The 286679-nt window shown below is 45.8% G+C and overlaps 3 protein-coding genes and 1 long non-coding RNA gene across 7 annotated transcripts; 2 read left to right on the top strand and 2 right to left on the bottom strand.

Moving 5' to 3' along the window:
* Positions 1 to 1934: 1934 nt before the first annotated feature.
* On the top strand, positions 1935 to 5589 carry ATF4 (activating transcription factor 4). The gene is made up of 3 exons (XM_009665240.2): positions 1935 to 2478; positions 3798 to 4112; positions 4650 to 5589. Exons 2-3 carry the CDS (start codon positions 3896 to 3898, stop codon positions 5498 to 5500), a joined length of 1068 nt encoding a protein of 355 aa, XP_009663535.1. The 5' UTR covers positions 1935 to 2478; positions 3798 to 3895; the 3' UTR covers positions 5501 to 5589.
* Positions 5590 to 15225: 9636 nt separating this feature from the next.
* On the bottom strand, positions 15226 to 17733 carry RPS19BP1 (ribosomal protein S19 binding protein 1). Its single transcript, XM_068941614.1, has 4 exons — positions 17646 to 17733; positions 17403 to 17543; positions 16943 to 17040; positions 15226 to 15934 (listed from the first exon to the last, which is right to left on the bottom strand). Exons 1-4 carry the CDS (start codon positions 17692 to 17694, stop codon positions 15800 to 15802), a joined length of 423 nt encoding a protein of 140 aa, XP_068797715.1. The 5' UTR covers positions 17695 to 17733; the 3' UTR covers positions 15226 to 15799.
* Positions 17734 to 53949: 36216 nt separating this feature from the next.
* CACNA1I (calcium voltage-gated channel subunit alpha1 I) lies at positions 53950 to 230715 on the top strand. Of its 4 annotated transcripts, none has more exons than XM_009665343.2 (37): positions 53950 to 54031; positions 68028 to 68329; positions 137623 to 137734; positions 139067 to 139200; positions 157287 to 157384; positions 174694 to 174853; positions 177059 to 177374; positions 178057 to 178149; positions 185827 to 186133; positions 187531 to 187934; positions 196083 to 196234; positions 196913 to 197098; positions 197774 to 197891; positions 198394 to 198549; positions 198983 to 199073; positions 201090 to 201292; positions 202461 to 202877; positions 203836 to 203936; positions 205013 to 205136; positions 205977 to 206045; positions 207073 to 207257; positions 207641 to 207767; positions 208899 to 209024; positions 209504 to 209593; positions 210512 to 210704; positions 211805 to 211956; positions 213614 to 213723; positions 214334 to 214467; positions 215215 to 215285; positions 218961 to 219039; positions 219621 to 219742; positions 220502 to 220831; positions 221465 to 221611; positions 225858 to 225974; positions 226371 to 226536; positions 227454 to 227650; positions 229492 to 230715. In XM_009665343.2, exons 2-37 carry the CDS (start codon positions 68049 to 68051, stop codon positions 230197 to 230199), a joined length of 6576 nt encoding a protein of 2191 aa, XP_009663638.2. In that variant the 5' UTR covers positions 53950 to 54031; positions 68028 to 68048; the 3' UTR covers positions 230200 to 230715. The 4 variants fall into 4 exon arrangements, with proteins under 4 accessions (XP_009663638.2, XP_068797670.1, XP_068797683.1 ...); XM_068941569.1 differs by having other exon boundaries at positions 210512 to 210731; XM_068941582.1 differs by lacking the exon at positions 221465 to 221611 and having other exon boundaries at positions 210512 to 210731.
* A 20992-nt stretch (positions 230716 to 251707) lies between these two features.
* Positions 251708 to 273512, bottom strand: LOC138067137 (uncharacterized). The gene is made up of 2 exons (XR_011140832.1): positions 273129 to 273512; positions 251708 to 252555 (listed from the first exon to the last, which is right to left on the bottom strand). It is a non-coding gene; the product is annotated as an uncharacterized lncRNA (long non-coding RNA).
* Positions 273513 to 286679: the final 13167 nt, after the last annotated feature.

Genomic DNA, 286679 nt, shown 5'->3' with positions numbered 1-286679 from the left:
GATTTCAGTTTTACAAGCATCCTTTTCTTTTCACTTAAAGGAGGGGCAGGCAGGCAAGGTGGGGGATGTGAGAGCTTCCCCTTAGCCAGTCAGGGCATCAGGATGCTGTCTGCGCAGCCGCCCAGCCGATCACCCACTTGACTTCTTTGAAAGCTGCTGCATCCCCCAAATTTTGCATTGAAGCAAGATCTGCCTACTACTTGGTGCGTTTATCAGAACAGTCGTTTTAGATCACTGAATTGCTGTTGTGATGTTTTCTGGTGTTGGAGGGCATTTTTCTCCACCGCCTCCATTTTAATGAGTCATTCCAAAATCTGTGCTTGCTTCCAGAAAAAAAAAAAAAAAAACAACAACATGTAGGGAAAATTACCTTTTTTATTCAGTGATTGCATTCAGATTACAGATGCAGAGTGACATATTCTGATTTGTGGTGATGATGGTACATCGGACTGCTAAAAGCAGAAACTGGGTCACGCCCGTCCTTGCAAATTATCAGTCAAATAATAAGTTCCAAGCAGTTACGCCTATGCAAACTAAGTGAAGGCCATGGCTTTACACAACTACTACCGAGGCCCTAACTGGGAAACAAAGGAGCTTTTGGCAGAAGTAGCTGAGGGCAATTTGACCTACACGATGATGGCATTTGAACAAGCCAGAACCCACCTCAGCTCCCAGAGCCGATACTGTACTGCAAGGTTGGCAATGGGGGAAAAACATCCATTTGAAGCTGGATAGCTCTGACACAGTGAGAAAAGGTGCAGGTAGAAATCGGTGCTGTTGCTAGGGTCTGAGTGATCCAATGGCACGCTGCCACTCTAAGGCGACCTTCTCACTCCAGCTCACTTGAGCTGACTGATGTTTGCCTGACCCAAGTGAAAATTAGGGGACCTAAACCAGCAGAAAATGACTGACCCCCATCAGTTTTCCTGCTGGGTTAGCTAGCTGGCTCACCCAAGGGGCCAGATGAGCTTGTGGGATTGTACTGCCAGGAACCGGGTGCAGGGAAGGGAGCAGGACTGCCTTCTTTCCGAGCCTCAAGTTGATTTAGATCAGATAAAGCATAATGTGAAACTGCACTTTAGAAACTTTCCAAGGTGACGCTGCCCTGTTCAGCTGTTAGGCTATGTAGGTGATCCACTAACGCTCATGTTAGCCCGAGCAATGTCTGTACAGAGAACAGAGAAGCAACTGTGTCAATGTGAAACCGTATGGGAGGAGAGGAAGTTCTCTTTCCTCAGCTAGGAAATAACCTAATTCATTTTTAGCTTGTGGATCTCCAGCACAACTCCGCATGAACCACTCCAGGTCAATACTGCGCCAGAGCTGCAGCAAGACCAGCAGGCCCAGTTCGAACATGCACACGTTAATTAGGCTGCATGTGGTACAGAGGGATAGACACACTGTCTGTGCCCCAAAACAGCCATAATCTAAGGGCTGCATTTGTCTGACAAGCAGGGAGGGAAGGCCAAGCTGCCCTGGGCGGACACGTTATCTGCAGGAGCAGGAGCTCATGGTGGCCCACTGCCTGGTCACTTCAAGGCAGTGAGCCTATGCCTGCGCCTCAGCCTGCGAGCCCTGAACTCAGCAGGGCTTCGGGCAGGGGACCACAGGAGCCATTGGAGACCAAGGGGGAAAGCGCTGCTTCAGGAGGGGTAGGGAAGGGAAAGGCCGGAGCCGCGGTGAGGGTCGCAGGCTGCAGACTGCGCAAGGAGCAGCACCACCCCCACACTCCCCACAAGGCGCCGTTTCCCCAGCGCCCTTCTCCTTTCCCCCTCGGCATCTGGCCTCTTTCAAGTCCTGGCCAATGGCAGCTCACCGTACACGTGAATAACTCGCTTCAGCCAATCAGCGCCCCGCTTCCCACGTGGCCACGTGCGTGATGCCTCCAGCCCGAGAGCCCTGCCTTTGCTGGCGGTTAGGAGCCCCCTCCCCCATCCCAAGCAGGGGAGGAGGAGCGTCCTCAACTGCTCCGCCACGTGACGCGACCGCGCTGAGCGCGGCGACGGCCGGCGCGACGAGCATCATATAGTCCCCCCCCCCCCCCCGCCGGCTGTTCCGTGGCTGAGGGGGTTGGGGTGGTAGCTCCTGCTGGTGGCTCTGGCGGTTAAAGCGTAGCTGGTTGGAAGTAGAGAACCAAGAAAGAGAGGTTGCACGCCGCCGAGCGCTGGGGAGGGGCAGGTGACGGTTGGCGGAAGGACACACCATCACCGGATCTCGTTTCTTCGGCGGTAGCACTATATAAAGATGGGGCGCGGACATTGCCACCTCATTGTCTGTCTGTAGCTGAACTTAGGAATAGTAGTGGCAGTGGCTGTGCCCGTAGCACCTCCCCGCGCAGCGCGGACCGGAGCAGCCTCCCCTCCCCTGGCCGCCATGGCTCTTTAAGGGCGGCAGGGCCAGCGGCGGCATCGGCCAGTGCAGCAGGCGCAGCAGCAGCGGCGGCGGCCTCGGCACATCCCCGGCATCTGCAACCATGGCGTGAGTACCGTGTGGGAGGGACGGCGATCTCTCTGCCTTCTGTTTTGCCCTTCTGTGTTTTTTCCCTTGGAGTGGGTTTTCTTGAGGAGGGGGAGGGATCGGTTTGTCACCCCTACGGTAATGAGTGGCATTTCCCGGGAAAAAGGTGCCTGGGTGATGAGGGATTTGGCAGGAAGGTCCGTCTTACCATGGTACGGTCTAGACTATGTTGATGAATGCCATTTCCCGGCTGTAAGCTCAGCCTGTCATGGGGTGGAATTGAAGGAAATAATATTTTGAAAGAAACTATGAGGAGTTTCTGTGTTATCTCTAGTTCGGGAAACTCGGTTCTCAAGAGTAGGGAAGTAGGGTTGGGATTCTTATTTCAGTGGGACTTTTTCATCCCTGAGGAAGTGTGTTTTCTTTTTTTTTCTTCCCCCAATCTAATATAGGGGAATGGGGGAAAAATAGGGCATTGGAGGCATCGGACTTGTAAGGGTATAAATACCATTTTGTGTTTTATCCTGAGTAGATTATTAGGGACGGTTAGTAGTAAAGTGGCAGCAGTATTGTAATGCTTTAATAACGTAGTGTTAAGCGTGCCCTGAATGTCCGGAGGGGGGTTTCATACCTTCTGGATACTCCACTGAAGGTGGTGCGTGACAATCGATTCACCTTGTCGTCCAGCTTCCCCATTTTGTAAGTCGGCTTATTTCAGAGACTTTCCCAGTCCTGAGAGGTTATTCCAGTTCCATCTGATTTAGTATTGTCCCCCCCCCGCCCCCAGTACCGAGGTCTACTCTGCCCTTACAAAGTCTTAGCGGTCATCTGCGAGACACCAGGTGCTCCTCGATAAGCCCCAGTGGAAACGTGGCAGGATACAAAATGGCGGCCCGTGTCTGCGGTAGGCAGATGCAGGCAGCAAGATCATGAAATGGCTGCGGCTGCTGGCGTAGGCTTTGCGTCAGGGCAGCGGGGTGGGCGGGGCTCTGCCACAGGCGCCGTGCCCATATATGGTCATGAGGAAGTCGAGTGGGTCTCCCGCGGGGGTTTTCACACCGGAGGGAAGGCCTCGTGGTTATTACAGCTGGCTCTGCTGTGTAGCAGGAGCTCTGGCGAAGCGAGAAGCCTTTAGGAAGGAGCTCGGATGCAAAAATGGTATGTTGCCAGCAAAGGGCAGTTGTAAAAATGGGGAAGTCACATGAGCCTATTGTGTTCTGTGATATTTTGTTAAATGCCACTTATTTTGAAAAGTTATATCCCAGTAGAGTAAGGGCTGGATTGAATTAATTTGAAAAGTCACACTTGTCACTGATGGACTTCAAATGTCATCCTTGCAGGCTTTTCAAGGCACCGCACAGCAGCATTGCTGTAATCGACGTAAACACCCTCTACTTGTCTGCATCCTTCGACATCAAAGTACTAAAAATCGACCAAGATGAGCCTCTTGAACAACGAGATGCTGTTGGGGGATTCGTTGTCCCCCTTCAGCCAGCCGTGTTCGGTGGCTGAGGAAAGTCTGGGACTCCTAGATGACTACCTGGAGGTGGCCGAGCCCCTCAGTTCGCATGGGTTCTCCAGCGAAAAGGCTAAGGCAGTCTCCTCCAATTGGCTCACTGTGGACAGTTTAGGCAACACCATAGATAGCAGCCAGGGTAAGGTATTTTGCTTGTAAGGTACATCTGTTTTGATAATTGCACATAAATGTTTAGTAATGTTACCTTGAGAATTAAACTGCTAAGTTTTCATGAATGTGTAGAAGACGGCCTCACATGCATGCCTGTAGTATTATGCTGCATTATACAGATCCTTTCCAGATGAGACAAAACCGTGTGTATGGTGAAGTGACACTTCTCTAGCCATTTTTGTAACTTACCAATTGCTACAGTAGTATTCCCTGGAAGGGGCTGTGAGAAACTGAACAGTTGTGTGTTTCCAAGGGCCCTGAATATTTTTACCCCTACAGACCTTAGAGGAATAAGAGGGATGAAATGCCTGAACAGCTGGATGGCTTACGTTGTCCCTGGCAGTCTCTTGCAGCTAATGGCAGCAGAATTTTTCTGCTAGTTGAATTTTTCATACCAATATAAGAACTGGGGAAGGTGTTAAGATTTCCATTCTGTATAACTTTCAGAAGCTTGAACTGCGTTTGTGGCTAACTTAATGAATTGGTAACTTGCTCTCTTGTGCAGAGGATGCCTTCTCTGGCATGGAGTGGATGGTGGAGAAGATGGATCTGAAGGAATTTGACTTTGATGCCCTGTTAGGTATGGAAGATCTGGAAGCCACCGTCTCACCAGACGAGCTAATGGCCACGTTGGAAGACACGTGTGATCTCCTGTTTAACCCTACCACCCAGGAATTTCACAACAAAGAACCTCCACTGATAACTGACCTAATCACTACTCTCCCTGAATCTCCAATTGGAGCAGATCACATGGCCCCATTGACTTCCCTTTGGTCTTTTCCCCTCTCCCCAGGGTCTCTGACTTCCACTCCAGACCATTCATTTAGTTTAGAACTAGGTAGTGAAGTGGATGTTCTGGAAGGAGAAAGAAAACAAGAAGGCCCCACCTTTGTGGTAGTGATCACCAAGTCTGAGAAAGAGGAGGAGAACCATTCTGATGATAGTGGAATATGTATGAGCCCAGACTCCTATCTGGGAACACCCCAAAATAGTCCTAACACTTCAGTTGGATCCCCCAATGACAGCCAGTTTCCTACAGATGCCAGTTCTGGCTCTGTGCGGTCCAAACCGTATGATCATCCTGCAGAGAAGGTAGTGTCAGCAAAGGTGAAAGGAGAAAAGAAAATAGATAAGAAATTGAAAAAGATGGAGCAAAATAAGACAGCTGCCACCCGTTACCGGCAGAAGAAGAGGGCAGAACAGGAAGCACTATCTGGGGAGTGCAGAGAGTTGGAGCAGAAGAATCAGGCCCTGAAGGAGAAAGCAGATTCCCTAAGTAAGGAAATTCAGTACTTAAAAGATCTGATTGAAGAGGTCCGCAAGGCCAAGGGCAAAAGAGCTAGAGGCCCTGAGTAGAGTAGTCAGTAGTTTTTATGTGCATGTATATAAGCTTGGTGCTAAAGCTGTGTATTACTGCCTAATAAATTATTTTATAGTAAATGTGAGATTCTGTGTGTGAGATAACTTGGTACTTTTAAAACAGCTAAAACTTGTAGCACGTTACCTACATCCGAATAAAAAATGTCATAGTTCCTGGGGTTTGCTACTACTGGCATTAGAGTACACTGCTACATAGCATACAACTAAGTGTAAAATTTACCACTGGTGAATGGATGCAGTGCAAGTGCTGTGGTGTGGAGACAACACAGTCTTGGGGTGGTGGTAAGCAGCGTTGCTTCTGTGCCTGATCAGAATTAAAAACACGCTATAGGTCATTTGCCTTCAATCTGTTAATTTCATCTAGTGACTCATGTGGCTTGTCACCTACTGTGGCTTTACATATGGTTGAGTAGTGCTTCCCATACATTCTGAACAAGTGAGTGGGAAATCACACTGAGGTGCCCTTAGCTGTTGAGTAGTAGAGGTGTAATCAAAAAGGTATCTGAAGAACTCAACAGGAGAGACTAGGGAAATGATAGGAACTTAGCTTTGATTAAACACACTGACTTGTAGAAAGGCCAGTTCTTGGAAAAGTTGCAAGGGATTTGGTTGAATTTTAACTGGATTTGAGTACGAACTTGAACCACCTTTTTAGGTGTAAGCCACAAAGCAAGTTTGCAGTAGTGGGTCTTGGAAGAAAGTAAAGAGCTGACTAAGGGCATTGTTAAGTCTTGTGTTTTTTCTTCCTGCCTGTTTCTAGAACAAGTTGAAAATCTGATTTCTCTCTGCCAGAGCTGTTCCTGGGCTCAAGCTGGCACAATTTCAATTAAACTAGGTGCTGTGTTAGGTTCTGTGCTTAGGCAACGGTATGTTAGGTAAAATAAATGTTACTCTAGTGCACTTAGAACAGTGGGAGATGTTTTTCACCAAATGAAAAAATCTCCTTGGCTGCTTTAAATGTAGGTGAAGAGTATCAGAATTTGAGATGCAGACCTAATTTTGACTTTTTACTCCCCAGGAAAGACATTTATAAAATTATTTTAACTAGTCTTGAGGAAGCAGCGTGGCTTGTGAAGAAAATGTAAAGAAGCGTATGTGTGCTGGGTATATGAGTGGGGTTTGTTGATAGCAAGCTGCAGCCTGGCTTGTCGAGCTAAGTGTTTCTTATCTGGGGCTGCACAAACAAGTTATTTCTCTATTTCTGGAGAATGTGGGAGAAAGCATAAGACTCAACAGGGGAAAACCTGCTGTGATGGTTTTTATTATACCCCAAAGAAAAATTGAATACAAAGGTGACAGGTAGGAGCATGTGTACTTGGATGGTTTCTACCTGTAGACATTACATTTAATGAGGTACTCAGTGGGCAAGTTTATATATAGTCTAGCTGCTCAGTGTTACGAAATCCTTTGTGACTGGTTCTAGTTTTGTCAAGGTCTTAATTCAGTAAAGTCCACTTAGTCAGCTCTAAGACTCCTGAAGGTTGACTTCTGCTAATAGGAGCTTCAGAATTTGCCATTTTGTAATTGTGTGTGTGTGTGTGTGTGTGTGTGTGTGTGTGTGTGTGTTTTTGGCTATTGACATGCAGATTTAGTAACATGAGCAAACTCCTTAATCCTTGCTTGGCCTGCCAGATACAGTTTTGGCATGTGGATGTGCACATACTTTCCCAAGCAGTTAATACTACTCCTCACGTGTACTGACAACACCCAGTAATCTCCCCAGGCTTAGGCACCTACATGTCTCGGCCTGGCTGGTGTTCATACACGCAGTACAGTGGCTACAGGACTGGCCTTGGCCAGTGCTGGGCTCCAGCCAGGCCTTGAAAGCGGTGGGGAGAGGGCGTGTAATGTTAGTTAAAACAGAAAATCGTTGGCCCTATTGCAGCCTCTCGTTTCTGACGCTTAAGCTCCTTATGTCCTCAAGCTAAGACTGCAATCCTCCAGCCCTTTTCATTTCCCAAGCCATTAGCTAATGTGTGACACAGGGATAATAGCATTACAGCATTACTCTCTGGGACCTGCTGTGTGTAGGCTTTTTTAGGAAGCAGATGAAGTAGGTAAGTGCAGGCAGCAGGTAACTGCTTGCTGGTTGGGGGGGGGGGGCGGGTTTGGAGGAGGGGGGGCCTGAAAGGACCAGGCCTTCAGCAGTGACTTGTCTATGCTTAGGAGCTGATGCTTGGGTAACCTGGATGCTATTTAAATTACAGCAAAGAGTCCCTGACTTGATCTCGCACCACCCCTTTTTCTTTCCAGTGCCTGTGCAAGGGATTTCCCTTTCATTTCACCCCCCCCCCCCCCAACTTCCTGAGGGACGAGATGCTCATTTTTTCTTTCTTTGTTAAATTTCTTGCTGAATGTTACCAAAGATTTTCAGGATGCACGAAAAATTGGGGTGCATAACTAAGATCCTCAGCTTGGCTTTCACAAAGCAGGTCCCTGTTTGAGGAGTCTCAGCCTGACCTCCTCATCCTCATGGGAGCATCCTCCCCAGTCTCTTAGCTCCAGGGGCAAGTGCTCTAACCACTCTGCACTGTATACATGGGAAACACTGGAAACTGGCAGGGAAATCATGGTCTGGCTTTAACAGCTGCTTTGTTCTCTAGCGCTTGCTGGTGACTACATGCAGCGATGAGGTACTGGTCTGGTTCGGGAGGTAAAGCAACCTAATAGGGTTTCCTTTAGGTCAGCTGGACTTGCAAGGCTGGGGATGGGAATAATTAGATGCAATGAGCCAGATAACCCTCCTCTTGGTGGGTTAAAGCTGTCCCTGGAGCGACCCTTAATGTGCTTGGTCTCAGCTGAGCCATAGAAAACATGGGCACTTGTATAAGCAAGTGGCTTCTCCTCCCGAACTGCTGGTCTCCCATTTCAACCGCAGAGCAGCCACCTCTGCTTCCCCTAGAGCCATTGCAGCTACTGCTTAAACCTAGTAGCAGCATGGGGTGAGGGGGCTGCAGGCATTTCCCGTAACCCTTACTCAGCTCACTCCAAGCCTGCAATGGTTGTCAGGAAATCCATCTGTCCCCTCACCCCAGCCAGGGCAGGACCGGCTCTGACACAACCCTGATTAATTCAGCTTTTCTCTTGAGTTAATGCTCTGCAGGCTGAGGAGGCAGTTTCTGTGCTGGCAAGGAAATAGCTGCTTCTCGTTTCTACAGCTCTCTGGAGAGTATGTAGCCCCAATTTACCAAATTAAAATCACTCCAGGGAAGGAAGACTGAGCTAGAAAAGGAGACAAGGAATGCATGATGCATCCATGCTCCTTTACAAAGAAAAGCTCTCCCGCTCTGCCATGTATATGGGTGTGTTTTACAGAACTCCTCTCGGGAGAGAAACCTGCCCTTAAAGAGCGCTGGAAACTCCAGTTGGTTTCTTTATTTTTTGCAGCTTTTCAGAGGCAGCCAATGCAGCAACCTTATACACTGCTAGTGCCTGTTGAAATGCTGCTTTGTTTCCATTCCTGGTAACATAGTTAAGATTTTATACTGGCTGGAAACGACGGCTGAATCCTCCTCTGCATTTATTAGCCTTTCCTTCAGCCTTGTGTTAGGCACGGCCAGCATCTTGCCATTTTGCTCCGCAGCCGAGCAGCTTGCCTTGTGTGCCACAGGAGGCAAGGAGCACGGAGAAGACATTAAAAGCCCAGTCTGGGAGAGAACAGCTCCGCAGCTGATGGCGTCCTACCTGGTGACTGATTTTACATTTCGCAAGCCGCATGAGCTGTCTTTTTTTTTTTTTTTTTTTTCTCTCACAGCCTCTTAGAGCAAGTGTGTTTCAACTGAACCCTTGCAGTTTACCTACAGGGTGATACAATGTCCAGAAATAGATTTCAGGGTGTGAAACGCAGGCTTTACCTACACCAGTCCTTCCACAGGTTTGGCAACAGCAGAACTCCCTCAAGCCACAGTACATAAAAGCTCTTTGAATTTGAAGGTGGCAGGGCTGATTGATTGATAGGATTTCTGCCTCAGTGAATTTTCCTCTGAATTAAGGGCAGTGAAGTGGACTCAAAGGGGGCTCAGTTGTTTGGCCCGCAGGCTGCCATTGCTTATTTGCTCTTATGCTACTTGATGAAGAGGCATCGACTATTCCCATATATAGCCAAACACCACCGTGTGGTTTGCCGCTCGCAGAGCTGCTCTTACGACACACGGCCTCGTTCTCACAAGATTTGTTTCTGCTGCTATCACAATATGCTGCTGTTACCGCTACCTTCCTCATTGCCCCCCCCCCCCACCCCATTTAGAGGGCCCCAGGTGCTTGCACTTCTTTTGGCCAACAGAAAGAGGAAACCACCACCACCACCACCACCACCGCCGCCGCCGACAACCTCTTCTCTTGCCTCTGTGGAGAACCAGATGCACCTTTGCAGCGCATTTACTTGCTTACAAAAATAAATCCCCAGCTGCAGCTTTGGAGAGTGAAGATAGGATGATGATAAAAATCTTCCAAATAGCTTTTGCCCTGGCAGAAAGCCCAGAAATAGCAGCAAGGACAGGCTGTCCTTTGGGAGATGAATGCTCCCTCAGCACTGCTGAACTGGACTAGTTTTAAAAAAAAAAAAAAAAAAAAAAAGTAAGTTACTCTGGTTGAAACAATTTCCTACAGCCCATTCACAACCCCTGTACCCCACCCCAAAACCATGTCATCTCTAGAAAGAAGTCAAATGCCTCTTGGAAAAAATATATTCATTATCTTGCCCATGCATCCCACAGCCTTTCTGAGTATTGCCTCACCTTTTCAAAGTGTGGTTCAGCTTCCTTTCTTGGCATATCCATAGACTTCTCTGTGTTTTGAGAAGGCCCTTGCTTTCTTGGTCCTCATTGACGTGTAGTGACTATTTTCTCCACTTACCAAACCTTTCTCTAATTCAGAAAGCCTTTTTTTTTGTGGGAAATACATAAGTTTTGGCTAACAGCAATACCAGTTTTCTTCACCTTTTCAGAGGCATAGGCCTTCAAATACAATAGTATCCATATCATCCTTCCTACTCACTGTCCAACACAATTGCCATCTCATGCATACTCATTTTTTCTTCAACTGAAAAATTTCTTCTTGAATTTTTTTTCAATTCAGGTAGCTTCTGGAGACAACCTTTCTTCCTCCGGCCTTCTGATATATTCACAGCCTTCTAGCACAGACCAGTACAAATGCTCCTGTTATATTTCATTTCCAGTGCAAAGTGCAAGGACAGGCTTGGAGTCTCACCGTGAGCATCCCTTGTTAGGCCAAGAAAGCTCCTATTTGCTGATTTTCCACTGAAATGCTCCAGGCTGTTTAGTTGGGCCCTAGGAGTTAATAGGGCAGTAAGGTTCTCCTGAAATAATAAGAAAATTATTTCAGCTACTCAGGTGTCCCAACTATGCTGCATTTGCATTATTTTTCTGTGCACTCATGCAGTGTCATAAGCCACCAAATGAAGCTAGCTCAACCAACAAGCTCTAATTTCCATCTTATATAAGCACATGTAATGGGTAGTTGCTTTTCATTTCTCCTTCAGCTGCCCCTTTCCTCTCTTTTACACATTCACACCCTTTAAAAAAATTGCAGGGAGTGAATTCCAAGCGCAGGAGAAGCGCCGGCTTAATTTATATAGGGACGAGAATCTGCTAGTTCTGCCCACAGATGGAGCGACAGAGCCCTCAGAAATACAAGCCCTCCTTTGTGCTGCCGGCTGTCAGCATAACTCCGTTGTATCTCCACTGCAGCGAATGTACGGTCGGCGAAAGACATCCAGTCTTCGCCTCCCATTAAAGATGGGCTAGCCGAGATGATAAATTAACTTGCTGACGTGCAGATAGTGCAGCTGAGGACAGATCAGCTTGGCCAGATTACTGGGTTAGCCCTGCCAACAGCTAATTCGCTCAGAAGAAGGTGCACCTAACCCTGCAGACGGATGCAGAACAACTTTCATACTTCTTATTTCCCCTGCCCCCGACAGGTAGTGGTTGGCACTGTTAATCCTATTTGATGTAACTATGGATAGACACGCAAACCTTTAATCCTGCTCAAACCAACTAACCTTTCAGCTGCGCTCAGCTGGAGCTCGAGCTGTAAGCAGGCATTAGCAACTCGCCTTGTTTTACATTCCTCATTTTTCAGTAGAACTGACTGCTCTCCTTGCCTCAAAACGAGAAAGTTTCACTTGCTTTAACTATTATGGCATGTGTTATTCAGGGCACTGCTGCTGGGCTCCCTTTCTATAACAAGCAGCCCCTCATCTAAAGCGTTCAAGAGCCCCCCAGCGTTGTAGGCTTTGACACTGTGTTGATCATCAGCAAGACCCTGGCTCTGAAATGGGAGTCAGTCCTGAAAATGAATGAAACCACAGGCTGACATTCCCAAAGGTTTTAAGAATCCCTCAGTCATGGTTTTCAAACAAAAAAAAAAAAAAAGTCAGTGCCTTTTCTGCATCTTAAGTCTTGTTTGCTTGAGCAAGCTTTACAGCATGTCTTGGTTCATTCATAGCCATGTTTGTTTCTGCTATGTTATTTAGAGGAAAGAAGTTAATCTTTTCATCCTGGGCAACCATGCTTGATTGGTTTGCATTTACAGTCTCCCCTCCCCCCCCCCATATATATATATATGATATTAGCTGTTATTCTTTTTACAGTAAGAAACTGTCATAATCTGCTGGTATAGCAGAGACGATGAGCCGCTCAGTTACACTAGTTTGTACCTGCCTGAACAAATTTTCTGTTTGCTTTCCATTCACATAGCAGAGGGAGCGATAGGCCATTAACTAGCTTCATGAATCTTATTCACAATAAGCTAGGCCAATTCTAAGCATCAGGGAACTACTCTTCCTCCTCTAAACCGCTTCCCTGGAAAGACTCTACCACATTGATAATACTCCAGAGCTTTTATTTGCGTTTATATTAAAGCTGCTTGCTGCCTCCCACTCCCATTTCCTGCTGCGTGTGGGTGAGAAGTACTGTACGATGGCACCCTCCCTCTTCTCCAGCTCAGCTACCTCCGTTTTCTGCGGAAGGATACTCAGCCAGTGTCGCAGAGCTGGGAAGAGAGCCAAGAGCACGGCGCCCGATGAGCTCAGCCAGCATGCGGCCCTCGCCCCGCAGCAGTGGAAGCCTCCCTGCGCCGCAGCTCACAGCTGCAAGGGAGAGCAATGTGGTCTGACAGGTCTGGTGGTTGCAGGCTGCAGCCTGTGAGCTTCCATCCTGGGAAATGGTGCCTCTGTGCTGGACAGGGGCCAGGTAGAAAGAGCAACTATCGCAGCAATCGAAGCTGCGCCCTCCTTCCTTCCCTCTTCCCCCTCCAGGCAGGGGGGCACCAAAGTCTGGTTGCGAGCAACAGAGAGAAGCCACAAGCTGCTCTAAGTCAGCCGCCTCCTGGTATCCCAGCAGGGCTCGAAGTACCAGCACGCTACCTGGCGTGCCCAGCTTACTCGGTACGTGGCAGGAGGCCGTGGGGCCCACCTTCACACAGGCTCCTGCAGATATTAAGGAGCACCTGGGTTTGGGAGAGAGTAACTTGCTGGTGTTCCCTGGCCCAACGTAGCTATGAACTAGGTCATAATACAGACAGTAGGGAGTGTAAGAAGATGCTTAAATAGTTTTAGCTCTTGACCAGGCAAACGCAACAGGCTGGCACCTATTCACCTCTCTGGCTTGAGGACATCCCCCTCAGGTGCCAACTCCTGCCCTTACCTACCCAATGTGTGGGTGACACTGCTGTTCTCCCTTCAGAGGAGCTCCAGTTTTATTACAGAGGGGGAAAAATGCCAGATCTTGGTCCCTGCAAAACACTGGTTTATCTAGAGCCATTCTTTCACATCTGCTTGCTTTTCCTTCCTCCTGCAATATAAACTTTAATTTATTTGAGGATGCTGTTGGCTGTACAACTAAGTTTGATTTCAGCTGGCAAAATCCAGTTTGGCAGGTAACTTTACTCTCTCAAACAATACAAGGCTTCATGGCATATAGTCACAAGTACATTGATCACTTGTGTTGGCAGTAATAATCTTTCCAACTAGTAATGAGCGCTCCCATCCAACCTGAAATCTGCACAAATCTGGGTGCTATTACCCTTGGGGAAAGCTGCTGGGGGGGGGGGGGAAAGCATCTTTAAAGTTCCTCCTTAACTTTGAAAGAATAGCTTTCCTATTTCTTATATTTGCAAGCAAATAGAGAGTACAAAGAGAGTGAACCACCCCTAGTGCTCCTTTCTGGAACAAAGGATGGTTTTGCTTTCCTCAATCTGCAAGAAGAAGGGCCCAGAAACTGAACAATCACAGAAGCCGGGGTGTGTAGGAGGGACTGGTAGAGGACATGCAGGGAGTGACACAGAGGACCTACAGGGTCAAAGCAACTGCAAAGCACTGAAGGTGGGGGCATCATAAAAAAAGCACCACCTCAGCAATTTGTTTCAAGAGTCGATTGATCGGTGGCATGGCAAGCCTTTGCACACTGCTAACATACTTCATGACAACTTCACACACAGCTGCATGTGTTAGACTAGGCTATACAGATTGCAGCAGAGCACAGAGGCTTTAAAGACATGTGGTACATATACATTTTGCTCAACTACTTCTTCAAACGATTTGTTCTTTTTAAAAAGCAGGCAGTCATTCTCTTCCATTTTGCACATCTCTCTCCATTTTGGAAGCAGGAACAAACTCAAAAATAAAGGAATCAGCCCTTGCACTATTCTGCTCTTTACCACTTTTGGCTGCAGATAGTTGAACTGATCCTATTAAACAAAATCCCCTACCACATCCTATTAAATGATTTCCAGTGCACGCACTTCAGTCTGTCCACTATTTCTCCTGTCTGGACCTCGTACATCTGGGTTAACTTCCACCATGCAGACAAGACAGAAACAATACAGCAGAGGAGACACAGAATTAAGAGGACACCAGGGATTATAATCAGAGAGCAGGGAAGAGATATTGAATTCCTTCCTGTGCTTGTATTTTAGCAGCTGCAGCACAGCCAAACTACTTGCAAGTAACTCATGAGCCACACTAACCGAGGCTTGGTATAGTCCTTCTCCATACCCCTTTATTTCAAGGGAACACAGTTCCCCTTTTGTTAGGCAAGGGGCAGAAAGGGCAGTGGTTGGAACTCCCTAGAAGCGCATTTGCAGCAGTTCAGCAAGGGGAACAGGGTCTGGAACAACACTCCCACCTTCTGGGCCATCTCTTTGTTGCAACAGAAAATTTAGCAGCTATCTTGTAGAAAAATTTTCCCATCAAGCCAACATCACATCCTGTTTTCACTTGCTGCTGTGCACCAGGAAGGAATGCTTGCAGGATAGGACAGAGGCACACTTTACAACTTCATGCCAAGAAAGTCTGACATCGGGGTCACAACCCCTCCTGGCTGTGGGAGCCAGCAATGCTTAGCACCGATGCCCTCCTTGTGCAGCTGGAACCTCGGCTGGATGGGCTCAGGTGTAAGCATCTGAAGAACAACTTTCTCTACATCAGAACTTTCCCTTGGAGAAGGCAGACCATGAGCAGGCCAAACACAGGAGTCATTTCTGTTCCAACCTGTGCTCTTTGGAGGGCTGAGTATGTCAGAGAGAGGATTAAATAGATGTGTCAACATGAATCAGAGAGAGGCTATTCGCATGACTGAGTCATCCTAAAGACAGTGATTCTTGGATCAGATGGATGACTTGCTTTGCCTTCGTCAATCACAGCCAGTCATCATAATCACTATCACAAAAGCAAGGGTACGTAGTATCTACAAAAGGCCTTATTTAATCGCATAACATATATAAACTTTTTGCAATGACAGAAAAGCCTGGCAGAGGCTGTAATAAGAACAGAAACTGCAAGACTGCTCAAGTTTAACTTCTGCTTTTACATACAGTCTTTCAAAGCATCCTTCCCTTTCTTCTGATGATTTATTTCTGCTGGTCCCAAATATTTCCTCCATTGAGATATAGAACTTTAAAAGCTCCTTGCCGAGTAATACAGGTAGCAGAGGCCTTGCATCCTGAGGAAGAGGAACAAGATTCATACTTGGCTTGCTCCACTCTTCTACATCAAGAATGTAAGAGACATGTTAGCTGGAGGTGGGTAATTATAAAGACAAAACATCGCAGAGCCAAGACAACCTCCTCGGCTTTGGCTAGCAAGTAACAAGTTCTGCACAGATGCAGAGTTTCTCTGCAAGTGTGGTGTTGCTTGTTGATGAAGAGGCACGTCTCCTACATCCCATCTCAAACAAGTTGAGGACAGGGCCAGTTCTATGTTCTGAACACTGAGCTGCAGAAAGACTGGAGCCGCAAGAATTGCTGGCACATTGTTTAAGCTGTCCCGAAGTATTCTCTCTCAAATTTACGGAAATCTTCCTCAGTGAAGACAGTGCCTTCAGATTTCTTCTTTGTCTTCTTCTCTGGAGGCCGGTCTTTGGATTTCCTGCCTCTGTTCTGGGTAAGAATCTTCAGACGAGAAAAAGACAGCCACTGTTGTTAATCTAGACCACACATGGGAATTCTCAAAGCCGTCTGCAGGACCCCCCCCCCCCCCCACTATGCAAATTCTGGAATGCCTCCAAAGACGACAGAGAGGAATTTACCCGTGTTAACCAAAGCAGGTCACTGGAACAGCAGCAAACGCCACTTTAGTATGTGGAGCCAAATATGACAACTACTCTCCGGTAACTGTCACTGACATAGAAACCCCGATTTCAACCTAAACTTTTCTGAAACTGTGACCTCCTTTTGTCCTGTTTCTCTTCATGAGACAACCTGACAACCAAAGAACTTGGTGGAATTCCTTCAGCATTTTCTAATACACCATGACCACCTTTTACAACCCCTAGCCTGAGAAAAATTGGCCTAAATCAAACTACTTGTACAGATTAAAAGGTCATTTCTCACACAAGATGAATGAAGATTCTAGCATCATCACCGCTATTCTCTTCAAAGTCAAGGCCTAGGACCATCTCTTGGGGAAGACCACAGATAAATTCTTAGGCTGATGAGACACATCATTCAAGATGCTATGATGATCTTGTGACAAGAGCCTGCACCACATCTACTTTCTTACCAAAGAGTCTCTAGCTGGAGGGAAGGAATGCTCAGTCAACAATAAGGAGAAGGGCTGAACTGAAGCTTCTTTAAACTCTCCACTGTGGATAACTCTGTATGCTTATACCACCTCACAATACTGCCTTAGACTGCTCCTAACAGGGTCTGTGAGAGGTAAGAAAAGCCAACCATTGTCAGTAGATTTGAACTACTATCAGAGAACATAGCGGGGGCCCACATATCAAAGGTTAAAGCTCAGTAATTTGTTTTGCCATTGCACACACACATTCCCCAAGGCCACCACCAGAGAGAACCTGACTGTTTATGACTAGGTCTAAGCCAGAAGATCTAGGAATACTTCCCATTCACCCATATTCCTCAGGGAAAAACAGACCTCCAAAGAACTGACATCCTTACTTGTTGCGTAACAGCTTTGTCTGCAACAAATCGTCCGTTTGTCATGTACTGCAGATTTGTTCTCAAGTGATCCACGGCTTTCTTCTTGCAATACTCCTCTAGGCCAGAGCAGAGTAGGACAAAACACATCAGCTGTGCACCCAGACAGCAGCACCGGGAGAGGCGCAGGAGGATGAACAGGCCCTCGAGAACGTGAGGGACTGCTCCAGTTGGAAGACTGGGGCACTTGTACAGACCAAACTGCCTTTAAGAAGTGTGTGTGGGGGGGGGGGGCGGGATCTGGGAGAACGGGGTGGGAGGGAGTGATGGGGACAGCAGGACCGTGACGGGGAGGGGAAGGGCAGCACGAGGAGACCCGGCGCGAGGGGGTGGGGGGGCACACAGCTGCTTCCGCGCCGGAGCCGCAGTCGCCTGTGTTGCTCCCTCCCCGCAGGCGTAGCAGAGCGGGACCCGAGCTCACCTATCGCCGACTTCACGGCCTTGCCTTTGACCGTGGCCCTGCTCCTCCCGGGGCCCGGCGCCGCCTTCCTCCGCCTGGCAGCGCCCGCCGCCCGGGGGCCGCCGGGCCCCCGCTGCTGCACTCCCGGCGCCTTTCCACGGCCTGCAAGGGAAACGGGGACGGCGTTACCCGAGCTGCACTCACGCACGTGCAGGCCAACCCCCGGCCCGGCCGGCCCCACCGCCCCGCTGCCGCTACCGCTACCCGGCGTCTCCAGCAGCTCCAGGCCCCGCCGCAACAACGAGGCGGACATGACCGCGCGCACCGCACCCGGCGCCGACTTCCGGTTCACCGCCACACTTCCGGCAGAGAGCCACGCCCCTTCCGCGCCCGCCCGGCCACACTTCCGGCGCCGCGCCGCGCCAGCCCCACCCCGCCCGGCCTGCCGCGCATGCGCAGAGGGGCTGGTGGCGGTTAGGAGGGGGTTGTGGCGCCATGTTGTGGGTGGTTCACCTCAGGGGTAGGCGAAGCCGCGGCCTTCGCGGCGGGGTGCCGCTGTTTCTTCATCCTTAGCGGCGGCTCTGCCCATCGCGTCACGCCGCTGTTTGCGTGGAATGCGTGGCCTCGCAGGCCCTCCGTGTTACACTCACTGTTTGCAGACCCCCCCCCCCCCACAGTGGAGCCAGGGCTTCTAGGGACCCTCGCAATCAAAATAATCCTCACAAGGGGGAGAGTCTTAATTACGTGCTGGGGAAAGGGGGAACGGCCAGCAGTGGTGCTCAGGGTCTGTCTCAGTGAGGCCCGAAAACAGCCAGCTAAACTCCATGCCTCGCTCCTCGGGCACAGAGCTTCACTTTGCCATAAATTGCATCTAATATTCAATAATACTTTACTTATTGATATAAAGCTTTCCTCCCCTGTCTTCACCTCTCCAGAGACTTGATACTAATATCCTAAATTTAGCTCTCATCAGAATAAAGCTTATTCGATTACAGACAGTGTTGGCAGTAATAAGCTGACACTGGAGAAGAGGGAGAGAGGTTTATTCTCCCTCAAATGTGTCCTGCAGGGAAAAAGAGATAGAGCGACTCTCATTGTTTCTCATAGTAATGATATCTACTGGTGACTGATAACAGTAAAACCTCAGTTCATTAAAAGACATTCATTTTCTGCAAATTGTTCTGTAGCCTCTGCAGATGTCTCAATCCCTGTCTCTTTGGAGTCTCTCTCTGGATGGTTCCCAGGATCCTTTGTGAATATTTGGCAATGCAATAGCGACTAATACATTTTTTCTGGGCAGAGCCTACTCAGCGCTCATACTCGTTTACCAGTTGTTTTATATGTGACTTCTTAAACTAACTTTGATTGCATAGGAATCCAAGCAATTTTGGAATGATTTGGAGGGATAGTCACTTGGTGCGTAATGCAAAGCACTTCTCCGTTTCCTTTTAGTAGCTAGAGGGAGATAGAGCCGAGTAAGCTCTTAGTTCCCTGGCAGGTTTGTCCTTCCAGTCACGTGAAAGTTAGGAGAGGGCTGTTGTACTTTTGCAAAGCAGAAACTCAGCAAGAAGTGTCTAGTAGTCTACTGCTGAAACGAAGAGAGCACTAGAGAGCATTCTAGTCAGCAAAAGATTTGTTATCGCTTGAATACTCAGAGCATCTTTGTCATGGCTGGCATGAGATAAATCATGGTTGTCAGTCGTCTTACCTCAGGGAAAGCATTTTGAAAAATGCCTCATCCGTCAAACATGCTGTTTTAGCCCCTAAAATACAAGTTACAGGTTCTTTTAAACTGTTTATGGTTATATATCCCACAGTATATTCAAGATAGCTTGTTCTATTGGTTAAATATTACGTTTGCATCACTTAACATTATTAGGATCACCAAATGCATCGTTACATACGCTTAATATCAAACAATGTGACCTCGTTCATGTCTTACGAGGGCACCTGATGCTAAAACATCTTCATTACCAATATTACGACACATTTAAATTTAACAGATTAGTGTGGTACAAGCTGCATGGATTTAGTACCTAGTTGATGGAAAATATATGCCATTTCCTATTTCAAAAGTAAACTCTTACAAATGCTATCCTATTTCTGTTTCTTTTATACCAATTAATAAAGCTCTCAATTACATAGGTCTCTCATGACTCCCTTCTTATTAAATACCTTCATTAGCAAAAAACCTTAATATAGGTAACACCTCCTTTGATCAGCAAGGCTGAGTAAAGACTTGCTATGATTTTAGTCAGCAGTTACCTGCAGAATAAAATCTAACGAGCTCACAGGGATCATTCTGATGAAGAGGGAAGGCAAGACAGTTTCTTCTTCTACATTCGTATCCTTCTGCATCAGAGTCTGGTCAGGCTCTTGGAGCTAGTTAGTGCATAACGGGTACACTAAGAAACTAAATGCATGTCTCAGCATACTTTGCAATGTGATGCATTCCCTAGGTTTAGCTCTGTTCCTGCCCTAGAACAACACTAAGATCACCATTCAAGGTGGGCCATGGTTTTAACACTTTGTGAAATCATGCACCTATTATTAATACATTATGTTTTTTCCATTCCTGTTGACAGGATCTGGCAGCCTTTCTCACGGCATGATCATTAATGTGCCTCCTAACTGTATTCTGGCTGCAGCTGTGCTTGGACTTGGCAGACATGGTGCTAATAGCATCTGTCATATCTTTGTCCAAGTGACTTTGGTACAGCTGACACCCATCATATTCCTGCAGGCACAGATGCAGATTTTTTCCTTACTCTTCAAGTTTTATAGAGGATTATGCTTACTTTTTTTTCCTGCACTGCTGAACAAGATCTGTTTGTTGACTTATATTAGGAATGTGTAATCATCTCTTAATATGAACTGGATTTTGCCTGTGTATTATATGTCCTTCTAAACCTCTGCAGATTCACTGTATATATGTAGAGTTTAGGCCTTCGGATCACATAACCTCATCTCCTATATGTTGTAAACCATAAGATGTCCACTGTTGACCTTAATCTAAGTCTACTAACCTGTGTTTGATAAATCTGCTTTGAGCTGAGCACAGCATGGAAAAATGCCCTATTTGTCTTTGCAGCAGCTTCCATGGCCTAATAACTTTCACAGTGAAGATGTGTTCCTTATTTCACCATGGTATACGTATTTAACTATAATTTTCTTATACCCAAATCATCACTGAAAGCACTTTGGCAGCCCCTACAAATAGCTTTCTCCTGACCAGTGATATCCTTTAAAAGCGTAGTGTTAGGAGACTGTCTCTATGTCAGTAAAACAAAAATCAGTATTTCATTGTACTTGTTAAGGCCTCTGATCAAATTAAAATTTCATCCAAGAAAACTTCATCACTTTGTAATCCTTCAAAAATCTGTGCAGGTAGGTCTTTGGAACAGTTTGGGGGTAGAGTGAATATCAAATGGTGTTCATTTAAATGTGTAATATCCAAACAATTTGCTATCTTAGAGCTTGAATAATACAACTTTTGCTGGCAAAAAAACACAGGCAATGCATTTCAGATTGAGATGGCTTTTGTTTCTGAGATTTAAGCTATCCTTTAGAAGCTTTCTGCTGCTAATGCCCATGTTTTATAGCTTTCTTTAAATCTCATGCCTCAATGGATATCCATGAGTTATCTGGCTTTCCAATTACAAGTAACTCAGGATACAGATCAGTTTAAGTTTTAAGTAACTTCCATATGTGACTATTACCAATTCACTGTCTGCTTTATTTCTTACGGCACTGAAAAATGGTCATCTTCCTTGTTTGTTTATGTTGATAACGTTTCTAGTTTGCCTTAGAGTGATTGTTCTTCTCCCTGTTATTATAGGCCTTGGAAGATGTCTGAGATTATCCTATGTTTTGACTGTGCCACCTGTGTCATTCTGTTCCACGTGGTAAGCCAGATATTAATGATATTCATGGTTAATCACACCAACATCTGCGGCAGTTCACAATAGCTGTTTGGTCTCTTTTAAGCTCCATCTCCTGGATTCAGGGGATTATATAAGAATCCCAGTTTGAAGAAACACTGTGAAGAATGTTACAAAGCAGACACTGAGTGCAGCATTAGGCCTAAAATACAACAATCATGATGAACATTTCTTTAGTTTAGACTTTTTAAAACACTCTCACTGTTTTGAGATTTGGGAAATGTGAGTCCTGATGTTGAATACTTAATATTGTCCTTACTGACACGTGTTGGCATTTTATCTTTCAAAATGAATCAGACCAATTTTTAAGTTTATTTATAATAGATTTTCACCTTTGCATGATTCTTCACATGTGGATTATGGAACATATTTTGCTTTAGACAGCTTGTCCAATATCCTGTATTTTAACTTGAACGGCAATATGTTGTGTATTGTAATATTTAGCTGTGTTTGCCAACTTGGAGCAGCTAGTGTTGTGGTCACTGTTCTTACCATGGATCACTGCCTGCCCTGTACTTCAAGTACATAGGAACCTTTTTCTGTGTTACATGCCTTTGAAAAATGATTCTTTCCTTGTTGACTTTCTGGCCTACTGAGTTTGGACAAATGCTGGGCAATGCTTTGATTCATATGCTTGCATGGGTAAGTGTGTAATTATTTTAGGCTGATAGAAGTCCTTTTCTTCTGATTTTTTATTGCTTTGTTTTAAATCAGTGCAGATATCTACCTCTTCTATGCACTTTTCATCCTATTCCAGACCACTAAGAAACTGACTCTGCATTGCGGAGCTTCTACTAATACTGTTGGCTCATGTTAAGACTAAATCAGTTTCCCATCATGCTAGATGCTGTAGTGAGAAATGCACTCTGCCACTGAACAAGACAGTTATTATCCTCCTATACAGATAAGATAAGGAGGCACAAAGATTAAGCAGCTCACCCAAAGTATCTGTGGCAGGATGAGTACTTGAACTAGATCTTCTGAATGACAGTGTGGGGACTCAACCCCTAAACATAACCATGTTCTCCACGTGCTATTTTTTGGCTGCAAATGAGAAGGCAGCAAGCATCAGTAGTTTAGTTACTGTAGCTGTAATTTTCATAGAAAGAGGCAGTTTCTCTAAAGAACATAATTGTTTTATTTGAAAAGAAAAATCAAGCTTCTCCAGGGCTTGGAGTACCAGAAGAAAGTACTTAGTAATAAACTTCATATAATACGGAGTTGGTGTCACAAGGTTTTTGTGGTCAGAAACAATGGGATTTTGCATCCAGACTCACAAAAACGCCCAAACTTCCAGTACCCTCATACATTTTATTTTTGACTGATGGGAAGAGTCTCTCCTCAGGTCTGCTTCTCTTGCATGCCTCCTAGAGTGGAGCAGGCAAATTGACCTGCAGCTGGGAGGGACTCTTTCCCTCTCACTTTCCTACCGCTATCCTTAAATGTGGAGGAGGAGAAGGAGGAGGTAATAAAAGGATCCCAGGGGCTCGGAGTGACAGACTTTTCCTTGCTTCTTCTGTGGACAATGAAGGTGGCTCCTGGGTTTTCCTCCTGCGCTCCCTACCTCCTTCATTCCTGCAGCACTGGGTCTCGGCTAGAGGGGCTGAGTTTACTGTGTCTGTTTCCTCCAGGCTAGAAGGCCAAAAGGTATCCTGCTATAGTTGCTCTCACTTCTCCCTCAAAACCTGGGAAAAGGGGATAAAGATCCTCTGGTGGAGCAAGGGTGGGCCTGAATGAGCAAAATGGAGGGGAGCTGAGGACATAAGAACTGAGAAATGCTGGAGAACAGGCATAACAGATGTGGGACACAGAAAGGGGACAAAGGCAGAACTGATAGAGGGGTTGGGGTAGGTACAAGTTTGCGTTATAGGTTGTCAGGCAGAATGAAATGCATCGTAGGAAGGTATGGAAAGAGTGAACGACACTGTCATATGTACATACTGGGGGATAGGCAGAAGAAAGAGATCATGATAAAAAAACTATACAATTATCTCTAGAACACTTAAGATTTTGGGCCCATATCCGACTTGTAATTTTGGGGTTTTTTTAATCTCATTGGCATTACTGGATCAGCATAGGAGTTCCAGGAGTTATGAGATGTTTAGTGGAAGCTCTTGAAGGATCTTCCAGGCCATCTTCCCTTGTAACTTTGGAAACTGGTGGTTAGCGAAGAGCTCAGTGAAGCCTCCTCTGTTACCGACACCTGACCTCCAAGCCTGGCAATAGCTTTTGTTCTCCTTTCAAGTCAGCTCTTCTATTACCACGAACGCACCAAACTGATTTCTCTCACTGATTTCTCTTTCCTATTCCTCACTGAAGTGGACAAGAGTTTGCTGCGGGCCAGACTGTTGTCTGTTGACTTTAGGTTTTGTCCTTTTCTTCCCTCTGGATTTCAGGCTATCTTTCCTTTTTCTTTTTCTGTTCCTAGGCTTGGTCTTTCCCTTTTCAACTGCAGACTGGCCTCCCTGGCTTGACCCTTGACCCTTTCCTTTCACCTTTGGTTTTCAACTTAACTCTTTATTCCTCCTTTACACTGTGCGATTTGCTCTTCCGAGCTTTCTGTTGCCTTGTATTCAGAACTCTAGACAATCTGTGTCAGAATCTGAGAAATCCACTACGAAAAATATTCCCCTGTTTAATATGTAGCAAATGGATAGAAATCAAAACAGGGATTCTTAAACAAGGTTCTGAGAATAATGCCAGATTCTTTAGCTAAAGAGATTTGTAAAAAGGCTGTTGTGGTTCTCAATTCTGGGAATAGCGTGGCCTCTGATAACACAAGAAGAGTCTAGTTTGTTCCAGGATGTATTTTATCCAAGATTACAATCGAAATAATGATTTCTCATGTAGAGAGCTTGGAAATTCACTGTGTTAGAGCTGAGAGGTCTTAGTGCTGTGCAGATGTGAAATTGGGGGATGTCGCTCCTTGTTAAAAGTGGCTGCTTCCAAAGCAGCGACCAAGAGGTGAAAGGCTCTGTATTTCGTTCCCAGCCTCTCTGCTCCAGGGCCTTAAAATGTTTACAAGCCCTGGAGCTGACTCTGGATGCAGCAAAATTTAGCTAGTTATGCTTGTCACATACCATTAAGGGTTTGGAGGTGGACAGGAGAAGGGCTGAGGCTGTCACAGGCTTTGGCTGTCTTAGGCAGGCCTTCTTTGCTGAGATCTGTGCTTTTTGATGCAGAGCAGAGCCAGTGGAGCTAGGGGCAGCATTGCCACTGCTGCCCCTCCTGCCTGCTCCACCCTGTGCTTGTGCATATGGGTACAGTGGCTAAAGGTGTGTCATACGTACCCTCCTGTTCCCCAGTCCCTTCAGGCTTGGGAGAGAGCCGTTTGGAGATAGTAGGAAAAACAGGGCAACAGAGGAGGGAAGGGATCATGATGTCATTGCAGGGCAGAAGACAGCCCTGCCATCAGCATGCACTGGGGAGGAGAGGGCAGATCAGCTGGCCCCCTCCCTCGTTGTCACTGACACTGGAGCTGAGAGCAAGGCAGTGTCATGGATTTAGCAGCAGGGCAGCTAGATGCTTATTGCCACCTTGCACACTTTGTGGCTTGCTAAATCAAGGATTTTTGCAGAATTGCTTGGGCCTACACAGAATTGCATGTGAAGCCTCCCCAGATCAAGATGTTCTGTCCTGTGGCTGGCACACCGCATTTATCAACATGGTGCCAGACCTCTCTCCTTGCATCCTGCTTTTGTCATTTCTCTTTCCTCCTTCGTTTTTTCTTTCTTTCCTTCCTTCACTCATATACTTTTTCTCTCTCTCTCTCTCTCTCTCTCTTTTGATAGCTGTCTTTTGACTTTCCTTGTCTAATTCCCTCTCTTGTTGTCCGCTCTCTCTCTAGCCCTTGCTTCTCCAACCGGGTCAGTGATTTCTGTGGCCGTGAGAGGGGGACAGCCCAACCTGACCTTTTACCACTTGTTCTTGACTCCCAGTACCTGAGTCCCTTTATATAATAAGGCCAGCTCTTTCTTTTTTTCTTATCTTTCTTTCCCTCGCTGTCCTGCTCTCCTCAGCAGAGTCTTACTGCTCTGTCTCAAATTCAGTGAGGGTAGGGGAAGATGTCCTCAGGGAACTCTTGGCGCCCACATGCTCTTTAGAAAACGCTGAAAATCCCCCAGCATGTGCTCTGGGGACCTTCCCCTCCTTTGGGGTAGCCTGACAGCGCTGGGTATGGGGCATCCTGCCTCTCAGCGTGTTAGCCTCCAGCCAGCCTGCAAGGGCCACCTTGCTTGCGCTATCTCCATCTTCTGAAGTTTGAGGATCAAATGGCAGCTGGGAGAGGAGAGAAAACAGGCCAGGGTGCCATTTCTGTCTCCTGTCTGTGGTGCTGTGAGGCCTTTCCTCACTAGATGTCGCTGTGAGGCTAGATTTTGCCCGCCTCAGGGCACAGCAGCCAGGCTGAGAGGGGTGCTGAGATGGGTGCTGAGCTCTAGGAAGGCCTTGCCAGGAGCAGGGGGAGGGTGTGGAAGAGATTTCCAGGACTAGCACTGAGTTGCTGAAGGTTTAACCCATCCCTAGAAGGTCTGGAGCACAGAATCAGCAAGATGCAGGAGGGTTTTGGGGAGCAATCCCAGGGAGCAAGCCCTCTGAACACACCAGGCTGTATCTGGTAGTCATTGGGGCCTGAGTATGAATCAGTCCCCACGACTTTCCTGTCAGTGGTGCCCATGTGATACCGGTTTGGCAACAAGTCCCTTGCTAATGCTCAGCCCTGAATCATTATTCTCTGCCCCCGTCTGCCATCACTGGCTGCATATGCCTTGTGCCTCTTCTCTGCCCTGGTTGCAGCTCACCTCATTACCGTACCTGGCCCTGTGGCTGCCTCCCTGGAGGGTCTGCAGCTGCAGCACCAATGGGGAGGCACAGCCGTAGGCTCCGAAGCTGAGGGGGGAGCTGGGGAGACAGGGAATGACCGGCGCAGGGAGGCTTGGCAGGGCCTGACCTTTTCTCTGACACCCTCTTGATCTGCTGGAAGCAAAGCCAAGTGATAAGCTGCTGCATGGTCCCTGTTACCAAAGTCACAGGCTATGACTGCAGGGTGGGAGCTGGCAGGCCCAATTGCCTGTGGAGAATCTGGCTTGCATGAGGCCTGCCTATGCAATGAGCAAGGAGACCTTCTGTCCCACAGTCAGTGTGCCACGTTCATCAACACGGCGGCAGACCTCTCTCCCTGCACCCTGCTTTTGTCATTTCTTTTCCTTCCTTCATTTTTTTCCTTCTTACCTTCCCTCATTCCTTCACTCTGCCTCTCCCTCTCTCTCTTTTGATAGCTATCTTTTGTCTTTCCTTATCTGATTCTCTCTCTGCTTATCTGCACTCTCTTTTTCTGACTCTTGCTTCTGCAACAAGGGTCAGTGATTTCTGCAGCTGTGGGAGGGTAACAGTTCAACCTGCCCTTTTACCACTTGTTCTTGACTCCTGGCACTTGAGTCCCTGTAAATTATAAGGTCGACTCTCTCCTCCTTTCATATTGTCCTCCCTACTTTTTCCTCATTCCTTTCTTTCCCCCACCCTCCTGCTCTCCTCAGCAGAGTTTTATCACCCTATCTCATATTCTGCCCTTTTCCTTTCCATGTTACAGAAAGGCAGGTGGACTCTGCCAAAGGTTAGTGGAAGAGGGGAAATGCCAACTCTGCCCTTTCCTGACTGTTTCTAGACTGTTGCTTTCCTAAAACATTGTTTTGGGAACTGGGCCGCATGATTGTGTCTCAATCTCCTGAGGGGTCCCTAGTATAGAGATCCTGTAAGCTACATCCTAGGGGAAAGGAACTGGCTAATAAATGCCCCGTGAACCAGGATATCTGTGGCATAAATGGTGTCTGGGTGAATTTAACTTGTTAACTTACTTACCTGAAAGCCAGCAACAAGGAAACGAAGGTTATGTGGAAAAGCATCAACTCTGAGAGGGTTTCAATTTGGTTGTGCACAGGTGTACACCCTTCTGTCTTATTGGGTATACTATGATTTACACTAGTATGCGAGCAGGCCCATATTCGCTTATCCACGATTTTCTAGCTGAGCGTACTTACGTATGTGGAAACGGTGCCCTGAGATGTATGGTGTGTGAGAGCCTCAGCATGCATCTGTGTTGATTTTGTACAGCAAATTCAGTGTATGGGGTTTGGGTGGCTATCAGCAAATGTGTATGTTTGTGTGTTACCTGGGTGTACGCATTTAAAAAGGCACATTGAAGAGATGGGATGCAAATCCCCAGGATGTGCAGCCTTTGGGGCTGGAGACAAGTTACTGGCTAAAGTGATGGAGAGCCACAGGGACTGCTCTCCATCACTCGCCCTGCCTTGCTTGTGCTTTACCAGCCATGTGCCACGCTGCAGGCTGAATCCAGCTCCACTTGATCGTGTGCCAAGGTGCATTAACATTCACTCCGTTGCAGCGCAGCCCAATTAGTATTTGATTCTGGCAAATTAAGGAGGGCAGAGAGATTAAATAGGGTCACCAACTGGGATGGTGGGAGTGGGGAGGGGGAGGCATGCTCTTTTTTTGCAGCCCAGAGGAACAGGAGTAAAGGACTTTTCCGGAGGAACCTGAAGCCACTCAGACTCTTCCCTCCACAAGCAGTTGTAGGAATGACACTGAACGTTCTGTGCTGGCGCCTGCTTGACACAAAGCAGTGCTGAGACTGGACTGCTCTAGGGGTAGGATTTGGAGCTTTTCACCACTGGGTTTGTGCTCCAAACAGCTGTAAGTGGAAGGGAGAGGGGAAGTGAAAGAGAGGGGAAGAGAGAGAGAGGGCAAGTTTTGCTTTCGGGATGAGTGAATTGGGAGGTTGAGTGCTGAGCACAAACGTGAAAGCCGAGTAGGAGGTGGCCTGAACCCTCTGGGGCCTAATGGTGCAGATCTGATGGAGTGGACATGGCCAGATAGCCTGTAGTCAGGTGCTGGGGGATCCAGGCAGATAGGAAGCAGCAGCTGGTGATGCAGTGCTTGAAGTGGTGTGCAAACCCCCTTGGAGAGCTTTCTACAGGAATAAAGAAGGCACAGATCCAGACCACAAATTTTCTGGGAAGCAACTTATGTGTCATCTGCTCAATGTCTGTGCACATAGCAGACAAACGTCAGCGGTTCCTCCCAGCAGTGCCCTGTCAGTGCTTGCTCAGTGGACCTGTGGCGTCGGTGGGCACAGCTGAGGTGTCACCCGTGCCAGGGGCTCCTCAGTGCCAGGCCTGGGTCCCAACAGGGTCAGTGCCTTCAAGGCCTGCTGCCTTGTGGTGGGAAGTTTAGCTTGGATGAGGCTGGCTGGGGAGACAGTGGAGTCTCCATCCACTCTGGGAGGTTTTTAGGAGCCGTTAGACAAGCGTCTGTCTATGATAGTTTAGGACCAGTAGATCTTGCCTGGAGTTGTGTTGTGCATGGGGGGGATGTAAATGGCCTCTCAAAGGCTCTGTTCAGTAGGGGTTATGTGCAATTACTTTTAACATCCCAGTGCTGCCTGCTTCCTGTTCCCGGCCCTATGGATGCCCCGAGCTTTTTAGGGCTTTGCTTTTCAGATGAATCCAAGTCCCCTGCACTTCCTTTTTCCGGATCCTTTAACCACTCCACCCTCTGCTAGCAGTTTTGCCTCTTCCCTGGGCCAGTTCAGCAAGCAGCCCCTTTCTAGCCCTTGTGTGGTACTCCAACTAACAGATTAATTAGCAGTTTTCCTACTTGTGTCATGGGCTTTGCTGCCACATCCCAGCCAGCTGGGATGAAGCAGCTGGCATGAGGTAATCTCGTCCCCTGCCCTTCTTTCCAGAGCTACCTGTTCTCCCCAGAGGGCTGGGGAAGCCTGCTGGGGTTCATCAGGGCCTGGGGAAGCTGTTCTGGGCTACAGTTCCTCTCAGCTGCTCTCAGATACGATTTCCCCCTCCCGAGTAGACATCATGTCACTTTGCAATTGAAAAGCCAAATGAAATTTCCAGGCAGTTTGCAGTTTTTATGATTCACTTGTTTGATTTTCTCCCTTTCTCTCCTTTTTTATTTTTTAATTTATTTTTTTTTCTTTCTCTCTTCTCTGCCTATTCAGCCCTGCCAGCTGCCTGCTTTGAATTTAGTTTGTATCAAGGGCAGGAGAAATTCATTTTCTGCTTTTCTATTTGGTGCAGAATGGATTCTTCCCCCTCCATTCCCCCTCCTTGCCTGTTGCTGAAGTAAAGAGAGATGTCTTAGAAATATTTCCCCCTTTAAATCTCTTTCTGCCCTCTGCTAACTATTTGGCCTTTCTGCTGACCGTGTAGGACAGGTGCTAACACAATATCCCTTTCCTGATCCAAGCTCTGGAGAAAAGACTCTTGGGCATGCTGCAGATAACTAAGCAAGTGCACCTAAAGCCACAGACCAGTAGTATTAGGGCATTCGGAGAGGGACAACGTCTTCATCAGCTGGGGGAAATCATCCCTGCTGCTGAGCCCCTGAGGACTACCAGGATACAGAGCATTTCTGAGTTCAGCGTTGGGAAAGCAGATATGGCCTGACCCTGCTTGGATCTACGAGGGGAAGTATGGCCCAACAAAATAGAGGTTGGGAGTAGTATGTTAAGTTTGTGGTGGTCATATAGTCAATCTGTCATTTCCTTCTGGAAATCTTAGTTTTGTGTTGCAGATATAAAGCTTCCCAGTTAGACAGAAAGGGACTGAAAGCAACTTTCCAGCTGTTATGGCCCACAGATGTATAGGCTCTGTGTGTGTGCATGTGTGTGTGTGCACAATACTTGCTGGTATGGCATATTTATGAGATGTGGCGTTTATGTTACCTTTTAGCACGGAAGAATCGTTTATCTCAGCGTTCTAATTATGTCCCATTAAAATGCAAATTTGCATTTATGCATTGAAATTGTCAGTAACATTGCCATGGCAACTGGAGCTTGAGGGTGGGGAATAGGTGGGACCATGCATCTCTCTCAAAATCGCTCTCAAATGCTTCAAGGTAGTTGAAATCAGATCACCCTTCCCCAAGAATCCTGGCAGCAAACCTTTCTCACTAGTGAATGTGGGGCATCACTAAAGTTCTCCCTAGAGGAGTTGTAAAAGGGCAAGCCATCTTTTGCCTAGGTCAGTGGGTAACTTCCAACAAAGTGGAAGACCTAGTGCCCAGGTTTTTCAGAAGAAGGTGAATCCCTCCCATTTTACCCCATTTCATGCTTCCTGTGAGGTGGCTGGCTGGGAAGGAGGAAGGGGAGCTCTCTACTGACTCCCACAGGCTTACGGCTGGAAGCACTAGATACCCTCACGCTTATGGGAAGACCTAAGTGCTATCTATGCTTTTAAAAGCGCTCACCTCCTCTTAAACACCCAGTCAAGTTATCTACCTTGGTAGATAACTTGCAGCAGGGAGTTCCCCCAGACAGTGATCCCTGGCACAGAGTGCTTAGAGTTTTCCCCATACTGTCTTCTCAGGGCCCTGCTCCCTCCCTCTTCATTTTGCAAGATTAGAAGGTGTTACTCGGTGTCTTCCTCTTCCCGTCATGAATTACAGTTGGGACTCATGGGACTTGTCTCCCTCCTGTTTCGGAATAAAGTGGAAAGGTTTTAGGAGGCGAGATGAAAGGGAATGCTGAGAGATGGGATATGACTGAGGCAATTTTACAGGGGAAAAATGTACACTTCTATTGACTGAAAATCGAACAATTTTGATGATAAATTAAGCATGATGAGTTAATTCAGAAATCACACTGACAGCTGGGCAGAGAAGACAGGACTAGCGTCTGTTTCCTGGCTTCCCGCTCCAGTTAAGAGGTTCAGAAAATCCTCTGATTCCTCACCCTGGTGTTGGCAGAGGGTTGTTTTTCTCTCTGGCCCAGGAACATGTAATAAAATCTAAGTACAGTCTTTTGAAGCTGGTGGTCCCAACTAAGGTTTCCATCGAATGTCATACTCAGATAGGCTTGAGGCTGCGTTTACCGTCCATTTAACAGTGAAATAAAGAAAACAAGGAAACATTCAGAGCAGGCTTTCATTTCAGCCTAGGGATGTCCCAGGCAAGGGAAGGGGGGATTCAGACATTGCCCCCTCAGGTGCAAGACAGATATTAGCAAACCAGAGCAAGTCCATTGGAGGGCCATGAAGATGTAGGGGGCTGAAGCAGACAACATGCAAGGAGAGGCTTAGGACACTGAGTTTGTTCATCCTGGAGGAGAGAAATTTCAGGGGAATCTATTTATTATTTTCAACTAAGTAATGGAGGGATATAGGGAAGATTGAGCCAGGCTCTTCTCAGAGGTGCCCAGCAAGGACAATCGGCAGCAGATACAAGTTGCAGTGAGGGAAATTCCAACTGTATATAAAGAAGAAAAAGTCACAACCGGGAGGTGTGGGGGATTAAGATGTGGGACAGGAGCCCAGAGAGGCTGTAGAGTCCGCGTCCTTGGAGATATTCAGACCTCAAACGGATAAGGCCCTGAGCAACTTTTTTTTGTCTTTGAAGTTAGCCCTGCTCTGAACAGGGGTTTGGACTGGGGGTCTCCAGAGACACCTTCCAGCACAGTTTCTGTGATTCTGAGGGCTCCCACTGGGGGCCGGTTCTGTGATGCATGATGAGATGGGGAGCCCACACTGTTCTCTCCACTAGGATGAATCACAGCACAAGTGGTCTGTGGGTTTGCTTTGCTGGAAAATGCAAGACCTTACCATGGACCCTCAGCCTGTGCTTTGAGAGAGTTACATCTGTGCAATGAGCACAGAAGTGATTGGGTGGGGGAATGGACAAAGGTCTAGATCCCACAAAGACAAAGAATGTATCGCTAGCTATTGCCGCACAAGGCAAGCCACTAACTAGAGGAGATTGGTTACCCAGTAGTGGCAGCTGACTAGGAAGAAGGGCTAGGACTGAAAAAAGCCATTTGATATCTTGGGCTTTCTCAAGGAGAAGATTAAAAGCATATTATAGAGAATCTCCTTCCCTTCCAAGTAAAATATATGGTGAGGGAAGGAGAAAAATGGGATACATAAGTTTCGAGGACCTATGTGACAAGGAAAGTCATGGGAGTGACTAGTATCTGAAAGCAGAGCAATGAAGAGCTGTCTTTGGTGGGAAAGAAGCCATTTCACATTCAGTGTTATCATCATTAGGCTGATCAGCTTCACCAGCAAGGAAGATGCTGAGAAAGAGAGAACAAATATTATAAAGGAAGGAGAGGAACAGACATTCAAAATAGCGGTGTTGTAGAGAATGCTTGCCAATAGATGCTTAGAGAGGGAGACAGAAGGTGAGATAGAGACCAGGAGAGAAGGTAGAGAAGAGAAAATGACAGAGTGGGGGAGAGTGGGAGAAAAGAACAATTTTATCATTTCCATAAATTTCTCAGTCCTCTCTCTCTCTGTTTTCTCACATACATACCCTCTCTTCCTTAAGCTGTGGCCAGAGACTTGCAGTTCCCTGTGCGTTATCCTAGTGGCACACTGGTTACTCTAGTGATGAGCCAGGTGGGTTCAGTCAGAACCTCTGCCCAACATCACTGTTTGCAGTTCCCAGCTCCCTCCATCCCTCTTTCCCACCTGGTCCCCATCTTCAGGACAGAGAGCTTGCGCTATATCTCCTTCTGTATGATGCACTGTGGTGCAACAGAAATTTCCTTTCTTACTTGGCTGAGGTTTTACTGACTGTGAAGATTTAACTCTGTGTCTGCTCGTATGAAGGGGCTTTCCAAGGCAAGGGATAAAGCTCTAATCTCTACTCCTCCTTCATTTTTCCATATTCCTCTTTAAAGTACTCAGATAGGAACAGAGAAGAATTGGACTCCAGGAGCTAAAAACAGGAGCAGCTTTTATTTCAAGGCTGTTGGTTCAGTGTGATCTAGAGACCATGGGCTGCAAGAGGTGCCTGAAAGGGCTGGAGTTGCTTACTGTAGACAAGACTGAGAGAAGGGAAGACAGTGGACTTCGGACAGGCAGAAGAAGGTTGCAGAGAGGGAGAACTTGATGTCTTCCTTGTGTCCACAGTGGAGAAAAAGCCATAGGTTAAGACTGTAATGAGGGAGCTCTAGAGGAGGCATCAGGAAAAGCTAAAGGTTGTGCAGCACTGGTCTGGATTGCCTGGATGTGAATGTCCATGGAAGAGAGTTGCTAACATCAGTAAAGGGTAGCTTCTGTTTCACTTATCTGGGGAAAGAGCGGACAGACTAGTGGCCTCCCTTGCCACCACATGCTTCTGTGATGTGTGTGATATTGTGTGAAAGCAGTCTGTGAGCCTAGTCTTCTCCTGATGATGATTCGCATCACAAAATCTCATATCATAGCTTGCCTTTCATAAATAGGGTCCTCTAGCGGTAACCATAGCAGAGATGCCAAGACCTCTGGCAGAGATGCCAGAGCCCTACAGTGCTTTTCTCCAGCATGGCATTCACTCCATCCCTTCACCTGCAAACTGGGCCCAGGCTGCCCATGCTGTTACTACTGCCTCTGTACCCATTCAGATTGGTAACGAAGGCAACACGTGCATCCTCTTACAGCCATTCCCTCATCCTCCCTTCTCCGATGCCAGTCGTAAACAGATCCGCCATGGGCTGCTTTTCTCTCACACCCTTGGCTTTTCTAGCACATCCTCGGGGAAGGTGTAAGACTGGCTCTGGTGATGAGATTATGATCTCTCTCTCTCTCTCCCTCTCTCTCCCTCTTTTTTTTTTTTCAACAGTGGAGTTTTGCTTGTCATTTTCAGTAGATCTAAAAAATAACCCTTCACAGAATATTCAGCACCTTCCCGAACTCTGCAGTAGCCCGGTGAGGCTGTGGGTGTGCGCTTGCCTGAAAGGCTTTTTACAGGGTGGGCAAAGGTTTGGTATAACTCCTGGGATGGGTTGGGGGAGAAAACTAGCTGAAGGTCTGTTGACTTGAGAGCTCCTGATTTGAAGTCTCCTGCACTATCTTCCTCAGCTACCCACCATGTATGCACACCGTGGTCTCCTCACACTGCTTGGTTTGAACTCTCTCATGCTGGAACCTGAGCCAAAATTGGCTCATTTTCACAGTCTTCTATGTCATTCAGTCATTAATATAAATTAAATTTCATTTTATTCTTAAACTAGTGAAAGCAGTGCTGTTTAATTGTCAGCAGTTACTTGGCCTGTTGCAGTAGGGAAGGGAGTGTGAGGGCTGTGTGGTGAGGAGGCTGTGAGGAGCCATGAGAAGGCGGAGAGTCAAGGGTGGCACCTTTGCCCCTGCATGGGAATTTGGACAGGACAAGTGGGAGGGCATAGGAGCAGTTTCCTGGCAGGGTACCTTACCAAGAGATGTGGGGTGGCCTGCTCTGCTCCTTCCAAAGAAGGGAGGGTAAAAATACCAATTTGTACCCTCACCTTAGGGGTTGCCCACCAGCTGTCAAACATGGGGGACAGGGCCTCACTGAAAGAATGGGTCAAAGTAGTTTCATTCAAGTGATCCGGTGTGGGTCCTTTGTGGTTGGGCATGATCAGATGGTTTTGACATACTTGGTAGGATGTGCTACTGAGTTTGCAGCTTGCTTATTAGGACACCTAGCACAACCTGATCTTACTTCTCCCCAGGAATATACACAGGGTTTCTTCACAGCCCCTCAGCATGCAAGCAAGCTTAGGAAAGCTGAATGTGAATGCGCATTTGTCAGGCCTTTGTGGGGAACAAGGGTGTCTGCCTGAAGGCACAGACTATTTTGGCTGCTCCCCTACCCCTCAGGCAAGCAGGACTGGAGCTGTGCAGGCAGCAAAGCTGTCCTGTGTCCTCAGGGAACAACAGGGATTCTGGCAAGAGCGTAGTCTCAGGTCTCTCTAGTTTTCATTGTTGCTTGCTTTTTGTTTTTTTCCCCTCTACTCCTCACTGCCTGTCTCGCAGAACTGCCACCTGTGACCTCAGCCATCATACCTATGTCAGCCATGCAGGCCAGGAACACCTGGGGCCCCCTTTCTGCTGGTGACATCTCTTGGGCATACACTGACAGGTAGTCAGGACTCATTGTCTCTCTAAGAAACCAGGAAAATAAGCTTGTGTTTGAATCCCAGGTGCAGAGAGGGTCTGCCTGTCACAGCCAATTCAGATGCTGCGCTGCTTGGAAACGTTATTTTCTATTCTATGGGCTCCTATTCACCTTTTCCGTTTGCTCTCCTTTCCTTTTGCTTCTCTCTTTCTCACTCCCTCTCCTCCCTAAGCTGCTTCCCAGCAGAGATTGGCCATCAAGCCAACTGTGCTGAGGTTGTGAGATGTGCACAGGCATTAGCATCAAATAACATTGTTTGGGCACTTGCCTGTGTTGCTGCAACAGGACAGCATGAATATCCAGGCACCAAGGCACAATAGGAGCATTATGCCAGAAAGCATATGTACAAGCATTTGGGAAAGTATGGGAGTATGCAAGAGGTGTGATTACCCTTAACCCTTCCATGAACTATCCCCAAGGTTTGCATCCTGCAAGCCAAGGTGTGAGTCTGTTAACATACAGACAGATAAGTTTCTTGTATGGTCCAAGCATGGGACTCATGGGACAAAGCCACTCTGTGCCAGTATAAGTTGCATATGGAGTGATGGGAATGGAGGAGAATCCCGGCTCTGACAGGTGGTTGTATGAGAGCTGGGTGAAGTCTGTCCCCAGTATAAATACCATGTGAATAGCTCTGGATCTCTCCCATCTGTGGCCAAAATGTAAAAGTGGATGTACTTTTGGTATCTTCTGGCATGATGGGAGCAACAGTTAGAAGCACTGGCAGCAGTGGTGTCAAGGAAGTGCTATGAGTCTGATTATGTCTGTCACAGTGACTAGCATATGGAGAAGGGGAGGTTTAGAAACACTGGAATTTAGCCTACTTAGACCCTTCTGTCCAGTCTGTCTGTCCAGCCAGACACAGGCCCTTATTAGCCTTCATTACAAGGTTTTGCTCCTGGTGAAATGGGGTTCTGACTGTGCAGCTGATGGACTCCTTTCCCGGACGCCTTCTAACAGAACGTGACCGCCTAGAACTAAACACAAACTAGGACTTGGGATTTTTCTGGTTTCTTACTCCATTTGGGCTGGTGATCGGTATAACTCAGGTGACTAGGCCAGAAACCATCCTTACTTCTGGGAGCATCACCAAGACGCTCACAGATCTCAGTCCAGGCTTTGGCCACTATCTGCAGCTGCCGAGCAGTTCTTGAGTTTCAACACTAGCTGCAGACAGCTGATCCTCAGTGCAAGCTGAGATCACCAGGCATCAGGACAACTCCACAGCGAGCATCAGCCTTCTGTTTTAAGGCGAAGAAGGATAACAGCAAGGTCTTGGGATATTATTTTCCCCATAAAGAGTATTTTACTTTCATGATGGCATTTTCTCAAGCGGTCCAGGTTATGAGGCGGTGTGCTGTGGAGCCCTTCTGTGCAGTGGTTATTGTGGAGGCACTATGTGAGAATGGTGAAAAGTCTGAGTACTAGGCAAACATTGGCATCCTTCAAGCTACCGGAGGACGGAATTGAGAGAAACAGGTTATCAGAGGTGCAGACTCAAATGGATTTTATGAATTCATTTTTATCCAAAGTGAATTAAATGTCTTGCCCAGATAGGCACCAATGACTTGGCCATGGCTGTGTTTCGAAACAGCTGAGATGGCTGTGGCTGGGTTGGTTTCTCTGCATAGTGGAGCAGGATATTTGGTATTGGGAAAGCCAGAGAGAGTGATGTGGCTAGAGCTCAGCTCCCTGCACTGGTAGCAGGCAGAGTGTCCCCCAGGGTCTTTACCAGAGAGGCAGGAGGGGGTCATTCCTTACACCCTTGAAGGGACAGTGCCTGCTTGGATCCTATCTCACTTTGTTTCTCTTACAGCCTGGTCCTCCCTCACCTTGTCTTGTGTGACTTTGAGAGGTTTGCCTAGGAGTGGGTTAACCTTCCTGATCAGTAATCAGACAGATAAAAAGGGCTGGAAAAGATAAGTGAAGTGTTGCTCTGACATGTCTGATGCAGTGGGGGAGGCAGATCCTCCCCGTTGGAAAACTGTTGCCTCCCGGAGGATTTCAGATATCACATCCTCGATGGAAGTGGAAATTCATGAAGGAATCTGGTAGCATGGAGAGAAGGCACAGGGACAGACTGGGGGTAAGGCAGCCTTTTGATTTTATTTTGGAAAAGAGCATTGTGAAAGGGGGGACTTGTTTTAGTCTTGTACTGAGCATTGCCGGGCCCAAGAATAAAATGCAAGTGGCAGATGCAGGATCCACCTGGATGAAAGTCTTCTAGGAGGGTGACTCAGTGAGCAAGGAACATGGAGCAATGAAAGGGAACAGAGAATCGGCCCTGCATGAAGGGAAAATGGCATCCAAACCTTGGAGAGATGTCGTGAACGAAGGCAATGTGGCCTAGTGCCAGGAGACTCCAACTCTTCCTTCATGTAGGCAGCACCTCCAGAGATATATTTTCCTGTGACATGATCATTTCCTATCTCCTGACCGCTGCTATCTGCCTGCCATTGGCAAGGATGGGATTGCACCCAGGACATAGCCTACAGGAAAAAAAAAATTAAGGAAGTATTTCAAATATCTCCATCTGCTGTAAAGGCAGTTTCGTTGCAGGTAATAGTAAGGAGAGCCAGCAGTGGATGGTCTGGCTGCACCCTGGCAGAGCAGCGCAGCAGGAGTTCAGAGAGCCGCACTGAGAGAAGCAGTGGGCCAGAGCTTGCAGTAGGCACTGATACGAGGCACTCTTCACCCAAATGTTTAACTTTGCCAGTGACAGCCAGATAATCTGGGGCAGATCCCTCCCTTTTTCTTGTGCCTCTACTCCCTGCCTGTTTGGAAGAAAAAAAAGGAGGTGTTGAGGGGAGGATATGGGAAAACTGCCTTGGAAAAGTAACTCTGCTTCAATAAAGGAAAAAAAAAGTATTTTATTTTGTTGGAGCAGATGCAGTGTAGAGGAAGGTCATTAAGGAACACTCTTGGGAAATCTTCAATCCAGTAGCAGCATCCAAGAGAAATAGTGTAAGAGAAAAAGACCTGAGGGATATAGAGATGCATTAGCAGATAAATAGTGTGTAGCAGACTCTGGGCATTTCCCCATAACTGTGCCCTGTCAGGGCCAGCTGGGCCTTCCTTTCAGCAAGTTCAGCTATCCAGCAGAGAAGGAGAGAGATGTGTTCAACAGAGGCTTTCTGTGGACCTGGCATATAATTCTAATATCCAGAGCTTGTTCCTTTAAGCATTTACACCTCCAGTCAGGCCTCCAGTCCCACTGCCATGTGGAGCCATAAACAGGGATAAACAGTAATTAGTATGGTAAATAGCTTGGCCTTGTGTTTTCTGGTTACAGTATCATGGTAATTATTTCCGGCTCCCTGCCTGCATACTCCCGCTGCCTGATTTTGTGCTCTGCACATCCTTGCCAGCCTGATTATCACTGGATGCATTAAAATTGGCAATTGCTCTCTCCTGTCTCCCATCCACTCCTCAGGGGGCACTGGCCTAGGCCCATTATGTCGAGGTGTTCGGGGATGATTGAGGGACGATAGCTTGCATCAGACAGCTAGCTGTCTTCTGGGAGCTGTACCTTAGTGGGCAGGACATGGTCCATGCTGAGATAACATAGGACAACCTTTTCAGGGAACCCGCTGCTTGTTACAGGCCCCTTGTAAAATATGACAAGAGAAATGGCCAGTTGAGATAGGTGGACAGCTTCTGCCAGTGCATCCCACTAATGTGGCTTTTTTGCTCTCTCCATTGTGGCTCACTTACTGCAGCAAACAGTTTCAGCGCTAACAGAGGGTATGATTTCAATCTCAGCTTCGGCGCAGCAGGGACGGAGCGCGTGTGCACACACTTGCACGCAGCATGTACATGTCAAAGACAATCAGAGTGAAAGTATCTGATACTACCAGCAGGAGCTGACACACACAGCCACAGTGCCCTCACTGAAAGCTCGGTAAGATGCATCTACATTATCAGTTAAGCACAGGCGTGAGCCTGCCTAAACGTATCCATTGACCATACTGCAAAAACAAATCTTTGTGGTAACCACCTGAGCCAAAGTGCTGTCTGGGAGCGCATGCTTCATTCCTGAGAGTGGGCTCAAGGTCCCACTCACTGGGCATGGACAGATCAAACATGCCTCATCCTGGTCCCAAAATGCAGGGTGGATGCTTTGGCATCCATATATACATGCTAAAGCCAATCAAGTGTGTATGGTTTAGAGGGCCTGAGACCTTCTTACCAGCTGTGGTTCACTCTTCACTTTGTGAGCCAGGGCTTGCCACCTTTCTAAACTCACCCTAGTAAGAAGTGTCTGTATCTTGCAACATGCTCTGCTCTGTTCTTGTCTCGGCTCTTCCCCAGAGCTGACTTGCTTCTTTCTCAATGTCCCTGCTCAGCCACTCCCTTGCAAGCTACAGCAGGTTGCTGTAGACCTAGCATTGAGGCTGAAGCACACCCAGCTGACTGCACTGACTGGGTTGGCTCTGAGCAAAGCATAAGGCTGTGAGTGTGGAGAAGAGGACCTCGAATCCTGCATTGCTTGTCTCAAGAATGCCTGCTTGTGTTTGCAAAGGAGCTGAGACTCATGGGGAAGGACTGTTACGAGCTGGTTAACACGTCCAGTAGCCACACTGTATATATACAGCCCCAGATAAGTATTTGTCTGGTGCTGTATTTGCATCTAACCCCCTCTGCTGTGTATGTACGCAGGTCGGAGGCACTGGAGCCAGCTTCTGGATCTGGAGTACACCCATTCACTCCCTCTCTCCCACTGGCCAGGGTATTAGCGTGAACAATTTGTTAGAGACCTCTCTCAAGTCCTGTTTTATTCATAGTTTCACCTATGAAATGACACTGAAACAGTCATGTTTTTCTAGTTTTATCTGAACTCATTCCCCTCACCCCCTGTGGAGATACACTGCATTATAACCCCTCTGTGCTTGGTGGGCTAGGCTTTGCAGCACCATAGGGTTCACTGGCAAATGCATTGGCTGCTCCTGATGTACAACAGGCACATGCCTTAACTGACCCAGTTTTTATTTTACTGGAGATATATGCATGTTATTATTCACAAAGCATTGCAAACACATGCTGGGCTCCATGAGTCTCTCAGGAAGAGAAAATAAATGGGCATTGCTGGGGAAGGAAAGGCCAGGGGAGAGACAGCTGCTGTTTCTCCGTAAGCAGCGTCTCCATAGCAGCACTTTGTTGTGCTAGTGGCCACATCCATTTGGGATTAGAGACCCACAGAAGATAGGCCTGGCGGGGTCCTGAAGGCATCACTGAGTCCATTCCTATCCCTGGAGGATCAATCCATGCATTGTTCCCGGGAGGTTTTGGCTGCCCTGTTTTTTAAGGCTTCAAGTGCAAGAGATTCCCCTGCATCCTCAGGCAGTCTGTGCGTTGTACACCTTTCTGTCCCCATCACTTGAAATATGCTGTACTGCGTGTAAGCCCATTGCTTCCAGTTGTATCTGTGGACACTAAGAATCGAGCATTCCCCTTTTGTAGCAACCTTTTATGTATTTGAAGACTGTTATCATGTCCTTCCTCAATCTTCTGTCATCTAAACAGCTCCATTTAGCTCAGTCTTTCCTGGTAGGTCATGTTTTCTGCACCTCTGATCATGCAGGCTTGATTCTCCTAACTATTTGCAGGAGTGTTATGTTCTCCTCCCCCATCACTCTCCCACTGATGGAAGAAAACCTCTCCCTCACCCCTGGAACTGTAAGTTCTTACAGAGACACACACTATCCTTCACTCCTCAAATATAGCTTTGACTACGCGTCATTTTTTTTAGACAACTGAAGCCATTCATCAGATTTTCCTCGCAAGACTTGGAGTGCATTGCAGTTCTCTAAGGCAATTAATTCTAGCTGAATCTTGGCTTAGATGTGAGCCAAAAAGGTGTCCACAGAAAAGCCGTGTGTGTGCGTGTGTATGTGTTTTTTTATGTGTCTCCTTTAGAAAGTCTCTGTAGCGTTCATCAAAGGGGTGGAGAACCTTTCAAATCATTCAGGATAGTACCCAAGTTATTTGGAAAACCAGCTCTGCAGTGGAAACCAGCTCTCCATTGTGGAAAGCCAGCTCTACAGCATGGGGAGTTTTTCAGTCAGCAACCAGATAGGCTTGCCCTAGGAAGCTGTCTCTGAGAGCAACCTTCAGGTCCCCTCAGCCAACACGCCTGGGGGTTTGTGATTTTGTTTCCTCTATCCCAGGTTACAAAATAGCACATAAAAAAAGGATTTGCCAAGATTCTACAAATCTACTTTTTCCCCAGGTTGCATCTCCTGCAACTAGAAGATTTTTAAGTCAGATGTGTGTTAGTTTGGCTAGGGGAAGGTCTTTCTCCTAAAACTTCTCATTTGCTTCCAGCACCTGTAACCTGGTCTTCATCTTTAACCTCTTCCTCTTTCTTCTCACTCATGGCTGCAGGCTCTGCATCTCTGTCTTCTGCAATAGTTGAAAAGTTACCTTAGTGTATCCCTGCCTCAGCTCCACCCTGGCTAAGATTGTCTTCTCACCTTCAGTCTCCTCTCATCTTGGCTGTTTTCACTTCCTATCCAAAGGCTTTTTAGGCACTGTTGGGCTTTTGATAGATGATAAGACACAAGTGAACGAGGCTCCACTATATGGGCAATGATAGTGCCAATCTTTTGGAGTGTCCAGAGAGTTGTGGTCACATCCCCCGTCCTGCTTCTCCCCTGCTTCTCCTCTGCCTGGCTTGCAGGTCAGCCTTCGGTTCGAGGGTCAGTCCTGAATCACCTCCTGTGCTTTAAAAATGTTTTCTTTCCTGTTTACTTTTCCTTCTTCTTCTTTGCTTCCTTCTGATCTCACTGCAGTGGCTGCAAAAGGCTTCGCAGGCACCCCTGCTGTTTGGACCAGCCTGCCTGCTTTCCTCGCCTTTCCCGCTCTCACTGAGCACAGCAGAAATTGCATCCGTGTTTTCTTCCGTTTCTCCCATGCTCACCCTCCCTTGCTCTTTGCTGAATGTTCAACTGTTACACCCTGACACATGTAAAAATACCAAGCACGTGCTTAAGGCATATAATAGCACTCAGCTTTCACGGGCTGCTCTTCAGCCTCGGGCTCCGACACACTGTAGCAAAAGGCAGGAATATTATCCATTCTGTGCAGAGAGGGAAGGTGACTCACACCGGGCTGCCCAGCCTGCTTGTATCAGAACTGGGAATAAAACGCAGGCGGCCTAAATCTCTGTCTGATGCTTCTTGTCTGGTAGCCAATCCTGCCTGTCTGGATATGTTTGAGTACTGTTTGTCTGAGATATATCCCACCACTGGTGATTTATGTGCCTGGTGTGTTCCCGTGAAAATGCATTTATGTGGGCATAGGCAGTCCTTGTTTTGGGTGTTAACATGTACTCATGTGTTTGTGTAGGCAGATGTGTGAGTGGTGGAGGACCAAGCACATTCATACACACAAAGGCCATCTGGCCCTGGTGGCTTTCGCAGCAGCTGTGCTTTCTGCCCAGCTTCTTTTCACACTCCTGTGGCAGCTAGTGGGTACGATGCTAGCTGGCGATTGCAAGAATGATGTGAGGTAGCAGGAGATGGAGGCTGTGTCTGATGTGACCGCAGCAGCTCGCTCACTAGCAGTAGCTTTATCTTAGCTCCATGCACAGCCCCTGACAGCTCTGCACTGGGCTTGGAGCACCCCAGTTTGCCTTGTAGCCAGCCCATTTTGTATCCACGTCTTAGACATGCAACCTTGTCCCAGGGGTGTCGTGCGGCTGCCTTTTTGCCAGGAAGGATAGCAGCATGATGGCTTGATTTACATGTGCAAATGAGTGCTCCGGAAATGCTCCTGGCCATCCTGGGAGTGCAGTCTAAGCCATGCTCCCCCACTAGGCAGAGAGACAGTGGAAATAATGGTGTCTGGAGTAGTGACGGTGACAAGAAGCAGTGTGACCCTCCCTTCTCAGTATCTCTTTGTCTGTCACATGTCCGGAGTATTTTGTGGGCCTCTTAAGCTAAAACCGTACAGTTAGTGTGTTATTATGGGGAGCTATTTCTCATAGGTCTCTTCCTTCTCTTTGTCTTCCAGTCATAACTGATGGAGTTCTTTCTTCCCTGATCAACCCACTAGCACTTGCCTGCTCTGCATATTGCTGTGCTTGGACCCCCACACCCTGGAGTGATCCATGCAGAGTAGGAAAAGGGGAAGGCTTTTCCCCTCAAATCTATGCAACATAGGGGATAGGATGGAGTAGCACAGAGCCTGCTGCTGCCCCAAGCTGAGGATAACCACTGCTGTCCTCGCCTAGACCTGCTCAGCAGTCCTAGGGGTGTCCAAGGCACACTGCAGCACCGGGCAGATGCTATCGGGGTACCACAAATAGCATAGCTGTTTCAGCAGGACAAACTGGTTTGGCCAAGCATGGTGGTTCCATGTGTCCTTTTCAGCTCTAGCTGTACTGTGCTGCCTTGGCTGCTCAGAGACCCTTTTCTTGCTCTGTCAGCAGCGAGCAGAGAACATTGCCCATGCAGGTTTGGTGTGCTTTCACTACCTGCTTCCCAGTGCATCCCCCCACCCTCCGGTGTGGGGTTTGCACAGGAATGGGTGCACCTGGGGAGCATGTGCATTCTCATTGGTGGCCGGGTCATTGGTGTGAAGCGGTGTGAAGAGGCAGGCGCCTTGCATCAAATTCACAGGCTGACATGAAGTGATGGAGCAGAAAGAGTGAGGGACAGAGAGAGAGAGAGGCACAGTCGGAGCGATGGAGGACCTGGGGGAGGGGAGAGGGAGACTGGTCTGTAGCCTGGGAGCACAACAGCAAACTGGCTTATTATTAAATATAACCTCCTGTCCCTTTCTAACCTTGCATCTGATAAATGTTCTCTGATTCTTTTTTGTTTTTTTTTAATTCTCCCTCAGGCTGCTATAGCTTGAATTTAGTCTCCAATATTTATATCTTTCTGTCTCTTCTATTTTCTTTCTTAGTTGGAAAATGTACCCAAGGGGATTTTGGGACACAGGAAGAGTTAGGAACACAGGGGCTGCCACACTGGATCAGTTTATCTAATCCCTGGTCTCCCTTTCTGCCAATACTCTGCCTCAGCAGAAAATGAAACCAACCATTCCAGTAAGAAATGCATCTGTGCAGCTGTGCAGTAAGAGGTATGGTGGGAAACACTTTCTTTATCCTTCCTGTGGCAGTGCACACCCTGAAGTATGAGATTTGCTTTCCATATTGATCAGATTTGATATCCAGGGGATCCCCAGCTGGAGATGGTACAACATGACCCACGGTGCATGTATTGACTGGGTGCTTGGCAGTCCTGGGTTCTAAGCTGGCTTCTCCTATGGGGTGATCTTGGATGAACCACCTTCTTTTCTGTGCCTCAGTTTCCTCATCTCTAATTAGGTCTGCTTCCTTCCTTAAATGCTTATATAAAGTCTGTACATCTGAAAAGTGCTGGAGAAGATGCCTTGTTTTGTACCCAAACAGCATGAGGAAGAGCCTGTGTAGCAGAGCAGAAAAGTACAGTAGCTACTTCTGGACCCAGAAAATTCCTCATTGCTAGCATCAAGTACATGGAGGGGCATATTTCCTTTGGTCACGGGGAAATCATAGCGCATAATTAGTTGTACTTCAGGTGGAGCAGAAAAAAGATGTCGGGAAGATAATCACCCTAATAGTAAGGTTCCTTTTCAGTTATATCCTGAGGATTTCATTTTATTTCTCTGGGCCCCAGAACAAGGATCACTGGACATAATCCATTTTCAGCTACCTTAGAAGCCAGGTAAATCTCAAACCTTTTATGTAGTGCTGGTTTATGTTTTTAATATGGGAGAAGGCATTATCTTAGCCACCCTCTCCTGCAGCAGTGAGTTCCATAGGCAATTTCAGTAAGAACATTTTGCTTTTCATTCCTATATTGTTTTGTGTCTTTACTCCACAAGCTTCTCTGTCATAGAAGCAAGATGGGAATGTATGATAGGAAACAGTCTGATCCTTCAGAATTTCAAGCACCCCAATAAAAACTCTTTTGGTTATGTTTTGTGCTGGGAGTTACCTGCTGCCTTCTGTGGGCTTGTGCTGCTGTCAGCAAAAGCAGTGTCAGAGCATTTCTTTTTTGAGCCTTGGCAAATGTGAATAAGTCTCACTTTTTGTAGCTCTTACTGCATGTGGACTCCCATCTTTGTCCTTTTCTGCTTCTGCCCTCCCTCTCTGGGAGGCAGCTGTGGTTGGACCCAGGACTTCTTGGCCCAGACTAAATTGTGCAAACCTATCACGAGGTGGCACCACAAGATTGCCTTTGTTGTCATTTTTTTATTCTCTCTCCATTTTTCCTACCAGCCCCAGCCACTGTTTTGCTTTTCAAACTACTGCTGCTCTCTGTCACTCAACTAACTGCAGACACTTGGCGGCTGTTTTTCCTCTGAGGATCCCCTGGGTTCAAAGCCAGGTGAGGCCATGGGCCAGGGCCAACTGGGATAACGTTGCCATGTAGAACGTGGCACAGAGCCTCAAAGAGTTGAGACCGAAGTGATGAGTGGGTGATGAGAAGGACTGCCTTCTATTTGAGATGCAGATTTGCTCTCTTCTCTTTTTAAGGAGCAGTGAACATGCCTGAGAGGAAACCCCAATCCAGTTTCCTCTCGGGGTGCTCTATAGCCCTTGCCTTCTCTCTGCACCTCTGCTCTGCTCACCAGAGTAGCTTCTAGTTGGAGAATGAGTCTTGCCCGCTCTGCCTCTGCTCTGACCTCCCTCTAGCTATGTGAGGGCAGGCAGAGTCTGCCTGGTGGAACCAGGGGGCAGAGCTGGGCTGAATAGGTAATGAATCTCTTGCGGCCTGTTGACCTGAGCCTAGACAGAGCGTGTGCTTCTATAATTGGCATTTTGCAAACACTTAAATAGCCAGGGATATCTACTTCATCTCTCTCCAAATGAAGCACTGGTATTTCTTGCATACAAGATGGTCAGGATGCTGTATCCAGGCTTTCCACACTTCTGAATGAAGTGTGTTAGGATGGCTTAACTTCAGTGCTTGCCAACCCCCTGGGAAAACAGCTTTCAGGTACTTTGGGGCAGTGAGGGTGGGAGCAGAGATGAGAAGGTTTTGAGCAAGATGACAAATAGGTACCCAGGCTACTGGGTGAATCTGCTTGCTCTCTAGAGATAGAGTTGGGGAGTATAAAAAAAAAATGATTTAGTGATAGTAGCAGGTCCTGGCCAGATTTCAAACAGTTGGAAGAAACAGGAGATGAAACTGGAGTAAAGAGAGTCACTCAATCCTAAAAGGCATCCCTGGCTTAAAAAGGGACTTGCATCTCTTCTTTGTTGTCAATGATCGGTTGGCTCACCTGGAAATACACATAACCTGCACTCAGGACCCCACAATGGGGAACTCTGGAGATGTGAAAAGCAGATGTCATTGAACACCTAACCTCATATGGCCTCCTCCACTCAGGATTTTGGAAAGCATTCAGAAAAGCATAGAGGAGTTAGCTTGAGTGTGTCCACATGGTGCAATGAGCAACAGCACAGAGATAAGTCCCCGCATAGTCTGGAAAGGTCTGGCTCCAGAAGCAGGACCGTGTGGCCTGTACTTCATGGTTCTGTGTGAGACAGTCCCTTAGAGACACGCATGCCTTGGCCTGGGTCCAAAACCAAGGGATGCTTTGGAGAAGCTCAGAGCCAGATTCAACAGTTGGATCCCACATACCCTCATCAAGAGAAAGCTCTTCCAGGGGCTTTGAAGATAATGCTTCTCTTCCCAGCTGCTGCTCAGCAAACTGAAATGTTGATCTTCCTTTCCTGGACTGAGCTGTTGGGTTAAATTGAATTCCATTCCTTGGAGACCTCTCCCTCAAATGCACACCCCCTCATTATGCTTTTCTTCTTCCCTGTTGTTTTTTGTAACGCACCACCTTTTCGTAAATGGTCTTTGTCTCCTGTCTACAAAAGTGTCTGCCACCGTAGCTCAGAGCTGCCCTTTGGGGGCAGAGATTCCTTTTTCTCTTGCACTCTCTTTGTTCCTCTTCTCTGCTAGAGGGATTAATTTATATTTTTCCTCTTGCCTCTTTTTGAGCTGTTCTCTTTTACTAGCCCCTTCTCCACTTGTCTTGACCCATTCCGGATGAGATGAGGTGAGGTGATGCGGTCTCACAGCTTGAATATGTTATTGATTCACAGTAATGTTTGGTGCAGCTAAAAGTGGTCCTTATATACTCAACCATCTGTTTCATCTCTGCTACCCCATTCTGGCCCTGCTCCCTTATAAAAGAGAAACCCAGGCAGGTTTGTGCATGTACCTCAGTGCTTCCCTGCAGTACTGAGAAGGAGGGGATGTGCAGGGCCTGAGGGGATGTGCAGGATGTATGGCACTCCCCCAGACCCCGTGCAGCTGGTGGGAAGGTTGCAGGTACGTGAAAGTTGTGGAAGGGGAGAATGACTGTGGCACCGTCCTGCAATAAATGTGTGAAGTATGGGCTCAGGTATGAGGGAGGGTGAAGTGGGGTGCAAGATGTGTGAGTCCCATGTTCTGACCTGGGAGATCTGGGAAGCCAGGGGTATGTTGACCCTTTCTCACTGCACCCGCTGCAGCCCAAGCAAATGCCAGAACAGCCCTGACCTGCTGTTCCTTGGGCTTACTCCAGGCCCTGCCTCCCTGGGGACAGTGCTGCAGAGAGGCAGCAGGGCAGGTGCCCTCAGGGGATGCCATGAGAGATGGTTGCTATGGAAAATCCAAATTGAATTGGATAGTATTATACTTGTGGACAGAGGCTTAGCTGCCAGAACAGAGAAGCTAATACTAGGCCTCTTGCTTCTGGATACTTTGTGTGATATAATGGCATCTATGGTAGATCACAGGTGAAAAGAATTGCAGAGGTCTCATCTTGATCCCTTTTGCTGATTACAAAGCCCTTTTTGCTGTTCACAGAGCTGGAGAATAACTGGTTGTGGCTGGCAGGCCTTCCTCAGGGAGCTCCTGATGCCCAAGTGGTCAGTAGGCCTTCAGCTCAGACCAGAAATGCATTGACAGAGTGACATGCCTCCCTGGCTGGGCTGGAAGAAGCAAGGATGCACCATGCCAGCCTTGCAGCAGGTGGGTGGGTGCCGCTGAGGAGCTCTGGACCAGAATAGTGGGGCAAGGGGCCTCTAGGAGGGAGTGGATGTCTGTCATGAGAGCAGTGTGACTGTCAGGATCAGGAGGTGGTGCAGATCTGGTTGCTGGCACCATGGCTGGAAGAGCAGGGGGAGCTCCAGGCCATCTCTGAAATACATTGACAGATCCATGTGAGGAGCTCTGCTTTAGAGCCACAACACTGAATCATTTCCCAGAAATCCCCTGTCAGTCTAACCATAAACACTGGGGCGAGTGGAAGGTGGGGAGACATGTGTTTCTTCAATTTCCTACAACAAAGCAAGCGTAAAGGGGATTAGCAAGGCAATGCTGCAGGAAAAGAGAGAGAAATTTAAAAGGAAAGGAGAACATTAAGACTGAGAGGGATAAAATGCAGATTGAAGTTGTTGGACTAGAACAGAAGAACTTCTCAATCTATATATTTAGCTCAGTGAAGTATATAAACAGAAACCTACAGCCAGCTCAGCCATTTCTCCCCCAGTGGAGTGAGTCATCAGCCCTTGAATCTAAAGTTAGGTTCACGTCAGAGCTTACACTCTCTCTCTCTCCCTCTCTCTCTCCCTCTCATTTTTTCTCTTTCTATTTTGAAGGGTGTGAGAAAAACTGAGCACATTCTCCTGGAAGCAGCAAACATAAACCCACAGTGGCAACAGATGCTGGACCTGATGCCCTACCTGGGAGCACTGTGAAAAAGCTGACTTGTATCTGGCTGTTCCTCATCCTTGCCTTCTGTCTGGGGATGGGCTTGCCTGGCATGTGGCTGACATGCGGCTGCGGCTAATCTGTGCATGCAGTTGACCCAGCTCCGAGGGGTATCTGCACGACAGTGGGACAAGCAAGAGGGCAGGCTGGGCTACAAAGCCATACCTGGGGTGAAGAGCAACAGCATTTGCAGTGACTGTCAATGTTTGGCTGCTGTGCTCTCAGCAGTACAGCAGAATCTGCCATGAAGGCTGGCAAAAGAGGAGGCAAAAGGAACAGGGGCTGGGTCATCTGGGCAAGAGGCAGGGCACCTGTGAGACTTGGCTGGAGGATGCCTTTAAATCCAGTGTTGGGCTGCTACCTAGTGGACTCTGTTTCCCCTCAGCCCACAGGCACCTACAAACCTGCAGAGGAGAGGGATGCATCTCCCAGTACTATCCCTGAAGTCTCTCTGCTTTGATAAGACTCCTCCTTTCCTGTTAGTTCCCTCTTGCCTGGTCCTCTCTCTGAAGCTGTTTGCAATGTATTGCATACTAACCCCACTAACCTGTCAGCCAGTGCTGTTGGCTCAGGTGGTGAAAGGGAAGAGGCAGACGTTATTGTTCCTCTCAAAAGTCCCAGTGAAGTGGAGAGAGAGAGGGACTCCTGCAACGCTTTGGATGCATATGTGGGACCAGCTTGTGCTGTGCTCGCCTCTGACGTGACCCACCACCAGAACCGCTGGGATTAAACTCCCGCAGGTTGCTCACAACAGAGCCCACACGTATTACTCAGGGAGAGTGACAAAACTTTTTGAAAGAGCCTTGGCAGCTGCAGATGGAGCCCTGTGACTGCTGTGAGCTGCAAGAAGAAGAGCCATTTGTCTTCAGGCCTTTCCCTTGGTCCTGGTGGGGAGGAAGGTGTACTCAGGGAGGGCAGTAGTTTCCTAGCCCAAGGCTTGCTGACGAAGCTGAAATAGCCACTGTGGGTGATGCCCACCATGTACATACTAGCAAGCCCACTGAAATCATCCCTGATGTGTGCAGACTGGGGAAAGAGAATGGGGATGAAGGGGCTCCCTTCTGGACTTGTGTCTGAGCAGGAACATGAGCTGCCCTGGGCTTGCTCTTTTTACCAGCTCCAAGTCTGTGAATGCACCAGTCCCTTTCCTCACACGGCCACTTTTTCTTCTCCTCTCCTTCCAAGCCTGTTGCTTGTTTTTATCTTTTGGGAGAGTTTGCCTTGGTGAGAGTTCAAGATATCACCTGATCCTCATGGTGTGGGTACACTGGAAGCCAAATAGACTTGACCCACAGATATGGACATCAGTGAAAACCCCAGGATTACCCTGTGTGCGTATAGGTGTGCATCTATTGTCCTGTGTCCCTCTACATGTTCCCTTCATCTTCCTTTACAATTTCATTTCTTTTGCCTCTCCATGCTGCCCTGTTTCTTCTCCCTCTCCCTCTTTCTCCTGCCCTCGTCCTCATTCTCTTTTTCTCATTTGATATTCATGCATGAATAAATTCAATTGCATTTTTTCCCTGTTCCCCCGAAGGGTCTTGTTGGTGAGTTGCAGGCATCTGAAATCATATAATGCTCAGATTCATCATTTCTGGGATAGAATTGAAGCCCTTCTTCCCAGGAAGAAATAGCAGACGCTTTTCTGAAGGGAGAGAATGGTAAATGTTTTGTGACAGCTGAGGAGGAACCCAGAATACCAAGGGGTTTAACCTGGCAACCCAGAGCAGACTTTCTAGCACTGGGGGACTAGAAAGTCAACCAGCCCCTCAGATACATGTAGGAACAGGGAATGCGTATGTAGGTGCTTGTGATGTGTTTAGGAAAGGAGGAATGATCCAGGCAGAGAACCAGGAAAGGTCTGACTGAAATAGATCGCAAGATCACCATTCTCAAGGTCTCATGTTCACTGGTGGGTGCTCAGCACCTGGCAGAATAGGTCTCAAATTTCCTTTCTGTGTCCTTCAATTCCCTCTCCCACTCATGGGAGAGAAGGAAGTATTAGCTCATTAGTGGTTGTGAAGCCTATTTACTACTCCCGCATGTATGGCAATTCAGAAGAGTAACATATATTATGTGACTTCCAAGAACTGGTTTAAGCAGGAGCTGTCTAAGTGGATTGCCCACAGCCCAGCACCAAAGGATTCGGAGTACTCTTCTAAAGATCTCCTTAGGCATCTGGCTCAGCCAACTTCCAGGACAATTATGTGGCTCTCATATCACACCAAAGCTCTGCTGTGGGTCTTGGGACATGCTCAGGGCCACATCCCTATCACATTAAAAAGTCAAGGTTGGTGTGTCACTGAATCACATCTGTGCTTTGAGGTGCTTCCTAATGTTTATAGACTGTAACGTTCTCCCTGCTCTTAGAGTCTTCCAACTAGTGTGTAAAGGAAGATTCAAAATAACCACAACCTTCTTTGGTGCTGAAGGAAGCCAGTAGTAGCGTCCTACATGATTTCAATATAAACAGGCCCTAACCTCTACCAAGGAGAGGTCCAGCCAGCTACAAGTATTTAGCCTGGAATAGAATCTCCTTCCAGCTTGTGGGACTATGTGGGTTTACAATATGACCGCAGCCCCGGTTGGAAGCTGTGAAAGGAAAGGTTGGACTTGTCTGAGGAAGGGCTGTTTTTCCAAGAGGGTCATTAAGCAGCTCACTGTTGATGTTTACACGATCCCAGTTTTTTATGACTTTATTCTCTTTTTTATTTACCATTTCTGGTGCCCCTTAAGGATCTTCTGGGGCCTGAGTTTGTCTTTCAGGAGAGGAAACAAAAGCAGACACTTTAAAAAATACAACGTTATGCTAAAAGCAGTCAGTGGCTGCTGTCTTTGCACTAAAGACAGTTATGGACCTCTCGAGAGACAGTGGTGGTGCCAATCACTTTGGTCAAACTCAAGGAAGTTTAGTTTATATGTTAAAATCAGCTGAAGGTTTCATGGCTTCTACCCAAAGCAGTGGGCCATGTGGCAATTAAGAGCTAAGCCACGCAGAGGTGGAGCGCAGCAAGAGAGGATTTGTCCTGAGTATTTTTTAGTCCACATCATGAATGCACATGAACTATCTTGAGGAAAAGAGAGGGATTCTCTGGTTTTATCAGAAGGTGAACTTGCTCCGTTTCCTTCCCACAGAGTTAACATCAGAGTGCCTGTTTCACAGAAAAATTAAAATGCTTGATTTCCCCGGCATTATTAGGTCAGATATGTTAATTATCCTGACCCAGCTATTCTAGCTGTGAACACAAACTCTCAGACAGCAGGCGTGGACTTCGTCTTGATGGTGGAAGAGCTGGAGAAGGAATTGCGTGACCCTGCGAGGAAACGGAGAGGCTTCTGGCGTGTACGGTTTGCAGAGCAAGTCGTCGAGGATTTCTGAGCAGCTTATTTATAAATATATGCACCTAGAAGAAGCAGCGTATGGTGAGAATATGCCCATCTCTCGTAACATCTGGGATTTTATTGGTTTGATCAAAGAAAACCCATGAAGAACCTTGAAGACTGCGATAGCTTGAGACGAAACCTCACTGATGCCGTTTCATTTAGTATTCATATAGCATTTCATTTAGTGTCTCTTTACCAGACCTAGCTCAGAGCTCCTCAGCAGTGTTAGTAAAACTGAACGTTGATGCTCCAAGGATGAGGGGCCTGCGCTGGAGTGGGGTCAGGCTATTTTGCTCTGGGATGGGAAGGGTGTGGGAAGATTGATGCTAGGTTGGACCTCCTTTGGGAGGTGGACTCAGGGCTCATGCTGCAGAGCGGGGCTGCAGCAGTCTGTTCTAGCCCTTCTGATGATGGGATTCCTGTGTATTTTCCATCTCTCTCATTTCCCCCAAGCTTCACAAAATGCAGTGGGAAATTAATTTGCAGTGAGTTGTTCCCACCCCCTAAGTTCCTGTAACAGTTTTGGGAGTAGGATGGGGGAGAGGAGGGGACTCATTTTGAGGGTGGGACTTTGGGGGGGTTGTTAGTTTTTTTTTTTTTAATCTTCCTAAGGGAGCAGTAGTTCCCTAGCCTGCTTGGTTTGTGACCTGTGGAGGGACACACACCCACAAGTTCAAGGAAGAGCAAGCATGTCAAAGCTGGTGTCTATCAGAAAAGAGAGGGAGAGGGCTGAAGGCAGGGGAAAATCAGCTGTCCTGAGACCCCATAGTGGATGTGTGAGTGTGGTTGTCAGGAAGGAGATTTTTTCTTTCCTCTGATGTTTCTAAAATTCCTACCTTATTTGTCTCTAATTGTAGGTTTCCCCTAAAGACATTTGGTGTCACTGTAAGGACAGCATTTCTCTCTCCCTCTATGTCTGTACAGTTATTCTCTCTCTCTCACTCTGTGCAGTTCACTCCATAAGCCTTCGGTGAACATACCGTAAGACACAGATAGAGAGAGACAGACAGATAGAAACCACACACCAACCGTCCTCCTCGCTTTCCCACCATGGAATAGCTAAACTTCCCCCCACCCACACCTCCATCACCTTCCAGCGCTCCATGATTATTTTGACCCTCTGGTCTTTTTTGAAGGAAGCTTCTGTCACTTCTTAACATCACCCGCCTGGAAAAACACACACACACATACACACACACAGACCCCCAAATCCTTCCTCAAAGGAAGAGGTCTTTTTTTGCTCTGATTCCAAAGCTTCAGACTTCAGCCTGAACAGACAATTTCTTAACATGTATTTTCCTTTTAAACCATCTCCTTCCTGCACACGCTCAGTACTTGCAGCTACGGATTTAACACAACTCCCTGATTCTTGCCTGCAGGTTCTTTGCTCCCAGTCACTCAGCTGATCCTGATCTTTTTCTTCCTTTTTTTTTCCCCTGGGTGCTGAGGTGTGTGTCTGTGTGTGAGTGTGTCTGTGTCTTTGCAGAAAGGTGTGTGTGGGGGGGTCTTTTTATTTTTTTTTTTCTGGTTGGGAATTTTTCAAACCTCTTCATTATTATTTTATTTTGCTTCTCTGACTTGGACACTTCTCCCTTGGAGATTTCTTTTCCATGCAAAGGTAGGTGAGAAGCATGCACACCTGGCTAACCTTATGCTTGTCTTGTTTCACTTGTTTTTGCTTTCCTTTAAATAGAAAACTTGTGCCCACCCATGTACCTGCATCATTCCTGTTTTCTTTCGTACCTGTTTCCTCTCTGGCAGAAGTAGAAGCTTAGGGTAGACATGTCTGTAATGCTAACAATTCTGTCCTTCCAGATGGGAAAGTTATTTTTTTTGTGCGTGTACATTTGTATGTGTATATCCATGTTTGCTGCCCGCATATGCAAGACTACCTCTATTTACCCAACAAGTAGCAATGATTGATTTTGGTGTTTGTTTTGGGAAGGGGTAGTGGTAGAAAGGGAGCAAATGTGTGTCCAGCAATTCGTGTACATGGGGAATTGCAGTAGGGAGTGTGTTTGTCACACACATTCACTATCTCTTTATACATGACTATAAATGATATAAGTAATGTGAATATTTCAAGGGAATTTAAAATTTATCCCTGGTTAGTTTGTATTGTTATGATGGGGAAGGAGGGTGGGAAACAGGAAGGGTTACAAAATCTCCTCCCTGGAGAGGTAACTGTCTGAGACTTGTATATATTTAACTTTTCTTAAAACCATCTCACTGTTTAGGGGCTTCTTGGGTTTGGGGTATTTTTTTTCTTTGCAAAGCAAGAGTTGGGTCTTGGATTTGGGTTTTCTAAATTGCCTGTTCTCAGATTGTTCATGATTATTATTGCATTTGAATTGCATGTGCAACATCCAAAGAGTCTAAAAAGGGACAGGGAATAGAATGTACTTTAGTATACCAAATGCATCATCTTCTGTGCATTAGTGGAAGCTGTTGGCTGGAGTGTGGGGTGAAAAGGAACAGAAAATTAAAAAAGAAGAGAGAGCCAGAAATAATGTTAGACATTGCTGACTGACAGTTATCTGGCATATTTTCTGCCAGTACTGTGGGTTTTGAACACTCTTGATGGATAGATACCTTTTGCTTCTTGGTAACAGCAGCTGTGTGAAAAGTACCGGGGCTTTAAAAAAAAAGAAAGAAAAAAAACCCAACATGCATAATTTCCCTGCAAATTATTACAAAGAAAAATGGAAAACATCAAAAAGCAGAACTTGCTCTGCTTTTTCTCTCTGCTAATAGGGAGCGTTTTTCTCATTGATCTGGGAGTTGCTAGTGGTTCTGTATCTCTGTTGCTTGGTAGACTGCTATGTTAATTGTCAGTTGTTTCTGTGTGCTATTGCAGAGCTATTGGTCTTAAATTTGGGCTGGTAATTAAGGATTTATTATCTCAAAAGAAGGAAAGGGTCTGCTGACCTCCCCCTGGTGTTTTCACTCCAACATGTAAACTTCTCAGTCAGTGGAAAGGAATAGGCAAGCTCATAATCTTCTCATTGCCCCACCTGTAAAGAAACTTTTAATTCAAAGCATTGATTGGGCAATACAAGAACCCCTTCCCCCTTATATTTTAACAATACCTTCTGAGTCCACTCATCATCTCTTCCCCACCTAGCGCTGCCCCATCTCTCGGTCTCGGCTGAAGCATAGCCTCCGGCAAGAGACAATGTCATATAGGCTGGAAGGGCTTGTGCTGCTGGACTGAGAGGAATTTTTTTTCTCTCTCCATTAAATAACATAATAGTTTCATGACATTGGCATCAAATGTGCACTGTTAGCTTCATTAGAACAACAGCAATGCTCACCCATTTGTGAAGGTCTAGCACCACAATCCCGTTCCCACAAGGGAGCTGGTAGGCAGATATATACATTACAGCTTCCCACTCACACACACGACTGAACTGGGAAGGACATTTGTGCCAGGCTGGCAGGAGAGGGCACAGTAATTCTCCAGGAAAGGCTTGGCCATGGCTCTAGCAGGAAGGTTGGGAAAAGCAGTTTTCCTGCAGATCTCACTGGGATGTATGCGACAAAGTACTGGCCAGCTCAGTGCGCAAGTAGATGCACACATGTCTTGCCAGGAGGTCTCATGGTGAATATCCCAATGGAGAGTGAGGGGAACAAGGGGTGAGCTTTAATCTGCGGACATCTAAAAGGTTTCCCTTGTGAAGCCTAGATTGCTCCAACGATGCTGGTCGTGAAGGGGAGGTTATGCCAACCCACGTCACATTTCCTCTCACAAAATCGCACCTTGTTGCTGCCTCAGGAGCATTATAGGCAGCGAACCTGGCTGGAGCAGGGCCAGAGCGGCCGTGGCTGATGAGGGAGCAAGGGGGAGCGGGACCAGAGAGGGATGCTGATTCACAAGGAGCTCACTGCTTGCCTCTCTTTGCACATATGTGTTTCTAGATAGGCAAAGTGGGCTTGACTGTGCCATGAGAAGACCAGCTGGGCTGCCTGGGGTCTGGTGGAGTACACGTGAGATGCTGGGCGAGCTTCCTCGGGACAGTTGTGCCCCTGGGCTTGTCCCTTCCAAGAGCAGCACCTCCCTGGACAGTGCAGGCCCAGGCCTCGAAGCTCTGTCAGTGCAGCCATATCCCAGGCTGCAGCTCTTGCTTCTTTTCTAGTCCCAGGCTACTTACTTCCCTCCTTTAACCAACCTACTTCACACCTGGCTGCATTATTGCTACCTAATCTAGTTTCAGAGAATCTATGTTTCCTTGCCCAATGCAGTTCAGCTCTAACCTACAGCCCTACATACTGTTACAGCCCTGCCCTGTTCCATCCATACCAAATCAGGCCATGCAGACGTTGTGGACAGGATGGCATAGGCTGAGCCCTTTCCACCTCTGATTTTAGGAAAAGCTTGGAATTCCAGTCTCTGCTGCACAGAAGCCGTATGCTTGGTCAGCTTTCTTCTGGGAAAAAAATGTTGCAATCAATTTTTATTCATTTTTGTCAAAGAGAACAAATATCTACAGCTGGAAACTCATGAAATGCACACACAGTGATAGTATTCTTTAAAAGAACTGGTCACTGATTTAAAGTAAATTGGTCTTTTATCAAATCAAAGTCCTAATCCTGCAAATTCAACCAAACAGGTAAACGACTGCACTTGCACAGAGCCTTGCTAAAATGGCTGGGTCTGTGGATGGGCTCAGAAATCAAGTGGTGTGGGTGAATTTGCAAGATGAGGTACTACCATTTCTTAGCTGTTTTTTTAAATCTTTAGATGGGATAATGTAGGGGTCACTTTAAGAGTGTTTAAGATCTACAACCCCCTAGCCTGTTATTGGAAAGTAAAGGCTTCTTAACAACCAGCAGAGATGAGTTGTTGTTTATAATGACTTAATATAGTCAGTTTATTCAGCTGTGTCTGAAATGTGTACCTTGAAACTCTTAGAAACTGCATAGTGGTTTGAAAAATGTCTTATGCTGATGCAAAATATATTTAAGTCCTCTAATCATAACTCAGACTACATAAATCAACCCACTAACTTGGTAATAAACTCCTTGCTTTCCCTGTACTCTTCAGCCCACTGTGGCTGAAGCACTGCGGTGTGCCCTGCAGAGCAATCAGCCCAGCGTATTAGGGACTAATTACAATAAGGAGATCTCAGGAAATGCCTCATTGCTTGCCTTAGACCAGAAGTGTGTGCTGCTGTGGTATCAGGGGACAGAGGTGATGTCTTAGCTAAGGCGGGCTCAGTCATCATGGACTTTGCAGGTCAAAGCCAGTCCTTCCAGCCTGTGGGTGAGCGGACATGCTGCAGGCTCTTGCAGGGAAACAGCGCTCGCTGGTGTTTTCTGCGGCAGCTTGTGTTTCCCAGGACCTTTAGGTATGACTCCATGCAGAGTGCAGCGCAGCAGCCTGATCCCTGTGTGGCACAGGCAGGATTAGAGGGATGCCTCCAAAAGGAAAGACCGTTCCCTTCTTGTCAAAGGGAAGTGTGTGTGTGTGTGTGTGTTTATAAAATAAGTAAAAAAACATGCCTTGTTTCTGCTTCTGACATAATTGCTGACTGCAGTGCAGACACCAACCAACATCCTGCTCCACCACATCTCAACATGAAGCTTGATGGGGGTGTCCACGGGAGGACCAGAACATGGTATTTCGTTACGAAACCATTGCCATTGGAGCTTGGAGTTACGGCTGCATGGTTGAGTGGGATGGAGAGGAGCTGATGGCCTGTACTTTTAGTAGCTGGTGAAGCTACAGGTGGTAGGGAATTTGCTGCTGGGATGTGGATGCTGAGAGTATTAGTGTGATGTGATCATTGGAGGGGGAAGGTTTTTATTTCCTGTTTCTGAAGTGTCAGAGTTTGGTTGTGGTTAGAAAAAAAGTGCTATATAGAAAGCACAACTGGGCTTAGTGATATCAAGCATTTCTCAGGTGTTGGCTTAATGTGCCTTGCTCACAGGCTTGATTAAATCGCTTGCCAGGCCTGAGGTCAGGAGTGGTTTTCTTACGGGTTGGGCTTGCAGGGATTGATGGGCTCTGCTTCTCCCACTGCTGTGTGTGCACTGTATGCATCGTCTTGCATTTCCTCCAAGAGCGCAGACTTGGGCATTGGTGATAGCCTCAATGGCTTGTCTTCCTTTGGCAAGTTTTTTGCCTTTAGAGCTACTACTGAAAATGAAAGTTTGCCAGTGGGGGCAGTGGGAGATGGGGGTGGGAAGCAGTGTATGTTTTATGGACTCTTTTGGGCTGAGTTCCTTACAAGGCTATCTGCTGTGGTGAGGGACTGGACTTGGACGACAGGGGTTCATATCAGGCCCGTGCTTGTATGTGGCAGTTGCTTGAACTGATGCCTGTGCTGATTTTCAGTGATTTGTTTTTAAGCTATTACCCAAGTTTTGATTGTTTTTTTGGTGAGGGAAGGGAGAGAAGGGGCCTTTTCAGACTTATATACATGAGTAGCAGCCTCAAGAGTCAAGTTATGCAGGATGCAGGGAGCCATCACAAGGTCCTCGTCTGCCTACTGACCCGAGATTTCACAGCCTGTAAGGCCTTTGCAGAAAAGATACCAGTGTTGTCTTCCCTGTATTTCTAGATGATTCCCTGCCCCCCTTGCCCATCTTCATAGCTACATTTCTCTCCCGTATTCCCTCTCTTTTCCAGAGGCAGAGCCTGGGGCATCATCACGCACCACACAGCTTCAGCTCTGTTCCTGTTTTTGTTTTGCCAGAGTTTGCTTTAAATGTGCGTCTGTTGTTTATGCATATTATCTCCTTTGGAGGCAAGGGATCTGGAGGGTGGGCAGTCGTATGTGGGGAAAGGAGAGACTGGTGCAAGATATAGCTGACTCTTGATGCTCCCCAAACTCTGACTTCTCCTTTAGCATTGCATTTCCTTTAAATGTGTTCCTCCCTCTCTCGTTTCTTCCCACTTCCCTTTCCACTCCAGAGAATTTTGTCTCCAGAAGTGAGCAGTGACGTAGGTTGGAATGAAGTGAGGACATGCGTGCAAGGGTGGGAGGTTGAGTCGCACGCTGCACTGTGATGGGGAGGATAAGGTCTCTTGGGGTCTCATCACTTCTAGCCTGCAGCTTTGCTACCTTTACTCACAGGTCCCAGTCACTGGGACGGGCAGGGCATTAGGAGTGGGACCAATGGGGCAGAGAGGTTGGTTAAATGGAGGAAGGAGGGCTGGGGAGGTCAGAGGGCTGTGCAGGATGTGCAGGCTTAGTGCTGCTATCTCACTTCCCATGGGAGGTCAACAGGGACAGGGCTTGGGAGAGAGAGCTGGTTGCCTGTGTCTGTGGGAGGTGAGGAGAGGACAGGAGGGGGACTGTCTGCAGTGTTGTCTGCATTTACTGCTGGGACCAGCTCTGGCTTGTCCTGGATCCAGTTCCTGCAGGTCATTGCATTGCAGTCACGTCTGCTCACTTCTCCTGTTTCTGGGGCATAGTGGGGTTCCTGCAGGGCTAAATGTGCGGGTGCTAAAAGTAGAGCTCCTGGGGGAGCGGAGGCAATTTAGGTGCTGTAAGGGCAGGCACCCGTGCAGCAATTCCTCCAGGAAAGGCTGGCAAAAAGGCAGAGTTTCCGGCTTCTGGCTTAGCCAGGATGGAAACAACCAGCCTGGCAGCAGCCCTGGGGACTGCCATTTTCGATTTACTCTCAGCACAGGTGCAGCATTCGCAGCTGCAGCACCTGGTGCCTTTTGCCCTCCAAGCAGGCGGGAGCAGCAGCTCCATTCCTCCCCTTCATGAGCTTCTCCACAAGGCAGAAAAATGGAGAGGGGTGGTGGTGGGAAGCAGGCTCTTTGCACACTGCTTTGCCTCTCCTGCAAGTGCTTCATATTCTGGCTTGAGGCCTGTGGGTGTGAGGACAGCTCGAAGGCCTTCATTCCTGGGAGTCTACAAGAGCATGTTCTACCTCTTCATCATCCTCATCAGACCCATCTTAGTTAACACCTTCGTTACCTATTGGAAGAGAGACTAAACAGCGTATTAATGGCTTTCCCAGATGATAATAAAACAGGTTTGCGCCTGTCAGTGAGGACACAGAAAAATAATACAAAGAGAACTAGCGAGGTTGGAAACACGGGCAGAAAATAACATAATGAGATTCATCTTAGAAAAACGCAAGCTAATGCATCTGAGAGCAATGCAATCTGAGCGCTTGGCAAAGGAAGGCAGAGATCTGCTGTGCAGGGAGGGAGGGCCGGGGAAGGAAGGCACAACGAGACCGAGGTGTGACAGTAGATGGCACATCAGACATGGACTTGCAGTGTGATGAGGGCAGCAACAGAGACATCATGATTGCAGCCCGCCTCTGTGGCTGGCTGAGGTGTGAGCCCTCCTGGGATACTGCGCTTGGTTCTTGGCACATCATTATCAGAGCAGTATTGGTAGTCAAGAGCCGTTTTTAGCGAGGATCTACACAAAACGACCAGAGGGCTAGAGAGATTAATTTATGAGCAAGGATTAAGTGCTAAATATGTATAGCTTGGCTAAGTGGTGGTTTAAGTGAAAGGACATGATAAGAATCCATTCATGTGAAAAATGTCAATGTTTTTCAGAGGGGGAGGAATTACTTAGAGTGGTACAGACCAAAGGGGGTTACAGAGAGCAAGGGGAGCAGGTTGGAAAGAAAAAATATTGACTGTGAGACAGAACTTCCCTATAGATAGGGCCTTCAGAGTGGGAAGTAATCTCCAAAAGGAGATTTTGGGGTGCCTGATATTTGGGACACCAAAAACTAGAACATGTTGTTGAAAACTGCCGTGTGTTCTCTGGGGAGTAATGGGATGAGACTGAGGTTTTCAGTATCGAATCTTGGGGTCTCAAATGCCCATTATGCTTAAGGCAAGGTAAAGACATTCCTTCCCCTACATACCTCCTCAACCCAAAGTGACTGTTAGTCCTGTGCCTTCTGTCATCATTTACCTTTTCTCCATCTCACTAGCAACATTTTTACTGATCTTTGCAGTGTCTCCTTCAGGCTCAGCCAAAGGCTTCTTAGCAATATACGCAGCTTTCCACTTTGCCATGCCAAGGACAAGGGCCTGAGGCATGGCCAGGGCTGGGCTATTCCAGCCATGCGAATGGGAAGTGGAGTGGCTGAAATCTGCTGTGATGATAAGGGTGGGAGAGAGTTCAGGAGATCAGGGTTTGCTCTTCCTACAGCTGCAGGGATACCGTCTGCGTTACTGGGAGAAGGTGACCACCTCTTCTCCCCTCCTACGCACTACACCAGAGATCTCCCCCCTGAGCCCCTGCCCCCTCGGCAGCAGCTACCCTGATTTTCCTGGATTACAGCAAAGTTGATGGCAGCAGGGTGTCAGACGTTTTGCGACCTACTGCAACAGCCTCCTTTGCTCTCTTCTTTCCCCCATCCTTTCTGCTGTGGGACTGACCCAAACTCTTGCAGAGTTTGGGCCGGAGGGCTTGATTATTTTTATTTCCTTTTCCACAAGAATGTCCTGTGCTGAGGGTGTTTTAGATGGTAGTGCTCCTTCCCCTGCTTAGCAGGACTAGGGAATTTCTTCTGCTCCCTGTTCTGAGGAAGAGGAAGACTCCAGAGCTGCGAGTGTAGAAAAGGGTAAGCTGTCAAGCTCCCTGAGTGAATCTGCCACAGGTTAATAATGTGCATAGAGACAAGGCCCATCAGTTACCCAGCCCTGTGGCTGAAAGAAAGTGATTAGTGGGCGTTTGAACAGGTGGAGCACGTGGAAGACCTTGGGTCTGGTCTAGGCCATGGACACTGTTTCAGGGCGCACCGTGAAACACTCCAGCCCCTGTGAGCATTCGGTTCAGGCACAGTTTGAAACAATTTCTGCTGAATTCTGCCACATCCCCTTGCATTAGGAGGTGCTGTGAGAAGTACTGTGAAGATGGAAGAGATGTAAAAGCTCCTCTCTCAAATCATGAAGAGATCAGTAGGATATCATTAGCTACATGTGGGCTAGTTGCTAATAAAAGTGACCTTATTCCTTACACGCATTCATATGCAGGCAGGTGCACACCTCCATACACATGCAGGCAGATGAGAACAGGCACTGACTTACATGAATGCACAGAGGAACATGCAGACACCAGATGAACATAAACACAGAGGGAGCTGTGTACAACTAATTATATTGTACCACTGCAAATGCTCAAAAAGTGAAACCTGTATGACTAACACATCCCCACAGTCAGACACGTATATCAAAGATAACACACAACCAGTGCTTACCATTTATAGCAACAAACAAACACAGGCTCACAATCATGTACAACAGACCACCCCGAGAGGCACACACGCACACACAGCTACCAAATGGATTCACCCACGCACATTCATAAATATACCACATAGTCAGAGACATCCTTAAACAAGCCCGTGTTTGTGTGAAGCCAGCCTCAAGAGTGATGCCCCAAGATACTCATGAACTTTCAGGTGGACATTTGGAGATGAGGCACATGCATCTGTTAATAAATACATACACCACAGATATTGCTCTAATTTACAGGGACGTTTTGGCTCCCAGCAGGAGACTGTCATTTTTGTCCCACTTCTGCAAGAGTGTTGCACAGTGTTAGCATGATAGAGTGACTGCTGAATTTCCTGGTGCTTTTGAGTAACAGGTAAATAATCGTGATACATGGTCTGTAAAGAACTTGTGTCCCCTCAGGATGAAAGGTGCTATAGAAATGTAAAAGCTGTTCTTACAAGAAATATACTCTGCACTTTCATCTCAGCCTCAGGACACAGCGTTCCTTGTGTGAGCAGTGTGCAGGGAGGAAAGGACAACTCTGGAGCAGAGCAGGCTGGCAAGTAATAAGGAGCTAAGGTGAAGGATGGTTGTGAAGCCTAGAAGTGGGGAAGGTGAACTATGCAGACGTTTCTGCACTAGAGGGGCAGGCATCCTGCTGGGCTGTGGGTGAATCTGCTGCAGCACAAGAACAGCATGTGGGGCAGGGGCACTCAAACTGGCTCTGCTCTGGGGACCGTTCTCTAGTATTTCCTTCTCCTTTCTGACAGTAGAAGGTCCCTTCCCCAGTGAGAACACAGTAGCCAACACTATCCTGTCTGCACTCTTGAGGTTTTGCAGAAAGATCTAGATCACAGGGGCATTACAGAGATCTTGCTTCTCCCATCAGCCCCCCTCACCCACAGCCCTCGAAGGCCCATCTCTGCACAAAACCTCTGTGCAGAAGAGGGGCAGCACGGAGCTGGGAGCCTGCTTCGGCAGGTGAGCAATGCGTGTGGTACATCGTGGATTTGTTCTCCCACAGCGTTTTGGTCAGCGGCAACGTCGCTGGCCAGATGTGGCATTACCAACCCTGAGATCTCAGGGCCTGCTACCCCTCTTGCAGGAGCAGAGCGTGTTTCAGCAGAGACCTTCCTGTGTGGTGCGATCCAGGAGGTGACATGGGCCTTTCGTGACGGACACCCCCAATCTGAAGCACTTCCCCTGAATCGTGACATCTCTTCTTTTTCCCAAGCGCCCTCCTTTGCTCATTAAGTCAACAGCTTCCCTTGCTGTTTCAGACCAGCTTTTCTCCTCCTTCCCCAGAGGAACTGAAAAATCTACGCTCCAGCCTTTGAACGGCAGGACTAGGTGCTTTCTCTGAAGTGGGGAAGGACTGAGCCAGGGGCCAGCAGCTTCTCCAGCACGTGGCCAGCTAATGAGCTCTCTCTGCTAGCACATGTGTCTGTGGCAGACAGTGGGGTGCCCAGGTATGCGTCCCGCACCCAGCACCAGCAGGGTTTCAGTGTGGGATGGCTGCAGTTTTAAATGGCCCTTTGGGAAGGATGGTAGGAAGAGGAGCATGGCCTTGAGACCTGCCTATTGGGAAAGCTGTGGTGCTGGCTGTGTGGGGAGAGAAGCAAGAGATCCTGTCAGACCACAAATACTTTCCCTTCCCTGGGGAGGAAGGTGTAGCCTTTGCAGCATCACTCCTCCATTGATATGATTTGCAGATGACCTTTGCAGAGGAACATTTTCATGCATTTGGGGGGCATTTGGCCAGAAAAGGAAAATCAGGCGGGGAGAAGAATGAGGGTGTTTGCCAAGCTGTCCATCAGTGAGAGCAGCATGTCCCAGAACAGGGACTTTGAAAAAGGGGACGTGGCAGCAGAGGCTCTCGCTGCACTGCAGAGCTAGCTGTGCCTCCCAGCAGGGGCTGTGCTGCCTGATGGCCCAGCCTGTCAGGAAACGCCATCCCAGCACGTCCTGTACCACGCCAGCACCCTTCTGAGACAGCGGCTGAATTGTACACCAGTTAGGTTAGATGAATATTTCAGGAAACGTGCAATTTTCTGCCTACAGGAATGTAAGTAGCAAAAGCAGTTAATGAAGCTGGTAAAGGGGCTTCTTGAAAATCGTTGTGCTACTGAGATTTTTTTTGGAAGGCTCCCCTCTTTGAGGGGGTCTTGATTTTTTGACAGGGCTGGCCTTGCCTGAGCAAAAGGTTTACATTTGTTTGGCCTGAGTAGGAAGAATGTGCACCTGGCCATCTCTATGACTATTTAATAGTCCTCTTCTATTGCTCTTGTCACAGCAGAACGGCACTTGCAGAAAAGGGAGATTAGAATGAGCCTGAAGGCAGATTCTGGAGCCTTCTAATCCTGTCTGATCTTTCTAGTACTGTCTTTTAGCCAGGTATGAACTCTCTTCTTTGACGCACGTTTTTCTGTGTATGTATATGTGTGCATATGCCAAAATCATTCCACTTTGTCATTTTGATTTAAATATGGCCTCTCCTGGGTGGAAACAGTGTAGTGGTCTCACTTCAGCCACAACAATGCTACAGTAGGGAAAGGCAAGTAATTGCAATCTCAGAGAAAAGGTTGCTGTTACATGAGCTGCTGCCTGGCCAAAATTGCAGGATTATCTGATTCCAGCCTCCGCATCTGACCTGGAAGTGGTGAAGACCTTGGATCCATCTCTAGCAGGAAAAGCACTCCCCCTTTGAGGCTGAGACAGTAGGACAGGCTCTGCATAAAAAGCTTGGAAGTGCCCCACTGCTTGGGTGTCACCTGTCCATCTTTTGACATAGCGTATCAACCCTTCTTCATGTAGGAAATATGCTGTGATCACAGCCTCGGGGTGGTTTGGGTGGAGGAGTGTGAACAAGGAAAGGGGCATTACTCGCTTCTCCAGTGGGGCAGCTGTCATTCAAAGGCTGCATTTAGCTTGGGGACTCCCAAAGGGATTCATCTGGCTCTGCATCCATATAACCTCTAATGAGTCACTCCAAGCTGCACAAATTGGAGCAGATAAACTGTTCGTGATGTAGCCAGTACCTGATTTGTGCATATGTGTTTGATCTGTGCTGAATTGTCAGACTGTCTTGCCCCCACCAGCCATCCTTCTTTGACACAGGCTCATCCATATAGGTGCCATGGACAGAGCTGTATCCCAGAGTCCCAGCTGCATCTGACAGTGTTAAGATGGAGAAGAGACCATGAATATTTGCTCAGAGAGAAAGCAGGGAAATGCTAACGAGGTTGTTTCTTCTCTTCCTTTGTTCTGTTGTTCTGTTAATTGTGAAGCTTTGTATGTTGCATTTTGGAATTGTCATGCCTTCATCAGTGTGGATGCTCTGGGCGCTGTAATAAGTCATTCCTCCTGGCTGTCCCTGCTAACCTTTCTCCTCTGTGTTGTTAATGGGAAAGAAGCTGGGCTCAGCCATAGCATGTTAATAGGCTATGAGGGAGCCAGCTCAGAGCAGGTGACGGGGAGCCGGGTGGGAGTAGGGAAGGAAAAAGGTGGTGTGAGGAGTTACGTGGGTGCTCAGAGTTAAAAGTCTGGCGAAAGTGAAAATAGAAGCATTGCATGATGGGAAGGATGTGCTCCCACTTCTGAAACTGAGGTTAAAAATAATAAGAACAGCATCTCAAAGCCAGTCGGGAGACAATATATATTTCTCTCCAGTAGCTGCTGACCTTTGGGGTAATAAATTCAAAGTCTCAGTGCTTTCCCCTAAGGGACATTTATGTCTACCTGCGTGTCCTCTGCATTTCCTACTCTTTGTTTTGACAAATACTGAGCCTCGAAGATCAAGGATCTGGATCAAAGTGCCTGTTGGGAACTGGGGGCTAAAAGTAGGGTGAGTGAGCAGAGCTTGCAGGGACTTAGCCAGGAATAATGGGGGACTGCAGCCCAAGGTGGAATTGTTGGCTGGAAGTAGCAGATGAGCATCACAGAGAGCACCAGAGAGCATGGATCTGGCTGTGTGGACATGAACGATGTCTCGGACTGAAACACAAAGGGTGCAGCAGGCCAGGGCAGACCAGGCTCAGCAGAGCTCTGTGTGGGTTGCACGCTCCTAGAGTGAGGAGGGCTGAGCCGAGCGTCTGGGAGGATAACCTAGAGCTGTAGAGCAAGGGCAGAGGTTTGTGAGGAGATAAGCTCCATACTGTGGATGTTGGTAACTGATGCGTCCTTTGCTGCTGCTGATCTCTTTCCAGACTGCTGTGTGTTTGAGGGCTCTTGTGTTACTTTTAAACCTGTACTTGTAGCGTGTGTTTTCTGGAAACTCCAAGCATGATGACAGGATGAAGGCTAGAAAGCACCCATCAGACCATGATCAGGCAGTCCTTTGACAAGCTCTTTTCCTTAATAGTGCCACTGTAACACCCTTTCAAGGCCAGGCTTTGGAGTTTATTTCATTCCTCTCACTTTGAGAAGCCTTTCCCACTTCCAATGTGCTGTTTAATGGAGAATGTTTGGCTTTGTGTTTTCTCAGAGCAAGGCCACCGTTAATTGCACCCAACCAGCAAAGTGATGTTCTTTAACAAAGGCACAATGCTTTTCAATACTCAGGCACCACTGAGTGTGAGATCTGTTGTTCTGCTCTTCCTATGCCCAGCTACACTCTCTGACCTTTCTAGTTAGTGGGACAGCTTTTGCAGCATGCCTTCCCAGTTCTTCTACTCTCCTGGCATTGGAGAGCTCCACATGCTCCCATAATGTTTAATTCCCACTTATAGTTTGCATTATGGCTCTGTGTTTGAATCAGAGCCTGTTCTATATGGATTTAACATAGGTTTGACAGTCTCAAGGAGCCTACTCAGTAAGTGGTGTAGGGTGAGGCCAACACAGTGTTTCCCCAGTGAGGAGAGGGTGTGCTTTAGGCAGCAGAGATGAAGCTGGGTTTGGTAGGACCATGTAAGAGATTGGGAGGGCAGGGTGGCTGTGGACAGGCTGTGGTATCTCAGGACATGCCTGCACCACTGTGTATTGCAGTGCTTGAGGTGGCTCCAAAAGAGTTTATGACCACTGGAGATGGTGCAGCAGTGTGTCAAGAGGCCAGAGTGTCCCAGAGGCTACAAAGCTGGCTTACATTGTTAGTTATGGAGAAGACTAGCCAGAAGAGTCCTATTAGAGAAAGAGATTGGCAGAAAAGAGAAATACTGGCAAAAGCTTGCTGTCGCACTCCCACTGCTTGTTTAGTCCTGGGGAGAAACAGCCATGGTGCCCCTTCAAGACCAAAATGGAGAGTTCTGCTTAAAATTCCTTCAGCACAGAGTCCAACCACAGTTGATCATTTGTCAGAATTGTCAGTCCTGTGGCTCTCCCCTGCTCTGAATTCACTAACAGAACAAAAGTATGTTGTGCCCTTGTTGATTCCTCATGTGAATTTTGTTTCTCTTTCTCCCTTCTCCAGGGGTTCTCACTTGTGGCTGGCATGGCAGAGTACGTCTCCCAGCCTCCCTCCACCTGGCACTCAGGCTCTCAGCCCGCTCATACTTCTGCTGTCTGCCCACTGGAGCCCATGGATCTGGGGATCTCAGAGCAGCAAACACCACTGGAGCAGCCTCCATCCTCGCCAGATCTGGGTGCAGATGAGGGAGTCAGCTCCCCGCCGGATCCTGACGTTCCGTACCCTGACTTGGCCCCCGTTGTGTTCTTCTGCTTGAAGCAGACCACCAGCCCGCGAAACTGGTGCATCAAAATGGTGTGCAACCCATATCCTTTCCAAGCTGCCTTTTTTCCCTGCTCACCTTTTGCTCCCTCCTGCCCCGTCTCTCCCCTCTCCCTGCCCTCATGGTGTGCCTGACAGGTAAGGAATGAAATTTCCTACATATTTAACAACCACTTTGTTCCTTGCTTACCTTTAAGCAGAATCTCAGCTGTTACAATGTGTGATTAAAAGAAGTTGCTTATGAAAGAGGGGACGAGAGAGACAGCTGCTGTCAGCCATAACAGAGATGGGTGAGGGTAGAAAAAAAGGGCTGAGGAAAGGTGTTTTAACAGGCCTATTTTTCCTCTTCTGCTGCCCAGGGACAGGGAATGGAGTCCACTGCTGCAGGAGGCTTGTCAGCAGGTCACTGTGAATAGCAGAGGTGATTCCTCTTGCTGAGAGTAGAGGCCAGCAGGAGGAAACAGAGCTCAACTCTGTTAGTAGGAGCTCAGCTTTCCCTCCATGAGGGAACCACCATTCCTGGGCCTCAACTGCAAAGATGCCACAGTCACTGCCCTGGAGGCACCTTAATTTCTGTCTAGGAATAAATTGGAGAATCTAGTCTAAGTCTGATGTTGAGCCTCATACTTCCAGTGAGAGGTCTCTGGGATATTAGCATGCACTCTCATTATGAAGGAGGTCAGCAAACTGCACGCATATGCCACCACTTATTATTCTCAGTGCCTTGATTGCAAGGAGGCTCCAGCAACACATCAGTGCGAACAACAGCCAGCTGCACCATTAATTAGTACTGAGGCCTCTAGGAAGAAAATTCCTCTGTGGCTGGCTAGCCTGATACAAGATAAAAAGCAGGTGGGGAAAGGTTACTACTCTTCAGATCATGGGAGGCTTCAGATGGGGAGGAAGTAGAGTAGATGAAGAATCATCAAAGAGGTTGGTCTAAAGTTTTACTTAAATCTTTTTTCTGGCCAGAGCTCTGTAGTACTGGTACTTTCCCCCCTGAAAACTGTTTAGTTTTGGGATAGATGAGTATTATCCATAAAGATACCTATTATGTTTTTTGTGCATTGACTTCTAGATTAAGTCTAAGTGCCCAGGCACACAGTAGAGACTTGCAAAATGTTACTAAGAGGTTTTTGGCTTTAAGAACCAACTCCTGAGTGAAGTTTTGTGGTGCTGTCTGCAATAACAGATGATTTTAGATCATCTTAGATGATGTATCTGGAGATTTGTTTCAATTTCAAACCTGGAGAAAGGTTTGGTTTCAGATCTGAGTTCTTATTTTACAGTTTAGAATCACTTAGAAAGGTTCTATAGTCTCAAGCACAGGTTATGACTGAGAATTTGTTGAAAATTTAGGGTTTCTGTGTTTCTTTCTATTAACTGCTCCTTAAAATATTGAAACTTCATATTGAATTATGCATAATTTGTCAGTCACTACATGGCTGTAGCAATTGTTATGATCTGGGAGTCTTGTTGGGACTCAGGGTAAAACATGAAAGATCTGTGCTTTCATAAAAAAATTTGTTTCAAAAGCTGAGAGAGAAGTTATAGACAGAGTTTGTGATGGAGGCTTGCTCTTGAATGTGAAAAGGAGGCTGTGGGGGAAGAGAAGAAATGTGTGTCCCTACTTTGGCTAGAAGTTCAAAGTTGAAAAAAAAGTCACTTTGTGATGTGTTGTATGGAGGTTTTAAATATTAGAGTTCTGTTATTCAAGGAGTTTGGCATCTATATGCTCATTGTGGTGTTTAAATGTTACTATTTTAACCCTGAGATATGCATGCTATTTTACTCTGAAAATGACCTCATAGTGAGGGTTATAGAAGGAAGGAAAAAGCGTCATTCGGTCACCTGTTGATATCTTTATACCTGGTTACATGTGATACATGGCAAAGGATAGCAGTGGGATTGCTGGATGGCTTTCAAAGCTGTAATTTCAGTTCAGCTATGTGAAGTTAGAAGATTATTTGAAAAGCCAAGACTAACTGGAGATTCCTCTTTCTCTCTATTTTCACCCTTTATTTGTGGTACTCGCTTCAAATGAACGATGCAGTAGTTTCTGTGGTTTTTCAAATGAGGGCTCACTTCTGCCCTTCCAGAGTTCTTGTAGGTCATGATGCATCCTTGGCATTGCACTCTTTTCCTGATAGCACTGTAGGAATCACTATTCCATGGCCTGGCTGCAGACTGCGTGCCATGCCTTCGTCCCAGTCTGGAAATGAGCCCCTTTTGTAAGGGGTGCTTGTATGAAACTCAAATTATGTTTCCTAAGAATGCATATGTTTGCTATCTTCTTTCCAATCTGCAATCTTTTTAATTCCTATTATACTAGGCAATTAGCTTTTCATCTCTTCTATGCCAAGTAGAGGCAGGCAGGTCACTATCTCAGGGCAGCACCTGGCTTTTCTTGAAGATTCAGTTTAAAAAAAGAAAGGGGGGGGGGAAGAGCATTAATTAAAAGCCTGTTAATCATCTTGTTGACTTTCTACTAGGCCAGAGCTCCATAATCATTAGGTTATGGAAATACTGTCAATGAGACTTAAAATGGAAGCTCTCTGATCATTAAAGACTGTGTGGCAATTTTTGTAAGCATGAAGTCATTAACCACCAAATTTTAATTTAGGTAATTGCGTTCCACCTATTTAAATTCCCCCTCCCCTGAAGATTTTCCCTTCCATGAACAGTTCTTCAATTGTTATGTGCTATTAAACGACTGCCGTATTGCTTTGCTGCAGTGCAGTAAGAGGAGAAAAGATTAGTGTATTTTAAAATGACTTCTTGATGCATGATAGTGTATAAGTGTGTGATGCTGTTACTGCAGGTATCGTAGACCCTAACTCAATTTTAAGATACAGACAGTGTTGTTCCAAGCAAAACTTGAGGTGTGTCCCTCAAAGGGAATATTTACTGTGCTTTCTGCCACTGTGCTGTATGGTCAAAAGGAGCCTGATGCTTTGAAGTTAAGCGATTACATGTTTCTGGGGTGGTTTTACATACAGTGTGAACGAACGTCTGATTTACCCTAGGTTATAGGTGAGCAAATTTTTATTTTTTTAAATCCTGGTTAACTTTAGTTAACAAAGATAACCGCTGTGTAATTGGCTGGGTATACAATGTAAAGCACACCTGGAGCCTAGCCTGGCTCCTAGTGAATGTGTCCATCTTTGAAAGGAGCCTGGCTTGATTTGGCACACTAACAACCAGACTGGTCACAAATGAGTTTGTTTAGGTTGATTTCTATTCTATATTTCTATGAGTGAACACAAAGCTGGCAGTTCTGGTTTGCAGACTGTGGAGCTGTTGCAGCTGAAATGTTAACACAGTTAATATTTGAGATATGGTTATGTGAGAGGTTGTAAGTTGTGTGGTGTGTGTGTGTGTTTTTTCCCTCCCTTATAGAAAACCTAAAAATGTGTTTCCGAAATAAACATGTAACGTTCATCTTATGAATGTATTAAGTGCTTAGAACTAAAGGCCATGCCAGATGGTGTCTTACAAATGGATACTGATGCACTTTGCATATTATGAGAAGACTGAGAAAGGTGCCTAGGCAGCTGCATCTCTGGCCTCCTTGGGGTTCCATAAAGACTTTACAGTTCGTCTATCCCTAGAGTAAAAAGCAATAGATTCAGTTTGTCCTTTGAGTTTCTCTTTTAAAAGAAACACTTTCCAGGAGGCCTCAACCTCCCTTTGCCATCATGTCAATATTATAGATATGACAGCAAGTGTAAGAATGAAGTGTGCCATTAAAAAAATCAATCCTAAAACTGTAGCAGTAATGAGATAGGCTCTGCAGTTCACCACTCGTCTTTTTTTTTTTTTTTGCTTTTAGTTACATACCAGCCCTCTTCTCTTGTCTAAAAGTAGCTGCTTGGGCTCTTATATTTCACTGTGTAAGAGAAAAATTGCGATTTCAGTGGTGTAGGAGCAGGGGGTCAGGTCCCAGTTGTGCAAAAGTTTATATATACACTTAATTTTTAGCCCTTGGAGCCACATTTTTAGAGGATAAAAAGCAGGATGGCTTCTTGAAGCCAGTATGACTGCTCATGTTTACTGAGGGGCTGCCCCTGTAACTCATAAGCTTTAAAGATTCTCCAAGCAAAGGCTTTGCCACCTTATGCATCTCTGAAGTTCCTAGCATGCTTCGGGGGCTACTTGTCCCATAAACTATACTTGCAGCTATGTCAGCTTGGGCTACTTGTTTTGTGTGCAAGAAAACAGGACTGGCCTGGGGCGTATTGACAGGAGACTTGAGAGAACCTGCAGGTTTATTCCTCACCTCTTCCTGGCCTCGCATCATTGTTGATCCTCAAAAGTGAGTGAACTGAGGGTAAGATGCTTGTAAATAAGAATAGTAGTGTCTTGTGCTGGCACTGCCTTCACATCATTGGAGTGGAGTATCAAGTATTGGAGGAGCAGAAGAAAATGGCTTGCATGTGAGTCAGTAATCGGTACTCCCTCTCAGTGACACTAAGCAAGCAATGCCGCAGGGTATGGGGATGCCGTGCTGCTGAAACTGCTGCTTTTCAGATGACGCGTGTAGCTGTGGTGCTGGCAAATCTGCTCATTAATGAGCTTTGGGTGCTTTTCTTCAGGATAGCTGTGTTGCATTTCACAACCCGGTCAAATTCCAGTTTGGGCAATTTATTCTATGTGAGTGAAATTCTGTCTAGTATCAGTACTGTGTTGTACTTGTTTCTGCCTTAAGCTGTTGCCCGTTGTACTGTTAAAACCTTGCTGCAATCTTTATAACAGCTGGAAGTAATTAATAAGCAAACACCAACTGAAAATGTCTCAAGACTCCTTTAACATTTGATGTCTGTCTTGAGGCCTGAGCTCCTGTAATTCTCTGATTAGGTTCACTTTCTTTACATGTATATGTATGTATAAATTAAAGAATAAGTTCCTGCTTCTCTAGCATGTAAAGAAAAAGCTTGGAGATGTGATGACAGTGTACACTAATACATGAAAAATTGAGTGTCTTATGAATTTTGAGCAGTCGTCTTCATTCTTGAAGACCTAGGGATCATGGCTTTCTACTATTGGGGTTGGTGATATCAGCTTTTGTATGTGTGGTTGGCAAGCACTGGAATGGGTATGTTGTTACCGCTTCTCTGTTTTGAAGACAGATCTCCTGTCTCTTTGCAAATCTAACTTCCAGGACAGGTAAAGAGTTTGGCATTTATTTTAGGCCCTGTGATAGCTTTGTATCATTACAGGTAATCAGGAAGATGTTACTACTGTGCCTTTAGGAATGGTTTTATTTCTGTTGATTACATAGCTCTGTAAACCTCCTTTCAGTTAACAGATATCCATATACCTGACACCCAACATGTCCAAGACAGATTTTTTTTCTGAAAGAAGTTATGTATCCTCTCTGCATTCCGTAATGTGCTGAATCAACTTTCCAACGCAACAGGAACAAGTGTAAAGTGAGCTGATCCAAAACTCTCCAATGGAAATGTAGTTTCAGTGGCACCAGTGTTCCTCTAGGATTGTACTAAATGCCTTTTAAACTTTAAAAGGGGGCAAGCGGCCTTTAGTGCCTGCTGAGTTTTCTGCCAGTCTACCAAGCTCCCTACTGGAGAAAGTTTGCTGCTCATCAAATAGGGGTAACTTTTAAGTTAGTAAGGCAGTTGACCATAAACTTGATTAGTATTTAGAGCCAGCACAGGCCCTGGGCCACTACAGCCATCTCCTCAGGATCAACCTATCCTTGACTTTGCTAATCCTTTTCTGTGTTAATGATATATGCTTTAAAGCAGCCATTTCCTGTGTTTGTGAAAAAAACAGTTTCCCTGTTAACAGTTTTCCTGTTAATCTCCTGAAGATGACTGGATTCATCTCACCTAATTTTCAGATAATTGGAATTAGACATCCAGACCCCCTCCCTAGGTAATGGGAGAGAAACTGCCATCCCTACCAGGCAATTCAGCATCCTGAACTTAAATCCCTCCCTTCAGAGTGGGGAAGTGACTCTATGGAGAAGCCTACTTTTCCTTAGTAAAAAGGGAGCCTGTAAAACTAGATCTGTAACCTTTAAGTGGCTCGAGCTAGTTGGGATGTGTCCTTCTATGTCTTTCCTGCTTGTTAAGGCCAATTTGTTTAGGTTCCCCAAATGCTATGGAAGAAGGCAAAGGTTGGTACAGGGAACATATTTGGTTTTGGAAACAGTGTAGTCGGCATATTTTAGTGTTTCCATAAGGAAACATTGAGCAATCTCAGTTCTGTGTGTGTGTTTGGGGGGGAAGAATGTCTGCCTGGACTCTGAATGGAGGGGAAAAACAAGTTCTGAAAATCCTAGGTCCTTTTCTAGGAGGAAAACCTGTTTCCCAATCGCAGTTTATAGGCAAAGACAAGTGTGATGAGGAGTGTTACAGTACTTAGGAACTATGCAACTAGTTGGAAAGGAAGAAGAAGAAAAATTTAGTGACAAGGGAACATCATTGGTGTGGGTCATTTGATGTGCAAGTTGGCAATGGGAAGTGTGGAGGGATTGTTTGCACAGTTAGACTTGGTATAAATTGAATTTAAACTCATGTATTGCCATTAGTGGCACATAAGGGATAGATATGTTTGAAGGGAATTTGCATGCTTGTGATCTGTGAGAAATTGGCTGGGTTGCCTGAGAGGTACACAGTCTCAGGCAAGTGGGCAGATGTAAAGGGATGAGGTCTAAATTTGGCTGACTTGCCAGTTGGCCTTGTATGTCCAAGCATGAATGCTTGGACAGGATATCTGTTTCCCATCCCTGTAGCTTTTCCTGTAGAAGTTTTTATAGCAAGAAGATGAAGGCCATGGTTCTGAAATGAAATGGGACACAAAACCAAGGCTCTGACTCTATCTGAAGCTTTAATGCCCATAGGAGCTAACAAAATCAGAAGGAAGTCTGAAAAAATCCTTAATGTGTCTGCTGTCTTCATACAAAGCTCTGAGCATTTTCCCTGTTAGTGAAGGATAGATTCCTGGTGTTGGAGGAAGATTTAACTGCAAATCATCAGTTGGTTTAGGAGAGGGATAATTCTTGCTGTGTGCGTGTTCAGCCGTCCTGTTTTCCTAATATGTGCACAAAGTAATAAAAGACCTGGTAATGATCCATACCCTGCTGCTTCAGAAAAGTGGGCCTAGACAAAGAGACCTTGTAAAGAAGCTATTGTACGGTCCTGGGATTTCTAGCCAGTGTGTGCAGAAGGTTTGGGAAGGCAGGAGACAGATGAAGATAAAGGTTGTGTTCTTGGCTGGTGTAAGTCAGTGTTTTGCTTGTGAGAACAGACCTATTTACACTAGCCTCTGCTTGTGAAGATTGGCTCTGTCCTGTCACACATTGTGTAGTGTTATCCAGTGGAGACAGCGTTGTTAGTCCCAGACCTGAGGGAAATGCTGTGTTTGGTACTGTCAGACTAGAGGAAAGGGGCGATGTGCCCTGTGGAGTGCAGGGAACAGAGCAGTACCTGCTTCTAAATACCTCCCCATCTTGCTGCAAAGCGTGATATTGAAATGAAGTGAACACTGAAAACCCTTCTGGAGCGTATTGTGTTTATTCACTGAAATATGTTTTGCCTCAGATCAGAACCACTTGCTCTGTGAGAAATGGTCAGTTTGTCTTTTTCAGCCTGAATGCAGGAGCAGGGTGTGTATGGGAGCTGGAAGGGGCTCTAGGAGAAACGCAAGGGGCAATAAAAATATCATTTTGAGTGCAAGGCCTATAACATACTCTGAGCAGAGCTCTAGCAGCATGTTTAGTGGTAACAATGTGAATTAAATAAGGCAATTAACCACTAACAAATTGACTAGCTGCCTATGTGAGGACTTGACTTTCTTCTTACCTCAGACTACAGGGAAAGGCCTACGGTCAGCTGAACTTGCTGTATATCCTGGTTGTAATACCTGACTGGTGAGGAATGGTTAATAGAGTTGCAGCTTTTCTACAGTGAGTGGCCTGCAGCTGGTCCCAGGATGGTTAGAAGGAAGGTCTGCATGAATAACTTGGCCTGTTTCAGACCCAGGGAGAGAACAGGAGCCAAGAGTCTGCCAAACTGTCAACCTTTAAGCTAGGAAGACCTTTACAGTGCTGGAGCTATGAAATATATGAAGGCTGCAGCCTGGTGTAACACAGACCAGGCACAAACTTTGCAGGTGTCCCCTAGCAGTAGCCCCCTTCCTTGCTGCCTACACTAGCCCCACAGCCTGGATGAGGAAGGGATGTCCCCATCATAGACCTCAAATAGATGTGAACACACACCTGCCAGGATGAAGATGATGCCCTGGCTTATATTGGTGTGTGACTGGGTACAAGAGCCTTCTGGCAGCCTGTTTAATGTGTCTACCAGGGAGAAGTATTGGGGCAATGGGCAAGACAATGTGAAGAGGTCAGCTCTGCACCTTCTGAGTGTTGTGGCATCCTGACCAAGGACAGAGGAGTAAAATTCAGGTTAGGAAAGGGGTGAAGATCCTTTTACTTGGGGAATGTGGCTTTTTCTGAAGGGCTGTGTGCCTCACCCCTCAAATGACTGCTGTGACATGGTAGAAGTGTCTGCGTCTGGATGACAGGCCTGAAAGTGTGCTATAGGGAGGGAGTGGGCAGTGGCACCAATCTGCACAATTCATTCATTACCCCTTTATAGGTACTGTTAATTTAAGCCCCTGAACAATTAGATTTTTGAAAAATGAGGATTCAGGGTCTTAAGTTGGGAAAAGCTGTAGTGAGTAAATTCCATAAAAAAGTCTCCATGACCAGCAGTGAGGACTGAAGCTTTGTGCAGTGTTTGTCAAGCAGCAGGCTGGAGTGCTCTTGAAGATGGGTGAGGAAGGCCTTAGTACCCATTCTGGGCTGGCTGTATGTGGGTGCCCTGGAGAGCCTTGGGGGCTGGGATGCCAGTGGAAGGCATTGGAGTGGGTTGTGTTATGCATGGCCTTGCAGCTTTCTGCAGACCCTACAGGGTTTTCTCCTGGGGTTGCCCTTAGTTAAGCTGGTTGCACCCACTCCTCCTTGCTTGTTCCTGGCGCAGAACCAGGAGTCTAAATTTTCTGCTCTTGGGAAGAAGTGTCACTGAGTTTACCCCCTGGAATTCAGAGCTTCTCTGAGGGTGAGAATGGCAATCAGCTCCCATCTCTGTTTCTCTTCTGTTGCTTGGCCAAGACCTTTCTCCCTGCTCTTGCCCCTAGTGTGTATGTACCCTTTTGCTTCCAGCCTCATCCTTCTGTTGCGGCTCCTCCTCCCTCCCTCTCCTCCTGGCTTCTCAAGCCCTTTGAGTCTTATTCCACATCTTCTTAGGCACTTGTCTACCCACGTCACACCCTAGTGCCAATCGTCTCCTGTCCTACACGCTTTCCCCTGGTTCTGGATTGTCCAGCAGTTCTCCCCCTGTTCTCCCTCTCCAGCAGTTATCCTGCCCCTTCCTTGAGTCCCCTGCACAGCTCCTCTGCCCAACAGCCTCTCCTGTGCTTTGCTCTGCCTGCCGGTTGTGGGCATCTTTCTGCCTATGGAGCAGCAGGAGCGAAGAAGGTCCTTTCCCCCCTGTGGCTGGTTTGTAGCAGGTTTCTCAGGGGGGAACTGCTGTGGTCCTTGTGCCCAGGTATGCTGGGAAAATGGGGTTTCCAGCCTTCTTGCTGGAGGGGATGATGACAGGAGGGCTGAATGGCAGAGGGAAGTGCCTCTAGGCTGGCCTGACTGCTGAAAGGGACTGTATCTGGTCAGCGGGTCTGGCTTTCTCTGCTCTTGCCATTGGATGCTGCCACTCCTTGGATTGTGGGTTTGCACTGTGCTGCCTTAAATTAACTGTACTCCTCTGTCAGGGAGGCAGTGCTACCGTTTTCCCTGGTCTGCCCTGCCTCCCCTACCTGGAGGGGTGTTGCAGGCTCTATTTGAAACAAGCAGCAATTGCTTTGGAAAAAACTTCAAAGGAGGGAACAGACTAGCGGAGGGGGATGTTTTTTCCAGTGGACAGTACAGTTGTGACCTCCCCAAGCTAAGGAAGGAGGTTGAGACAACTGGGTTGAGATGAGCAAAGAAGCAGATAAGAGTGCAGCAATCCTTGTAAAATAAGAGATGGAGTGCGATTATGAAGATGTAAGACTCACTCTGATGGGGAGCAATAAGTGGAGGTTATCTAGATTGGGAACAGTCACTCTGGCACCACACTGGGAATCCCTGCTGAGCTTGGCAGGCATCTCAACAAATCCTTGTAATCAATGGTACCAAAGACAGCCAATAGATCTGAAAGAATCAGCATGAGCCCTTATCTTTATTGATTGCCATCATGGACCAGTGAAGCTGAGTAACAAGGGGGTGTAAATGCAGTGTAACTCTCTCTAGCCCCAGCCAGCCCATGGATCTTGCTGCTGTAGAAGCACAGTCAGCAGTGGAATAATTCAGACCTCTGGTGGCACTTGCAGCTGCAGGTGTTTGATGGCACCCAGGGCCCAAGTCTGCTTTCATCTGAAGCAGGTGAAGCTGTGTGGCCATGACTCATCTGCAGCAGGTGGTTTATAGTGGGCAGCCTGCAATTGCCTTGCTTACCCCAGTGTCCTATCAGTTCACCATGTCTGGCTCTGGTTATTACCTCCTTCCAGAAGACTTCTATAGGAATTTGGACTGATGACTAGTTTGGGGTCAGAGTTTGAGTGCAGTGTGGTGGTTAACAACTTTAACCTGTGTAGCCCTGACTGCCCATCCAGTCTGATGGGAACAGAATGGGAAGCTTAGCTCTGTGCAGTAATCTAGCTCAGCCTCTTCCTGAAGGATCCCATTCCCTTCTTCCCTTCTCTCCAACTTTCTACCTCCCCGTTGTATCAGCCAGTGCAGGTTAGGGGAGGGAAGCAGCTCCCTTGGGAGAGGACTGGGGATGTTCAGAGCTACAGTGTGGGTTGCCATCTGTCCCCTGAGGCAATGGTGCCATTTACATTTATGCACTGCAGGAGGAAAGAAATCTGTTATGTTTATGATACAAAACCACACTCTCCTTATCACTTCTTCCTTTAGTTCTTTCTCTCCCTTGGTCTCCCAGTTCCTTCATCATGGCCTACAGTGCTTGAGTCTACAAAAGCTAGCTGCTCATGTTGCTTCCCCCTCCTCAGGTGTGACTCTTGAAGCTGCAGAGTCCCAGCTCCTCTGGCAGCCCTTCCTGTGACTAGCCACCCTGTCTCTCCCCTCTGTTCTCTATCTGTGGCAGTCTGTCATTTTTCCTTCTACTTTTTTCTTCCTTCCTTCTTTGTCATTCTCAGCTTTTATTGGTGGTAGCCTGTTTCTGTTGATTGCCGACACCTTGAATAGGCTCTTTCAATAGAGTGCCCTTATCCAATATTGCAGAAAACAGACTTCTAGGGGTCATGAGCATTTAAAGGTAGGATTTTAACAGGGGAACTTGTTGGCTTCAAAGGAGGGAAAAGACCAGGGCTGAGAAGAGATGTGAGAGCTTACCTGTTTTGTTTTAAAAATGGTGGGTTTCCCCTAAATGTGGAGTAACGCAGCAGGGAACAGGAAAGGGCTATGGCAGAGGCTGGATGGGAGGGTGGCGAAGGGGGCAGGACTTGGAGACAAAGGAGAAGAGGTGAGGGATAAGATGTCAGATCCACTTGATGGATTGGGGAAAGGCTGGATGGATGTAAAGGTGGTGATATCCTAAGCAGAGCAACCCAGGCTCGGCAACTGTCCTGAGGTATGTTGGGATTTTCACTATACCTCATCCTCCTCATCCTTGCAAGCTGCTTTTTAGCCCCTTCTATGATATTTTATCCCTAGCAGTGGGAATAAAAATGTCTATCGGCATCTGTCCTCTTGCATCCTCCCATGTGCCAGCAGCAGTCCCAAGCTTTCCCTTGCATCCTGTCCACGTGTGGGAGCAGGGCTTCCACTGATAGGGAGCTGCACTGCAGTGGTAGTGGGACTGCGGTGGATGGTGGGGCTTCAGGCTGCATTTGCTTCTCCTGCCTTGTACTGTGGGGCAGGGCACCAGCTGGCCTGGGGGATGTTTGCCTGCCCCAGTGGGACTTGCTGTTAGAGCAGCTGGCCCCAGTCCTGTCTGGGACATGGCGGGGCCCCTGCTGATCCCTGCTCTTGGGGGGACAGTGAATGCAGACAGATGTGGACTCAGCACGCTGGCAGGGAGCTGTGGTCTCTTGGCTCTGCTCCCTGGTTTGAAGCCCGGCCAAGCATTCAAGGATTCAAATAAAAGCTGAACCAGCCCTGCTGTCTCAACCTGGTTCCCAACCTGCAAACCTTTGTGGGTGCTAAATTTCATCTTTACTTTAATAACCCAGTTTTGTTTATCACTGCCTCTCTGGAGTAGCATAAATGCTGAAATACCACAAGGGCTTCCAGATTCCCTGTAACTTAAAGTAACTGGATGTCTTGAGAGATAGAGTGAACCAAATGTATCTCTTGTGGGATTTCAGTTCCTAAAGAGTCAGGGATGAAAAGAGCTGAAAATCAGTACAAATTCATCCAAGAGAAAGCTGCTGAATCCGGTGCTTGTAATGCTAGCTATGAAATTTGCCTCAATGGGCAAAGAGAAGGGAAGAAATGAAAAGGAAAAACATTATAAAATATTAACCTTCCTGTTGAAACAGACAGTTCATAGCAAACAGCAGCTGTTCTGTTTCATGGTATGGAAGAGGCAGGAGTTCAATATTGGAGGAGGTAGAAATATCTTCCTTCACCCAGAGATGATACTCCTTGAAGTCAGAGATCCAAAATCTCTGCTTACCTTCCACATACTAAAACACCCTGAAGACATACTTGACAAATCTGCATGCCCTATCATACTCTCCAAAAGATGGTTCCTATATTTACATGTATCCTGCATCTTGCTTCTCAGCCAAGAATTTAGTACCCAAGTGCTGCAATAAGCTCCCATACAAATACTTCATTATTTTCTACAAGATGTATTACAGATTATTTACCAGCTCGTTAGCAAGCTTTGTTATCAATAATTAAGCTAAACCACACTTGAACAAAGTATGTTTGGGAGTATTGTAATTTTTATATCATTGTTTTTGTTCAAATCCACCACCTTGTGATGTAATTTTTGCTTTTGGTAGGTCTCCTGCTTTTATGGGTGAATCTGGCAGGATCTGCTGTGCTCATATGTGAGAGATTCAGGCTAGGCCTTGAAAGTCTTTCGTAAGTGTATTTTATTTAAGACAGATATGTTCATAGAAGTGCAATATGTTGCCTTTGTGGTACTGCCTGATGTTCAGTGCCACTGGCCAAATGTGATATTTCTTAATGAAGGATGTTGTTTTTTTTCCTCATGGCAATTTGTTCCTCCCCTGTGGTTCCTTTGTGATTTATTTGCCTGATGTAGCAGGATCTTTCCCTGCTTTGGAGTTTGCTTCGCTTTCCCTTGCAATCGGTAACCATTGTTTAGCAACCTTTCTGTTGGCAACTGCTCTTATCTTCTCATCTGGAGCCCTCTTTAGAAATGAGATTTTGGTGACTGGAGGGGCCCGGGTTGTAGTCTACTCTTCCATGGGGAAGCAGCATCTGGAGGCAGAAGTCTGCTCGCTATGTTCCCCTGTAGCAGTCTGTTCCTCCCACTCCCATGGTACTGCCTCCTAGTTTCTACTTCATACAGGTTGACCCTGTTGTCTCTTTCCCTGAGCTAGTGACCCATTGATAATACATCTTTTTGCTCCTTATTGAGTGCAGGGAAAGGCATGTTTTTTCTAGTGTTCCACCCAGCAGAGTCTCTGAAGTTGCACAATTCCTGAAAAGGATAGTCAGGCCTGCACAGACGGAACCAAAGAAATGAAGCCTTTGAGTTTTCATTAGGTGCTATGTGAGGTGGTTACCCTGATTTCTAAAGCTGCTCAGCTTTTTCCCTTTATAACACTGTGTTTCTCTCTTAACTAAACATTAATTTGGGATCTGGGAAACAAGGACCAAGCAAAAGGCCTGGGCAAGATGCTGTAACAGGGGACTGAGATGCTCAGTAGGAAAATGAGTCTAGAGGAGCAGGCAGCCAGCAAGGGGGCCAAGGTAGAGATGAGGAGCATGGTGGGGTATGCACAAGGATTGGGGCAATGGTGTGAGCAAGGCTCCTGGAGAAGGGAATTGGGCTGGTTGGCCAAGGCTGCTGGAGGAGCATGTAATGGGGGGAAGGTGGCAACTGGGACAGGAGATGGGAAGAAGCGGGGTTAGAAGAGAAAGGGGCGTGAGCGGAGATGGAAGCTGGAGGGCTCAGCCTGGAATGCGAAGGGGTGGGATGGGGGCATAGCTCATGGGGCTGGTGGGGCAGATCTGTGCTCCAGGGCCTGCATGCTTGGCATTCCTGCTTCTTTCCATTTTGCTGCTGTCAGCAAACTTTTGTAAAACTCATCTGCTAAATGTGTTGCATCCCTATCATAACTGAACACTGCTCCTCCCTGTAGATGTGGGCTGCTGTGGAAAAAGCATGTGGGCATGCAATGGAAGATTGTGTTGTAAGGCCAATGTGGAAAGGGGAAGAACTACGATTCTATGTTCTCCCTTAGCATGACTCAATTTAAGGAATGACAGAATTAAAGCTCAGTTTCTCCTGAGCATGTTCAAAGCATGATTTCCACCCCTCCCTCATTGTGTGCCCTGGCCCAGGGGAAGATGCTTGCTTGTTCCCATTTGGGTGATTGCTACAGGGTGAGCAAAAGATATCTCAGAGGCTACCCTGCAGCCCAATGTGAAAGCGGTGTTTCAGAGCAGCCAGCAAGAAGTGCTAGTCACTTAAAAAACAAACAAAAATCCCCTCAGGAATGCTTCTACACAGACAAAACTTATTTTTTGGCAACTGTTGAATTTTAACTTAAAATCTTCCACCTGAAAAATTTAGCTGCACGTGCATACTTATGGTGGAAGTTCCAGTTCAAACTGCTAAAATCGGATGACCCTCTAAGCAAATGAGGCTAGGTGTTGAGGGGGAAAGAGTTTGGGGCAGGATTAATTAAAAGTAGTGTTATTTGTGTAGCTGCATAGAGCTTTCTACTGTGTAGTAACTGAAGCCTTGAGTTTCCCCTGCAATACAATAATTAACTGTTAAAGTAGGTACTCGAAGAAACCTTCCTCCTCCAGGGAACCATAACCCAGGATTTTTTTTTTTTCAAAGCACAGAATTAATTGCATCCCTCCACAGTACCTTTGAGGTGCTGGTATTTCTTTAACATGCGTTTCCAGCATATTGTGATATGTCACACGTCCTTTAAATATCCAATAGCTTTTTAACTTTTAGAAATCTATTTCACACTTTGTGGCATGCCTGTAATGCATTTTTCTGGAATGTGTGGCAGATGTCTGGACAACCTGTATATTTTCTCCCATATGGGGGTTATTTTACTGAAAAATAAAATAGGATTGGCACTTCATTTGATTTCCCTGAGCTATCACACCAGGGATTCTCTGTCTGGGTGTGAGACATGAATCCAGAGCATAGGTAGACTACTGAAGGCAAAAATGCTTCCCTTTTTTCAGTGAAGGGGAACTTCCTACAGAGGAATGTGCTCTGAGAACTGAAGAGAAGAGTGGGGGATCTGTGCCAGGTGGTCCAGTTCCATGGGACTCTTCTGCATGCCCTGGAGAAACAGAAGTAGCATTCACTATGTGCTTGGACCCTCTTCTGTGAGGAGAAAGCAGCATGTGGCAGCTTTGAGGCTGCTCAAGCCTTCAAGAAACTCCTTCTATTATTACTCAGCTTCATGAGGTGGGAACCAAGCCAGGACTTTGGGGCTTGGAGTCATAATACTGGGGCTACAGTCATTTTTGGATGTGTCGGGCCATAATTGCAAGGCTGTGGCTTAGGGACAAATAGGGCATCAGTTATTTCCATCAGCCAACATTACCTCTGTTTGCATGGGCCTGGCACATGCATGTTTCCATTTTCACTCCTTTTTCAGTTTCTTTCTCTGCTCCCTTTGCATCTGGCTTTGTGCTCTTTTGTCTTTACATTATGGTGAATCACATCCCTGTATTTCTGGGCATTTTTTCAATCCTCTTTCCCATAGACAAGGCAACACTGAGTGCTGTACTCGAGCAAGTCCCCTCCACCCTTCTTCCCTGCAAAATCAGGGAGAGGCAGGGGAAGGAGGCTGCAGAGGAAGTGTCCGTGAAGCCAGTGCCTGTGCCAACATCTCCTCTTTGAGACAAATGTAGTGGAGATAAATACCAGGTGTCTCTGGAAGAGTAGTTAAATGTGCTGACAGTCAGTGTTTTCTCATGTTGGGTTAGCTGAGTATTTTTCCAGCTTTACGTTTCACAAGATAGTCTGTGATATGTGGCTCACCCCTCTTCTCACAGTCAAGATGCGAGCTCCTAAGTCTCTGGTTGATAAAAGTGCCTTTGGCTTACTGAGCTAGCATAGCATCCAGGGCATGCTTCTTGCTGCTGGTATGTGTGAGCACAGCTGGAGTGCTGTTGAGGCCTTTCTGGGCAGCCTTTCTAAGGGACAGTGGGGGTGGAGGCCTGGGGAAGCTGTCAGCTGGGACATTTTAGTGGAGGAAGCAGGAAGGTGCTGGGTATTGCCTGCAATTGAGACATTGAGCTGACTGTTGGGGGTGAGCAGAGGTGTTGCTGTGTGGAGGCTGTGGGATGGGTGGCTGACTGACCTGGGATGTTCTCCACAGAGCAGGCAGTGTCAATGCAGGGTGTCTGTGGTCCCGTCATAGAAGGAAGGCTAAGGTGTAGGGTTAGACATCAACTGTAGTGGGAGAGCACATAAGTGATTTTCTTCCCCCAGCTGCTCTTTTGGGTGTTTCTTGAGTGCAAGTAAGCAGACTCAGATTTTGCCCACCTGAATTTGTCTTCAATTCCTTGTGTGAAGGATTCCTCATCTGTTGCTGTGACACCCCTTCCCATTGGGCATCAGGTTATTCTTTTACTGATGATTAACATTTCCATGGGTCTTGGGCAGCTTTTCAGGAACATCAAGAAAAATATTCAATCAAAAGTCTCATGCAAAATCATTTGGGGCTTTGATTCCTGGACCTTAAATAGTTACACCTGGGATTGTTCCATTCCACTGAATGACCTCTTCTGAGACACTGCTACTTCCCCCCAACAACAGTGAAACTTCTTAGAGGCTTATCTCTGCACTGTGCACCAACTGTCCTGCTTGTGCTTGATGCCCTCAGGCTTGTGTTTGGAAATTGCATGGAGGCCTCAAATGCGCTGTTACGGGACTGTTACGTCTCAATCTTCCTCCTCATCCTCAGTATGCACACACTGAGATGCAGGCTGGGATTAAGAGAGATAACTGTCATGGAGCCAGCACAGCTCTCAGCAGAAACCTCTGTGTGCAAGCAGCAGTCACAAAACTGTCAGAATGCATTAGGAATCGGGTAGAAAAAGTACAAGAAATGTTACTGTGGTGCTTTTGTGATGTACTGCTTTTATGTTATTAACTACATATGATCATATATACATGATAAGCTTATCTGACTAATATAACTACTGCATAGTAAATCATGTAAATGAGTTCTATATCACTGTAATATATAGGCATCTGTATAAATCAGATGTGTGCTCACCATTCTCCTCTTGCCATCTCTGAAAGACATGGGAAGATTAGAAAACACTTGCATTGATGAGGTTTAGGCAAATATTTGGCCTATTGGCAAGTTCCTTTGTAATTGTCCCCAGGAGGCTTGCTGTGCCATTTGCAGAGCTTCTGGGGCTGGGTGATGCTGGAGAGAGAGATGGGGAAAAGGGGGACTCTTCCACTGGTGTGTTAATTCCTGAGTGGACTAAGAGCTTTTGACTGAAAGGTGGTAATGTAAACCTGATATTAAAGGAGTGGGGTGGATAGTGCACAAAGTGGGTGGTTAAGATCAATGGGCCCCCAAAAGTGTTTCCAGCATGCCTTGGGCTGCAATTTCAGTGTAAATCACCAGTGCAAGGAGCTGTACTTTGATGTCTGGAGTGATGGGTGGCCCTTCCCGGGCACTATGCTGTGGTCTGACATATTCAGACAGCCAGTGAAGTATGTGAGAAGTGGTTTGGTTGAAAAATGAGATGTGCTATGGGCGCTGGAGTTCATACCCAGGAAATGATCTGCTGGTTGCCAGTGATGGGAGGCCCTGTTTTGGCAGAGGCAGGGAAGGTGCTGTCCCTGCACACAAGGTGGGCTGAGCCCTCAAACGCATGGAACTTAGCACAGGTAAGTGCTTGAGTTGTACTTTCTGTGGATAATAAATTGGTACAGCTCACTTCTCTTCCAGAGAGGTCTATGTGTTAACCCCAGCTCAGGGCCTCTTGGATCTGTCAAACTAGGCTCTAAATCTTACAGCAGAGAACAGGATTTTTTTTAATTCCCCCCTCCCTCCCTCCCCCCCCAATGTTTTGGCTACCTTTCTTGTTTTGGTCATGCTGACTATACCATAAAGGACAGCCTTTGTGTCCATGCTGTTTTCATGCTTCTGTTCATGAACTAAGCACTTACTGAAACAAAATTAAATCAGAGCTGGGAAGTTTGGTTTGAGTTTCAGCTTTACTTGGTTTGTGCTCTATTCAGATCAATTATTTCCCCAAAATGCTTGTACCTCCCACCCTGTCCCCCAAACACGGAGGCAGCTGTTGAGTTGTTGCTTCTTTGTTTTCAAAAGGCCAACTGGGAAAAGGAGACAAAGCAGGAATCTTCTGTCTTGGCAAATGGGGAGCTGAATTCCTGGAGGAGCCTGCGCTAACTGCTTTGTATGAATTGGTGGGATGTTGCTCTGGGGATGTTCCCAGAGCAGGTGTTGCTGGAGGGGGAGAGAGAGGGGAAGCTGTGAGAGCAGACATTAGCATGTGCAAACTTTGTTCCTGGTCCAGTTACTTCCCTCGCCCTCTGTGCATCTATCTGCCTGTCTGAGGGAGAATCGTTTGGCAGGACCTCCTGAGACAGCCAGGTGAGGAGGAGCACAGAGAAGGCCCAGGAAAGGAGACCTGGGGAATAGATGAGGCAGTGCATGAGTGCTCCTAGGAGCTAGTTCGTCTTTAAACCTGATGTGTTGCCATGGAGTGTGCCTGGCAGTGAGGCTCCCTTGTTGCTTCTCTAATCCCCTTCAGACAAAGAAGGATGGAGAGGAGATTAAAAACAAAGCAGAGCAAAGCCACTCCACTCTGCTCACTGTGGTGAGCTCCCCTTGGCCCCTGCACCCTCCTACTGCTTGGGAGTTTGTATGATTCCTTCCTTCACATGTGCTGGGTAGAAACAGGCTCTCTGGTACCTGCTGCCGAAGGCAAATGTTTCTTCCCCATGGCGTGGGAGCCCAGGAGAGTGCCTGGCACAGCTTCTGTACAACTAACAACAGGAGACAGGGAGAAGGGACCTTTTAAGGAAGCAAAGGGTGTGGGTGCAAGATTGGAGTCAGCAGAACTAGTGGCAATACTCCCACTAAGGTAAACAAGAACAGAACTAGGTTGGTGGAGGTCTGGAGTTGCTTAACATACTCATTAATGACAGCAAAGGAGAAGCTAAAGGTCTGATAATGGAAACTTTGAAAGGTCCTTGTCTGTAAGATATTGCAGATAACAGGACCTGGAGAGGTTAGAAGCAAGGAAAGGATGCAAGATGAGACTGTTACCTTGTCCGTTAAGCATGCTTAGCTCTATGGCTGTTAGCTTTTCTCACCATCTTCCGTCTCCCTTTGCCTTTTGATCCACCTCTGGACTCATAGTTGCTGACACCTTTGCTGGCAGCTCAGCCTGAGCTAGATAAGTGATACTCTCCTCTGTTGCAGGGCTTGTCCCATCAGATCTCACTGGCCTCCTCACCTCTTCCTCCTCAATATTTCTCACCCCAGTCCTCTGGTCTTGCCCCAACCTCTCTCCCCACTATCTGCCATCATCTTTTTGTCTCATATCATGAGAATGTGTACATTCTCATGGTGCTCTCCCTATGGCCACAGCACTGCTGTTACTGCGGCATGCCTGCTGCCCCTTACCCATCTATTCCTAAAATCAACCTCTGTCTCCATTTGCAAAATGACTTTGTTTTCTTTCTTCCTCTTGTTTGAAGAAGAGATACACAGAGCCACTATTCTCTGGGCATCTAATGGGATGTAATCTGTAAGGAAGGAGCAAAGGGACAATGGAGATAAAGTGAGATGGAGAGGGTGCTTCTGTTCCCTGATATGGGGGTAACCATCCTGTAGTTTGAGTTGCATGTGGCTCTTGAGCAGTTCAGGTGTGGAGCTGGCCCGGGGGCTTTTTGGGTGAGCCAAGCCCCTGCTCTGGGAGGGAGCAGCTTGGAAGTGGTACAGAAATGACTGTTTCTTAGGCTACAGCCAGCTGAGTCTCTCTTGCTTTAATAAGCTGTTGTTTCCCTAGGGAGAGGTTCCCTTTCTTTCATAGGCAAAATTACTGCCCTCTGCTTTAGCCAGAGGCACAGTGAATGCAAAGAAACCTTTTCCTTTCCTAATGCAGAGGGCTTGCAGGGCTCAGCATGAACACCCTTCACTTGGGAAAACCAGAGCTTGTGTCCTGCTACAAGTGACTTGCTCCCACTGAGAGCTCTGCCACCCTCTTGTCCTGGGGTGCTCTCCCTGCTCTGTCCGTTCTCGCCCAGCTCCAGAGGGTCCGTGTCCCAGCTCCTCTCAGCCCCCTGCTATTTTGATCCTGGCATGCTTACAGCATTGTTGACGGGTTTCCCTTCTGCACAGCAGTCTCCCAGGCTCCTCATGCCTATACTTAATTACTGATGTATTAACGGGTGTCTGAAGTGTGGAATATTAATCCTGACTTCAGGTAATGTAAGAAAGAAAATAAAACAGAAAATGAATAGAAAAGGGAATGAAGATACTGAAGGTTGAAGAAAAGGGAATTGGGAGGAAGAAGTGCAGAAATAGAAGAAATTCAGACTGGGATTAGATTTTTCCACAAACTGGACCCAGAGGAGAGATGGGAAGATGGAAGTTTAAGGGGGCATGAGAGGAGAACGAAGAGAGGAGGGGTGAAGGCGCACAAGCCCAAAGGGAGCCCTAGCCCAGGCAGGCTGCTGAGGACCATGTGGCTGCTGAAAACTCAGCAGGCCTGGGCTGAAGCAGATGGGGAGAGGAGGACTGTGAGTCTGAAGGCTGCATGAAATATTTAAGATGCTCCATCAGACTAGCTTCTCAGCAGTGGTGAGATGCTTGGGGGTGGGGAAGGGGATAGGCTGCAAAAAAATTTGACTGATAATGGGAAGCTTAAAAAGGAAAAAAGGCTGGCAATGTGCAGCTCTATTCTTTCCACCTCTCTTCTTACAGAGGTGACAGGCTCTCTGATTATGCTGGACACAAGGGATAGGTTTCTTCAGCCTCTGAGGCTTTATTTTGCTCTTGCTTTACTCTTCCTCACCTTTCTCTTTCCCCATCCCCCACATTGACAGCATGCATCAGAATCAGCTGCTTCAGGCTAGGTAGGTCTTGCTTCTCCCTCTCTACTTTTAGGGTAGGATATAGCTCTGCCTGCTTTGGGCACAAATATACTTTCTCCTTCACCCTGCTTTGCTCCAGCTGGGGACGCTAGGTAGTGGATCACCTCCTCAAGCCCTTTCCTTTCTTCTGCCTGCTGCCTGGTCTCTTTGGCTATGAGCTCTTAAGAGTGGGACTGCTTGAACAGTGCCCAGTGCAATGAAGCCTCGAGCTCAGTTGCAGTGATGCAGGAGCAGAATCTGACTGTAAAAGTATCTGCAAGGATTCTTTTACCAACTTTAGCCTGCCTTTGGTGGGGGAGGCAAAGCTCTTGGAAGGAGCAGTAGTCACTGGCTGCAGAGCAATCTGGGCAACAGCAGAGCCCAGGAGAAACTGGGGCACCCTGCCAGAAGATGAATGTGCCAAGAGTCATGCCAGACTGCCAGCAAAAGGCTGTAGACCATACTACAAGCAAAATAGTGCATGTTACTGGCCAGAATGGGGCTGTAACTGGGATAGTGCTTTCCTAGCATGTTATCTGGTAGCCTCTCCTGGCAGTGCAGGGGCCCCAAAGGAGAGTGAGGACCAAGTTCTTCCAGCACAGATGTTGGCAAAGCCACAGTTGACTGCCTGCCTCTTGTATTCTGCCTGGAGCAGGGGTGGGGGCTTACCCCAGAAAGCTCAACTTTCTCTGCTCAAGTGGGTTTGAACCAATGTTTATTGTGCTCTGCTTAGGTACAAATACTCTGCTCATGTTTATGATGCTTCACCTTTTGATTCTCCCCCTTTCCTTCCCTCCATGCAAGCAGCAGAGCGGCATTAACTTTAGACTGGATGTATGTAATGACCATGACCTAGTTCGTGAGGGCTAAATCTAGAAGGGGGGAAGTATGGCCATAGTGTCAACAAATACAACGAATACACACTTGGCTCTCCCCCTGAATATGAAACAAACCCTGCAGTAAGTGTTAAATTTTTTTAGTAATTTAAAGTTGGGCTTCTGTTAGGCAAAAGTCCTGGCACCTTTAGCAGCTGCTGATGTTTTTAAATGTAGAGAATGATCCAAGCTCTTATTTCTGAATCCTTCACCCCTGGAGACTCCATTTTTAGACGTGACACTGCATTTTGCTTTTGTGATCTTTGTGTATTGTGTGTTCTGCCTAGCGTTTGCTGCCTTCCCCTCCCCACAAAACCACGTTTGATCTTTTCTAAGAGGGCGGAATTGTCTGTTCTTCCTGCTGATTCACCCAAGATCTACAGGTGTCAGGTCAGCAAGTGTGTACTCACCCATTTTGGGGGGAATATAAAGTACATTTGAAATAGTTCACAGAACAAGGGAGCCTGGGTCATTGGTCTCCAGCTTTTGATAATCACTCTATCTGACATCAGAAAACATCACAAGATGCTGTTCAGTAGACAGTGTTACTGCATGTAGACAGTGTTACTGCATATATACAGCATGCTTTCAGTAAAAGCGCAGACCTGCTAGTGTGACTTAATAAAAGTAAGGGAATGAACACAAGGTGAATGTTATTCCAGATGACAAAATAACAGGCTTTCATAATGAACTAGCATCCTTCCCTAGGAGAGATGACTTCCAATAAGCCTGAGATGAGTTTTTTTCTACCCCTTGATAATCCTAGCCAGAAAATATTTGGAAAATCCTGAGTGTCATTTCCCCCCTCCAAAATCATACTTGTGACAGAATCCCAGGAATAGAAATATTTGGTTAAGGCTACTGAGAAAACATCCACACTACAAAACAACAGCATATCATCAACTTCTCACAAAGATTTGAGATGTGCATCTGCGTTTGTCAGAGCAGTATGGCAACTTGCATCTTAGGCTTTTCCCACACACAATGTACTATGTATTGATGTTGTTTCTCTATTATTCTTTCTTAAGATTGATATCAAGGTTTTCTTTAGCTTCTATCAAGTGTCGTCATTCTCCTTGGCTGTTCCCATTCCTCCCTCATTAAGAGGAATCTATGAAGGGGGAGTGAATATACAGAAACCTGAGCTGGCTCAGGAAGTTCATGAGCTGAAAGCAGTTGGTGCCTGGGAGAGTGCCTAAGGGAAGTGTCATTCCTGTATGTCCCATTCTTGCATGTTTCCCTGGGTAGCTCTGTTGGAGACCAGGCTAGACAGATGTTTGGTCCAAATCAGATGCCTATTTATGTGTGTTTGTTATATTCCTCTGATTGCTTGCCTGCCTTGTGTGGGCTTCCTGAGTCTGCAAAAATTTTAGATAATTTCCTTTAGTAAATGTCCTCTTTGCTCAACTCTCACATTACTGCTTATCTGCTCCTCTGCTTTCACATTACTTCTGCTTTTTGATGGATATCACTTCTTGGCATGAATAATATATTGCCTATGATCAATAACCATGGAGGGGCCGGTGAATGCCTGAATTCTTAGGATATCCCAAAACTCACCTCAGCACCCTGTGGTGCCCACCCCACCTATTTATATACTGAGCAGAGCCCTGAAAGCTGAGGGAGTCTGAATGTGGAGCCCTGTGTCCCTGGGAAGTGCGCCTACCCAAGTTCTGTGGTGTCCCGTCCTTCAGCCCTCCTGCTGAAAATAAGTTGGGAATAAGAGGGCAACCAGAGGAGAGAAGCAAATACAGGCTCTGACTTTCCTCTGCTGGATAAGTAGATGCAATTGGAGATTAGGTGCTCACTTTAGGAGGATAGAACCCCCCAAGGGAGAGGTTGCCTAGAAGGTTGGCCTGTCTCTGACTAATCTAGGCATGCTGGATTCTACTTCATGTTTTATTTTTTTTTTGTGTTCCCTCTCTCCCTTCCTGTAAGTGTTCAGGGACCTTTGATCTAAGCATCTAATTACAGTGACTTTTTCCTTCTAGGCTATGATACAGTCCCTAATTACAAGGAAAGATCATGACCAGCTCACCAACTAGTTAAAGGCTCAGCCACATCTTGAAGTTCATTTAGGATTGAGCTAGTAGTACAGCTATCAAATGTACAGGCCATTCAGCAGCCCTGAAACTGCTGCAGGGAAGTGCTGGCTGGATGAGTTTCTTCATTTCACTACACAAAGGCCTAGACATAGCTCGTTACCCTCTTGCATGCCCTGCTTGTGGCTTTATACCAGATCTGCAGTGTTTTCTGTACTCTCAATAGCTCCCATAGGCTGAGAAATTCTGATTTAGTTATAACTCCAGTGTTTGTCAGCAAGAGATACGAGTGATTCGAAGGGAACTGTTTTCATTTCCACTCTTTTATTGAGTGTCTATATGAGGAAAAATGTTTCTTAGTTCTTCTGACTTTTCTTGTCAAATCACCCTCAGAAAAGGGGACAGCATCACTGCTGTCATTAGGTATGTGCTATTTTCCTCAGACTGCTCCTCCCACCCTCCCAACCTAGGGTTTCTCTTTTGGGTTAGTTTTTGTGCTATTTTCCTGCCCTTTCCTTTAGATTCAGCACATTTTGTGGTGGTAAGATCTATTAATCAGTTTTCTGGAGTCACGCTTAATCTCCAGGAGTGCACTTGAACAGATACTGCAAGAATAAAGTAGACTGGCAAAGCTGAGAGAAGAGTTGTGACCTGAAGTGGGCGAGTAGGAGTGGATGAACGCAAGCTTCAATGGTTAGCCAAGAAACAACCCTATAAAGAACTGAGGGGCATTCAAGAGTGGTTATTTAATAATTTATTTCATGAAAGAAATAGGAGAATGCTGCTCATGGTTTTTGTTCAAACTGGGTACTGTCTGCTTTCAACCTGTGAGAGCTGGTGCGTGCTTGCTCACAGGTGTTATAATGGCAGTAATGCCGCCTACTGTAAATGGGTACAAAGATGACTGGGGTTAGGAGGAGAGGATCATAGTGAACCCACTTCACCTTCCTAATATAAGCAGCCTGTGCATCCAAAGAGGTAGAAAGAGAAAATAAGAAATGAAAAAATGTACAGATATAGCTTATGTTGAGCCTTTGGAGGGAATTCACAGAAGGGAAATTCAGATGGCAAAGGGACCTGAGACAGTTTCATTCAAATTATAAAAGGTGTCTAATTTGACTTAAAGGTTGTTTTTAAAAAATGGAGACTTGTTAAAAGTATTCTCTAGTGCTGGGGTGAACCCCAGAGGGTGAAAAGTCTGTTCAGTGGGGTGGAAGAAGGTAAGAACCCAGAGAAAGTTTGAGACATGGTTCAGTTGGCAGTGGGTGGCACAGCCTGATGGCTAGTGGCATAGGGACACAGTTGACTTTTGGCATCTATCTGAGCTTCCCCCTGCTTGTTATTCCTGTCTGGGCAGAAGGCAAGATAAGACAGTGTGAGAGTGCCCTGTTTAAAGGAGGAGGAGGGATGAATATCATGCCTGTCAGAGGGAGGCTTGTAGGCAGAGCTCTCTGGTAGACAGGCAATGTTGCCTTGAACTCCTTCTCCTGTAGTAGCATGTAAATGTGTTTGCCCTCTCCCAAAATCAGTGTCTCCATCTGTTTTATGTTGTAGGCACCTTGGTCCTTATCTAATGTTTTATCACCTTGACAGCTCTTGCTTTATTAAGTATATCTACTTCTATCTCTCTAGTCTCTTCACATCATCTTCCCAGGGTGCGCTCTCCTTTCTCTTTCTCTTCCTGTCTTTTACTTATTATTCTCACTGACTCCTTTGCACCCTTTCCCCCAGCTGATGCATTGCAACCTCAGTGGATGTTTCTGCTTTCTCTTGGAGTAGTGGTGAGGAAGTATGCTGCATTCTGGATACGAAAAATAGGTACAATGGATACCTAGAGTAGCTCCTGTGCCCCAGGGAGGTGGCAGTCTAGTGTCTCCTTGGCTGGGAACAAACCCCTTTAAGTTCCTTCTGTAGTTTAGGTCAGCTCTGACCTTTAGTGTGGACAGAACAGCTCCAGAAGTGTCTGCTCTGTGCATTAGTACAAGGAAGGAATGTATGGGGGGGACAGCAGCTGCCCACAGTGTGGCAAATGGTCTCTGGAGGCCTTGCAGTGGTGACCCTCTTTTATCCCCTGAACTGGCCCTTTCCATGCATCTCATCTCATCTCTCATCCAGGTTCTGATGCATGAGGGTAATTTGAGTGGCAGCCAAGGGATGAGGAAGAGAGCAGTGCACCAAAGGAAGAGAGAGAGGGCTTGATGACGAGAGCAGAAGTTGAGGCATGATCTGGAGGAAGCAGGGGTTGAAGTTAGTCAAGGCCTGGAGACAGGTCAGTGTTGCTCTGCCAGCTTTTCCATCTACCCTTAGCAGCTAGAGCCTGCCTAAGCAGCTGGCTCCTCTGCCTCACCTGAGGGGCAGAGAGTAGCTGGAGCACCTCAGACATGCGCAGCCTGTGCAGATCTCTGGGATCCCCTTTGCATGGGTAAAGCCAGGAGAATGGATAGCGAGACCTTTTTGTGTAGGAAAGGTGTTGTGGTCAGCTAAACCTAACATGTGTGGTCAGGAACCTAGGCATCACAGTGTATCTCAACCTCAGGTGAGCACAGTGCTGATGGGCCCAAGTCACCTCAAAGAGAACCTGCTTCCCTGGGAGTGATTTTATTTGGCTGAGGGTGATTAATTCAAAGATGAGCCCACTACTGTGGGCCTGATGTGGATGTGAGTCATCTAGAAGAAAAGCATCTAGTCACTGATGTCCAAGGTAGGTGGGCTGAGTGGCTCATGGAGATGCCCATCCCCTATTATTGACTAGAAAGGGAGCCTTATTTACTAGCTTAAATTAGATCCCTACCTTCCCTTGGACTCCCTGCCCAATGGCTGAAGTGATGCAAGGGGAATCTGAATCAGGGAGCAAGGGGGAGGTATGTGCTATTTGCCTGCACTGAGCACATGTATCATTTGGTTACAGTCCTCCTGTGTCACAGCAGGCAGCTCTGCTCTTATTGACTGCTGATGGTGATGTAGTCTGCTGCCTCTCTGGATGTATCAGTAATGGTATGCTGTCCTCATGTGGTGCTCGCATTAGAGACATACTAGCGTTTTGAGAGCTGGCAGTCGGATGTTTTGGTCCCTAGTGCTGGTTCCCAGTAGATGATGGGGCTGTCAGTGAAGTGACAAGTGCATGTGAATACAAAGCTGCTGCTCAAGTGTAGGGAAGTGAGGAACTCTTTCTATCTCCTGAGGTCTTCCCGCCACTGCCTTTTCTCTGCCTTCGTTCCCCAGATCCTCTCTATTCTTTGCCTTGGCAGGAAAAGGTGTCCCAGTGTGTGCTCCAGGCTTGAAAAACTGCAAGCAAAATTGGAAATGTTTCAGGTTTTTGGTACATGTTTCAATTTTTTCTTGCAGTTTACAGTGCTAGACGCACTGGATCTTATTACATAAAGATGTTGTTTCTTGTCATTAATCCAAGGCACTGTGGCTGTTCTTGGCACTTTCCTTCTAATTTGTTCTCCTTGGTGGATAGTTATCTCATAGCACACACCCCCTTGCTCTGCTTTAGCCCTATTGATACCATTTGCCCTTTGACTATAGGGTCAAGAGAAACATCTCCTGCTGCTTTTTTTCCCCCCTAATTTTATTCATGATACAAAAAAAGTGTTGGAATCATACATTGGCCTATGGACTCTGTTTTGTCTGGAAATGACACAAGTGCTGTGAGGCCGTTTTTTTATTTTGCTGGGAAAAAACATTTTGAGCCTTCAGCTGTTCGTTCTCTTACAAATATTACTAAAATATGTCAATCAAATGATGTTTCAGCATTTTTCCCTTTTCACCTAAATCATGGTGTGGAAAATTTCATCTTTGAAGCTTTCTATCTGTAAGCTTTCTTTCTGTCAGGGCAGTGGATGAGCTACAGTGAAAGTTTAAGGCTGGAGTTACCCAAACTCTCTCCTGACAGCCCACTGAGTTTAGCCATATGACCTTAAGCATGCTGCTTGACTCCTCTGTGCTTCTGATTGCTCACCTGAAAATAGAGATGATCAAGCTCAGCCACTCTTCATGGTGGTTAATTAAAGGCTTCTTTGGGCAATTGAAGAAACTGGGACAAAGGGGATGACTGAAACACAACCTTTTGCTACAGTTCCTTATAAAATCAAGTTCTCCACCATTCAAAAGTGCCGGAATTAAGATTGCTGGTGTCTTTCATTGTGTTCAGACTTTTTTCCTTCCCCATTGGTCTCCTGCCTCCATCAGCTTCTCAAAGGATCATGCTCACTTAATGAGCAACCAGATTATACTTTGTTTTCCCGTGCTTGTTGAATGTGTGGCTGTAGGCCTTATTGACAGCATGCTGTTTCAGTGCTACTCTGAAGACAGGATTATTGATTTTCCACATGGTCTTTTTTTATCACAGTAGTATCTGAGTGCTTGTCATTATAGTACCCAAGTGCTTCACAAACATTAATTTATCTTTACAACGCCCCTAGGAGGAAAGGGCTGTGCTTGGCTCTTTGCTTATATGTGATGGCAGTGTGCACAGATTGAAATCGGAAGTAATTTGCAAATCCTAATTAGAGATACCTGGGACCAGGTTTTTCAGAGCATTTATATAGTGCTGCTTATGTTCAAAACATAGACCTTTCAGTTGCAGATGTGAGATGTCAGCTTTCCCTCCAGCTGGACTTGATTTTTAGTCTGAAATGCATAATGAAAATAACAGAATTAGTGACCACCTGATTAAAGTGATTTATCCCATTTCCTGGAGGAGCTTGGTGGAGGAAGATAAAGATATCTGCACCAACTCAGAACTTAGTTTTCCAAGAAGCTTTCAGCTGCCATATACTTCACCTTCGTGTAAGCTACTGCTTTGTGCATGGTGTCTCTGCCGTATTCTGCAACACAAAAAGCAGGGGTTCTTCTGACATCTGTTAGCTGCGTAGTCCTAGCTTGTTTCTGGTTGCTATCATCCCTCATGTTAAAAGAGGATAAATAGTACAGGAGCAGACCCCAGCGTCACTAGCAATAAATTGGGGTACCTATACAGAGCAAAAATTGGAGCTCCACAGGCAATTATTAATGCTTGCATTTCTTTGCTTGTGTCTTGGATGAATTTGTATGCGATTGTATAATTGTTTTGTGTTTAGGGTGTGTGTGTGTCTGTGTTTTTTAAATGTGAATTGAAAAGTAAACGCAAATCACTCAATAGCATCATTTTAGAAATTACACTTGGTGTTCTTGCCTGGAACTTCAGGGTGCCCTCAGTGGACTTCAGCCCACTGATAAGTGGTGGCTGAGCAGTAGAGCAGAACGGTGTGCTTCTTGTGTGTTAGGGCATTTTCCAAGTGTATTGTGAAGGCAAAAAAAGTAGTTCTTGTCAGCTGTACTGTGTGGTGTTTTACAGGGAGCACAGGTTGACACCTCCTTTAGTCTATCTTTCACCTGCCTTAATTCCTGTTCCAGTCCAGTCTCCTTTGCCTGTCCTCTCCACTCCTCATATTGCATCTCTTACCCATGCTGAGGGGAGGTCTCATCTCTCTTCCTCAACACCCAGCTGCATTTCCTTCCACTCTGTTTGCAGCCTCATCAAACCCTCAGAGTAATCCTTTCCCCTTCCGTATGTTTACATGTTGTCTCCTCTGCACTCAGGACAGAGAACAGAACTTCCTTCTGGCACACTGCTAGCCTGGAGAGCAGAGCCCCAGGACAGACATTTTCAACACCTGGCTCTACTCTGACCCTGCAATGACAGGAATGTACCATAGAAAGTCTGTTGCTGTGACCATCACAGCAACAGGTTACCAGGTGGTACAACTGCACCATGCCTCCAGGAGAGAAATAGGACATGCTGGGTGGACTCCTGTGTGCTGAGGCAGGGGACTGTACATATAAGAAACTGAATTTTTTTCCACTAAAATTATCATGTTAACACCTGCTACAAGCTCTCCCTACCTATATAAGCATGGAAATATGGGCCTTGCTGGTGCTGGGATTCCTATTTTGGTCTCTCTTCCTGTTTTAACCTCTATTTGTTTTGTCCTGAGTATTTCAGGTAAATATTGGTTAGCTATACGTTTGAATTTGTATCTCCTCAGAAAAGCTTTTCATCACAACTATTTTTCAGTAAAGTTATTTTTGATTTCATGGAAGGTTTGCTGTGGAAGTTGTCTGTTTTTCACAGAAAATAATATTTTTTTGGGGCCATGAGCAGAACGCTGCAGGGCTTGTAGTGCTTGCTCTAAACCCTGAGTTTTTAGGTTCTGCAGTGATATTCTGGTTTTTTAAAGTAGCAGGTCAATTGTAGGGCAACAGGTCAGCTGGACCTCTTGATACAGTGTATTATAGCTGTGTGACTGTCAGGATTTGTTATTCCCTGTTGCCAAAACAACTATGCTGTCACAGAAGGTGTGTGAACAGGGAGCCCAATGCAGAGAGAGAAATTTGAATGTTGAGCAAGTGACTAAACTCCATGGAGCAGCGTTTCAGAAGCTAAACAGTTCTGCTTTTTACTGTAATAAATCTTTTTTTTAATGCCGAAAAGTACAGATTTTTCTCTGGGGAGGTGAGGAAATGTTTTCTGACCTGCTACACTCTGCAGTATATAATCGCATCTCTGTTGCAGGGCTAGCAACTTTACTTTTTGACTTCCAGCTGTCATTGTTTGCTCAGCCGTACTGGCTGATTATCTAAATGATGGGTTTATATATCATAGAAAAAACTTCATTTATTTTGCCTTTCTCCCAGCTGTATTTGCAAGTCTGATATTTGCTTGGATTTGGATAACTGATGTCTTGTGGGGAGGAAAAAAGTCCTTGTTTGTCTATTTGGCTGCATCTGTGCTAGAGAAGCTAATCCTACTCTTGGTGTGATTCTGAGATCCAACAGAGGTCTTTATTGTCAATTTTAGCTTTTTTTTCTAGACATATATTTTTGCTGTCTGATAGGATAACTGTTTCACTGTGTGTATCATGATGAGAAAGTAAAAGGAGGAAATTAGTGGGTTTTAGTGAAATTTTAAAATTTCCTAGCTGAGAATTGGACTCCTTTGCTTCCATTCGCAGCAAATGATTACGATTGCTGTTTGAGCTTTTCTCCCTATTGCAAAATTACATCATCTCGGTGTACCTGCATTTCCCAAGACGGGAATGACTGCTGTGCGTTTGAGCAGGCACCTTCTCTTTTTCTAGGTGTTGCTAGAGCAATCTGTCTTGCGCCATTTAGCAGAATGTGGTCCTCACTGATTTCTTCCTGTAATGGCCAATGCCATCCCCGTTTGCTTCTGCTGCAAGCAGTCTTTGTAAAACTGCTAATTGCAGCTTATGCAAAATTAGGCTTCTCTTTGTTCAACTTGAAATTCTGCACATTTGGATGTGGAGAGAGACAGCTGCTTCGCTAAGGGTATGCCTGTGCCATCATTTAGAGGTAGGCACAAATTCCTGCGCTTCAGAATGGCCTGATACAAGCAAAGCCCAACCCACACAGTTACTTGTGATGCTGAATCGAAGCTAGTAAATCCTGTTGAGGGTGAAGTGTGTTACAGTGGGCTCAGTGCTATGCTGAGGTGGTAACAGGGCTTCCAGCTGGCTCAGAGCACAAATGCAGTGCGTGTGTTGCTTGCTAGACACTGTAGACATCATTTTGGGGTGACACTTGTCTCTGAGCAGAGTGAGAACAAGGCCAGGCCAGGCTTTGGTCCTCCCAAAGCTGTGAAAACAAATACTTACACAGGTACTGTCCCCTCCAAGATAGGAGTGATGCATTTGCCTTCCTCCACAAACAGGACACTGACTTACAAACCATGCTACCTTGGGGAAAATGCTGGTGGAATTCTTGGTTGTTTTTTATATTTTTATTTTTTTGGCTAGAAGCATACATGCTTTCAAAGTTTTCAGAGATTATGTGGAGGGAAACTTACTTTTAGATAGCAAAGTTTTGGAAAGAAAGCAGAGATTGCCAGACTTGACGGAGTCAACAGTTAGATCCTTTGGAGAGTGGTTTAGCTGCCTTTTTCAATCTGTGGATTTATGGTTCTACTTGGTGTAGGCTACCATTTAGCAAGGGGTAAGCCTATTGAAAAAAGATTTGCTTTTTAGTGTGTGTGGGGGGGAGGGTTATTTTTTTCTTTTCTTTTTTTTTCTTCCTCCCTCTTTGCAGACCTTTTAGAGTGCAGTCCATGGAGCCACAAGCCATAGTTTGAGCCATTTGTTAAAGCATGGTTTTCAACGTTGCAACACTTGCAGGAAAACTGAGCATGTAAGTATAGCTGCAAAAGTGGGAAGAGACTATCCAGAGTAACCTTTGCATTGCCTTTCTACTTAAGGGAGAATTTGGTCCCTGTATGTCTTGCTTATTCAGGATTGTCACTCTGAAGTAATGTTGGTGTGTTTATTGGTGTGCTTAGTTCTTTTCTGTTTGTATTCCACATGGAAATAAAGGGCAATTTTGCTACCCCCTTGTACCACAGCATAATCCTTTTTAGAAGTGCAAAAAGGATTTATTGAACTGCAGGTGAAACAAGCTCCATTATCTTTGCAGCTTTGGCATCATATATCGTAATCTAGGTGCTGCTCCAAAGCACACTTTTAAGAGGAGCCTGCAGCAATCTGTTTGATATTTATGAGCTTGTAATTTTATATCAGGGAATTTATTATTCTGTATTAAAAGGTAGGCATAAAATAAACCAACCTAAAGGGCATACAATCTTTCAAAAGGCTTGCAGCTAGTTAAATGTCTCCCTCTCCTATATAATACTGTGTTTGAAAGCAAGATAGCAAAACACTGGGATGTGGTTTCTGTTGGCTCTGTGTAGAGATCACAGCCTAAATGCAACTGGCTGCTGTTCTTGAGGGAGCAAAGCACCTTCTGTATCTTTTCTGGGGGAAAAAATTGCTGACAGTGCAACTGACTGAGTTAAATTACACTATAAAATCGACGGCCTGCTGATCAATGTGTTTAACTGTTCCAGTGCCTTTTGGCATCTCAATCCAGTTGCTGAGGCAAGTCATGTTCCAGCACTTTCCTGAAATGGTTTTACTGACTAATGGTAGATTTGCAATGTGTTTTGTTCAAGCTTTATCACACTCACAAATCCTTGTAGATCTACTTTATGTAAGCCACCTTCATTCAATGCAAGTCAAAATCCCCATAAAAGGCAGATGACCCAGAGCACAGCTGCTGCTTGGGTTCTAGGTAGCATGAGGGTGAAAGGAGCCTGCTCTTTGCAGGCACTTGACTCTTTGGATACATGCAAGTTTATCATAAGATACATTTCTCTGCTTAAATTTGTTTTTGCATGGATGAACATGTTGTCGTGTGATCAGCCAATAAATTTTATGCGTGTGTTACTTGAGTTAGAAATGGTGTCGTTTTCTAAGAATTAGAAATTTCTAAGAATTAAAGGTAGGTACAGGAATACTGTAGTACAAAAGGATATGCACGAGTATGTGAGGCTCTGGGCGTTTGAGGAGGTGCATGAATGTTCAGATTTCTAAAAATCCTTCCCCCAAAACCCACTAAAAGCTCCACTCCTCTTGGAACCAGAGAAGGATTATCCTTTTGTTTGTACATATAAATGGATAATAACAGACAAATGTAGCTATATAGATAAATGGGCCTTAGAAATGAGCAGTGAACTTGTGTCTTGGCAAACCTATGTTATGGTAGCATCAGACAGGCTAGTTCTGAGTTTGTGTTGTTGGGTATCTTACTAAGTGTTGCTTTGTCTCAGGAATCTTTTAACTGTGGAGCAGAGATGCTTTTCTCTGTTACAGTCATGATTTCAATACATCTACTTGTTGATATATACCAAGAGTTTGTCTATAGGGTGCTCTTCACCACTTGGTATGTCACTTTATTCGTGGCAGTACCTTACATAAATACCTTGTGTGGAATATATTGCATGGGGAGAATCAGACCTTATCTTCAAGTTGTTCCTTTTACTGTATTAGCCTGATTAAAGTATTGCGAAGAATATCATGAAGAAGCTGCATGTAGTCAGCAGAACATGCAAAGGCTTTCATGGCAGAAAAGCTATTGTGCAAGGTGGCACCTTTAGTAGACCCCAGGGACCCGCATAGCTGCATGTTTGCGCGTGCTAATAGTGTCCTGCCAATGGAGGAAATCCTCACCCTGCTGAAGCCTGCGTGGACAGGAAGATGGATATTTGACTGCACTGCTGTCTCCCGGCCATGGCACACTGGAGATGAGGTCTTCCCCTCAGATTTGATTTTCCCTGGTGCTCTGCCTCCAAAATGCATTTGATAGCTGACCTCCAGCCTGGAGGTTGCTTCTGCTGCCTCTTTGTCCTGCTTGGAGACTGTTTTCCTGTCCCAACAGAATGACTCAGCAGCGGTTACCCTCCATCTGCATGCAGCTCACGAGGGGAGGGTGGCTCAATGGAAGAGCCCTGTGTTTCTCTGCAGGCCCTTGGAGACAGCCACGCTCTGACAGAAGGCACTCACAGTAGATCTCCTTGCGTCTAGCATTTTAGTGAGGCAGGCTTTTAGTGATGATGCATTAAGCTGCGTTCACTCTATGGAAAGTTGTCATGAAGTGCTACTGTTTTTTCAGAGCAAGGTGGTAATAGTTGTTTGCCCTTGTACTTCAAGTCCTGAATAAGCAATGTGCTTTGCCTTAGCTTTCTGTGTGCTTTTGTTAGCCATGCTATTTATTTGGTAGGATTAACACTGTGCTAAGCACTGGTGTCCAGTGTAAAAAGATAGAGCTGTCTTTATTGTTCAGCTGTGGTTGCCAACCTGAAGTGGTGCATGCTGCCGTCACCACAGCTACCAAAAGAAATGGATCAACGCCCTAATGCTCCCTGAGTATGCGGGAGGCTTTGGCTATAGCTGCTATATAACTTTGAAAAGGCATTTCTTGGGTGTAGGTACTGATGCATAATTGACGAAATGTGGAGTATTTTCCTGTGTGTTTAAGGCCTGAAATAGTTGCAACTGAGACACAAAAGGATCTTCCATGGTTGTGACAGGGTGTGGATCAGTCCCTCATATTTCCAGTTTGAAGGTCTGTCCCTTCTGATTATTGCTGTAGTTTTCTTCATTTTTCAGCTCTGCGGGTTTTTTTGTCTTTTGTAGAATGATGTCACCTGAAATAGCTGCTTATGCTGTCTCAGGCCTAAATTTGCATTTCATGTAACTTGCAAATCTCTCTGGCTCAGGTTAAGGTTAAATCAGCTTCCCACATCAATCTGTGACTTGCTTTGTCCTTTTGTAGTCTGTGTATGCGCCTAATCTTTTTATTAAAGAATTATTTCCTCACATTCGCATATTTTGCCTGTCATATACATCTACTGATTCATCTTTCTATTGATTAGAAATGAAGAACAAATGTCCCTCACAAGTAATTCTCCCTGCTGAAGGGGCTTGCTGCCTCCGTTTCCATCTGCACCCTGTGCCTTGTTTTCTGTCCTCCTCCCTTTCATCTAGAAGCACTGCTTGCCTGCTATGCTGGGAGCCCTCTGCTAGGAGAAATTGCATTACCTGCCCTTAGATACTGCAGAGAAGGAGCCCCCTGTAATTTCATATTGCTGCCTTGAATGCCACTTCTGCAGCAGTTCCCCTGATGCTCCACTGCAGATGGAAGAAATCACTGTGCCAGGTCTTTGCTCTGTGTTTGTGCAGCTCCTGACACACGAATCCTGACCAGACCAGGGCACTGAACTGTTTGCATGACTGCAACGTTTAGTAGCACTAATCACAACTTGCAGACAGCGGTGGGGGGGGGGGGATGCTTTGGTGGCAGGCTGTCAAGGAGTGCATCTAGAAATATCTGATCCATTCTGGATACCTTCACTGCAGTTTTTTGGGATAGTAGCTTCCTTCCAGCTTGTGTGTGCTCCTGGCACTACTTGCCCATGACCTAGGAGGAGCCAGGGCAAAAGTCCTTTAGCTTTGGCCTGCACACAGGTCTTCATTGCATGCTGTCTCCTGCAACCAGTGCTCTTTCCTCCTCAGGCCAGAGTGTCCCCACACAGGGAGAACTGCTGCTCTGCCAGCTGCCCTCATTGCAGGTAGATGAGGCAAAGTGAGCCAGGCAGGTGTGTGTGTGGGGGGGAAACAGGAGTGAGGTGTAGGGCATGCAGAGCTCTGAGTACCTGTGAGGCCAGAGGGAGAGAGGAGAGCCATAGGCTTTATTTGCTCTCAGCTCTGTATCTGCATCTTGAGGATTTTGTTTGCTTTTTCTAACCTTAGTGGCCAAGGGTGGCACCAAACTTGGCACACCTGGTATTGCACTGACTAGCTGCCTGGCCTTCTCAAGTAGCCTATAGTGATATTAGAAGAGACCTGTTCAAGTGGGACTCCTGAGGTTTTGTTTAGGGAGGGAACCACCCCTTCTGTCCCCCTTCCTGTGCACTGTGGAAATGGTTCCCTGTATCTGGACGGGGTCACTTGCTTTCTTACTGGAAAAAATAGGTGCGTTCCTCCTCCTTCCCCTCACTGTTTGTCTCTTTCTTGTCTTCATTCTGCTTCTCAATTGTTTGCATTTTTCCTCTTTCAGGCTGTCCCCATCATTTGAAGGGGGGGAAAAATGGTCCCATAAAGCCTTTCCTCATAAGTGACAGCACTGCCTTGGCATTGGGGTACTGAGAACGAGCAAGATTGAAGGGTGGGGGGGAAATGAAGGGTGTTCCTATTCCTCTGCAAAATGAAAGAATGATTTTCCTCTTTTTTTTCTTGCTTTAATAAGTCTATGTATGAAGGGAAAAGGGAAAACAGAGGAGCTTTAAATTCCCCACTAGGGAAGATTCTGGTGTGCTCCAGTCCCTGTGCTTGGTGTATAATTAAACCCAGAATAGAGCAAGGAACTGAGGGAGGGAGGTGGGGTCCAGGACCAAGCAGGAGGGGATAGGGTTACTTGCTTCAGAAATATAATCCAAAAATAAGTCCTTATCTGTCTTGCTTTGTTTGATAAATGGGCTTGGTCTCACTTAATCACTTTTCGGTTTTGTCTTTGTCCCCCTTTCTATCTCTGTCTGACCCCTATTCTCTCTGCTATGTCACTGTGACTATTTATTAGAAATATGCTGGGATATGATGCCCTTAGCTGAGGTTGGCTCTACTGTGGCAGAGCTGCACCCGTGGTGAAGGGGGCAGGCTTGCCTGCCCAGTCCAGCCCAGAAGGTACCAGGGAGCCATGGGCTGCAGGACCTCAGTCTATATATTGTGCTGTTGGTTTATCGCTTCTAATTAGCTCTGTATTTTCACTCAGGGGCTGAAGTCTTGTTCTCTTGATCCTGATTGATTTCAATATTTTTCTTCCTTCTGTTACTCCTGCTCCTTTCACCAGCTAGCATCCTTCTTTTAAAAAAATAAAAAAAATCTATCTTTGTCTGACTCAGGTTTAATTTCTTTCTTTTTCCCCCCTCACTTTTTCTCATTTTTCCCCTCCTTTTTGTATTTCTTGTGTTCTATTTCCCCTCCTTCAATCTCTCTTCCTCCCATTGACATCCTCTGGAACTTTCTTTTGCTCTCGTTGTGGCTGGGACTGTGCTATCGCCTTCAGCATGTGGCTAACCTAAAGCATGCGCCCAAGTGCCTTGCTTCAGCAGGCACCTGCAGAATGGGAGCTGCTTGCTTGATGTGTCAAAAGGTAAAATACTTGTCCCACGACTGAAATGGTAGGAAGATAGAGAACAGGCATGAAACAAATGGTTGTTTTAGTAAATGTATATTGGGTAAGAAAATTATACCCATGATGATTTCCTGTTCCCTTGTCTTTTTTCCTATACTGTCACTTTATACTGCTTTTCTCTTTTAGTCTCCTTGCCTTCCTCTCCCTTCCAGTTTTTCTAGGGCATCATACTTATAATATAGCCAAAAGGAAAACGCCAACAGGCTTGCAAAGGAAATTGCTTTGTGAGAAAGTGAGAAAGCCAGGTTAATTGGATGCAGTCAGGTCAAAATTTTAGTTAATCTTTGAGTGGGTGGGTGAGTGAGCACAAGGTTGTGTATGTGTGCTTGGTCTGGGGGCTGATCTAGCCGTATTCATTTCCAGCCTTGTGTGAACACACGCATTCCCTTGGAGACTGGGAAAGCGATGTGTATCTGGGGAAAGCAACAGGGATACAGAAGTGACATCTCTTTACAGAAACTTTTTCCTTGGATGGTGAGAAAACAAGGCTGCAAAATCCTAGAGCAGTGGTAGCAATAAAGCTGTAACCTAATAAACAAGAGTGAAAGAGCAAATGGAGCATCTGTTCTCAGGAAAGGATGCTGTGTGGAGGTTAGAGGGACATTGTCAGCCTGAAGGAAGAAGGGAGGGAAGATTCCCTCTGATTTCCTTATTTATTTTTTTTCCCTTTTTTTCTGACAACAAAGGAATAGATCTAGTTTTTCAAAGCCATCTAGTTTTAATAAATTACTGAGATGCCCACTGGGGCTGAATGCTTGGGTGGGATTGGAAGATGAGGAAACGGGTGCTGTAGTTTTGGCGGGGGGGGGGGGAAATTAAATTGTTCACGTTGGAAGGGACCTCAGGAGGTCCCTTTGTCCATACTCGTGTTCAAAGCAGAGTCAACAGTGAAGTCGAGCCAGGTTGCTCAGAGCTTTGTCCAGTCTTGTCTTGAAAGCCTCTAAGGACTGAGACTGCAGCACCTCTCTGGGCAAGTTGTTTCACCACTTAATTATCTGCATAGTGAAATTTTTTCCCCCTTGTATCTGGCTGGAACCTCCCGTTTCATTTAATGACTTCTTTTCTCTTGTTCTCCTGCCATGTACCTCAGTAAAGAGCTTGGCTCTGTTGCCTTAACCTCTGTGTAGGTATTGGAAGGCTGCTATTAGGCTTCTCAAATTTTTTTTTCCAGACTGAGCAAACCCTAGTTCTTCAGCCTGTCTTCATAGGCCAGGTGCTCCAGCCTCCTGAGCATTTTGGTGGCCCTCTGCTGAATTTACTCCAATTAATCAACATCTTTCTTGAATTGGTGGATCCAAAACTGGACACAGTATCCAGATATAGTCTTAAAAGTGCCATATAAAGGGAAATGATCGCTTTTCTCAACCTACTGGTTACGCTACTGTTAATACAGCCCTGTATGCTGTTAGCTACCCTCGCTGCTGGGGCACATTGCTAATTCCTGAACCTCTATTTGACTTCAAACATGCTATCTGATTTGTCCAGCTGTGGCATCTGGCTGGGGACCACCCTGGTTCACAGCAGCTGTTTCCCATCCCTGTTTCAAGTGGAGAGGATGTGGCTCAGCACCTCTGTTGCATATTTGGCATGTGAGAGAGACCGTTTCCTAGGGAGGTGGTGAGGACTCTGAAGGTGAGATGTTGCTGGTGACCTTGTCATCAGCAGACTAGGAAGATTTGATAGTAAGAGGAAGCCTCTGAAAAAGGGATCTGCAGCTTGGACAGAGCAAGCGTGCTCCTTTTAGGGAAACGCCAACAAAAGTAACCTCTTTGCGTAACCCTTCAGTTGTAAATTGTGAAGTTCTGGCATCTACTGTTTAGTAACATCAACTCAGATGTGTTGCAAACATAGCACTTTGAGCTTCTACAGCCAGAAGCTTGTATAGCTGGAAACATGCCACCAGACTGCTCCACCCTTAAAGCATCGGGAACTCATTTAGGTCACTGAGGTAACTGTCATGTTGTTACTAGTCTGTTGCATGGGAGGTGGCTGCAGTACCCCAGTAGTCTTAAGCATTTCTGAGTGCGGTCGAGGCCTGAAAACACATTTGAGAAAGTGGTGCTGGAGCAGTATCTTTGTCTGGATTCTTTTATGGGCTTTAAATTCTGAATGTCAGTGTAGCGTGGTAGACCTTTGTCATTCACACAGCAGAAGCTGGTCTCCACAGGAGCAGCTATCTTCATTCATGTGGCCTACCATGACCAGTATGCTGTGGGTTCACGAAAACATAACCTTGAGCAACTATTCAAAAGATGTGTTACTTTCAATGCTGGTTTTATATGGCCAGGTGAACTGAAAATATTATGGGTTAGAATCATTTCCTTCTGCATCTTAACTGTGTGTATGTAGCTAGAGCACGACATCAGTAAATTACAGAGCATTTCCTAAGCAGTTTGAATACTGAAAAATGTAGTAGAAATTCAGCAAGAGGGATAGACAGATGATTTGTAGGGAGTAACCATTCAGAATTGCAAGCTGAGTACCTTTTCTTTTGAATATGGTTATAAATCATTCATGATTGGGGTCTGTAGGAGAATACTAGAAAATGGAGACAGGAAATTCCTGAGAAGCTGGAAAAAGAGGGAGTGCTGTGTTCTGATGTGCTCCAAAATGCATAAAACAGAGGTCTTGATGAAACTGTGCTCTGTCAGTATTCATCACTGGAGGAATCTCCAGAGGATGGTCAAGAACTTCATATTTTATGACATTAAGAGGCAAGGTCTCACTAATGGATTAGGCAGGGTAGCTGGGGGTCCTTAAGCTGTGTGAGTGTGCTTTAGGTGGTTTCTGTTTTGGGGCTACACGCTGGAGAGCAGGGCTTGGTTGACACAGAGCTCTTGGGTGAGCTGTGGTCCAGGCCAAGGTAGGAAATAGACCAGGATGAACTGGCTGTCCTCTCTCAGCAACATAAGGTTCTGGGCTGTGTGGCAACAGTCTTATATACTTTGGCTTAGGTGTCTGGAGTTTATCCATCCCCATACTGCAAAGCAAGCACCCAGTATCTACTTCAGGGCTGTAATAGACCCTATTTTACAGTTTCTTCTAAGGTTGGCTGGGCAGGTGGTAGACAGCCCCATTAAAGCCATTTTGGTAGCACTTCCCAGACTAGAGAGCACCTATGCACCAGCACTGGGTGTAAGGAGAGGAAGATCTCGGAGGCAGAGCCATGATTGCATGGAGTGATGAGCTACAATAGGAGGGGGGGAGGAAGGTGCTGGGGATGACCTCTGCCATTGGAGTCTCCATCAGGTTGCTGGATTTGATTGAAGAGTCACAGGCCCTGTGGCTTTGAACCCCATCCTTAATGAGGTGAAGAGTTCTACTAGATATAAGCACTGTTGTGCTCCTGACCCTATTGGTCCCAGACCCTTTTCCCTCGGCCTTCATCTTGGTCTTTCCCTGTTGATGCATGGTCTGGAGAGGCTCCCTGCAGTCAGGAGTGACTCCCTTCGCTCCAGGGTGGGAGCCAGGCTTTGTTGCTCTGAAGAGTGGAGCCCTAGTACCATCTCTCTCTGTCACCTCCTGGGTAGAGCTCAAACCCCAGGGAAGTATGGCGGAGTGCACAGACATGATGCTGTATCAACAGAGTTTGTGAACCTCTCTTCTGTGCCTGTGTAAAGGCAGCCCACAGGCCTCTGGCAGAAAGACTCTTCAAACATCTTTATCAGTGGCTTGCTAAATGCTCGTGATTAGTTTTAATTCCAGCTATTTTCAGCAATTAAAGCACTGCATTCCTTGCATGGCCTCATGCTTTTAATTAGCCAAAGCAAACCCATGTGCTGTGAAATCCTTTGCTTCATCCAAATGGAGGAGAATTTTTTCATTTCTGCCCCAGCTCCTCTTTCAGAAATATGAAACAGGAGCCAGTAGCTAGTAACCCTGAAAGCTGCCAGGAGCCAGTGCTGCTCCAGGCTGTTTCCTTGGCATGGGAAGAGAGGAATGGGAGACCTCTTTCTCTGCGTACATCTGCTCTACTCCTCAGCTATTGCTGAGTACTGCCTGGGACAGTGGTGACCAAGGAGCTGTGATGCACATGTGCTGTTTGCCTAGAGGCTCTCCCCCTCGGTGCTCTCTGTCAAATGACATATGCTGTGCCACAAGCCAGTGCCCACCTCATTGCTTTAGTCCAGATACCCTCTCGGACTCCTCCACCTGCTATTTCTGCAGACTCCTCCTTTCCTTCTTTCTTCTCTGCTATAAGCACAGATTTTCAGATAAGCAATACAATATCATCTTATTTTGTGCGCTATCTGCTGCACTGGCTGTATTCTCAGAACACAATGGCATGAATTACTTTACATAACAGAATTCGATAATAGCAACAGCAGAGGGAATGGGGAAATCAACCAGTGAAAAACAAGAGAAAGGAATGTTTCCAGTTAGGAGTTTTAATATTCACAGAAACTAAACTCAATGCAAGATGGGATTCTTGTGAGCCAGTCCTGAAACTCCTTGGTGGGGAGTGATATATGGGGAAATTCTGATGGTTGTTTTTCCCGAAATGCAATGGAGAAAAGGTAGGAATGCGAGGAATTTCCTTAGATCGGGTTGTTACTCCATCTACAAGAGTTGTCAATGTACCTACTCCTAAATTGTTTATAGCAATGCATACAATCACACTATTTTACCTACCCTCCCCATTTCTGTTTTTCCTTTCTGAGACAGTTACCAGCACCGCACATAATATTACAAGTGTGATCCCATCTCTGAATTACATGGAGTCAGCACAATATTTGTATCACTTTCTTCTATTCCTCTTGTGTTCTGACATCAGTTGAGTGTATTTTTTTTTGCCACAGCTGTGCAGTAAGCTGAGGTCAGCATTCAGCTATTTCTAATACCATCTCAATTCTTTGCTTTGGCTGATACAATTCTTTACGTTATTCACAAGTCTTTCAGGATTATGACAGTTTTCCCCTCTTACAGGTGGTATTTACATTTACCAACATCGAATGACTTACTACGTTGTCGATTTGCTTAGCTCTCACTAAAATTTCTCCCTATTTCTTCTGGTCTCAGCTGCCTCTTATAACTTGGTGTTTGCAATTTTGTCACTCTGTTCTCATTTCCAAATAAGTATGTTAAACAACGTGTGACATGGCATAGAACAGAATCTCTATCCACCACAGAGTAATAATTTTAGTCCTACTGGAGTATATACATTGACCAATTTCATTCATTCACTAGTGTGTTATGTTTAAAATAGTCTGAGAGGCTGGTAAGAGATGATTTTCCTTAGCAATCTCTTTTTAGTGGAGTTTGTCACAGCATATTCTTCCAAATACTTAGATACTCTGTTTCTAAGTGTTATTTCACCCCTTTTTCTAGGTCTAACTTGAAAACTCCCTTGTCTAGAGTTAATTCCCTAATTTGGATGTTGCTCAGACTGATTTTTTTTTTTAAGTGACAGAGCCCTCATGTTGTAAGTTTAGAGATCATGGATGTATTATTTGGGAGTAGCAGTGTCTTTGTTTTTACTCGGTTTATTCCTGAGCCTTTTCTCCTGGCACCTTGATCTTTGGCATTACTGTTTCACTTTTAATGCAGAAAAGGATGGAAAAGAGACTGGAGCAGAAATTAAGAAGGGGAAATGTTAAACTACTTTTTTTAATGAAGGTTAATAGACTTATTTAAGTGCAAGAGGGTTTTTAGCTTTTTCTTGATGTAAATAATAAGACAGCAATATTGGAAGCATGCTAGAATGAAGTGGAACTTGAGGTAAAATAGAGAAGTGGGTCAGGATAAGAGAAAATGAAAACGTGGATAAAGGTTGCTGTGGAAGGGAAACTCAGGGAAACTGTAACAATGATGAATAATGCTCCCCTGCTAAATAACATTTTCCATCTGTACATCTGAAAGCTGTTCAATGTGCTGCATGTGTTTAGAAAGTTCTACAGGTAATAAAGGTAAGCAGATTAGATATGCAGTTACAAAGCAGTGTATCAGGAAAATTCAGTGCAATCTTGGGTTGCATTATTAATGTTATTGCCATTTTTATTTTTAGCTCTGTTTCTTAAGAAAATGAGGTGGAGGGTGATTAATGCTCCCCTGTAGGAGCCTGCTGCTCCATTTTGATCACATAACTTGAGGTGGGTGGAGGGAGGACAGCAGTCCTACTGATGTCCTCGTTAGAGGAAGCACGGGCAGAGCTGAGTCCTCCTCTCTTCTGCTTTGCCCACCAGCCGCTGAAAGGAGTGACAGGCTGGCCAGTCAGTCTGCCTAACCCAGATGGCCAGCCAGGACTTGTGTAGCACAGTAGCAGCTTCTCATAAGAATATGGGAAGGAGAAGGTGGTACCTGCCCCAAAGTGCTTGCAGTCCAGGTGTACACCAAGACATCACAGCACAGACCTGAGGTGTAACGCCTCTTCATTCTATGGGGCAGGGGCCATTGCACCTTGGGTACTGCATTGTGCTTGGGGGGGGGGGGGTTCTAGGAAGAAGGAAACAAGGGAAAAGCAGTGAAAGAGAAAGGGAAATGCTGAAAGGGCTGGAAGAATTGGGGTTTCTTTCAGCAGGAAGATGAAAAGTACTAATTATGGGTTGTTTGACTTAGCAACAAGTCAAGGGGGAGCCTGGAAGGAATTTACAATAGGGAAAGTTTTTTTGTCCCAGGGAGGGAGAGGATTTGCTTTAGGACTGTAGAAATGCTGGAGGCTTATGAAGGAGGAAAGGGGCACAAAACTTTGAATATTCAAAGAGCTTTGTGTCTGTGAAATTGTAAACTGATGAAAGCCCCATGGCTTGTGACACTTGCAACCCTGCTCAAATGCACTAAACTCTGTTGCTAGGATCCATCTAGTAGGAGCCTGGAGAAATTGCCTGACTGCTGCGTATGGCTTTGTCATTGCTGACTGGCATATTTCTAGGGAGAAGAACATGAGCTTGCCTGTAAAATTAAGAAGGAATATGGCAATTATCAGTCAACTAGACTAGAAGCCTTATTATTGCTTCTCTGGCTGTGGCCAAAAGCCACTAGTCTTAGAAGAGAGGATCCTAGCTTTTATTGTTGGGTACCATAATCAGGAGTGACACAGGCTGGGGGTCCACCCCATCAGCAGTGGCAGCAGTTTCCAGATCTTGTTGCATTCCAGCAGGGTCTTGTTAAGGTTTCATTTAGAAAAGCAACTTAGACCACAGCAGGCAGGAGCAGATGTGGAGATAGCAGCACAGAAAAGGAATTGTCTCCAGAAGGAGAGAAAGCAGCTGTATCACAAATAAGGAGAAACAGGGCAGGAGCAAGAGATGTCAATGCTGAATTCCAGGAGGACGCAGCAGCTCAATATTTAGGGCTGTGCTAAGGTCAAAGAGAATGAGCCGAGAGAAAAGCTCATGGTTTGCAGAAGATGAGATCATTAGCTATCCTAGGCAGCTTCAGTGCTCTGGCTCTGCCAGAACCTGATCTAAAAACAGGCTGGGTCTATGCTGCATATAAAAATGAGGTGGCTATTTTTTTAATCATGCTTTCCTGAGAAAAGGCATATCTGTAAAGTGAGATGTGCAGTGTGTTAGGGCAAGGGCAGGAATGTACTGGGGGTATGTAAGTAGTGACCTCTTCTAGTGAGGTGGCAGGAGAGTAACAGAGGAGAGGAAATTAAGAACTGTAACTGTAGGGCAGGAACTCAGAAGGAGGTTGGAAAGAGTGGGAAGTGGCGCAAAAGGAACCAGAGATGAGGAAAGCCCTGAGGGATGTGAGAAAAGAATAAACAATATCCTGGGAGGACTGAAAGGAGTAGCAGGCAGGCAGCAACATTATTGACAGACCAATCTTACGTTGAAAGGGAGTGACACGTGCTCTAGCTGCTCATAATACACGCATGTAAGCTGCAGTCCTGTATGCACACACTTTTTCGATGATAAGGAAATGAGTAGCAAATTAATTGAGAATTGGTAGCACTGTTCAGATTGGCTGGCCATCCATAAATAAAAGATGGGCAAGTGCTGTGACTGAAAAGAACTTGGAGAAGGCTGGACATTTGGCATTCAGGCTGGACTAGACAAAATACAGCAAAAAAAAAAAAAATCTGGCTGGCAAAGCAATCTACTTATCCTGAAACTGGCTTGCGTCACTGTGGCGTCCCAGTGTGATACAGTCTTTTAACTGCATCTTTCACTGAGGAAAGCAAACATCCCTCTACCTGTTTATTTTACAGAGAAAGCTGATGTGAAGAGGGCAAAGATGTTGGGCACTTCCAGTGCTGGGCTAGAGTCCGATTCACTGGCCTGCCCTTCCGCTGGCAATGACGGGTTTGGAAGATAGCTTTCCGAAAGGTATCTGTCTCTACCTCCTGAGGTATTAACTAGCATGAGTCACAGCAGCCATACAGATGCAAATGGCATGATTTTTACAAATTGAAAACGTGATGCTGAGCAGGAAGGTGGTTTGGCCTGATATGTGGAAGTCTGACTGGACGATGAGAGCGAACTCATCCTGGAGGGGAAAAAGGATGAGTATCAGAAAAGTGGACACCGATGCCCACTTTGTCTGCTGCACCTAACAGCTGCCCTCATGTGATACATTACTTCATGCTTCAGCTCAGGCCTGTTGCTTTTCTGCTTGTGACCCCGTTACACTTAGGCATTTCAGAATCAAGCAAATCATGACTGCCTTAAATGTTGTCCAGCTCAGACCAAAGAGGAATAGCCAGGTTGGGCTGGAAATGAGGTCCACCCAGTCCAGTATGTAATTGCTGGTGATGGACCAGTAGAAGTTACCTCCCAGGAAGGCATCCGAACCTCGCTGCAGGCTGACATGAGCTAATCCTGTATGAGTGTGGGCTAGAGATTAGAGTAAGTACTGGGGCTTGAAAGTCCCTTCCACACTTCTGTCTGTTTCTAGTTGATTGTAACTCTGGGTATGGTTTTATTTCTCTCTAGATTGCTTGCTCCCATATTGAATCATGTGGCGGTCTTGATCTTGCTGCTGTCCTATGGCAGTAGTTCTGCTGTTTAAGCATATCTTGGAATGGAGGGGAGTACTTTCATCTACCAGATTTGGATTTGCCATCTTCTAATGCCGTCGTGTATCTTCTGGGCCCCATGTCATGAGCTGAGAGCGCAGAAATTCCCCAGTTACCTTCTCTATTTTATAAACTTCTATCACTTTCCTTCTTGTCTGGAGGATTTGGGCCTGAAAGGGATGGCTGGAATTGCCTCATCAAGCACCCTGCAATCGTGAGCCACTATGCACTTAAATTCAGAATGGGCCACAGAAAGTACTCTCACACACAAAGTCATAAAATATTTCTCAGCTCTCTACAGTGGACATAAGACTTGTGTAATAGCAGATCAAAAACATCAAACAACGATGTGCTATGGTGTCAGTCTGGGGGGTGAATCAAGGATGTTGCTAATGTAATTGATGCTTGCAGTATGAGTGTGGCAGCCCACACACCATAGGCTGTGAGATTGCCTGTTCTTTGCTGTAGGGACATGTGGGGAAGAGATGACCCTGGAAAGCAAATTCCTCTTCTCTGAGGAACAGGCCCAAGCTTTTCTTTCTTTGCAGACAGTGTTACCAGGCTGCTGATCACTTTTGTTGCCTTTCTCTGAAAGTTGCACAAAATCCGTTTTAATGTGAGGTGACGGGTCCTTCCTAGTCTGTTATTCTTCCTCCCAGCCCTTTCACAGCTGAACGCCTTGTCTGACAGTGGTGCGCTCAGCTAAGGTGCTCTGAGCTGGGTACAGGGACCCCAGCTCCCTTTCACAGGTTGCTGCAGTTTGAGATCCTGCAAGGTGACTTGGGAGGGCTTTAATTCAGGTGCTCCAAAATAATCACTTTGTTTTTATTGATGTGGTGTCACTTATGTTGACCATCTACCTCGTTTGGTTAATTCTCACTCCAGTAGCCAAGAGTCCCTCTGGTCTTGAGAGGCTTTTACCTACCAAAATGTATTCTCTGCAGATTCTGCAATCCCACTGACAGCTCCCTTCCCATATCATTAATATATTATTCAAACTATCTGTACAGTGCTTGCTTTCTTTACTGTTAACTAATGTCCTTTTGAATGACTCTCTTGCTGTGCTGTAAACACTTTCCTAAAATTTAGCATCCCTCTTGTGTCTTTTCACTCACTTTCCTCCTCTAGGATGTTGCACCAAATTATATTGTGAACCCTATTACTTAAAGGCTTGAACACTGTCACTTCTTGAATTAGTTCTTGCGTGTTACTGAAAATGAAGTCAAGAATAGCTGCTCTTGCTTGTGAGTGCTGGAATTAGCTGTTCCAAGAAGCAATTGCTTAAAGCACTGAAGATCTGTTGTGTTCTTTGTGCCAGCTTATAGGTGAACTTGCTCATTTTCATTTTGTTAAATTGTGCCACTGCTTCTTTCAAAACTGCACACCTAGTTGTCTTTATCTAGAGCCCTAATGATAAATGTGCAGCATGGGATTATAAATATATTACAACTCCTGGCATTGTGAATTCACAGAGTCAATGATGTGATCCTCAGCATACAGAATTTTCCCCCTTAAGAGTTTTAAGGTTTCAGAGTTAACTCCATGAAGGTATTTAAAAGACTGCATTATTCCTCCAACCCGTTGGTTTAATTCCACTTTTCTGTATAACTTGCAGCCAGGTATTATAATATCCTATTTGCTTTTTAGCATTCCACCAAGTTTGTCATTTATAGTGTATTAGTCATCATCCATTGCCAGGATTTCTAATTCATCTCAAAACTGGCCCCTTTTGAGATGTTTAAAAGCTGGACTTGGTGCAAAGAAAAACACCTCAAAAAATAAAAAAGCTTAAAGAAAAATCAGTAGTAGCAATTTTAATGTCTAACCTTCCTCCTTTATTTCAGAGGCTGTGAGAGATGTAACTAGATTGGTCTTTGCTGCTCCACCTTCTATGAAACTGCATGAGTTGCTGAGGGAATGTGATTTCTGGGCTTGGATTTGCCTGCTAAATGTTTTAAATTTTTATCTGCTGCAATGCAAGTGAGCTGGAGTCAGACATGTGAGGCAGGACCTTAGTAATTCCCCATACTTCACCCTCCTGCTTAAACCTGGTAGTTCACCAGACTCCCATGAGACTATGGGACTTCACTCCGTATCCTTGTTAGCGTGGGGTGCTGTGTGACTAGTGTGTGCTGAGCTCCATCTCCCCTAGACATTCCAGGTCTGTGTCCACCCTGGCTTCAATAGGACTTGCTACAACCCTTAGTCTGTGGTTCTGGGCCACCATTTTATTCTCCGCCCTGCTTTTCGCAGCACCAGCCCAGTTGCCATTGCCCCCAGTTCACTTGTGTTGAGTGAACTGCACTCGCATCGAGGAATGCTGCTTGATTTACTTCCCCAGGAGGGTCCCTGCACGGCTCAGGTGATATGTATGAAGCTAAGCTACCAGGGCAATCCGTGCACTGGGCACAACTCTTGCATTGCACGTAGGTCCTGGCGTGTGTTGGCTTCTGCGCTGGTCTACGTGCGAGGCTTGCGCTCCCTGTTCTCCCCCTTTCTGTAGGGTTCGGGGTGCCAAAGCAGAGTTGTCATTGCACTGAGAGCAGGGCTGCTGACTCCAGCATGTGGAAAATCGGGATGCCTTCTCTTCTCCTTTCCTGTTCCAACCCTTCACTTTCTTCAGGCTAGCTCTCCCTTGGAAAGGGGAGGCTGCAAACAGACCAAGCCAAAGGAGAGATCAGGATTAGTGAATCCTAGGAAATGGAATGGCCTCCTCCGGGGGAGGCCTGAGGCAGCCCACACACCATAGGCTGTGAGATTACGCTGGCCCTTTGCTGTAGGGACATGTAGGGAAGAGACTGATGGGATCTCCCACAGATTAATCTGGTTAAACCACTCTTCACAGGGTAGATAATCTCCATGTCAGCATTTGCGAGTTTAGACCCACTGACGAAAGCTCCTTTGCAGCCAGCTGGGGGCTAGGTAAATAGGGCAGATACTGCCTTATGTAATGTGTTTCAGTGCTCTGTACAAATTTCTGAGAACTAGAAAGCACAGCAGGGAAAAGGGACCAAACTTGAACATATGAATCCATCTGTACATACATACCTGTCTCAGATGCCTGCTGGGGACAGTGCATGAGCTCCCATTGGTGCTTCTGGAGATGTTTGCTCTGGAACAGGTTTCAGCTGGAAATTGCTGATTCAGTGAAATTACAGGAGCATGCATTTATTATCAATCCCTCCCCCCAGGGAAGTATGGGCCTGTTTTAATCAGTTCAATGTGTTTCCTTTTGACCTTATACAATAATGTAAAAGTCAACATGGTAATGGGCAATAGTCAAAACCCTTAAGTCAAAACAACATATTTCAAACAAGTTAAAACAAAGTATTCTGAATATTTTATTTTGGGTTGTTGCAGATAAGGCCATGTCTTCCTGATGGCACACTGCATGATATTTGATTTCTAAGAGCCTATTAGGAATCTGTGGCCTGAATGTCCAAACAAACACTCAATAAGATTCTGTGTGTGCGTGGAGGGGTGGTTTGTTTTTGTTTAATGGAGTTTTGTGCTGATGAGGGCTACTGGGCTTGACAGCTCTGAAGAATGAGCCTTAATGCATTTCTGCAACTCAAATCTTTAAAGCTTGATGTGTCCTGGCAACTCCTCCTCCATTTCTGAAGCTTTTCCCCTTTTCCTTTTTTTAAAAGGCTTAAAATATTTCATAAACAGACATGAACTACAGACATGAACTGCACCCCTCAAAGCAAAAATTTCTGCTGTAAGGTGGATAGTGGGGTCTGCAACATGGGCTGTGTGATTTCCTACCACCTTGCTGGCCCAAAGCCCATGCATGGTGCAGGCTCAGACAGTTCATATCATAGGCTACCTGTGATGACCCATTCAGACTGCATGACTGTGAGCAGAGGCAGCATATGGCTGGGACTTCAGAGCCTGGGCTGAGACAGGAGCTTGTTGTGGCTGCTGAGGGTTGCAGGTGTGGTAGTGGTGAAGCCTCAGAGGGAGAGTGGTGTTCAGACCACTGTGCAGCCCATGTGGCTGAGACATTTGCTCTGTTCCTCAGTGTATTTTACACTGGAATCTCTGTTTGTAAGCTCCTGTTGTCACAGTGGAGGTGCCCCTGCAGAAAACAAGGTAGGGATGAGTCCATCAGAGCTTCCTGCCACCCTGTGTGAACAGAGGAGCAGGAACAAGTGCCCTGCTAGGGCCATGTTTGAATACATCTAAGTCCTTCTTGCTCTTTCTCTTGGCTGCTGTTGCACAGAGAAGAGGCATGTTAGGGAGAGCCCACACTGGGAACTAGGCAGGACCTGGGGCTGCTGTCTTCCCTCTCTGTCATGCCAAGGGGGTGAGAAATGGGACTACACATGCTGAGAGCCACCTTTTGGCCCCAAGCACATGGGTCTCCAGAGATCCCAGCAGCATGAGCTCATCCCCTGCCCATGCCAGCCCCTACTCTTGCATCCTCCCCTGGTGCTGTGTGGGGCAGTGGGAGCTGGTTGGGGCGAAACAGCACACGAGCTCGTTTCCAGGGCTGGAGCACTGCAGGGAGAGGTACAAGTAATGGAAATTGAAATGCAAATTCTTCTTCTGAGTGGAGAAAAGGCCCCCATAAATCAGGAGTGACAGGAACACAAAGACACCATCAGGATGCATTTGCACAATCAAGGGATGTTTCATATATCAGAGAGAACGGAGGCACAGCCTCCGCTCCTGAAATAAACCAAATCCATTTTTTCTCATCAGAGAAGCAGTCTCTGAAATTCCCTGTTTGAAGAGCAACAGAAAACAGAAAGGAGATTGAGTTAAATTTTACTCAGATGTGGCATGTTTTCTAATCCAGACAGAAAAATATTTGTTTTAAAGGGTCAGTTTAAAAACAAACAATTCTTCCCCTCCCTATGCCTCTGGCAACATGATGAGGATCTACTTTTTTGTTTTTTATGCAGATTTGATCATCTGCAAATAAATCATACCACTGCTGAGCACCTTCATAAATGACCCTTTGTTAAATAATTGTGTAGTCTAGAAGCAGAGTAACCTCATGGCTAATAAAGCAGAAATACTTAAACGGACATCCTGTCCATAGGACACCAGCAAAAGGAGCCTGATAGTATCAAGCTTAGGAAAGAGCTCTTTTTATGCTATGACCACAGCTAAGTATTTCAATAACCTGTGCATGGGGCCAGAGGGAGAGGCTGCTAGAAAGAGGTGGAAGTTTTAGTCTGAATCTCAGCCAAGCAAATCAGAAACGGCTGAGCTAAGTGAATGAATTTCGTCTTGCGTGCCCTACCCCGGATGTCAGCTATCTCTTCATCATGCTATCACAAGCACCAAATCTATCCAGCCTTCAGTGTGTGGTGACTGATAAAACCAGTGTTTCGCTAGCTTCCATGTTAGAGCTGAGAAAGGTCTTTTAGGCTTCCCAGTTGCCTTCCCTACTAGGTAGTGTGAGCTGGGGGTATTTCTACTCGCACTTAAAAAAAAAAAAAATCCTAAGCAGCCCAGCTCCCATTACTTCTCTTAGACTGGTGTGAGATTTTATCATAGACCTACTACAAGACAATTTTACATGTGGTCTTTGGTACATGTTCTATTTCAAAACCATCTTGAGGAAGTCTAAAGCTATCTCTGTATTGCAGAAGTGTAGTTTATGTGCAGGCAAGTGATCTACAGGACTGTAATGAGCTCTGACTGCAACTGTGTGATACTGTCCCACATGTAGCAGTGGGTCACACTGGCAAGACTGAAGCTGAGAAATGAAACAAAAAAGCCTAACATGAAGTCATCACAGCATTTGGGAGAAAAGGGAATGATTTAGTTCTACTCTTTCCCCAAACAAGTACACACGCATATATGTGCTGGTCCACACTGTTCCAACTTCAGATCTCATGGAGCAAATGAACTCTGAGCATGTATCTCAAAAATAGCTGGGAGGTAACTTTTGGCCATCACACATTCTAGTGTCAAGGGCACACGATGTGATTGTATCTGGAAATGGGAACTGGAAATGGTTGGATTGCCCCATCTCAAGTTCTTAAGGGTTTCCCTCTATTTGGACAGACTGACTGCTTCTGTGCCATGGACTAAAAAGCAATTTCTTTCCTTAGAACCCTTTCTGCAAAACTTGTGGAGACTTGTCGACATCTGCGTTTATTTCAAACCTTTGTGGTAGAAGGAGCTGCTAAGGAATCATGGCAGTTCCTTCAGCAGTACGTTGCGTTTCAGTGCAATAATAGGGAATAACGAGCTCTTTTCTTGCTCTGGTCTTCTGTTAGGGTTAATGGGAAAACCTAGGGCAAACCTTAAATATGAGAAGAATGAACCTTCTCAAGAGAAAAATTGAGTGTGCAAATAGACATCATGAGCTTAAAATAGAGAAATTTGACCATTTTGAAAAAAATACGTCCATCAAATGTAAGTTATCAAAAAGCCTGAGTATGCTAGGTTACGAAACAAAGCACTAGACAATCCATCAAAACATCTGAACATATGTACCTCCCAAATGAAAGCCCTGCATCGGCTGATGATCGTTCCATGTATGTGGTCTATACCCTTGTATGTGTAACACATGCATAGACATACATCCTTTTGAAAGCTGTCACGCAGCAGCCTGTAACAGGGTCAACACAGTCTATCGTTTCTTTTTTATACACCTTCAAACAAAACCCTGAAAGGCAGCATCCAGGAAGCTGAAAGGAGGAGTGTGAGAGATAAGTGTGACTGCTAATGGGGGAGGAAAGGATCAAGTGTATGTGTGTGGGGAGGCTTCACTGAAATGGTTTTAAAGCCTGGAGAGATGGATAGGACAAGTAAAGAGCTTTGTACACGACAGTACAGCCCTATGTGATGATTGTCACTCTGAAATTTATAGCTCTGTGAGGCTGAAAAATACGTTTGAAGGGTCACTAGAACTAATTATGCTGGAGAAATGAAGCTGGGCTTGGACAAAAAAATTACAATAGAGGTCATCACACTCATGCACAAAATATTGGTGCAAATTTGTGATTTTTCCTCCATTCTCCCTCCTCCCAAATTTTAGTGTCAAGCAGGTGTAGGAAGAGTGAAGAGCAGAAGAGAGGAAAAACCATCTTATCAGCCTGGCGCAGCATGCAGGGGTTTGAGCACATGGCTGACAGCAGACCTGGCACTAAGCAACCGTCCCAGCCGCCAGCGGCTGTCCTGGCCTGCAGCTGTCTGCCTGGCAACGCTCCCTGGGCCCGAGGGGATGCGGGACCTCAGCCATCTGCCATTGGCTGGTGATTTGTCATTCTCCCCAACGGTGGAGGGGGTCTGGAGGCAGTGCTGGCTTTAGGGACAGGCTGTTCTTTCTGGGAAAGTAACAGGAGCTTGTTTGCACTTGTTTTTCAAGATTTACTGCAAGTTCTCCGTGGCCAGCTTTTCCAGGGCATGCTAAGTCTGTCTTTACTATCCTGACCTAAGCTCTAGTTTTTCTTTGCCTTCCGCTCAGTGTCATAAATAACATTAAAGCTTTTTGGATTTGGTGAGCTAACGTGTTTTCAAAGCATGCCTATGAGGAGGCTGTGGTTTATATGCTGTGGAGGTGCAGGGAGTCTTCTCTGAGGAGCATGACGTGTCCCTCTTCAGCCTCTTTCCGTAGCAATATGCATGACCACCCCTTTGCCAGAAAATTTGGAAAGCAGAGGAATTTTCTCCTCTTCTGAAGAGGGACTATGGCAGAACCCTTCTTTCACTTTCTCCCAGATAACTAGTGGTTGCAGCCAACTGAGCAGAAATATTTTGGTCTTTTAACTGACTCAAGTCAACATAAACTCCCTTCCTGCTCTGCACAACATCCCATAGGAACGAGCTTGTGAAGCCAAGCACATCCTGGCATTGAGATGGTGGATGCTTGAGGTGCTCATCACAACAATGACTTCTCATCGCTCAGGCCTCTCTGCTTCTTGGCTCTCCTAGAAAACTGTTCTCTGCATTTTGTCTTGTTCCTTGTCAAGTCCTGTCATTGCTGAGTGCTACAGATAAGCTGAAGTGGGACAGGCCGAGGGCCGTGGTCTGCTCCCATACTTATTTCTCCTCTCTAGAGTTCCTGTCAAGCTCACTAGTACCTTGTTGATAGTACCAAGTGCATTCTCATCATCACCATCAGCTTGTCTGGTTTACTTTCCCAGCCAGGTGACGTTCTGGGTTTGAGAGACATCAGCTTATGCAGTAGTATGGGCAGCTTCTGGTTTAGGTTTGATAGTCACAACACTGGCTGCGTAAGCTGAGTGGATGTGCCGCACGAACAGTTTATGCACAAAGGAGATTGTTCTGCTGTCTGCCATGCAGACAGCAGGATGTGTGATGACCATGAGACCTGTAAGCTAATTTGCCTACTGGATACTAAGGTGTCAAATCCCACAATGCATTTAAGTGCATTAGAGAAAGCTGTGGAGGAGTTTGTAGTCACGATGCATTTTAGTATCAGTAATGTAAGAACATGTAAGAAAGAAGTCTTGAAATCTAAAGGTAGATTATTAGTAAGAAAACCTAAAGCTAAAGCTTCTATAGTAGTCTCTTCCAATACACTACTGGTATCATGTCTAATCATATCTGAACAGGAAGAATCATTCTCAGATGAATGAAAAGATTGTGCAGAAAAGAAATATCTGAGTCTTGCTAGTCATTGCTAAATCTTTTTGGGAAGGGAGTTGCTGTGCATAAGGGATAGGAGAATAAATTTTCAGCAGGTGATGGATCAGTCAATTGCACGTATCCTGAGTCTGACTGTAGCCGGTATGTTATCTTAGAGAACAGCGTGTGAAGCTACTGCTCCTGATGGGCCCTTGGCAGGGCTGCAGTATGTATAAAGCAGCTGTTCTAATCTATGGGGAATAAGTTTATCATATAGAGCAGGTCACTGGCACCTACCCAGCTGTATTATCTCAGCTTGGTTAGTTCTGCAGATCATCAATAACTTTGTGTCTCTCTTTAAAGTCCAAGCAATATTATTTGGTTTGGTTGTCTCTTGATGCGGGGGATTTCAGAGATGAAACATTCACAGTATGAGGTAGCCTTTCTGTGATGGTCGTTTGCAAGCTGCCATGACCCCTTCCGACCCTTGTCCTCTGGGGCAGGGAGAGATGGCTCTACTGTGCTCACCAGTGTTTTGTACCAGCCACATCCTAGCTAAAAGTTCATTTTTGTTCCTTTTTGCATTAAAGTCACTTTATTGTTATAAGCACAGGGAAGTAAACTGCTGGAAATGAAATAGTTAAGTAGGCAGTATTTAAATAGCGTATGCACTGTGGCATGGGTAGGTGACTAGTATAGAAGGCAATGAAACCTGCAAGGGACAATGGAAATGTGAGCGATCCTTCTCCTTCGGCGTGGTGTGTGATCAGCAATCAACATGCCAGAAGATGGATGGCTGTGAGACAGTGAGGAGTAATTCAATAAGGGAGCAGCTTCTGCAGAGTCACGCAAGAATGGGTGCAGTTGTTAAAGGTAAAAACCACCAATTGGCTCAAAGGAAAGACTCCAAAAAAGAGAAACGGAAATACTTGGCATGGCTAGAAAGGATGAGGCAATGAGCTAGATGATAACTGGTATGTCCAAAACAAAATGAGATTAGTGCATATCCATAGTTTCTAACTAGAAACTGTACAGAAGTCAGTTAGGTTGTAAATAAGAGAAGGAGGCATAGATTTCTACTCCTAGTCCTAAATCTGAAGAGAGGAGATGAATACAACAGGCAAAAAGACATCAGAGCAGTAGCCAAACAATGCTGTACTGACAACAGAGACTCCAGCTAGCCTGCCCTATTGGCAAAATCATGTGTAGTAGCCACCTTTTTTGGAACCATTCATCCTGCAGCCAGTCACATCAATAATTTACACTTAGTTAGCACTTTTTTTTTTATCAAGGGAACCCAGAGTGCACTTGGAAGGCAGCAGATACTTTGATAGCTGGGAGAAAAGCAAGATGCGTGAGTGTTAGACTGGACTTAATTTTACACTGTCATAACTACAGGCTGAATTTGGTCTTAGTCGCTTAAGATCCCAACAAACCAATGGAAGATGGAGGTAGAGAGCATAGGTCTTCTGGCTCTGAATTGTCTGTGTACTATGCGCCTGAACATCCAGAGATCACTCTGAATGGGTGAAGAGAGCCCTGCCCTGTAAATAGAAAAATGAAACATAGTAACATACATGCAGTGCAATAGCTGCCTCCAAATGGAACTTGGAGATTTTCCTGCTCTTCACGAGAAAGATTTATGGGAGATACGTTCTCCTAGTGGGCACCATCGTCTTTGAACGCAGCTGCAGTCGAGATGGAGAAAGATCTTGGGACAAAGACACTAGAGGAGAAACTGGGAGATTTGCTCCGTTCCCAGCTTTACCCCACATCTCCTCTCTGGCCTTGGGTAAATCTATTCACTTCTCTATGCCCTGGCTTCTTGTGTGCAAAGCGGAGATTGTAATGCATCATTAACCTGTCCTGTTTGGTTAGATTAAAAACTCTCTGGAGCAGGCAGTGTGTTTTAATGCATGTTTATGTAACATTTTGTATAAGTTGAGTTTGATTTCAGTTGGTATCATTGAGGACATGTGGAGATACCTCATAAATAATACTAATTATTTTAATATTGATAAATGCTGTGAATGCACTCAACATTAGCACCCCCCCCCCCAACAGCACTCAATACTGTGGGCATTACAGTGATTGAGCATGAGTCATGTTGGCTCCTTTCCCTGGCATGGTGTGATCTGTCAGTTAGCCAGAAAGCTGAGAGGTTTAGTGAATTTGTACTGGGTGTCAGGAACACCTGAATTCTAATACAGTCTCCGGCGGTTGCTGTGTGTGTGATCTCTGGGAAACACTTTTCTAAAGAAGACTCTGATCTTTGGCTATCCAACTTGAGGCAGTAGGAGCCTGATTCTCAGAGGCTCAGAGCATCACAGTTCTTTCTGGCTTTGTTAGAAGTTACAAGGATTAAACGCTCCTGAATATCAGTCTCTAAGAAACTCATAGATTACAGAACCCGAATCAGAGCCTACTTTGGAAAAACCTGCTCTTCCCCTGCTTCTTTTCCGTCTGTGAAATAAGGAAAGAATTACCTTACCAAGGTAGTTGTGAAAATTAGTGAGAATTTACGTAGTGTTTTGAAGGAAGCACTAGATCATTTAAATAGTCTCTTTTCGTTGCATGTTCAAGCCAAGCAGCAATTTGTTGTAGGATATAAGAGGAGGGAAGAAGAAAGCAGATATGAGAGTACTGGCACATCTGCTCATCCACTACAGGCTCCTTTCTCCTCCTTACATGAGCGAAAGTTTAATTAGCATCTCCCCTACCTCACAGGTACCTCTGCTCTGTTACTTGTACACGTGAGAAGCTTCCTTTCCAGGAGGCCGTTCATAACCCACTTGCATCCTCGAAGAGGTGCCAGCAGCTGCTGTGAGCCTGTGTGGTTGCGAGCCGGCTAGAGTTCCTAGCTTCCCGTTATCTGCTGAGACAGATTGGCTCAGTCATTTGCAATCAGTTCTTCCTTCAGGCATGTGTCCTGCAGGCCATCGGTGCCAGTTTGGGAACCAGGGCAAAGGGTTCTGGGATGCATCCAGCTACAAGCCTCCAAAAAATGGAAAATAATGAGGAAAAAAGGCATCCAAGGCTGAGGGGACTGCATCCTGAAACTCTGAAAATAATTAGTTTTATTTAATTACAACCAATAACGAGAACTGTATTGAAACAAACAACAGGAGCTCATACCTAGCTCCTTTTTTTTTTTTTTTTTTTTTTTTTAAATCGCTCTGCATTTTGCTTAGGCCATATGCAATTTCTTCTGGGTGACCTTCCTGAGCACTCCCTACACTTCTGAATTAATCTTTATTTACTTTGCTGCAAAGCTTTGTGTCACCACGTGATTTTCTTTTTTGTGCTGAAGCACTCCTCAGAAAAGCCTGCTAAGCTAAGCATCAAGCACATGATTTTGTGATGCTATATCCACTGAAGACTTAACCTAGCTGGGAGAAGGGAAAAAGGTGAAGTAGCTCTGTTCTATCTTTCTGCTTCTCTAATTCAGACTGCTACCAGCGTCAGAATACCCTCTAAGATTGATTAGCTTTGGAAACTAGTTGTCTGCAGGAACAAGGTACTCACTTTTGCATCCTTTACCAAGGGATGTGTTGTAGTAGCAGATACTGCCCTGATGATACACTCAGAGGGTAGAGCCCCTGCACAGAAGGCAACATACTCCTCCGTCCTTTGTGCTTTTATTGTCTTCTCCATACTCCTGCAAAGTGAGATGGCCTTTTTACCAAAGGTGCCCTAAACTCATTTCAGATGTATTCAAACAGTGCATACATTTGAGTTCAGCTTGGATTCATGTGGTGCTCTCCAGAGAGGGGTGGAAAGTTGTGGAGAATGGAAAAAGAAATCTGTAACATCTGAGAGGAAGAATGAACTGGAAAAACAGTGGAGTGATGAACAGAAAAACACCAAAGTAAGAAAAAGGAGCGAGAACAGGGAGAAGGAGAGTGTTTGGTAGGTTTTAGGCCTATCTTCAGTGTTTATGAGGTTTCTTCTGTTTTCCTCTCCAGGGTAGCAGCTCCTTATTCAAAGACAGATGTTTGCAGTAGCCCTTTGTGTAAAGCAATGGCGGGCGGTGGGGGTTGGGGTGAGGGGGATGGGAACAACCCAAAAAACCCTCAAAAGCAATAACTGGGACCCACACATGCCTATTCTCCCCATGTCTGTCCTGTAGGCCTGGGGAGGTGTCCCCCAGCTTGCCGAGCCCCAGCAGTGACAGGCAGCTGCGTAGCAGTGCCCATTTCAGAAGATTAATCGAAAAATCCACTGGTGCTGCACAGAGCACTTCCCAAGGCCTAGTGAGCCTAAAACCTACAGTAAGAGGAAAACCCCATATCTGTAAAGTATCAGAAAGGAAGACGAGAACAGAAAGACATGCCAGAAATGGAAGGAGTCGATCAAGCTTTTCTTTGCTATAGACTCTGTTCAGCACTTTGCAACCGACTTTCCCCCCTCATATGTGCTCTCACCCGTTTGCTTTCATGAGTTATTAGAGACCTCCTCTGGTAGGATGAAGGGGTGCAACATAACGCCCAGTAATGAGAGCGTATCAGTGCAAAAGCGGTATTGCTGCTTTTCTCAGGGTGCTTTGCCCACTCGAGCAAGTCTCTTTTCTGTCCAGCATGCTAGTTCCCCCTGCACTTCTGCCTGACTCTTTCAGTGTTCGCTGGACACCACACGCTCAGGAGAGTTTCACTGGCTCTGAAGGCAAAGGTATTTCAGAGCCACAAGATGTCAGCAGGTACCTAGCAGGACATGAGAGTATTGGACCCTCACAGCAATCAATGGGCAGCAGGGATCTATATGCTGTGAAAGGTCCCACGAGATGTTCGTGTGCATCTTTAGGGGCCTGCATGTCTCCCAGAATCTAGCCCTCTTTTCCTGGCTAAAGGAAGAAATATTGATTCTCTCCTTCATGCTGTTTCATTTCAAACAGTTAAGCATTTCTTTCCATTTTGGGTGGTGGAAGGAGAGCTCTGGAAAGCAAAAGAGATAGCGACAAGGCAGGAGGAGAAAAATGAAAACACTGGGAGCAGTGTGGGCAGAAAAGCAATGCCTTCCACTTTATTTCTGTTATGGCACCATGAGTCTCTCCGATCTCTGAAATCTCTCTGATTTGAGCCTCTCTGATGGTCTTCTAATGTTCCAAGGTCACATAGGAGGGAGCGCCCTGTATCAGGGTATTCAGTTGCCCTGTTCAAATTCAGATTTTGTAAATCACATTGCTAATTCAAATCACCTGTGGACTGCAAATGACTCCCTGCCTGGGCCTGCCCAGATCGCTGGTTCAGATCCTCTGCAGAGCAGAGGTCCAGCCAAGTGCAAAAATGAAGACTAATTCTTCTAAGGTCACTGAATTGCTGCCGATGTCAGTAGAGAATTGACTTTGCAAGCTGAAATCTAGATAAACAGTAATAGCTTTGCAGTTTGGATCCCAGTTTATGGTTCAGTTGGTTTTCTTTGGTGTTCGTTTCCCACTTTCCCACATCTGCAGCAGGAAGCAGATGCTGAACCCTTCGCTTGTATTAAAAGTGTTTAGAACAAAATATATTTTTTAACTCTCTTATACTATAATAGTGTTCTGAGCTGCAGCCATAACACCTCATGCTGTGGCCTTGTCAAACTCCCTAATGAGAAACCAGGTCAGGTTTTGGATGGAGATCTCCAAGGCAGAGCCAGAATACTGCAGGATGCACCATTTGTGAGTCAGCAGGAGGTGCAATTCCTCAAGTCAGTCCTGAACTGATCCCACAGCATGGTGGAGTATTGCTTTGCTGACAAATAAGATGTGCAACCACAGTCCCAGCCATCTGAGCATATTAAAAAGCTCTTTCTCCAGGAACAGACTCATTACCTCTAATACAGTGCTCAAGTTTAAATTTGGGTAATTAGTTTCTTCTGACCTAAAAAAAAATCCTTAGGTGGTTTCTTTTAGATACTGCACTTTTTCGCGCTTCCCATAGTAAACGGCTTTGTAAAAATATTATACAGTGTTAAGCAGGTGCTCTGTTGCATCCTGAAAGTTAGATGTAATTCAGAGGTGGATAATTATCAGTAGATAAGCTCTGTAGAAAGCTCTGGGGTCCAGCTGCTACAGACAGGACGTAATCATTACTCTGAGGGTTGTAGCAGCATTGGTGAAGATGCATGATATTTATGAGATACTTGAATAATTAGTGGTGAGTTCTGCACACCTTTTCTGAAGAAAACACTAGGTTGCTTTAGAAGATCAATGTATAATCTGTTCAATAGATGCAACAGCCAGATGTGACTGATGTAACTCTTGGCCTTGGCTATATGACAGGTGGGCTGTCCTGTGCTTGCTGTGGTGAGGAACATTATAAAGAAGCCTGGCTTTATCTCTTCAGTTTCCCACATGATTAGGAGCCCTCTGGGTCCTAGCCCTTTGCTAGGTCAGAGCTCTCCCTTTGGCTTCCTGTTTCTGGAATAGCCAAGGATTTGTTTTACTGTGTTGATACATGTGTTTATTTGCTCTTCAGATTCCTTCTTAGCCTCTTAATCTCCATTGTATATTTTTCCCATCAGAGTTTAAATTTCTTTCTATAAGTTTTGCTTTTGCTGGATTTGAGCATTTAACAAATACAGTTAGTGCGTCCAAATAAATCATATAGAAGGAGTTTAAAGAAATGAGAGGTTTGCTCTGTTTTGTTTCTGTGTTGACAATAACTTTCCAAAAGCCATCTTCAGTGCTTGCCTAGGTCCACAGTGGATATGATATGGTGTATAAGATGCAACTGACTGACTTCTCGTTAGTCAAAAGACTATCTGGCTTGATATAGGGCCCCTGTTCTGAGCAACCCTGCTAAGTTGGACCAGAGAGGCTGACCTATGGCACTTTCTTTTTTTGGTCTTTGTCTGATTTTCTATGGATATCGTTGAGGCTTTTTTCTTTTCCACCAAAACCCAATTTGTTGAAAAGTTCCTTTCTAAGGGCAGGAACATTAATGTCTTTGCCAAGCATTTAAAATCTCTCCATCTCCTCCCTCTTCTGTGCTTCATTCCCCTGCCTCCCAGGAACACCATCCAAAGTTCTGTAAGTCTTCTCTAGTGCCTTTCAAATCAGTGTAACAATCCTGCTGTGTATGGCAGTAGTGTAGTCCTTTCTTTGGCATCAATATCGTGAAAGACTTGAAGGTCTTAGCAATGCATACTTCAGCTATCTAAAATACATGACGCAGTAATACCTAGAACATATGGACAGTGAGGGTTTTCATAAAAAGCTTCAGAACTTGCTCTCTGTGACCCAGACTGCCTTGAAATTCCAATATTGCAACACTGGCTATTGGCATTTAACTTCCAATTGACTCAAAACATGAAAAAAGAAACTTCTAAGTTAGGTCAAAAAACCACAACTTTTTTTTTTTTAATGTTGAAACATTCCTCTGTACTAAAAAAAGATACAGAAGAAACGTTTCAACCTTTCCAAAACAGGATTTTTAAAGCTTTCTGTTCTGAGAAATGTTTTGATTGTTTTGATCTATTTGACGACAAACACATTTTGAGATGTGAGTATTTTCCTTTGAATGTAACATCTGATGTTCACCCAACTTCTAGTAGGTTAGGTTAGCCAATTGAGGCTGAAGAGAACCCTCTTACTTCTGTAGGCTTATTTTGTAGAAAAAGACTAGGAAACTCCTATGCATCAGCATAGGAGGAGAAAAAAAAAAGTGGTGATAAGAAAAATGTGGGAGGGAGAAAAAATGAGACCCACCTGTAAGGGCATCTGTAAGAGCCAACAGCACTGAGAGGGAGAATATGAGAAGTTCTTTCCCTGGAGCTGCTTGTCTCTGACCTTCACAACAGAAATCACTCCTTCCGTTATAAATGAAATATTAACTGTCTTGCAGCAGTTACAGCATCCTACTGGCTTCTTGCAGGAGGGTCGCAAAGCAGGAGAGCAAACTAGGGAAGAAACACAGCTCCGTCCTTAGAGCTTATTTGAAAAGCAGGGAAAGGAAATGCAATCACCACAAACTGGAATGACAGGAAGCAGCCATCTACCCAGTATAAAACGTGGTTAGAGAAGAGGGAGGTAGAAAAGCAAAAAGGGAGGGAGAGAAAAGAGAAATGATTGTGCAAATGTGATGTCTCATGTGGGGGCAGGGTGTCCACAGATGACTCTGTCAAAGGCAGGTGGCAGCTGCAAGGGAAGTGCCTGGCTGGCGCCAGCTCAGGGGTGGGAGGTGATGATGTGCGCGGGTAGCTTGTGTTGGGGATGCGTCGTGTGGGGCTCTGTTTCCCAGTTACGTATTTCTTGGGGTTGGCACCTTCTGCTGCATTTCAGTCATTTAACTACTGTGTCACAGTACCTAGAGCCTCTGCAGTTGCTTGCCCTCCTTTTGGGGGAGGAACAGGAGCTACCATGACCAGCCAGACAATGGAGCTGACTTTTTTCCCTCCTGTAAGCCTTTTGTAGCCAAGGCATTTCTACTGCAGATGATTTGGGCCTGAGATATTCAAGACCTGACTTGGCACAAGGTATATACTAGGAATGGTTCTGAGACACTAAAAAGCTGGAGGCCCAAGGAGCATGATGCTTATAAAGCTTAGATGCTTCCTGTGCTGTTAGGAGCTGCTCCTAGCTGCTACGGAGTTTTGTGGACCTGATGATGGAGAACGGGAGGAAGATAAGAGAAGATCCCAGAGTATAGCTTCATTTTGTTTTGTTATTGTTGTCAGTGAGAAAAAGCAGAGATTGAGGCTGATAGGAAGAACTTAATGGGTGTCCAGTTTTCCACATGCAAGCTATTCATGGCTCCAATACAGCATCCCTTGCTTCTGCTGCTTTTTTCACAGGAATGTAACTCACAAGTTTTGCCTGGATTGCATCACAGTTTTCTAACATCATCCCTGGTCTTGTATTATGCACAGTCATGTTATCAAGAGCTACTACAACATGCAGAACTCTTCAGTGGTCCTCTAACATGTGGTATACAGTGTTGACTTCATCCCATATGTTTTAGGGCAGGTGATTTTCTCTTTTCGTCTGTGCTGGTGACACACGTGCCCCTGGAGCAGGCTGCAGGCTCTGGCCTCTCACTCCAGCCAGCTGTTCCCGGCCTGGTGCAAAAAGGAAAGCAGGAGCTTAGAGGGTCATTTCGTGCTCGGTGGCTGCCTCTGGCCCGCAGCTTGACAGGCCCTGCACACGCAGGGTGCGAGGAGCTGTGCCATTGGCAAAGCTGACACAGAAAGGCACTAGCTATCAAAATAGTACAAAGAAATGCTTTTTAGGCAAAATACAATTAACCTAGATATGGCTCTTAAAGCCACAAGGCAGCGCCGAAACCAAAAACTTAGGACTTTTAAGAGGAGGAGACAGTTACGTGGGTAATGAGGGAGAGCTTGCTTAGGAAACCTTTCTCTCTTGCTCTCTTTCCTTTGTTTAAATGAGAGCTATGGCCCTTTTGTCCCTGAGGGCTTGAATCAACTGTGAACTGACAGTGTTAGGAAAAAGCTCCCCTTATGGGTAAGTTATTACATAATGGATTGCTGCGGCTTTTCTGGCACCTTCCTCTGAAGCATCTTGCAGTGGCCGAGAGTGAGGAGCCAATCTGATCCGGGGTGGAAATGCCTGGGCCTCATTTTTATCTCGGCCGTGGGAGGGCCTGGACCTTGCTGCGAAAAGCACCGGGCACCTCCTGCTTCCTGGGAGCAGGGCTATGAGATGGCCCTGAGCTGAAGGGAGGGAGAGCAGCAGCGAGGAAGAGTGTGATGAGGAAGGGCTGAGGGGAGAGCGCACGTGTTTGTTCATAATAAGAAAATTTGAACTTCAGAAAAAAAGAGTTAATTAGTAATGAAACTTCTGACTGAATGATGCAGATTGTGAGGACCAGCCTTGTCAGCAGCTGAAATTAATTACAGGCTCAGGCACAGGGAAGGGGGGGATGAGGCAGGGAGGGGGAGGCAGCACGGAAAGAAAGATGATAAACCTGGCTCCAGGCTGTTGCCGTGGTGACTGGAGGCAGTCGCTGTGGTTGACAGCGGTGACACATCCAAGGCAGCAGGTAGTTATAATTACCCCCTCCATGGACCAGGGCTGGCAGCAACCCCTCCCGATTCGGGGCAGGAGATGCTCCAGTTTTCTCCTCACACTTTCTTCCTCTCCACTGCAGCTCTGATGTGTCTTTTGGGGCCCCCACTGCTCTGAAAAGGAAGCCATGGGGTGGCAAGAGAGAAACCTTTCCTAATGTCACTTCAATCGCAAGGGAGCAGCAACTAATTCAGTGATATCCTCAGGAAGCCTGGACAACCCTGGCAAACTTTCAGAGAGCCAGTAGCTGAAAAAAGGCAGGAGAGAAACTGAGCGCAGCCAGCCCTAGATATTTAAGAAACGAGATTCAGAGCTTTCTGTGCATCCCCCAAATTGCTAGTTTTTAAAAACTGTTTGTAGCAGCTGGCCTGGGTCTTGCACCGTGGCATCTCGTACCACCAGATGCCCGAAGATGACCTGCTGGGGGCCACATCACTCAGGAGGACACCTCTTCCTTGTCAGGCACCTCGGTGGCGCCCACCGGAGAAGTGAGAGTGGTAAAGTTAGCACAGGAATGTCCTGACCACCCACGCTGACACAGCACATGTGTGAAGTAGAGATCTATGCAAAATAAAGCTCTGAATTCAAGCTCCTTTCCCTGAATTCCCTGTGAATCCTTAGTCTGGTCGCAGCTGAATAGTACTTCCTGCCTCCAGGTCTCTCATGTCCTGTTGTCTGTCTCTTTGCTGAAGAAAACCCCCTTCTTTTAAAACAATTTCTGCTCTTCCTTTTATACATACTTATTTCAGCCAGAGTTATTCTGAGCACGGGCTCTGTCCATGCTTCTCCTCGCTGCCTTGTGCTGAGGGAGAGACACTTTTGCAGTCACTGGCCCAGCCCACACAGAAACTCTTTTTGCCCCTAGGAGAAGTGTTATTCAGCACAGATCGCACCAGCACAGCTTCTCCAGCACTGCCTTTCAATCAGCTGTCAAAACGCCTGTTACAAAATGAATGCTGCAAGCCACTAAGGGAATCGCAGGTGCACCCAAGTGCCAGGCTCTGAAACAAAAGTTTCAGCCCAAACTGGAGTTTGCAGCATGATGCCAGGCTGCCCCCAGCCTCTAACTGTGGCTGCAGGGCAGGCTATGGGGCAGCAGGAGATGCTGCCTTATCTCTAGGTAAGTGGAGGAGCACATAGTTTTCACGGACAGAATTGGGTTAAAAGGGGCTTTCTTCCTGGCCTGCTCTCCCTGCCATCCTTCTGGCAGTGTGCAGATGGGGCTGGGGATAAAGGATTTCCAACTCAGCTCCAAGCCTGGCAGCAGGAAGTTCTGGTGGTTTCTGGCTGACCTAGGCCAAAAGGTCAGGCTAGGTCAGGAGCAGTGGGGGTGACTCTGGAAACGGAGGGGGTGAGAGACTGTGGAAAACGAGGGGGCAATGGAGAGCATTAACTGAGAGAGAAACAAAGCCAAGAAGTGGATAGATGCAAAAAAAAAGGGTGGAAAAGCAGGGGAGGAACTGTTAACAAGGCTGAAAGAATTGTGGATGGGATAAAAGAAAGAGATGTGCCTTTACAAAGATTAAAAAAAAAGACTAAGAAGAATACAAGAAAGACATACCAGACCCTGTCCAGTGTAGAGCCATGAGGATGAATTAGGGGACTGGAGCATCTGACATATGGAGAGGGGCTGAGAGATTGTTTATCATTGAGATGAGAAGGCTTGGGGGAATCTTATCAGTGTGTATAAATACCTCATGGGGACAATAAAGAAGAGGGAACCAGACTCTTAGTGGTATCCAGTGACAGGACAAGAGGCAATGGGCACAAATTGCAATACAAGGAAGTCCACTGAAACTTTAAAAAAAATTTTTTTTTTACCAGGAAGATGGTCAAACACTAGAATAAGTTGCCCAGAGAGGCTGTGGAGTCTGCATCCTTGAAGATACTCAAAACCTGACTGCACGTGGCCCTGAGCAACGTGCTCTGAGAAAAGGTTGACCCTGCTCTGAGCAGAGGGAGTTAGAATAGATGATATCCAGAGGTGCTTTCCAATCTCAACGATGTTGCGATTCTGTGAGTGATGATGCAAAATAGTTTTTGAAACATCCAGAAGAAAACTGCAGTCTTACTGAAATACCTGTGGGAGCCAATGAAAACATCTTCAACTGCTCTCTTGGGCTTGAATCAAGTCATTAAAGAAGTGTATAGGAGACAGAAGGGTGGGAAATTGAAGTCACATCATACAGAGCTCTGAAGGCAAGCATTTTATTCGTGCCCACTGGTGTATTCCTCTATTCCTAACAAATAGGCCACTATTTGTTTTTGAAGCTAGTAGTACAGTAGCGTGCCTGCACTGTTAGGGAAGGGGACTATGGCTGGAGGGGTTAGGTTGGGCTCCATGTGCCTTACTGTGCACAGCACTTGGGATTAGCCTTGTGCAGGATAGTGATAACGTGTTCTTGAAATCACCTCGTAGTGTAATTGGCACAGTACAGCTAATGCCTCACTGATTTTACAACTGAAGGTAGCTCTCTGAAAGCCAGGTGGGAGAGAAGAGAAAGAATTAATAATCTTCTAGATCAGATTGTGTAGGTTAGTCATGAATCACTGTCAGAGAATCAACAAGGAAGAGTTGCACAGAACAAACCATGGATTTTGGAGTTTCTTTCATAAGTGACCAGAGGTACAGGCTACCATTTTAGATTCAATTCTGTAAGGAGTGAAAATTGGTGTACACAGTGGGTTGTTTTTTAGGTGGATAATTTCTCAGCTCAATTAGTTTAAATAAAAAATACGAACTTTGTCTGAAATCTGAAAATGGAAACTGAGCAGGGATGTTTATGTGAGGTGTGTTAAAACATGCAAGAGTAGTGGGTCTATCCCAGGTTGGAGGTCCATTCTCATTAGATCTACCTCACTGCTTTGCAACACTACTGGTGGAAAGAAACCACAGAAACACATGCCTACTTTTAGAATGAGAACACAGTAAATGAGCGCTTGGAAAAGTGAGAATCAGGTCCTAAGACTCCTTCATTGGAAAGAAGGATGATGAAGAAGAGGCAGATGGAGACCTGCAAAGCTGTGAAGGGCACAGAAAAGGTCACTGAAATACCCCATTTTTACCCTCTTCTATAATATATAAATGGAGTGGCACTTGATGAAATTAAAAGGTAACAAATTAAAAATAAATAGGAGGAAACACTTTTTCATGTAAAGTATAATTAGCCAATGTAGCTCATGGCTGCTGACTATTACTGAAGCAGATATTTTAGTCAGATTCTAAACAAAGGATTCAAATGAATAGGCAAAACATCTGCAGGGATACCACTGTAGCTGAGAAAACAATTATAAGGGCCATCAATCCTCATGCTTTAGGGCATAAGCAGATCACCAGCTGGGGTCAGAAACACAATTACCCCCCTGGTTGCTAAATAACTTAATTAGGCACATTGTGAAGTTTTATCCAGCATGGGCTACTGCTGGAAGCAGAATAACAGATTAGATAGACTATTGACCTGCCTCAATATGGCAACTCTTTATCTCCAAGTCCATCTCAGAAAGGAAGAGGGAGATGTTTAGATTTATGTTGTACCCCTTCTCAGAAGGGCTATAGTCCCTAGGCTTATGTCAGGATCTGCCTGTCCATTTCATTGTGTTCAATAAAGCTTCTTCCTAAATCCCAGAGATCTCTGCTGCACTTGAATACAGGACACCATGGAAAGTCTCTTCCCACTGTATTTGTAAGATTCAGTAAACCAGTGAGGGAGGGGTGCAATCAGTGTGTGTTTAACTGCAGCGATGATAGGTACCACAGGTACCTTAGGCCTTTCTGTTACCTTTACTTACCCCTTTTCAAATGAGTCTTGGCTTAATCAAGGAAGAGAGTAGTGAGGAGCAAAGTAGGGAAAAATGTAATAAATCAGCCAACCAGTGATTATTTCCCTTAATCTGTCTGTTTTGTCATTCCAAGCCTAAAGCAAGTTTATCTCAGGCATGATGCTTTTATGAAGTTTTCCTTGACTCTTTTCTACCTGGTTTGAGTGTGTCAGCATGATGGTGATTTTGCTAAACTGCGTTACCCTGGGGATGTACCAACCATGTGAGGATATGGACTGCCTTTCTGACAGGTGTAAAATCTTGCAGGTAAGCAGACTTCATTCCTGTCATGATGGTGGCTCAGTCCAAGTTGCAAATGCCTGCTTTCCTTCAGTGTGTGGTCATCCCTGGCAACAAACTGTCTTATCTTAAAATGGTAAGAGCTTGCTTTGAGGGGTGGAATAGGGAGAGAGAAAGATAATGAATAAAGTCTATTCGTGGCCAGGCAATACAGAATATGTTGCTAACCTTCCTGACCCTGTGCATAACCAGAGTCTTCCTAACACAGACAGCTGAAAGACATTCAGCTCAGACATACCCAGGGAGAAATAAGTAAGGTTATAGCTCCTAGGCAGAGGAGAATAGCAGCCCCCAGTGCCTTTGCTACTCCTCTGATAAGCAAGGGTGCTACTGAGTCTGTGGATCATGTGGCATGCAAAACACTCAAAGAAAGAAGAAACAACAGGTACTCCAAGAAGGTCCATGGGCACATCCAGCCCATTAATGCACCAGCTGTGCTTGCTGCTTCCACAAAGAAAGAAGGCCACAGCGAAGGTTGTCATCTGTAGCATTGCCAAAGTCTGCTCTCTAAGCTGTGTGTGAAGCCGCATTGCTGTCTCAGCTGTGCCGTTTGTAGAGAGGTATTGAGGACTCCTTCCTGAGAGGCCTGGAACCTCCTGGCCAGGTTCAGATTTGCTGGTGCTGAGCCAAAACCCCCTTTCAATCCCATGTAAGCAGATGCTGAGTCTACATCAATAACTACACCCCTGGAAGAAAAAGAAAAAAGTTCTGGCTTGCTTGCTTCTTTTCACTCCTTTCCCTAGTGGAGTTCAGATTTTCACAGTTGTCCTTGTGCCTGGGTAGCTGTGCTTTTGGCCACATGATGTAGTCACTATGCAGAAGCTGTGCTTGAACCCCTAGTGAGGTGCACATGGCTCAGCAGTCCCATAGGTTGGCCATTCCAACTGCAGGGAGTTCTCAGCCCTACCAATTCTTCTCGGTCCACCTAAACTTCAAAGCCACCTCATCCCTTCTTGTGCGTATTATGTATGCCCCATTACTAATCTTCTCTGTCCACGCTCTCTCAGCTTCCTCCATCTGTGCCTACTTGTGCTAATGCAGAGCTGCAACGGGGTTCTGCATGTGCATATGGGAAGCTGGTATGCCAGAACAGCAGAGCTTGCAAAAGCAGAGGCCATGGTGGTGAGCAGCAGGGAGCTGCGATGATAGGGCTGCATGGAAGAAACTTGCCCAGCCTCTCAGCCCTGTCCGTAATTCATTTTCAGGAGCACTAAAATTCATACTTACCTCACATTCTACATTTTGAAGTGTAAAGCTAAGAATGCACGTTAAACTTGTTCTTGGTTTTCTATTTGGCAGGTATTTGATGATTTCATCTTCATCTTCTTTGCTATGGAAATGGTGTTAAAGATGGTGGCCCTGGGGATCTTTGGCAAGAAATGTTACCTTGGAGATACCTGGAACCGCCTGGATTTCTTCATTGTCATGGCTGGGTAGGTTAAAAATTTAGGGGGTTGTTTGCTCTGTGTTTGTTGGAGCGATGTATGGAACAAAAAAAAAATCCTCATCTGAGGAGTACATAAAGGTTAGTGGCAACTACAGATGCGTTTCCTGAAACGTACTGAGAAGCTTTTAAGCTCCTCTTATACTGATGGAAAGTCAGAGTAAGCCCACACAAAGCCAGTGGAGCCACTCTTGATTTGCTGTGGTGTAACTGAGGAGAAAGTTTAATCTCTGATGCTGCTCCAGTTAGTTCTGCGGAACTGGAGTCAGCCATGTGCTGGGGTTAGCAGTCTGGAGAGAAACCAGTAGAAAAGGTAGCCTAGCTCCTGGCTGATGCAAATCAGTGTAGCTCACACAACTTAAGAAGAGGGTGTTAATTTGCACTGAAGAGCTAGCCCAAAAACTTTTTTCTTTTTTTAAATGTCTGAACGGAAGTGTTATAACCTTCACCTAAACCAAGCCAACATCTCTATTTCCAGCAGCAATGCTTTAAAGGTAGGAACGTTATTTTTGCTACTCTGGGGTTTTGTCTTTGTGTTGCTTCGGCCTCACCCACAGTACCATTGGGACAAGTTGACATTTGAGTGTTTTTTACAACAAAGTTGCTATGGTGAAGCTCTGATTTCCACTCTGCACGTATGAAGTGGAAAGCCTACCAGGATCTGCCTATTTGAATCATAGAAAAATGTCCTTTACTGCTAGGGAGCATATGTTTTTTGGGTTTTGTCTGTTTTCAATTAGGTTGCCTTGTGATATAACAAGAAAAAAAATGTCAAAGAGAGAAAAAATTATGATATTGCTGTTCTCACAACAAATAAGAGTGAACATCTCCTTTTTAGAGAGAAACCCTTATTTGCCTCTTCCTTCTGGAAAGGAATTATCAGCTTTCACTGTCACCTGGAAGTCAACGTATCACTGACTGAGCCAGAAGTGAGTTCTAGCTTACTTTGTAGAGTTTTTCCCTGAGGTGGTTAGCAGGGCTGTCATGTACATTTGTTTTTGACACTGTTTTTCTATAGCAAGACTTGAAAGTCATTCCTTCTGGAGGGGTGTATAATTGTTTCCTTCTGGGGGAGCTTAGACTTTCAAACTCAGTTCGGTTGTGGTGTAACGTTGAGGGTTGCTTCTCAGATATGAGCTAGCTTGTACATAAGTGGAGGACAGACAGATGAAAACTATAGCTTTTTCTAAATGAAAGAAACGTGTCAGGTGGGAGCACCTTTCTTGTGGCTGAGGCTGCTGTGATTAGCATGTGATGTAAAATGGCTGCACAGTATGGGGAGTGTGATTTCATCAGGGAAGACTCAGTTGAAGCAGCTGATGCTTGGTGTTAAGAAACACTAGATTGTTGCATGTTGTAGTGTGAACTTCTGGTTGCAGAAAGGTGATGGTGCGGGGAAAATGAGGCCCTACCTTGACAGCCTTTGGGGAAGGAAAGGGAAGAACAGATGTGTTTGAAAGGGGAACCTCGGAATACACTGTGCTCCTCTGTGTGTGTGACGTGCTATGGTACACTGAGTTGGGGCAGGATGGATGCAGGAGAGCCCGTGCATTGTTGTGGGGTGAAAGGCTGGGGAACTGGGGCGGGAGGGGTGTCTCACTCTGGCTGGTGCACATGCAAACATAGTACGTAAATGGTGTTACCTGGGGAGACAGAGAGGTCAGTAGAGTAATGCTAAATGAAAGAGGGTGAATTCAACTGCTTGTTCTATGCAGGAAACGAGCGGAATCTGTACTGCCTAAATTAGAAGCGAGTAAAACCCATTTACATATGTTTCCCTCTGCCGCCATTGCTGGGAGAAATTCTAGAGCAGAGGAAGTCTTTTGTACGTCTGATACCAGTGCAAGAAAAGAAGCTCATCTCTGAACTCATTTTAATGCTAAAGAGACTTAGAATCAACTCCATAGATACAAAATAATCACTGTGGAATATTTTTCATTTCAGGTCCATAACTGAAAGAAATTTGTTTCCTGATTTCTATACAATCGTCCTCATGAGATGTCAGGCTGAAATGATAGTAATCTCATTAGAATATCTGATCTCAAAAGACTTCTGCTAAAGAAAGATTTTTCCATTTAGTTATATAGAACTAATGACTATATAATGTATTTTGAGTTATAAAAGCTTGTGGTTATTAATTCATTATTCTTTGAAATTCATTAAAATTGTCTGCACTATTTAAATCAAATCCAAGCACAGGCTCAAAATTGCAAGCACAATCCAAGCACAGGCTCAAAATTGCTCCCTTACATACGGACCATAGGCTTTTATTCGACCTCAAATTCAAGCCTTGAGCTTTATCCTGATTGGCTCCATTCCCAAAGCATGGCTTCAGCTTCTCTGGGTCCAAAAGCTGCCTTAGCCTTCTGATGAATAGAGGACGTTCCTCATTAGGTTTTCTCCATGTCAATGAATTAGATCCTGATCAGAGTAAAATCATGTCTCTCCAAGGGCCGCCTTCTTTTCACAATCCTAGACTCTCACTTTGAGGAGGTCATACATTTGGCTCTCAAGAACACGTCTGTGATGTTGGAAGGCGAAGCAGTACCTAGAAGTCATGCAGCTTCTCTCAACGTTCAAAAAAAAAAAAAAAAAGGACTATACTTCCCAGCCCCTTCTCTCCCCTCTCTTGCCCCAAATAAATTCAGAAGCAGCGCTCCAAACCTGGCAGCGAAGGTTGGAAGAGCACCCTATAGCCTGGGAAAGCAAAGCGCAGCCGAGGGACTGTTCTGTCGGGTGTCCTGGGTGGCTGAGATCCCTCCATCTGGCTATCTGCATGACAGCATGTTTTATCAAACAGCATAATGATTATTTGCTGCTATTGCCCCAGACGGTGTTTTGGTTACATAAACCATGTATTCAGGCATTCGTTTGTGGTTTTCTCCTCACTTCCTTTGAAAGCCAGAAGCTATGGTTTTAGTTAGCTGAATTCCCTTGTGTGCCCCTGCCCTGCTTGCCCCTGCCCCCCACGCAACCCAGCAGCTCAAGGAGGAAGACTCCATTGTCACTAAAAATGTTCAGTTTCCATGGCAATAGGAGCTGACATCACCAGAACTTTCTCCCCTCTCGCACACTCCCTCCCCCATCCACCTTCAACACATTTTTTTCGAAAGGATTAGAAAAAAACCAAAACAACAACAATCCTAAGTCAACATTCTTCATTGCTCCCCTTGGAGATCCTAAAACTGAGCCAGGTAATTTGGGTTGAAGAATGCCTAAAAGCAAGAGCTTACTATATTTTAAAAGCTGAGAGAACGTGAGCAACAAAAATCACATTGGAAACTTAGACCGGTGTCTCTACATGCATGAATTTAGGAGAAGAGTCACTTATTCCTGGGCTAATATCAGCTTTTCCAGTCAGGCAGCTCTCCATCTACAGAGTGAGGTTTTTCTCCTGGCCTCACTACTGTGAGCATCAGTTGTATTCACATGTGGTTAGAGATGCCACTGTCCCTCTAGGAGGGGAGATATCCCTTGACATGACTCTGTCCTGAGAGGCTCAGTACAAGGAGTAAATTCATGCAACCTGTCTCACTTTGGGGGTATTAATTCCTCTGAGGGAATGCTCGTTGTGCCTCTCTTGAGCTAAGTGCCATAATTAGCTGTCTACAGTGGGGATTCTGTCTGCCTCTGTCTACTTCTGCAGCGTCCACGCAACACATCCTGGTATAGAATGTACTCCTGTAAATATGTAGGCAGGTTAAGGAAGAGAGGGCTTCACTGCTTGGCCAGACGAGGGATTGCGATCACAAGCTTGTGCTCAGAATATGTCCAAAAACTTTCCTTAATTCCTCCTTGGAGTCCAGTGGGTGAGGAGAGTCTGGTATATCTGTCAGCAAACGTCCCATATTTCCCTCCCTCCGTTATCAAACTTCAGTTTGCTGCATAGATCTCAAACTATCATCAAATCTCCTTCTAACGTTGCTTTTGATGAGACAAATAACATGACTTGTGTAGTTTTGCATTTTAAGATATGTTTGCTGTATTTTAAACAGTTTTTAAAAGTGGTAGACACCAGAACAGGGCACCACTGTTTCAATGTCAACACTTCAGCGCCTTATACATTCGTAATGCAGTCTCTTTATTCCAGCCTAAAATTTCCCTGTTTCTAGAGCCAAGGATTGCAGTAGCCTATCTAATGACAGCATCTCACTGTCAATTCATTCAGCTACTTTCTCCAATGACTCTAAGGCTGTTTGTTTGTTTGTTTTTTCCCCTCTCAGTCTCCTCTTCTGAAGAGAGAAAATCTCTTCCTGTTAGTAGGGACAGCAATATTTGTTCCCAGATGTACGGTATTACATTTGTTCATACTGAAATACACATTACTTGCATTTCCAAAGCATTTCATACTGTTCTATATTGATGACTTATCCTCTTCATTTCTTTTCTATTCTCCCAAAATATGCATCAACTGCAAAATCCATCAGTGATTTTTTTTTCTTAAATATTTTCTGCCAGGTTGTGATAAATAAATAAAGAACAGAGAGACAAGAATCGTGCATTACAGAAGGACATCTGCTTGCAAATGATTCCTCATTTACTATTGCATGTGAGGCTTATTACTTAGCTAGTTTTTCTCCAGCTAATGTATGTCATGATGATTTCATATCATTCCAGTCATAGCAACATAATTACTTGTGTGAACTAGACTTTTAATCTCATAAGAAATTATAGCAGATTAGTTTGATGATGTCTATTTTTCCTTAAACTTGTGTTGATTATATTTAATTTTATTATCTACCTTTAATCTGTAATCTATCAAAGCCACATATTGGCAATTTCATTACTGAACTGTGATCAACGTCAGTCCAGTCAGTCTAAATATTCAGTTCAGTATGTTTTTAAGGTACTGGCACAGAATCAGAATTTCTCTGACCCTTGGATGTTTTCCCAGTCTTCTGAGACTAATCAAAAATCATCAGTACTGGTCCAAATCTTATTTGGTCATCTCCTTTGAAACTCTTGGCTGTACGTTGTCCAGACCTGCTTATCTTAGCATATTCTTATTTTTGTAGGTACAGCTTAAAATACTCAAACACGATTGGAACTGAAAATAGCTCATTATCATCTATGATAAGAATGCATCACGTGACCTTCCCCAAAGAACTGAATTTGTTCTAATTGTTTTTTGCCTTTTTACGCTGCTCATGACAATTCTATGTTCTTGTTCCAGTGGCTGACCTGTATCATTTCATGTGTCCATTTGATTCCCTTACAAATTTTCCAGAATTTCTGTCTTCTGATTTATATTCGTTGATACAAGCTTCCCCTCTCTCACATTTGTTGTATTGCTGCCTTCAGTTTCCCTTATGGTATACCCTCTTTTTGTCCAGTTCAACTTTATTTTCTTGATTATGGCTTCTTCAATACCTGATATATATATCCTTAAACCTGACTTGGTTGTCATTCACAGTTTATGAATTAAATTCCTTATCCTGACTGGGTTGATGCACAGCTGTTTCTGTGTATTTTCAACTTCATGAATGTGGCCTTTCTAATCCATCAAATACATCTGTTACTGTTGATGACCTTACTTGCTTTGTACATAACACATGTAATCAAGCAGTCCCAGCTTTAAGTTCTATGATTAAAAAAAAAAAAAAAGCTTAATAGAGAATCTCTGTATCTTAGACTCGTAAGCACAATATTCTTTGAGTTATAAAACCCATCATTTTAAATACTGGGAAATTGCAAGGCGATTCAGGTGCAGCCCAACACGTGTTGTCCAAATTCAATTCTTGCAGGATGGATAATGGGATTTGTTTTCCTGTGAGTTATGGATCAATACCAATAGAGCCAGTCAGCCTCTTTTGTAGTGTGATTTGGGCATACCTAATGAATATAGTCACGTTCATAGGCTAATTCAGGTAGGAAAGGACCTTGCGAGGTCTTCAGTCCAATCCCTGACTCAAGGGAGAGAGTCAACAATGAACTCAGGTTAGGTTGGTCAGGGCTGTCTGGCTGGTTCTTGAAAATCGCCAAAGATGGAGACTGCACCATCTCTCTGGGCTTAATTACTGTGTACCTGGTCTGAACTGTCCATGTTTGGAATCATGCCTGTTGTCTCTTGTTCCCCACTGTGAAGAGCCTGGCTTCATCTCCTTGCTGACCTCATTGTAGGTACTGAGCACAGCAGTTAGGTGCTCCTAAAGGCATCTCTTCTCCAGGCTGAGGAAGCCCTGGTCCCTCAGCCTCTCCTCACAGGGCAGGTACTCCAGCTGCCTGAGTGTCTTGGTGGCCCTCCGCTGGCCTCACTTCAGCACGTTAACATCTTTCTTGTACTGGGGGCCCAAAACTGAATGTGCTATTGTAGATGTGGTCTAATAAGTGCAGAGCAAAAGGGATAATCACCTGCCTCATCTACTGGCTGTATTCCTGTTGATGCAGCCTGAAATGCCATTAGCCTGCCTCGCTGCAAGGGCACCCTGCAGACCCACATGTAGCTGACTGTCCTCCCAAACACCCATGTCCTTTTCAGCAGAGCCGCTAGCCATCCAGTGCAGATACAAGGTGTCAGTCCAGCCTAGGGACAGGACTTTACATTTCTCTTTACTGAATTTCATGAGGCTTCCGTCCGCCTGCTACTCTACCCAGAGGAATTCTCTACTTTATATGGCAGAAAATACATCCATAAGTATTCATTTCCAAATTGTCACTGATTTGGTACTAGAGAATGCTGTTTTTGACAGAGTGCTACTCCCCCTCCCTTTCTGTCTACTTGAGCCTCCCTAGCTAGGTTAAAATCATTGATTTTAATATTCCTTTCATGCACGTCTTCCCACCAGGCTTTCCTAATGCTATTTAGCCTGTTTATGCTCATAAAATGAACAATTCCTATTCTCTTTATTACTTAGGCCCCTGGCATTGGTGTAGAGATGATGCAATTTTTCTCCTCTTTACATGTTTTGGTGCCTTGATTAGTTTTGTTCTTGACGTGGAGACTCTGTGAGGATTAACTTTTTTCCTATTTTCATCACTTTTCCCCTTTGGTATTTCATTTAACAATCTCCTGACTGGTCTGGCTGTCGGTACCCTAACAAAAAATTCCTCTTCTAATTAAATGGTGGTTAGTGTTTATACTTCCTCTGGAGGTAATCTAGTACTCTGTAAAATGAAAGTCTCCAGTCCTATGAGGCTGGCTTACCCAACAATTCTTTACCAGATGCCTCCATCTTCTCCTTTGCTTGTTGGCCAGGATGGACCACCAAGGAGATCGGTTGGATATTTCTTGTCCACCTCCCTCGGAAATTGTCTATAACCTGTGAAATATCATGATAAGAAAAACATAAAATTCCAAGATGCATCATCACATGTGGAATATTGTCCTGGAAGTTTGGAAACCTTTCCGAGTTTCCCTTTATGTCTCCTGTTTTGGTTATAGTATGGCACCACAACTGTCCTGATATCTTCATTTCCCTTCCAAAGCATCCTTTCCATTCTGCTTGGTGATGCAGCCTTTGGAGAATGTTTTCTGGTGTCTTTAAACAGCCGGAAATCCCTTCTCAGGCATGCCTGATAGCCCCTTAGATTGAGCAGCATTATCCTAGCTCTCTGTGCCTTTTGGCCAGCTACATCTTCTGAAATGCTACTTTCTGCAGTTTCCACATTGGGAGCTTGGAAAGTATTGTTCTCTATTAGCTGAGATGTGAAGTTGGGGGAGTAGTTTGTTTATTTTCTTTTTTTTTTAGGGTGTCACCTTGCTGGTAGTTATCTACTGTCCTTGATTTCCGTATCCCCTAATTTCTTAGCTATTTGCTTCCATTTTTCCCTAAACCTGAAGTGATGATGCTTCCTGACTCCATCTGTCCAAGCTCTTTTCAAGTGTGTCCTGGTCAGGGCAGTGCAGTATTAGCACTTGAACAGTGCCCCTTTCCTTTCAGAAAAGCCACCAATTTATGGTCCCAAGTTTATCCCACTGCCTTTCCGCTCAAGAAAAGGGGCTGGCAGCTCTCTGAAGGACTACAGAGATCAGCTTCCCTCTCAAATGCCTGCCCGTCCCCATGAAACAAAATAGGCATGACTCTTCCATGCTGGCCGGAGGCTGGCAGGGCTGGTCTGCAGCTGCTGTGCACTGGCCCCACACCCACCACCCATCCTGCGCAGCGGCGGGGGCGATGTGGCCAATAAAAAGGGTGTTCAAGGCAGAACGCAGGAGAGATACTGCCCAGCCTGAAACGCTGATAGGTCTTAATCTTGGAAGGCAGGGAAGTCTGTTGCCAATCTTTCGTTTTCTCTTTGTTTTTAATTAACTATGGTCCTTCAGGGACCTGGCCAGAATTTGCATAGTTACGACTTTAAAATCTCAGACCATTAAATACTTATTAGCAGCAGTGTAAACAGCCAAATACTCAGAAAATCTTCTTTGATGCCGAATTAAAGTTTCTATAAAATTATGGCAAAGGGAAGAAAACTGTAATAAATCTAGCAATTAGGTGTTTCAAGCAATGATCAGATAAAGAAGGAATCCAGCAAGCAGCAGGCTAAATAGCATCTTAACCAAAGACAGAGATATCAGAATCACATACCTCCCCCCCCCCCACACACTTTTTCCTGTTCAATGATGCTAATTATTTCATTTGATTTCTCTTAGTAAAACTACCCATAGATGTGCAACATATTGAAATGAAAGGAGTCATCAAAATGAAATGAATCACACAAGAGAAGAATCAAAACAAGGAGGCAGCGGTACCCTGCATGTGTTATGTGTGGTTTTCTATTATTGCCTCTAATTTTTTGCCACTCTAAAAGCTAATTCCTTACCACATGAATCCTTAGCTTTACTAAAAACAAAAACTGAAAAAAAGCATTTTATAAGAAAAAAAAAATCCCTTTCAGAGTCAGGAGCTCTCCTTAGAGTAGGATGAATTTCAGGACATTGCGAAGATCTGAAATTCCCTAATAGTTTAAGAATAAGGTCACTGTGCCTAACACTGTTATTTCTAAGAACTGTGGCTATGTTGCCTCCTTCTCTCTGCCATGGCTGAACTGAAATGAGCAGGCTGTCACTGCCTGGTCAGAGCTCTGAAAGGGAGGCATCAGTCAGGGCGATCCAAGCCATAGTCCCTGAGCTGGACCCGGCCCTGGGGCCGTTTGCACCCAGGGCCAGCTGCGGCCACGCGCAGGAGGGACTGGGGCGAGGGGCAGCCTCCTCTGCAAAGGCACAGCTGGGCTAGGGCTGTACATTGCTGCCACTGGCGAGGATGGGGCAAATTTCTCCTGCGCCCTTGCAGGTGGGGAAATCCCCTATCTGATCCCAAAAGCAGGCCGTAGAGCAGAAAAATGGGGCTGTGCGCTGGGAATCGCCCTGGCCCCTGCCCACAGGACCAAGATGCAGAGCCTTTTTTCCTAAGCAATGAAATACAGATCTATAAGCTTATTCTCAGATTCCTGATTTTCAAAAATGAGTCCCTACAGTCCCGTCTTCAGATGTCTGAGCTTGGCCAGTCCCTCTGGCCTTCTCTTCATAGGGTGAAACCTGCTTATGTCTTTTTGTATCATGTCTCTGAGACTGTTAAGAAACTCTGATGTTTTCTTTTAGTTACACAGTTTGGAGAGAAGTCTGGATGTTGAGGGGTGTGAAATAATCACATTGCAGGAAGCCAGGGACTGCTTTCATAGACTCTGGAAGCTTTCTGCAAGCTTCTGCTTAGAGAGAAATTAAAAGAAAAAAAAGTTATTCTGTACTGGAGGGGGCATTTGCAGGTTATTTTTGTAAGAACGCTATGCCTCATAGCTCTGGAGCTGACTGTGTAATTAGTAATTAATTTATCACTCCCAAAAGAAATGTCTTGCTTTTTACTAACAGAGTTACAGCCTCTCTATTTATTTATTTATTTATTTATTTTTATGAATGGGGGTTGGGGGAGTAAAAACTTGCTGGTAAGACAAGGACTGCAAAAATTACATCTATCTTCCAGCTTTTATGTCAGCAGAGAGTTGTTTTTTTCACAGTGTGATGAGCTCCAACTCTAAAAGAGATAAACAGGACTACTTAGCTGAGTACACTGTGGTTTGCAGAGCAATTTAGAGGCCCACTGTGTAATGCCTGGCCACATCTCAGATGATATTATTCCATCGTTTTTACAGTAGGTATTGAAAGGAGTTCAGCTCATCTACTTAGGGTGCCTTTTCAAGCCTTGTCCCGGAGAAACCAAACTGTGTGAAATGTGTGCAAATGCCTATGTAACTGGCTCTTTGAGTATTTTTGTAGTGAAGCAAAAGTGTTCTCCGGAGTTTGCAGAGAGCCAAAGCAGGTTCAGTGCTGGAGGCAGCCTGGCAGCCGTATGCCTCCTGCAACTAGGAGCAACTTATATCCATCTTGCAAAAGATCAGGCACCCAAAATTAGTCAAGTAAGAGCTAGAGCGTCCATGAAGAAGACATTTTTAAACGTGAGTCCAGAGGTGTCTGCAGCCCTATTTGACTGGGGGGCTGTGAGCTCTTAGCAGACCTCACGCCAGTGGGTGCCCATTGCTGGCTGAAGCCCCTGCCCATTCCTGATGCTGATAAAGTTTTTGCCCTGCTGCAGCTGCAAGCAAACAAAGGAGACTGGAACGTGCCACAACACAATCCTCTAAGCAGGAAAAAGCAGGTAGCTAGAGAGAGTTTTAATTTCTGCCGTAGCCCCCAGGACCTTTGGTGCTGCTCCATCTGTAGAGCAAAAGTGCTGGCATGATGCAGAAATCTTAAAAGGTAGGTCCTACATGCCCTCAGAGCCCTACTAGCTGATAAACAGCCTGTTAGTGTGTGATGCATGCTTCACTGGTACATGTGTGTCCTGTAGCTGCAAGCTCAGGTTGAAAGCGGTTGCCCTCTTACCTCCTGCAGTGTCTAGGCAGACCTCGTCAAAAGTCTCCCAGCTCCCCTTCTGAGGTCTCCAAATTGGTTTGTGAGAGATTGGATTCATCCATTAACGGCACCTGGCTGCTTGCAGGTGTCATTCCATATAAGCTAGGGCACATCCAGCCTTAACAAGGGCTGACAGGAGGTATCTTTAATGCCACGTGCCACCTGTTTTAGTAGTTTAGCTATGTGCTTGTCCTCCTGCCTCCCTGTTTTGCTCCAGTGCTGATGGCCCTGCTAACCAGGCAGCAGCAACCACTAGCTGCCTGGCCTCCCTTTCTTGCATACCCCCAAACTCATCTAAGAGAGCCCCTGGGGGCACCTGGCCAGCCTCCGGCTGCTGGCCACAGCTACTTATCTCTGGCTATGGAGAGCCAGGATCAGGTGGCTCTAGCAACACAGAAGCTTTTTAATTTCCTTTAATCAGAAAGGCTCGCTAATGTAATTCAAAGGGGAGATATGGCACTCCAAGGGAACGTTCTTCAGGGAGAGGACTAGCCTTGCTCCATCTGTGCACTGCAGCCATGGTCTTTGAAGCCAGAGCAAGGGGTGTCCAAAGGCAGTTAGCTCTTCCTCTGATCCTGGTGTGTACTACAGAGGTGAGAATATTTAGGGGTAAATCTGTCTCCCCCTCGCCCCACAAGCTGCAGATGGGAAATTTGAGAAGTGAAATCCCACACCTCAATGTGGGCTCATATGTGAGGGGACATGTGGGTAAGTGGAGTTGGATAGGCTCTAACTTCCAGTGCTGGAATTGGAAGTAAAAATTCAGACAAGAACTGGCAGTCTTAGTGAGTTATGTTTTCCCTACGACCCTTATGCTCTAGGTCTTCCAAAGAGGTAAAACCTCAATACATGGAACTTGATGGCCAAGTCAGAGAACTGAGGACAGAAAGGCATACTCTTGTACCCAACAAATGCTTATTCAATTATGTCTAGTTATAGTATGAATACATATCAGGTTTAGATTCCTGACACAGCTAGGAAGCTGAAGGAATGAAGAGTGGAGAGCAACCAAGCAATCTTCTGCCTCAGTCACTCCAGATGCTTAGAGATCCAAGGACTGGATAACAAAAATCCCCAAGCAGGAAAAACCTCCACTTTATACTGAGATGCACAGCAAGCCTGAAATTACAGCTAGGAAGTCGCAGTCATGAAGTTTTTGGCTACAGTGCCAGACCTGAATGTATTTGACAAAGAAATATGAATTGATTAGACTGCAGTTAATTAGATTTCAATTGAAAACCCCTATCAGGGAAGGGGAATTAGACAGCTTTTGAATTTAACAAAAACATATTAGCTTTGTGTCATAAGAAAAGTACTACCTCAGTATTTTTCATGGATGCTTACTGAATACATTTTAAATATTAATTTTTGGGAGCTAATTTTCAGCAAATAGTTCAGGGACTAAGATTAGGAAAGTTGATAATTATTTAATAAAGGTATGAGAAGATGTAAATAGAGAGGGGAAAATGGTAATGTTTGAACTGGTTTAGTCATGGATGCCATTGAATATAATTGTGGGGAAGCTGTTAGCCAAACGCTGCAAAAGTACATATCTTGGGTTATGCATATGGCAAGATAAAGTCTGAATTTTCTGGGCTCCTTGCATGGCTTTCTTATTCTTGCTGCATCTATTTTAAATAGTCTTAGTTCTTATTCCTTCAGCTTCATTCCATGTCCTCATCGCATAGCTATTTCATGCTTATTTTTATGTCTCTTTTGTATCCATTCTGTGTATTTTTCGTTTAAGGAATGGTGTGAGTCACTTGCAGGGGAGAGAAAAATCAAAAAGATGGCCATCTTGCAGTTCCTGCTGGCGAGGCTGCTCCTCCTTGCCTGGCACACGGTCATCTTGGCCCAGTGCTTCTGCTGCTCCTGGGTAATGAGCATCACTGCCACTGGAGAAGTGGGGAGGGCTGAGAGAAATCCAAGCCTGCTCTCCAGCTCATGGGGGCAGAGGAGAAAAAGCAGTGGCAAGCAGTAGCTGATAGAGCTGTTGTGCTGTGGTTCAGAGCTCATGATCAGCACAGGCTCGTGCTGCTGGCAGTGTGCGTGACCCCTCGTCCCTGTATGCTTGCTCTCCGCTCCAGTGGTTTGGCATAGGATAGAGGTGCTCTTGGTGCCTCCTCGACAGGGTCAATGTGCTAACAGATTGCTCATTTGTTCTGCACGCTAGCAAGGCCTCTTCTCTGTTAAACTCAGTCTCTTGTGTGTTTGGCTAAGTGGACTTGCCAGGGCATAGGGTAATGCTTACCAGCAAGGCAGAGAAAGCAGGAGGAGGAAGCAGGAGGAAAGAGGCCATTAGGGAAAGAGACAAAAGGAATAAAGAGGAAGAGGGAAGAGGAAAGAAAGGACTGGGAAATGGAACTGAAGGAAATAAGGAGAAGTGGAGGAAGAAGAAGAGGGAAAGGCAAGCGGCAAAGGGAGAAATGGAGAACCAGAAGCATTAAAAGGAGAGGTGGAAGTGTTGCAAACAGGCATGAGGGAGAAGGACTGAGAGACCGCTGAGGTACAAGAGGGGAGAGAAGCCTTGAAAGTGGCGAGAGAGACAAGACCTGAGAGGAGAGCAGGACAGCTACAGGCAGCCAGCTACCCTGGGGGTCTGTGGACCAAGGGCCTTGCTGGTTTTGACAGTGGGCAAAACCTTTCTGTCTCCTCAGGCTACCTCTTGCCTCTTCTGTTTTCACCCTCTGCTGCCCCTTTTGCTGCTTGCAATGACTAACTGGCCCCTTCCTGGGGGTTCAGAGCCTCGAGCCGCACTGAGCCCTGCTAATTACTGCTGTCTCCCAACAAGTCACATTAGCCACACTGTTAGCCTCAGCATGGGGTGGGACTCACATGGCCCCCCAGGTAGGGTTTTAGCTGCTTCCCATCTTCACCCAGGCATTCCCTGCTAGCCACCCCTGCTCCTCCCCATTTCTCCAGGATGGATCCCCCCATGCAACTGGTGTCCCTGTCCCATTTCCCACAGTGGCAGCATTTCCACCATACATCAGCCTTGAGCAGAGATGGGTGATGCGTCTTATCTCCTTTCCTTCCAGAAGAGTTTCTCATGGAAAGTTTTGAAAAAGAAAATCTCTACTGAGGGAAGAAGAATTACTGAATAAATTCAATTACCTTGACAGCTCAGTGCTCAAATTCCTTCACAGATCAGGAGTTTCTCTCTGATTTAGTGTAGTTCCAGCTTCCTAAACTGTCCCTGCACTCACCCACCCACAACAGAGGCCACCTAATACTTCAGCAGTGCCAGACGTGAGCTGCCATCTCCATAGGGAAAGATGCATCCCCCACTGCTCTGTCAAGGTGAGAGGAAAGGACAGCTCACATCCTGCACTGAGGATTTTTTTTCACATCCTAAGCTTTGTCTGACTACCTCTGGAGCTTGAAGAAACCGAAGTCTTTAGAAACAAAATACACTTAAAGTAGTCAAGAAACGGGAGTATTAGAGAAACTAAATCAGAATACAGGGAACACCTTTGTTCACTGAATTGAGCCCCTATGGAGTTGAGGACTAGGAGCCTGGAGAGCTCTTGGGATTTAGCGAGGAAGTAACCACTTTGGACTACAGCAGAGTCCCTGAGAGATCCCACCTCATTAGAGCAAGGAGGCAGCAGTTAGATTCATCTGTTTTCTCTATAGAGAGAATTTTTTTGTTGTTTGTTTATAATTGCTAGGGTTTCGTTTTGTCTCTGTCGCTACCAGTTTATCTTCATATGGGTATGCTACCATTGTGCAAAGAGAAGCGTCAGTGTAAGCCAGTGCTAAAACTGTCATAGGAATGAAAAGGCAAAGATGAGAGGCCCCAATGCAAAATTGCACTGGAATTGTGTTGGAGTTGTTTTGGATATGATTTATGTGGCTCCAATAGGCATAACTAAGCCGGAGGGATTTAAGCATCCTGGGTATGTCTCTGTTATTAGAGGTAAGGCCAAGAGGCCTCAGGAAGAAACGTAGGCAGAAAGGGTCCATTAAATGAGCCAAAGCCCTGGGGCCTACTAGAACTGAGCTCATTTTTGTTAGAAGTTACTCTGTGAAAAATTTAGCAGTTGCCCTTTCCTGACCCATCCTTGGGATGGGCCTACTGTTTGCATTGGCAGGGCAGTCAATTGTTCTGAGGGTTTTCTTGCTGAACTGGAATATATCGTAGTAAATCCACAGCCACCGAGGGCTCCAGGATGTTGACTTTCTGGCTGCCTGGAAGTGCGCAATTGCAGCTAGGGTACTGTTTTGATCTCTTGCTCCAAAAGCAGCAGTACTCACTGCTCTGACCACTATTACTTTTCTAGTGACACGGGGATGGTGGCATATAGGTGATAAGCTCTTTCCATCTAGTAGAGGGCAGCAGCATGCCCCCGGTTAAGGATTCTCCCACTGTAGTAAGGACTACATGACTGTAGCCACAAGAGAATAAAAATGAAAGGGCTGGTAAATTGAGGCTCTATCTTTAAATAACTTTTACGTGACCAAGTCTAGTAAAAGGTATCAGCTCTGTCTACAGATTTCATCTTCTAGCCCTTTGCTGCTTCCTTGCACTCAGTTGCTGTAAGGGTCATGGTGTTCTTCAGCACCTTTCACTTGGTCACTGTTGAGTAAAGACCACTTTTGAAATTAGATATACCTGCATATACCTCCCCCCTATAACGAACTGCAGTGTAGAGACCCCCTTCAGCCAAGAAGCTGCCTCTGTGTGGCTGCTTCTTTGCTGCGAAGAGACGTTAGCTCAACTCCTAGAAGCAGTACAGCCAGGGCCCTGCAGTGTTCTGCACGCGATTGTGGGTCCAACCTTTCAGCAGGTCTATCAAATTCTGGCACAACATCACCCTTGCTTTGTGCTTCTGGAGTGAGATTGATCAGTGCTCATGCAAAGGCCTTTGCCCAGCGCTTACTGCACCATGCAGTTGCGTCCTTCATGATGCCCTTTAGTCATGTCTGTGTGTTGTATATCACTGCGTATTCTTCCTCCTTTTATACCCACTTTCTAATTTCAGCTGATTAGATCCCAAGCCCCTCTCGATCACTAATGCTTTAGGTGATATAGGTGTAGGTTACATATGTATTGCTACTGGGTTTGGGTTTTTTTTTTTCAGTTGCATCTTTTCTTTTCTTTTCTTTTTTTTCTTTCAGTATGAATATTTTGATTATCTGCATGAAATCCCTCTTCTCTCCCTCTGCATTCAGTGTATGTGGAACTGACAGTTCCAGGGAGGTAAATGAATGCCACTGCATTTCAGGGAAAGAATTATTTCATGCAATTACCCTAAAAGTGTATGAAAGAACAGAGTGAAAGGGATGAGCAAGAGAAAGAAAGAGAGCATGAGAGGGAATAATCACAACACTTCGACAGGTTTACCCTGTTGTGTTTGAAAATCTATCACTCTGACAAGTCCCTTTTGTGAAAGGTGTTGACAGATAACTAGACGCTTGCTCTTTGTGGTCCTTTTGAGTGAAGAGGGGATCAATGGAAGGATCAGTCCTTTGGTGCAGTAGCTGTGAAAAAATATAGGAATCAGGGTGCATGGAAAGACTGGGAGAAAGTCATTTTGTATTTGATTAACTAGAGAGGTCAGTGCTTGTGAGAGGAGGGGAACGGACAGTCCCAGATGCAGAGGCCCATGTCCGTGTAAGCTACGTTCCACTGAAGTCCTATCTCTGATGTTTCTTATGGACTGACTGTATGTTGTTTCCCACTCAACATCTCACTTACGCCCTCTTATTTTCTCTTCAGTGGTGCTTGGGCAGATGGATTTGGGTGGGCTGTAGGCTACCAGACTACTGACTTGCAGGTCTTTCTATAGAAAATGTAATGTTTTTGGTTTGGGAAGGAGTGCAGTAGTACAGAGCTGTATCTCCTGACCCCTTCTGTCTCTTGTGCACCACGAAAGGCCAAGAAAAGAGGGCTTTCTGTAGCTCTGTTATTCGTATCTGGGGAAAGATTCAGGAGAGACAGTTTCTGTTCCTGACTCTGCTGCTGTTTCACTTGGCAACTCTGTCACCCTCTTGATTCCGTCTGCCCATCAGGTTCCCACCAAGGGAAGACAAGAAACCATGTCTTCTCTGAGGTATCATGCATCTATGTTCACTGAAGTGTGCAAAATACTTTGAGATACTCAGGTGGAAGTTGCTGGCCAGGGTAAATGGTTATTATAATCCAGCTTCTCCCAGTGCTTTCCAAGAGGTAGGCAAGTTTCCTGAATGTTTGCCTCACTAGCTGAGGAGAGCATTGGGCAAAGGAATGCTGAGTCAGGTCACTTCTTTACCCGTGCCTACCTCTCTTTCAGCAATTGCATTACTCATAGCTACTTGCAGCTTGAAGTTATTTGGGGAGCATGCTGCTGGGTTAGAAAATAAAAAAATTAGGATTTTCCCCTTTAGGTTGGTGTCAGAAAGGAATGATTCACAGCTATGGGCGAAGCTTTCCCATCTAGCTGAGTCAGCTGAAGAAGTTACTGATTTAAGCAGGTAATTTGTTTCTACATGAAATAAAACAGGTTAACTTAAGCCTCCTTCAGAGACCTTGTCCTGCACTGTAGGAACACATACAGCACAGGGACCACCCTCCTGTGCTGCAGTCTTGCAGTGGGGAGTCTGTGGGACAGACAAGTACGCTCAGGAGAACCAGCTAGCGCAGCCTGCCCTCCTCCTGGCCTAGTGGGAAACATCTAGCTCGTGTGTTTGACCTTGTCAGGAAGGTCTCCTCAACTGTTCAGTCTTTGTGCAGCTTGTTCTCCTTGTGACAGTCACAAAAGTAAGTGCCAGGCCAGGGTTATTGTGTACTCCTGAACTGGGTGGCACAGATGGCATGCTGTCACTGCTCTCTGCCTTGTTTTCATCCCACAGGCAGGCTTGCGTGTTCTGCCCAGGGAAGCTGTGGACTCAAATTCTGCTGCGAGGCTCCAGGAGACTTAAGCTTTGCTCTTAGGGCTCCCAAAGACTCAGACTTCATCCTCATGAATTCCAGAAACCCTTCAATGAAGAAATAACAACTCTGTGACTTGCACAGCTGGGTGGTGTTCACTACCAGCCTTAAAGAGTCACATCAGCACCTGACAAGTGCACCAGAGGTCCATCTGTGCCTCTTGTTTTTAACACCCTTTCTGTCCCCTGACGTGGATCATAAGAAAGTTTTACAGAGAGGCACAGATATTTAGTAATCTGCTGACAGCGTGAGCAGCCCTATCATATATCTCAAGATTTTGGATTGTTTTAAACTCTCTCTCTCCCTCCTTTTGCAGGATGGTGGAATACTCCCTGGATCTCCAGAATATCAACTTGTCTGCAATCCGTACCGTTCGTGTCCTGAGACCCCTGAAAGCTATCAACCGTGTGCCTAGTAAGTTATGCTTCCCTCTCACACAGTGTCTGGTTCATGCGGATTTTTTTTTTCTATTTTCTTTTATCCGTTGCTCTGCACTGTTGTATCCTGGCTGAGGTCTCTCTGCTCTTGCATTTTGCCCTCGATTCCTAGAGAACAGCGTTGACCATTCAGCCAATAAAATGTGTAGGTAGGTTCCTGTATGAGGATATTCCCCAGTGTGAAGGGCCTATATCTCACTCAAAATCCTTGAAAACAGTTTGGGGATACTATGTTTAGGGCAGTGGGGAGGATGGGGCACAGACCCCTCCATCTCATAGCCACAGAAACCATTCTTTAACCCCACTAGGATGCCAGAAAAGTGCCCAGCTTGGGTTTTGGGGAATATGTGATTGCTAAGGCTGTATGTGGTATTGTTTTCCAGGTTGGGTTCAGTGCAAAATGCATGGAGCTTCTGCCTGGTGGTATAGGTTTTTCCTGTCATGAGGTCAAGAGGTATTGCTGTATGAGCAGGAAAGCTACAGTCCTCCAGCGTATCTGCCCTGGTCATCCTTCATGCAGAGCAGTGCTGGTGCCTCAGGAGTGGAAGCTGAGAAATGCGCAGTAAAGGAAAAGCATTTTTCTTGCTCTTACTAAAGGATTTGGCAGGTGTGAGAACTCAAGCCTCAAAAAGGGAGGTGTATGAGGCTGTGAAGAGGGGTGGGCTGGCGGAAGTGGGGAGAGCTGTTTTCCTCAGGCTTTCACAGTCTTTCATTCTCTCATAGGAAAATTTTTCAGGTCATTACTGCTCAGGGACATGTGACACACTACGTTTGCTCTTTTCCTCACCCTGTGCTTTGTACTCTCTCTTTTGTGCTGATTTTTATGCTGACCCCCACCCCCATGAGTTAGTGTGTGTATATGAGCTAGGCTGAGCGTGCTGCTGGCCATCAGCCTAGCGGGGCTGAGCCTAAGCCCGCATGCATCAGCAGCTTAATGGCTCCTCACCAGTGTTTCAGGCCTGGGACACAAACCCCAGCTCAGTTGTGAATGCAAATCAAGCCAGGTGCCATGGCCTTGGGGGTATGTGTCATAGTCCAGGTGCACTATTCCCATTCATTCTGTACAGGTGGCCACAGGGTCAAGCATCCTGCACTCCCACAGCCTTCACTTCCTCCCTTGTCAGGGGCTGGGAACAAGACCTGTTGTGCTTTGCAGTTTTATCAGTGCTGAACTCTGTTTCTTCCCTCTTCTTCCCTTCCTTGGCCTCTCATCTTTCTCAAGTCAGTATTGCTAGTCCTGCAACCTTAGAGCAAGTAAACAAACATTGCCATTGTTATTTAACTGCAGGAAATAGCAATAGCACTGGCTTAGACTTTGAGGTGGTTGTAACCAGGCAGATGGAATTGGACCTACTGGCAAGCTGCGTGCTGTTGAGGTCTGGGGGTTGCAAGAGGAGTGAACTCAGTCTGCGGTGTCACTCTGATGTTTCTGGCTATTCCCTGTTCAAAGACGGCAGCTACCACATGCCACCTTCTAAGACTTTCAGTGCTTCTTTTGTAAGTTTTTCTTTCTCACAGAAAGGCAGGAAGTCTCTTGGCTCTTCCCCATAATCTCCCTAATCAGGCTGTCTGCAGTGACCTTGTTAGAGCTCTCCTAATCCTTCTCTCAAGCTCATATGTTCCCTTTTCTTCTCCAGATCTGAGGAAGTTTGCACAGCCGACCTCCCAATCTACTCTGTATGTTTTCACTTGTGCCAAAGTCACTTGCCTGCTACCATCCACGTGCGGTGGAGTTAAGATTGTAGGATCTGTGGCTCAGGGCAGGGCAAAGACCTTCGAGGAAATGGTCTTGTCCCCCTTCTTGGGTATATTTTTACCTCTGGGCAGTATTAGGGATGGAGGGTGCTGAAAGGCATAAGCAGGGTATTGAGGCATAAGTCATGTGTGCCCAGTGTGGGCAGGAAGGCACCAGGCAGAGAAGCAGTTGGTTTGGGAACTGACTGTATACCCAGGCCTTTAACAGGTCTGTCATGGAGGTGATAAACACAGCAACCAGGAGTGGCCCTTTGGCTACTGACTATCAGCAGAACAGCTGCCCCAGACCATGACTTGCTCTTTGTCTCTTCTCCTCTGCCCCATGGAAGGAGGTGATTGGCAGCAAGCCACGGCCATTGCTGTGGGCATGCAGCCACGGCGGGGGGCCGCCTTATTTAGAAGCTGCCTGTGAGATGAGGGGGATGTCCCACAGCCATGCATGGCCAGCTTGCCGCTTTCTGAAAGCATCCCACCAGCTATATAAGGGAAACACGGTCCTTCTGGGATGGGAGCTGGGCAAGGATAGGGGAAAGGGCTGGGGCATGCAGCCGTGGCAGAAAGTTACACAGCCCCCTTTCCTCTTTGCTTCATGAGGACAGACTCCTGTGAGGCTGTTCTCAAAGACCACTCTGAGGTTGACCTCTATTATCAGAATAGACTTAGCCTTTATGATGAGTGGCAACACCTTGAATGATATCCAGTTGACTCCTGCAGATATCTGCCAAAGACATGTTAATTACTGGACACCAGCAATCAGCAGTGAAGCTTGACTGACAAAAAGTCAAGGCCCTATTTCATTCTTATTTATAGCCGGGAACAGCGGGAGTCACTTCACTATTCACAGAAATTATCCTTGGGGAGTAGTGGTGTAAAATCAGCCCACTAGAGACTCGCTCTGAAGATGCTGAGATCCCCAGGAAGCTTCCAATCATCTACCCTGACCCCTGCATAACAAAACCCATTGAATTTCTCCTGATTGTCCCTGTCCGTGAAGCTGTCTGTCTATTCCTTTTGTCAGTATAAAACTCCACCTGTATGCTGTTTTACTTTCTACTCTGTGGTTAAACCTTTGTATATCTTTCTCACTACATAAATCTGTGGTTATATACAGAGAACTTTTTGGTAGAGAGACATCCTGTTATTAATTAAAAAAAACAAAAACCAAAACCCCAGATTCCCTGGGAGAGGACGCACTGATTTGTGGGTTGAAAACTGGCTAAGAGGCTGTAAACAAAGGCTTATGATAAATGGGAATGTGCTGCGTTGAAAGAAGGTGCCTAGTGGGGTACAGCAAACATAATTAATAGGACCTTTGGCCGCAAATCTTTTTTTAATGTCTTTTTAAGTTCTTCATTACTGAATTGAAGCAAGAGCAAAGTCTATTAAGGAGATTTGCAGATGATGCCAAACTGGAGGAGTTGCAGGTGCTAGCAAAGAAAAATGGAAATAACACAACAGGAGGTAGAGGGAGATTGAGGCCTTGGTGGAAGCCAGAAGCATCTAGGGAAGGACAGGGATGCTAATCCTAAACAGAGATATTCAATGGAGGGAAAGGATCCTGCAGAAAACTGCGATGGCAAGGGACAACATGGCCCAACATTCACCGCTAGCCATTCCAAAGGCTTTCAGCTGGGCATCTGGATGAGGACCAGTTTTACAGAAGAATTTAACCAGGTGGACTGCACTCTTTCAAAAATGAAGTCATTTCTGGGAGCTGAGATGCTCAACAATCTACTGGCCAGTTACAGATTCTGAAAAATCCCTGGCTAATAAGGTGAACGTGGGCAAAAAGCAGGAACTAATTTACAGTGTAGAGTGGCAACCCTGTGGTTCACATAAAATGGCTACCACGATTCAGGACAGCAGCGATCGTGTTTTACAAGGCCATATCTAGAACGGGTGCTCTCAGATAATAGCAGTTTATTATCAGTAGAGTAAACAACATGATTAGGAAGCTGCGTGATTGTTGTATGAGAAGACTGTTAAAAAAAAGTGAAGTCTGGCTGGCTAGATTATTTAGTGTCCAAAGACCAACAATACGCTAATAACCCACAAGCGTTTGAAAGGTGCACATACTAGAGGCAGAAATTTGTACAGAAATCGGAGAGAAATTTGGTATTACATGAGGCAAAACAGAAGTAACACCAGGAAATTAGGATGGGGGATATTTAGAATGACTCTGAGGAAACATTGCAGAGTTAAAAATGTCACCTGTTAGATAAATAGGGGGAAAAGAAATAACAAACTCGCTTATTTTATATTCTAGGCAGGAAAGCAAGGCTGAATTCTGAATTCCCAAATTGGATATGTCTAAATTCTGCTTACCTATGTTCATTGTTAATACGTTACTGAAAGCTCTTCCTTACAGCGAGACTTGTAAGGCTTTGAAGTAATATGCTACAAGGAGTTGACAAACACTATTTATATGTGCATTAATCATTATGTATAGAGTAAAGGATATGTAGACTTTCCTACCTGAATCATGAGAGAAGGAGAAAAGAACAGTGTAACCAAAAGGTGGCAGATGTAAAATCTATTAAGTAAGACGTTCTCCACCCAGTTCATAGTTAGCTTGTGGGACTCCACTGCTAGGGGAAGTCCTTCCAGCCCCAAATCAAGTAAGATGCATACTAGGCACAGTAAGTGAAACAAGATTATCTAAAGGGATCAGAGTGCACATGGAGATACTTCTAGATTTCAAACCTTCATGCTTCCAGGTTAGAGCTGATCTTTAGCTCCCAGTTAGCAGCAATTAATTGCATTTCGTGCAATTCTCAGAAGCGTATGGTATAGGCAATTTCAGATAACACTTTTGAATGAAGTAGTCTGAGGTTCTGACCTCTTTGATCATTCCTATGTTCACATGTAATTTTTAAAGGGTGCTAGAGAAAAAATGAGGAGCCATATTGTTGTAATATTTATCACCCCTGTATTAGTATTCCTGCTTATTTCTTGCATTCCTGACGACAGTCCCGGGAGCACTGCCTTTTGGGATTTTGTTTGAAAATGCATGAAACAAAAATTAAAGGCTGTTTTGGTCCTATTGCTATGTGATTGAATTCCATGGTACTATGTTGGTGTGACAAGCTATATGAGTCGCCAAACAAGTGTAAAGAGGAAAAATTCCCTTCAGGTCTCTGTCAGAGGTAGTTACTTTCTGCTCTGGGCATGTCTGTGTCCTGGGCTTGGGGTGAAATTCTCCATCATGTGTAGTTATTGTCCTTTCACAATTGTGTGGCAGGTTGCTAGGTGAAATGTTGCTATTTCTGCCAGCTTTTTCATCTTTTCTTCTCAGGGCAAGGTTTAGGGGGGCTGGCTTTGTTTTATTTCTTCCTGCTTTTTAACAAGGAGTCTGCAGTCATTTCTGATAGTTTGAATTTCTTTCTCATGTTAGGTTTTTTGACACTGGAGCAGCAAATGCTTTTTCAGTTTACTCTTTCTTGTTGCATTGGTCTCATGCAAAGAAGAGTCTTTGCATTGTGCTTGATGCCTTCCAGTTTCCACTTACAATTTAGTAACTGATTCATTATTTGGAAGCAGATTACTTCAGCTGAGCGTACTGTACGGAAGGGAAGGAGTCTGTAACAGAGTGTTGCATAGCAACTTTATTGAATAGCAAGTGTATACATGTATTAATATTTGGTGTATAAGTGCAGTAATGCATATGTGGATGTAGAGACAGAAATAATTTCTAGCTGTGCAGGAAATAGAATTTCAGATTTGTGGGAAGTTCTGTTCTTTCTAAATTTGTTTTATTCTATGTTAGAACAAGAGTAAACATCTATCCATTTTTAATATGATTTTATTTGATATAATTTTTAGCTATTTGTTTAACTTTTTGCTATGTTTTCTATATTTTGTCATAACAAGTTTCAAAACAGAAAACCTCACCACCCATTCTATAAATGTTGAAAGAGAACATTTCTACTTTATCAAAATACTTTCCCCTCTTATCATCCTTCTTTTCTTTTTGCTAAATGAAGTTTCAGTAACTATCACAATATCTGTGTCGACATGTTTCCATTTCAATGAAATAGCATTTTTGACTGCTAAAAGTATGGTGTAGGAAAATCTTGGACTAGCCTAGTTAATTTTTTATTAATAATGATTATTATTATAGTAGGTCTTTCAGTCCAAAGAGATCAGATGTCTATCTTTGTCTTCTACAGATCTCAGAAACATAAACCGAGGCTTATTAGTTTAATCATCCTCTTGTTTCGAACAGGGTGAGTGAGACCCAGTGAGTCACCACCAGAATCAGGAATGCAACTGATGTCTCCTAATACTGAGCTGTGCGTTCAACCCACCAGACCAAAGCAGCAATATAAAAATAATCTGAAGCAGCTGAACCCTGGAATGGGAAAAACAGAAGTTGTCTTGTATTTTTATGCTTGCCTTAAGTCTGTATTCCACAGCTACCAGTGGTTGGTGCCATTTCAGTGCCTGAGATAGGCAGCGATCTGACTATGAACCTCACACATGGCACAGGGGAAAAATGATGACATTTACTTCTCTAAATCTGTTTTTGAGGAACTAATTTCACTGATGAGCGTGTGTGAAATTAGCTTCTGACTGAGATATATTAGGCTGTAAAACAGTCTCATTTAAAGCTGGATCAGACAAAAAGGCGAGAGCATTTGACAGGCACAGTCCTGCCCTAGAAGTTGGGAATGCAAAGGGATTACAAAATTTCTCTTCTAAGAACCTCTTTATAGGGTCTTTGCTTCAGATGTTTCTGTCTTTCTGAAAGAAGATTGTCACTTGCTTGTTCTCGTCCAAAGTTGATTCACTTTTAGAAAATCTACTGTTCCATCTGACTGTTTGGGAAGTATGTTTTGGATTTTTGGAGGGGAGGAGGGGGAAACAGATGACTTAAACTCAGATGTTATTGTATTTTCCAAATATTTAAACTTACCTGTCCTCAGTTCTTCTTAAATGATTAGAGCACTGTATACAATCAAATCTTACTAACACACACACACTGTACTTATAACCGTGTACAAACATGCGCACACACATACATGCTTATCCACACCCAGCCACTGCCATAAGCAGGTTAGTGCAGGGATAAGACTGATGTTCTCTCACAGCATCCGTATGCATAAGTTAAGAGGTCAAAAAGCCCATTTCATTCCCTAATCAGGCTGTGTGTCACTCAAATGCATTCGAAGATGAAGCTGCCAGCTCTGCGTAGGCTCTGTCCCAGGCAGGCAGGCAGTGAAAACATGAAGCCAAGCACCGATGGGCTTGACCCCAGTCTGTATCCTCCCTTCCCAACCCAATCTAGTCCAGTGGAGCCAAAGCACGGAACAGAGAGTTGTAATTTGTGCCCAGAGTAGGCTATTAGAGGATGATTTTCCTTGGAGGTGGAAATGCAGCTCAGAGCAGCGTTTCCCTGGGTGTGCTGTGTCTGAGCAGGATGGCTCTTTATCAAGTCAGTCAAGCCCTAGATTAGATAGGTGCGTTCAGGATACTGGAAAGGAGCGCGAGAATGAACGCAGCGATGTGAAGAACAGTAGCCAGAGCTGCAGAGAAAGAGTTTGGCAGGTAAGACCTGTGAGGGAATTCCTGCCCTGGCAGTGCTGCGGTCCACATCTGCCTGTAGGCAATGGAGAGAGAGCCTGAGGAGAGAGCGGAGGACAGACTCAAACCCGGAAGAAGTACAAGGACTAGTATAGAGGAAGTCTATTTACTATCAGATGAATACACTGGGTGGATTGCAAATTAATTCTTCCCTGGGGTTTGTTACCAAACTGACCAGTATGTAACAGTTCCACCTTCTGTAGTGCTGGGAGAAGTCTTCAGTCACTGAAGATAGACTCCAGTTTTATTTATTTATTGTCTGATTGTAGTGCTGTTTTTCACGTGCATTGCACAGTGTGCAGTGTGTTGCTACATGTCTAAATGGATAATCGAAGCAAATTTGGGAAAGGAAAAAAGAAATTATATCCCTGTGTTAGTGTAGCATCATGGCAGAGATCTGGGGAACGCTGAAGTACAGGAAATGTAGAAATGCTAATATCTTGTTTTCTACCACGCATTGCTCAGTCCCTTTTGGGAGGTCGTAGATCAGTGGAGAAGATCATCTTTCACGCTCTGAATACGTCTGCTTGGTTTCAGTGTTGTTATAAACAAGTATTCAAAAGTCACAAATTGTGTCCTTGTAAATCATCAGATGGGTTTAAAATTATGCAATTTGAAAAAAGAAAAATGTGAAAAAAGAATCAGATCCTTTTTATTTTTCACGTGGCTTTCAGACTGCTAGACCTGTGATTCAGATCCTGTACAACTTTTGTTTCCCCATAGTAGCGAGGAATAGAAACTTGTATTTTTTTTACTGTGATCTGAGATTGTCAAGTCATAGCAAGATTTCACACCTGAAGGTTTATGCCATGCATCCCAAGACTCCTGATAAAAATCACAAGAGTTAGCAGCAGCACTTCTGAGTTTGTGTTACTGGAAGTAAAGCAAGCCACGAAAGAAACAGTCATAAAGAGACCTTCGCTGGAATCTTTATTTCTTCCTTCTCTAGGGGAACCTGCACAGTCAGAATTTAAGAAATGCTCAGAACCTAGCAGCTCCCATTGTGACAATTCTGCTGGCTTCTCAAACAAGCTCAGCTTTCAGTGTACACAGCAATCTCACAAGCCCAGCCGCTTATTTTGCTGGCTAGATGGGAGATGAGCTATTTTGCAAAATCTGTCCCAGGAGACCTATCGAGCAATGGATACCATGGAAATGTGAGCAATAATGACAATGTATTATGGGGTAAAAGATAATGTCGTATACACTAATGCAAATTACACTCTGTGTGTGTGGGCAAGCCACTTTACAACCATAACCTTAGATTTCGTCATCTCTGTGTATATAGGGCCCTGTTCTCCTCTTTCACACACATTTCACCTAATGTCACGTCACTGCCTGCAGTAGAAGGAAACATGATTTATGTTAGTGATAGCAAGGGGAAACTAGCTCCATTAAATCTTAACCAGAAGTTGCATTAACACTATTTTACATAATATTTTGCAGCATTCTGTCCTACTAGAGGTACTAGAGATGGGTAAAGAACATAAGGGTATATTTTTAGAACTAAGGCAAGTGGCTCACAGCTGCAGCATGGGAGTTACCTTTTGTCTCCAGTGTTACCCTTGCAATTCTGAAAGAAAAACTACCACTGCCTGTTTTTAATACAGCTTCCCTTAAAAGTGAATGCAGTCATTACTGCAGTGATAACTTGAAAAAAATGAGATGATCAGTGAATGAACAACAGTAGCAGGTGGTAGTAGGTGTTCCTTATTAGATGTTCAGTATAAGGAAAAGGAATAGAAAGGCAATGATCCCCAAAGGAGACGTCTGTCTAAGAAATAATCCAACATCTGGCGTCGCTCTCCAAGACAACTTTACTTAACAGCCCAAAGCTTGCAAGGGTTAATGGGTCGAGAGAGTGAAGAAAGGGGCTCCTGACTGAGACCTTTACCTATGTCTGAGTTGCTGCTCACATTGCCGATTATGTGGCTACCAATAGTGTTATGGTGGCACTTAATGAACAAGCAGTGGATGAACTTTGTTGCTGAGCTGAGGTGTCTCCTCCTTCTGTCTGGACCACAGCAAAGCATGGACTGAGGCCTCTCTTTTTCCAGTGAAGTCAGAATTTAGGTGCCAAAGTAAATGCTCTGAATTTTGCTGTGATTCTCGAGGCTGCTGGAAATTTGGGGTCATGTCTGCAGTTAGGTGGCCTCATCTCTGGGCTGGCTGCCTTGAAGCGCTTGGCAGCTGCTGGTATAGCTCTGGTTTCTGGTCCCTCAGTAGGGCTCGTGGGGCTCCAGACTGACACGGTTTCCTTTTGTGCACTTAAATTTTCTTCAAAGTCACATGTCTGACCTCCTGCTTGCTGCAGACAGAGACCTTCCAGATAGGCTGGGTCCAACCCTACTGTTGTCCTTTACATGTGAAAAATCCCAAAAGCCACCTGTACCTGTTCTTTTTTCCTGTCAGTTCCTCTACAATTCTGGGAGCAACTAGAGCCTGGTCCTTCACACCACAGTTCATTTTTGACATTATTTATGATCTGGCAAGGTCATTTTCCTTGACATTGGTGCATTTCTCTGGGCATCCTCCAAGGGTTTGGCTGGTTGGTTGGGTTTTTTTGGTATCTTGGCATTCTCTAAAATAATTGCTTATAAAGAGATCTTCACAACTCTATAGTGGAAGCTGGGTCTGTTTATTTGCAGGATTCTCTGCAGGACTCTTGGTGACCTCCAGCAAAGAACTGTGGCACTAACTTCTTGTGCTGTAAGCCAGACCAGGACTTGCCTGGCCCTCAGTGACCAGGCCAGTAGAGATCTCCATGGGACTTGCATGATAAACCCTGCTAAAGGGAATGATCATTTAAATGTTTTCAAGGTATCTGACACTTCTGCATTCTGCAAGTGTCATTAGGAGGGGCCTATTTCCTTGACGTGTGTATGACTTTTGACAGGCAGGTAGGAATCATAGCTTTGAGAGAATCAGAATATGAAGGTTCACCCCTAACCCTGGGACCTGTACCCACTTCTACAGTACTTGGCGCACTGAGTAGTGTTGCTGTGCAATGGCCCCATCTTTGTTTCCTTGTCTTCCTCCCAAGGAAAAGAGCATGCAAGGGAATGTTTTGGGATTTATTTTCTCTCTTTTTTTGGTGGTGGTTTTGGCTGGGGGGTGGGGGGGGGTTGGTAGTGATGCTGTTCTTTGTGTGGTTTTTTCCTTTTCTTCTTTTTTTACTTTTTGGTGTCCATGTTGTCCTGACCTGGTCCATCTAAGGTAAGTGTCCTGCTCTCAGAGCAAAAAGCACTGAGGTCTGTGATGATCCCTGGATCCCGAGGGAATTCTTTTTACATCCTCAAAGCAAGCATGAGAGAGCTCCTTCTCTCACATCAGTACACTTTAAACCTACTCTAGAGAGCTCCGTCATCCCAGCAGGGTGAAGTTTTGACCACCAATTTTTTTCTGGAGCTTTAGTCTCTATTTTGGCTACCTCAGGCTTAGGCTGAGGAGTACTTTGAAGGTAAGGGCTGGGGACACTTAATGCTTGAACTTGATTCAGTATCCTAAGGGAAGTCAGTGCACAGAGAAGAGGCTTGATGTGCCTGTGTTGCTAAGAAAATGAACGACAGCTTTTTGTACTGGTTGAAGCTTTATAAGTGCTGAAAACGTCGTGCTTTGATATTTTCTGTCTGTGGTCTAGCTGAGAAGTGACAAAGATGTGGATAATTGGAGGTCAGGTTCATCAACAGGCTGGCTGGGATGAGGTCTCTGAGCCACTCAGAGACGCTAGAAAGCTTTGCTTGTTGGCGAGGCGATAGGGGGGTGTCAGTGAGGAACTTACTGGTGCTTCTAGACTGTGGATCACACTGGCAACCTGCAAGTGCAACCCCCCCCGCCCCCCAACCCAAACGTATCCTACATACACATCCAGGAACTTGACTGAGAGATCAAAGAAAAAGACTTCAGTAGTCCCTGAACGAGGCCAGTGTTTTACATTTGTATATGGGGTAGTTCCCTTTTTCTTAGCCGCAGAACTGGCTCAAGAGCTATCACTACACCCTGCTGTAAGCTGGGCTTGTTTTTTCCATAGGGTTCATTGAATCTGGGTTAGCTGATGAAAATGAATGCAATGAGCGGACTGACAGCTGAGCCTTGGTTCAGCAAGAGAAGTGATCGCAGTAAGGACAGTCACAAGTTGGAGCAGCAGCTTGCATTGTGCACACGAACTGAGATTATTTCAACCACAAGGGCTGGGCACAAAAAAAAAGGCGCAGCCCTCTGTGTGCCTTCTGCACAAATATTGTCTATCTCCTGGAATGGGTTCTCATTTCTGAAAATTCCCATAAAGGAGCATGCACAGGAAAATCCAGCCAACCCAGTGCTAGCTCAGTGAACTGCCATGCATCCTGGGGCGGGGAAGGAAGGAAAGAAACCTGAGCAAGCTGCCTGGATGAGGGACAGAAAGATGCTTCAGTCTCTGCACTCTGCAAAATGTCCTGCCAGCTATCATCACAAATGCTGGTGGGGAAGACGGTTCCTTTTGCTCCAGTAAAAATGGCAGTAGGTGGCTTGGCCTGTGATGCAAATAAGACGGGTACTGAGAATTATATTTTCTTCCATTTGGTTTATTTTAAGCAGTGGATAGCAAGGAAACAATTGCCTCAAAGTGTTATTTCCTTTTGATTCTACACACGTTAGCTTTGTCCCTCAGCACAGAGCTGGGAAGTACGCACAAAACCTCAGAGATGGGTGAGATGCAAGAAATCAAAAAGATCAGATTTTCTTACTCTGATCCTGGCTAGTCTGCCATTCAGGTCGTGGGGTAATTAGTGTTATGGGATGAATCAGGTCAGCTGTTAGCCATCACTCTTGTAAAGGGACAGACAGAGAGAAGAGAACAAAGCTGTGCAGAATAAGAGCAGCGGATAGGCAGCAGTAACCAGCCAGGCACATGTGCACAGCCGGCGCAGGCTGGCGTTTGCTGCACGCACCTCTTCTGCAGCCCTTCTCAGGCTGCTCACCACAGTCCTGCTTTCCCCAGGGCTGGCACGTGCCAGGCAGGTCTGTTTAAGAAGGTTTCAGCTGTGACGGCCGAGCTAATCAGGGTTGACGGCAAGTGTCTGGAGAGAGCTATGGTCACGCTGGTGTCGACAGAGTTTGTCAGAAAGGGCCCCAGGATGCCTCCAGAGCGAGGCAGCGGATTTGCTCTGCCTGAAACCAGGAGGGAGTTCAGTGACTTCCCTTTATCTTTGGATTTCTGTAGCTCCCTGCTCCTTTCTGACAGCTCGCTCCCCAGCACTCCTCTCCCTTGCGCTGCTCCTTACCCCTGTGATGTCCTTTCCCACCTGACATTGGCTGCCACGTTACAGCCACTAACATATTTCTATTATGCTCATAGCCTTGCTCCCAGAGGTTATCCTAGAGGGAGTAGCCCATTGCACATCCTTCCCCATTTCTCACCCCTGAGAAAAGGACACAGGTGGGTGACAGGGAAGCATTATCTCAGAGTCATTTTCAGATGTCTGGCTGTGAGGATCCATCCTTGGATGCCCACAGCAATGCCATATTGTTTCCGCACTTCCCTTGATCTCCTCGTGAGGGTGAGTAGGGAGGGGGAAAGGCCTCTCGGAGCCTACACCTGGCACTCATGAATATTTCATGTTTCTAGCTTTTCTTCCCCTTGAAGAGCAAAACCTTTTCATATTTGATGCCCTGGGAGCCTGTTTGGTTGCTGAATGTTGCTTCATCATTGCTTTACCTCCCTGCTTTTTCTCCAGACTGCCCAGCCCCTTTTCCTTTCTCTTCTCAGGGCACGTCTCTTTTCCAAAGGCTGCTTCAGAAAAGGTCATTGTCCCTTTCATATTCCCTCCTTGCTGTGAGCCAGCATGACTTCTGCGCTGCCAATGGTAAAGGACAAATGGAGATACGGGGAAAGACAACGGTGGGGAGGGGGAAGCAGGCAGGCAGGAAGACACACGCACATACACTGAAGAGAAATGAAGAGATAGAGATAAGTAAGCACAGTGAGAGAAAAGTGAATGGGGGAAAAGGCAGGCAGAAATGACAGAAGGGAGAAAAGAGGAAACAGCAGGACTTTCCTAAAGAATCAGCATTCCAGCGCCTTCCAGTTGTTCTGTGAGATGCACCAGTTTCATCTTGGACTTGTGCTGTCCACTGAAGGCCCTGTCCTCCCCTCTTGGCCAGCTGGCGTGCTGAAGAGAAGTGTCCTCGTTCTCCAGAGCAGGGATGCTCCCAAAGCTGTTTGAATCGGAAGAAAGTGAGTGTCAGTGCTGTGTGTTCCCACCTCTGAAAGGCCAAGTTTGGTCTGGTTTGACTTCACACCACTCCCTTGACAGGTGCGTTGCCACCTCTGCCTTGCCTTCTGCTTATTTCCCCACTCTATGCAGTTGCTTTAGAGATCTTCTTGTCTGATCTGCCAAGGTCTCCAGTAAATCACCAGCCTCCATCCTCAGGCTCTTCAGTCTTTCTCCCCCTTTTCCTCACAGCTCGTGAGTGCTGGAGGGGCTGTGGACTGTATGCCTCCCCTGCCTCTGGCTGTGCAGACACTGGAAACACACTGCTATATGTGTCTGCCTGAGTGGGGCTGATTTCCTCCTGCCTTTGAAAGCTTTTAGATGTCCGGCAGTGAGAATCCTTCCTTGGATGCCTGCAGCAGAAGCTGTAGTGTGAATGTCAGACCAGCCTGGCCCTTCTTGAGGTTGAGGGATTGCAAAGCCCAGGCTGCAGCCAGACCCATGTGGGGCTCAGGAGCTGGATGGAGAGGCTCTACGGGCTTCCAGCCAAAGTGCCAATATGAGCTGTCACAGATGCAGGGGACACTGCCAAAATGCCATGACAGTTCTTACCAGCTCTATTTGAGCTCTGCTTTAGAAAGTGCTAACTTTCAGCGGCAGTCGGACCTACAGAGATGTAAGGATGGCTGATAGCAGAATACAGTGCGAGTAATCTGCAGGGGACGGGGCTCAGAGGCCCTGGCTATGATTATTATAGGCAGCACAGCACTGTCAGCAGGGAAGGGCCAAAAACAGAAGGAACAAAGGTAATGAACTTGTATTTGCACTGTGCCTTTCATCCAAAAGAGTCCCAGAGTACTTTAACTAACTGGGTGAACTTAGCTGTGCAGAGGAGGTCCATTTTGTTTTCTGTTGGAAAGCTGATGCCTCTGGTGAAGAATGGGTTCCCAGAGCAACTGCTTTGTGATTCAGGACAGGAAGCAAAACAAGCTTTGCCCAAAGTGAAATGATGGCCTTGTTTTAGAGACACTTGGCCCACAGGGAAATTGCACTTGCCCTTTGGAAGGGAGTAGGTTCAGCATTCTTACTTTTGGAAGAGCCAATGTTGGATCCACAGTAAGTGTCAATGTGCAGAGAAGGATGATTCTGCTGAACTGGGGGATTTTTCAGTATCAAAATTAGGTTTCATTTGGACTTAGAAGTAGAACCCACCAATGCTGAAATTCTTTATGAAGTGGAAAAGAGGCCAGGCACCGGGACCATGGCAAATTAGTCTTGTGTTACAGTACCAGGTCCTAGCATGATTACTATCACCATGATGATGCAGCTATAGATAACACAAATCCTGTATCCTCAGAAGCATGTTTAAGAGTCAGAAGTGGGAATGTATGGGCAGGCAGATTGTTTTCAAGGAAAAGACAGGCAAGTTTGGCAAGTCACTTCTCTTGGAACTTGGACAAAACCATAGCATCAACCATGAAATCTTTCATTCTTTTTCAAACTCTGCAAATTTTGACCAAACAAGCGTTTCATCTGTAGAATTTTGGTAGGGATGTCTGTTCTGCCTCAGTCCTGCTATTACCTCTGCTGTGAGATGAAGCTAGCATTAATTAATTTGAAAAAATCAACCCCTCTTACTAAATTACTGGCATAGCTTCCTATGTTTCTTGAATTTCCCTAATGTACTGACCAGGATAGCTATGAGAACTACTGAGATCATGCTGTGAAGCAGTATTAATGCTGGGAATGTACTGCATTGCAGTGATGGTGTGTGGCCTTAGAGCCAAAGAGCTGTGCAGAACATGGCTTCAGAGCCTGGGAGGTTGAAGGGACAGGCAGTATGGCACCATGGCTGTGCTATTGGGCTTTGTATGACAAATCAGAAAACTATCAGCTATTCACGACCTGCTCATGATCCCCAGTAAGTGGCTGGAGCTGTGACTTTGCATTTCTGAGTTACTGATGTACTGGCTAGAAGCTTTCTTAACTGGTGACTAGTGGCAGGGCTGGGCAGTCAGGAAAGAGGACCTTGCAGCTGCTCCAAGGCCTGGTGTTAGTCATCCCTTGGAACTAACACTTGCCATCATTCCTTCTCCTTTATATTCCCTGGTATCACAGTAATATCCTCCCACCCCCACCAGCGCATGTGCGGCCCCTTTCCCTTCCCACACCAGCCACGTGCACAAGCCATGTTCATTGACTCATCCAATTATTTTGTGATGGAACTTCCAGCAGGGGAACCAGAAGGGAAGGAAATTCTCCTCAGGTTCCCCTTCCACTAGCCTGGACAGTGTCCTCTTCTTGTCACACCCTTTCTTCTCACATATAGAGATGCTTAAGCGTCTCCTCCCTACACATCATTTGCATGCAAGTACTGTTCCTGCCTCTCCCACTCACACCTTTTTCTCCTTAGACTCCAAAACATGCTCTCCTGAGCTAAAACAGTCAGATGTCCCATGGCACATACACCATTCTCCCTCTCCCCTTTGCCTGCACACGCCCCACACGCTCCGCTTTCCCCCTCTCTCCACAGTGTGAGCAAGCCAGAGAATAGAGGCAGAGCGTAATGTGCAACGTGACGTGGCTAATTACTTGACACTGGACATAAAAGGGGGATTAACTTGTGCCTCAAAGGGCTGTCAGTGAATCCTCATCTTTTCTTCCCCTCCTCTCTCCCCTTCCACTGCCATTTGAAGTAATGAACTAGTTATAAATATCTAATTAGCTAATTTTTTGCTGGCCTACATGGAACATCTTCTGTAATGGAATTCCCTGGGCCCCCAGAGGAGGGACCTCTGTGGAGGCGAATAGAGACAGACCATACGAGGTATGCGCAGGGGTAAAGGCAGTACAGTGATGCTCAGGAGGATTTCTAGACTTTCACTATCCCTGGAGAACAGAGAAGAAGTCATTAGTTCAGTGAAGAAACGAGTCTGTCCTTACCCCTGCTTGTGGCTCTCTAAGCTGAAGAACCAGTGGAGAAATAAAACCACAGAAAGATCATTAATCATTAGGTGATTAAAAAGAAAAAAAAAAAGATTTTAGAAATGTTTGCACTGGCAAGAGGTGCTGTGCTGACAGCATTTTGGGCTGCGTACACTACCTGTGTGCTCCAACCCTGTCAGGGAGGGATGACTAACCAAGAGAAGAAAGTGTGCACTCCATGACTCTCCCCTGATGAGACTGTCACTGAGAAGACCAATTTATGCCAATTGTTTGTGTGTGCTGGAGAGGTTCATCCCACCAGGCAGGCTGGCCTTGGACCACTGATTCAATTTTCATAAGCTGCAGTGTGCAGTAGTTGGACTGGGATGCCTTTCAGTCTGAGCTATCTGAGGTTGGGGACATTGAATTATAACATACCTTTAGGACAGAGTTTTTACTCCGTTGCCCTTCTGAAGAGAGGGGAGAATGTGGAATATCAGTCAGATTGCTGATGGTGCCAAAAGTCTCTTTCTCTTTTCTTCTTGGTGTTGCAGTTGAAGGTGTCGAGTTAAGAGATCACAGTGTCACAGCAGCTCAGCTGGCTGCCTGCCAGTAGAAGTTAGAACAAGAGAGGGTAGCAATCATAAATCCATCCTGATTTGGGCAATAATTAATTTCTAACACATCTCTGCTTTTATTTTCATCTGGCTTTTTTTTCTGTCTCCTTAATTTTCCTTTCCTTTTCCTTCCTTTTCTTATTTTTCCTTTCTCCCTCCCTCTCTCTTTTCATCCCATACTTCCTCTTTCTGGTTCTCTTCCCCTCCTGCAGGCATGCGCATCCTTGTGAATTTGCTCCTGGACACCTTGCCCATGCTGGGGAACGTCCTACTTCTCTGTTTTTTTGTCTTCTTCATCTTCGGCATCATCGGGGTGCAGCTATGGGCTGGGCTGCTCCGCAACCGCTGCTTCATGGAGGAGAACTTCACAATGTGAGTGGCTGAAAGATGATGGCCCCTTCCTTTCTTCCAGGGTGGGCTTGCTTTTCCCTTCCCTGTTCTCTTGTCTTCTGCTGCCTGACTGTCTACGTATTGTTTACTCCAGATAGCTGTAGGATGATATGGCCATGAGCATTAGTCACATCTTGCAGTGATCAGAAAGGGAAGGAAGGCAAAAGCAGTTGTTTGTAGTATGTCTTTACAGTCCACATATCCCTGGGCTAATTTGGAACTGGCCAAGGCACAAGTTAGAATAGCTGCCTCTGCTAGCCATGCCCAGGGACTCAAGATGCTGGTGGTCCTGCTCCCCTGAGTAGTTAAAATTTAGAAACACTAGCCATGCTCTTTCTCCTGGATGTGTTCCCCCTTCAAAAAACAACTGAGGGAGTCTTACAGAAAACCATAGTGCTGCGTGGTTGCTTCCAGGGACTTCTTTGTTTGGCACCTCCAAGGTGGAGGTGAAGTTGCTTTTTTCATCTACTAGTGCATTACCTCCAGAGGCTTTGGAGGGCATGGGGAAACTACTGGAAAACCTCCTGCAGTTGAGCTGCAGGAAAGCAAAGCACAGGTACTTGAATGGGAAGAAAAGATGCAAAGAAGAATGGGCACAATTCTGGCAACGGGAGCCTTAAGCCACACAAGGTTCTCTGTACTCTCTAATACTCTGCTTGATGGCAGGTGTCTGAAGTTTGTTTTTTTCTGGCCAAATCAGAGGAAGACTGGAGAGCACTGCTCTCCTCTTTCCCTGGCATAGTGGGCTGGTAAAGCGCCTGCCTGCCACAAACTCTCTGATTACCCTCCCTGGGTACAGAGCATCAATACCAGAGCACAGCTCCTCCTGTTGACTTTCTAGCTTCAACTGATCTCAGGCCTTAAAGCATCTTCCAAAAACCTTATACTAATCCCAGGCCTTAGATCAGTTTAAACTACTTAAAAAATCTAAAGCTGCAGATCAGTTTAAACTGATTAAACAATTCTGAAGCTTTAGATCATCTCAAATTGGGAAAAAATAAGTGGGAAAACACAATCTGCAGAACAGCAGTGGGGCTGGAGAGCAGGAGCTGCTTAAAGCAGCCATTTACTGTGTTTATATATTCCTTGGGGAGAAATGACTGTTTAGGATGATTGTCCTTTATGTAAATCAAGAATGGTACTACTTTAATGAGCATAATTGCATCCATACAGAATGAGAAGTAACTGAGAAGTGAATTGGGGCCACAGCCTGCAAAGAGACAGATACTAGATAAGTCTTTGTCTGACCATTAGCAGAGAAACCTAGTCTACAGGCACCAAATTCACCAGTAATGTGGATATGTAATGACAGATCTGTGTGGTTTTGTCCCGCTTAGATTAGAATCAGAGGCTTTTTCTCTTTTCTTTTACATAAACACTTGCCCCCTTCCCATGACATTTAGTAAAAAATCTGCATTCATGCAACATGAAAGCTGTGTATTGTAGCACTGCAAGGATTGCAAGTGCACAAGATAAAGTTTAATGGAAAATTTTAGATCTCCACCTTTCACTTTCCTCATCATTAGCTCATCTCCAGCTAGGCAAGCATAGATGATTTTAATTATTCATGCATTTGGAAGGTGCTTGCATTATTTGGAAAAAAGCATGTGAACTTGTCGTGAAACATTGCACCAGTAACACGAACTGTCAAGGAGGAGTCAGAGTTAAGGTTAAGTCAACTTTAGATTTCGATTTCCTGATTTTAAGGCTTAGCTGTGCAACCTTAATTATGTATGAACTGGATTTTTTTGCTAGAAATACAGAAGGTTCACTGCCAAATGTTATAAAACATGTCCATCAATGGTTACATACATGAGCACATCGCAGTAAAGCCCGATGAACTTCCTTAATATCATTGCATCTGATTTAACTTTGATGCTAATGGGGAGAGTGATCAGAATGCAAATGTCTGCATTCCAACTGCTCTCTGTCTCCAGGCAAGAAGATTGTATGATTTAGGTTTAGGGCTGGTTGATCTGATGCTGGGCAAAGCTCTGAGGAATGGGGGATTCACGCCTGCAAATTCCCTACTTTCCCAGGAGCCCTGCCTTCCCTTCTCTTAAAGGCAATAAGCCTAGAAATCCTTCGTCCAGTGCAGTTCCTACATCAGAATTGCAGGTCCACAGATGTCACTTAAGGGAAACATATGTTACAGTAACTTTATGACAGTGTTTTTTGTCCTTGTAGACAAGGTGACGTTATTCTACCCCCATATTACCAACCTGAGGAAGATGATGAGATGCCCTTTATCTGCTCACTGTCAGGAGACAATGGAATTATGGGATGTCATGAGATCCCGCCCCTGAAGGAGCGGGGTCATGAATGTTGTTTGGACAAGGATGATTATTTTTACTATAACTCAGTCCGACAAGAGTTCAACATCAGTGGCATGTGTGTCAACTGGAACCAGTACTACAACGTGTGCCGTACAGGCAATGCCAACCCACACAAAGGTGCCATCAATTTTGACAATATTGGGTATGCCTGGATTGTGATATTTCAGGTAAGATCTAATTTGCTTCCTACTGGGACTCAGACTTTTTTTTTTTTTTCATCTGAATCTGTCTTTGCTCCCACAATGGTTTCTGCAGGGTAGTATACAGCTGAAGAGAGAAGGGGGCCCCTTTAACCTCTTTTCTGGCTGGTAAGATAGAGCACACCCCACAAATGGTGTTCCTGCAGCTGGGAAGGGACATATAGCTGTTTTAGGTCCTTCCTAAAATGAGCTACGCCCTTCAGGCTGAGCTGTGTTCTCTTTCCCTTTCCATCTAGATCACTATAGCAAAGGAGCCTACATTTCTTTAAATTCTCGAGCACACTTTGCAGGTGGGAGCTAAAATCTGTGCCTTTTTCTTTTCCGCTGGCTGTACGCCATGTCCAGTCCAAGGGGCACAGAAACCCTCTGCAAGTTTTTTCCTGCTGCGATCCAGGGAAATGAACTATTTTAATGAAATATTCCTGCTGTGGACTAGCATGATCTCACAGGCTTTGACAGCATGCCAGTGTCACCAAGCAGAACCATGCTGATTTCCTGGAATGGAAATTTGGCCTCCTTGAAATCGTTTTTTGTTTCTCACCTTTCTTGGGTTGCAGCAGCCTTGTCAGTATCAGCCTGTATACACCATGGAACAAACTCTGGAAGCCCACTTTCCTCTTGTTTCTCTTGTTGTTGCTTGTCTTTGCAGGTGATCACACTGGAAGGGTGGGTGGAGATCATGTACTACGTGATGGATGCCCATTCGTTCTACAATTTTATCTACTTTATCTTGCTGATAATTGTAAGTATAAGACTGAGAGAGTCTCAGCATTGCAAGCTAAGAGCCTTTAAAAGGGCAAACGTTAGGTCAGCATGGACACTGGGTAGCAAATTACTGTCCCTTGATTTGTTCTAGGGAGCTCAAGAGTCCAGTTCACATGATTTTTACCAAGAATCAGTGGCAGGATCACACAGCTGTGGGTCAGATTCTTCCCTTCCACTCACAAAAAACATTGAGGACTGATTCCTAGAGATGTACATATCCAGTGTAGGATCATGTTCTTGTCCACAGATCTCATCTCAAAGTAAATTCCCAAAACCAGTAGGTCCAAAAGCACAGGAAACCATTTCTGCATCTTCTCTCCTACCTGGGCTCTTTAGATATTTGAAGCTCCTGAGTTGTTCCTGTTTTATGGTTTTGGCAGCACCTGAATTTGTTGGTCACATTCTAGGTCTCCCATGTTGAATTACTTCCTCACCATGAACAAAAAAGATCTGATGCTTGCAAAGTTCCTGCAGTCCAACATGAAGTAGAGTGGCTGTGTGAGATACTTGTGGCTGATGGGGATGGAAGGAAAGAAACGTATCAGTGATAAGAACTTAATAAGCAGTTTATAGACCATGTGGATTTATGCATGTGAAGGTGGTTGTTTTGTTGTAAGAATGTTTGTATGAGCAGATCCCTGTCAGGCTGGACTCACCTTTTGGGTCTCCATCTGCAGAGGTTGGAGTTAATATCTATGCTGTGCTCATCACAGGATTTTTTAGTTATTTTCCATACAAAGCATAAGAGGAAACAAGAACAAAAGCAAGGAGGGCAAATAAAAAAAGAAAAGGAAGGAACATGTTTAAACAATCATAGTTTGTCTAGCTGTGAAAGTCTTCCTTGTAGTAGACAGCTGAAAGAGTTCACCTTAGCTTGACTTTGGTTTTATTTTTTTCCTTTGAGGCAAGATCAATTTACATCTCTCCTACTCTTTTTTCCTCATGAGGTGACTGCTACATGTCAGGCAGGAGCACAGGTGCCTGGAGGGAGAGGTGAAAAACATGGTGCCTTTGCCTCTTCCATTCCTCGTACCTCCCACATGTAAATGCATTTTCTTGGAGGGAATGTCCTGTATTTAACAAAAAAGGATTTTGTTTTTATGAAGACTCTTGCACTTTTCTCACATGGAGACCAAAGCCAAGAGTCGAAGGGAAAGTCCTAGGATGAAGTATGAGAAGTACAAAATCTGTACATGGTAGTTTCAGTTTAGTTCCATGTCCCTTAGCCATGGGACAGAATCTTAGTGTATATCTCCAAGGTCTACATGCATTTGGGTGGGCTGCTGAATGGACCTGGCTAAAACTCTACTCTACGCTTACTATTTGCCTTGTGTTGTCGTGCCCTCCTTCAGAGAAATAGGATCTTGAAAAGCAGTCACCTAGTAAGGTTTCCATCACAGACTCAATTACCACAGGATCTAGTTTAATTTCAAATTGATTTGCAATGATTTGAGGGCAAACCAACCTTATCCAGTTTCGGGGAAAAATTGTGCAGGCTGTACACATAGGGAGTGGCACAAAAAAACCTGACAGAATCACAGAATAGTTGAGGTTGGAAGGGACCTCTGGATATCATCTAGTCCAGTCACCCTACTCAGACAGGGTCAGCTGGAGTAGATTACCCAGTACTGTATCCAGTCAGGTTTTGGATATCTCCAAGGATAGAGGCCCACAGACTCTCTGGGCAACATGTTCCGGTGTTCAACCACCCTCACAATGAAAAGGTGTTTTCTTACGTTCAGATGGAATTTCCTGTGTTTCAGTTTGTGCCCGTTGCCTCTTCTGGCACTGGACACTACTGAGAAGAGTCCAGTTCTGTTGCCTTTACACCTTCCCATCAGATATTTATGCACCTCAAGATCTCTCCTGAGACTTCTCTTCTCTAGGCTAAACAATCCCAGTTATCTCAGTCTCTCTCCAGTCCCTTAATCATCTTCATGGCCCTTTGCTGGACTCACTCCAGTATTTCCATGTCTGTCTTGTACTGGGGAGGCCAGAACTGGACCCAGCACTCCAGATGTGGCTTCACCAGCACTGAGCGCAGGAGAAGAATCATGTTCCTCAGTCTGCTGGCAGCACTCTGCCTAATGCAGCCCAGGATGTCGTTGACCATCTTTGCCATGGGGGCACATTGCTGGCTCATGTTCAGCTTCTAGTCCACCAGGACCCTCAGGACCTTCTCTGCAAAGCTGCTTTCCTTTTGGTCGGCCCCCAGCCTGTATTGGTGCATTGGGTTATTCCTCCCCAGGTGCAGGACTCTGCACTTCCCTGTATTAAACCTCATGAGGTTCCTCTCTGCCCATTTATTCAGCCTGTCAAGGTCCTTCTGAATGGCAGTGCAACCATCTGGTGCATCAGCCACTCCTCTCAGTTTTGTATCATCTGCACAATGCTGAGGGTGCACTCTGTACCATCGTCCAGATCGTTAATGAAGGAGTTAAACAATACTGGGCCCAGTGTCAACCCCGGGGTACACCACTAGTGACTGGTCTCCAGCTGGACTTTGTGCAGTTGATCATAACCCTCTGAACCCAACAGTTCAGCCAGTTTTCAATTCACCTTACTGTCTGTTTATCTAGTCTGTACATCACCAGCTTGTCTGTGAGGATGGTATGGGAAACAGTGTCAAAAGACTTGCTAAAGTTGAGATAAACAACATCTACTGCTTCATCAACATCAGTGCTTCAGAATTCCCCTCTGGTCTCAGGGGCTTAGGGTTCCTGAAGGCCAGTCTTATCAGTGAAGACTGAGGTGAAGAAGGCATTCAGTTTCTCTGCCTTTTCCAGTCCTCTGTCAGCAGGGTCCTGCCTCATTTAGCAACAGGCTTTTCCCTTGCCTAGTTTTTGCTGCATATGTGCTTGTAAAAGCCATTGGTCATCATCTTAGGGAAAAAAAAAAACAAGGTCTGCTAGTCCATTCAGGTCTGAGCATTTATGAAAATGCTGATTCTTCATGGTATCCTCCATCTCTCTCTACCTTCTGGCTTGTTGATTCTTTCACCATCACAAGAGAAAGACATGGAGAGAAAAGCAGAAAGCTGTCCTTCTCCCTGTGGGCTGAAGCATGATCCATGGAGAGGTAGGACAGCAGCAGTGAAATATAGCTTTGAGGAATAATGCTCTTACTTTGAGGCTGGAGGGTCCCAAGGAGACACAATCTAGAGGTGAGACTGCATGAGATGGGAGGGCAGCTTCCCTCAGTTCCATCCCAAGAGGCAAACTGAACATCCCGTGCTTTTTGTGAGTTCAGAAAACAATTATTTCCCATATTGTTTCTTCAGATTTCCTACCGGGCAACTGATTTTTAGGGCCTACTTGAATTTTCACTTTGAATAGCGTGGCCGGGATATCCATATTTGTATAATGTGTTACTCAGCACAGAATTTGCTCTTGCCTTCAGACGCAGTTTCTCCCAGAGCCAGGAGGGCTAGTGTCATTGCTTAACTCTTTGAGGCAGGCATACCTGTCTCCTGTGGGCCAGTTCTAAAATCTCCCCCCACCTCGAAACTGCATAAACTCTATATGCATATTTTTGGTTTCAAAGTGGGAGCATCTTTCTACTGCTGGCTCACCTCATGTGGGTTCTCAGTGACTCAAACTTTGTCTCTGAATTTGCAGGCATTTGAAAACCCTCTATTAAACCCTAGCCTGAGATTTTATTGCTAAGTGTCATTGACATTTCTAGACACACCCTCCTCATTTGCAGAAACCATGTAGGTTTATTTCCATCAAACACAGGAGCACATGAACCTCAACTCACTCTGGGTACTGCTCAGAACAGAGGAGGCATAGGCCAGATACGTTAGTGGGATGTTTCCTTTGCCTTTGGTGGAGTAACACCAAGAGAGTATATAGCCTTTCTCTTACCTTTTTTGCATATATGATGCATCTTTCCAGGATGCCATCACAGCACGAATTTGCAATCACTCAATTTTATTTCCCCTCTGAGTCTTCTTATGGCAATGACATTCCCTCTTCAGTTCTTCCTTCCTTCCCTTATTCAAGACCTCATGAAGCACAGTCCTTCTGGCCTTTATCCCTCCCTCCTTCTCTGTGGTTCAAAGGCCTGGCTTTCTCAACAAGCAGGATTGTCCTGACCCTTGGGTCTTTGTTTTCACATGTTCTTCCTAGCTGTGGCTCAAAGTGCTTCTTTTGGGCCAGGATCTCCAGAGCCCTCTCCTTAGAGCTATGCTTTCGTCCGTTACTTCTTCCTCCCTACCTGAGACCACAGAGATATCTTCAAACACCTACTGTAGAGCATTACCTGTTAATGCTCATCTGGCAGTGAGAAAGCTCTACCACCTGAACGTATTCCCAGTGCAGTCTAGGACTCCTTCCACATAGATGTATTCCCTGAGGGGAAGAGCATTGGCTGACGCTGGCCCCTAGAGTGGCCTTGCAGAACAACTGGTAAAAGCATTTTGCATATTCAGCAAACTAAATAGCTTCCCCCTCTGCCAAAGACCGGGGAGGTGACATGAAGGAAGGCCTGCTTTCAGCTCTCAGGGATCATGCTCCATTTGGGTCTTCCTGCTTGAAGTCCAGCTGCTTCCCAGGTCTCTTTGCATCACTGCTCCAGCTAGTTGGTCTCTGGTGTTACTCCTGGAATAGAGAAAGCTTCAGGCTCCTTTGCACTTTAAGGTAGCATTGACATTGCAGTACTCAGCAGCCTCATTGAAGTGCTCTGTGCTTATATGTGTAAGCTTCCTACATGTTGGGAATCCAGGCATGAGTGGTAAAAATAATGGGCAAGTAAGTCAGCGTCTCCAGCACCAGTCAGGTTTTATTAGATAGGGCAGAGAAGGGGATCAAGCCTTAGGGTGAACAAGGCCAGGATCAGCTTAATCAAAGTTTACTTCAGTCTCGGGGCTGAACAGGACTCCTATATTGAGGCTTTGAAACTACAGTCTCCTTCTGGCTCTGTCAGTCAGGAAGATTTTCTGTGTCAGACACTTCCAGTCTCTGTGCTCAGCTAGCTCAGTTCTGAACCATCTGAGATCCTTTCTGTCTTTCTGCTAGTTAGGGGGTCAAGTCAAGCCCAGAAGAGCCTTAGAGTCTGTGGATTTGCCTGTCATCTTAAGGATAAAATAAGCTCAGTCGTCTCATGTTTGCTGAGGTTCAAGGTTTGGGGGGTTAGTTGCCGTATCCAGTCCTGCCACTCCTCCCCTTTTGATGATCTGGTGGGAGACCACGGCAAACGATTGCCTGTGAGCACAGGGCTTAGCAATGTGAAACCTGAATCCCCCTCAGGATTCAACCCCAGGCTCATAGAGTGACCCTGCTCCAGGCATCTCATTGCCCTGTGCTTCAGCAACTCTACTTGTAGCATTAAGCACCCTACCTCACAAGGGTGCTGCAAGTTTTAATCAGTTGTTGTTTGTGAAGTTGTTGGAAGTTATGAAGCATTAGGCAGTGCCGTAATTAGTGTCCAGAAATGTACCTACAGTATGTATCCATGTCCCAACCCTGCCTCACTCAGAGTAGGAGGAGGGAGATACCTGAATGGAAGATCATATATGAGTGTTGTGTGGTGCTGGGGGATGCTGAGGGGGAAGTGGGCAGGAGGACCTATTTGAGAAAGATTTGGATTCCCAATCATACACTCATCAGTGAAAACATGGCAAGAGATCATGAACTACAGAAACCCTGGGAGGAGGCAAAAGGATCTGGATGAGGCATCAATTTTCTTTTTAAGGACACATACTTAAGCTGAAGGGAAAATAGGCTGAAATATGGGCAGGAGGAGAGGGAAGAGAAGGGCTCAGTGATGAAGGGGACAGAATTAGAAAAGCTTTGAAGGGTTATGGGAGGAGGATTAAAACAAATTCCTTTTATTTCAAAATGGTTTATTGTCCTTATGCTGAATCTGATTGGGAAGGGCTTCATTTTTCAAAGGCTTATTCGGATGCTAGTGGGGACATCTCCTCTTTGAAATACTGAAAGCTACTGTATTATATCTTCTGATGGAGCTGCTCGACACCTGTGTGCAGGAGAAAGGGACAGCCAAGAGAGCAAGCTTTTTGGGGGGGCCACAAGGCCTGTGCAGTGGGCTGAAGGCTGCTGGGGTAGGTAAAGACTGGGGTACTCGCTTAAAAAAAAGCTCCACATTTTCCATCTCCAAGAGCTGTAAGCACGTCACCTCCATGGCTTACGTTCTCCCCTTCTTTGGAAGAGCTAGGTTTTTCACAACTCAGGGGAGGATGCATGCGTGAAGGTAAGGGCAGGACTAGGTCCAGTTCTGTACAGAGCTGTTTGCTTGGAAAGGAGAGATGGGGAGGTGAGTCAGTGGTTCTGCGAGGGGTCATACAGTAGGAACATGGTGCAAGTATTTCCCTGTAGTATCGTAGCAACCCTTCTTAGCAGTGGTCTTCCCTAGTCCAACGGACACAGAAATCCAGTGTTGGTGCTTCCTTTCCTCCCGGCGACTACCCCACAGAGCCAGTTTCAAAGCAGTACAGACATCTGGTCCTTGTTCAAAGATCAGACTCTGTGCTTTATTGTCACCATGTCACCACTTATAGCTCTACAGGGAGTAAGCACCAATCATGGCATCATAGCTTTTGAAAATGATTTTGAGCATGGTTACCAGCCCTTGTATGTGTGAAATTGTTATTCTATTGAATCCCAGGTTTTATCCTGAGTATACTAGATAGATCTCCTAGTGGAGATTCATCTATAATTCAATAATGCTTACCAGTGAGATGGCGATTTTTACCCCTGGATCCCTCAGCACCTAGGAATATTATCTCTGTTTCACAGATGAGAAAACTGAGGCAAAGAAAGATTAAAGGAAGTGTCCCAAGGTATAAAATAAGCCTAGTAGGCTTTTCAGCTTCTGTAGGGTGAATGACAAAGACCTGGGGCTTTTTGTTTTGTTTCTAAGAAATTGCAAGATAGGGCTATGTTTGTTTGTATGTTTGAAATGGAAAGCCTGTCTGGGCTGGAGGACAAATGTCATACATAAGAAATTGTGCGATATGTCTAGTGTTAGAAGAATCAGAAGAATAAAAGTCAAACAAGGAAGAGATTTTTTTGACAGACTATTTAGTGCCCGTTTCAAAGTCATTAGTTTTTGTAAATTCCTCTTTGATTTCAAGAGCTCATTCATTTCAGCAAAGTGTCATCACCCTGTACGCTAAATTAAGGTGTAAAAGGTAGAAATAAATAAAATGTTCTGAGAACACTGATGTGTCCTCTAAAAGTCAAAGATGACCAGAAATGACAGTGCATGGTTTTTCCAGTAGTAAAAAAAAAAAAAAAAAAAAAGCAGAGGAAAAAGCAACCAAACTAGTCTTCTGTCTCCCACCTTTTTTATGATAAAAGAGAGGGAAAGAAGTCCAGTTTTCATCAAATCCTTTGTACATCTCTTCTAAGTGACTTGCTAAAGGTCCCAAAGCCAGTCATTGGAGCCAAAAGTAAGGCTAATTTTTCCTGAATTTCAGTTCAGAGCTCTAAACTCCTTCATGAAAATGTCATTGAGTGAGTTCTCAAAACCAGGTCAGCCAACCCTGGCTTTCTCTGAAGTCCCAGCTCTGCTCTAGTTCCATTCTTCTCTCTTCTTCCTGCTTTCTCCTCCTCTCTTATCTTTCATTCCTCCTCCTGCATGTTCTTCCTCCCACTGACATCTCCTGTCCCTCCTTCTCCTTTGCTGCCAGGTGGGTTCCTTCTTCATGATTAACCTGTGCCTGGTGGTCATCGCTACCCAGTTCTCAGAGACCAAGCAGCGGGAGCACCAGCTGATGCAGGAGCAGCGGGCCCGGTACCTGTCCTCCAGCACAGTGGCCAGCTACATGGAACCGGGAGACTGCTATGAGGAGATCTTCCAATACATCTGCCACATCGTGCGCAAGGCCAAACGCCACACCCTTGGGCTGTACAACAGCCTACAGAGCCGGCGCCGGGGCCATGTAGAGCCGAGCGATGCCAAGCTGGGCATGAACCGGAAAGGCCAGAGACACTACAGTAAGCATTGTACATGCAAAGCTGGAAATACTAATAGTGGAAATGTGAGAGCCATCCCTGTGCACTAGCTAGCTAGAAGTCATGTGCCTAGAAAGTACAGAGTTAGAATTAATGTTGACCCATGAGGCCAGGGCCCTGGGCGGTGCCTCAGACCAGTAGGGTGGGGGTGGCCATCAAGAACGCACTGGCAGGGAACATGGGAAACCCAGATCTGAAACCCAGACACGATAGTGGGACAACATTAAACAGTGGCACTGACTGAGGCTTGGAAAGGGCTCCAGGTCTGGAACAGCAGGGGAATGATAGCAGTTTGGGACAAAGAAATGTTAGTGGGATATGATGGAGTGGGATTAGGGAAGGGACTGGGAGACATAGCAGGTCCTCCTGAGCTCCCCTCCCCAAATGAAGTGCTGTGGGACCTCAGGATGGAGGCAAGTGTGTAGAAGTGCAATAGGATGTCTCCTGAACCAAGGAAGAAGAGGGATAATGAAGAAGTCAGTATCGATGTGCAAGTGCAATGGTGACAACTGCTCTTGATGGGAGCACATCTTGTTCTGTAAAATTAGGCAAGAAATACCATTTAAATTGGATTCCTGGCCTGAAAAGTGACTGTAAAAATGTTTTTATAGACTTAGCATTAACTGTATCTTGATGCCTTTCGTAAGAAATGCTCCCATTTAACAAGCAAATAGATAGATTTTCCTTCAGCTGGTCTCACATATTCAATCTTTCATTTTCTTTACTTACTGGGAGGAAAGTTTCTGCAGTCCTCACACACTGTGTTACTGAATGAATTGATTCATTCCCCCAGTGTCCCGTTGATCTTCCAGACCCAACTGAAGGACTGAGGAACACAACCTTAGTTTTCTCACTAAAGTCAGAAGATCTGTTCTGATTGAGAGTGCACAGACTATTAGAAGGTACCATTCGTGCACTTGCTTTTCTGTCTTCCTGAGATACTTTGCTAGTGTAGTTTCCCTAATTTAGAGAGTTCAGCTCAGCATCTGGATTCTCAGAAACCACTTGTAGCTGTTTAGGCCAAAAGCAGCCCTCATGATCATTTTTCTCTCAGTCCTTGCTTAACACAAAGCTACTGGATCTCAGGCTGTGATTTCTGCATCAGACAAATAGTTCTTCCTCTGACTGATGTGAACCCCCACTGAACCTAATTATGGGCAGCTGAGCAATACCATCCATACCTTTTGGTGACACGGTCAGTAAATGTAAAGTCTCCAACCAAATGGTTTTATCACTGCCCTTGAGATGATGTGCCAATGTTTAATCATCCTCACAGCTAAAAGGCCCAGTTACCCCAAAGGCAAACAGGTGCCCAGTTTAGATACATTTCAGGGAGAAACAAAGCCTTCTCCTTTAAACAGGATCATTTTTCTTCCCAGGGCTTTGCCAGCAACACAACTCTCTTGACTGCACTCCTCAGGGCCTGGTCCAGCCCATTGCCCTGACAGCAACATCCGATCCCACCAATTGTCCCCGATGCCATAGGGGAGAGCACGAAGCATCCCGAAGGCTGTCTGTCCTGGACAGCACTGACTCAGACCAGGAGAATGGAGGAGCCAGTGAAGAGGAGGGAGATTGTAGCAAGGGGGACCAGGGTGCCTCGGAGCTGGAGAAGGAGGAGGAGGAGGTGGAAGAAGGTGGACGGCTGAAACTCTGTAGTGACATGTGGCGGGAAGTGAGGGTCAAGCTTCGAGGGATTGTGGAGAGCAAGTACTTCAACCGTGGGATCATGATCGCAATCCTAGTGAACACTATCAGCATGGGCATCGAGCACCATGAGCAGGTAATGCATCCTGGGGAAGCAGGGTGGGCAATGGCAACTGGTGAATCATGCTCTGGGTTATGGCCTCCATAAGCAGCTGATGCAACTCAGTGGAGGCAGAGACTGAACAATTTGGACCCTGGGTCATGGCACAGATGGTCCCAGCATGGCTTTTGAGATAGCGTCAGGATCTTGCAGGCTCTTGTCTTCCTTATCCCTGTGCTTAATCACTTCCACTGTCTCCATGTATTTTCTTCTCACATCCTTTTAATCTCTCTCTTTTCCTCCTCCCTTCTCACTTTTATCTGTGTATTTTTCTTTGTCTCCTCTCTCCATCTGCTTCATTCTTCCTTCATCCTCATCTCTTCCATCTTCCACCTCTCTCTCTCGTTTCTCTCTTCATTAGCTTACTGAATCCTTCGTCTGTTTGGTTAATTTAATGTTCCCTCTGGGGATGTCACAGGCACTTCACCGGCATCTCAGTTCAAATCCATCAGCTTGCTAGCCTTTCCAGCTTAATTAAGAGATGCCTGAGCACAGTCTATCTGTACAAGAAGGCTAAGAAAAGCACCATCCTCTTATATCCAGTCACTTCAGGGGGCACAAATGGCTTGAGCCTTTCCTATGCCCTGACAGCCAGTGAGAGATAGGTCAAGACATAGACAGCAGGTCTGGGCACAGGTTTAGCTTTCATGCCTGTAGTTCCTAGGCAGCTCTGAGTCAGCAGTGCATTTTATCCTGATGACAGACTTGTGAGATGGAGAAGGATTTTGTGCCTTCATTTTATAGCTGGGCCATGGAGGCTATGTCTACTCTGCAATGTGAAGAGGAGGCTTGAGAGGCTGTTAAGCCTGCTGAGCCCCAGACCTTGCATCCATATTGCTGACTGGCAGCTCTGTTTCACTTTGGGTTAAAAGTGTCTTTGTTGTACCTCCATGCCTCAAATCTGTGCTGTCAATCTGAATGTGACCTTGATTCACCCCATGTATCCCGCTTTGCCCAGATCACAGAAGTGAGATTAGTCAGCTATTGAGATGCTGACTGCATCACGGAGCTTTGGAGCTGAAGCTAAGTCTAGGCCTGAATACAGTCTTGGGTATCAAAGAGAGGCAGTGAGTGAGTCTGGTTTAAGCAGGCACTCAGACTTGTCTTGTGGTCTAACAGGATGGAGATATCTTGAGACCCAGAGTTGCTTAAGTTCCCTGTTCGAGGCAACACAGTGGCAGAGCCAATATTTGAAGCCCTAGATGTCTGGATCCCACTCACACACCAAATACTAGATCATTTCTCAAAGCCCAACCAGTTTCTGATACAAGGCTGAGAAACCTTAATTTGATCCCAGAATGCAAAACTGCTCCATTACTTCAGTACCAGAAAAATACTGGAAGGAGCTCGGAGGAGAGGAGGATGAAGAAGAGGCTGGAGGGGTTGACTCATGAAAATAGATGAAAAAGAGCTATGTGTTTATCACGTAACAGAGAGATGACTAAGGGCTGAAGCCCAGGACAGTAAGAAGACTGCCCACCAGTATTTTAAAGAAGTGAGCACCAAGCAGGGAGAGGCATTGTTCATTTTGGTTTATTGGAGACAGTGTGAATTAGGAGGTTAGAAAAAGAATATTTGAGCTGGAGGTAGAGAATTTACTCTCATGTTCTGTCTATTGTAAGTAAAGATTTAAGCCGTTCTGGACTGCCTCTGCTGTGTTTGTACAGCCCTCAGCAGAGTGGGATCTGCTGCAGCCTCAGGGTTTCTAGTAGCAGGTTTTTAATGAAACATCCTTAAAGTTATGCTATCACTTTTTATCCATAAGTAGCTAGCAAAAGCACTGGCCCTGTGAGCCGTTTCTACTAGAAAGGAATGTTGATTGAATTGATCATACCTGAAGAATGTGGTGTAGCCTGTTTATTTACAGTGTGTATACTAAGTCCTGTTTCTGTGGCAGAGGGAGATTTAAACAAAAACAAATTCAGACCATAGTATGAATTCCAAGTCCTTTTCAGTCAGTGGTTAACTCAAAGGCACATTGGCATGTACGCTTCCTTTTGCTCTCTTTTGGTTTTTCTCAAGCAATAGTATTATTACATTTAAGTCCAATGCTTCCTTGCCTCCTGCTTCCTTCCTTTCTCTCTTTTTCCTGCTGTTTTTCCTCCTAGAAAAACAAACTTTCACAAAACAATAGCCAGCAAAACCCTCCTGTCCACATAGATCTATGATTTGGATGGTGACACCATCCTACGACTGAGGTGGTTTCTGTTGCTTCAGCTACTTCATCATGTGAAGGAGATGAATCTCTCCCAGCTGAGAGTGGACGATTATAGTGACCCCTTGAGCTATTATTCTCTGATGCATGAGAGCTCCCCAGTCACTCACTGAAGGATGCATCTGGCTGGGCAAGAGGATGTGCCAAGGTACCGCAGTTAGAGAGCATGCCAGTTCTGGGAGCTGCTCACAGCATGTCTGTCAGCTCCATGCTGCACCATTTACTCACAGACTATACCCAGATGAGCTGGCCCACAGACCAAAGCACCCACGAGCCATCAGGATGTGGCATGGGAGAGCCTACAGGAGCCAGCCACAAGGTTCAGGCTCAGAAGGATGGGGAGCTTGAAGCTGGAGCCAAAGTGCAAATCTTACCTTCAGCTCCTGAGCCTTGGCAGTTCTGGATTATACCCAACCTGCAATAACAGTCCTCAGCTTTGGGTAAAGAATGCAGCACTAGCAAAAAGGAAAACGTAAATTAACAAATATCTATTCATACAGCTAAGGTTTAATATTCATGATGTTTTTTCTACCAGGAAACTTAACCTCAGCAACCCAAAACACTTCTCTTGCATCCAGTTCACCTTGGAATTTGTCTTTGCTTTGCTCATCTATTAAGTCCCTTGCCCTGTCCTGTTTGTACGGCCAAGACTGCTTCCCTTCTTCTGAGACGTCTCTTGTGCAGGAAATCAACTCATGTGGGGACAAACTGCACTGCTGTGAGTCATCTTTAATCCTTAAGCTTACCAAAAGTTATCACTTATAAATATATCAAGTTTATTCAAACCTGTCAGTGTGCATTATACCATGTAATGCCCTCTGTATTAGGCCTTCAAAGACCACTGTGACATTGCATAAGCCAAAAGCCATCATTTCAAGCTTTGTCCTGCTTGAAATAGCTTTCCCAGTCCTTTGGATCTCCCTCTACTTAGAAGTGCCTTATTTTTAAAATCCAGTATAGAAAATCAAGATATTGGACGCTTGTGGCTGTCCATAAGGATCTTCATTTTTTGTTAATGTTCACGGAGGATCTGGGGCTTCTTACTTTTCTCCCTTATTCAGCATGAGAGCAAGTTGCTGAGCCTGAATGAATGCCCCATGCTTCTTTTCCCATATATTTCCTGAATGGTCTGCTAGGCTCAAGCTTCTTTGCTACTAGCAAGCAGTGAGACAACTGCTTAGTAGCTTGGTTTCCCTTCTCCACTATCGCTTCTTGTACTGCATCCATACAGTACAAGACATCTATCTTGTGCAAATCAGGAGAAGATCACCTGCTTCCTAACTAGAGAGTCTGCTGGGCCCCACCAGAACCAGCCCTACAATATCTTCATATCCTTTTAGCCTGTGTGGTTTCCCTTTATTCTAGCATTTATTGGATCCACCAATTCATATTTTACAGTCACTGCTTCTCTTTTTACTGTTTGCTTGTCAGAAACATTCAGCAAATGTCCAAGCCAGCTCAGCATGCTGACATTTAGGAAATGATGGAACAGTCTCCCCAGGATACTGGATTAAACGACATTACTTAAGTCTTGCAAAACTAGGGTATAAGAAACCATCACAAAATCCTGTATTAGTTGTGGGCTGGTGAATGGAATAAGCATAAGCTAGTTGGTATTTTCCATGGCCAGTTTCTGTGACTCTTCTGATTATTGTAAAGAGACTTTGAAATGGTATATAAAAATGGATAGACTGGAGAGACCTCTTTATGGAATATTTCTGGTGTTCTCAAAGATGGTGATGTGCAGGCGTGGTTCAGTAGGACTGGTCTACAGAGATCACATCAGTTACTCTTCAGTTTCTAGACAGTTGCCAATTTACTCCTGGTTAGGTGAAACTCCTCCTGTATGGGCTTCGTGGTGGCCTACCCATTCTTAACCTTTCCTATAGCGCGTGTGTTGCTGGCACCTGTCAGATAATGGCTAATTAGGTTTTGGGTCTGTTCTAAGAAACTGGTCACTGAGCAGGAGTGTCCTATAAAAGAGCAGGCCCTAAAGTAGACTTGGATCATGCATCCTTGTTGGGATCTCCCTTCCTTTCAAACCACACTCCTTACCCCAATATTCAACTCCAGTAATTTTATTCAAGTTTCTCTCCTAGTCTGAGGGGTAAACCAGGCTGTCTTGGCTTGTCAATTTGAACAGACTTTTGTTTGAGGGAAACTTCTAGTGTTCCTTGCTTTTGCTTGGACCAAAATAGCCTTGAGTTCAGGCCTTCCCTTGTGGACCTTTCAATTCTACAGTTTCTAGATAATCCCAGGTAGCCTGAAAGGAGGAACTGCTGCTAACCATTTTGACAGCCTGTGTCTGGCTGCCAACTGTGGGAGCCTGGACAGCTCTCACAGCTGGGAGGTGACACATATGCTGTGTTGGGGGTCCTGTGTGTCTGTGCGAATAAAAGGAGAGACCCACTTACTCCCTTTTAGCTTTACCCCACCATCAAATTTACACTTCCCTAGCCAGAGAGACAGTCCCCCTACAGGCTGTGTGCCAGCCATCAGCCCTGTCCGCTGTTGCTCATGGCCATGTAGGCACCATGGGACACAAGGACATCCCTGCACAGGACACAGCCCCTCATGCCCCCACCCTGCCAACAGCAGACCCAGCTCCTAGCTAATGGCCCTTTTCACTCCGCCTAATTATCTGTATCTCCAGAAATGGCTGCAACGCAGGATCTGCCTTTAGTCTGTGAGTGTGTTGCCTTGGGCCTCTCCAGCTGGCTCTTCTTTCTTTTTCTTTTCTTTTCTCTAACTTCATTCCTTTTACTCTTCCTTCCCTTCCCTGTTCTTCTCTTCTGTGCCATTTCTTTTAAATCTCTCTTCCTCTACTTCTTTTGGGTGTCAGTGAGCTCATTTTTTTCCAGGTAGACTTTAATTTTTCTTTCACTGCCTTTATCTCTGTCTGTGCCTCCTTTCTTTCCTTGCCCAGTGCTTCCTGACCCTCTCTCTAGGAAGGACACTTTGCTGGGGCTGATTGATGGCCCATTAGAAAAAGATTAACAGGTGCAGGCTTGACTAGAGAAACAGATGTCGGGGAGGGAAGGAGAGGCGGGGGAACAGGGGACCTTTCCCATAAGTGAAATGCAAGCATGGCTTTTCAAACATCAATTGCTCCCTACGACAGCACAAGAGCAAACGCGTGGACAGTGGAGAGGATAGTCCACCATCATAGCCTGTCGCTTTTTCACATACCTCATTCCCTCTGACACGATCATTCGATTCAGGCTGAAACTGGCATCTCTGTTTAGCGTATGGACCTCATGTTCCCAGCCAGTGTCGTTACTGCCTGGCTCTCTGTGAAGTGATCTTCATCTCTCCCTTCCCGTGTGCACTCACTCATTTTTTCTCTCTGTTCACTCTTATTTGCCCTCCTCTGCCCCCTCACCATTTTCAGGATCATTTTGTTATTCAAATTTAATTACAGATGGAAATTGAGCCTTCTCCCCTTTTTATTTTGATTTTAAAGAAACTGACTCCTTCAATAAAAATCTGCAGCAGGGAGTGCAAGACATTAGCAAAGGACATAGGAAGTCATAGAAACGAGGAACAGTTTCCAGTCCGTTTGTGCACCTCAGAAGAGAAAAGCCGGCTCTAGGCCCCTGGGAGCCTAGGAGCAGAGGTTAAAGCAGTCCCCAGCAGAAGAGTCACACAACTGCATTCGTCCCTCACTTCTCCTTCCATCAGCTGAATAAAGTAACAGGTGCAGCCAACACAGAGAGACCTTTCCTGCCCTTCAGAAGGACAGCAATTTTGCAGTCCTCAAGGGAAATCCATGACCCCTCTTCCTAGTAGGTACTAGTACTGAGTCCACCACAAAAAATTATTGGCTCTGACCTGCAAGGACTCACCCTTCTGTTTCTGCAGTGCCAGAAGTGTCTGTCCTCTTTTGCCCCTAGTAACAGGCTGTTGCAGTTTTCTTGCTCCCACCCATTTTACGTGATGCTTAAAAAAGTAGCCTTTCTAGCTCAGATCCACATGAAACAAGAGGGGGGCCTTTGGCCTGCTGGCGTGGATCATCAGACGGTGATAATGCTCCTACCTGCTGCCACGGAGTCTGGGTCAAAGTCAGCCTGAAGGCTGGATGAAAGAAATTGGAGCTGGAGTTCAATGGCACGGTAGGTTAAGCCTTTTCTGAGGTGCAGTGTACCTGCCTCAAGGTAAATATGGAAAATTGGACCAGAGGAGCCTGGTGGGAGTCCCTTGGAGCTGCAGTGCCTGTCTCTCTGGTTGGGAAGGCTGTACACCTTTGTCTGGGGCAGGCCAGCACTGGTTGCCACTTGGGAACGTGATGGCCAGCAGCGTACTGCACCCATATGAATCATCCTAGCAGGCTCATGCGATCTGAAGGCCAGGGATTGTCCAGCCTGGCTCCAGCATGTGACCACCCCCCATCCCCCGTACAGGGAGAAAGTTCTTCTTTCACTTTAGCAACATTTTATAACTTATCATTGCTGTGGTAGTCTCCCTGGGCTGTGTATGTCTCCGAGTTTGTGTATGCATGAGCATACTTGCACATGTGTTGCGCCTTGTGCATCTGACCTCAGCCCTTGCTGTCTGGCCTGGTGCAGTGCTGGTCTCTGGGAGGAGAGGTGCTTCATGCAGAGGAGTCCATCCCAAATTGGGGGAGGGAACACCTTCATTTCACGCAGAGGGCAGCAAGAACCCATCATCCCTAATCAAGGACATCAGTGCAGCCTCTGTCTCCCTCTGAGAGGACATTTCATCATTCCCGAGCAAACTGTCTAGATCATTTCCTATCCTTGTCAGAGAAGTTTCCAAGGCTGCACACAGTGAAGAAAGAATCATTAATTCAGAAAACAAAGGGAGGAATAATTTAATTTGCTCAGGCTTGTTCCACCGATGGAGTCATTAAAACACTTTCTCTCCCATGCACAAACGCACCAGTCTCTGCTGAAGGAGGCTGTATTGCAGGAAGTGGAAGATGTGTTCGAGATTCAACAGAAGAAAATGCCTGGGCAGGGTCAGGTTGCTTTGTGGATCTTTGAGCATCACAGTCATCCTTTGTGGTCTCTGGAGGGTCTCACCCTGTGTATCTGCCTTTCTCCTCTTGCTTTCTTGTTGTCCATTTCTCTCTTTTTTTCACCCTATCATACTCTTTCTGTCCCTTGCTGCTACATGTTAGCAGTGTGCCCCTCCTTGCTGATGTGCTATTCATGCAGTCAGATATCCCCTTGGGTAATTATTGAGACCACTGTGAGGACAGAGGCATGAGAAAAGATTGCCAGAGCAAGATCAGGAAACTAATGCATACCAAGGATTTGCGGGGGAGAGGCAGGGGAATGAGGAAGGAAGGCAAGAAATAGAAGGAAAAGACAGGCAGAGAAGTGCAGTGAGGTTTAGAGGAAGATGGGGAACTGTCTTCTTGTCACTCAAACATTTTCAGAATTTCAGCAACAAATTGTGTTAGGTGTTTGTGAAAACCTCAAAGGAAAGCCTTGCAGAAAGTGACTGACCACAGATCAGCCGCTTTTGTGGTCTGGGGACTCAGCTGGGGGAGGGGGAGAGATCTTTCTCCACCTCTTGCTTCAAAAAATACTCAGTTTCTTTGCACAAAGTGAAACAGCCCCTAGCCAGGTGACAAGAGTATAGAGTAGGATGCGGGAGGTGCTTGGTCACCCTCGGCGACCAGACCCTCGGCGATCTGAATGGCTGTGGGGTTCCTGACCATTTCTAGTGAAAATATTTGGTTCCGATTTTGCTAGGAACGTAATCTGTGATGAAGGTAGTAATGTGGAATGGAATTACAGTGCAAAGGCGGCTCCATCCAGCTCCACTCTAATCTCGTCCTTCACAGCTCCCTGCAGAGCCTGTCCCCAGGGAATAGTGGCACTTTTTTTCCATAGTTTCAGGGCTCTTTCAGGTCTGACTCTCTGAATTTGCCTTCTTTCCAGCCAGAGGAACTGACCAACATCTTGGAGATCAGCAATGTTGTTTTTACGAGCATGTTTGCCCTGGAGATGATCCTGAAACTTGCCGCTTTTGGTCTCTTTGATTACCTCCGCAACCCCTACAACATCTTTGACAGTATCATCGTCATCATCAGGTGACAAAGGCCTTATGGGTCATCTGAAATACATATAGAAAAGAGCTACAGAGCTTGGAAATTTTCATGTACTTTTCTCAATAAAGGGTTTAGCAGCTATTTTGTAGCAGCTATTTTATAGCTATTTTATAGCTATTTTATAGCTGCTAAAGAAGGGGAGCTGAGCTGATCCACAAGGAAGAGGACTGGGAGATTGAGATGTCCTTTTCGACCGCTGTGGGTGATATTGGGCAAACCACATAGCTTTTCTGCCCCTCGGTTCCCTCCTCTGTAGAGCAGAGGCAATCACAGTTGCTTTGGAAGACCACAGAAAGTGTTAACTGAATTATTTTGCAAAGCTCATAAATGAAGAAAACTGTAGTGGTTTAAAGTTTGGTAGAAGAACTTGCCTTGCTAGAACTTAACACTGCAATCATTTTCTCATTCCTGCAACACGTAGTGCCATGTTCATGTTCTGAAGGGAGAAATGCAACCTACTGCACATAAGTATAAACCTGCAGTACACACACCCAATTACACCTTGTTCATGCAGTTTTCTCTCTCTGACCCTCATATAAATGCTGCTAATGCAATGGTGATAACCTGGATTAGCATTGCTATTCCTCTCTCTCTCTACCATTTATTCACTTCTCTTTTTCTTTATTCCTTGCGCTTTCTGTGCCTCTCTCTGGGCCATAGCATCTGGGAGATCATCGGCCAGTCAGATGGGGGCCTCTCCGTGCTGAGGACTTTCCGCCTCCTGCGGGTGCTGAAGCTGGTGCGTTTCATGCCTGCGCTGCGGCGCCAGCTCGTGGTACTCATGAAGACAATGGACAACGTAGCCACCTTCTGCATGCTTCTCATGCTCTTCATCTTTATATTCAGGTGAGGACGCAGTTGTCTCTCAGTAATTTGGAGAGGCGCTGCCTGGCTCGTATTGACAGCTTCAATGTGCAAGCATATGACTCGTCTTGCCCATTGCTCTAGGTTTAGGCAACACAGAGAGACCTTTATTTGAGCATAAAGGCTGAGGCCCCTGCTGCCCTAAATTGCTTTCAGCAGCTGAAGATTTGGCCTGAAGGGGGCGGAGAAATACTGCCACCATGCATCTTGGGCGTGATGCCCCATTGTAGGGTAGGTGAAGTCTCTCGGTAACCAATACTGGCTGCAAGAACAGTTCAGTCTGGATGCTGACTATGACAGAAGGGCAGAAGAAGGCATCTAGGAAAGTCTGTCAGGGCATCATGTGGACACGCTGGTTGGCGGGGGGATGAAGAATAAAGACAGGAACAAACAAGAACAATGGAGAGAGCAGGTCTGAAGGACGGGCTGAGCTCTGAGGCAGTACATACAGGAAGCAAGGTTTATGGTGAACTATAGTGGCCTAGTGCACAGCTCACCATCATGGACGGGTCCCAGTGGTCTGGCTGTGCTGTTCTGCCCATCACCTCTATGGTACTACATTAGCTTGTCGTGGGGAAAAGAGATTTGCTTCAACAAGCTCACTGTGATGGCAGAGATATTGAAATATGACACTATCTCCTCTTCCTGTCCCAATAGCATCCTGGGAATGCACATCTTTGGATGCAAGTTCAGCCTCAGGACAGACACAGGAGATACAGTTCCTGACCGGAAGAATTTTGACTCCCTGCTGTGGGCCATCGTCACTGTGTTCCAGGTGAGCCCGCTTTCCTCTCTACAGGTGAGTCAGGACAAAACAAAGAAGATGAGGAGGTGCTTTTTCTGGTTGTGGAGCATTGCACTCACTCCTGACGGTACAAAAGGTCACACAAAAGGCTCCAGAACGTGATACTGAAGGAGGAAGAAAAACTGTGTATTGTAACCAAGCGTCTGATATTTCTCAGACAGAGGGGCTCCTTCCTTCTTAGGAGACAGTGGGAAGATGTACAATTTGCAAAGGTCACTTCTGTTGTGGCAACTCCCGTGTTTAACACTGTCACTCCAGTATATGCCTGCCCTCATGTATGCTCTTGTTTCTTCTTGCTTAGCTAACGTTATCAGCGTAGTACAACAGCTGGACAGTGACACTGGGCAGTGGCTGAGTGGTTACAGGGAAGCTAAGAGGCCTGATGTGGACCAGATGTCTTTTACTGCCATTTTCTGGGAATCCCCTTCATGTTCTTCATTCATGTTTATGTGGCCTCTGTTCCTGGTTGCAGATCCTAACACAGGAGGACTGGAATGTTGTGCTCTATAATGGCATGGCCTCCACCTCGCCATGGGCATCCCTTTACTTTGTGGCTCTCATGACGTTTGGCAATTATGTCCTCTTTAATCTACTGGTGGCCATCCTGGTGGAGGGGTTCCAGGCTGAGGTGAGTTGTCAGAGATGCCTCTTCCGTGGGGAGGAGGAAGAGAGGTGCTAAGAAGGGGAGGGGTAAGACACTTTGAGGGCAACAGTGGTGGAGGACTCCCATCGTATCAAATCTCAGTCATTTCCCTGCTTAAGTTCAGGGTGGGCTTAATTCAAAAAAAAGGACAGTGATAATCCTTCCAAGGAAAGAAAGAAGCCCATTGAGACAAGAGTTCACAATTTGCCTCCCTCTGCAACAGACTATACCCTACCAGGGTGAGTCCTCTTCCCTCCCGAAAGCAAGGACACAGTATCTCAGCCCTCTCAGGTCAGACAGAACTCTTCTCAGTGATCATAGTGATAGCTGGATGCCAAGGGGGATTTTACAGTTGTCCTCAGCAATGAAAGAAAAGTGAGTTTCATGAGTTCTCAGCTTCTAAATTTGTCTGTTCCAGGGTGATGCTAACCGGTCATACTCAGATGAAGATCAGAGTTCATCAAACGTGGAGGAGTTTGATCAGTTCCAAGATGTCCAGGAAGGTCCAGGTACATTAGATCAAACAGCCTTATTTGTTGACCTCCCACTGCTGTTTGGTGAAAAACATGAATGCAGATTCCCCTGTAAATTCACTCCCATATCCAAGGTGGAATCTAGTGGTTTTCATAGCAAAAACATTTTGTAAGTTTTCTTATAGTTTGTGCATGTTCATTTTGAACTTTATGCCAGTTTGTGGTGTCATTTGTGGAAACTCAGAGCTGTATTGGCATCCTGAGGAAAACTGTAGCTGAGGGAAGCAGTTCTTGAATAACCTAAAGAACAGAAAATAGGAATGAAAAAATGATACTATCTCTGCTCAGCTTCAGAGGCACCATTTAAGGAATACTGTGTCCAGTTCTGGCACCCACATTTGGAAAGGGAATACAGACAGGTTAAAAATGACCCAGACAAATCTGGAAATCCTGCCTCATAGTGAGAGACTAATGAACCTTAGAGAAGCTGGAGAAGTGACTTGATCATACACTCTGCAAGTGCCGACCACAAGGAAAGATTTCTGATGGTAGATGGTTCTTTAATTGAGCAGAAAAAAGCATAATGAGATTGTAAAGGTTGGGAGCTGAAGCTAGACAAATTCAGACTGAAAAAAGTAACATATTTTAAAGGAAGGATAATTAACTGTTGGAACAATCTGCCTACAAATTGCTGGGTAAGTTCTCCACTACTTGAAGTCTTTCCTTGAAGATCTCAAGTCTTTCTACAGAAGGTATTATATCTCAAACAGGACGTGGTGGCACAGAGTAGCAAGAGTGGCCTGCTTGACAAGGGAAGGCGAGATGGGAGCTGAGGGTGACAGCCATGCAGGCAGGGCAGGGACCACACCAGCAAGGGTGCAGTACCTGCACAAGGTGAGCACAGCAGGTACGGTGACAGTAGCAGGGTCAGCCTATGGCTCTGTGATTGCTAGACAAGTCTATAGGGACAAGACAGGTCTGAGGTCAAGCCAAGAAGTCAAGTCAGCCAGGCAAGGTCAGGATCAGCAAAGTACCAGGCCAGGCATAAGCATACTTAAAGTGTAGCCCAGGAGAGGACCAACAGCATGGGCCTGAGCTTAAATGCAGCTCCCAAGGCAAGGAGCAGAGGCTCCAGGCTTGGCTTGTCGCAGCTCTTTCTCACAACTTAGTTGTTTTCATAGCAATCTGATCCAAGGTTACCTGGCTGTACTCTGTCAGAGCTGATCTTGAATGCAGGCAGCCATACCCTTAGGAGAGAGGATAGGGAAGAGGTAACAGAGTCTGGTATACTCAGGGCCCTGACACTGAGTGTAGGACTCGCCATGCAAGGATATGTAACTTTCAGGATGCAATAGGGCAAACAAAAATGCTTGCTCCAGTCCTGTCAGGCTTTAAAACCAAGTATCCTCTCCATCCATATTGGCAAATGCTTATCGTCTTCTACGGCACCTAACACACCCCTCAAAGGTGTCCTGGCTCTTCAAGGTCAAAAATAAGTCATTTTAAGCGCCCCTATGTAGTAGAACAGACTGGCATGAAGAGTATGATCACAGGAGTTATCACAGGAGTTATGATCACATGTTAAGGTGACCCTAAAGCAGCGATGGCTGCAGGTGTCCCCACATCTTTGTCTCTTCCTTAGTGTCTCAGCCTAACTGCTTTAAATAGCCAGTGACCACCTATCTGACATTCGACAGTATTTGTTGAGACCTGAAGAAGCAAGTGTCTGCCCCTTACTCTTGGCACGCAGAAGCATGCTTTCCTCCCCTTGCTGCCAGGGTTTGGCCTCTTGCTCTGCCTGTCAGCGTGAGTCTGTCTGACTGGCACTTTGCTTGTCTGTGTGGCCCCAAGGAGAGTTGCCATCACTTTGGAGGATTGAGGGGAATACCTCAAAATCTTCACAGTTTAGACCACTTTTGCCACAATGCCTTAAATCAGAAGGAATCGGTGGTGCATATTAACATGGCTCAACAGCCTAGACATTGAAACAGCTGCTGGATGGTGAGAAATCAGCCTTCTTTTCTTTTTCTTCCTCTGCATCTTTCCACCCAGATCCCAAGCTCTGTGCAGTTCCTGTGACACCAAATGGACATTTGGACTCGTCCTTGCCCTCTTCCAACCCACCAGTGGCCTCTGGGGGGGTCACCAACTCCTCGCGCAACTCCCTGCAGCCAGACCAGATCCATGTTGCTGTTGGCTCCAGGAAGAGCAGCGTGATGTCCCTGGGGAGACTGACCTATGACCAGCGGTCCTTGGTGAGTGAATGAACAGCAAGTCGTATCCTTCTTCCAAAGCCCAAGGACTCTGTTGTCTTTCTGCCATCATTTGGGGGTTGCAATGGAAGACTGCATTGCTGCCGCAGGCTTCCTAAACACAAGTGCATAGCCTGTCCCTAGGAAGCCAGGTTAGTCCAGATTATTGATCTGTATTTCCAGATTATTGATCTATATCCTGCTGAGTGTAGGATTCAGCTCTTTTATACTGTTCTGGTTGGAGAGGGTGGATAGCAAGCAGATAGAGTCTTCCTGCTGGAGTGAAACATCTTGTCCTCTTGCCCTTTCCCTGTTTGCCTAGAGCCCAGGACAAAAAACAGTAGTGCCCTACCCTCAGGTGATCCTCAGAGTGAGTTGAGAGCACAGAAGAATCTGGAGGATACCAGAACTGCCAAGTCCCATAAGAGATGGGGTTTCTGGAAGCTTTTGTTCAGCTGAAGAGAGAAACCTTGACTTGGAGCTCCCCATAGCAGGCCCTGTTGCCCCTTAGCACTTCCTCAAACGCTGCAGTCAGCCAACACACTTCAGACCTGTCCATCTTGTTATGTCAGCCTCTGGGCTCTCAACCACTGATACACACAGCTTTGTGGGGGTACGTTGGTGCTAAAAGGGCTTATACCCCTATTTTTCCTAAATAGCCAGTGCTGACAGCCATGTGCTACATGAGAAGCTGCTGATGTGATGGGACTAGACTGTAACCAACAAGCTTGATTTTCTCATTTCTTCCTTTTACAAAGATTGTACTCAAAGATAGTGTGTTAGATTATCTGTCTCCCTGTACCTTGTGTTATCCTTTACCCCAGGGCAGTGTAAAGTGCTGCCACTCACATTTTTTGAAAGCTTTACTCCTGCTGTGTGCTGGTGTAAGTGACGCCAGGCACCTGGCCTTTGGCTTTATTATTTACTTTCCCTGTAAGGGCCTCACACACAGATGGTGTAAAAAGTAATTACAGCCAACACTATTACTAACTTGTTATCAATCTGTTATCAGATTTACAGGGGTGACTGCTAAATTCCCACCATGCAACTTCCTTGGGGGCCAAAATGGGCAATCTCCTGGCTTAGGGGCCCAGGGACAAGTCTGTGATCTGAAATACAACAGCCCTCCCTGTGATGGGAGTCACTGAGTTCCTGTCCCACTCTCTTACAGTCCAGCTCCCGGAGTTCCCACTATGGTGCTTGGGGCCGCAGCGGGGCCTGGGGGAGTCGCCGCTCCAGCTGGAACAGCCTGGCTCGAGGACACAGCCTGAAACACAAACCTCCCTCTGCCGAGCACGAATCCCTCCTGTCTGGGGAGAGACATAGGGCAGCAGATGGGGAGCGAGATGGGACAGGAAGGGTATCTCATCACCGCCGAACGCTCTCCCTGGACAACAGAGGCTCCTGTGACCTATTGGAGTTGGCATCAGTCCCATCTGGCCAGAGAGTGGCCCATAAGCCAGGGGCAGCGTCAGGGGCCAGTGAGCATCAGGACTGCAATGGTAAAATGCCCAGTATTGCAAAGGAGATCTTCCCAAAGATGAACAACCGCAAGGAGCGGGGAGAGGATGATGAGGAGATAGATTATGTGAGTATTTGGTACAAGGAATCTGAGGTTACACCTCAGTGTTGTGGGAAACCCCATCTCTGTCCTTAAGGTTAGGTTTCCCTGCCATATGAATGGGAGAGCCTGCAAAAGATGCTTTAAGCACAGCTAGAGGATGATATTTAGTGCAGGTGGGACTGTTTAGGCCCAGACAAGACCAGACCACATTGTTGGGCTCTCCACAAGGCAGTTGTACTGGTGGATGGTGAGAGGAAGACGGATGTGAGGCATGTGCGTGGCCATTCAGAGGCTGTTGTTTCAGAGCAGAGCGGCCAGTGATTTCTCCAGGCTAGCAAACATCAGGCTTTGTGAGAAGCAAGACCTTTGCCAAGGGAACGCTGGTAGATCAGAGCAGGAAGCACAGGCATAAGAGACAAGGCAAGTGAGTTTTGTTGTGCCAGCCCAGGAGACCACAATGCCAGACTGTGAGCAGATCAAAGGGTGGAAAAAATGGAGAGAGAGTCAGCAGAGATTTGGACAGAAATATATTCTGTGAAATGAAATTGCCTCAGAGCCCAAGTGCCAACAGAAGGCCATCCTCTCCTGGTTTCACTGGGCTAGGATCTCTGCCTCTCGTTTAGCTGAGGTATGTAGGAAACGCCATACCAGTGTAACAGAGCCACTTCAACTGCTCTGAGAAGAGGTCACGCACAACATACTGCATGAGAAAGGCCACCAGCAGTTTAATTTCTAATGGTTTGGAGACGAAATCAGATGCTGAGAGGTAAACAGGCCCTGGAATAGCAGCTCTTCATCAGTGGCTTGGTGCTCTTTGAGTCCATTTCCTCGTTCGGGGACTAACGAAAGGCGGACCTGTGAAAGTGATGTGTCTGGGGAGCTCCAGGTAGTGGTATTTTAAGATAAGATGAGAAAGGAGGAGTGCCTTTGTCAGGCAAGTGGAAGGTAACCAGTGATAATCACTTCTGCTGTGTCCCTCCAGAGCCTGTGTTTTCGTATCCGGAAGATGATGGAAGTCTACAAGCCAGACTGGTGTGAGTTACGGGAGGACTGGTCCATATATCTCTTCTCTCCACACAACAGGTTTGTGCTGTTTTTGCCAGCAGAGGGTTAAGAAGATGAGACAGGTTCTGTTGCAGCAGCAACCACATCCTGTGAGCTGGACATTAGGTTGTAACTTAAAGCTTATCACTTAGAAATGTGTTTTGCCTCCTCCATCTCCACTTCTCCAGCCAAACAGCATTTCTCTTCCTTGGTTCTGAAGACGAAAGGGAAGATGAGGATCTTAAATGGCTATTATGATTTTTCCTCTCTAAGGAGCATTTCATTTTTCTTTTCTGTAATCATAAACGTTTATAGCGAAGCAAGACAGGGAATACTGACATTAACTGAAAAAGAGAAAGGAATGCATTATTAATGACTCCATAACACTGATATTACCCCCCCTGGTACAAGAACAGTCTCTCCATTTCATTTTCCATCCCAGTGCCAGTTTATCAGCAGCCATATTATATCTTTTAGGGCAAAGTATGTATTCTTTGTGTCTAAAAAAACATGTTAGGACAAATTCTGCCTACTAAAGTGGTCTTCCCATCAGAAGAAAATGCCTGTGTACCCTCAGTGACAGCATTCGCACAAGTGTGCATCGCCTCTCAAAAAGAATGGAGTTTCATTATAGCTCATGGAGGAGAGCTCTTTGCGCCGTATGATACCTATGTTAATGGGCACAGTATCTTTCAGAGCAGCCAGAGGTCTGTTCCCCATGACAGCCAGGCTACCTGCATTTCCTCAGCTTTCAACACGTGGCTGGTTGTTGTAATGAAGTACAAAATGTGAGGCAGCTCTGAGTTTGAGAGGAAGATTGTAACTCAGCCTCTCCTCTACAGGGCAAGAGAGGAGCACAGTGATAGTACGTACTAAGTAGGAGACACTGGGGTGGTGGATGGAGATTCAATTCCTTGCTCTGCTACAGACTTGCTGTGTGACCATGGGCCGTGCTGTGATATTGCCATGGCAAGGGACATCAATATATGTGACGGGAAAGCTGCTACGACTCCAGTCAGAGCTCAGTTTTGGCCAGAATACTCTATTCTCTATCCTTATAGCTCCTAATATAACTCTGCCCAAGGCACATATGCCTACTTGGAATTCTCTTGCAGGTTTCGCCTCCTCTGCCAAACGATCATTGCTCACAAGCTCTTCGACTATGTTGTGCTGGCCTTCATCTTTCTGAATTGCATTACTATTGCCCTGGAGAGACCACAGATTGAACACAGAAGCACGGTGAGAAGAATTCCCTCCCTTTTAGCACGACCTCTGGCAGAGGCTCGTAAGTGCTCCTGGCACTGGTACAGCCTCTGGACAAACCTTGGCGTTAAACACTAACTCCCACTCATCTATTCAAATGCCCATTTATTACTAATTCACATCATATGTGCTTCTGCTGCAGGGTCTTATAATGGGGCGATCCTTCTATAGTAGGGTAATTCTAGTACCCTCTGTTAGGAGGTAGGGCCAGGTAAGGGATGGCTTGTCAAAGGGACAGGGAACTAAAAGAAAGAAGTAACTTCTATATGCAGCAAAACCCCAGTGGGCATGCTGTGTCATCATTCATGTATGCTACTTTTGAGCTGAACTTGGTGATTGGCTCAGACTGGCGTGCCAAAGAGGAGGCTGAGATGACAAATGAAATGGCTTTTTCTGCATCTCTGCCTTAGCTGTCCCACAGAATATACTGTGCTTATGCACTGCACAGTGGTCAGTGCTCAGGAGCACTTGGGGATGGAGTCCCAGGGCAGTGCAGCTGATCAGGACTGAGTGGCACTGATTTGCAGGAAGCATTGCACATCCTGTCCACTGTGCTTTTGCAGAGCTGTGTGGAATTCTGTCCGATCTGTGACACAGGACAGAGTCAAGGTGTGAGAGCTGAAAGCTGCCCAGCACTGACCGTTGCCAGTGGGGAGTGCTCTTATTCCCCCAACTTTCAGACCCTTCACAGGAAAGCTAACAATATCAAGTTCATAAAAGGGGTCTCACAGAATAACAGGAAGAAGTCGAGATGCATTTAGGGCCTTTCTCTGCTTGTTTGTTTATTTATTTGTTTATTTATTTATTTATTTTTAGGAGAGAATCTTTCTTACTGTGTCCAACTACATTTTCACGGCAATTTTCGTAGCTGAGATGACCCTGAAGGTAAGTTACTGGAGATGGACTGCTCAGAGCGCTTTCCCCATGTGATAGGAGCAACATGGTTCATGTTTGTTCAGCACCCCTGCAGAATCTCTCCCTCTTTTCAGTGGACCAGCCCTGCATTCTGCTGTAGTAAGTGCAGATATTGCCTGGGGTTCAATCCCTGCTAGTCTGGCCTGGAAGAGATATTCATCTTAGTCTTTAAATCCACAGGGATCTTGGTGTCTGGGAGGAAAAGCTGGGCTCCAGATATGGATTTGTCATAATGTCAAATGTCCATTCCTTTCCTGCCAGAGCAAGAGTGGAGGCTATAGCAACAATGGTATTAATAAAATGCTCTTAGTTGAGATAATTATTCAATAGGCATCAAAGTAGTTTACAACAGTGGGCAAATCTTGCTATTCCCCTTTTGTGATGAAGAAAGAGTCTCAAAACTAGGTAAAGAGAGTTTCAAAACTGAGTACCTTTAGGTAAATGCTCTGAAATTCGTATCTAAAAAGGGGTGTGATTTTCAGGGCGTTCAACCCTAAAGCCAGTGCTGTCATTAGTACTGGCTGGTGTTTGGAACTGCTGAAAATCAAACTCCTCATTTAGGAGTCAGAGTATGGATGTTGGTGCCCAATTTTACCTAGGAAAAGAAGGATGATCTCTGGACTGGGAGGTCGGTGAAATGCCTGAAACCTTCCCTGCCATGTTCTTTCTGGTGTCTTATTGTTCAGGGAGGCAGAGGAGAAGTGAGAAAACTCCATGGAAATCCTGCTGAAATTCCACTCCAGAGCATGGCCTTGTTATTTCTACAGTTATGTGCCACTCCTTTCCCCAAAGACATTTTCCTTCACAGCCTTTCAGCCAAAAGAAAGAGGCAACGAGATTTATTGAAGGGTGCAAAATGAGTCCTTACTGCTACCTCAGGAAGTGTTGTGTGGAGTTAATAACTGCCCTCTGTCCTCCCCTTCAGTCTGTGGCTGCCCTCTACCAGGCAACATGGAGAGGAGCCATTTAACCCCCTGTCCTCTCCCCTCTTTTGCAGGTGGTCTCTCTAGGCCTGTATTTTGGGGATCAGGCTTATCTCCGCAGCAGTTGGAACATCCTGGATGGCTTCTTGGTCTTTGTGTCTCTCATTGACATTGTGGTCTCAGTGGCCTCTGCTGGTGGTGCCAAAATCCTAGGGGTGCTACGGGTCCTCCGGCTGCTGCGCACCTTACGTCCTCTCCGGTCAGAGCCCTACCACGTACTGCTCAGCCCTCTCCCCTTCCCGCTGTGCCCCCAGGAAGGGTCCCAAAATCAATTCCCACTGTGCTTGGTGCAGTGAGCCGGGGCACTGCATGCCTCTGGCAGCTGTGCCAGGCAAAACATGGTATTTCACAGGCAGCAAGTGTGCTTGACGCAGAGAGGTTCCCCCTAGCAGTTCGGCTCTGGCCTTGGAGGTATCTTGCTAGACAACGAACCATGGGAATGGAAGAGGCTTTTTGGCCCTGGGGGGAGTGTTCCCCACTGACAGGTCACTGCACAGGGAAAGATGGGACTGAAAATGCTTAGCTCAGGGCAAACATCACTTCCCTGTCCCTCTGTCACCCCTCACCTTCCTTCCCTTCCAGAGTTATCAGCCGAGCCCCTGGCTTGAAGCTGGTGGTGGAGACACTCATTTCATCCCTCAAGCCCATAGGAAACATCGTCCTCATCTGCTGCGCTTTCTTCATCATTTTTGGCATCCTGGGTGTGCAGGTAGGGTTGTTATTGTTGGGCAAACTGCCCTCTGTGCCTTCCGCCCCTACCTTAGGGCACCTGCATCCCCAAATACTGAAACAGGCACAAGGAACTGAGTGGAGCAGGAGGGACAGGCAAGCCAGAAAACTTTCAGCAGCTCCTCTACCTCTTCTGTCACCCACCATAACGTCCCCACAGCCCTTGGCAAAGGCAGCTGGGCGCTCAGCAAATACAAGTGTGGCTGGATGTGTGAGACAGGAGTTAATGCTCACGGCTAGCTGGAGGGCAGGATCTGGATCAGTGCTATGGGGAGGGGAGGTCCAGGGCCGGCATAGCAGAGGGCTCTGCTGGGCACATCTATGCAGTGCTGCAAAGGTTAAATAGCTCAGAGCCTGTATGCGTGATCCCTGCCTCCAGCCACTTCTGTTTCTCCCTCTCACTCTGAGCCCTAAATCCACCCACAACCTTCTTTTATTTTTTTATTTAATCCTCTTTATTTTCGGCTGTTGCGTTGCAGAGGAGCACAGGCGTGGGTGTTACTTCCATCTCGGAGAACGTGCTATACTTAGTCTGTTCTGATGAGTGTGTACAAATGCACAATCCAGTACCTTCCGTATGGGGAAAGGAGCCTTGGGCAGAAGAACCCCATCAGTGCAGCTTTGCAAAAAAGTATTTGAGAAGGAGGGGATGTTTTTTCTGGTTCTTTACCCTCAGATTAGATCTTTTTTCCCTTCAGCTCACTTGGTAACTGTGAAGCAGGAGGGGAGACTGCATGGCTCAAGGGACTGACTAGAAGATTTTTTTTTCCCTTGGGCACTGGCTCTAATTGGGCCCCAAAAGGCTACCCTAATGGCTTCCAGATGGTGAGAACTTACAGTCATTAGTGGCCTGGGGCAATGAAAGAGACTGAAAAGCCAGATGTGGGTTTAGCAGGTTGGCCCTGGGTCCTTAGCAATGCATGACATGGGAGTCTGTGCCATGTGATGTGCTGGTGGTCCTCGATATCTGTCCTCTTCCACCTGGCTTGCAGCTGGAAGGAGCTCTGCAGCTCACCCGTAGTCTCAGGGGCCTTTTGTTGGTCTATGTACCCTGGGAGAGGGGACACAGCCTGAAGGGAAAAGGGCTAACTGAGTCGCTCCCCTCCTGCAGCTCTTCAAGGGGAAGTTTTACCACTGCTTGGGGGTCGACATCAGGAACATCACCAACAGGTCCGACTGTGTGGCTGCCAACTACAAGTGGGTGCACCACAAGTACAACTTTGACAACCTGGGACAGGTGAGCGTGCCACAGCCCTTTTCCCTCGTGTGAGTCCAGCTCACGGCTTGTCCCCTTCTCTATATATCCTTTTGCAGGGCCCAGATGCAGCGCCTGAGAAGTCTGATCCCAGGCCAGGGAGAGGGATTATTTTGCATGGGTATCAGTGCAGAGTGTCTGCCACTAGTGGGCTGATATCAGGATGACACTTACAGGTTACAAGGGGGAAGAAAAGGGGTGGCAGCAGAGACCTTAATTTTCTTTTTCTTCCTGCCATGAAACAGATGTTCTTCAAGACCTCTCTCCTGTGGTGGGTCAGGCTGCTCTTGACTTCCTGTCCCTCCCTCCCCCTCCTTTCACAGTGGAAGGAGTGGGTTTTGATGTGTGCAGAGACACATGCAGGAAGAGAACTTCAACACTGTGTTAAAATGCAAAACCTTAATTTTTCCCTGCCGGGTGGATAAACCTGCTCAGCATATGATATGCTTTGTGTGTTCCAGGCCCTGATGTCCCTCTTTGTTCTGGCCTCCAAGGATGGCTGGGTCAATATTATGTATAATGGACTAGATGCTGTGGCTGTTGACCAGCAGGTACAAAGACTTCCTTGCAAAAGGACCTTCTCGACTTTCTTCAGGCTAGTAAGGTGGAACCGTGCTGCAACATCCTGCTTCAGACACCTCCCTCTGACAAAAAGCCCCTTATAGGGCCCGTCTGAATCCTTTGCTCACTCAGTTGCAGTGAGTCAGGGTTAGGCCATGCCCATGCAGGGAAGTGCAGCTGAGGCTGTCCGGCAGATGACTGTAGTAATTCTCACCCTTTATTCAGTTTAGATCACATGGCAGGACTTGTCTCTTTGTAAAGACTTAGCAACAATACCACACGCCTTTCTGCATGTGCTGGCTCCCTCCAGGCCCATAGGTGGTTACTCTAGTACTCTGTAAGTAAGGACTGTTCAGCTGCTGCCCACTATTCTTCCTTTGCTAAGGCAAGAACAACACTGGCATTGACCACAATAGTGCTGGTGCAGGCATCTGCCATGGGCTGCAGTGCCATAGGCCTGAACCTTGTGGTTGATGTTGTGTTTACCTCTGAACCTCCATGCAATGGACCCCACTGTTTCTACTGGCATGAAGGTATGGTCTCTCCTTACCCTCAAGCTGAAGGTGTATCCGATGCCTGGACTGCCCATCTCACCGCTTACCGGGGTTGTACCGACTTGTGGGTGGGATTGTATCTGAATTGTGGGTGACTCTGTAGAGGCAGACCCTTACCCTCTATTCACTCCGTCTAGGCAGGCTCCATTTTTACCTGCTGGTGCCAAAATCCAGCCAGCCAATCAGAAGCTGCTCTGTCCACCTGGTCCAACCCTGTCCGTAGCCACTCCTCCCCTCATTTCCATACCCTTGCCCCACCTTTCCAGCAGCCAGACACCACAGTGGTTTCAGCCCCTTCATTTCTATACCACCAGTTGGCCAACTGCAGTGTCTCTGCTCTCCCCCTTCCTCCAGCCGGTGACCAACAACAACCCCTGGATGCTCCTCTACTTTATCTCCTTCCTCCTCATCGTCAGCTTCTTTGTGCTCAACATGTTTGTGGGGGTGGTGGTGGAGAACTTCCACAAGTGCCGGCAGCACCAGGAGGCTGAGGAGGCACGCCGGCGGGAGGAGAAGCGCCTGCGGCGCCTGGAGAAGAAACGAAGGAGTAAGGCACAGCCTAAGTGTTTGGTCGGTTCGTAGGCCAAGGTTTTCTGAGAAAAACCTTCTCCTCTTCTTTTTCTTTCCTGGTGGACCAGTTCTCGAAATTCATCGCTTATGCCCATGCTCTCAGCCTTCCTCCCTGCACCACTGCTGCGTTGCTATGCACTACACTGGGGCGGTCTGGGGAAGGCAGGGTTGGCTGAAGAGGTCTGTTGGGAAGCTGGGGCACCAGGGAAGCCTTTTGTGTTTTAGCACCCTGACCCTTGGGAAAGAACACGTACCAAAAATACACAAGTATGTGTACAGGTATGCACCATCAGCACAGAACTTGCATGTATCAGTACCCCTCCTACCTCAGCATCCTGTACCCCAGCTGGTGTTTGGAGGAAGACCTGGAAAGTCTGTCCTTCATGTTTAAACCAAAATTAAAAAACAAGGGAGGAAGAAAAAAGAAGACAACCCTTATGTTTTGTTTCTAGCTCTTTCCATCGATTTTACAGTGTCACTGCTTGGTCTCCCAGACCCTCAGGAGGAAAGCAAGCCCTTTCCCTGGTATTTCTGTCCTCTTCTGTGTTCCCATAGGAAAAAAATCGCAAAGGCACACTCACCCCTGGAAATCATCACTACTACCCCAGACTGACGGTTTTCTTCCATTCACAGCCTGTGGGCATGCTTTCCCTTCCTCTGCTCCAATTTTTTCCTCTCTCCTGTGACACCCTGGGGTCTCTCCGGGAACCATCTGCTCCCTTTTATCATTTGTGATCTTAATTTGTTGAGGCATGAAATGCTGATTTAGCACCATTCCCACAAACATAGACTAACAGTTTTTCTTTCTATCACTCTTTTCTTTTTCTTTTTTTCTACTTATTTTTCTCCCCATTTCTACCTTCCTCTTTTTTTTGGTATTATATTTCTTTCCTTCCTGTTTATGTCCCCTGTCTCTTACCTATCCTTTTCTCTTCTTTCTCTCTCCCTCCTTCACTCCCTTTTGTTTCAATACCTATCCCCACTTCTATGCCTGCTCCCTGATCGTTGTTTCTTACCCATCTCTCTCTTTCTTCCAATTTCCTCCTAACTCTTCCCCTCTCCCTCTTTCCACTGAAGAGGCACAGCGTTTGCCGTACTATGCTACCTACTGCCCCATACGCCTCCTTATCCATTCAGTCTGCACCAGCCACTATCTGGACATCTTCATCACTTTCATCATCTGCCTCAACGTGGTCACCATGTCCCTGGAGCACTACAACCAACCTGTGGTGAGTGAGATCATGGAGATAAGCCCTGCCTCTAGTAATTATGTTGTTTTGCCACAGCTTTCTGATGATCACTGTTCACCAGAATAGGTAGGAGAGGTGAGTGTCTGAAAAATACTGTGAAAGTGTTGCAAGAGTTAATTCAGTAGGCAGAATTGTGATAGAAATTTGGTATGCATCCAGAAAGATAGCCCCTGTCCAGACACCTGTTTTCCATTGAAATCAATAGATAATTAGGCATCCAAGCAAGAGTTAGGCCCCTAGAAAGCTTTGTGGAATTAGGCTTCTGAGCTTTGTATTATTAAGTGGATATGTGGGTTACACAAGTCTAGCTGTCTGGTCTAGCTTGTATGTTCCCCTGGACCCTGACGAGAGGAGTGGTGGAAGCAACACAGTGCCCTGGGAGTTTCATGCTTTGCATCAGATTCCCAAATGTGAGTCCAATTCTCTTGTGGCGTGCCCTGACTTGTGAGGACTAAAGTGGCTGTTATTTACCATGAAATGGGATCTCTCTACCCAACCACATTTCTTCCACAAGAGAAAACTGCAGGAGCAAGCACTGAACAGAGCCTCTCTCAGCTGCAGGGGAGTTATTCCCAGTAAAGGGCCTTGAATGCCAAAGAAATTTTATATTTAGGCTGGGAAAGACCAGGCATTTCTCGGTTCCTGGCAGACCTCTGGATGCCTCTGCTGGAAAGAACAAGTACTGCATATATAGAAAGGGATTTCTGCCTCTTTCTGTAGACAAATGGATATGTGTTCAGGGGCATGTCAGTTCTCTCCTCAGGAGACCCTTGATTTAGGCGACTGCTGTGGTGCCTGAGCAGGTGCTGTTCAAGGTAGCACAGGCTTTGATGAGGAACTGAATCTCTGTCATCGTTCAAATCCACTGCCAAGTTCCTCTATGTTTCTTGTCCATCTTGCCTGTTTGCCCACCTTTTATCTTCTCCTTGATAGTGCCCATAGTTTCACTCTGCAGGAACTCTCTGCCATTATCTGTTCTCACTCTCATGACAGGCCTTTGTTCCTGAGCAAGTCACTATTCTTCCTTACTCCTCAATTCCTTCCTCTGTAAAGCAGGTCTGGCTATGCCAGCGTGCTGTCAGGCTCCACTAAGAACCCTGGTAAAAAGCTTTGAATCCCTCCAGCATGAAGTGCCAGTAAATGCTGCCCACTAGTCCTTGGTAGTGGAGAAGGGACCACACGTGGACGAACCAGAAACCCACAGCTGAGAGATATGACACACACAAGCCCCAGCTCAAGGCAGAGAGGGATTTCCTTCCATCAGAGATGGCCTTTCTGCCTCACTCCCAGTCCATAGCTATGCCAGCGCCATTAACAGGGCAGCATCCAAGTGACATAGGCTATGGGCACTGGAGAAAGCTAATAGTACTTAGTGGGTCCTCCTCACGATAGCCTCCTCTTCCCCTTTATGCTGAGCAGTACAGGAGAAAGGAGCAATAAACAGTTCTGAGAACAACACAGGGCAGAGGGGCCAGCTGATGGTTGCCCATAGTAGGTAGGCTCCACATTGAAGTAGGTAGCTTGGGGCAGCTTCCCTCTCTGCTAATGAATTTCAGGTGCTCGAGAGAGCCCCCACAGATTATGTGCTTGGTGCTGCTCTCTCTTCCCTTCTTTCACCCTCTCTTTCTGCTGGCAGTCCCTAGAGACGGCCCTCAAGTACTGCAACTACCTCTTCACCACAGTCTTTGTGCTGGAAGCAGTGCTCAAGTTGGTGGCATTTGGGCTGCGGAGATTCTTCAAAGACAGGTAAGCAGAGGGGTTGTGTCAACTGTGGCTGTGGGACAGCTGGATTTGGGGTGGAGGTTTTGAGGATGGATCCCTATCTGGAGTGTGACGCTGTAGTAGAGGTTGCCCTGACTGCCTCCCTGTTCTGTACAGCGTGGACCTAGCTAGAGCCACAGGAGTTGCAAAGCCTAGGCAATATTGATAGTTGTGCAAAAACTGCCTCTTTGTTGGCATCTGCTGACTAGGCTAGACAGCAAAGGAGGTGGAGTTAGAGATAGCGTGGGTTTTTTTGCCCTTGAGCCAAACTGAAAGCATGCTGAAACTGAACATATATAACAGTGCTGATTTGAGGTAGTAAGGCCATAAAAAGCTGAGCCCATTAGTCAAAGCATAGCACCATAGTAACATAACTCCATGCTCTCAAATCAGTCTGGCTTGCCTCTGGCTGCTCAGGGTGTATGCAAAGTGAATCTGTGTTTGTCTACAAAAGCCCATGTAGGCTGACTCGAAGTGAGGCCTTGGATTCATACATAAAGGAATGTTTAGGTTAAAGTGCAAATAATTTGCTTTCTCTTTCAGGGAAGTGGAAATATTCCGTCTTCCCTTATTCTCTTTGATTTTTCTTCTTAAGATGGAATCAGCTAGATCTGGCCATTGTGCTGCTGTCTGTCATGGGGATCACATTGGAAGAGATTGAAATCAATGCTGCTCTACCCATTAATCCCACTATCATCCGGATCATGAGGGTGCTGCGCATCGCCCGGGGTGAGACAGATGCTGGCTGGAGGCAGCAGTGTAGGCAGACATGAGATGGGACTCAGTGCATTGAGCACTGGTTGTGGAGTCATGGGCTCTTCTTGCCTCTAGCTCTGAGGGGGGGCAGGGGGATAAGAAGAGGGAAAGCCTAAAGACTATGGCTTTCTGGCTTCCTTAAGCTGGTCATTTAGATCCAATGGTTTTCACAGGATGTGAAGGACCAGGGAAGTGAGATCTTGTGATAGCTGAATCTTCCCTGTTTTTCTTTTATGGGGCAAGTATTGCTGTGGTGTTTGGAGAAGGGGCCACCAGGCCCAGGTTGAAGCTTGCCTAAGGAGAGGACTAAATCTTCCTGCTGGTGGCAAAGACATGCTAAACTGCATGCCCGGACAGTGGCAGGAGGAAGAGAAGGTGATGAAAAGCATGAAGAATTGGAGCAGAGGGAGAAGCGTGATATACATTGCCGAGAGAAAGAGGTTTCTTGGTCAGAGTGTGTCTCAGCAGAGTGGAAGAAGCCCAATAGGCATGAGTGGAAGAAAGAAAATATTTAGTAAGAAGGAGGATAGACTAGAGGGGAAGGAACCCCTGCAGTTGTGCAGTAGAAAGAAGTGGGCAAGTGGAGAAGGGGGATGAGGGGGACAATCCAGTCGTTCTGGGGTAAAAGGAGCCAGTCATCTGTCTCATATGCTAGTCACCTAAAGGATGGATCTTCTGAGCTTAGTCTGAGTGACACTCCTCTTGTGCTTGTTGTGGCAGTTCTGAAGCTACTGAAGATGGCCACAGGAATGCGAGCACTGTTGGATACAGTTGTTCAAGCCCTGCCACAGGTAAGAAAGACCAGCTTCCCCAAAGGCTCTCTCTCCTTTTCTGCACCTGTTTTTCCAAAGGGTCAATTGTCTTGGTGCAAAAAGAGTCTCAGAGATGGTGTCCACTGAGTGGTGCAGGCAGCTGCCTGAAGGTGATGTCCAGGTTATTGGGTCAGTGTCGGAGTGCAGTTCACCTCGGTTCCTGGATAAGGGCAGGTTTCTTCCTGTGATGTCTGGTAGTATCTACTGCTTGCTTCTAGTTGCCAGCTGCTTTCTCTACTCTCCATAAGAAGGGGAGAGTGACTGGCAGCCTTTTCAGGAGGAAAGCAAGTCATCTCTGCCACATTCACCCTTCCCCACAGGTACCTCCTTTTTCCTTCTCTTTCATTCATAGTCCTTTCACTCCTGTTTGTAGCCAGTGCCTCCCCCTTCCTACTTTCTTTTCTTCCTTTCTCCTCGTGGATCCTTATACTTTTCTGAGCCTCTCGTGTATGAGAAACAGTGACGCTCTCTGTTGTGGCTCACGCAGCCGGCAGTTAAGTGTCTACCGAAAGACAGCTAGACAGAAGGATTTCATGAGCTGTGAGAGGCAGCTGTTCCTGAATGAGATGCTGATACGGTGCTTTACACAGGCATCTAGCCCAGTGAGAGGATCCTCCATGATGGATGAGCAGCCAGGGAGACCGTTGTCCTTTCTTTTGGGTCCTCAAGGGAGAATTGTTAAGAAAGGAGTAGTGGCACCAAGTCACTCTATTGATCATACATCAGATCATTCCCCTGGCAGGCCCAGAGCGGGCAGCTATCTTGCATGATATCAAAATGCAATGGTATTTGTCAGTTGATTTATCAGCTAATGTGCTAGTGTTCGTGAGTGATGTAGGGCTGAAAAGCAATCTGAAAACAGCATGAGAAGTTACACAAGGAATTTACTTCTGATATCAGTGACAATAAATGATGTGAGTCTGAATTAGAGGAATCTTGTGAGGCAAAAGTGAGGGGAACATGCTGTGATCTTTCCTGAATTCTGAACTCTTTCTGATTTTCCATGCTTTATTATACAATAACGATATGTATTTATGTGTGTATATTTATACATATATATATATGATAGCATATATAATAATATCCTTTGTCATCCAGGGTAGCTGGAGACTGACATATCCTAGGCAATGGAGAAAAGAGGAGATTAAGGGTGTCTTTATAGAAGGCAACTTTGGGCCGGTAACATTTATTAGTTTTGGCTCTGCTGCCCCCAGGCTGGCTCTGTGCAGCCTCTTTGCACCTTCTTCTTTTCCATTCCAGGAGCCACAACAACTGATTTGCTCGGGAAGGGATCTGGAAAGGAGCACATCTCCAGATGCAGTGTGTATGCATCTGTGGCATATTTATTCTGCAAATCAGATAAATGAACACAGGTATTGAGAGCAGGCTGAAACAGTATCCAGAGGGCCTCAGTAAGAGGACTCTTCAATGTATTTGCACTTAGAAGGTGAAACAACTTCTATTGCCAATATGTAGAGAATAAATAGGAGAGGGGGAAATGTTCATATCTCTGTCACGCAGATTGAGAAACAAGTCATCAAGCAATGAAATGTTTTGCTCAGGACAGCAAAGAGCAGAGCTGAGACTTCAGTCCAAGCCTCTGAGCCCTGCTTTCTGCTTTTAGCCACAAACCACAAGTATATTCTTCCTACTTAATAAATTCCAGCTTTTCGCACACACATTCACTTCCTACAGCTCCTTTGCTAACCAAGATGATCTGTCTTTTGAAGGTCATGAATATCTGCCACAAAACCTTCACAAGCAGATGTCTAAAGATCTGGCCTCTAGGTATTCCCTGGCAGCTAATAACAAGTAGGGATTAATAGTCCCAGCATCGAAGCCTATGAACAATCCAGTTCCTATTGATTAGCTTTTGCTTCCTTCTATAATAGGTTGGTGTCATTTAGTGAAGTTAACAGAGGGATCAAAAATCACTCCATAGTTAAAGTTGTGTCAAAATCTGCACTTAAAGCACTGCTAAAATCCCACAGTTTCACTGTTAAAAGATTGAATTTAGTCTCCATATTTTACACACTGACTCTTCAGGGGACAATTGAATTATCTGTAATATTATTCTCCAAGATTTATTGGCTTTGGCAAAAGAAGCAGTTTAAAATAAGCTGTCCTTTCCCTTGCACTTCTTCCTCCTCTCAACCTTTCTTTTTATGTTTCTGGAGCATAGAGTCACATAGGGATTTTGGCATGCTAACGGCTTATAAGGCTTTTCCAGTTGTCCCGTTTCAATTCCCCTCCTGTCTTTGTTATACTGCAACAATTCTTAGAAGTGAATAAAGCTTTAATTTTTAAGAACCTCTTGGAAATTTATCCCTTAGCTGAATTTTATCACTTTTTTGTTTAATGCCCTGTAGCTAGAGACCCAGAAGGATGTGTTCAGAGCATTTACTAGGGGGGGTCCAATTTAGTCATCACAAATAATTCCTTCCACTGAATATGTAGGGAGCCAGGATCTGGCAGCCCAGGGGAGCGGGTGGGCTGAATCATTCATTTCTCTCCTGAATTTCGATGCCACAGCAGTTGCAACGACTGTATTAGACTCAATGACTACACACACTGATGGACATTCGGATCAGACACTATTCATTTTTTCAAATATACCCAGATACCATTTAAGTCCTTAATTTGACCCTGCCTTCCCTTGTGCCACCAACAGTTTGCTAACCGTTATTGGCATTTTCTGTTTCTGCTCAGTCTACCTTTTCCAGCCCTCCCTCCCTCGCATACAATCCTGCTGCCCCTCATGCTGGGAGGCAGAAGAATCAGAGGCAAGCAGTGATACGAAGTGAGGATTGGGGGCAGTGCCCGTAACGCTGGTAGCACTGCTGTCTTTGTGCACCATGCAGCAGCAATGCTCCGTCCCATCATGGGCTTTCTAAACAGCAAATGCTGGAGGCCCAGGAACCAGATTTTGCTCTTTTATTCATGGGATCAAAGAGAAGCATAGCTCTGCTTCCCCTATTGATTCCCTCATAGTCTCCTCCTCTCCCCTTCTTCCTCTCCACACATCTCAAAAGGGCTTCTTTATCCATTCTTCCTGCCTGCATGCTCCACAAGTCCTGCTCACCCATCCAGATGTGGCTGGTGCTTTGCCCCGCACTGTCCTCTGCTGGGTTCATGGCAGGAGCTGGTGTATCTGTCTCTGCTTCTTCAGAGTGTTGCTGTTTTGCTCTTCACAGAGGCATAACTTTGAGGGAGTTAGATAGCTTGGTTGGGGCATGTAGCACTGTAGCACATGGCCTGTATTCTGTAATCCATAGACCATCCTTCACACAGCCAACTTCACCTCTCTGTGCCCCTCTCCAGCACGTCTGTCTTCATCTGACCCAAAAATTGCAAGGACGTGGGTGCACACTTTGGTCAGCCCTGACTGGAGTATGTACTGGAGCAGAAGCAGCTGGGAGCAGAGTGTCCTTCAAGCCTGAGCATGGCTGTTGTAACATGGATGGTGCCATGGACGGTAACATGGACCATTGATTTCCTATGTGCTAAGCACTGTTTGGTTGCATTTGTACACTGGGAATTTGCTGTTGTTCTGTTCTGGCTCTGAAAGACAGAAGCTGGCTTGGGTATGATTTATGCTCGCCTTTTTGGATGAGGTAGTTTTTGGGGTAGGCTGACCATCTGGTCTGCTTTCAGGTGGGGAACCTCGGACTGCTTTTCATGCTCCTCTTTTTCATCTACGCTGCTCTAGGAGTGGAGCTCTTTGGAAAACTGGGTAAGTTTCAAGCAGACTGTGCTCGAGTATGAGCTACAGGTCTTCTGGGAAGCAGAGATTTCTCATCACACAGCAAGCTCAGTACTGATTTAATAAAGGAATTGAGTTATGTGGTGTCCTTTATTCTCCCCTATGCATATTTGATATAAGAAGAATTTCCTTCTAAATTTTTATTGTCCTTAACAGCCAGTCTCAGAATAAAAGCAGTGTCTGGTTTCTCTTTCATTCTTAAACTTTTTTTTTTCCTCAACTTTGACTGCCTTCAAGATTACAGGAAAAACTCAGAGAAAGCTTATTCATGTCTCTTGCCATGGAATAGCAATCAAGAAAGAAGGCAGCACAATCACATGTTGGGAGGATACCCCTGAGCAAATGAGTTTGCTACCTGATTGCCCAGGGCAGAGCCATCAATGATTATTCTGTATTGCTGGGCAACATCCAGCTATTGAACCGTGTACTGGGGCCATTAACTGAGGTCTTTAAGTTGTGAGAGGCCTGAAGGCCCCCTCCTCAGTTCATTTTGTTGATCTCAGAGCTGGCAGGGTGTCCTCCGTTAGCAGCTGTGCTCCCCTTCCTTTCAGTATGCAATGATGAGAACCCCTGTGAAGGCATGAGCCGCCACGCCACCTTTGAGAACTTCGGGATGGCCTTCCTCACGCTCTTCCAAGTGTCCACGGGTGACAACTGGAATGGGATCATGAAGGTAACTGGGCCTTAGGGGCACTGATATCCCTGTTCTGGGGAAGGAGATATTTTGACATGTGTAAAGTTCAGCTCTGCTTGGGCTGGAAAGGGAAGGAAAACTGGAGCTGAGTTGCTAGATCAGGTCCCAGCTTGGGCCAGAATCTCCCTCCCCACCACACTAACTCAGACTCTGGGCTCATCTAGTCCTACAGCCATCTGACTCACACGTCTAAGTGCAAACTGTCCTTGGGAGGAACAAAAAGACAGCATCCAGACTGAAAGAGAATATCTGCTGTCATAAGGCCTGTTATCAAAGTTGAATGTAGGAGCACTGGACATGGCACCCATCTGCAGAGCAACTGGGGCAATTCAGAATAAATATTTCCTTCCTTCCAAGGAGACAGAGAGAGGGAAGGAAACTTTGAACACATATGGTGCTTTGGAGTTTGAATAGGAGGAAGGCGGTGCCAAGCTGCACCAGTTCTTGCTCATAGGTGCAGGGCTACAGCAACATGTGGTGATCTGGAAGGAGTTTGCACTGTACACCTTTAGGGGTATTTGCTCTGAAGCACAGAGTACAGCTCATACCTCATGGTCAGATAGCGTCTAGATTCTTTGAGGATCTCATGATCCCAGAGGATTGGGGTGATAGAAATGTTGGCCCTATTCTTTCCATTGACATCAGTGTTTTTTGACAGAAAGAGCAGCCAAGCTTATATTCTTACTTTAGTCCTTCCTTCCTTCCATCATTCCCTCTCAAACCCAACTTCCCCTGAAGGATACCTTGCGTGACTGCAGCCACGATGACCGGAGCTGCCTCAGCAACCTGCAGTTCATCTCCCCACTGTACTTTGTCAGCTTTGTGCTCACAGCCCAGTTTGTCCTCATCAATGTGGTGGTAGCTGTGCTCATGAAACACCTGGATGACAGCAACAAGGAGGCCCAGGAGGATGCAGAGATGGATGCTGAGATTGAGCTGGAAATTGCACATGGGCTGTGCTCCCGCAAGTCAGGCTCCCCAAATTCAGGACAGGGAGGAGCAGGAGGAGGCAGTGGGAGGACAGATCCTGAAGGACGTCTGTGCATGAGATGTTATTCTCCAGCACAGGTGGGTATACTTTTGTGTTTACCAACCAGACTGCAGCAGGTGGCTGTTGGGAGAAGGCAGGTAGCCCAGATGACTGAGGGCTTAGCAGCAGGAGACAGGCTCTTCCACCTCAGGGTGAGAGATTTGCTTTCAGCTGTAGGCTGATGAGTTGGTAGCCTAATGTGGGGGCACAGCTGTGATAGCAGGGGGTCCTGTAGCACTGCCTGGAAGTTCATTGGCATCGTGTTGTAGGAACCTGAGGGCTGGAAGAGGAGGGATGGAGCAGATCAGCTAAAGGTGTGTTAGGAGCATATTTGAGAGGGGACCTCAGGAGAAGAAAGCAGGGGAGACGGCAGATCAAGAGTGACACACGTCAGCAGAGCTGGAAAGGAGGCATGAGCAGTGCCGTGATGCACTGACAGTGAGTGAAGATTGTCCCTCCTCTTTTCTTTTGCATTGGACTCTGGCACCTTTACATGCCCTAAGGAGCAAATGCTCCCCCAATGACCCTGTGCAGGTACCTGCAGAACAAAGTGCTGCTCCAGATGAGTCAGGGAGGAGAACCCAGCCCCAAACTCACATGAAACATCGAAGCAAAAAACTTAGCATTCTTAAAATAATTTCTCCCATCCTCCCCCCTTTCTTGTCCCCTAGGAGAACTTATGGCTGGACAGTGTCTCTTTAATTATTAAGGACTCCTTCGACGGGGAGTTAATGATCATCGATAACCTATCGGGCTCCGTCTTCCATCATTACTCCTCGCCGGCCATGTGCGAGAAGTGTAACCATGACAAGCAAGAGGTAACCTGCGTACGAGGATGCGTGAGGGGAGTCTCCCCCCAAAACCTGCACACCCACATCCACATGCCTGCAGGTCATCTGGTGTGTGCTCCTGGCTGTAGATTGTGTAGACAGGGCTTGACCTGTGTTCGTCATCTGTCACGTGCTGCTGATGCTGCCTAGTATGAGCCTGTCCTCCTTAGCCTAGGGTGATGCTTTTGTGATGGTGGAAAGGTGAGATGTGCCAGGACACTGGTCAGGAGTGACTGAATGAGATGTAGAGGATTGACTGTGAGGGTATCCTGGCAGCTCTCGTTGTGTTCAACTCTGCATGAAAAGCAGAGGTTCCAACTCATGTTGTATGAAGGACTAGAGGGACCTCACCCAAATGACAGCACTCAGGTTCAATTCAATGGAAGATTTAAGCACGTATTTTTTCTTCATTTTAAGCACGTGCTTGCTAATTTCGCTTTGAGTTTGGTGAGTTAAGCACATAAATGCCTTGTAGAATAGAGTCATTGTCTGTGAGTAAGGATTGGTTTGTGATGAAAACCAGTTAATTAGTTTGAGCAAAAACTAAATAAAAATGGGTCCACTGAGAAAGTTTTAGAGTCTCTTTTCTGATGTAGAACCTGTTAGCGGACAAATGGCTTGTTGCTAAGAGTAGGTTACCAAATGACTTAGACTCGTGCTCCTAAAGTCATAGATGCTTTGGAAAACCACTTCCTAAACAATTAGTCTCTTCATGTTGTGGAACTCCAGGAGCAAAGTAGCCTGAAAGAAATTAGGTGAGAAACAGAATTATTTTTGCTTCTGAAATCCTCTTGTTGTATTTAAGTGTTATGACCATGGTCAGACTTGTGTCAATAGCTTAAGTCAGTGCATCAGTACATCAGAGGCAATCTTTACCATCTCCTTCTGCGTAACTTACGCGCTGTGTTGTTGTTGCTTATAAAGAAATCATGAAACTTGGAAAAAGACCTTTCATTGTCAGACTATCCTTATTTAAAGACAACAATGCTCTGCTTGACCCTGAGCTCCTAGTTCTGATGCTCTAAATTTTCTCAGCCTTTTAGCTATCTACCTGTCCCAGTAGCTTCCCTTTGAAAGTATCAAAATGCAAACACTGCTGTAGTTTCTCAGCAACACTTGACCCATGGATGCTGCAGTAACACAGCCAAATAACGAGTGGTTCAAGACACTGTTCTTTCTAGTGCTTTACTTTGGTCCTTATATTCAGCAGTTGATGCACAGCCTTCTCAGAAAATCAGGCCTTTTAAGGCATTCCAGAATGACTATCCAAGAGGCATTTGAAGCTAGTTAGTTGCATCTGACAACCTCAGAGATAGTGTTTGGTATCCTGCCTATGAATGAAGACAACAACAAGAGATTTTCTCACCTTCTCAGCAAGAAATGTAGACAGCAAAATCTGCAATTACAACACAGCCCCAGCAAAGAGTAGTTTGACAGAATAATCACAACCAAAGAATTATTCTTAGATCAGATTTTCTAAAAGCTGTTATAGACCCATAAATTATTTTTCAAAATTGCTATTTTAGTACATGTAAAATCTGGAATTGAAAAGAAATGATCTATATCTGCAGGAATACATTTAATAGTAAAATGTCAATAGTTTATTTCCGATCATATGAATCAAAACTGCAGCTCAGAGTTTTAACTCATAGTTGATCATGACCTTCTCTTTGTATTTCATAATGTAAAAAACAACATGGAAATTCCAATGGGAAGCCACTGTACTGTGTCACAGCAAGGCTTGTACACTATAGCGTACTCAGATGCATTAACATTATCACAGTATCAGAATGCACATTGTACAAACAGAATTGTACATACAGACAGAATTGTACTAAGCTATGTCAGAAGCCATCAACGACAGTTTATATACACAGAGCAGTTTTTATCTCTTTATATTAAATACATGTGTTTTTGAACAAAATAGTATGCTTGCAGAACACCAAATCACGGTTAATACTGCCCTTGTGGCAACAATCACATACTAGCCAAAAACATTTGCTGCCATTTCTTTTGTAATTTAATCCATCAGGATGCTGGGCGCTGTGGATGGATACAACCCTTAAACATATGCTCAATATTATTAATATGCGCTAAGCTTTTTGTTGCACTGAGTAGAAGTACTCAGCATCTTTCCCAATTAAATTCTTGGCATCTTATTTTTGAAACAATTATTCATACAATTAAGGATTTTTGTAATCATGGCTCTGTTTTTAAAGATATATTGTATCTGCAACTAGTTGTTTTCTACAGGATATGTGTGCATCAGTGCCTGAGGGTGATGTCCCTGGCAATTTTTGAAGATTGTGCTTCTACTCCTCCCCCACTGCCATTCTTTTTCTTTTTTCCCCCTCATCTTTAGTCAGAATATTTTAAAATATTCTGCAGTAATTCAAGCTACCAGAGCAAAACCGAAGAACATGCTTTTCTTCTCATGCTGCTAACCTCATCTCATGTCACCTCTGTCCTTTCGTTCTTGGGCTGATTGACAGTTACACATTTGTGTATTGGTGGCTGATGGTGTATTCAGCCAGTGGCAGGGGTTTGTCAATGACTAGCAGTGAGTAATGTTTTCACACATGCGGTTTGTCTATGCATGACTTTGTTGATTATGTTTTTTTGTGTAGATCCCAAGGTGGCCAGAATTTATGAGCAAGCAGTTCAGTGAAGAACAGACTATTCTGATTTTTGTTGAAAACTTTTTTTATGGATGGGGAAGGTAGTCTCAGATGTTACCACATTTCACGCTTGTGTCCTTACAAGCACGGCTGTAAGGCTGTTCTGGTGAGACAAGCACTTATGTGAGTAATGGATGAGTACACACTTTGAACAGGACTGGATGAAAATTGTGTTTCTATACACAGGTTGTTGCTGACTGGTGGCTGTGTAGCGTGCTTGACCTAACATCATTGTGGGTTCTCTGGTGCGTTTGCGCTTTGAGCAGCAGTTGTTGTCCTTGGGCTCTCTTCACAGTTGAATGGTACCATGTTTATATGTCAGAATAATATCCCGAAGATGGATGCCATTTGCATCCTTTATTTAAATCTAGCTCAGGTTTTCCCTCCTGTTTATTGCAAGTGCATTATCCCTCAAATGGAGACCTCTTCCAGTCTCTGGCATTGGCACAGGCCATCAAACTCCCAACTCGAAGGAGTCATCTCTCTAAGTGTTCCACCTGCTGTTATAACATGAAAACTGTACCTGCCTCTTACAAACACAGAAAACTGCCTAGGAAACAAGCAATCCTGACTGAGACAAACCAAAATATAGCTATTAAGGGTCAGGTGCTGGTGGTGAGAACCAGCAGGACTTTAGAGATCAGCAATGGAGAGCTGAACACAGGAGGGACAGAGCAGCTGCTTAGGCTACTAGAAAAAGAGATGCTTTTCGGGCATTGTGGGAGGAGGTGAGGTAAGGTGGAGGGGGAATTGAAAGCTCTGAGGAAAGAGGATGGAAGAGGGGCACGTGTGGTATGAAACAGGCTAAGAGATGAAGCAAGCTGAGGCATAGGACTGAAGCGGAGCTGAGCCTCGAGGATGACAATAACACAATAGCCAGACTTGATTTCAAAAAACAAGAGAGCACAAATATGGTGGGGGCTGGAGGGATGAGTTTAGCAATGGAGAACAGGAAGAGGGATGGTGTTAGCTGAGACCTCGTGTAGGTTAGAGGTGAGGGGAGAGGGAAAACACAGGGAAGCTGGAGGGAAATGGGTTTCAGGAAAATGGGTTTCAGTGATGAAGGTAAGAGAATATGAAAAGCATGATATTGGCATGGACTGTAAGAGGCATGACTATCCCTGGAATGAAAGCACCTTCACATTTAAGCAGGGCTGTCTGTGGCGCCTTCAGAAAGAGGGGTCTACTCCTCGTCCCTCAACAAAGCAGACTGCTTTATCACCAGACTGAGGACCCCTCTCCTCACCTGGCTTTACTTACAGGGCCTTGTGCCAGCCTTATCGCTGGGACGGATTTGGGACTCCTTTCTTCAGTTCTGGCACTAGGAGCACATGGACTGGCCACAGGCTGCTCACAGACTGTATATTCAAGCTTCCTTAAAAGTGGATTCTCCTGCCCAGCCCAGGTCTGGGTTAGGCAGTACCTGATGTATCCAAGGAATATAACTCAAAAGTTGATCTTAGGTCTACAGGTTGTCACTTACCAACCACAGTGTGACTGCTTGAACACAGTGGCCTCCAGGCATGTCTTATGATTGTTCCTTTCCCTTCTTGCAGGTTCAGCTGGCTGAAATGGAAGCATTATCCCTCAACTCAGACAAGTCCTCTTCCATCCTTCTAGGAGATGATTCAGACAATCGCAGCACTTCTCAGCTCAGTCCTAACGACACCAAGGTTAGCCCCTGGTGGTCATAGGCATGTTGTATCATGCACTGTATTTCTGTCTAAGCTAGCCTGAAGTGCTCTGTATTCATCTGAGTGTCCCTGCTGAGGAATATGAATGCCAGTCGCTTTTCAAGAGCTCCTTCTTAGAAACATGTTGAGGAGAAGGATTTGAGGAGAACAAAGGGGTGTATGGTTTTGAAAGTTCTCATCACTACTGTCAATGACTTCCTCTGAATGAGCCTACATTTAGGTGGATTTGGGCTAGAAAGACAATCTTTCTGAGTAACTATTTAGTTAATTTGAAGGTATCTTCAGAATCAGCCCTTCTCAAGGCTTGGACAAATCTGCTCTGGCATTTGCTGTTAAATTTCACAAGGCTTTGTCTTCTCTTATTTTTTCCAACAGAATGGCCAGGACAGCCCTGACTCCATTGGAGTAGGAGATTTGGGGGAAACCCTGCTCCCAATTACTAGGGCTGATGGTTCTTCAAACCCTGACAGTTATCTGTGTGAAATGGAGAAAACTCCTTTCAACTCAGTCCAGTCTTGGCTGAAGCATGAAAGTACCAAAGGTGAGGACTGCTCTTATCATTCTCCAGTTCTGCTGAGAGTGTGGGTTGGTTCAGCTCATCTGCCTTTCTCCTGCTTTACCCCTGCCAGGAAGGGAGCTAATCTGACATGCGATTATACTAACCAAGAATAAGCTTTCAGTTTGCCAGCCCTCAGGAGTGGGATGAGGAGCAGTTCCTTCTTTTACTGCTAGGTCCTGAAATGCCTTCTATCCTTTCTCAGACTTGCCTATGTGAAGTATCTTGAAAGAACTGATTCTCATTTACAGTAATGCTCCTGTGCACAATCAGAGCAGAATGTAAAAGAGAACAGGGAACATAGACTCCAGTGACATGCTAGCTGGTGTTTGGCTGGATGAACTGTGTTCATTCTTTATGGTAAAACATGCTGCTGTCCCCTGAGACCAGGCTCCTCAGGTATAGGTACAGGGAACATGTAATACTTTTGTCTGCCCTTGGTAGAAGAGTCCCATTTCCACTCCTGAGCATTCTCTGGCCTCCTGTGGTCCCTACATTTGCCAAATCACCAATTTATTTGTCTCCCTTCATCCTTTGCCTTGCAGGTGCTGGTATGAAAGTTCTTTGGCAGAATGATACATAGTTGAATCAAAGCATATCAAAGCTCAGCCTTTCTCTCCAAGGACAACTACAGGAGAGGCAAGCTGGGCTGTTGCTCTGAGCTGTGTTAGTTCTTCTGGGCCTGGTGCCAGTTTTGATCACTATGTAGAAAGTGGGACCATGGTGTGAACACCAAACTCTGAGGATTCTTGGTCAGGAGCATGCGTTGCTAAATATCCTATATACGCTGGACTTGCAGGACCTTCTGTGTAGCAGCAACAAAGGTACCAAAGCAAATCAGAGGACTCTTGAACTTCTTTCTTTCTGTTTTGTTCACCCCATTCCTTTTGCTGCTTTGTCAGTCCCTCCCAGCCCCTTCTCTCCAGGTACATCTTGCCCTCTGTTACCTGTACCAGCAGAATTTTTCCACCCAGCCATGTCTGCCACCCAGACAGGCCCTGAGAAAGTCTCATGTCCACGCAACCTTCCTAAGATCTCTCTGCAAGGCTCATGGGCATCACTGAGATCTCCAAGCGTGAACTGTTCACTTCTTCATCAGGTAAGGACGCCTGCTTCCCTCTGCTAGGAAAGCTTGATCTTTATATTGTACCCAAACAGAGGGGACTGAATGGGGAGGAAAGCAGAGGGAAGGGCTTACTGTGATCAGGGTCGGGGCAACTGGAGGGTCTGACCTGTTGCAGGAGCACAGAGGACCGCAGAGTGCAGGAGTGCTAGGGGGAGAGGGTTGGAGGACAGAGAGCTCTCACCTCCTGAAATCATATGCACTTCTGCTTTGTACCAAATAGTAGTCTGACAGCTGGAGCTAGCCCCACAATAAGACAAAATCACACTGTCTACTGGCTTGCCTCTGGGTGTCCCGCATTGCGTGCGCTGCAGGGCCACTGGCATTCAGAGCAGCTGCAGTTGAATGCCAGGGAAATGGGAGCTGTACAGCCATCTCAGCTCATCTTAGCACCTTAACTCTGGATCATGTACCTGCTTGGTGGAACAGACTCTCCTGCATCTACCTCCACTGTCCTTCATGCCACTTCCACACCCAGTGTCCCTAGGCTCACTGTTTTCCCCTGCCCACTTAGCTCTTATATCCCAGAAAGGGACTATCCCTTTCTGAAAGGGCATCTGTTTTTCACCGAGGAGAAAGAAAAGAAAAGAAGTGTTGAGGAAAGATCAAGTGTCTCTGAAGAGCAGAGGAGGCAGAAAGATGAGAGCTTGGTAGAGATCCCTCTTACTGTTCTTGGAAGATATTGCATGAGCAAGTCCTGTTTGTTCAGGAGTACAGGGACACTCTATTTCAGACAAACTGAAAAAAAACCAACAACACATGTTGTCCAGTTTTATGCGGTAGACACTGTTGGCACAATACAAATAAATTCACCAGGGATCACCTGGAGTTGAGGATGTTCAGTTGTTGTGGTGTTGAAACTTCTAGTATAAGTATAGACCTCAAGAGAAAGAGTTCTGGAGTGGCATATCACTGGGGCAGAAATTGTAAAGAGGGACTTCTGCACTGGATTATGTGATGCAGAATGTTTCAAATAGCTATGGTTTGGGAGATCACTTCCAGAGCTGTCCTAGTGGCAGTCTCACAGAGCAGACCACTTTCCTAGAAACAAGTGAAATGCAGCCTAACTGAATGAGCATTGATACAATGAAATTAAGGCTGTTTTCCTTTCATTTTGGAAGGGAACCCCACCTTTCTTTCCTAAATAACATCTTTCTAGATGTTATCACTAGAGTTGGTCAGAAGAATCCTGATACCTCCTTTTTTCCCCAAATGTTGCTGATTTTTATAACTTTCTGAGAGAAGGCTTCCTGAGACCTGTGTACAGAAGCCCACCTGATTTCTGACCAGCTGATAGTTCTGATTTGACTACAGCCTGTCTGGCAGCTTCAGACAGAAGCCAAGAGCCAAGGACAACAGGGAACCTCAGCCCTGCTGCCTCCTGGACCACCAGTGCCTGGGGATGGCCCACAGGCAGCGATTGCAGAGCTCACAGAACCCCATTCCCTTTGGTGGGGTAGTTCACATGGGAGGGAAACATTCATCCTGACACAGAATGAAATGAGAGTTCAAAATATTGAAACCTTTCCTCCCCTAGAAGGCACTCCCTGTGGGGAAATCCCATGGAGAGGCTGCCTGGCTGCTACTTCCCAGCATGTGTTTCAGATAGTTAGAGCTGCCACGATGCACCTTGCATAGCCAGCCGTTCCCAACAAGAGGGGATGAGAGAGGAACTGGAGTTTTTCCCCTGAGTTTTTCCATAATTGTGGTTTATTTTTAAACTACAGGCCCCAAAGCAGTCAAAAAAAAAAAAATCTTGCTCCCACACCCATGTGTCTTCCCTGAGAACCATGTGTTTTCACACCCCTGCTCTCTAGGGCCCCAGGAGTGACACCTCGCTGGACAGCCGGAGCAGCAGCTCTGCGGGCAGCCTGCAGACCACACTGGAGGACAGCCTCAATCTCAGTGACTCTCCTCAGTGCACGCTGGACCTCCCGGTGGCTCTGTGCCCTGTGCCAGCCGTCGCCAGCCAAAGACCCCTGGCGGCCCCCCTGTCACCCACCTCCCGCCAGCGGAGCCTCAGGGGCCGGGGGATCTTCAGCTTGCGAAACATCCGGCGGCACCAGCGGAGCCACAGCAGTGGGGGGAGCACCAGCCCAGGGTGCACACACCACGACTCCATGGACCCTTCGGATGAGGAGGGGGCAGGCAGCAGCTTGAGGGGGGGCGGCAACAACAGTGAGCCCTCAGAGACCCTCAGCAGCCTCTCGCTGACCTCCCTCTTCTCACCGCCGCCACCGCCCCCGGGGCTGACACTCGTGAAGAAGTGCAACAGCACAAGCAGCCTCCACACCAGCCCATCGTCCCGGGGCCCCGCGGCCCATGACGCCAAGCCCTTTTACACTGTTGACCCCCGGGGCTTCCTCTCGATGCCTTCCTGGGTGACGGACTTCTGCAAGGACACCCCCTCCCCGGAGGACGGAGAGGAGCCGGATGGCCCCGGCAAACTAGGAACAGGGGACCATGGCTCCCCACTCCCTTCTGAGCTGGAGCTGGGTGATGGAGTCAGCAAGAGGAACAGATGAGGGTCCCTGGGGCGGAGGGAGGGAGCGTTCAGCTGCCAGCACGGGAGTGTGCTACGCTAACTTTTCCCCAGCAGCAATTCCAAAGGATTTGCGGGAAAAAGAACCAGGCAAACAAAAATTTATAAATATATATATATATACATAAATATATATATATATACACACAGATATATATATAGAGACAGTGAGAGAGAGAGAGAATAAATACTCTGGTACTGTACCTCAGAGGCATGGGAGAGCGCAAGCAATACCGGAACAGTCCTGCCTAAGGGCAAGACTTGGACCATCACCGCAGAGACTATAGTGACAAGAAAAGGCCATGGGGCTGAGAGGGAATGGACCCTCCAGCCAGGTGACTGCCATGTGGCAGCCATTTAGCTATATACATATACATATATAGAGAGATCGATTTATTTATTTTTTTTACTGAGAGATTATGAATTCCAGAAAGTGCTAAGAAGGAACAAGCAAACAGGGACTGGGGGAGATCCTACTCAAAATAAGGAGGGTGGGAGGGCAGGGTGGGGATGAAGGGAAAGGGACTGGGATGAGCAACAGAGGAAGAGCATCTGGGGTTTGCCTTGCCTGTTTCTGGGAACTTCCTTATTGTTCATGCTTCCATTTCAAACATTAAAAATTGTGGGCCGGATCTTCAGGTCAAGTGTAAATTGGCAAAACGTGATTGTGCCTTTCTGTTGGTGTAAAGCAGCAGAGCCCTGGCTTGAGGTGGATTCATGCTGATTTACAGCAGGTGAAAATCTGGCCCCGGCAGCAGGGAAATGCAAACAGCCATGGAGCATGGGAACCGTTTTGAGGTGAAAAGCTTTGCTTTGAAGGGAGTGTGTGAACACAGCAGGCATGCTCATAGGAGGTAGGGATGGAGGCTACATGGCATATTTTGTTGTTGTTTTGATGGTTTTGTCTTTTTTATTTTGTTCAAAACAAAGCTGCTAAGGGAAGAAATCTACAAGACACATGGGGAATTTTGGAGTGGGAGAGGCAGTGGGGGGAATGGGAGGGGGAGATAAAAAGGGGAGAGGAGATTGCACTTTTTCCCCTTTTATTTGCAGTAATTGTGGTATTTTATTTTCAAAGCCCAAAGGCGCAAAAACCATCTCTAGAGAAAACTATCTGTTATTTTTGTATCTATAGTTATATATATTAAAACGACAAAAACTAGAATTTTAAAAAAGACAAATAAAAGCAAAGGGGACTTCAAAACAAAATGTAGTGGGTCCCCTGGCTGTGGGCAAATCCTGCTCCAAGTTGCAGTGGGAAGAATCTGCAAGAACTTCCTCAGCTCAGTGATGGCTCTACCTCCTCTCCGGCATCTCCATTATCTTCTCGTGTTTTCCTGATTGGAAACAATGTAGCTGAGACCAGAATGCTACCCAGAGGTAACTGAAGACATGGAGAACAGGGAATATTAATGTGTGTGTGTCTGTGTCTGTGTGTGTCTGTGCGTGTGTGCGCGCAAGCATAAGGATGCACATGTGCATTGTATCGTGGCTAACCAACTCACTAGAAGCAGCAGGAGATATGGGGAGAAGGAGGGAACTACAGCTTTCCTTGCCAGTGCGTTGCAGAGGAGTGTTCATTCATCTTGGGATGGCAAGTGCGGAGGGCTAGCAGCAAGGAAGGTGAGGGCAAACTGACTCCTCATGCCAGTACCTGCCTCAGGATCCAAGATTCAATCCAGCAGACATGGTCCTTCCACCACAGTTGCAGCAAGGCCTCCAGAGGCTGCATCCTCTCTTCCCTTTTCAGCAGTGTGACCACACGTGTCTCTACCAGCCACCCATCCTTCCTGGGGGTAAGCCTGGATCACCTCCTGCAGGAACATCGTTGTCTCATGCCCTTCCCAGGTTTGTGGGTGGGCGGGAAAGGGAATCAGCTGGCTATCCAGGGAACACAAAGAATTTGGGATGTCACCTACAGCCCCAGGGAGGCCCATCAAGGGATCCCTGAGGAAAGAGAGAGAGAAGGGTAGTGGAGAGAGGATAGCAGCACAACAGATGGGGGTTTGGAGGCCGATGCACCACTCAGAGAAGGAACACTGCTCCCTTGAGGTTTCCCATCCCATTTTTTCCATCAGAGGCAAAAAAGCTTCGGTAGCCGGTGTAACAGACCCCTCTCCAATGCTTCTTCCCAGCTGGCATTTGAAGTGTTGTGAAGTCGGTGGTATGCAACAGGCTTTCTGGTTTTATCATTACCTGTCTGATTTTTAAGCAGCTGCTGCATCTTAAGAGCTGGGGCTGTGAACAGCAAACACATCGAATGGGACAAACAACAGAGAGGAGGAGGATAATTAATATGTGGACTTGCTTTATTTGCTGAAAGAGTGTTTGCCATGTTAAAAGTGTGCGCACCGACTGCAGGGAGGTCAGGCCTGCAGGGAGAGGACGGAGCAGTCCTGGTCCTTGTTCTTGCAGAAAGGCTGCTTGCTGGTCCAGATTTATTAAAGCAATAATAAGGGTCTTCAAATGTTTTTTGGCACTGCTTGTTTTTTGGGTGAGTTCCCCCTGCCTGCTCTCCCACAGGCAGAGAGGAGAGACAAGCCACACAGTTTTGCGTCCTCTGGAAAGGAAAGCAGTCAATCCCCAAATGGCTGAACAACGTATGCTGGCTGCAGAGGACTTAAGCTCAAATGCAGAGCTGCTTTGAAGATAGAGGTAGGGCTTACTAAAAAAAAAAAAAACACACACACACACACACATGAACACACAATTAAAATCAACCCCAGACAACCCTATGCACAGAGCATTTCCTCAAGGGTGGCCTTAAAGGGACTTGGAGCTGGGACTCTGAGCTATCCTGAGAGTAGTGTAGGCTGTGAAACTTTGGGGCTGAGGTAGGAATGGGAGAGAAATCAAGGATGGGAACAGTGCTAGAAGTTACCCTAATATACGGTCATGAGAGAGAGATGGTCTGTACTTGAGATGGTCGAGAGGGGAAATGGGTCACCTGCCAGGTGGGTTTTAGCCTCGTCTCTGGTGTGAGGTGTCAATACTCTTCCCTAGTCAATGGAAACATAAGGACCTGCAGAAGGGGCAGGTGTCATCAGTTCGTATCGCAGCAGGGTGCTGCAGCTTTTGAGTTGAACCCAGCTGTCTGGCCTCTTCTTCTGTGACAGGGAGCAGGAGGGCTGTGATGATCATATGGATGGACACAGTGGCTTCCACCGCGCTGACTCGCCCTCCCGGCCGTAGGGGAGGGCGGATGCGGAGCGGGGGGAAGGCACATCTCTCATCTTTGTCCTTCCCACAGCGGTACTCCCACTCCTGCCAATCTCACTGCATCCGTTTTTATGCCTGCCCCAGTCAGCAGCGGAGTTTGAATACTCCTCCTGGCGCGGTTTAGAAGCTGCTGGTAGGGCAGGGGGGGTGATGGCCTCGTTTGCAGGGCAACGCGAGGATCAGCCCCGCTTCCTGCGATTTCTCTACCTTCTGCTCGTGCCCCTGCAGCGTGGCTGCTTGGGCCACGTCATTGCTTCTGGCCAGCGACAACTTTTTGTTAGGCAGCGCAGGACAGCCTAGCGGTAAAGGCTGGCTTTCTCCCCAAGACTAAGGAATGGTTTTGTGGCAGAGGAGCGCAGCCTGAAGGCCCAAATCCTTCTCCCAACAGGTGCAGATGGCTGGCCACCTCCACAAAATCGCCGTGGAGGCTCATGAGCTGCTGCCACGGCCTCCCACCGCGGGCCGCGCTTCTGCTCCCGGCGCGCAGCGCCCCGCAGCCGCTCCTGCCCGCCCTGCCACGATGGTGGCCCGACGTGGGATCGCTAGCAGCCCCCAGGGTGGATGATCTCCCTGTTTAGCCTCAGTCCACCCTGGAAGTGTGTCTCGTCAAGGAAAAGCTTCTTTGCTGCCGGGGTCAGGCCACAGCTGCCTCCACCCCGCAAACGGGTTTCCACCCTCCGCTGTGTGACTCAAGCAAAAGGCTTCAGGCTTGGGAAGGAGGTTGCCATGGGAACAGGAGCCGAGGCTATCTGGAGCGAATATTTTGTCTCTCTCTTTTAATTATTTACCAACTGTTTGAAGAAGAAGGAAGAAACATCCGTCCTTCCCAGTGAGGAAGACGGACACGAAAGCACGGCCAACCGCGTCGCGTTCCCGCTGGGGCTTCCTACGGCCGGGCTGCGGAGCCGGATGGCCCCCGTCCCCCGGGGCTGGGGGAGGCAGGGAGGGTTTCCTCCGTTTCACGGGGCACAGGGAGCGGCGGGACGCAGCTGCCAGGGGCCCCGGGGACGCCCGGGAAGGCCCGCTGCGGGCAGGGCGGTCTCCAGCCGGCTGCCACCGCTCTGCGGCTAGACCGGTCTCGCTGCGGCCGCGTGGTTTCTTGCGGCAAGAGCTGCGTTTCCCAGCTACGCCCAGTCACTGGCACCAGGAAAAGGCCTCCGCCGTTGGAGAGCAGCCGGCGAGGCAGCCGCCGGCGCTGGTCTCCCTCGCTCCCCCCCTTCCCACAGGGCGCTGTCTCGCAGCCAGCTCCCGTCAGGAAGCCGTCAACCGGAGATTGCGTTATTTCTTCCCACGGCCTCTCCTTTCGCACCCAGCTCCCCCCCCACCCCGGCGTCTGCCACCATCGGCGCTCCCTCTCCCCACTTGATGCCGAGCTCCTTCCAGTGCTCGCCTGCCCTCAGCCTGTCCCGCTTCAGCTGCCGCTTGGCCAAACGAGGCGCGTTTTGCTCCTGACTTGGCAGCCAGCTCCTTGATCATTTCCCTGAGTCTTTCCTCTGAACCCTCCCTGAGCGTTTTCTCCGCGCGCCATCGCCTCCGGCCCTCGCCCCGCTTTGGTTTGTTCCTGTCCCCTCAGAGGGGCTTCCTGCCTTGTCCTGCTTCAGAAGTCCTCACCCGCTTCAACCGAGCGACGGAAAACCCCCCGCTAGTTTGTATGTCGCCTGTGCAGGCCGGGGACCCTTCCCCAGCACGGCCGCTTGGCCAAAGGGTACCGCTCCACTTGCCTCTTCTTGCGGCTTCTCACTCTTAAATCTGTCTTCCTTACTCCAGCTACCATGAGTTTCGTTATGAAATTAGATGTACGGGAAGCAATTACCAGAATGACCACGGTTTTCTTTTATGGGAAGTCTGCAGTGCTGTGCATTTGGCATTTTTGTGAGGCCAAGTCCTGTAAAGGGTGAAATGCCTCCAGCTTTCTGTGAAATTAAAATTGAGTTGAGCAGGCTGGAGAGGAGCGGAGGGGGGCGGATAGCTGTATTGAAATTGCTCTTTAGCGGAAAAAAATGATGTTCAGGCGAAAGAAACATAAAACAGAAAACTTCAATGTCTACATGTAATTTTTTACTGCTTATTTTGGCTGCAGACCAAACTGTTCCTGCCAAAAATTGCCGTCTTGTTTCTGAAGTGCCCCCACGGTGCGTCATGGGCGCGTTGTGCCTTGTGTGGCCCGTGCTGCCGGTCTCCACGAGCAGCCGGGTTCCTCGGCCACCCTGCGGGGTGCAGGAGCGGGGCGGCCGCCGTACCCTTTCCCCAGGCAGGGAGGTGCTGCGGGGGAGATGCACTGTGGGCAGCTCGCTCGCTACCCGCCGGGCAGCCAGAGCAAAAGGTGTCACAGCAGAGAAACAGAGATTTGATTTTAGCCAAAATGTTTCCGACTGCCGGCTAAAAATTGAAGCTTTGTTGTAGAAGATGAGGAGGTAAGCTGCTTTGGTTTGCTTGCTCTTTTCGCAAGAACTTCACAGAAAGGAAGAAAATTAAACCCTGCTGATTTCCTGTCTAGCTGCGATATAAAACATGCAGCACACCTTGTAGGAAGTGCTTAACACTTTGCAAAGTCAGGCCCTTGGACGTACGCCATCCAGTTCCATCTATCTACATGTGATCTGACTTTCCAAATATTCCCTTCCCTGCTCTTCATGAATACTTTATTTTATAAGATTTGCCTTACTTCTCAATTTTTCCATGTTACTTTTGTTTCTTGCGAGGGACCGGCTTCCAGTAGGAACTTAGTAGCTTTGAAGAATCATTCATTCCTTCCACCTCATTTATATAAACATATTTCTTCTCTTGAACTTTTTCCTTCTTCCACATATTTTCAAACCCCTGTTTATTTCTGCTAAGATCCTATCACACTTTGAGCAAAATCTGGCAATGTGATATTCAATATTTATACCTCCCGGTCACTTCCAGAGCAGATGTGCTCAATTTATAAGTAAAGAGATTTCACCCCCACCCCCCCCGGAAAACCAGCATCACCGCCTCCACTTTGCAGCATGTCTCTGCTTTGTTCCAACAGCAGTTGCAGGAATAAAGGCTCTGCCCTTTCGTTTATGCCTGCAGTGGGATTGCACAGATGGACCTTACGGCAGGGTATGTCCTCAGCGCCACTTTGCATGTCGGCAGAGCTCTTGAGCATCTTTCACTCTCACGACATTAGTCAGGGAGGACTCAGCACCTCACAAAATCACTCTCATTAGCAGTTGGGCTGTTGCCATGTAAGCCACAGCAGACTCCAGCTCACACTCCCCCTTAGCTGTGCAGCATTGCTAGGCAAAGAGGAATACAAATCTTTTTTCTTAGTGTTTTTGTCTGTAGTCACTGAAGTCAGCAGATCTGGTACTCATGGTCCATGGTGCAGAACGACAGAGTGCGAGAAGAGCTGTTTTTCCAAGGACATTTTCCTGGAGACCAGAGCACATTAGCCGCTCTGGTTAACACTGTTTTAGTTGTCTACATTATTTCTCCTGAAAACTGCAAAAGAAGCTGTGGTTTGGGGTTATTTTTGTTTGTTTCTTGGTGCTAGGGCACGGTGTGCACCGTGCCAAATGACAGCAGCCCCTACTGCAGCTCTTCCCCCTTACCGTACTCGAGAGTACTTGCCCTGGCTGGTATTTTTGCATAAGTTACCCGTTTGTGCCGACCACAGTGCGGTGGGATTTGCCGCCTGTTATTGCCCTGCTGCCGCCGCTTTCTTTCTCTTCTTTTCTTTCTCATAACTGTTGCTAAGGGAATAGCCTTGTCCCATCACAGAGCCAGGTAGAGCATCTCCAAAAAGGGGGCTAGCAACAAGTCTGCACAAACAGGCAGGGTGGCCACCTGCCTTCAGTTGGAAACACCCATGTACCACCTCAGGCCAAACCATCAGTGATAGCAGAGGCCATGCAGATAACAGTCCAAAGAGCAAACATTTCTCATTGAAACATCTTTAACCCAAGCTTTTGTTTTTAAATTGTAAAGAGCACTCTTAGGAGATGGCTACCAACCCACAGACAATGCGGAGAAGCATCATGCAAGAACCCAGGATACATGGTCCACACACATGCAGGCATCTTTATTACCCTGCAAGTCCTTGGGATAAGCCTTGCTCCTGATCGGTCAAAACTTTGGATAGGACGTACCAGCTGAGCTTTCCTCTAAAACAACCACCAGCAGCTTCATCTAATAATTGCTAGGATGGTAATAATGAAAGCAGATGACCCCATTTCTCCTCTCAATTACAACTTCACAAACACAGTTAATTTATTTTCTCATTTACACTCTTCTCCCACATCCTTATCTGAGCCGTATGAGGGGTTTGTTTCAAGATATGATCTGAACACAGAAATACTACACCCGTGTTGGATAATAATAGATATTTCTAAGAAGAGTCAAGAGCAGCGAGGAGTTACGTGAGGGGGGTGGCGTGGATAAAAGATCCTCTTTCATGTGCGCATTCCCTCTACGCATGCACTCATACGCGCGCTTATCTTTCTCACCACCATCTTTAAAAATTACCTTCCATTTGAATGTACAGTTTACAACATGTGTGAGACTGTTAATCATTGTTGCTGCTGGTTAGTTTTTGCTATTCTAGTCAGTCCAGGCATTAAAAAAAAAGAAAAAGCCAACAGCACTGCATAAAATATGAGAGTGACTATTTCCAAAATCTCTCAGTGTCAGGTTGATATTTATTCGTTATGCTCTCATAGCCACTGCTGCTTGTGCACACATGTGTGTGCGTATGCGTGTGCGCATGGGTATAAGCATGTACCTGTTTCAGTACGGTTGTTGTTTATAACAGATCTTCCAGTAGTCTTTTTTTTTAAGTGCATATTGAAGCAATAAACAGCTAAAATAGCTGCCGCAGGAAATTGCTCACCAGCAGTCCCCACAGCACAGATACAGGCAATGCACAGGCAGCACTTTCATCAAAGTGATTCCTTACCTGGCTGCAATGAGTTGCAGAGGCCTCTGCTCGGGCGCCAGGGAGGAGTGCCTGGGGCCCAGCCGCACACCGCAGGGCTGGAGCAAGGGTGCACCCTCGTGATGCTGCACCGCCAGGAGCCAGGCGTGGGTCACCCCCATGCTGCCGGGCCAGCTTGGCCTCAGCCCCCCGTTGTGGGGATGGCCAAGGCTGTCCTCGCAGAACGCGAATCGCCAGTTCAAGCTGTGACTGACGATTCAAGCTGTGGCACAGGCCACTTCAGCGGGCAGAGGGCACGGGTCCGGGCAGAAACCGTGTTCACATGCTCTCCCTTTTGGGCAAGGGCACGCAGGTGGCCACGCGAGGGAGGCCCAAGAGAAGGCAGGTCCTCGTGCGGGGCAGAAACTGGCTGTGAGTCCAGCCTGGGGCTCTGGGTCCTGCTCCAAAGTGACCCCTCCGTGGCTCAGCCGTGCGCCTGCTCTGCAAAGACCGCAAACAGCCAGGCTGTCGCCTCCTTCCCAGCTAACTCCGACTCCCTGATTTGGTAGGAAGCCCCCCAAAGGCAGGCTAACCCCTGGGGCTAGGCATGCTGGCTGCATCCTAGCCTGATGGGTAAAGAGCCTTTTATTTTATGCTTGGAGGGACACAATGTTTTAATGTTTATTTGTGTCCAACCAGGCAAAAATACAGCCCAGGTAACCAAGAGGTGAAAAGGCTTGTGGGGAATTTGCGCTGACAGTGGAGGAAGCTAGTTAAGGGTCTGGAGGAGGAGGAGATCTGATTCCTAGCCTGAGACTCGGACAGTTTGCCCTGAGGGGCGCCCTCAAGGTGCAGGTTTCTTCCCTTCAGCCTAGCTCTAGCTGCCGCTGCATTTTTCTGCTCTGTAAATACTGCAGGAATCAGTGCAGCACGGCTAGTGTGGCACTTTTTGACATTTGCGGGAGGATTAGCTCAGAAGCGAGTGTATAAATCTGCTCCGTCAAAAAATCTGCGGAAACCAGTAGCCGGCTCGCAGGGGGCCGCCTGCCCGCGGCTGCGGAGGGCAGCCCTGGCGGGGGGGGGGGGACAGGTCCCACGGGCGCGGGGAGCTGCGGGGCCCTCGCAACACCCGGCCGGCCCGAGCGCGCAGATAGGCAGGGAAAGAGGCAGCCGGGCTGTTTGTGTTGTTTGCTTTACCCTGGCGATGATGCAGTGGTATCATTTGCACACTAAATGCTAATTTTATGCTTTGCTGGCCCCAGAATCGCCTACATTCATATCCTTCATCGCCGCAATTAAAGGGCCAGGTGCTCCTACTAAGGCGCTTGCGATGAGCGTGATTTAATCAGGGTGTGCGGGAGAGGAAGAGAAACGTGTGTGTGTAGCTGTTGCTGTGGGAACACGTGAGAGCTCGTCTAGGCTCGCGAGGGGTAGGAGAGACCATACCTAGGGTATGGGCACAGCAGCTCCAGCCCAGCGTTGGACTAGGGAGGCACAGGCTTACTTCTAGGTCGAGTCATGAACTGCTGTACGACTTCAGTAAATCATTTAAATGGCCACCTACCTACTCCCCTGCTTCATGTTTCTAACCTATATGAAGGTAATACAGGCACTTTCGCTGGTCATAGGCATGCTAATTTTTGCTGCCTTGTAATACGTGACCACATACAGGGAACCACTTATATGCCGGACGGTGTGTGTGGGCCAGCCTTTGGGGCATACTTTTCAGGGCAGCCCCACTCCTGTTTTCCTAAAGTGGGATTTTTTCACAAGCATTTCGTGGTTTTGGGATTGCGGCTTTGTCCTCACTGCTGGGATCTGCTGTGTTTGTTCTCCAAGGGGCTTATGAAAGTTTTGACCCCTCTCTCCATTTGAAAGAAGCAGTTGAAATTTCGGCCAGGTTCAGCAGCCAGAAATAACCAGGGAGTCGCATAGTTCGTTTGAGCCCCCCATCCCTTTGTGGCTGTGGAAGTCTTAAACCTGCAAAAACTTTGAGCTCTTTTCAAATTCTCCCTTGCACCCACAAGATCCCCGACCTCTAGAGCATGTCCTTTCTGGTAAGTGGGGTAGCGTCACATCCCACCGGGGATGTGAAGGGACTGGCCTTGAGGTGTGTCTCCTAGCCAGCTCACTCCCGTGCACAGCACCTGACGGTGACAGCACAGTGCTCCCCCCAGGACCCCATACACTGCATGGATGGCCCTGGCTGGGGACAGGCTGAGCAGCACTAGCCTGGGAGAGGGACAGGGGCTCGGTGCCATGCTGTACATGTATGATTTTCAGGCCTGGCTATCAGGCAAAATAAGGCAATTGTATGGGTCCCTCCCCATATAGGTCTGCAGCTGAGACTGCTCTGCATGAGTGGTAAGGAGAGTCCATTTGCGAAAGCATTAGGAAAGACATTAGCATGTAAGCACCTAGGCATTTACATCGTTTGCCTAAATTAAAAAGCTTGTGCTGATGGATATGCTCGTACATCCCCTATGCCTCTCCAGCAGGCTTAAATGTCCCTCTGAATGGGAACAGGGGACCTGCGTCTTCAATTCTTGCTGCTTTGATTTATCTCAGCGTGATTTAATGGAAGTGTTTCCATGGAAGAGTCCATCCTACCTGGCACCCCCAGCAGAATTGTAACTCCGGGCCATTCTCCAGCTTCTTCAGGGACATTAAACTGGCACCGAGGCACCACAGGAGCAACTACAGGTGACATAGGTGACCCCCCCCGCTCCCTGGAAAGCAGACAGTGTGTAGGGGGGACCCCCATCCCCTGTCTCACCTTGTGCACTGTGTTGGGGGATGTCTGGAGGCTGCAGGAGGTGAGGAACAGTGCTGCCAAGGGAGAGATATCATTGTAGCTCCTCCTTGAATTTAACCTAATTCTTTCTTCAGCTCTTTCACACAAGCAGCTTTCTTCATTTTACCTTCACTTCTCCTGAATTTATGCATCCGGCTCTGTGGGAAAAGTCACTAGCCTGTTTTGTCTGACATGGGGGTGGCTTGCTCAGGTCTCCTTTCACATCTTGAGCCACTTCACTCTTTCAGAGAGGGGACTCAAGCTTCTGAAACCCCTTTCAAGTGCAGAGAGTCCCTCAGCACCATGTTAGTGCTCCTTGGCTGACCTAAATGTTTCTGCTGAGCCGGGGTGAGGGTGAGGGAAAACACCCACCCCTTTTCCCAGCTATTCTCAGTGAGTGAGAGCATCCCTGAGAAGCATCTTTAGAAGGAAATCCTCTGTCCACACTATTACTCAGGAGAAGGAAAGGAGAAGGAGGCTCAGAGCAGGCAGGCCACCAGCACCCAGGAGGATGGGCACAGGGTGAGGAGGCAGCACTGCTCCAAGACAGGGGAGCTCAGTGCACTGGGCTGTGGATCGCAGGAGGCTGGGGCTGAAAATGTGGAGACAAACTTGAGCTGGCTTTAGCATAGCTATCCTGGGCTCTCACTTGTGGAAGGGTGGAAGGAGAAGGCTTCAGCATGAGCTCTCCAAGTCCACATAGGCCACAGGGCCTCCACAAGTCTGTGCCACAGTAGTTTTGCTGCTCCCTGTACCCAGGCTTGCATGAATTAAAAGTAGCCTGGGTGTGACTTCACATGCTGCAGTTCTACCTCTGAAGCCACTCAGACATGCCTTGTATCTGTCTTTCTCCTTGCCTCTCTCTGTTTCTCCATTTGACTTTCCCCATCTGTCTCTCTGTCTGTCTCGATTCCCCCTTTTGTTGTCCACCTGATTTTGTTGTAGTCAGAAGTGGTAACTGCAGATAACAAAAAAATCACGGGCATCATCTATTTCGTTTCCTTCACCAGTCCAGAGAAGATTTTGATTCTTCTCCCCAGCTTAGCAATGGGGAAGTTAGCGCTAGGACTGCAGAAGCCATACCTATTAACTTTCCTCCTGCGTGGAGCTGCCATACTCCCCAGTGTCTCCGTGACTGCCTCTTTCTACCAGTATATTTTATCTCAGAGGCATCTCAGCACTTTGCCCGTTTGAATGAAAGTTTTAGCAATCCCACTGCTCTCTTCAAGCAGGAGCTTGGGTAGCCCTGAAAGACAGCTGGAATGCTGTCATGGATGACTATGTGCTTTTTAGGAAAGACAGGCCAGGAAGGCGAGTGGTGGAGTTGCTCTTTATGTGAGGGAGCAACTAGAATGTATGGAGCTCTGCCTCGGGGTGGCTGCAGAGCAAGTTGAGAGCCTATGGGTAAGGATTAAAGGGCAGGGTAACATGGGTGACACTGTTGTGGGGGTTTACTACAGGCCACCTGATCAGGAGGAAGTTGTCGATGAGGCCTTCTACCGACAGCTGGAAGTAGCCTCACCATCACAGGCCCTGGTTCTCATGGGAGACTTCAACCACCCTGACATCTGTTGGGAAGACAGCACAGCTAGGCACAAACAGTCAAAGAGGTTCCTGCAGAGGATTGATGATAATTTCTTGACCCAGGTGGTGGAGACGCCAACGAGGAGAGGTGCATTGCTAGACCTTGTACTAACAAACAAAGAAGATCTAGTTGGAGAGGTGAAGGTTGGGGGCAGCCTTGGCTGCAGTGATCATGAGATGGTGGAGTCCAGGACCCTATGAGGAGGAAGCAGGGCAATGAGTAGGATCGCAACGCTGGACTTCAGGAGAGCTAACTTTGGCCTCTTCAGGGGCCTACTTAGGGGAATCTCATGGGGTAGGGCCCTAGCAGGAAGAGGGGTCCAAGAAAGCTGGTTCATATTCAAGCATCACCTCCTCCAGGCTCAAGAGCAGTGCATCCCTCTGAGTAAGAAGTCAAGCAAAGCGGGCAGGAGACCTGCATGGATGAGCAAGGAACTCCTGGCAAAACTCCAACAGAAGAAGGAAGTCCACAGAACGTGGAAAAGGGGACAGACCACTTGGGAGGAATACAGGGATGTTGTCAGAGCACGCAGGGATGCGACAAGGAAGGCTAAGGCCCATTTGGAATTAAATCTGGCAGGGGACATCAAGGACAACAAGAAGGGGTTCTTCAAATACATCAGTAGCAAAAGGAAGACTAGGGAAAATGTGGGCCTGCTGCTGAATGGGGCGGGTGCCCTGGTGACGAAGGATACAGAGAAGGCAGAGTTACTGAATGCCTTCTTTGCTTCACTCTTCACTGCTAAGGCCAGTCCTCAGAAATTCCAGACCCTGGGGACAAGAGAGGAAGTCTGGAGAAAGGAAGACTCTCCCTTGGTTGAGGAGGATCAGGTTAGAGATCTTTTGTCCAAACTTGACATCCACAAATCCATGGGCCCCGACGGGATGCATCCGCGAGTGCTGAGAGAGCTGGCAGATGTTATTGCTAGGCCACTCTCCATCACCTTTGAAAGGTCCTGGAGATCAGGAGAGGTGCCTGAGGACTGGAAGAAAGCCAATGTCACGCCAGCCTTCCAAAAGGGCAAGAAGGAGGAGCCAGGAAACTCCAGGCCTGTCAGCCTCACCTCCATCCCGGGAAAGGTGATGGAACAGCTCCTCCTGGAGGTCCTCACTAAGCATGTGGAGGACAAGAAGGTGATCAGGCGTAGTCAGCACGGATTCACCAAAGGGAAAGCATGCTTGACCAATCTGCTAGCCTTCTATGATGGAATGACTGGCTGGGTAGATGAGGGGAGAGCAGTGGATGTTGTCTCCCTGGACTTCAGCAAGGCTTTTGACACAGTCTCCCATCACATCCTCATAGGTAAACTCAGGAAGTGTGGGCTAGATGAGTGGGCGGTGAGGTGGATTGAGAAGTGGCTGGATGGCCGAGCTCAGAGGGTTGTGGTTGTGGTGAATGGCGCAGAGTCAAGTTGGAGGCCTGTAGCTAGTGGTGTCCCCCAGGGGTCAGTCCTGGGTCCAATCTTGTTCAACGTATTCATCGATGACCTGGAGGAAGGGACAGAGTGCACCCTCAGCAAGTTGGCTGCTGATACTAAACTGGGGGGAGAGGCTGACACACCAGAAGACTGTGCTGCCATTCAGAGGGACCTGGGCAGGCTGGAGAGCTGGGCGGAGAGGAACCTCCTGAAGTTCAACAAAGGCAAGTGCAAGGTCCTGCACCTAGGGAGAAATAATCCCATGCAGCAGTACAGGCTGGGGGTTGACCTGCTGGAAAGTAGCTCTGCAGAGAAGGACCTGGGAGTGCTGGTGGACAACAAGTTAAACATGAGCCAGCAGTGTGCCCTTGTGGCCAAGAAGGCCAATGGTCTCCTGGGGTGCATGAGGCAGAGTGTTGCCAGCAGGTCGAGGGAGATGATCCTGCCCCTCTCCTCAGCCCTGGTGAGGCCTCCCCTGGAGTACTGGGTGCAGTTGTGGGCTCCCCAGTACAAGAGAGACATGGTACTCCCGGAGAGAGTCCAGCGGAGGGCTACCAAGATGATTAGAGGGCTGGAGCACCTCTCCTCTGAAGAAAGACTGCAAGAGCTGGGCCTGTGTAGCCTGGAGAAGAGAAGATTGAGAGGGGATCTCATCAACGTGTACAAGTATCTGAAGGGGGAGTGTCAAGAGGATGAGGCCAATCTCTTCTCCGTGGTGCCCAGCAACAGGACAAGAGGCAACGGGCACAAACTGAACCACAGGAAGTTCCACCTAAACCTGAGAAAAAACTTCTTGACTGTGAGGGTGACAGAGCATTGGAACAGGTTGCCCAGAGAGGTAGTGGAATCTCCTTCCCTGGAGATATTCAAAACCCGTCTGGATGTGATCCTGGGCAATATGCTCTAGGTGACCCTGCTTGAGCAGGGAGGTTGGACTAGATGATCTCCAGAGGTCCCTTCCAACCTAAACGATTCTGTGATTCTGTGAAATCCTGGGCAAATAGCCTTCATGTGCATACAGTGTAGCACCACAACACCTCACACCTCCCAGGCGCGCATGATCTAGACAGATCAGAGTTGCTTAGCATACGCGGGCCAAGTATCAAACACAGTTTATGGAAGAGCTGGCTTTACCAAGCATGGTCTACAAGATGCACGCCCACATATATTTGACCTTGAAACCCTCACAGAAACGTGCGAGCTGGCTCTTCCCATAGGCCTCCAAGAGTCTGTTCCTTTCAGCTAGCCCTCGTGTTCATGGATGTTTGCTCTCCTGGACTTTTTTCCCAATCCGGACACAAATGTCCTCACAGATGGAGTTTCACCACATCCTTCTTCAGGCAGCTCCCTCTGTTCAAGGGAGTGTTGCACAAGCTCACTTGAAGGAGAGCATCTTGCACAGAAGCAGCACTGTGATGGTAGGATTGCTGTTGCGCTTCCCTCACTCTCGCCAAAACGTGTGAACCGAAGAGAATTAAACTAAGACTTTCCCTTTTATTTCCTCGCTGGCTCTCTTTGAGCAGAGCCCCTTTTTCCTCCTGCAGCCCAGCAGTGATGCCCGAGGCAGCCTGAGCAGACCCACCATTTATTTTGTTGGTTGCCGTCAATCTGGGTGACCAGTGGCACCTAAAGAAAGCTCTTATTGCTCTTTTCGTCGTGGACAGGTGGACTTCCAGGGCTCAGGCATGTGTGCGCAGGCAGGGCAGGAGGTGGTTGCAGGGTGGTGAGGAGGAAGGTGTGCTGGGCCACGCTCAGCCCCACTGCACATGCCAGCTACCTGCTGTCCCTAGCTGCCGAGGACTCATGTCAGGCCAGGCTTCCTGCTGGCATGTCAGGCCAGGCCAGGAGGATGGGTGACGCCCTGGCCAGGATGGAAATGGACTTGGACACAGAGAAGGTGGATTCTCTCTCTTTTCCCCCAGAAATCTGGGAGGAAAAGAACCATTTTCACTCTGCACCTCTGGCCAATTTTTGTGCTCAGCCTCTCTTCCTCCCTCCATGCTAACAACAGCACAAGGTGGAGAGAAGCTAGATTTTCATGGGACATGAGGGATTTTGGCTGTAGTTAGGACAGAACTCTCTCCACCTCTTCTTCTATCTTTCCGTTCATTGCTGCCATCTCTCTTTTTTTTTTCCCTCCACCATTTGTGTAGCCCAAACTCTGCCCTCAAGCCTAGCCTTCCTCTTCCCTGCATCCTAGCCCTCCTTGCCTTTTCTGCAAGGGAAGACTTAAATAACTCTGAAAAAGCTTTTCCTTATGCTCCCTGGCTAGGATTTTGTTAGGCTTAAAGAAGAGGCAGCTTCTAAGGAAGCTACATTTAGTTTAATATCAAGTTTGGCATGTGCCAGGTTAGGGCAGTGTGAGCATCCTTAGGGCTGCATGTGTACTGCGCTACTTGAGCTCACGGTGAAATCCCAAAGGCCCTATGTATACAGGTCCCTGCTGCCTGAGGCTGTAATAACCACCCTGCAGGCACTGGCCCCGACTTCGGGGCAGGGCACGTGGGGGTCTGACTGGCACAGAGATTTCCCCATCACTCAGACAAGGCCCACCTGGAAACTCTTAGTAATAAGGGGAGGAAAGTGATACCAGGCTAAGGTTATTTGCATTTAGTGGGTAATGAAGGAGCTTTAAGGTAGAAGAGGCAGATAAGAAAAGGAAGGAAGGAAGGAAAGAAGCATTTATTTATTTATTTATTTATTTATTTATTTATTTATTTATTTATTTATTTATTTATTTATTTATTCATTTATTTATTCATTTATTTATTTATTTATTTATTTATTTATTTATTTATTTATTTATTTATTTATTTATTTATTTATTTGCTTGCTCTACAGGACTTTCTTGGCTGGGGCTTGTCCTGAGGCACTTTTGTCTGAGATCTGTGCTCTGGCTTCAGAGTAAATAAGCACCCTCTTGTACATGCCAACCTCAAGCTATGTTGTAAATGCTAGTGCCTGACAAAGTTGTGCGCAGTCACTTGCGGTGATATGTTGCTTCTTGGTGTAATGTTGTTGCACTGCTTTCATCACAAACGCTGAATGGAAAGGCTGCAGGACTCCTTTCTTTGGGTCTCAGTGCCAGGTATGCTCTAGCATCCAGTCAACGTTCTGCTTGCTTGCTTTTTCTCCTCATTTTATAGAAGTAATAAAGTCTCCTGTTACATTTTGTGCAATGTTTCTGTTTGAGAGCTGACTTGATCTTTGTATTTTCTTCTCAGTGTTAATCTCAGGATTAAGAAAAAGCTGTGCAAGTATGACTTGAGCTTTTAAAATTATCTTCAATTTTTTGGAAAAAACAAAAAAGACCTCAAAACATTACGCATTGTGGATTTTTCTGCCTTTCATTTAGAACAGAATTCATGAATTTTAGCTGAAGATGGTCATGTTGGGCATTAATATATGTATAGTTATGCAAAACTGCTATTATGTCTCTAAGGAAAATTAGATTCTGCCACTAAGGCTGTGTTTGGCGATAGTGTATGTCTTCATTTGTGTTGTATTTTCATTTATTTATTTATTTTAGTTGCATGACCTAGGATTACAGTTGCTATGGAGATAAGACGGTTAGTGAAGGAAGGAGTGAAAGGTAAGCTTGTTTATGTGCCTGTGTGTTGGGGGGGGGCTGGCTGGCAGTCTCATTCCCTGGAGTGCCATTTGTCTCCTGCTCCCCCTGCAAGCCCGTAATGTGAATCACAGCTGCTGGGGCTGCAATGAACTACTTCTACCAGCTGTGTTATTTTCTGAGTGGTTTTGGGACTGGTGTAGATTGGTTGAAGCCCTCTATTTTTGGAGCAGGTACAGCATAAGCAGCAGTAGGGAGGTTGTCCCTCAGCAGTATGTCCGCATGAGCGGGCTTTGCCTGGGACCAGGGGATCACTTGGGTCTGACCCCCCTGAGCACCCCTCAGTTTCTCTGTGCTGATTGCCTTAGGTGGGTTTGGGGTTGGGGATGCCTGCGCTGCTGGGCCTGGAGTACAAACTCCCAGCTACTCTTGTGTAGTTGTTGATCTGTGTTCAGGACACTGTGAGCCTTGGACGTGGAGGTGGTGTTACTGAGCCTGAGTAGTGGCTGCATCTCCCCAGTACCTGGGTTGTGCTGCCAGCTCTCTCCCTTGCTGGGGCTTGCTTGGCAGCGCTGGTTGCAGGAGATGCAGCAGCCCTTCCCCGGCCAGTACCACCTCTAGACCTGGGCAACAAGCCAACACCCAGAAGTGCAGAGGCTATTTCAATAAGTAACTGATAGTGGTGGAAAGTCTCTTCAGTGCAGCTTTCTTTATTGACAAAGAACATATGCAAACCCCTGTTTCCCTGAATGCACCTATTCAAAAGCCCAACCATCTCTCCTACCTTGTGCTCTGCCTTCAAAGCTCTCCTGTAGCTTGCTCTGTTGCATGGGATGCACTTTCCTAGCTTTCTGCCTGCCTCACTCATGCTTCTGTCTGCGCTTGCCTATACACCCTTCCATCAAAACTGCCCAGTCTGTTTGCTTTTAGCTCCTGACTAGAAATTTTATCCCTAGAAATTCAGGCTGACCAGCCTTGTTGATTGCAAGATTTTGCACAGTTTTTTCAATTGCCTCTCCCAAAAGTAGTTTCCTGCTTCTTTCTTCCCTTCCTCCTGGAAGGTGCCTATTACAGCCACCAGCTTCAACAGTTTTTACTTGCTCCTCACAGCAGTAATGCTCCTGTACCTCTGTAGAGTTTTGGACCATGTTTTTTCTTTCAGGTACATTGAGAATTAACATATTGCAGGTCAGTAAGTATATCTTGGGCCCTCACCGATTAATCTCGGTCTAGCCTTGAATATATCCTTGGACTTGCTTAACTTTTCATTTGATATAAATTTTCCACTAGAGATCTTATTACTGTGATTTAAAAAAAAAGTTGCTCAAAAAGGGTCTCTTCTGCCCTGCCACACTTCTTGTCTTTCCCCAAGCGAACTCCTAGCCTGCTTGCAGCTTATCAATGGTGCAACTGGTTTAATGCAAGCAGACAGCTCTCTCCCACTTGCTAGGACAGGGGTGAAACAGACAAACAAGCTGGCAGGGACAACTCTGTGCTTGTACCGCTCTCTGCTCTCCCCTCGTGGGACACTGTTCCAAGCCACTAAGCCCCTGAAAAGGGTCCTCTTCACACTGAGACACCCTCCACCTACAACCATCACCTTCTGTTGGTGGCTGCACAAAATAGTTGTGCTCACAGATGCCTCCAGAGCTGGAGGAGAAGGTGGAAAAACACAATGGAGTGTGAGGAAAGTGGAGAAAGCTGAGGGAGTTGCTTGCCACCCTTAAGGTAAGGGTGGGAGTTTGAAGTAACTACATTTCTCTCAGAACCTGTTGGAGAGTTGTTGCTACCCTCTTACCAGAGAGACATTCCTGGGGAAAAGATTCTTCCAGCCCCGAAGCTGGGGAGCACTGAAATAACAGAGCAGTCTCCTCAGCTGCTCTTCCAGTCAGGAGTCTGTCTTCCTCCTAAACCCCAAATATCATGGCAAACACTGAAGATGGAACAAACCTACGGGTTGCTCCCTGCTCCTGCCCACACGGGACTGCTCAGTAAAGTAAATTCTTCTGCACCTTCTCCAGGTGACAGGGCTCAGCAGTGTGGATTGCTTAACTTTCCCCTTGAGGACTGTTTCAGAGCACTGGCAAATGTAGGCTGGAGATGAGGACATGCTTCTGTGCGCAAAACCTGAAAAAGCGAGGAAGAATAAAGAGCTGTACAAGGGGGAGAACAGGGAGACAGAAGAGAAGGAGCAAAATGAAAGCGCTCAGATTTTTGGCTCTGGCTCCTGAGGTGAGGAATGCAGCAAGCCAGGAAGAGAAATGGCTTTCTCCTGAGAACCCCCATCCTATTGAGCTCCTCTCATTTGTAATGAGTTCATCAGGTCTCTCAAAACAGCTTCAGTCAGGTCAAGGATCGGGGACAACTTCTGCTAAGACGCTCAGAGATGCAGAGACACTCGGGGCTGGTTAGTCTGGGGGAAAGGTCAGCAGAGCTGGTGATTTTGACTGTAGTCAATAGCTTCAACAGGGGTGTCCATGTTAGCGTGCTTTCAGCTGAGCCCTGCTTCAGCAATGACACTAATAATCTGAGATGAGCATTGCTAAACCATGATCCCTTTTACAGCCATAGCCTGCACTGAAGGAGAACACAAAGCAAACACAGGTTTATTGCAGCAGGCTGCCTGGTAGTGGAGAAGTGTTGGATCGCAGCAGTCCGTGGAGGAAAGACACCAAGGCTGTGTTGTACTGTGAGTCCAGCCCATGTCAGCAGCGTACCAAGTCATAAACATCAGGCTGAGAGCAGTCTCTGACAGCTTCAGTTTGGATCTTCCAGGGACAGATCACAAAAATCGATATGGTATTGTGCAGTGTTTTCATTAGTCTTTGACGTCTCCGAACTCCTCCCTCAGCCTTCTGCAGATCAGGGCTGAGGTGACTGAGGAGCGTGTGTGTGTGTGGTACATACAAACTTGTAGTGCCTCTGCTGGCTGGGAATAAATGAGTCCTGGAGGCACCCTGGGTGGCTGTCGGACTGACTTCTTCTCTTTTTCTGCAGCAGGTTTTCTTCCATAGCAGACAATCTCATGATTTCTCCCACTGCCTCCCCTGTAAATATTCATCATAAGCAGTTAAATGGGAGGGTGTGCAGCTGTGGGTGATGAATCCTGGCTTGTCATTGTCCTTCATTAGGAGGATGGTCCAATCAGCACACACACATCCTCTCCCTCTCTCCAGCCCCCTTGTTGTCTCCATGCACTGCATCCTCATGCTGCTGGAGGTTCTTAAAGAGCGTGTAGAGACATGGATGCAGCAAACATATGCTGTGCCTGTGACAGTAATTTCAAATGAGCTAGTCAGGTACTTAAGGACAAAAGCTATTACCGGGGAAGAGCATTTAGGCAGGTGGAAGGTGGCCATGTGGAGCAATTTCCATCACATGCTTGATCTCCCCAGGGAGGAGTGGGAAATGGGGTCAGAAGAGGTCTCAGCCTTACATTTATGTCTTCAGACATCGTTTCAGCAGTGTGGCTCTGTCACACCCCTTGTGCCTTGTGTCCTGTCCACAAGACTATTATCAAATATGATGTGTTATTTTGAGGGCCAACAGGTAGCCAGCTGCTCTGCAGATGTGGACGGGCCATAAGGACCTTGTGCGCTTGAAGGGGAAAAGAGGGAGGTAGTGAATTCTCATTACTGCTGTACTGCAGGACAGAGGAAGTAGTGGTATGTGGGAGGGATGCAGTCAGCTGATGAATTGCCCACCTGCTTTGGGATCTATTATAATTACAGATTTTATTGGCAGATTATCAGCCACATTGGCTGCAATGAAGGTTTTTTTGGTCTTCTGGTGTTTTTGTTTTGTGTTTTTTTTTTTTTTTTTTTACAAGAGCTGTGTGATATTGCGATGTCCCTTTATGCACTCCCAGGTTCACCCAGGCCACAAGGTTTCCTCATAGACTCACATTTGGGCCAGCAGAGATGTTTCACATCCTTACCCTGGGAGGACAGCAAGACCCTCTGACCAGGGGGGATGGCTTTCAGTGAGAGCTCTGGTGGACGCCTCTGCAAGAACGGGCAAATTCTGCTGCATGGTATTGTGGTGTTTATTTCTGTAGGTTGCACATAGGATGAATTAGGAGCCCTCCCTCCTTTTGGGGAGGGATGGATAGGTGGGCTACAGTGGGGTAGGTGGCTCTCCAAGGGGAGCAGGGGCAGGCTCTGATTCCCGTACGCGGGCTGGCAGTCAGCTGCTCTTCCGCTGCTTCTCTCTTGGCAACTGAGAGCAATTCCCATCTGAGCTGGTGGTTTTAATACCTGGCACATTGCCCAAAGAAGTGCCTCTGTCTGTCTAAGAAGTTATGACTTCTCCAAACTCGCCACAGCGAGCGTTGGGTGAGGCTGCTCTGATCACCACGAGAAAACGTTCACTCGCCCCTACTGCCAGGGGGCTGGCTGGGCTCCCCTCTTCAAGGCAGCGGTGAAGATGTGGGTGTCCATTTTCCTAAGCTCTGTTTCTCCCCCTAAGATGTTCCCCTTTTACATTTAATAGGGTGAAGAGTAGCATGACTTTTCTCTTTGGGGTGGGGGGGTGAAGTTTTCTGGCTGGTGATCTGGTCCCTGGGATTTCATCTGCAGCAGCTTGGCTCCCGCTGTGACTGGGTACTAGTGACCTCTAATGGACAGCTCTGAAAAGCCTCACTGAGGGAGGATGCCTCTTAGATACGATATTTTATTGTTATGGTCATTTTTATATAGAGGGACTACATGGTATGATGGATGTGGCATAGAGATCTTTCAGGCATCTTTGTTTGAGGCAGTCCTGTTACTCATGGCTTGTGTGTGCATTTGCTTTTGTGTTTCTTAGCCAGTGGAGGAAAAAGCAGCTGAAACACCCCAACCTGTTGATCTTTGTTGTGCGTTTGTTTTCCTTGGCATCTAGAGAGTGGGGAGGAAGGAGAGACAGACAGTAAATGAGAACTATAAACAGTTTCTTAGTCTTCTTTAAATGGCATTTTACTAACTGGGCAGACCACTGTAGCTTTATTGTATTCTGCGATTCTGTGTATGATTTGAAGCGCACAGATCTCTAAGTACTGCTTTGTTTTTGAAAGTTGGAATAAATAAATTAAAACCATGTGGAAGATGAGAGAAACCTCTGATGTCCCCTAAATCAAGGGAAAGAGCTCATGACTGTTTGACAGCCTACCCAGTAATGTACTCTGCAACCCTGATACTCATTGCTAGTAAAAATGTACTTCTGGTCCTGAGACACTCACTGGCAGCAAATAATCTGTGCTTTCAAGCTGATGGGTGTTGGGAGCTGTGAGTATCCAGAGGCTTCAGAATCATAATATTTATTGATGGTAAGTTAAAATGTAGGCCACCCATATCTTTTACCCTCTCTGTGGCCACAGGGAGACCAGTTTGGAGAGGGATTTGGCCTGAGATGGCAGCCCTGCTTTTTGCCAGAGAACCGAATTGCCCCTTTCCTTGCTCCTTCCTTACCTACAGCTGTCAACGATGTTTACAGGTAGATTAAGTGAACTGGAAGGCTGGTTGATCCGTGGCATGACTTGTGGCTTCCTATTTCAGATGAATGAGCAGCTGACAGTATAAACAGGGGTTGTCATGTTATAACGAGGACCTCCTGTCAGCTCGTTTGTACGTCCTTCTCCTTGGGCAGTCAGGGGCACCTGGGGGGAGGAGGGGGTAACCCTTTTCAGAGGTTTAGTGCTTGCTGCACCAGCTCTCAGCTGCTCCCAGGCACCCAGCGCAGCCCCTGTGTAGGAGCGCCAGGTGCATTTTGTGAGACGAGCTCAGTTCCACCAGCTCAAAAAGCAAGAAAAGTATCCTGTGCCTCAGGATAACACTGAGGAGGAAAGGCTAAAATAACTGAATATGAATGGCTCAGGTGGTTCCTGAAGGGTAGATATGATGACCTCCTACCAGAGAGGACAGCGCGAGGCAGATGAGATGGGGAAGGAAGGGGGGTTGGTGAGGGTAGTGAGAGCAGATATAACTAGGAGTAATGGCATGGGGCTGAGTGGGGGAAATGGAGCCTGCGGATCAGCGAAGGATTACCGCTTTGTTAGCCTCTGGATTAGTGTCCCAAAGCCAGAGCCTGCAGAAAAGACTGTATTGAATTATTCTTTATCAGTTGATGATTTCTGATTGACTAGAGCCTGTCCCGGTAAGCTCCCTGATTTGGGGAGGTGTTTTCTGGGCTCAAGCTGGTATGCCAGAGAAAAGCTCAGAAAGAGACAGCATGTAGGCACATTAAAGCCACATGGAGATGAGAAATTAGCAGGACTAAGGGGCAAAAGAGTTGCACAGTAGTTGCTTAATATACCCTTTTTATTCCTTAAATTGGAAGGGCTCTCTTTTCTCCAGATCAAGTCTCTCCAGACACAGCTGGAGATTTCTAGTCTTTGATTGTGATGAGCTTTGATTCCGACACCTTTTCACGTTCCTATTTATTCTTCAAAGGTGAAATTCAGACTAGTCGAATCTGCTTTGGCTACAGGTCAAGAATGTCTGGGGATATCATTTTAAATAGAAAACAGTCACACTGTTGGTATGTGTGTGTGAGTGAGAAAGAGAAACAGACTGTGCAAAGAAAAGAGGGCAAATCTGCCTGCAACCTCCCTGTGCTTGCACTGTGAGGCTGGAGGAGGCAAGGACAGAGCCCAAGGTGGCAGAAGGTGATATTGTTTCAGCAAGGGATGCTCCTTCCTCCAAGCCAGCAGCAGTCCCTCACGGTCTGGAACATGATGATTCTGTTTTTTGGATGAAACGCCAGCCCAGGGATCCTGTTCGCTTCCCACCATTAAAGGTTCTGTGCAACTTTCTCTAGGAACAGGACACAAACTAGTGTGTGCTTGGCCATCTTCTAGCTGAGGGGGAGGGTGAATAACACTTTGCTTTTCTACAGTCCCATGGAAAACTTCTGTTGAAGATGCACCCTCCATTTTCCTTCCCCTGTCAAGCCCTAAAGGCGTTCCCTTTGGAGGGAAGGCTGTCTTCTGATCCAGAACTTCATGCTATGCTTCATGGCTGACTACAGCAGTGAAAAGCAACTCCTCTGTGTATGTTACCATATTTGAGGATGAAAGTTGGTAGGAGAGTATCTGAGATTACCACATATCTCAGATCTCTTCTGTATCAGTCTAAGCTCTTATCAGTCTGTCTAATTAAAGTTTCCTAACGGAAACTGCTGCCAAAAAGAATGGTGACTATGTAGCTAGTGAGAGCATTTGATGTTGGGCATAGGGAAGGGTTGATTCTGTGGCTTTACCTCCGCTGCCTTCCAAGCTAGGAAGCCATGGATCTGTAAGGCACTAGGCTATCTACAAGAGAAGCTCTGGTTCCAATGCTGTGATGGACCATTATGAGAAGTGCTGTGTATTGTAAGATTAATAAAGGAAGAAAGGAAATTCCTGTTGTAGGAGTATTGTTCTTGTTGTTTGGGATCAATTTTGGACACTGCAGAGCCTAAATCTTTTACAGTAATGTTTCTAACCTTTATTTGCAAAGGAAAGCTTCCAAGTGTGAACCAATTATAACTTCATGCACTTGAAGGCTTGAAATGGCAGCAACCAGAAATAAGGCTTCTGAGCAGAGCTGACTCCCCCAGCCGTTCATCGCCAAAAGTTTTTGAATAAATTGCTGGTCATTTGAACATATGGAATTCATTATGATGCAAAGAAGTGTGAGGTGGGTGCTTCAGGCAACGAGGAAAGTGAAGATCCACCTAACAGCAAGGTTTGTGCCTGTGATGTGCTTTATGAGATATAGAATACTGCAGTGAGTTTCTCTAAAAATAGTTATAATTAAACCTGTAGATCCTAGACGAGTGGTGTCTTGCCAGCCATCTGTGTGCAAATCTCCCAGCTCCAGTAGCCTGGAAGGATTATGCACCTTAACTAGCTAGCCTGCTTCAAAGTCAGAAATACAATCCCTCCCTCCCTCCATGAAACGACGCTGCCATCACATGGCACATTCCCATCACACTGTTAACCACAGTCATTACGGCACCCTGTGGCCCGTCTAACCTGCCTAAGAAGCTACAGTGAGCACTCCTGGCCTAACAGAAGTGTTAGGAGTTTTGTACCTAGATTATGGTCATACTGTCTCTTGAGAAATAGTAAGCTTCACTGGGCTTCAGTGATTAATACTCAGCTTGGAGACCTTGAAGGAAATGCAGGTGATACAGAAATGAGTGTTGATGACTCACTGGCTAACTCATAGGTCTTCTCTCACACTGTGGTAGAGGCATTTTGCTGCTGAAGGTGCTGTATTTTCATTTAGAGGTAAACCCAATGTCTTAATCATTAGCGATCCTGTTAAATTTACCACGTGATTTTTGGATGCACTCCTCAATGTTCCACTAAATTTCACCTAGAGAAAATAATATTCTGCTGACTTTGCATTTTCTCTGTAATTCAGCTAGCACAGTTACTCTTAATTTTCCTCACTCTGACTCTACTATATAGTTTTATTATGTGCTGTTATATAACTACTTAGTTCTGATGCAAAGGCAGATATATTTCACAATTGGATGAATGATATGCATATATATGTCCGCAAAGCAGTTTGGATAAAAGATGCTAAGAAATGCAGGGTATTATTATTTTGCCTTTCCCTAGATTTTGCTCTGTCGCATGCTATTTAACAACTTTGCTGTTGTTCTGTCTCAATGCCCTGTTGAATGAAGTGCTCTGAGTGGTTTTTAGAGTGTTGGCATATTTTTATTAATTGCCTTTTACAGGATCTTTTTGCCTCACACATCTCAGCCATAATGAAAAAGAAATGTCTCAAGCTAAAGTTTTAGCAACCGAGTTAGTAGACGAAAAAGCTAACAAAAGGAAGCCAGCAAAATATTTGGCCAATTCTAAACCAAGCTTTGGGGCTGGTGTGATACCAGAGACTCCTCTGGTAAGTAAGTTTTTAGAGTACAGGGGTAATAACTGGAGAGGGGGAGAGACCAATGCACAGTGTTGCAGGCAGGATAAAATAATCCAGCAACCCATCTGGGTCCCTGACAACTTATCATAGGAGGATTTGGTACTCCGAGATCTATTCTGACAGTACTGTGTTTTGAAAATGTTTAGGACTCTTGCCATCCTATTTCTTTTAAAGTCTGAATACCTTATGTGACAGATCCTCGGCTGTTGTAAATTGATGTCACTTCATCAACTTTAGTGGCGTCTTGTCAGTTTTCATCAGCAGAGGATTAGCCCTCTGCATCCAGACATGTTGCCTTGAGCTAGGTTGGGATCTCATCATAAATCATTATGATCCTGATAAGAGAATGCTGAAGGGAAGGCATAGGTTATGATAGGTCGTGGTGAGTGGTCCCAGTAAGTGGAACTCATTTCTTTTTGATTTACTATTAATTCCAGTTTCTCAGTATGATTTTGGCTTCAGGACACATTATCTTCTCTGTGAAATATAGGACTGAGATATAATAACCTGTGGTTGTTACTTACTCCATGTTATCCTTTGTAAGAATGGGAATATTATTGGTTCTGATATTCTGGCCAGAACCAACGTGAGAAACTGTATTCACTCTACAAAAAGTCCCCTTGCATCTACCTTTGGTATCCACCTTTGCTACTTGTCATAAGGCTATCGTGTGGTACTTACATGCTGCAGTGTTTTATCGTAGCCCAGGTGTGAGAATTCCTCTCCTATGGATGATTTTGAAGTGTCCTTTGGCACCCATTAGTATGAAATATGCCATGGAAATGTAAATCATGTCACTGCTTCTCAAGAAGCACCTGGCCTTTGAAGAGTGAGCGCCCTGCCGCGTTACTGAGGGAGGGAATGAGGAGGACGGCAGGGCAAAGGAAATGCTGAATTTTTAATTTCACTTAAAGGACTCACTGCTGCAGCCTGGTACTGAGCAGCTACCTGGGACTGGACCCCCCAGACATGAGGGCTAACAGTGCTGCTCAGCTAGTGGGCAAGGAGAACATAGCATTGCTCTTGCTTTACCGCACAGGCCATGCTCTGTCGTTCGGGCAGTTTATTCCCTCACTGGGCAAAACTGGCTACAAGTAGAGCAATGCTTCACTTGGCTCCATGCTGGCAGCTGGAGTCTGGTGGAGCTCACTGGCCCGAGCTCCCCGCCTGCGCAAACGTGACTGTCTCGCTGCTGGGACTTGAGCAGGCTCTGTCTTTTCCTGTGGCTGGGGGCCTGAGCTAGGAAGGCTTCCCCAAATCAGTAGTGTTGGGGAGCGCAGTACTGGGGCTCCCAGTCTGGCCCAGTAGGAGTGGGCTCAGCCCCATGTAGTCTCATCACGGTGGGTTTTTTCCTGAAGTACTGCAGCCCCAAGTGAGCTCAGCTGACTGCACGTGGTAGTATCAGTGTACCCTCCAATGTGCAGGAGAACAGTTGCAAGGGCTATCGATCCTCTGTGTAAGGACACTGGCTGACGCTACCCAAGGAGATCAGATATAAACCTCAGGTGTGCCCCGAGGCCCCACTATCCATGCAAATGACAAACGAATGACGGGGCAGCGCATCTCTTGTGATGCTCAGAGAGCAGGTCAGTGTTAGATGACTGGGGTTATGGGACAGCCACTGAGGCACTGAGAGTTCCCATTTGAAAATGTTATGACTAATTTTTCATGCAGTTTAGTCAGTTGGCAGGTTACAAAGGTCAGACAAGGGTATTTATTTACCCTTGCCAGAATGCTCTCTGAGTTTTTCCTTAACTAAAAAAAACAAACAAACAAAAAATCCAAATGCATTATCTTCTAGTCTGAACCCCAGCCCATGAAGCTCACTCCTGAAGTCTTATTACTGACAAGCAAACCTTTTCCATTGAAAAGCTGCATCTTTCACTGAATGATATGCTCTTTTATATCCCTTCACCTTTTTAAATTTGTGGATAGCTGTAGGTGAGGTGGGTAGATTTGCCTGTTAATGACTTCAAGGCTTCAAATACAGATGCCAGTTTTGTCAATATGAAGTACTATGCTCTACAGCAAGTCTGGCCATTACTGGGAAGACTCTGTGAATTGAGGATGTTTGCTATACTGCCGCAGCAAATAAAACCTAATCTGATCTTCCGGAGTAGAAGCAGGCTTCAGACTATCCTTAGGCTAAAGGAAATAGATTCAAGTCTTGCGAAGTGAAAGCGCTTCCCAGTTACACTAGAAAGAAAGAGTAGACTATCATGTCTCTCTTTCACGTATGTCTTAAACCTACCAAGGCATGTATGTCAGACAACTTATGCGCAGGTCTTTAGGCAAGAATCCTGGTGCTGGTTCAGTGAACCTTGCAAATATCGCTCTAATGGACTTTGCTTGAAGCCATGTGACCTTGCAAGTGGGAGCTTTTTAGAAAATACTGTTTAATTTCTCTCTAAAGGTTAAAGTTGTATAGATGAGGACAAGGGCATACTGTGTTATAAATGAGACTCGCTAACCCTGTTAAAAGTAAAACTAACAAGATAAGGAGCCTTTTCTCTTAGCAAAAGAGTATTCCCCCAAATTAGGCAGGTCTGTTTCCTTACAAGGAGATAACCCAGCTGAAATAGAGAGAGGCTGAAAATACTATTCAGGCTCACAAAGTGAAGCATGCTGTATAACCATTTTGCTGCTGTGCATCTGCAATGTTTGTTCATTGATGAAGCCGCATAGATTACTGAGGAATGACTTTGTCGTGCTCTTGGTAATACCATGTGTGCTGCTAATATGCCTAGTGGTATTAAATAATTTCAGTGTTGTTAGCATCCAATTTTTATAAGAGCTACAATACCCAAATTTTGGTATAATGACAGACTCATAATCATGGATAATATAACCCCTCTTGGGCAGGAGAACATATTGTGCCTTTGAAGTAAATATTTCTATAAAATTGGGATATTTTCTTACATTCTCCCTCAATGAGTTAGTCTCAGTGACTACACAACTTGTATCCACATGCGTATGGCATGGAAAATTGGCAGTGTCTGTGCAGTAATGATTTTAACTAGCTTTGCATCCAATTTTGAAGCCTTCTAAATCCCCTCAGTAACAAAGTCCGTTCTCTTGATTGTTTTTGTGTGATGTGTGGCCAGTAAACCATATTTCTGGCAATTTTGAGCTGTTTTATTGAAATGAAACTCTAATATCAACTGTGCTGTTTGCTTTTTGCAAATGCTTCTTTGTCATGTTGTATCTCAAAAATGACTTGACCTAGAAACTCAGTTTCTGTAAGAATCCTTGATGACATCCTGACATAAAGTGTGATTTCAGATCAAATTAGGAAATGTTTTCTAAACATTTAACAAAATCTTTTTGAATTTTTGAAATATTCACTGGCTGTGGACTGTAAAGGTAGAATTTGCTGAAGCATCTAGCACTTACCTAACTGTTTTGATCAAAGCCTGCTTGAATTTCCACAGGAGAAAAGGTTGGACAACGCAAAGCCCAAGACAAGATCCTAACTAAACAGTTCACTGTAGGCTAGTGGTGCTGGGATAGGGAGGAGAGGCTGAGTTTCCCAAACACCATAAGCCCAGTCACTCAGATGAGGAGAGTTTACAGTTGCTAAGACCGCACTGTTGCGGATGGTTGAGTGTTAAATTGTGCTAGCTGAACTGCTTGGGTCCAAATTGGTTGAGTACTCTCCTAACACAGCCTGTGAATTTTGTGAGCTCTGGCTTTGATAAGGAAAGGAGAAACTTTACAAATGCCACTGGCTTCTTGGGCAAACTCCATTAGCCAGCATGCTTCAATTTACCTTTAAGAAATAAACAGTCTTCTGACCCAGCCTGCATTCTTGATCACAGCACACCAAAATAGTCCTGGCAAGATGAAGCGCTTATTTAAGAAGCTTTTCCTATGGAATCTTTTTAGGTTTTGATGCTCTGTGAGGTCCTGGTGAACATTTTAGGATCCCCTTATCTAGGGGAGATTAGGTACGCTGCTGGACTGCAGCTGCTCACTGAGGCAGCCGCTGGGGCCTCTTCAGCTGATTCCTGCAAAACTAAGAGGGCTACGCTCTTCTCTGTTAGCCTGTTTGATTTGAATATTCTGGTTTGAAATTAGTTAGGGTGGTGTGATTTTGTTTTGTTTTGAAGTGTGTTCCTTGTGATTTGAGTTGTAATTAAGTGCAAGAGCTCAAGTCACTCTTTCTGCAGATTGCAGCTGGATACAAACTGTAGGTTTGCAGGAAGGGCATGCAGGAGGATGAGTATGAAGGAGGACATTGGGTCCCACCAGGGATGGGATTCTGGATAGTTGAAAATTCAGCCAGGACTTACTGAACTGCCTTTGGCTTGTGGACCTAATGCAGGAGGTCTGTGTCATCTGTGTCACCTCAAGTCTGTGAGGGCTCTTCTGTTGGTCTCCAGGAACTGTCAGTGAACCCCACCGCCACTGCAAGGGAATGCCCCTTCTTAACCTGTTCTGCCCATCTTTGCAATGTCATCATCTGACCTGGGCACATTGATGGAGCCAGGGTTTTGGATTTGCTCTGTTCCTGCTACCTGACTCTAGTCAAGAGGTAGTTTCTTTTAAGGCCAGAAAAACATGATGTATGTGAATTATCCTGACTATCTGCTATAGAGTAAGGTAAGTCCCAACAAAACATACAAGGAAGCAAACGCACAGTTTAGCTTTTTTACCAAAGTCACACCAAGCCGCAGAAAGGTGGGAATTGCTTTTCTAAAAGCAAGGTCAGTGACCCCTTTTAGAGCTGGATATGGGATTGTGACTCCAAAAACAGTCAAGAGTTAGCTCTGGTCTTTGCTGGCTGTAACAGGAGTCTTGTCAGCAGGTCCCCTGGAAACAGCAATTGGCCTATTGCACTTGCAAATCACATTCCTTCCCCACATAAGATTCAGTCTTAATTAATTTCAGTGATGTTTTAAGAGGAAAAATGGCAGTCTAAATACAGTCTTCTCTAGTTCCCTAAGGTAATGCCCTGCACATAATATTCCAGCAAAATGAGTTCAAGGTGTTTGTTGTACTGTAACAGTCTCAGAGATAACCTTAATTCCTGTCGCCATTCAAGAGCTAGGACAAGGTGAACATGTGATTTTTATGTCATTGAAATACTGTCTTTTCCGAAGTGTTATTGACAGGCATATCTCGTTAATGTTACTAGTCTAGAAAAACAATATTATTTTAAAGTAGGAACCTATGCTGCAGGAAATTCATCTTCCTTTCCTCTTACACAAGAGCTTCCGGATAAAAATATATTGGCTAAACTGGAGAGAGAGGTTAGGGGAGTGTGGAAGGGAAAGTACGGGAGCGTGCCGACGGTATTCCATATCACTTGTGACCCAGGGATGCCCTTGATAGCATCACGTCCTTGACCTACGCTAGCCTGAGCTGAACCAGAAGCTGTATGAAAGCTGCCTGGAGTACTCGCTTCCTCTTAAGAACTGAAGCGTGCCTAGCTAATTTTTCTCTTGCCTTCCCTAGCTCCCCTTCCAACAGAAGGGAGACATGAGCCTGAGTAGGTCTGCCTCTTTGACTAATGCCCAGCAACCTTTGTGGATCTCACTCTTTCACCCACCAATCCCATCCTGTTACTGCAGTTTAGATATGGGAACAGCCAGTCTATCAAATAGGGGACCATAGAAAAAGCTTTTGATATGACATGCGAGCCAAAGAAGGGGACTGCTGATGGCATGAGGTCAATAACTAAGAGGACATCTCTGCTGGCTGTTTCTCTGCTGACCAGTTCTTAGTGTTGCTTGCCTAGACATTGGTATTGGTGAAAGCAGTGGTGGATACACTAGAGTCAGTAATTGGTGTTTCGAGTATTGTCATCTAATACCACGCCGGTGTGCTCGCTGTAGCATAACTGAGATTTCTCTACATGGTGTGAGGAAGCCAAGCTACATCCTATACAGACATACCCAAGATAGATTTAACCACAGATAGGAAATAACTGCAATGAGAAGGCAGAGGCCGAGTCATCTCCGCAGGTGTCTACACCTGACCACACGCCCTGGTGTGAGTGCAGACTGCCCGCCTGTGACAGTTACTAGAGCCGGCTGGGTGGAGGCTAACTGGTGTGTGCCTGTGTGGGCTGCAGTCGCAGCTCCTGCTGCAGCACGGGTGGACCAGGAGGAATAGGAAAGCTAACAACCTTGAGCTGCACCTGCAGGAGACTCCCTGCTATTGCTGCCCATGGCGCTATTAATGAAAATAGCATTGACAGGACCAAAGGCAGTCTGGCTTTGCTCTCCAGTACCAGCTGCTTAAGTGTCTGCCTCCTTCAGATAATCCTGCAAGTGTGGTTCCTACTTCTGCAGCTTTAGAGATGGTTTCCTGGTAGGTTGTGATGAGGGTGGAAATAATGGTGAAACAGGCACATGAGTCTCCGTGGGGCCATAGCATATACCTTTCTCTGTGCTGCTGCTGTCATGATCTCTGGGATGGCATAGTAATTACAGGCCTGCTGATCACTGAACCACTCGTCGCAGCAGTGAGTGAAATGCATGGTGTAACACCATCCTTTCAGCTGGGACATTAGAAAGCAGGACCCTGAAGGGAAGGTCACTGCTGCTGGCAGAACTAAGACGGAATAAATGTTTCAGTGGAAGCACAGCAGCCAAAGCAGAGGAAAAAAGGAGAAATTGCTCTTGAGTTCTTTGCCAGGAGATGATGTAGTCTGTCTTTAAGCATTGCCCTTTAAGAAAGAATGATAACCAGATGGTGTAAGTGTTGGTCAGTGGCCTGGGAGAGCTAGACTTAGCTCTTGTCTTTGCTGAGGGATCCCCCTGCAATTCTTGTACCTAACCCTTCATGTGTCTCCCAGTATTTACTATGAGATATACTTCCCGCACGGGAGTGTTTTGTCAGGCTAAATTCGATAATGTCAGTGAAGCACTCAGACACAGCAGCGAGGGAGGATCTTAAGGAGCTAGTAAAATTTGTAAAAATATGTATAGTACGGTGGAGTTCAAGGGAATGCATTGACAAATCACTGTCTCACTTCTCTTGTTAGTCTGAATTGCGTTCAAAAGGGTATGTTGTTGTGGCGCAATTGTCTCCGAGTGTGTATATATGTAGGCAAAATCAATTATTTGAACAGAGTGGAAAAGTAAATGATTTAGCTGGATATATCTAGTATCTGTATAGATTTCGGTATCTTCTGCAAAGATTTGATTTCTCTTTTCTTTTGTTTTCATAATGTAGCTAGCAGCCATCTTGTCTCATCTAATCATAATCTTCATCTTCTCTTTTGTTTTGTAAGTGAGATTGGCATTTTTTAGTCTGCTGCTAGCCACTGCACTGCAGGGGCCAATATCCTATATGACAGAAGTAATTGGTCTGTGAGCAGTGGCACCTATACTGAGGACTCGGGATCAAATACCTTGAGAGAGCAGCAAAATCATTTTAAATCTGAAGGGCTTATGAGGAAAAGATGATGATCCTCAAGCCAGATCCTGAAACCTAGTACAACGGACAAATCAATTATTTGCTTTGTCATAGGCTTTCTGCATGATCATATACAAATACTTAAAACTGTCATAAGCATAACTTACTTATGATATAAATTCTGCACCAGCTAAAGCAGCAGCTTGACTGGTCTGTGCTTATTGTTTGCATTGGTATTGACTGCTGAAGCTTTTATAACCAAGGCACATCCTCAGTATGAAAAGGTAAAAAGTAGACAGTGGTTGTTTGAAGGTGAGCACAAACTCTATGTTGGGCTGCATATGTTCAATACGTAGCTATTCTTTAATTTTTGAATTGTAGTCTCAATGGGATTGCAGCAGATCAGTGTGTTTAGTGATCTACCTTTGGCTACTTTAAAAAGGGGAGAAAAACAAAAGGTGGAGAGAGCCCAGAACACCACTGTAGATGTCTAGATAAAATCGGGCAGTGCTTCTGCTGTGCTCAGCCCTTCCAGTCTCTGAGATATTCCTTGCATGCTGTTCTTTTATATACACTGGTGCCATGAAGGATGGCCTCTTCAGATGAAGAGGTAGGGATTAATGGGCCACATGGCAAAACTAATTTGTCTGACTTAGACCACAAACATAATTAATCTCCTCTAAGGAAAGCTAATCTGGAAACTAGAAATGTTCATTCAGTTATAGGCTCACTGTTGTTTTTTGTTTCTTTTTCTAAGAAGTCTTAGTCCAACACTACAGAAAGAATCTCAAAATACATATTTTGTTTAAAAATGTGACCTGTTATTTGAAGGCATATAGAAGCTACAGATATGTAGAAGGAAGATAATATCTCATTGCTGCAAAAATTTACCCGTCTTTAGCATCTTCTTTCCTGAGGAAACCCAAAGTGCTATTTCTGCCCTGGCTTCCGAAGTGGCACATAGCACCTGTTTAACTTTGGGAACTGTCTGAGGCCCGTGGGGATTTCTGTACTCAGGCTAGGATCGTTAAAGGTGGCCTTTAACTTCGGGAGTGTTTCTATCTTCAGTTACACAGCTTAAGATATGTTAAGGGCCTGTAGCCAAATTTTGTATTTGACCTGCAAGAGGTCACCTCCTCTGGGAGCCTTAAATCAGGGGCTGTATATAAGGCAGACTATGCTAAGGGGCTGAGGGGAAGGGATCGCCCCAGATGTGCTGACAGCTGGAGTTCTTGCTTGTGTTTGTGCCCCTCGGTCCTGTCACACTAACTGGGGAAATATCTCTCTCTCTGGTTTGCGCTTTTGCTTTCCTTCTCCTTTCCCTGTTGCTAGGTCTTTTGTCCTCCCTTATACCAAAAAGGCTGAATATCCAGCCGAGGGAGCCGTTTGGAGGTATCAGAACAGAGTCACTACACATCCCGGAAAGTATTCGTAGTGAGGGAGCTGCTGCCTTTAGAGGTAAGCAGTCAAAGGCGTGCAAGGCTCTTGTCTATCTGGGGGAAGCAGTTTTCCTTGTGTTTGGGGGAGCCGTGACTGGTCTGGAGGGACAGAAGAAGATACTTTCTACAGCTGGGAGGAAAAACTAGAGGGGGGGAAAAAAAAGCAGATAAAGGGGGCTGATGAGAAAGAACTCATCTCTTCCCCTATCAGATTCCTAAGAATGAGTACGAAGTTGCATCTTCTGGACCTCTGATTGCTATATGGTTTTTCTTTCTTTCCCAGCCTTGAGGTTTAGGATCAATGCAGGACAGTTAGTTCAGTCTGAAACCAGCTTTCCTTTGAAAGTTCTGTTTTAACATTTCTATAGTTAGAAATCTATCTGCAAAAGTATAAAACATTAAGGGCAGAGTGCTTAAATGAACACGCAGGCTAAACCCGTTGTGGGGAAAGCATTTGAAAAGATAGAACTGGGGTAGAGCTTGAGCTGTCCTTTGATTTGGTTTGAGGGCATTAGGAAACTCTTTTGGAAACATTTTTAATGTGCAGTCACTAAGTGAACTTGCTCTAGCAATGTTCCAAAGTGAAACATTGAGCTTTATAACCTCAGGCCTTGAGTTTTTTATTTCCAGCTTTTTGACAGTAATGGGAGGAGCTGCTTTCCTTTTTGACATTTACTTTAATTCATAAAAATTATAGGTATCTGCCAAAATATCCTAAATTGTGGAGGAGGTGGAAATTAGGTCATTGAGAAAGATTAACATTGAACAAAAATATTTGCCATCATTTTAAGATAAGAAAGGGAAAACTCTGTGTGCTGCTGAAGAACAGACTGTCTGTTTGGGGTGTGGGGTGTTTTTATTTATTTATTTTTTTTTAACATAACCAAGGCTGCCTCATTACCTTAACTGAGAATCAAGCAAGAGGGCTAGCATCAGGGTAATTTTCTTTGTGCTTGTTTGCGCTTCAGCTTCATGTTTTATACATCATCAGATCGCCATGTCCTGCCCTTTCGATGGGGGTTACCTAGATTTATTTCAAATACCTTTGTGGCTTGAGAGACACGAGGCCGAATTCCCGGCAGACCAATGCTTCCATAGGGATCATGTCTTATGAATGCAAAAAGCATTAGACACCTCGCCAGCAGCAGCCACTGCAGAAATATTCTAGCTACTCGTCTGGGTGGAGGCAGAGGGAAGGAGACAACGTGCCCACAGTGGCTTTTAATATATTCATCAGTGCCAGACAGATTCTGATTAACAGCAGTTGTGTCTTTCACTGAAGCATGACGATCGGGGCCCATCCATCCTCTCTCTCTCTGCCTGCTGCCTTCCAAACAAACCTCACCAGTCACTTATTCTCCCATTAGTCCTTTATCAGACGGTGTTTAAACCGCCACTTGAAATCAGCTGCATTGAGTCTATTATTGGCATTTCCACTTCTATTCCTAGCTCTTAGTTTCTCCAGTCGATGAACCTCTGTTGTTATTACACATATTCTTCTTCTGCTCCCTCAGCACCATCAGCCTATTCTTTTTGTGTTGGCACCTAAAGCTCATTGTTAACCCCTTGTTGTTCTTTCTTTCCTTCTGAAAGGCAAAACAAAGCCTTAAACAAGGAAACAGGCAGTGTGGTGTGGGCAGAAACCGTTAGTCAAAGAGGCCGCTCTGTCCAAGCAGAAATGCCCGGAGGCATGACGCAGCCCCAGAGCTTCAGGGACTAACTATCCACAGGCATTGCAGCGCCTTATATGCAAGTGAAGCACAAGGGCTCTACCGGGGAGTAGAGGCCTTTTCAGAAATGGCACAGCAAAAGCCATGGCTGTCTCGGCGTATTGAACACCCTTTTGTGAGAACGGCCATATATTCAACGTGGAATAATATGTAATAGATGCACTAAAAATATAAAATAACGTGACAAATGACGTTTCGTATTAAGTGCAGCTCGCACCTTTACAAAATACGTCATCTGTCTGAAAGGACACCTTGCGTCCTCTCAACTGACTTTGAGGTTGAATTTGTAGTAAGGTTTTGAGAGCAGGATGCAGGATATTCTCTACAAAAGCCCCGTTGTTACTGGATGTTCTTCAGACACATCTCTCCTCTTAATAGATCCTAAAGTGCTTAGGCCACCGTATCCAGCGGAAATATTTGTTTTGTGGCTGAAACTTTGCTATTTCTAGGGTTATATTCAGTTAGCTCTCAACAGTGTTATATACAACAGTTTATGACAGGGGATGAACCATACTTACAGTAGAATTGCAAGGAGAACTTTCATGCATGTGAAATACACTGAAGTTGTGGTTAGAACGCAGGAGGGCCTTTTACTTGTAAAGACTTGCCACAAACATGGTTACCACGAAAGAAATGTCAAGCGTTCAGAATTTCTCCCGTGTGCCTCCTCTGCTAGGCAGTGTGCAGAAACCTTATTTCCTCTGTATCTTGTTGATCAGCTAACTATTAACTTAAAGGGAAGGATGTCATGTAGGAATTACATAGGAAGGAGATGGGTTTAGGTAGTCTGGCAAACAGTTGTGCCAGTGGATGCATTTTACCTCACTGAAGGTCAAGTTACTTGTATTTACTTAGCAATTTTCTTAAGGAGTCTTAAATTCTGGCCAAGACTCTGCAAAGACTGTGTCCTAAGTGTCAGCTTAGGAGGTACTCTGTAAGTGAGAACATCTTGAACTTCAGAGCACACTTGTTTCTATAGTTTCCAGGCTTGTTACATATAAATGTATAAATAAATATACACATAGTCTCTTATACTTTACATACGTATATATATACGTATGTATCTGAAGTGTGCTGGCAGGATTAAACTAAACTATATATTTTAGTTATGGTTGAGGACTTGCTGTGATTTGTGTAGCAAAATTTGTTTTGATTAGTTGTCCAGTTCACTAGGTACAGTACAGTTCCTAGGAGATGTTAGCAACCACTCCTCCTCTATCAGTATTTTGTCCTTGGTCCACTCTGAAGAGGATTTAAAATTCATCTATTCTGTTTTGGTTTTGTAGCCAGGGAAGAAGCTGCCAGCTATTTTATACAGATATGCAGAAGACAGACTGGCAAACTGCCAAGAGGCAAATTTCTGATTGCTGTAGAAGGAAGATGAGGCTCTGGATTATAAAATACAGTGCTTCAGAGTCTATTTAGTTTGCGGTATGAAAAGCATATTGTAAAATAATGCTTTAAGAAGTCTGTCACTTAGAAAAGTAGAGACTTCTTTAGAGTTGCTATAAATCAGGTTTTATATTGCTTAGGATATTTCCTAGTTTAGGGCAGTGGTTTCCCTCTTGATGCAACAAACATTTTTATAGATATTTCACTTGGGTCCTTTTTTGGTTTTGATTCTATGTCTTCCACCTCTTCCCTGCTATTTCTTATAGCTGCCTGCAAGCATCCTTCATGCTATCCGTTTATGCATTTCCCCAGTACTATCCTGGTGCTTTGCTGGTAAGATGTCTTTCATTTTCTGATAATGAGCAGACCAGAGCATTAGGAAATGCAGGATCATCTCACCGATACAAATAGAGATGACTGTGCAGATAGCTAAGTAGCACCCAGGCGGAGATGACTGCACAAATCCTTTGTTTTATACGCACAGTGAGTTCTTGAGGACTGAACTGTTGAACAACAGGGGCGTGCTAGTAGTTTACGTAGCAACAAAACACAAAGGATAGGATGTGAATAGTGCACTTATTTCCCAGGAAGAGACGTGAACAGCTCTGTTTCCCTAGTTGTAATTACTTGAACATTATAAATGAAATCTGATGGCCTGTATGACATATATTGCGAGAGAATCATGGCATAAAGTTGTAAGTGAAGCTAATGATCTACAGTCATACAAGTGACCAGAGACATCCTTAGCACTTGGGGGACGTTGTCCAGAATCCAATCAGATGCTGAATGGCATCAACCATGGTTACCGCCTCCCTATTAACGGCTTGCAGTTCCTGGACCATAATACCTAAATTTCCTTGGAGCCCCAGAACTGTATTTCTCATCTCTCCAAAACCATGGTATTTTGTATAGTATGCATAACGAATGGGCCTCTAGCAGAAAGCTTAGCAGGACTGAGTACACAAGCACTGTTCTGCAGAGGAAATGTCCCTCAACCCCCACTAGAGATGTGGAGAGTTCTGCTACCAAAACTAGTTTGCTTTTTCAGCAGTATCTCTTGGATTATCTGTCAGGAGACTGAGGATGCTGATGTCTTCACTTTCCTATTCAGACATGTGGCAAAAAGAAATGGAGTTTACGACCTCGTCCTTGAGCTCTTTAAAGAAAATGGAAGAGGTGAGCCCCTGAGGTGAAGGCAAGCAGGAACGTCTTGCAGCAGGAGTAAGGAAAGGATTATTTTTGTCTACCGAAACAACTGAATCAGGGGATGAGAGAGGAAAGTTGATGCTATGGGAATGGCTGAATCCAAAATATACATAAGAGAGATAGAACTGTAAGTATCTAAAACTGTACATGTTTTAGCAACCAAAGACTCTGTCAAAAATAGTCATTCTGAAATGAGAAAGCAGATATTTACAGCAGATATCTGCTGCAACTGTTTGTGTTAATCTGATTTCTAATTAAAAGACTGTATTTTAAAAGTCTGACCAGGTTAAACATACAAAAGGGAAAGAGGGGAAATATGGTACCACAAATAAGGACATAATGTGGTTGCATGATGCTTTTGGGGGATGTCTCTAGATACTCAAGCAATGATAAGTGTAAAAGCTTAATTTCAAATGAGCAAAGAATCATCTCTGTGTGCTGAGGTGGGTACCAAACCCTGAATCTCCAGAGAATGCTGTTGTATTAGGTTGGGTTTGATCATGACTACATTTATATTAGAGTAAGAACATATCTTTAAAACCCATAAGCTTTCTCCCTCAAGTGCTACTGTAACACTGTCGTGGGATCGTTCGATTCTACAGACCAAGATGGAAAAAACTCTGCCCTCATTCCTCACTCAAACTTCTCATAGCATATGGAGGGAAACTGCTGGCGAAACACACTCCATCAAAGAGAAATCCAAAGGGAGCAGGAAAATCATTTCCTTTTGTTCTTATAAATAAAATATTGAGAAACATTGTTCCACAAAGATATTTAAAAACAAAGCTGCAGTTCAAGCTTTAAAAAGTTATGAATATCAAAGGATATATCTTTAATTCTCTTCACTGGCTGCTTCTGGTTTTGTAGCCGTTGTTGTTCACATTTGTAATAGGGAAAACGTGTTTAAATTCCCCTCCTCCAAGTGGAAAATATATTTAAGTTAAAGACTAGAAACTTGTTTAAACTAAAGCTGAGGTTGTCACATGAAGAGAAGATTTAAGAAGTTGGTCGGTCTTTAAAAACAATCATTTCACACTGCAAAAATTGGTAACAGCAGTTGCAACAACCGTACCTTTCAGGAAACAGGGAGGGAAATAAAGGATAGTCTTCTGTAAATAACTATCAGCTATAAGGCACCTCTTCTGGAAAAAAAAAAAATTAAGTTTGAACGAACCTTGCACTTTGCAGGCTCCTGCAAAAGTTTCGTGATCTAAACTGATTTTAGCAACCTCAAAGCACATGTATAGAGCAGAGTTTACAACCCGAGAGAGGTGGAATTGCTCTGCTGGCTGGTGACAGCTATGGAGTTGAGTGATTGTCACTGGAGAGCTATGAAGGATTCATCCCCTAAGAAGGGAAGTGGGAGATTTAACCGAGAGATGCTGTCGGCAGAGCTGCCAATAGATTTACCAATGGCTTGAGTTCTGTTTTCCCAGAACAGCCATTCACCTGCAGGAAAAAAGTATCCTCAGAAAGTCTAAGTGCAATGCAAAGTCGTATATGTCACATTGCAGTGCCACACTGCTCTTGGCACAGTCCCAAGAAGCTTGATGTTGGCCTGAGCTACGTACCAGAAAGCATTTGCTAAAACAGACCACAGCACGATGAAATGTAACACATCTAGGTGCAGATTTACAGGCAGAGCAGCTACTAGTTTCAAAATTCGTGTATGCTTTTTTCTACCTGCTAGTTTTATTTTCTACGCCATTCCCATGAGCATAGCCTTGCAACCTGATGACAAGATTACACTGAGGGCAAACTACACAAGTGGGAATACCACCTTTATATTCCTCCTCTGCTTCCCTGGGCCAGCTGGAGATGTGTTCAGCCTCTGAGCTAATAAATTATGCTGGCTTGGAGTAACCCCAGCAGCCATTTACTAGAGTCCAATATAGTCCCTCTTTGGCATGCTGGGAGTATGTGTGGGACTGGCATAATTCCCCATTTGTGGAGGAATGCACTGATGTCTTTTTTAGAGAACTTTCATGGCTGCTTTTGCTGGCAGACATGACAGAAAGAGTCCTTGTCGGCAATGATGTGCCACTTATCACATGGTAACATGCTGATGTGAGATAGCAGTGCATAACTAGGCGCTGTTCTGTCTCATATGAGAATTCAGATAAGATGCAATTACTTTGTTACTTTGTGAGCATTGTTAAATGCTACTACGCTTACAAAAACAAGTATAAGTTTCGTGAAGTGTAGCTTTTGCTTTGTTTGAAGGGGTTGTTTAGTTTACCTTCAGATTTATATTAATATTTTAACTAAACAGAAATCAATGTATGAATATCAAAAATATTTTTAGGGATGATAGGTTTGAACTGTGTTGCAAATCTTTTGCAACAACCAGCTTTGGCTCTCCAACCGTCTCCTTTACACGTGCTCGTGACCACGCAGGATAGATTTCTTTAAAACAGTCTTTGAGACAGAAGCTTCTCTGCTCCTTACTTCCATGGTAGTGACTTCTCTGTTATTCTGAAAATACTTAGTGTTTTCTTGTTGGCAGTAGTGTCTCTCTATTGGAATATAGTGTGTCTTCCAGCGTCTTCAGAGTGGTCACTTTCGCTCTAGGATGCTCTTTAGCTATTTTCTGCATTCTACAGAACAGCTCTGCGCAGAATGCTAAAATTTATCTGGCTGAGTGACATCTCTTCCGGCAGGGTGGGTGTTCTGAATGCCACTGCAATTCTCTACTAGCGAATGATGCTACAGCGAGGCAGGGTGAAAGCAAGTATCACTTCTTCAGCTCAGCTACCAAAAAACTATTTTTTTTTTTTCATTTCTGGCCAAGAACTTCTCTCTGACTATGGACCTACTTAAAAGGGGAAACGTTGCAAATGACAGTTTTAATCTTAAGGATCATTAAATGCTTAGAAGTAACTTTGAAGCTTTGAATTCCCTTAAGGTCAAGGAAAAAGCTTGCTGTGGTCCCTGACAAAGCTGCTCTTGTTCTATGAGTAACTGGGGAATTTTTGTTCCTGTAGTTGGTAAGCCATAGCCTCTGCCCCGACCTTAAACCATTTAAATGAATATGCACAAACATGTTGCCCAGCTTTGAAATGTCCTGTTCCAGATGAGTGGTCTGTTTTTTATTACTATAATATTGCCTTTGTTAATATCATCTACTGCTGAATAGGATGATTTAAATTAAAATGGTTACTTAAACTCTGGACAGTATTCACCTGAATGCTATTGAAGCTGCTTGGCATATTCAGTTTGTACTCACTTGAGGTGACAGTAAGAATCGTCTGCAGCACAAAAGGTGATGCTGATAATGCACATTACACTGTGAAGGACTAACCTGCTTAGCTGAGCTGTCATGGGATCCACATTAGCAAGCACTAGGAAGTAGACTGGGAGTGGGGAGAACAAAGAAATCAGAATATACGTAACATGGACCATGCAAACTCACCAGGCCTTGGAGAAGGATAGTCATGCTAGCTGCCTGCACGCTATCACATGTGGAAGGTGTTGGCTTCATGATTTCCTCTCTTGTTGTGGTGCTTCCCAAAGACTGGAAGGAGTTAAATGTAGGAGCAAGGTAGATGGTCTCCACAGAAGCTTTGTTACTGGGTGGAAAAAGATCTGACTCTGAATTTTGACCACTACTTGTGGCATCATCTTCTGGGACTGCTAACCAAGAATCAAGCAGCGTGGGTTTTGCAGTTTTGGGAGTGCTTGCACCTGCCTGTTTGTTGGAAGGAGGTTTCAAGATGATGCAGGAAGCAGGGTTTGAGACAGTATTATCTCCTTTCCTGTTTAAGCCCCCTGTTTATGAAGTAGTTTGGTTTGTCTCTGAAAGGCAGGAAGCAACACCTACAAAGCAACAAATGAAAACAGTCTCACAGAAATGGAATGTTTCACAGATGGGTAACAGGGGGTTGTAATCAAGTTGATCAGAATGTAAATGACAAGTAAATATGTAATAATATAAATATGACCATGCGTTTCAATGTACTCTACAAATGTATACATGTTACGAGAACATCAGAACTGACAAATCAGGGCAGACTGCTCTGCTAGAGAAGAGTCTTAGGACATGGAAAATACAATGATGACTTCCCAAAATGTTGTCCCAGCCTCCAGTGATTTTTGGTTCAGAGATTTCCTCAGCTAGAGCTGATACTTTTAGATAGCATAATACTGAATAGATTCTTTTTCATATACGTGTTCAGTCACTTTTTGTATCTAGGTAATCTTCTGGTATTCATAGCATTCTCTGTCAAGGATTTCCACAGTTTAGCTATTCTTTATTTGAAGTACCTCCCTTTTCTTTGTTTTGAATCTGCTAGTCACGTTTGATAGTTCCTTGCTCTTGTATTAGAGTCATTCCATATCCATTCTTTCTTAATTTTGCCGATTTTAGGGGGTTTGCTCATATCTCTAACTACTTTTTGTAGTCGATCTTTGTCTTCATTAATTTGAATAATTTAGAGTGTTAGTGAAGTTTGTCATGAAGCAGCATGTTCTTTTTCTAGGTCATTTACGAGTATGTTGAACAGTACCTATCCCAGTACAGATCCCTAGGGGACTTTATTCGTGACCTCCTCCTACTAAAAAAACTGACCATTCATTTAAATCCTTTATTTCCTATCTTTCAGCCTATTAAATAATCATTTGTAGACCTTTATCCTATGGCAGGTTAGTTTCTTTAAAAGCCTTAGATGGGGATTGTGTTGAAAACTCTGGCATTTATAGAGACGGGAGGTGTTGATGTTCCCATAGAGAGTGGCTGTTCCAGCTGTGCCATTCTACAGCTAGGGAAGAATCAACTGCTATCAAGTAGTTCTTTAGAATAATTTAAGGGAGACTGTGCTGAATATCAAATTGCAATCACTATAGAAAATTGCAAATAAGCATAAGCTGCTAAATCTAAGTTTCTTTTCTATTATTAGAAATCAGTAATCAAAAAGAAAGTTACAGTCTTGTTAGTCTGGTACTAGATCAGCCGAGGAAAATGAGATTTAGTAATGGCATGTATAGGACAGTCAAACTGATGTGCTTAAAATGGGGGGAGGTGGTTGCTCTTCTGTAAACGTTAACTACTAAGCTACTTTGATCAGGAATACAGAGTTGACACAGCAGCTACACTCTTAATTCCATGCTTATTCTAGGCATTCAAAATGGGCTCTGCATTCCTTAAACTTGGGGAAGTCTCATTTCCTCACTTTGTGATCAATAATGCACTATTGAATTATGAATGTGATGTTCAGAGCATAAAACTTGACATATTGATAAACTATATGGTGTTATGTTATAATGATGTCACTCCCTTCTCCCCGCCCCAACGCAAACACCTTCAGTATCTGTTAAGTATTCATTTCTGGGCACTAAGCAACCTTGGTGGCATTGTAGGTGACCCACGCCTCTTACCTGGGATTCTCTGCTGATCGGTGTTAGGTCACTTAGTAGGCTTTTATTTGGTGTGAAATGTGGCTGGAATACTAAGACGTTGATTCCATGTGGGAAAAGTCAAAAGTATTAAATGAGATAAAAGTAAATAATTATCCCTCAATAATAGTGCCAATGCTATCAATAAAGAACTTTGTGCAATTTTGTTTAAAATAAGCAGGTAAATGGGTATTCTTGTCTGACATTGGTATTGCAACAAACCTCCGCATATTATGTAAATTAGGACATGACTCTTCTGACTTGACTAGATAAATTCATTGAAGGTCATCACCTTGTCTAATAAAGGGAAAGCATGTAAGTGTTGTCAGTTACAGTACAATTGCATAAAGTTAGAAAAATTTTAAAAATACTCATATTGCTGTACTATCTAAAGAGCTCTGTTTCCAGAAAGTTACCTAGAAGCAATAATATTGATGAAAAAGAGTAAACTTAAACAAAAAAAAAAAAAGGGGGGGGGGGGAACACCACTTTCAAACCTGCCTTAGCAATCCATAACAACATGGGAAACACTGTGTTCAGGTAGATATTACACTTCTCAAGATAAATCGATTCGGCAAAATTAAGTGCTGGTGACATGAGTGCTATAGAGGCAGTTTATCATGCCAGCACTCTTAGTTTGGTCTGAAACACGGCACTGTAGCAAAAAAGAATATTTTCGGTGAATTCTGAAGTCGAGAATGAGTTAGCACTCCCTGAGATGTTCTTTTATTACTGAAGAAAAGATATATGGTAAAACATTTGTGTTTAAGAAGTTCTCGCTGATTAGAATGACTTATTCTACTGCTAAATGGACTCTACTGTGATACGGAGAATGGAGACTTCTCTTCTTGTAGCTTAGTTGCATACAGGAAGACCCATGATGGCTTCATTACGTTTGAGATAGGACAGCACTGTGCAAAGATTATGTCAATGATGACAATGAGGATCTTTGTCATGATAAAACTCAAAATATTGTGTGGAAGATAAGATTGCTGAAAGGTTCCTATCTAACTATCAGTAGCTCAAAAAGAAGGTTAATAAATAAATCAACGCAACTATAAGGTATGAATGGTAGAACACTTCTGAAAAACAAGCTTGTTTTATTTTTTTATTTTTATAATATTTATAAATGTTGAAATTGGTTTTATAATCCAGTATCAGCATGCTACTGCCAAGACAAGGAAAGCCGTTTACCTATTTATGATGGATTAAGATGTTCTCAAAGAATCTTTTTGATAGAATCAATGAATGACTTGATGTTAAAGTTTCGGTGGTCAGAACTTTTAACTTATGTAAAAGTTTACTTACTATGGCAGCCTGTAACAAAAGTGGCTTTAACCCAACTTCAGCAATAGAATAGGTGCTTTCCATAGGACTGGCAATCTAGTAACCATATGCTTATAGCTCTTCATGAATCGTGTTGCCATATTTTTCATTAGATGTTAAAAGAGAATTGCCATTATTGTGTTTTAATACGATGCCCGCTTTGCTGAAAAAGAATTTCTGTGCATATCACCAAAGGAGGTCTATTCAGCAAAAGGCCTCGCTATGAGAAGAATAAGAATCAGTGCTTGCATGATGTCAGGTCTTTGGAAGTTTTTTGATCAATGCCCTACGAAGAGAGGTCAAGTGATCAAGTTATTGGAAATAAATCTGCAGCTTCTTCACACAGGAGCCTCATATCTCATCATGATTCATCTTCCTGCGATCTGGTGAAAAAAAAACGATTTCCTTGGTCTTGGTCAGACAACAGAGATGACAGTTTTGGGGGGTTTTTGGTTTTATTGTTTCTTTTTTAATTGGCAAATAAGAGCAATAAACCTGTCCAGAGACTCTAGGAAAAAATCACTTTGTTGTAATGTCATTTGCTGGTAACTGGCTTAATGACAGTAGGTCAACTGAATCCCAAGAGAAGGTCAAAGTCGTTGAGAGTTGATTTGTTTCCCTGAACACATTCATGTTAAAAGATCCGTATGTGCCCATGAGGTCAGAGAATATACTTTATTTTGTTTACTGAAGACAATATTTCCTGTTGCTCCTTCAGATAAGAGCTTTGAAAATTTTTGTTAGAAAATGTTTCCACGTTAAGTTTTGATTCATGGTATCAGAGGAAGATTTCTTGCCACCCGTGTTTGTTCTGTCGTTTGAGAAGACCATTCCAAGTTCTTCACAGAAAGTATCTGTAAAATGGTAGTTCTTTGTCCATCCATGGTTAGCCCTCAATATTGGCTACCGTTACATGTATGGGTTAAGACATGTCTTGAGGAAGAACATCCAGAATTGATAAGAGTTTTCTATGGGCTTAACTGGTCCATTGTAACTAAAAAATGAGAAAAATGTTTGCTTGCTAATTAATATAATGTAGTTTGGAGTAATATGGACACTTTACTTGGTTATTTGGCTGTTCTTAACACTGACCACCAAATTGCAAATATTTTAACACATCGTAATATGGGTGATTTACAGAAACATTTGTCATGAAAAGAAATGCCATCTTAGTTTAAAAACAATAAACTAAGACCAAAAAGCAAATGTGATTTTTACACAACCTCTTGAAAAGAAGTAATTCGGCACTAAGTTGTGACTTGTCCAATATGATTCTGTGGTTCTTAATGAAGCTACGGTCCCAGTCAAGTCCCAGCTAGGTCCCAGTCAGACTTTTGGAGATTATGCATCAAAGGAAGTTATTCTCTGCATTAGCAATAAGCTAAAATGTATCAAGATTCAAGATCCTTTTTGTCTATAATTACATAAGAACCAGAGATGTCAAGGAATATATATCTGTATATATATATAAAAATATATATATGTGTACACATAAAAAAATCCTAAATAGCTAACAGTACTAGAGAGAGAGAGAGAATGTTGTTGAAATATGTGTGCTATGAAATCTAGCTGTTGCTGATGCAGATCTTGTAAAGACTGAACAATTTATCTGTTATCACTATATCCATACCAGTCACAGCACAAATGTTAATACCACCAGATTAGATCTATTTGCTCATGAAAAGGAAAACAGTAGAAAACATTCCATCCACTCATCTTGCATTGATACAGCATATTCACTGAGCAGCCCCACAAGTTAGCTTCTGGCATCAAATGGTCTCAAATGTGATCATTAGCAAACTCGGAGCCATGTGGAGAAGGAAAGGTAGAGACAGATTTCCAGCCTGCGGGGAAAACTCTCCCAAAGTAACCAATGCTCTGTAACAGTCATAGGAAGCTGCTTAAAGAAAAAAACTGAAGAGCTGTGCATGTATCCAGAGGCTGGCCCACAGCACCATGCTGTCTTACTGGGGTAGAATATAAAATACAAAGTGTAGCTGGTAGGTATGCAGAGGAAATGTGGCAAATTCAAAATTGAAGAGTAAGCATACCTACTTGGTACACAAATGAAATGTGCAAATTTGTACCACCTAAGTTAAAGTGGGTAAAACTCATTTTCTCTCAACTACACAACAGAAGGTAAGTACCATCTGCAGAAATCCAAAAGCCATATAGCATATGGTAATATTTTTTCTTTAAGTGGTAGGAAAAGTCTGTCAACATGCCTCCCTCCTTATTAATTTCTCTTGGTTACTTTTACATGACAGATTTCTGACAACACAGCTAAACAGATGCAGTTGCCCTTCATGACTGATGTGCAGAATACTCTAGTGCAAGGAGTTTTCCAAATTTTCCATTGACAGCTCCGAGCCTGGAGCCTACTGTTTCGGTATACGCACTATTGCAATAGGAAAACTGCATCTCCGCTGGTACAGTTTGGTCATTTTCACAGAATACTTTGACTATAGTATAACATGCAACTCTGATTACAGCTACATCCAAATTAAGGGCACTTTGGTAGTATGAGAAAGAGCTCTGTATGTGAATATAATCTTACTTATGTGAGAGACTCTTTCAGGTGATCCAGAAATGCTCCCTATCTTTTAATAGCTGTAATAAGATTCTGCGTTACATAAGCTGATTCCATGCAAGCCCCTGCACCTGCTATTTAAACAGATCTGTACAACCGTTGACTTCTTGATTGCTGATTTATTTTAGCTTCTCGTTATAGCTCTATACTGTGGTGTTCTCCACGCACTGCTACACTGCAGCTTTCTTGGGGAAAGCTAGATTCTTCAGAGATTGTCTTCATAAGCAATTTCTCCGTTAGCTTGATATGCCGTATCCCATTAAAGATTACAAAGCAGAGAGTCAGCAAGCATGACAAGAGATTTAAAAAAAAAAAAAAAAAAAGTTTAAATGTATCTCTTGGTTTGAGATTGTACAAATGAAAGAACTGAAAGAATCTTGCCTTCAATAATTACATTGCTCAAGGAAATATTGTTCACAGATAATGGAAAGGCCAGTGTAGTAATTGCTTGTGGTACTAACCAGTTGATACAGTGGGGAGATCTGAATTGCTTAATGAACTGATTTAAAGGTAGATATATTGTGTCTTTTGACAGTGACAATATATGTTTTTCTAAATATCCCATCTGAGAGACAGGTCTTTAATTCCTTGCTCTTTCTTTGTTCCTCCTTTCGTATATAGACGAGTCAATAATATCCCTCCAGGAATGGAAAGTTATGAAATATCTGTACAAATGTATACATTTTGAGAAAGCTTTAAGCATCCCGAACGTGGGAAGGCATTTTTCACTCAAAACTGTCATGCTACAGCTTCAGCAGAAAACACGTTCAGAGGTCGTTTAGTTAAGACAACGTGTACACGCTGGGTGATATCTTCTGGCTTTCTCACATGGGAACGTGGCGTGAAGCTGATGAGCATAACTTTCCAAAAGCAAAGCTCCATCCGAGAAATGTCATAGTTCCTTTTCTTTTCTTGTTATCTGAGTAGCTCTAATCCTTCACTGGCCTCCCAGTTCTTGTGCTAGTATTTTGTCACTGTAGCATGAATACAGGCCTTGTCACCCAGAACTCTCCCACAGAAGATGTGATACCAGGAAATTCTGCAGTTATCATTCATTTTCACTTAACACTCCTCTCCATCCTCTCTCTCACCCTCCATCTTCCTCCTCCTCCTCTCCCCGCTCATTTCACTCATTTCCTTTAAAAATCAATTCACTCATTTCTTTTAAAAATCAAAGAATGCAAAAGACAGCTGAGCAGGCAAACATGCTTTCAGCCAAACTTCTGCCATTATAAAAAGCTCTGTAGAGCTCCTGAAAGTAATACAGGTTGTGTGTGAAGGGTTGGCTGCAGTTTCCGTGCTGGCCCTCTGCTGTCCTCCTGAATTTTGTCCTCCAAAGGCAAGGAGGCAGGCTGTCACCATACTTGCTACCCATGGTGGAGCAGATCTGCTGTGAAAATACTGTGAAAATATCAAGATTCTGAAAGAGCAATGCTTTAAAGTTGAGTCCTAGACTCTTCTGTGGAGATTCAACAGACTGCTTGGCTTTCAAAAGTGCTGGTGGTGCTTGAATCCGGTGCTTTTGGCAATCCTGAAGCGGATGAGCTCCTCCACGCACTTTATATTGCTGTATCCTGTGCCTAGGCCCCTGGCCTGGCTCAGCCATGTGGTAGGATGAGAACTAGTGTGCATGGTCCTTTTGTATACCCTGGCAGGGGGAGACCTCAAGTGTGCTCTGATCTGGACACCTGAGGGACCAAACTGTACAGGATACCCCAGGTCACACCAGTGTCACCACCAGGACACAGCCTTGCCGGGCTCCATAAGACCTGGACTGCAGAGGCCACCATGGCGTGCACACCTTGCCAGTGTGAGCAGTTGGGTGCAGACCACTCTTGAAAATTCCGGGTCCCCTTATTCCTGTTTTTCTATAGAATCATAAGCATCTAATTTCAGGCTCCTGGGGAAATTAGCTTTCTTGGGGATGGAGGGGGAGTTAATTACTGTTCACTTTCTGTTTTCCTGCAAATGTTCTCAAAAAGGAACAGGAGGTGTGTTTTAACCAGTGCTCAAAGTTGGAAGTACTAGGGCTTGAAGTATTTGACTTAGGTGATTAAAATCTTAGGTAATAGTTGGGGAAATGGCAATATATTCTGTCATTCTTTCTTAAAAATCCTTGCTGATGTACTTTGATCCTGATTGGTAGCGAGTTAAGAAGCTGTGGCACAACCAGCTGAAACAGCCAGGTCGTTTTTCTTGTGCAGCTACTCAGTGTATGCACATCTAATCAGAGAGTGAATGAAGCAGACCTGTATCAGACAAGCAGACTCTAAGTGATGAGCAACAATGGTACTAGGAGTTAAATGAAATTTTAAAATATCCCAAATGGAAAAATGGTGCAGTTAAAAGCCTCATTAGAGATGATTTTTTTGTTTTTTCTGGAATTATGGAAGACAGTTGGAAAAGATTTAAACATAACTTTGTAGCCACAAGAAATGAATGCCAGAAAAAGAAAAGCCATCACAATCTACCTGTATTTTCTGACAATAGCTGGGTTTGAAGCCCTCAAAATTTTAAATATTTTTCGGTTAACTCAAACGGTGAAATTCTGTTACACGGTTTCATAACTTAAATTTGAAAGGTATTACATTTATATAAAGATGTAATTTCTGAGAGATCTTAGAATAGATTGAAAATGAAGTTTGAAGAGGCAAACGATGTTTTCACCTTTTTTGCTGTCTCCTGATATGCGGGGTAAGTCCTTTCATGAAAGGTCGGACAGTAACAAAGTTCCAAGACCATAAAAATAATAATAAAGACCACTAAAGCAGTCAGTACTAATGGTTAGAAAGAGAAGAATTTGCCAAGCAGTAGTTTTGCAGTCCATACAACAGCTTATGGACAATATGCTTGAGTTGCAATTTGATGTCATTTGTGACAGCAGCCTAGATAGTCTTAGTTATACAGCTGTGGTGCAAGGGAGCAGAAACTGCTTTGCTATATTCTCTGCAGGTAGTAGTAGTCCCGAAGTTAATGTCTTGTGGCTAAGGAAAGGTTGGGCATTCCTCTTCTAGAAAATTCAAAACATTGTAAGAAAAGATATCAGAGATAGAAAAGCAGGTAAAAGGCAGAGTTCACAAAAAAAAAAATCCTCTAAATATAAAGCTATTTATGCTGTGATAAACAAAATAAGCCAAGACAACGTCTTGCATTTAGAAGAACATACAAGAACATGATTCTTACAGATTCCATGGTTTTGCAAGAGCTTGATTCCAGCAGATCATGCTCAGCATAAATATAAAAATGGGAGAAATATTATTCTCTCTGGGACTCAGTGGACAGCGTTGTAGTGGAAGATTAATGGACTATCAGATTAAAATGTAGTTGTTTTTAGTGTAGCCCAGGTGCACAAGCTGCCAAAATGGTACATTTGAAAACAAAACCACAGGCAGTGAAAGGCAAAAAATTGTGTTTACAGTGCTGAACATACCTTCAATAACAGAGTATGTTGGGCAGATAGCAAATGGGAAGAGAGATGTACAGCATCAGGAAAACATATCTAATGATCTGAAAACATCGAGTCATTGGACCTTCTCCTGGGAGCAAGAAGCAAATAACTGAGGGAGAATATGAGGCTGTTTCAAAGGGATACAGGAGCTCTTGCCAAAGCAGAGAAGAGTATCCTTTGCCCCTCTCCTTAGAAAAGGTCCTCTTGTCCTGGGACAGAGGCTTAAGGAGGAGCTGGATGGACTCGCTGCCCTGTGAACTGTGCAGAAAACGGGAGAGCCAGCGGAACGGCTGCTGCCAGACCCTTGCAAAGCGCTCGTGGCAGGTTTTCTGTTTGATACAGCCAGTGGCAGCTTCCAGCAGCACGTGAAGCCTCAGACGCTATCTTCAAGGACGTTTGCATGCTCCCTCCCCACCTGTGAGAAACCTAGGTTAATTTGTTTATCACAAGCCGGGACTGTAACAGTGCTTGTAAATAGCACTCTGCCATTTCACCCACGCCGGGCCCTCCCTTCTCTGGGCAAGGACTTCACCAGCATTGCCTCCTTCACTCTGACTGCTACGTTGCCATCACCTACTACCTTCAGCATTACTCCCCATGTGGGTCCTGGAAGCAGGCGCTGCACTTGAACAGCCCTTAAACGGCTGCAGGCACAAACGTTAGCGGGGCCTGAGTAGAGACTCTGAGCAAATTCTGAAACGCCCAGAGATGCTGCCTTGGCCTCAACAAGCCAAAAAGGAAATGCTCTGTAACGCAATACCGAAGAATTTCTTTAGCAATGCACTTTGCTGTGTTAACAAACAGGTTGAACTCGTTTCCAGTTTGTCTTTATCGGCAGACAAGGAGGGAATGGGAGGCTTCCCGGGATGCTGAACTGTGCAAGTAAACTGCAGACCAAGTTACCTGTCTGACTCGGCACTCTGCCTGTGCAAAACTGTCTAATGGGCATAAAAGTATAAAGGATAATACAGAGGCCTCAGTTCTGAGGTACTGTGGGTAATAAGCGCAAAAAGTCTGCTTACACCTCTTCAAGCCAAATAGAAGCACGATATTTTCAACAGCACAGTGAAAGCTGGAGAGCAGGGGCGTGTGCATCACAGGTGCTAATGAAAACTGAATGTCAGTGTGTTCAGACAGAGCGGAAGTCATTGACCGTAATCCATAGAAGTCAAAAAGGTCCATATTGTTTATTTATGGGAGATGGGTATTGGATGAAACTAATCACAAACTGTGGCAGGTATTGTGACCGTCAAAAGTGGTCTGCTACTACCTCTAGAGGCCTGCCGCTATCTACCTTATTCATGAGCAGGAATTAAAGTTACTCGTTAAGCTACTAACATGCTATTTGAACACAAAGCTGAGCATCTGCTGACATTACACATGGAAAAACAGTAGCTTATGAAGTTCATCTTAGCAACAGTGTATATTACAAATGTTAGCTCTTGAATACTTCTGCCCTTTGATGCTTCTTGGTGTCTAATTAGCATAGAGATAAAGGTTTGGTGATCTCTTGCTGAATAATTTATTCAGTCTTCCCAAAAGAACTTGAGAATAACTATTACGTTTGCCGGGGAGGGAATTTGAAGGAAGTAGCTTCTTCCGTTTATACCCAATAATCAAAGGGTCATCCAAAATATGGAAAATGGAGCAATTTCATCTTTCACCTGAGAAGATTTAAACCTACATTTCCTAATCACCAGACCCCATAAGGAACACTTGGATATGAGGGAGAGGCACTGTGAGATTGGCACACAAAATCATTTCAAAACTTCCTGTTGCAGCTTTTCTGCTTTGCATGGGCAGCTGAAATATTATTTGAGCCAAAGAGAAAGAGACTGCAGGCTAACTGTTAGGCACTCATCTGGGGAGAGGAATACCTGTATTCTAGTAATGAACTTCTAATTCAAAGTAAATGGTGTTAATAGACAGTGATAAAGAATTACATTACAATATTTTATAGGCCAGTCATTAAGGCATTCCCTTAAAAAGTGGGAGCCTTTAGACAATAGACAACTGCATCCCGCATCTTTGGCTACGTGCTGCTTTACAAGCCTTTGAATAAGGTTCATAGTCCTTCATTTCCCTTGCTTTGTTCTTGATTAAAGAAGCCTGAAATGGGAAAAGAGCACTTTGTTTTGAATTGAACAGTGTTTTGAAAACTAAAAAGACTTAGTTTGGATCAGACACGGGAAAGTACTTTTGTTCTGCTTGCTGAAACAAATGGGGAAAAAATCGCTCACAAAACCCTAACGAAAACCCAGCAGGGGAAAAAGAGAGAGAGAAAGAGAATAGGATTTAGCCACGTTTCGTAATCTAAAGCCTCTGTGACTCGAAGATCCTTTGCTAGTGTGACTTGGCGTGCTCTGTGGTGTCAAACGCCTTTTAGGAGTTGGGCCTGTTCTGATGGCCTGGTACTTGTGTAGCAAAAAATTCATTAAAGCAGGCACAGAGATTATAGAGACAAACCTCACTGGTACTTACATGTGGATTTCATTTGCTGTTCTGACTGCTTTCTGATACCCCACGCAGTGTGAACCAGCTCAGATCCCGAAGTGGTAGAGCTGTGCATAGAATACCGCTCTGAAAAAACTGGGCTCATTAGCCCCGAGAAAGCTTTGTGTGAATGTGATTGTGCTGCTTCTGGATCTTAACTAGTTCGTCTGCATGGTGCAATATTACACTCTGTGAACTTACCCTGACCTGGCACTAGTTCAGGACTCTCTGCATCGCGCGCTGTTGCGGATACCCAAACATTCACAGGAAGTCAGCAGGCCAAATGAATGTTTTCTGCAGAGCAGCTCCGTACACTTAACAGCTCTGTTAAGTCTGTTAACGCTAAATGAAGACTTGGCTCAATCCTTGTTCTGTAAAGTATTTCCCAACAGTCATTTTCTGTGGTAGATGGTTTTTTGAAGACAAAAGGGCTGCCAAAAGGGTATCTGAGGAGAGTCTCTTTCTCAGAGAAGCATGACAGTGTGGATGTGCTCTGAGAATGTATCGGTGGCCCCAGCCCTCAGAAAGGAAGCGTTTGGCTGTTTAGACACAAGCCTTTTTCAGTTTTGTGTCTCCAAAGGTACCTGAAAATTATTCTGAATGCTTCATAGCGCAAGTTGCAGAGCATCTCATTGCGCTCATCCTGTCAGGCAGTTAATGTTCAAAAAATCACTTATTTTCTGTTTTCGCTGCTGTACCTCAGAAGAAATGCATTCTGTTTTATCTAAACTGAAATAGATCTGACTACTTTGCTTGGAAAAATTGCCTGTAATGTAGTAGAAAGATTTGTTACTTGCCTTGTTTCATTTTCAAAAAGAAGTAAAGAGGAATTAATTGCTCAACTGCTGCTCTGACATCAAGGAAAACTAACCCATAGAAATTGTTCTGACGTAGCTTAGAAATGGGCTGTATGCCAGAAAGGGAACATAGGGAGTTTAAAAGCAACATACTCTTACTTTCCTCTATGCAGTTCTGCTATTGCTGCACTATGGCAGTCCAAGACGCTGTTTAGGTCCTGGGTCTTTCAAATATGAGCTCAGACCCTTGGGGAAAAAAAAAAAAAAAAAGGCAAAAGGATAGTTCACCCCAACGTTTTGGCCAACTTGTACTGGCCAGTATGAGTAGCTGTGGCTGAAATACTTCCTTTTGTTTTCTTTGTTCCTAAATCTATGTGTGTCTCTGGTACGTTTTAGCTGAGAGACAATAAACTTGCTGTTTACAATCTTAAAAGCGACTTCGGTAGCTAAATGTCTCATGAGCTAGGAAAATAAATGAAGAAAAGTTATAGGAGACATACTCAAATCTCATATAGATTACCTTGCTAAAGCTTTTAACAAGTCCCTGCCAACTTTTAAAAGGATAGATAGATAACCAGAGCGTAACCAGCTCCAAGAGCATAGGAGGACAACAGATTCATTTGAGTTCATCTAGCCTGCAAGTTTCGATACCCAAACCTATAGAAGAGAAAATAGGAGACTGATTTCAACCTGAGATAAGACAAGTTATTGTAGTTTGTACCTTAGAAATGAAAAATGTTCATGTCCACATAGTGTGAAAGAGGATAGGAGTGAGTTTTTCTGGCTTTTTTTTGCCTTTTTTTTTTTTTAATAAGATGTTGAATCCTATGAAAATAACTTTTTTTCAATTAGGTGTACTCCAAAGGGGGCATGTAACAATCTCAGAACTCCTCAGAGAAATCATTAGCTAGCTTGCCA

Source organism: Struthio camelus, chromosome 1 (assembly GCF_040807025.1).
Source record: "Struthio camelus isolate bStrCam1 chromosome 1, bStrCam1.hap1, whole genome shotgun sequence".
NCBI lineage: Eukaryota > Metazoa > Chordata > Aves > Struthioniformes > Struthionidae > Struthio > Struthio camelus.
The sequence above is the reverse complement of the archived record's forward strand: the minus strand, read 5'-3'. Positions and strand labels throughout refer to the sequence as shown.

Coding starts and splice junctions, on each gene's coding strand:
- ATF4 (XM_009665240.2), top strand. CDS start 3,896: ATGAGCCTCTTGAACAACGAGATGCTGTTGGGGGATTCGTTGTCCCCC. Junction 4,113..4,649: donor CACCATAGATAGCAGCCAGG/GTAAGGTATTTT, acceptor TCTCTTGTGCAG/AGGATGCCTTCTCTGGCATG.
- RPS19BP1 (XM_068941614.1), bottom strand. CDS start 17,694: ATGTCCGCCTCGTTGTTGCGGCGGGGCCTGGAGCTGCTGGAGACGCCG. Junction 17,041..17,402: donor GGCCGTGAAGTCGGCGATAG/GTGAGCTCGGGT, acceptor GCTCTGGCCTAG/AGGAGTATTGCAAGAAGAAA. Junction 15,935..16,942: donor ACAAAGCTGTTACGCAACAA/GTAAGGATGTCA, acceptor TCTCGTCTGAAG/ATTCTTACCCAGAACAGAGG.
- CACNA1I (XM_068941569.1), top strand. CDS start 68,049: ATGGCAGAGTACGTCTCCCAGCCTCCCTCCACCTGGCACTCAGGCTCT. Junction 221,612..225,857: donor GTAACCATGACAAGCAAGAG/GTAACCTGCGTA, acceptor CCCTTCTTGCAG/GTTCAGCTGGCTGAAATGGA. Junction 227,651..229,491: donor ACTGTTCACTTCTTCATCAG/GTAAGGACGCCT, acceptor CCTGCTCTCTAG/GGCCCCAGGAGTGACACCTC.